General features: G+C 43.1%; 2 protein-coding genes and 4 long non-coding RNA genes across 16 annotated transcripts; 4 read left to right on the top strand and 2 right to left on the bottom strand.

Annotated features, from left to right (window-relative positions):
- Positions 1-13,980: 13,980 nt before the first annotated feature.
- On the top strand, positions 13,981-16,697 carry LOC308408855. Its single transcript, XR_013973858.1, has 6 exons — positions 13,981-14,081; positions 14,920-15,158; positions 15,256-15,367; positions 15,683-15,769; positions 15,889-16,049; positions 16,213-16,697. It is a non-coding gene; the product is annotated as an uncharacterized lncRNA (long non-coding RNA).
- A 44,881-nt stretch (positions 16,698-61,578) lies between these two features.
- htr4 (5-hydroxytryptamine receptor 4) lies at positions 61,579-256,282 on the bottom strand. The gene is made up of 8 exons (XM_080900575.1): positions 256,149-256,282; positions 191,965-192,043; positions 161,626-161,739; positions 153,786-153,986; positions 132,481-132,634; positions 109,647-110,248; positions 94,226-94,316; positions 61,579-61,633 (listed from the first exon to the last, which is right to left on the bottom strand). The coding sequence occupies exons 2-7, from the start codon at positions 192,018-192,020 to the stop codon at positions 94,253-94,255; spliced, it is 1,191 nt and encodes a 396-aa protein (XP_080756701.1). The 5' UTR covers positions 192,021-192,043; positions 256,149-256,282; the 3' UTR covers positions 61,579-61,633; positions 94,226-94,252.
- Positions 63,368-72,192, top strand: LOC308408245. Its single transcript, XR_013973770.1, has 2 exons — positions 63,368-64,101; positions 66,684-72,192. It is a non-coding gene; the product is annotated as an uncharacterized lncRNA (long non-coding RNA).
- Positions 142,593-149,758, top strand: LOC308409043 (uncharacterized protein). Of its 10 annotated transcripts, none has more exons than XR_013973902.1 (7): positions 144,306-144,355; positions 144,793-145,002; positions 145,107-145,167; positions 145,279-145,327; positions 146,896-147,051; positions 147,255-147,347; positions 148,290-149,758. XR_013973902.1 is itself a non-coding variant. In XM_080901585.1 (4 exons), the coding sequence occupies exons 1-4, from the start codon at positions 144,257-144,259 to the stop codon at positions 148,602-148,604; spliced, it is 663 nt and encodes a 220-aa protein (XP_080757711.1). In that variant the 5' UTR covers positions 144,126-144,256; the 3' UTR covers positions 148,605-149,758. The 10 variants fall into 10 exon arrangements, 1 of the variants encoding a protein (XP_080757711.1); XR_013973904.1 differs by having other exon boundaries at positions 144,341-144,390; XR_013973898.1 differs by lacking the exons at positions 144,306-144,355; positions 144,793-145,002 and adding an exon at positions 142,593-142,910 and having other exon boundaries at positions 145,279-145,323.
- Positions 142,927-144,101, bottom strand: LOC308409044. The gene is made up of 3 exons (XR_013973907.1): positions 143,964-144,101; positions 143,760-143,877; positions 142,927-143,628 (listed from the first exon to the last, which is right to left on the bottom strand). It is a non-coding gene; the product is annotated as an uncharacterized lncRNA (long non-coding RNA).
- Positions 243,339-247,788, top strand: LOC308409206. Of its 2 annotated transcripts, none has more exons than XR_013973962.1 (5): positions 243,339-243,660; positions 244,359-244,424; positions 244,775-244,930; positions 245,383-245,475; positions 245,773-247,788. It is a non-coding gene; the product is annotated as an uncharacterized lncRNA (long non-coding RNA). The 2 variants fall into 2 exon arrangements; XR_013973963.1 differs by lacking the exon at positions 243,339-243,660 and adding an exon at positions 243,736-243,816.
- Positions 256,283-288,358: the final 32,076 nt, after the last annotated feature.

Below are 288,358 nucleotides of genomic sequence, written 5' to 3'. Positions count from 1 at the left end.
TGTCAACCAAAACACCTGGAAAAGAACTGTGGAGCTCCATAAGTGTGGCTCAATTTTGAATACAATTTGGTGCCATTTACAATTAGTAGTAGTATTTTTATTTATTGTCATTGTCAAGAACAATGAAATTGCGTTTGGGGCTTCCATACAACCCAAAAAAAGAAGAAAATAATAAATACCCCTTAAAACCCAAGTGTACATATTTAACCCAGTGTGACTCCAATGCAATAAGACAATCCTTAGCAATAATGTTCGTAGAAATTCAGACAAAGACCTGAGAAACATGACAAAATACAACAATGCACCCATTCAATATTATTGTACTGTGAGATATGATATCAGATATGATAGTTATCTATTTAAGAAAGAGGGGGGGGGGGGGGGGGGGGCAGGAGGGGGAAGAGAATAAAGATATGATGCACCAATGCAGACCAGTTCATTGCTATTAAGAAGTTGGATATGGTTATTGTCCGTGAGAGGGGGGCAGAGAGTTCAGGAGCCTCACAGCCTGTGGATACAGGCTGTTGGCCAGTCTGGATGTTCTGGCCTGTATAGACCTGTACCTTCTCCCTGAGGGCAGCAGATGGAAAAGGTGGCGCGCAGGGTGATGTTGGTCCCGCAGGATACTGTGCACCCTCCTCAGACAGCGAGTGGGGAAGATATTACTGATCTCTGGCAGACTTGTTCCAATAATTCTGCCAGCTTCTTTCACCACCCACTGGAGTGCTTGCTGATCGGCCTTGGTGCAGCTGGGGAACCACACTAGAAATCCATACGTCAGAACGCTGCTGATGGCACAGTTGTAGAAGTTCAACATCAGAGATCTGGGAATGTGTGCGCTCCGCAGTCTCCTCAGGTAGTAGAGGCGCTGTTGGGCTTTCCGTGCAACTGAGGTGATATGGTTGCCCCAGGACAAGTCCTCGGTCACAGTTACCCCCAAGAATTTAAAACTGCTCACCCTCTCCACCGCCTCACTGCCAATGAAGAGAGGCAGATGGTTGTTATGACCCCTCTTCCGGAAATCTACAATGATCTCCTTGGTCTTTTTGGTGTTTAAGACCAAGTTATTGTCGTGGCACCATGACTCTAGTTGTTGCACCTCTGTCCTATAGTTTGTCTCATCATTGTTGGATATAAGTCCGAGCACTGTAGTGTCATCTGCAAACTTAACAATGAGATTGGACGCGCAGGAGGAAATACAGTCATGGGTGAAGAGAGTGTATAGCAGAGGGCTCAGAACACACCCCTGAGGGGCACCGGTGTTGACCACAAGGGTGGAGGAGGTGTTCTTACCCACTCTGACACTCTGTCTACGGTTAGTGAGGAAGTCCACAATCCAGTTGCACAGAGAGGAGTTAAGTCCCAGTTGGTGGAGTTTGGGACGGAGTTTGTATGGCCGGATGGTATTAAAAGCCGAGCTGTAGTCTACAAAGAGGAGCCGTGCATAGGTGTTCCTGTGTTCCAAGTGCTTCAGTAATGTGTGCAGCACTGTGGTGATCGCATCCTCGGTTGACCGGTTCTCCCTGTATGCAAACTGGTGCGAGTCCAGGGATGGTGGAAAAGCAGCTCTGATGTGTTTAATGACCAGTCTCTCCAGGCATTTGGCGGGAATGGGGGTGAGTGCCACAGGTCTGAAATCGTTCAGACATGTGACATTTGACTGTTTTGGGATGGGAACGATGGTTGCTGCTTTGAAACAGGATGGTACCAGTGAACAGGACAACGAGGTGTTATATATAGAGGTGAAGACGTCCGCCAGGTCCGCAGCACAGTCTTTTAGCACCCGGCCCAGCACTCCATCTGGCCCGGCCGCCTTCCTGGTGTTAATGCTCCGGAACACACACCTCAGCTCATGAGTGCTCAGGACTGGAGCAGGATCGGTTGAGGGGAGAGGGGACAGGACAGGGTCGGTGTTCTCCCTATCAAAACGGGCATAAAAGAGATTTAGATCCTCAGCCAGAGTAGAACTGTCGGCTGAGGGTGATGGTGTTCTTCTTTTGTAGTCCGTGATAGCCCTGATGCCCTCCCAGACCTGCCTTGGGTTTGTGTTGTTCTCAAACCTGGCCTCGATACGCCTCCTGTGCTGCTGCTTGGCAGTCTTGATGCCTCTTCTCAGGTTGGCCCTGGCAGCACTGTATGCCTCCTGGTCCCCGGATTTGAAAGCGTTGTTCCTTGTTCGAATAAGTTGTTGCACTCCGTGTGTCATCCAGGGTGGATTATTAGGGAACACACGGAATCGTTTCCAAGTTGTTACATTGTCCACACAGAAACAGATGTAGTCCAAGACAGTGGAGGTGTAACTGTCCAATGCGACACGATTGTCAGTGTCCTGCACCTTGAATACCTCCCAGTCTGTGCAGTGGAAACAGTCCTGAAGCATCGGAATAGCATCCTGCGGCCATGTTCTCACGGTTTTGGTTGTAATCCCAGTGCTCTTGATCTTTTGTGTGTATATTGGGTGTAGCAGAAGGGAGAGATGGTCTGACAGACCCAGGTGGGGATAAGCCTGGGCTCTGTACGCATTCGCCATGTTGGTGTACACCTGGTCCAACGTTCTATCTCCTCTGGTAGCACACTTCACATTACGGTGGAAATTGTGAAGTACAGATTTCAGGTCCGCGTGGTTAAAATCCCCAGCCGCAATAAAGACACTGTCCGGGTGTGCTACCAGGCTGTTATTGATGCTGCTGCTCAATTGTGCTAACTAAATTAAGAAATACAGATAGTTTCTCTCTTTACTCTTAAAGTTAACAAATATGTTTTTTATATTTATCAATCTAAAAAAATAAACATTTAGTTTGATTTGATGTTACAATTAAAAAAGTGTTTCTGTTTTTATCTGAAGAGTTTGTAAATATCTGTATATTTGATGATTGTCAGCACAAAGAGAGAGAGAGAGAGGAAGAGGGGAACAGAGAGGGAGATGCAGAATGAGGACAGAACAGAGATGGAACAAGAGCAGGTGAGACACACATGTTAGTCAAATGGTTGTTTACCAAAAGTATCACCGTATCATAGGTACTCATGTATCTCGTACCTAGTGTTTCTTTTTAGGTTTGTTATTTTTCAAATTCTATGTTTATTAAGTTTTGCAGGCTTGTTTGCACAACAAGGCTAAATAATTATATAAACTTTTCTCAATCTAAATAGTGTACTTTGGTAGAATTAAAAAATTAGTGTAGTGCAGGTCTATGATGATTTTTAGTGCTACTATCATCTAGTTCTGATTGTGGTTCTGTCTTGGTTAAATCCCAAGTAGTCCTGATTTTGAACTGTTGTAGTCCTTAATTCTGGATCAGTTCTGGGTCTGGTTGAATTGGGGTTTAGTCCTCGTGTCTTGATACAGCCCTGACCTTGTTCTGCCTTGCTGCTTAATTAAAAAACTATTTTAAGGTGTCCTGCACATGTGATATATATTTTTTCCCTATATGAAGTCATTCTGTTTTGAACAAAACTCAAAACAGAGCCAATTAATCTTTCAGTCATTTCTACCCCCCCCCATCCACTAACACGTCAGAGGTGGTGTTTATGACCTATACTGCAGCCCGACACCAGGGGGCGATAGAGACATTTTGGCTTCATTTTTGGGCGCTATCCGGTCTTTAAGTCTGACGTCATTAGCCGTGCCTGGGCCCAAACTCCGCTGCAGGTCCCTAAGTCACACGATTACTGCGGCATCACTGAGAGTTAAAAACTGTCGGAATCCTTTCATCTGTAATAAAATGATCAGCGTTGCTGCTCTACCAGGTGTAACAATTAAGTTTAATATCCAGGCATCCATGAAAACCGCATTTATGAAATTTAACAGAGTTAGAAGTTAGCAGGAAGTTAGCTCGCTAGTTTCCATCTAAATATAATATACCATGTTCTGACTGAGGGAATTCTGAAACAAATTATGATGTACAGCTCTGCTATCACTTCCAACATAAATGAAGACAGAAAACTAAACAGCAGTGACGTTTGGAGGGTTACTGAAGTTGGGCTAGCTGGCATTTAATGATGTGCTACGTGCTAGCGACACAAGTATGTTAGCATAATATAAACAGTGAAGCTGGACTATGAATGCTAACTTTTTTCAACTCAATAAAAGTTAACGTGAGGGCTCCCGTAGGTTCAGGCAATTGCATGGCAGGAAACTGTAAACGGACCGAACTTCAGTCGGGAGAACAACTGAGATAGTCCATCCACAATACCAGGTTAGTTATTAATATACTGCTGCATGGGCTGGGCTGTAATTACATCGTAAGGTTTTAAAAACTGAGCTTTAAAGTGATCAGCGGTTATAAAACCCGAGAGAGGCTGACAATGATCACTGACTGTTTTTAGGAGCTTGAGATTAAATAGAACAAAGCATTAAAACATGTAAAAAACACAAAAGCCACTGACCCAGAACATGGAAACCAAAGAGTGATGATGAGTATCCACCTGTCCCAGAGTCCAGTGACAGGTCGGCCTTGTTACACATGCGTGGAGGAGATCATGGATATACGTTTCTGGAAGGATTTCAGCATCCATGTTAAAGTGAAATGCTAAACCCAGTGTGATTCTATCGTGTGTCTCAGTTTTTAATAAAGAAGGTTGTTCACAGTCGGTCACTTCCTAAAGCATCGTGCTTTATAAAGATGTAGGTGAGCACCAAGAGCAGCAATGACCTCATTTGGCCACCAAAGGGCAGTCTTCACCAGGAAACCTCACAATGATGTGCTGAATATGAAAAATGTTTAAAGAATGTTTAAAGAATAGCATGTTCCACTCCTTTACCACCAGCTCTCATGTCCTGCAGACTTTGTCTTTGACTTTATCTGAACCTTTGACCTTTGGATGCCCCAGGACATCCATTAAAATCCTTCCTGCTGTAATTTGGCAGAAAGGTTAAAAACGACCTAAATGAAAGAACTGCAGAGTTTGAGCTCGAGTTGAGAGCGGCACAGTGGCAGCGTGTATCATCAGACATCTGACCAAACTAACAGATACTGAGACCAAAGATATTTCCTCTAAAGTTTTAGTTTAGTTTAAATTTCCAAGTTCACAAAGTCATTTCAGTTAGTGAGATTTTTCTAGTCTAGTTTTTATTATTTTCGGTACATCAATTTTTAGTTTATGTATATTCGTTTCCTTTAACTTTATTACTGCTGAGAGCAGGAAACAGGTCTCATTTAAGGAGTCGGAGCAGCTTCCTGCAGGGGTGACGATGGTTGAAATCACTTTGACGGCTTGCTGCTTCTCACGGTTCACCCCACACTCACTCAGTGTGGGGTGAACCTGCGCTGATGATGGAGCAGGAAATTTCTTTTTCACGTTCAGTCTTCTGATTCTTATTATGATCATGTATTTCCAAACCAACTTTCCTAATCAGGTCTATAAACAAATTTACTCCACTGAAAACTCATGAGTGTTTCTGGCTCCAAATGATGGACTTTAATATGATTTTAATGTGATCCAAACTTAAGCCCAGGTTTCCAAACTGCTCTCACCATCAAAGCTTCTCTAACTTTGTCCATGAAACATCAAAATCTGATTTTAAAACCTCGGTCTAACTACTGATCTGCTCCTCTGGGTCCAAACACTCAAACCAGAGTTTCATTTTGTGGAAGAACCAAAAGTCAGTTTGCATAGTGAAAGCACAAACAAACAGGAACCCTGGGAAATTAACAGGAAGCGAATTATGATTTATTTTAAATGGTGAAGACCTTCATTTATTTCACATTTACGGGTGGGATTTCCAGGAGTGCTGAAGAGGAGCTGGAGGAGAGTGACCTCTATCCTCCTTGAGCTCTGCAGTTAAACATTCCAGACTTCCATATTTTCTAGTATCATATTCACACCATCCATCCATCCATCCATCCATCCATCTTCATCCGCTTTGTCCGGGGCCGGGTCGCGGGGGCAGCAGCCTAAGCAAAGAGGCCCAGACCTCCCTCTCCCCAGCCACCTCCTCCAGCTTCATCCGGGGGAATACCAAGGCGTTCCCAGGCCAGCCGAGAGATGTAATCTCTCCAGCGTGTCCTGGGTCTGCCCCGGGGCCTCCTCCCGGTGGGACATGCCTGGAACACCTCACCCAGGAGGCGCCCAGGGGGCATCCTTGTCAGATGCCCGAACCACCTCAGCTGGTTCCTTTCGATGTGGAGCAGCAGCTGCTCTACTCTGAGCCCCTCCCGGATGGCCGAACTTCTCACCCTATCTCTAAGGGAGAGGCCAGCCACCCTTCGGAGGAAGCTCATTTCTGCCGCTTGTATCCGCGATCTCGTTCTTTCGGTCACTACCCACAGCTCGTGGCCATAGGTGAGGGTAGGGACGTAGATCGACCGGTAAATTGAGAGCTTCGCTTTTACACTCAGCTCCCTCTTCACCACGACGGACCGGTGCAGCGTCTGCATTACTGCAGCTGCAGCCCCAATCCGTCTGTCGATCTCCGGCTCCCTTCTCCCATCACTCGCGAACAAGACCCCGAGATACTTGAACTCCTCCACTTGGGGCAGGAACTCATCCCCGACCCGGAGTGGGCACTCCACCCTTTTCCGGCTGAGAACCATGGCCTCAGATTTGGAGGTGCTGATCCTCATTCCCGCTGCTTCACACTCGGCTGCGAACCATTCCAGTGCGAGCTGGAGGCCCTCACCCGATGAAGCCAACAGAACCACATCATCTGCAAAAATCAGAGATGAGATTCTGAGGCCACCAAAGCGAAAGCCCTCTGCCACTTGGCTGCGCCTAGAAATCCTGTCCATAAAAATTATGAACAGAACCGGAGACAAAGGGCAGCCCTGGCGGAGCCCATCACCCACCGGGAACGAGTCCGACTTATTGCCGGCAATGCGAACCAAGCTCTTGCAACGGTTGTATAGGGATCGAATGGCCCGTAGCAATGGGCCAGACACCCCATATTCCCGCAACACCTCCCACAGGACACCCCGAGGGACACGGTCGAATGCCTTCTCCAAGTCCACAAAACACATGTAGACTGGTTGGGCAAACTCCCATGCACCCTCAAGTATCCTGGAGAGGATAAAGAGCTGGTCCAGTGTTCCGCGACCAGGACGAAAACCGCATTGTTCCTCCTGTATCAGAGGTTCGACTAACGGACGAACTCTCCTTTCCAGCACCCTGGCATAGACTTTCCCAGGGAGGCTGAGGAGTGTGATCCCCCTGTAGTTGGAACACACCCTCCGGTCCCCCTTCTTAAAGATGGGGACCACCACCCCGGTCTGCCAGTCCACAGGTACTGCCCCTGATCTCCACGCAACATTGCAGAGGCGTGTCAACCAGGACAGCCCTACAACGTCCAGAGCCTTCAGGAACTCGGGGCAGACCTCATCAACACCAGGGGCTCTGCCACCAAGGAGTTGTTTAACTGCCTCAGTGACCTCGCCCCCGGAAATTGGCGGGTCATTCCCCTCATCCCCAGACTCTGCTTCCTCCTCGGAAGACGTGTCAGTGGGATTAAGGAGGTCCTCGAAGTATTCCTTCCACCGCCTGACAATTTTCTCAGTCGACGCCAGCACTGCTCCGCCAGCAGCGCTCCGCCAGCACTGCTCCGCCAGCACTGCTCCGCCAGCACTGCTCCGCCAGCAGCGCTCCGCCAGCAGCGCTCCGCCAGCAGCGCTCCGCCAGCAGCGCTCCGCCAGCACTATACACAGTGCAGGTAGAGCACCGCTTTCCCCTCCTGAAATGTCTGACGGTTTGCCAGAATCTCTTCGAGGCAGTCCGAAAGTCTTTTTCCATGGCCTCTCCGAACTCCTCCCACACCCGAGTTTTTGCTTCAGCCACTGCCCGAGACGCATTCCGCTTGGCCTGTCGATACCTGTCGGCTGCCTCCGGGGTCCCACAGGCTAACCAAGCCCGATAGGACTCCTTCTTCAGCCTGGTGGCTCCCTTCACCTCTGGTGTCCACCATTTGGTTCGGGGATTACCACCACGGCAGGCACCAACCACCTTGCGGCCGTAGCTCAATGCAGCAGCTTCGGCAATGGAGACGCTGAACATGGTCCATTCTGACTCAATGTCCCCAGTCTCCCTCGGAATGCTGTTGAAGCTCTGCCGGAGGTGTGCGTTGAAGATCTCGCGGACTGGGGCCTCTGCTAGACGTTCCCAGCACACCCTCACTACGCGTTTAGGTGCACCAGGTCTGTCCAGCGTCTTCCCCCGCCACCTGATCCAACTCACCACCAGGTGGTGATCAGTTGACAGCTCAGCCCCTCTCTTTACCCGAGTGTCCAGAACATATGGTCGCAGGTCTGCTGATACGATTACAAAATCGATCATCGACCTACGGCCTAGAGCGTCCTGGTGCCACGTGCACTTATGGACACTCTTATGTTCGAACAGGGTGTTCGTTATGGCCAAACTGTGATTAGCACAGAAGTCCAATAACAGAGCACCGCTCGGGTTCAGATCAGGGAGGCCGTTCCTCCCAATCACGCCCCTCCAGGTCTCGCTGTCGTTACCCACGTGAGCATTGAAGTCTCCCAGCAGGACAACAGAGTCTCCAGGTGGAGACTCCCCCCCCCCCCCAGGGACTCTAAGAAGGCTGGGTACTCTGAACTGCCACTCGGCGCATAAGCGCAGATGACAGTCAGAACCCGTTCCCCGACCCTAAGGCGCAGGGAACAAACCCTCTCGTCCACCAGGAAAAACCCCAACGTACCGGCAGCAAGCCGAGGGGATATTACGATACCCACCCCAGCCCGCCGCCTCTCACCAGGGGCAACTCCAGACTGAGACAGAGTCCAGCCCCTCTCCAGGAGACTGGTTCCAGAGCCCAAGCCATGTGTAGAGGTGAGCCCGACTATACCTCTCAACCTCACGCACTAACTCAGGCTCCTTCCCCACCAGAGAGGTGACATTCCATGTCCCTATTGCCAGTCTTGGCAGCCGGGGGTCAGTCCGCCAGGGCCTCCGCTCCTGGCCGCCACCCAGCACACAATGCACCCGACCCCTATGGCGCCTCCTGCGGGTGGTGGGCCTGCGGGAGGATGGGCCCATGTCTCCTCTTCGGGCTGTGCCCGGCCGGGCCCCATGGACTAAGGCCCGGCCACCAGACGCTCGCCCTCGGGCACCCTCCCCGGGCCTGGCTCCAGGGCGGGGCCCCGGTAACCCTATCCCGGGCAGGGTAAACTGTTCCCTCGGTGTCCTTTTCATAAGGGTCTTATGAATCGCTCTTTGTCTGGTCCCTCACCCAGGGCCAATTTGCCATGGGAGACCCTACCAGGGGGCAAAAGCCCCCAGACAACATAGCCCCTGGGATCCCTGTGACACACAAACCCCTCCACCACGATAAGGTAGCGATTCAAGGAGAGGATCATATTCACACATATCTAGTAAATGTATGTTATTTATGAATAGTAAACAGAGACCTTTGGCCAGCAGAGCAATCTGTATGGATGTGCTGCTGTTTGCTGCATGAGTTTGTTTGTGAGCTCAGACAAGGATGGGGCAGATCCCAGCGCTGCTATATTTCACTGAGGTTTGATGAGGAAGCAAGCAGGCGTTTTATGTTTGCTGTCAGATTGTTTTATTACCACATTCACGCATTAGCGACACTTACTGTCTTCCTCTCATTTAATTCTTTTGTCAGCTGACAGATTTGTCTGTTTCCAGGAAACCACAACTTACTTGACTTTTCCAGCTTTTCCATGCTTCACCTGTGGAAACTCAAACCTTTCAGTATCCTCACATGACAACAGCAAATTCTTTTTACTTTTTTAGAATTGAAAACATGTAAATACTATGTACGAGAGGCAACGACACAAGTGTTGCTGTATTTTTATGAAATGGAAAGTTTATGCATGGAAAAACATTTTTTTCTCATGTGTGAAGCAGCCAGAAAAAATAAGAATAAGTTATATTAGGTATAAAAAGGCTTAGTGTATATGACAACAAATGGACATGTTAATGTGATCAAATCCCCCTGTTAGTTTGAATGGATGCAACTATATTTAAATTTGATATTGCTCTAACAAAATGTAAGTTTCTAGATTCTGTTAACTGAAATTGATTTTTTCCTGTATGATGGATTTCAGTTGCTGATATTTTCATACAAGTTCTTCAAATGAAATAAACTTTCCATCTTTTATAACATGTTCTAGATTTTTTTTCTGATAAATATCTGGAGTCTTCCAAATGGGTGTTAGCTTACATGCGATAAGTGAAGATTTTTTATTTTTTTTATTTTTTAAATTCCCACCAGGCTGTCAGAGGTTTTTATGCTAAGACTTTTAAAGCAGTTATAGTGGAGCTGATGAAAGGCAGATTAGAGATTTTTACTTTTCCATGGAATGCTTGTTCTAGGTCTAACCACAGGCTGTCTAATAAGCTTGGTTTAATCCATTTTGAAACATATAGTAATGTATTGGATAAGAAGCAGTGATAAACATTTGGGGGGTCGGCAACCTTTCTAATGAGGAGTGCCATTTAAAATTTCCTCAGAAATCAGTGTGCCATATGATTGCATTAGCAATAAATTTAATAACGCTCTATATTAACGGTTACACACTATATAGAACCACTTTATAGAATTATATTTGTTCGCAGATGTTGGCAGCTATCAGCGAATATTTATCAGCCATTTTGAAAAAAAAAAAAAAAAAAAAGACACTTTTTATCCATAACAAGAACTCCATAACAGCAAATGGACTGTACAACAGAAAATGCAAATGCTATTCATGGTGTCCTCACAACAATGATAAGAAAAATAAACTGGGCCAATATGGTATGTTTGTTAATACACTCTGATCTCTGGTCTCCCACTCAGAGACACAGCTCTCCGGGTGTCCAGCATTCAGACGGCTGCCTGAGGACACTCATGTGAGAGAAAATCTGCTCACACAGATATGTAGAGCCAAATACTGTCAACAAGGCCTCTGCAATGTTCTGGAGACAGTTAAACTTGTCAGGTAGTGATGTCCAGCAGGTGAAAATGCAAGCTCCATGAACACGCACAGTGCTTCGATGTTATATGTATGATTTCTATACATTTTACGTTACATAAAAAAACTTTGGTTGTAAGATTCAGATAATTATTTAATAAAAGAGAGATCTTTTTAATTGAGAATAAGAAAGTATTTCTTTGTGCCCCCCTTTCCCTGTTAATGCCCTACCTGGCCCCCTGGCAAATCTTTGCTAGACCGGCCCCTGCACAGTTACCAGCTGTCAGCTACGTAAAAAAGGATCCTGGTTTTATTTGTCTCTCAGAAACAGTTCATAACTTCCCTTCAACTCATTCATGTCACCTAAAAGGTAAACTTGTTTCTCCATCACCTGTTCAGCTCTGATGATTCAGTAAGGACATCTCCTGGTTTCATCTTCATGTTTCCCTCTCACCAGATATACAAACCGCTATCATGACCAGCAGCTTTTACAGCTGTGGCTCCAGCAAACATCAGCTGATAGTAGAAAGTAATATTAAATAAATTCTAACAACAGCTGATCAAGTTTAAATGTGCTGCTGTTGTTTAGCGCAACATCGGCTGGTTTCCTCTTTCTGGCGCAAAGTGGGTGATAAACAAACAAGAGAGAAAAGCTGATCAACTGATCATTGATCAGTTTCATGATTGAAGAAGAAACCGGAGAGGGAGGGGGAGAGAATGAGAGAAGAAGAGGCAGCTGTGCAGCGTAGCGACAGAATAACTCCAGCTTTGTGTCTTTTTCCATTCTAGCTGAAGTACGGGACAAACTGTCCCTTTTCACCTCAACACGAAACGCGTAATATTTTCTCTGAATACGGGACGATTCCGTCTTTTTACGGGACGGTTGGCAACTCTACTAACTAGCCTTATGAATTAAAGTTCAACATCAGTAACATCAAAGCACCCACCCAGCTGTATAGAAACTCTGTCATGCTAGCTAGCACGCAGTACGAGTTATTGTAACTGACTGTAAAAAGTCAGCACAACGAAAATAAACTCCACCTAAACTTGGTTTATATCTGACCCAGATAGACTGCAGGTCACAACTTCTTACCTGAAGTTCAGTTCACCTGACACTCAGACCGGCGGCTGCCTCGGGGCTCTGCTCCGGCCTCCCCTTTCTCTTATCCACCTGCTGGCCTCCACCACTTGCTAATTTTACTGAATCTGAGGCAGCACCGCCATAGCCACCACCAAACAACTGAGTTATTTTTACACACCGACCAGCATCTGGCCAATCCACCACCTTTCATTGTTTATACTGTTAAAAATAAGAAGAAAAAAAAAAAGAGTCACTGGGCCACCGAGTAAATGCCCAGTATGCCCGATGGCAAGTCCAGCTATGGTCGTGCCATCAGTTAACCCTTCGCGTGCCAACTGTGGCATGCGTGCCTAGGGTTGCAGACCCCTGGTAGAAATTTTGAAATGTTGGAGTCTAGTGATCTAAACCAATTAGAGAGGGTTTATCAGTGAATAGTTTATTTTTGGAAGTCATCCTTTTAATGGTGATAACTCTTCCCATGAGTGATATATAGGTAAAGTTCTCTATCATATAAGACTGCGGTCCCCAACCCCCATGCCAGGCCGTGAGTACTGGGCCGCGAGAGTTGAGGCTACAGGCTAGGCTACGCAAACATCCACACCGGCCAGCACTTCCGAGCCTTTTCCTATCGAACGCCAGATCCATCACCCACAAACTAGATGAATTGGAGCTACAGATAGCCAACACAAGCTTTGCACGTAACTGCAGCATTATTCTTATTACGGAGACGTGGCTTCACCCGCTGATTCCCGACGCTGCAGTCGAGTTAGCAGGCCGCACGCTACACCGGCATGACAGAAACAGCAACTCAGGTAAAAGCAGAGGAGGGGGGCTATGTGTTTATGTGCATAACAAGTGGTGTTGTAACAGCAGGATCATTCACACACACTGTTCTCCTGATTTGGAGGTTCTGGTAGTCTCGTGCAGACCTTTTTACATCCCGAGGGAGTTTACAGTAGTTATTGTGATAGCCGTCTATATACCGCCGGATGCTAACATTAGCACGGCTCTCAGCCTCTTGCTCAACACCATAAACAAACAACAGCTTGCCCACCCCGATGGGGTTTTTATTGTCGCCGGCGACTTTAACAAAGCGTGCCTAAAGACTGTGCTTCCTAAATTTGTCCAGTTTGTGGACTTTGCTACGAGAGAAGAACACACTTTGGACCATGTCTATTCAAACATCAGGCATGCTTTCAGAGCGACACCCCTCCCCCACCTGGCTGGATCTGACCACCACTGCATGTCCCTCACCCCCACCTACACCCCCCTGCTGAGAAAAACAAAGCCCCAGACAAAGACAATAAAAACCTGGCCTGAAGGAGCCCTTTCTCAACTGCAGGACTGCTTCTCAACAACTGTATGGGATTTATTCTCCAGCCACAACCTCCAGGAGTACACGGACACTGTACTCTCGTACATCAGGAACTGTGTTGACAATGTCACCATCAACAAAAGGGTCAGGGTGTTTCCAAATCAAAAACCCTGGATGAATAGCGAAGTGCAATCCCTCCTAAAAAGCCGCAACACTGCCTTCAAGTCAGGGGACAGGGCTGCGTATAGGGCGGCCAGGGTAAACCTGAGTAGAGGCATCAGGAAAGCTAAGGCTGCCTATAGGAGGAGGATTGAAGATCACTTTGCTGACAACGACCCCAGAAAAATGTGGCAGAGGATCAATCACATTACCAACTACAGAAGCAATAACCACCCAGATAGCAAGGAGACATTGAACAGATGTTGATTTTCCATCTGAACCATCAGAATCGTCAGGATTGAAATGTCAACACAAAACCAATGTTGAAACAACATTGAAATACTGATGAAACCTTACACTGACATTGAAATAACATTGATTCACTGTTGTTCTGTCATCGTTGATTGTTGATCTATTTATAGTTGACAAGGTGACAACAATCACGTTGAAAAACCATCGATTTATGGTTGAGCGGGAAATTAAAGCTGCTACCACTTGGACTATTCCGCAGCACCCCTATCACATTGGTACATCCCTCCAGGTAACCATTGTCTTGGTTGTAGAGTTTGTAGAGCGGGACATTAGATTTACTCTCAGCGGAATTGACCGGAGAAGGCATCAGTTCATGCACTGCACTGGCCTGCACCACGATTAGTATAAGGTAAGAATGAATGACTTTTGTTCTATTAGTTATTTCCACGGTTGCATTTGAATAACAGTAAAAAAAACAAAACAAACTTGTTAATGTAAAGTTTCGGATAAAATGTGGGAGCCCGAAATTGTGTCTACTTTCATCTTACAATCCGGCAACAAATAAATTGCACTGCAAACAAAGTCTATCAACAAAGAAAACATTTTCGTTTCATACTTTTCCGTTATATTCCCTTACAAAGCTAGCTTTAACGCTTCGAGGGTTCCTTTGTTCTTGCCGTCGCCTCGGCGCTTGACCCAGACTTTCGCTCTGTAGTTGCTTTTTAGCATAGTACTACAAAAAAATTGTAAATCTGTGATATATGATTGATAAACGTAAAGGTAACTGTATAAATGTGTTCAATGACTTTGTTACTTTTAATGATTGGTGAGCACCCGCTTCGATTCGCACTCAATTCAAACTTTACGTTGCACGCTCACCTAACTTTACGCTGCACGCTCACCTAACTTGCGTTTGCACCTTTTGTCCACACGTAAACTGCGTTTAGCATTTACGTGTGGACGAGGAAGACGGAGAAAACGCAGCGTCAAAGGTGTGCGCCTATTTTGACGCCACACTGTGCGCCATGTTTTTGTCTCGGTGCCATGAATTCCTACAATGGCAGACTTAGACAAAATACTGTTAATTTTATTATCTTCAGTGTTTAAATGCTTACATATACGGGTTTGCTTGTAATTGTTGCCTATATACATTTTAAGCTATTATTTATTATTTAGTTCAATCAATAGATCAAGTTTTGTAGTGACTATGAAATATATTGTAATTATCTGTTTCCTGTTTATCCTAGACAGGGCAAAAAAGGACTCCAAATTAAAAAAAAGATAAAAATGAAAGACTGGTGCATTGTGCAGTTTAGCACTGGTGGTACAGAAATAGTCCCTAGATCATGGATAAATGGGGAGAAATTGTCATGGCCTCCATATCCTCCGTGAGACACATTCAGGATCCACGACACAGTAAAGAGGAGAGTTCATCCTGGTGCAACATGGCTCACCTATGCACCAGTCCGACTTCTAATAAGCCATGGTGGGTATCATCTGGATTGGTGTTGTATAAATGTAACAATAACAAGTTTTTCGTGTCCTAATTTATGTCTGGCCATACATTGTGTTTGTACTTCCAGACACATTTCACGAAGCAGAACGCAGTCTTCAGAAATATCTAAGTGAACACTGTGATATGTCTGACCTTCAGTCCGAAGCTGAAACTCAGACCAGTCATAAAAGAAAGCACAAGTAAAACTTTTTTTTATTTCACAAACATATCTTTGATTGCTAAGAATTTATGATCTTGTCTTTTATACATATCTGTGGTGCTTGCATACCTGCAATATCACCACATAATATAGTCCAAAAAGTGGAAGCTTGTAAACTTTTTATAAATGCAAAGCCGTGTACACTTGTGCACTTCAAAAATTCCTTGTATACTGTACCTTCTTGCACATCTGTTTCCTGTGTGTGTTGTTATAAATCAAACTGTAACTTTAGGAAAAAATATTCCAAAAGCACATTTGTAATTACTTATGACCGTTTTCAACTTTTTTTCTTTAGACCAAATCCCCTGTACACATAGTGACTCAGAGGATGAGCAGCCCACCAAAAAATGGTTTCCCCAGGCCCCTCGAGTGAAAATACCAGGTAATAAAATACTGTCTAGTGTCTTTGTACATATCTGTGTGTGACACAAGGAAACGTTTGACAAGTTGTCTGTATTCTTAAATACTTAAAAAAAAAAAAAAATTATCTTTTTCTGTCAGACCTGACGAGAGCTGTTAATGAACTCCGTGAGGAGGTCAGAGCCATCCGCAATGAATCGGTAGATGCTGGGGTACTGCCTCTGGATTTGCCCTTGCACAACATTGAGGAGCTAAACAATGCAGAGCCAGCTCTTCAATCACAAGAGGCAAATAAGGCAATGGTAAGTATATAAAGGTTATGTACACTTTGTAACTATAAATTGTAATAGCTGTCAGATGTGATTTAAATACATAACAACGGCCTGTTGATTAAACACACAAGCACTTGCATACACATTTAAGACATGAGACACGCTAATTCCATCTCTTAAAATGTGTCTATAGGTGAGACGCTTTGCCTTGATTGGAGCCTGACGCAGCAGTTAGGGGCAAACTCTATGTCCGAGTTTGTCTTTGCACAAGCAGTGCAGAAATGGCTCCGATACGCCCCAGATCGTTTGGGTGGGTGCAGGACGCACATCATGCAAAAAAATTACAAACTTCTGTGAATCATATAAACGTAAATAGGAAACTGTCTTTTAATAAAGTATTTAGCAAACGAAACATGCCTATTGACCTTTTTTTGTTTATTTTTTTTTCTCTCTTACATCACATGCAATGCTTTCTTATTTTAGGATATTAATGTTGACATGATACATTGTGAGACATTTGGGGTTTTTTATAAAGGGTGTCCAATTTAAGGAATAAGTACAATTATGTGTTTAGGTGGTTGAAGTATTGATGGAAACATGCAGTAGTTTAGTATTGGTTAAAATACCTATAAAGAAAGGTAGATTTCCAGTCATGATTTAACTGTTGTTTTAATAAAAAGCAACTGTGCGAAAGAGGTGGAAAATCAACACCATAGCTCAGTGTTTCAATATCAGAATCTGACATTGAAACAATGTCAGCAGTATTAGAAAATGTAACGTTGAATCAACGTCAGGTTTCAACATTGATTCAACATCAAAACCTGACGTTGTTTCAACGTTAAAAAAGGGTGCAAGAGTGACGTTAGGTCAACGTCACACTTCAACGTTGATTCAATGACACAGCCTGATATTGACTCAACATTGTTTCAATGTTTCCTTGCTATCTGGGCAGGCAACATCTAGGACTGATGCCTCGCTGGCTGAGGATCTAAACAGTTTCTTCGCCCGCTTTGAGACGACCAGGCCCCCCACTTCCACTGCCCCCAGCACTGGCACACCAACACTCAGGGAGCATCAAGTGAGGTGTGTTCTAAGGTCAGTGAATCCCAGGAAGGCGGCAGGTCCTGATGGAATACATGGAAAGGTTCTCAGAGCATGTGCTGACGAACTGACCGGAGTCTTCACTAAAATCTTCAACCTTTCCTTGTCATCAAACACCGTCCCGCCCTGCCTCAAAACCTCCACCATCATCCCCAAGAAGACAGCTGTGGCCAGCCCAAATGACTACAGGCCTGTTGCACTTACGCCTGTAGTGATGAAGTGCTTTGAGAGACTGGTCTGTCAGCACATCAGGGCCGGTCTGCCTCCCACTCTGGACCCCCACCAATTTGCCTACAGGACAAATCGTTCCACCGAGGACACTATCACCATAGCGCTCCACACTGCGCTGAGTCACCTGGAGCACCGAGGAAGCTATGTGAGAATGCTCTTTCTGGACTTCAGCTCAGCATTCAATCATATCATCCCGGAGATCCTGGTCCAGAAACTGTCTCACCTGGGACTCTCCACCCCATCTGCCTCTGGATCAAGGACTTCCTGACAAATAGACCACAGTCTGTCAGACTCGGCCCCCACCGGTCCAGCACCATCACACTCAGCACCGGGTCTCCACAAGGATGTGTTTTGAGTCCCCTCCTGTTTACGCTCTACACATCCGACTGCTCCCCTACCCATCTCTCAAACACCATCATAAAGTTCACGGATGACACCACAGTGGTTGGACTCATCTCAAGGGGGGATGAGTCGGACTACAGAGATGAGGTCAACAGACTGACTGGTGTTCAGTTAACCTCCAACTGAACACCACGAAAACTAAAGAACTTATCTTGGACTTCAGGAAGGGCAGAGCAGACCCGGCCCCACTTTACATTCACGGGAACTGTGTGGAGAGGGTACACTCCATGAGGTTTCTGGGCGTGCAGATCTCTGATGACCTCTCCTGGACTGCAAATACTACGGCGGTGGTTAAAAAGGCCCAGCAGTGTCTCCACTTTCTGAGAGTGCTCAGGAGGTACAACCTGGAGGAGAGGCTGCTGGTGACATTTTACAGAGCCACCATAGAGAGCATCCTAACGTACGGCATAACAACATGGTATGCAGGGTGCTCAGCTGCGGACAGGAAAGTACTGCAGAGGGTCATCAACACAGCCCAGAAGATCACTGGCTGCTCTCTGCCCAGCCTGGAGGTCACTGCAAACTCTCGGTACCTCAGCAGAGCTGGCAATATCATCAAGGACTACTCTCACCCCAGCAACCAACTGTTTGAACTATTACCGTCAGGCCGACGGTACAGGTCACATAAAACCAGGACAAACAGATTCAGGGATAGCTTCTTTCCCAGAGCTATCACCGTAGTAAATAAGCACAAAAACAATTGAACCTATTCCATACTGTCACTGTCATTATATTATGCTGCTATTCATACTGTCATTATATTAATGCTGCTATCCTGTATATCGTTAGCTTCATAGCATAAGTGCCTAAGTCATTGACTTAGTCAAATGACTTAGGCAATTATGCTATGAAGCTAACGATATATTGTACATACTATTGTTTGAGTACTTACGATTGTTTTTTGTACTTTTTATATTTTACATTTATATTTATTATTGAAACTTGCACCAAGGGAGTGGCACTCCAATTTCGTTGTACTCTGTACAATGACAATAAAGGCTATTCTATTCAGGTGTGAAATTTAGGTTTTTGTTTTGTTTTTTTTAATCGTGGACTTGGTTTCCCTGGGTCTTTTCCTTTGTTGTAGTTGTGCGTCTTATTTGAAAGAAAGCATTAAAGGGCGGAGAGGGGGATGTTACTCTCAATGTTGTTGCCGCATTTCAGGAGGACACGGCTAATAAAGTTACACAATTACACAGTGAATTCGCATTTATTATTATATTTTAAAAATACCACATTTTTGGGTTTTATCATTTTATTTTGTTGTAATTATCTGCAACACTTTAAAGGCCAGTCCGTTAAAAATTGTCTGACATTAAACTGGTCCGTGGTGCAAAAAAGGTTGGGGACCACTGGTGTAAGATCATCCTCTACCCTTTTTAAAAAGGATTCAACCATACCAGGTCTGAGAACTTGGCTGAACAATTTATACCTGGATATTTAATGTTACCTGACTGTAGTGGAGGAGTGGTGCCGTTCGGTGCCCCTTTGTAGGCTGAAGCTCTGTGAAGTAAGATCATTTGTCCTAACACAAACATTTGGAGAGCTGTACAGTGTTTAATCCAGTCTATGAAGAATGAACCAAATCCAAATTTATGTAGAACTGCTAATAAAAACCTGGAAATCTTTGCCCAGTCAAATGCTTTCTCTGAATCTAAGGAGATAACTGTGCTTTCTAATTTGTTAGAGCAGTATCTATTATATTTAGTATTATTCGCTGAGTGTCTACCCTCAATAAAACCAGTTTCACTGGAATGTATTACGAATGGATGTAGATATAACGATGGGTTACTATCAGGTGGTTGAAGGGATTAATCTGTGATTAGTATAAAGCTTCGCAAAAGTGTTTAAAAGATGTTTTTGTGTCATAAGTAATGTTCCCAGCTAAATCCTTTATAGAACAAACAGACAGACTGTCTGTCTGGCACAGCAGCAGATGGGTGGGTTTGGTGGCATCAGCACAATTCCTGTGACAACAGACAGAATAAGAAACACCGTCAGTCACAGAGCTGCACACAACAGTGACTTTGAGAAACTCTGACAAACATGAGTCAGTGAACTGGCTGGTTATAGCATCAGATCAACACATCCTGAATGTCTCACTAACCGATCGATGCAGCCAGTTTGTGTCATATAAAACACTTCACCCTACTAGCCTGACTGAGCTGTCCAAACTACTGCAGTCACAGGTCCAAAGTTTTTATTCATCCAGTAGGAATGTGATTTTTAGGAGGACAGAGCCTAACAGTCATGAAGAAACAAAGACAACTGACGCTTAGCACGAGTGTGAACACAAACAGCAAAAGTGCCACAGCAGCAGCTTCAACAGTCTTTAAAATCAACTGACTCTGTGACAGCGATGCCCTCTGACCACCTGAGCACCATCTGTAGGTCATTCAGGGAAAAAATGCACAGCGAGGGCAAACCTTTGAAAAGCACTGCGAGGAGGAACATTTACCTGTACAAGTAAGAAGGGAAAAGCCTGAGCAGAGTGCTTTTTAACAGAGGAACAGAATTTCAGCACATACTGGTTTCCTTCAGAAAGCATAAATGATTTTTCCACACAATAGCAGAATGAGGGGGGAAAAAAAAGGAGCAGGGTGAAAATTATTACTGAAAAACTGACCTTTTCATTGAGCCACAGCACTGCTATGCAATGATGTGCTTTAACTCTAACACTCAAAGCTGTAAAATCCAGTTCAAAATGACGGTTATCTTCCAGTTTACATTTGGTATAAAAACTTGAGCAGGGTTCAAGTCGTCACTGTGCATCACCAGTCCAGACCTGAGAAACAGAATAGTCGCCTGTAACCTAGTCTGTTGATCAGTGAGTGATTGAACCTGGGCCATTGCGCCTGTAAGGATTGCTCATGGGCTCCTAAAATGGCTCCTTGCTTGGCGATAGCGATCCGAGGGGGGTCTGCTGAATCCATGTCGATGGCCGGAACGTACTGTCACGACCGGGCGGCAAGACACAGGTAAGTGGACTCAAATGCAGACACCACACGGAGGCTCGGAGGTGTAGTGCAAACAAACAATTTAGCACTCAAAAATGGCACACCATGAAAGAGGTAAATGAAACAAAAATGCTATACATGAACTAAGGGCGAGAGGGAAAACAGACCTCTGAATATTAGTTACCTACTAACGTGAAGTTTCAGATTACTGTACTAAGAATCTGTAGCTACAAACACTGATTGGCAAGAGCTAGTAGACAAAACTGTGACTAGGGATGCTGTGAAAGTAAACAAGACTTGGCTAGGCCTATCTCCACAAGTAAACAAGGGTCACACTGCATGTGCAGCAGCAAAGTCCAAAGGAAATAGTCTCTTTATCTGGCTGGGTGCGTTATTTGGTATTTTCCGGAGCAGGCACACAAGGTACAGGGTCACAGGGTTTCTCTCTCTGAATTATTGTAATGAAAGATGTGTAGAGTCAATACGAGCCCCACGCAGCAGTCAAAGAAATGGTGGCAACAAAATACATAGTCTTACTTGTCTGGGTTGAAGGCGAGGCTTGGAGAGGATTAAAGGTCCAAGTGAGGCTAAACCAGTTCGTGTACACTCACTGTGAGGTGTTGGGCAGGGAGGCAGGCAGGTGAATAACGCCGAGAATAGAAAACAGACCAGCGACGGGAAGTAGAGTGGTTATTGACAGCAAGATCCAATCCACTGTGACGCTGCAGAGGCAAGTAGGCAGGGTTGGCGTGACAAAACAGCAAACAGGGGTTTACCGAGCGATGACGCTCACTAACGTGTGTTAGCTGACGTTCTGGCAAGGAATGTTTGAGAACGCTGGTCTTAAGAGCCTCCCAGCAAATTACACACAGGTGCCACAAACGAGGGGTGTGGTGACTCTGCCCAGTGATGGATTTACTGACACGCAGGAAAACCCAGCACTCACCCGGACCATGACACTCTGGCTCTCTGCTCTCTTCATGAACAAACATAAAGTGGTCACTTCTTATGCCGAGTCATCGTGAGTGAAGATGATCTCTGAGCAATTAACAGGAAGCCAAGAAGTGTCTAATCCACGCAGGATTAATGAGCCATGACTGCAGCCGCTGAAGCGGCCTCCATTGGGCCGGAGGGGACACTCTCTGGTGCTAAGCAGATGACAGCAACACATGGACACATGAAGGTCCCTCCAAGCTACACAACGCCGCTTTATCAGCTGACTGTGAATGAGGCTCTGGGTCCAGCAGCAGAGGCTCTGACCACAAGTCAGCTGAATAACACGAGCTGGGCCTGTGGGCCAGCTTGCCTGTGGTCGCTGCGTTAGCTTGTTAAATCACTGCCAAGTCCAACCTCACCATGCTCTTATGAAAAAGGTAAAATATATGGTCAGTTTGGAAAGTAAGTGCCTTTTATCCTCGGTTCCTTCCATCCTCTGTCAGTGCCTGGCTCCCTCTGAGGTGTACTCTATCATCTCTGACCTTGGTCTGCTCACAAACATTACACACAAATGACTGTTTAATGAGAAAGACTCCCCAGAAAGGTTCAGCCCCCATGTTGCAGCAACACAAAGAAATCGTCTCCTCTCTGTTCTTTAGCGAGTCCTCGCTTTCATTTCCAGGAGAAAATGCTTTTAGTTACGGAGGTTTCCTAATGCATTCAAACGTAGCCTGTGTGTTTTAGTGGGTCAGCCTTAATGCAAATATAGATGCTAATGGAATCTACAGAACAACATTTACACTCCATCCATTTCCATCTTCCTCTGAGGCTGCCCATTTCAGCAACATCTCATTATCCAGAAAGTCGTGGCATGCTGCTACACCACATTATGTATAGCTGGAACATAAACTGTATACGACAGATGGATGTAACATTTTATCTTAGCTCAGTTTGGGAGCCAGAAGGGACCATATTTGGACAAGAGTGTCTGCATTCACAGACTCAGATATCTGCTAATCAGAAACATCCGATCAAAGCTGAAGCTCAGAGCTCTTCTTCTGTTTGTGCTCAATGCGGATCAATGCAGCCAAATTATTGGTCAGATAATGCTGTTAATCTATCTCTGGTAAAGCCTAGCACACAGTTCAATTCAATTTTATTTATATAGCCCCAAATCACAATAACAGTCACACACACGTTATATTGTAAAGGTAACGACTATACAATAACAGAGAGGAACACAGGTTAAAATTCCAACAATCAGGCTTTGGTGACAGTGGGAAGGACAAAGACACGCTGTGCCAGAGATTAATAATAACTAAGGTTTAAGTGCAGAGAGGTATACTTATGTAAGAATAAATAAATAATGAGTGAGAAAGGTGACTGAAGGAGAAACACTGACTGAATCATGGGAATTCCCCAGCAGCCTACACCTATTGCAGCAGGGAGGATTCAGGGTCACCTGATCCAGCCCTAACTATATGCTTTATCAAAAAGGGAAGTTTGAAGCCTAATCTTTTAGATCTTTTGGATTAACTGAAGTCTTTTCAGGGAGTTTTTAGGACATACTGATAATAATGAATTACAGTAGTCCAGCCTAGAAGTAATAAATGCATTAACTAGTTTTTCAGCATAACTCTGATGCTGAATTTTTTGAGATATTGCACCAATGAAAGAACGCAGTCCTACATATTTGTTAAATATGTGCGTTGAAGGACATATCCTGGTCAAAAATGACTCCAAGGTTCCTCACAGTACTGGAAGCCAATGTAAGAATCTAGTTAGATACCATATTTCTAAGGTTTCCTGGGCTGAGTACAATAACCTCAGTTTGATCGGAATTTAGTATAAAGCTGCAGTGCCTGTAATACCTACAGCATGCTCTAATCACGCTAATAGAATATTATGGTCAACAGTATCGAATGCTGCACTGAGGTCTAGCAGGACAAGCACAGAGATGAGTCCACTGTCAGAGGCAATAAGAAGATCATTTGTAACCTTCACTAAAGCTGTTTCTGTGCTGTGCTGAGCTCTGAAACCTGACTGAAACTCTTCAAATAAACCATTCCTCTGCAGATGATCTGTTAGTTGTTTGACAACTACTATTCAAAAATATTTTTTACATAAAAGGAAGGTTAGAGATTGGCCTATAATTAGCTAAGACCACTGGGTCTAGAGATGGCTTTTTAAGTAACGGTTTAACTGGTGCCAGCTTGAAGGCCTGCGGTATATAGCCAATTATCAGAGATAGGTTGATCATATTGAAGCTTTTTGATAAACCAGCAAAAAAAAAAGGAAAATAAATCTGGTTATTGGAGCATCGTTAGCTCCCTGGTGAAAACTCAGGGTGAGGACAGCACAGCTTGCATTTTTCTTGTTGCTGTACTTCTGCTGTCAATTTAGGCTGTTAGCTGCTTTTGGTTCTAAAGCAGATGGTGATAAATTACCACAATATAGAAAAATATTAAGTACTGTTGGCTTATGTAAATCAAATCAAATCAAATCACTTTTATTGTCACATCACATGTGCAGGTACATTGGTACAGCACATGCGAGTGAAATTCTTGTGTGCGAGCTTCACAAGCAACAGAGTTGTGCAAAATACAATAATATAAACAGGCAAAATATACGAATGGCTACATCTGAAACTAATAAATATATGTACAATATATAATAGTATATGCAAAAAAAAAATTTTTTTCTGGATGTGTATACTAAATGTTTTTCTACGTGTGTGTGTGTGTGTGTATACACATATTTTACAAATTAAATAAAAGTGAGCATGAATGTGTGTAACCTAGGCTGCAGTGCAGATGTGAATTTGTAGTGGGAAATGTGGCCTTGGTCTCGACTGCTGCATTTGATCATTTTAATGTGTTTATGCTCTCTTTGATCTAAACTTTAATTTTCCTGAAAATCTGTGCGAATTTGTTGTAAGCAGACACTGACAGCAGCCACAATGGAAGTGCTCTGCTTCCACCGAGCTCGTGCTCGTTTCTTTCTTCTACACAACACAAAGCAGAGTTAGAGAGGTTATCCCTACTGAAAGCTGGAAGCTTCTGCCTACTACTGTGATAGCTTACGTCAACTATAATTTCACTACACAGTTTCTGAAAAGGACTCTTAGTGCTGCTCCAAGTGGGAACTCATCTCCAAGGACATTTATGAAACAGTAGAGGATGGTAGCATGAACCAAAGGTAAGATGTGCTCCCAGAACATCACAGAGGTTTTTCTGGTTTTGATGCTGCGAACACTTTGAAACTTCAACACTAAAGATCTGTGTGAACTTTCGCTGCTCTCATCTCCATTCATCTAAAGCTGCTTCCACACACAGGAAGTGAATCGCAGGGACATGGCGACAGACCAATGACATTCAGTGAACTGAAGCAGGTATTGGTAAAAAACTCCCAATGGCCACGCAAAGTGGGCGTGAATGTCATTACTTTTATTTTGCACAAAAGAACAAGAGCATCATGGTGAAGTGCTAACAGCATACAGGAAAGAAACTTCTGCATTTTTGAGCTAACGCTGCATGTTCACAGACAGCATGCTAATGTTAAGCTAGCCAAGAACCCAGACTGAAGGTGGGTGTATGCAGACCCCGGCCCAGACACCAGAGCCTGAGCTTCAGCAGGTAACGGAGGCAGAGCTGAGCAGTCAGGCTTCAGCCTCTGTTTCTACTTTCTACAGTAGAATCATCGTGACGACCGCTTTCACTTTTGCTTTATGCTCATAGGTTAAAAATTAAAACAAAGATGGTGTGTGTCCTCTTTGACAAGGGCGACTGTATCCTCAGGTTTATGTTCTTAAATGGTGATTGTGAGACAGTTTCAAGTCTTTTTACAAAGTAATGAGCAAATAATGTAACAAATATCAAATCAAATCAAATCACTTTTATTGTCACATAAATTCTTGTGTGCGAGCTTCACAAGCAACAGAGTTGTGCAAAATACAATAATGTAAACAAGCAAAATACAAGAATGGCTACATCTGAAACTAATAAATATATGTACAATATATAATAGTATATGCATTTCTGGATGTGTATACTAAATATTTTTCTACGTGTGTGTGTACACATATTTTACAAATTAAATAGAGTAAACAATAAATAAAATATATAAATAAAATATACAGAGTGAGACATGTGCAAAACAGTGGCGTTACTGTACAGTATGGAGTGCATAATGTTAAAGTTCTAGTAGTGAAGCTGAGGTGTCTATGAAGTGTTCAGCAGTCTGATGGCCTGATGGAAGAAGCTGTCTCTCAGTCTGCTGGTACGGGACCGGATGCTGCAGAACCTCCTTCCTGATGGAAGTAGTCTGAACAGTTTATGGCTGGGGTGACTGGAGTCCTTGATGATCCTCCCCGCTTTCCTCAGGCACCGCTTCCTGTAGATGTCTTGGAGGGAGGGAAGCTCACCTCCAATTATCCGTTCAGAGCACCGTACTACTCGCTGGAGAGCTTTGCAGTTGTAGGCGGTGCTGTTGCCATACCAGGTGGTGATGCATCCAGTGAGGATGCTCTCAATGGCACAGTGATAGAAGGTCCTAAGGATGCGGGGGCTCATGCCGAATCTTTTCAGTCTCCTGAGAAAGAAGAGGCACTGCTGCGCCTTCTTCACTGTTTTGTTTGTGTGTACTGACCACGTAAGATCCTCAGCCAGATGTACACCAAGGAACCGGAAGCTGCTCACTCTCTCCACAGCAGCGCCGTTGATGGTGATGGGGGTGTGTACTTCTCTGCACCTCCGGAAGTCCACTATCAACTCCTTTGTCTTTGCGACGTTGAGGGTGAGATGGTTGTCTTGACACCAGTGGGTCAGGGCGCTGACCTCCTCCCTGTAAGCCGTCTCATCACCGTTGGTGATAAGACCCACCACTGTAGTGTCGTCCGCAAACTTCACAATGATGTTGGAGTTGTTAGTGGCCGTGCAGTCGTAGGTGTAGAGTGAGTACAGGAGAGGGCTCAGTACACACCCCTGTGGAGCACCAGTGTTCAGTGTGACGGGGGATGAGGTGATGCTGCCCAGTCTGACCACTTAGCGTCTGTCAGACAGGAAGCTAAGGATCCAGCTGCAGAGGGAGCTGCTCAGTCCTAGATCCTGCAGTTTCCTGTCCAGCTTCGAGGGAACGATGGTATTGAATGCTGAGCTATAATCTACAAACAGCATTCTCACATACGTGTCTCTCTTCTCCAGGTGTGACAGGGCAGTGTGTAGTGTCAGGGCTATGGCATCATCAGTGGACCTGTTGTGGCGGTATGCGAACTGTAGAGGGTCCAGTGAGTCGGGTAGTGCAGAGCAGATGAAGTCCCTGACCAGCTTCTCGAAGCATTTGCTTACGATGGGGGTCAGGGCTACAGGTCGCCAGTCGTTCAATGAGGAGATGGTGGAGGATTTGGGTACAGGGACGATGGTGGCCATTTTGAAGCAGGCTGGGACTACAGACAGAGAGAGGGAAAGGTTGAAGATGTGCGTGAACACTCCAGCCAGCTGAGCCGCGCATGACTTGAGGACGCGGCCGGGAATCCCGTCCGGACCAGTAGCTTTGCGTGCGTTCACCTTCCTGAAGCACCTCCGCACATCCTCCTCAGACACAGTGTGCGCACTGACGTCATCTGCGGTGCGCACACTGTCCGGTCTCATGGTGTTCGCTGTGTCGAATCTAGCGTAGAATACGTTTAGATCCTCACACAGAGAGGCCGTGGTCTGCGGTGTGCTGGTTTTCCCTCTAAAGTCTGTGATCGTGTTTAGTCCCTGCCACATACTCCGAGGGTTGTCAAACTGTTGCTCCACCCTGTCCCTGTACTCACGTTTGGCTGCTTTGATCGTCTTCCGGAGTTGGTAATGTGTGTGTTTGTAGTCCAATGTGTTCGCGGAGGCAAAGGCGGTGCTCCATGCCGCCAGTGCCGCGTGAACATCTCCGTTAATCCAGGGTTTTTGATTTGGGAAGGATTTAACTGTTCTGGATGGGACGACATCTTCCACGCATTTCCTGATAAATCCGCAGACTGAGTCTGTGTATTCATCAATGTCCCTAGCAGCCACGTGAAACATTTCCCAGTCCGCGTGATCAAAACAGTCCCGCAGCGCAGACTCCGATTTGTCCGTCCAACAGTGCACCGCCCTCCGGGTTGGAGCTTCCTGTTTCAGCTTCTGCCTGTAGGCGGGCAGGAGCAGGATGGAGCGGTGATCTGATTGGCCGAATGGGGCGCGGGGGAGGGCTTTGTACGCATCCCGGAAAGAGGTGTAGCAGTGGTCGAGTAGCCGATCTCCACGAGTGTTAAAATGGATGTGTTGGTGGAGTTTGGGTGAGACTTTCTTCAGGTTTCCCTTATTAAAGTCTCCGGCTGTGATAAACGCTGCCTCTGGGTATGCGGTTTCCTCGCTGCTGATCGCGCTGTACAGTTCCCTGAGTGCTCGGTCAGTGTCGGCTTGTGGGGGAATGTAAACAGCCGTAATAATCACTGCTGTAAATTCCCTCGGTAGCCAGAATGGCCGGCACGGGGTGGCTGTAGCTCAGGTGGCAGAGCAGGTCAGCCACTAATCAGAAGGTTGGTGGTTCGATCCCAGGCTGCATCCTGGCTGCATGCCAAATATCCTTGGGCAAGATACTAACCCCGTGTTTGCCTACTGGTGGTGGTCAGAGGGCCCGGTGGCGCCTGTGTCCGGCAGCCTCGCCTCTGTCAGTGCGCCCCAGGGCAGCTGTGGCTACAATGTAGCTTGCCATCGCCAGTGTGTGTGAATGGGTGAATGACTGAATGTAGTGTAAAGCACTTTGGGGGTCCTATGAACTAGAAAAGCGCTATACAAATGCAGGCCATTTACCATTTACCACTTAATCATCAGGTACTCCAGGTCCGGTGAGCAGAAGGATTTGACCGGGTGCACGTTCGCATAATCACACCAGCTGTTGTTGATCATGAAACACACACCACCGCCTAGGGATGGGTATTGATAAGATTTTCACGATTCCGATTCCATTTTCGATTCTGTTTAACGATTCGATTCTTTATCGATTCTCTTATCGATTCTTTTTAAAAAAGGAGAACACTAAGTTCGATTAGCTTAGAACTTTGTTTTATATCTTCTCTTTGAACAAGATAGAAATTTAGGAGTAACATGGCCTTACAAACCCAACAGTGAGATCTTAAGAGATCCAGCCTACGGCTCTTCGATGGGGTGTCACAGGGTCCCCAGGAAAAAAAATTGTAAATGTAAAATAATAAAATAAATATTCTTCTGTAGCAATAACAAAGCATAACATAAATTATTCAGTAGCAATTACACAAGAATATCCAGTAATGTCCCTGCCTACAATTAAACACATTCACTTACCTAAAATTAGGGGCATCTGCTGTGGCAAATGGGTTCAAGCCAGTGTTTCCAACTTAGCGACTTTGTCGCTATATTTAGCGAGTTTTCAGACCCCTTAGCGACTTTTTCTAAAAAAAGGACGTGACATGAGACTCTACCGGTAGACTGCAGCGAGAACTGCCAGCATCTGAGCCAGCCAGACTCTGTCTGTCTCTCTCATCATGGTCACCTAAATGCACAGTAATAGCAGGTTTTGTAATAAGGCAGATCGCGCTAACATAATATGCACTGTTAGTTGATTATTTACCTGCCGCATTAACGGGAGAGGACGTGCAAACGTTACCGCTGCTGCTGGGTTGAGATTCACGAGTCCGGAGCGGAATTAAAAACATGACATTCATTTAAGGTTATCACGTGTTTTGTGAGCAAATGCTTTTGCATATTCGTAGTGTTTCCTCCCTTAAATGAAGTATCTACTTTGCAAGTATTGCAAGTTGCCCTGTTGTCATCCGTTCTCGTAAACTTTTGAGCGTTTGAGCCGCTTACGCGCCATGTTTCCTGCCAGGTAAATGACGCTCCGCAACGTGGTGACGTCATTCGGGGCGACTGGAATCGATAAGGGAATCGTTTGCAAAAATGGCAAACAATTCCAAGGAATTGAAACAGTGGGAACCGGTTCTCAACAAGAACCGGTTTTCGATACCCATCCCTACCACCGCCTCTGCTTTTCCCAGTAAGATCCTGTGACCTGTCCGCGCGATGCACGGAGAACCCCGGTAGTTGTATTGCGGAGTGTAAATAGTGTAACGAGTTACTTTCTCCAGCTAGTAATTAACTAATGTACTGTGTTAACTTTAAGAAAAGTGCAGAGTAATGTGTAATAGATTACTTCTTGAGTAACAACCCCAATGCTGCTGATTCCTGTGATTTCTCTCACATGTACCGAATCCTAACCTCCTGCATGAGCCAGCATTTTAAACAGACCAGCGAAAGCAGAGCAAGGTCACAGCAAGCTGATGAGAACACCGGCAGCTGAGTGCCGCCCTCTATGATTACCTGCTACATCAAGAGGAATCTATTTACCCCGACGCCCCACAGCGATGCCCCATTATCGCCCCGCCAGCGCGTAATCTACTGAGACTTCCCGTTATTTCCACTGCCTCTGACGTTCACAATGAAAGCACATTATTTTACACCACACTCTCAGAGTATGACAATAAACACACAGCAGATGTGTGCAACGACAGCAGGCTGCGTCCTTCTGAGAAACAGACTCAGAATCAGAGCAGATGGGCACCAAAGATCAGTACCACCAATTCCACATCTCACAAAATCTCTACTGTTCACTACTTCATTGCACTGAAACGCTGCCAGAAAAGTTAATCCATCCATTTTCTTACTTATACAATGAGGGAGCAGGCGGGGAGTGGAGCCTCCCCCAGGTGACATCAGGTACAGGTACACCCAGACAGGCTGACAGTGAGTCATAGACAGAAAAGCTTTTACTGAAGATGATCTTTCAACCTTCGAATATCATGCAATCTGTTTTGGAAATCTGTGTGGAATTTTGTCCTGATTGTCAAGTATTTTTAATTTTAATTTTCTTTTGCCTTTGGAGCAAAAATGTGCTTTGTGAGGTCACAGTGGCCTTGGCACAGATACACGAAGTCTTCTCACTGCAGAAATGTTAAGTCAAAGTCAAGTCAAGCCAAAAAAACTTCATTTATCCCCAAGGGGCAATTAAGATAGAATATACCTTGCAGACCACACATACAATACACAAACATCACATCGGGGAGACAGGTCAGGCTAGGTAGCACTGGCCGGATGACCACATGAGCAGCGACCTGAACCGAAACCATAGAAAATGCACAGCATGATGAAAGGCGAGGAGAAAAAAAGAACTCCTCCCAGACTGAGCTCCAACAGGGAGATCAGTTTGAGAAGAGAAAAAAAAATACCTCAGCACAGACACATGAATCATCACATCTCACAACATAGAAGACATAGCTTCGAAGGCGTTTAGAGGGGGTGGGGTGGGGGGTGGGGGGTGAGTGTAGGTATGTGTCAGTGTACATGCATATGTGTGCGCGTGTGTGTGTCTGATGTTCCGCCGAGAGAAAGTGTCCCTTCACCCGGTTAGGGAAAAGTCAACAATCTTCGGTTGACGTGGGGGCCTTGAATGAGGAGGGAGAAAGTCACAACAAACAGTCTTATTATCTAAGGGAGAATTGTTAACGTATGAAAGATGAGTTAAAAATACTGACATGATGAACTATTTTAAACTCAATTACAGAAACTGAAAAGACAGATGAAAGACAGCCTGAAGTGTTCTTAATATTATGGACTTTGAGCTCTGTACTCTGACTAAACAGACTCGATGTTCCTGCGCTGGGAAGCATGGTCAGTCCAGATGAAGATAATCAGGCTCAGCTCTGTAAAGCATGTGTTACCAATGTTATTCCAACAGGACTGATAAATGATATATCTGCCTAATGTCTTAGAGAGCAGCTCCTTTGATTCATGCAGCCCTTTCACACCTCTGACCACATTAACACGTGTACCTGATACTGTCACACATCAAAGATCATATTTAGCTGGATTTATCATAGTCCGGGTTTCCAACAAACTGTTTGGTGTTTCTGGGACAATTCTAGCACAAACTCTCACAAAGTTTATTAATCCACTCATCACATATTCTCACTGCCCACCAGCTCAGTTCTCATGTTCTATTTAGTTTTCTTTATATAGTGCCAAATCACAACAACAGGAACCTTAAGATCCTTTATAATTTAAGGTTAATACCCGACACTAACACAGAGAAAACAACAAAAATCAGATGATCACTTTTGAACAAGCACTTGGCGACAGTAGGAAAAGTTAGAAAAGTCAGTAAGAAATTCACTTTATTTTTTGATACTTGTAGAGGATGCCCTGCCCGCTATCTAATCAAGTTCAGGACAAACCATACCTTCCAAGTATTTATGTGCTACATCACAATATCTGTCAGTTTAATAAAGAAATACATTATGTTTAATGTCATATATTAGACATTATGAAAAGCTCCCCCTGTAGGGGGATCCACACTGACATGCTGTGACAGAAAACAACCTTCAGCACTTCAGCGACAGCAAGCGTCCTCATAGGATGCTGTCAGCACGCTGGCAATACCGTCTGTCTGCAAAGAAAAAGACTTTGAAACCTAGAAGAGGCTGAAAGTGTGAGAAAAGGCTGCATGAGGTCAAATAATTCTAAAGCTGAGGACAGGTTTGTTTACCTGTGTCGATCAGCTGAAATACTAAGACTTAAATCCTTGAATTACTTAAAAATTTGAATAAAACTGAAATTTCAATATATCGTTCTGTGCTAAAGTCCCAAATCACACACTCAAGACTTGGTTCAAATTTTCTAAAGTGCTCTTTCAAAAATGAGGAAATCAGGAATTTTTTGGATTGTTGAGCATCTGAACTCTGACATGTGAATCATTCAAGCATAAAAAGACTCCTAACTCAAGGATGAACCGGTGTTGTGTCTGCACATAACAGACACCTGGTTAAAGAACCAGTTTTAAATCTCAACTTTAGACTCTTTGTTTCCAGCAGCCAGTCACACAAACATTTAATTTGTTCCCATTTCTATTTCTTTAGTTCAATCTTTGAAAAATGTTAAAGATTACAAATTTTGAAATAAAATAGTATTTTTGCTCCATGTAAATTAGATGAATAGTATCTGACACAGGAGCTGAGAGATGATCTCATCAGAAATGTCTCAGTGAAGGACGGCTGTCAGGAGGACATTGTTGATGAAGGGAAACAGGAAAATGAAACAAGAGCTGGACTGAAGATCAGAGGAACAGGTCTGATGGAGAGATGGATCCACATCATGGTCAGTATGTATGAGGAGGTCAGGAGGAGGTCTGACACTGAGTCTGCAGCCATCTGTGAAGCACGGTGGAGGCTCTGTCATGGTTTCAGCTGCAGGTCAGTCAGTGGTGTTGGAGATCTTTGATAAAATGATGAATTATGAAAAGTACCATGAACAGTATCAGTCATGGATGGGCCTCCCCCGAGCCCAGAGCTCAGCATCACTGAAGCAGTGTGGGGTCATCCTGACAGAGGACACAATAAGGCAGAAATATCCAAAGAAGAGCAGTGGATCGGTCAGACGAGTGAAAGTTCCCTCGCTGTCAGTGTAAAGAAGTTACACTACTTTAATGTACATTTAATCCTTGGACTTAAATTCACTGCGAATGTCCCATTTTATTTATTTATTTATTCTGATTCTAGAACCAATGTACAAAATAGAGAAAAGAAATTACTGTAATTATTACAGCCAATTACAGTCAACTTAGAAGAAAGTTGGTTTAAAAGGGGGAGTAGTTTCAGGATAAAATAAAGAAGGGTTATTTTGAACTGTGACTCATGCAAAGCTCCTGGAGAGTAGTCCAAGGATAAAATTGATCAGTATAGATCTGCCTGAAGTTAACTGCTCCGAGCAACTGCTGCAGGAGGAAATACATGAATATAATGACAGGCTAAACTTTAAACACAGCAAAAACTCAAAATCTTACCAAGTATATGTGTCCTATTTCTAGTCAAAATAATCTCACCACACTTAAAATAAGACAAAATCAGTTAAAGAATAACATCTCAGTAAGATATATGAACTTGTTTTTAGACAGTGGATCTTGAATCTAGAAGATTTTCACTTGTTCCATTGGCAGATTTCTTCACTTAATACAAAATATTTTGACTAGAAATAAGACAAATATACTTGGTAAGATTTAGAGTTTTTGCAGTGAATGGCCATGCTTAAGTCAGCCCTGGTATAGTGCTAATCTGACCCCCCTTTAACTCAAACGTCACCATATCCAGATTTAAAGGTGAGTTAAAATTGACCAAGCCTTCTGATATTATTTAAATGTCAGGCTGTCGTGTTGTTATGTCTCCGTCCACGGTGGTAAGAGCACAACACGAGGGTGTTCCCGACCAAAGCCCCAAATCAAAGTCAGGATGGTTTACAACAGCAGCTAAAAATGTGACAATAACATGAAAGCCTCTCCGGGGTGAACCGAGGCCAAAATAACAAACACAGCGTCAGAGAAGTGCTGACTCTAAACTCCAACCCAGCTCCCCGAAATAAACTAAACAGTGCAAAAGGAAGCGGAGGTTCACCCCTGCAGCTTCAGCGCTATTTACAGCCAAAGGAGGCAAATATTTGGACAAAGGATTGACACAAATACACCAATCGTCACTAACCACAGGCAGCGGGGCAATGACATTCACACAGGGCTGGAGGAAGCACCCAATACTTTACACAGCACCTCACCAGAGGCGGAGCCAGACATTTGAAACACCCGGGGTTTAGCCCAAAAGGGTAGTATGCATGTGGGATTTTTTTTTCTTTGGGGGGGGGGGGTAGAAATGAGGGAAAGATTAATAGGCTCTGTTTTGAGTTTTGTTCAAAAAAGAATGACTTCATATAGGGAAAAATATATATCACATGTGCAGGACACCTGAAACTAGTTTTTTAATTAAGCAGCAAGGCAGAACAAGGTCAGGGCTGTATCAAGACACGAGGACTAAACCCCAATTCAACCAGACCCAGAACTGATCCAGAATTAAAACAGGACTACAAGAGTTCAAAATCAGGACTACTTGGGATTTAACCAAGACAGAACCACAATCAGAACTAGATGAAAGTAGCACTAAAAATCATCATAGACCTGCACTACACTAATTTTTTAATTCTACCAAAGTACACTATTTAGATTGAGAAAAGTTTATATAATTATTTAGCCTTGTTGTGCAAACAAGCCTGCATAACTTAATAAATATAGAATTTGAAAAATAACAAACCTAAAAAGAAACACTAGGTACGAGATACATGAGTACCTATGATACGGTGATACTTTTGGTAAACAACCATTTGACTAACATGTGTGTCTCACCTGCTCTTGTTCCATCTCTGTTCTGTCCTCATTCTCCATCTCCCTCTCTGTTCCTCTCTCTCCCTCTCTGTTCCCCTCTTCCTCTCTCTCTCTCTTTGTGCTGACAATCATCAAATATACAGATATTTACAAACTCTTCAGATCAAAACACAAACACTTTTTTTAATTGTAACATCAAATCAGACTAAATGTTTATTTTTTTAGATTGATAAATATAAAAAACATATTTGTTAACTTTAAGAGTAAAGAGAGAAACTATCTGTATTTCTTAATTGTAAATGGCACCAAATTGTATTCAAACTTGAGCCACACTTATGGAGCTCCACAGTTCTTTTCCTGGTGTTTTGGTTGATATCGCTTGGTTTTCCCATTTCAAAGAAACAGGCTCTGTGTTTTGCCTTATATGCATCCACAGCTGTGCCACCACTTTACTCACATGGACTCTACTAACCTATCAGAAGCTTCTTCAGCTCAGAATGGAATCGTCTGGAGTTTTCTTATTAATTAACAATAAACTTAGTGTATATGTACTCCTAAATGTGATGAAAGTGATAAAAATAGATAGCTCTGTCTCTCTTTATTCTGACATTTAACTAATTCAAAATATATTTCAATATTTATCTAAAACAAAAGTTTACTCTAAATTGATGCTGTACAGTAAAAATGTTTTATGTTTTCTCCCTAAAGTGTATGTAAATATCTGGTTACAAATGTGAATATCCTCCTGTGTACTGAAACCCCTCTTGTTTTGCATAGAAATATACTGAACAACATACAAAGCATAATATATAAAATAACATTTACCTGAGTTTTTTCTTTGAAAGAACCCTCTAATGTCCATTCTTATATTTCAGTACATAACTGAAACCAATTTAGTCGGGGAGGGTAAGAACTGAAAATATGAAATAAACACACGTAAGCTAAGATTCTCTTAAAAAAAATAGCATTTGTTCGGCTTTTCATTTCACCATTTGTTGATTCACTTGAAGAGCGAGTAACGTAATATTGGTCAAGTGATCAGTTTGATATCAATCTTTCGTGATGCACCGTCATATTTACATTATTTGTACAGTAGGAATGATTTGCTTTGGTACCTGGTCAAACTTAAGCTCTCCTTAGTATGGCTGGCTCCGTTTCTCCAACAGCGCACTCACAGGCAGCAGCTGCCCCGCCCTCTCGCTCAGTTGCTTAGTGACTGAGCTCGGATCATACCAATATCAGGGGGGATTCACGCACAGTCGTAAATTCCCACAGTGTGCACTATGTGCTTCGAATATTGTGTGTACTTTTTGTTTTATACAGTTTGTTGTGTTTACATACACTGCTAAGATGGTGAAGGGTTGCTTACAAGGGGGACTGAATATGAACATATACTCAGTTACCAGTAGGGGGCTCTGTGACTAAGGATGATGGAAGGAGAGAAGAAGTGAAGTGTATGGTGAGATGTAAAATGGCGAACTACTGCTGAATATATACGTTCCATTACAAACCAAGCCGTCTCCGTTCTTCTGTCGAAACACCACAAATTGGCGACGAGGATGAGTGCATCAGTTCCAAGTCCACCATCTTTTCTTCCACATGTGGGTGAGCCGCCGATTCCATTTACTACATGGCGGAAAATATTCGACAATTACATGCTAGTAATCAATGCCACGGGAGACGCATGGCCGGATGCTAGGAAACGCACTGTTTTGCTACACTGCTTGGGCCCGGAGGGACAGCGGTTATTCTACACGTTACCGGAGCAAGGTGATACATATGCTGACGCCATGAGCACACTGGAGAAGCACTTTGTGCCGAAAGTGAATGTCGTGGCGTGCCGTCATACATTCAGACAGCGTATGCAACGAGCGGATGAGACTGTTTCTCAGTATGTGGTGGCTCTGAGAGCATTAGCTTCATCTTGTAACTTTGGACAAATGGAAAGTGAAATGATAAGAGATCAGTTGATCTCCAATGCTCATCTCAGCGCTGTGAAAGACAAACTGTTACTGGAGGATGAACTCACACTGGATAAGGCTCTAACTATTGCGAGCCAGGTAGAAGCAGCAGTCAAAAACGCTACTCTACTCTCCACACCCGGCTCGTGTCCGACCGCGCCTGTTCAGACAGTCGACGCGGCAAATTCCCACTCTCACCAGAGGAGAGGACCTCGCCCCGCTAAAGGCTGCACTCCAGACCAACGCAAACGGGGAGGTTCAAAGCAGCAGCAGCGGAAGTGCTTCAGGTGTGGTTCTCACAAGCACTTAGCTAATGATAAAAACTGCCCGGCTGCTTCTTCAAAATGCAATAACTGCGGGAAAAAAGGACATTTTGCCAAGGTATGTAAGTCGTCAGTCAGTGAAGTGAGAGAAGTAGTGGTTCCAGAATTGGCAGTACTGTGCGTGCAAGATGCTAAAATGATGGCAGCTGTTAGATTTGTATTGTTGATTGTCATTTATGCTTAGAAATATTTACTTATATATGCTTAGAGTTTTGTAATTAGTTGTAGATTGGTAGAGGTTTTGATCCTTGATAGTCTGCAAACTTTGTGTGTATTAGACAGCACTTTGGGAGCATGAGAGGTCATACCGTGTCTTATTATTTTATGGTAGGATTAACGTAGTTGCGTCTGTTCTAGTCTAAGTGCTCTTTGTTTAGATGAACTGCAGGACTTCCTCACCGTGTTATCTAGGATGAACCATCTAGGGTGAGGGGGAGGCTACCCTCTTCCTGACCAAGGATGTTTGACCCTTTGATCAGCAGTACACACACACACACACACACACACACACACACACACACACACACACAGGCAAGGTACTCTTTGTGTATGTAGACGTCATATGTTAATGAACTTATGCATATTCATGTAACCTCAATAAAAGGACAGTGATACGGGAGAACGGACGAGAGCTACTGGGGTCAAGCGAAGGAACGGCGCTCTGTCCGGTTCTCTCCCGTGCACGAGTACCATGAAGAAGTTTGCCTACTTGTGTCTTGCTTGCAGTGTAATTATATTGTCTTAACGTTCCAGCGAATAGGTTTATGCTACAAACCTATCAGCAGCTATTCAAGATAAGCTTACCTGCACTGTCGACATTGAAACTGTACAAGGTGGCTCTAAGACAGTAGAGCTGATAGTAGACACTGGAGCTTCTGTGTCTATTCTGCCAGAAACTATCTACAGACAGTATTTTGCAGACTGTTCACTGGTGCGACCTAAAGTCAAACTAGTTACTTATGCTAAAGATGAGTTGGCTGTGATGGGTTGTCTGCCTGCATCAGTTGCACTGCATGCACAGAATGAGAAAGTTCCTGCTTCCTTCTACATTGTCAAAGCTGGTTCCCCACTATTAGGCCTCGACCTCATTAGAGCATTGAACGTCTGCATCGTCGGAGGCAAAGTGGACCGTATTCAGGATGAAACTGCAGATGAGCCGGATTCGTCTAACCAGAAGTCTGCTGTGTACAATGTTGATCCTATTCCACCAGCTCAACTTGGATGTGTTAAAGGGTTCATCCATAAAGTACAGGTAAACAACAATGTGCGGCCTGTACGCCAAAAGCTGAGACGCCTGCCATTAAGTGTACGTACAGAGGTGTCAGCAGAACTCTCTCGCTTACTCAAAGCTGGCATAATTGAAAGGATCGATGCAGCTGAGTGGGTGAGTCCTTTGGTCGTGGCCAGAAAGCGAAAAAAGGAGTTGAGACTGTGTGTTGACCTTCGTGAACCCAATAAGAGCATTATTGCTGACTGCCATCCTCTTCCTCATATGGAGGATCTGTTTTCTGACTTGGCAGGTGCCACTCACTACAGCCAGATTGACCTCAGCTCAGCATACCACCAATTACCTTTGCATCCGGAGAGCCGCAAGCTGACTGCTTTCATCACTCATGAGGGACTGTTCCAGTTCACACGTGTCCCATTTGGCCTAGCATCAGCACCTTCGGCGTTCCAGAAAATGATGCAAACGGTCCTGAAAGATCTGCCTGGTGTTCGCAACTACTTGGATGACATCATCGTCTACGGAACATCAAAGGAGGTGCATGATACACGCCTGCAAGCTGTTCTCCAACGTCTCAGAGATGTCGGCCTGCAGATTAATGCTGGGAAAAGTTCCTTCTGCCAGTCACACATCACATTCCTGGGCCATGTAATCTCAAAGGAAGGCCTACGTCCAAGCCAACATCACCTTACTGCTATTGCTGAGGCTCCTGCTCCAAAGGATATGGCTACATTGCGCTCGTTCCTGGGTTTGTCATCCTGGTTCAGTAAATTTATTCCAGATTATGCTACACTGGTGGAACCACTGCGACAGTTGCTGAAAACAGACATGAAAGTCGAACTCCAGTGGAACGAGGCAGCACATGAGAGCTTCAGTAACCTGAAAAAACTCCTTCTGGAAAGTCCCGCACTTGCCGTCTATGACCCTGACTTACCTGCTTTTATCACCACAGACGCATCAGACTATGGGCTAGGCGCTGTGTTGACACAGTTACATCCAGATCAAGTGGAGCGGGTTGTGGCGTTCGCCTCCCGAACACTGTCTCCTGCTGAAAGAAAGTACTCCACCACAGAAAAGGAGGCGTTAGCCTGTGTCTGGGCGGTGGAAAGATGGCGTACATATGTATGGGGCCGCAGATTCACACTTCGTACTGACCACCAAGCTCTTACTACCCTTCTCAGCACCAAAGGTATGAACAGAGCGGGCATGAGAATCGCACGATGGTCTGCAAGGCTGATGTGTTTTCAGTATGATGTGCAGTACCGTCCTGGTGTTCAGAATGTCATCGCAGACTGCCTCTCACGGGTTCCCCTGATGTACTCCAGCACTGACATTGATGCTGAAAAAGACCTTCTCTTGGAGATAGCTGAAGTTTCTCCTCTCTTGACAGCGACACCGTTGACGGATTTTAAAGCTGAATGTGAGGACTGCCCTGACCTTTCTCTGCTGCAACAGGTTATCCGCTCAGGCTGGCCTAGGGTGAAAAGGTCTCTCCCACCTGAGATACAGCCGTATTTCCTGGTGCGACATGAACTTGCTGTGGAATCACCGTTGGTTTTCCGGGGGACACGTCTGGTGGTCCCAAGGTCCCTGCGGGAAAAGGTGATATGCCTCGCACACGAAGGTCACCAGGGCATAGTTCGCACAAAGCAGCGGCTCAGAGAGCTTTACTGGTGGCCATGCATGGATACTCAAGTCCATGCGATTCTGTCATCGTGCTCAGTCTGTCAATTGTGTGACAAAACGGCCAAAACTGCTCCTACTCCCTTACAGCCGGTTCAGTTTCCAGATGGTCCCTTTCAGCATGTGGCCGTTGACATTGTTGGACCTTTTGACCGCGGGTCGCAGGACTGCAGGTTTGCCATCACACTGGTCGATTACTTCAGCAAATGGCCAGAAGTAGCCTTTACTTCATCAGCTACTACAGACACTGTGATTAGGTTCTTGTCTTCAGTTTTTGCACGGGAGGGAAACCCTTGTGAGCTTACCACAGATAATGGACCACAATTCACTTCATCTGCCTTTGCTGATTTCCTGACGGAAAGGGGCATCAAGCACATCAGAACAAGTGTGTATCACCCTCAAGCGAACGGGTGTGTTGAAAGATTCAACAGAGTGCTGAAGGACTGTGTTCAGGCTGCACAGGTGTCCCAGAAGCTGTGGAAGCCCGCCGTGACAGAGATGCTACAGAATTACCGTGCTACAGCTCATGCAACGACTGGAGCAGCTCCGTTCCAGCTTCTCAGAGGGAGACCCATGAGAACAAAGCTAAATGTCCTGCCGTTTCCCAAAGACACAGGACAGTATGACCAATGCAGGGCCAGAGTCTCTCACCAGCAACGTAAGAGTAAATGCTACACTGATGCAAAGAGGGGGGCAAAACCTCCCCAGCTTGTGGTCGGTGACAGGGTGCGGATACGTAAACCTTTCCGAGTGGGGAAGGGAGAGAGACAGTTCACTGATCCACTGTCAGTGCAGCAACAGACTGGACTGAGCACCTTCATCTTGAGTGATGGAAAGAGATGGAATGCAGCCCGTCTCTCACTCTGCCGCGCAGAGAATGCTGAGCCGTTGCAGGCTGGTGACGAGGTTGAAAATAACACAAGAGAAACTCCTAAAAGACCTTCTGTTCCTAACAGACCGAGACAGTTACCAGCTTGGACCAAGGATTATGTTATGAAATGAGTTTAAAAAAAAAAAAATGAAAAGAAAAAAAAGTGAAAAAAACACGCTTGAGCTGTTGGGTGCTAATGTTAAGTTCCATACTGCTAGTTTTGAGGTCCAAGTATAATAGAGGATTGATTTACTGTGATTTATTTGTGAGTTTTGTGACTTAAGGTTGTTAAGTTACTACAGTAACCTTAACGGTACAAGTATTCATTATAAAGGACGATTTAGGCACCATAACAAGATTGTATGTTAAGATCACGGGTATAGTTCAAACACCCAGTAATGTTATAAGTGAAATAGGTATTGAAAATGCTGTCTGGTTGCAAAGTTTACTACTGATAATGTTCTGTGCAAATAGTAATGTTGCCATGCTAAGTAAGTAATACTGAGGTAGTAGAATTCTGTGAGAATGAGGAGAGATGTTGTGTTTACATACACTGCTAAGATGGTGAAGGGTTGCTTACAAGGGGGACTGAATATGAACATATACTCAGTTACCAGTAGGGGGCTCTGTGACTAAGGATGATGGAAGGAGAGAAGAAGTGAAGTGTATGGTGAGATGTAAAATGGCGAACTACTGCTGAATATATACGTTCCATTACAAACCAAGCCGTCTCCGTTCTTCTGTCGAAACACCACACAGTTGTCAGCCAGGCATCTAACTATGAAAAAATTACACTCCAAAAGACCCCGGGCTTCTGACAAAACAACCCGGGCTTAAGCCCAGTAAGCCACCCCCATGCTCCGCCCCTGCACCTCACAGCAACAGTTATCTGAAGATTCTTTATACGCTCAGATAAAGACTGACCAATCAGACGATCCTCTTTAAATGCACATGGTGACACTGGGGAGGAAGAACTCTGTTTAAACAGGAAGAGACCTCCAGCAGGACAACAGCAGGGTCAGAGAGGCGCAGCGGAAGGCAGGACCAATAAACTGACGGAGAGACAAAACATAAGATAGTGACAAGTACCCGTGGTGTATAAACACCACATGCAGCACATGTAGTGCATCATGGGAATCCCCCAGCAGCCTACACCTATTGCAGCATAACTAAGGGAGGATTTAGGGTCACCTAATCTTAAAAGTGGAGATAGTATCTGTCTCCTGAATCCAAACTGGAAGCTGGTTCCACAGAAGAGCAGCCTAAAAACTGAAGGCTCTCCCTCCCATTCTACTTTTAAATACTCTAGGAACAACAAGTAAGCCTGCAGTGTGAGAGTGAAGTGCTCTAATGTGGTGATATGATACCAAAAAAACAGGACTTTGTATATGAGGAGAAAATCACACACAGTCAGAGGGGGAGGTAGACTCAGGTGAAAATGGTGTTCACTGATTGGTTGAGCATTGGATGTGACTGAGAAACCAAAGACACTGCAGCTCATACAGGGACACAACGTGGCCCCATAAATTACCAAATAATGTAATTTTGGATTAACTAAATCTTGAAACTAGTGCCCTATGCATAGCCAAGAAAACAGTCCTCATGAACTGGAAAAATAAAAATAATCTTAATTCTAACCAATATAGAAATTATCTATTAGATTACATTAGTCTTGATACAGCCTCTGCCACCACATCAGATCAATTGCTCTGGGCTCCTTTGATCAGCTCCATCACCTAGTGGGGGTGGGGGGTCATAGTCTGGTCCCGCCTTCACTGTTGTGATTGGTGTGGGGGTAGGGACAGGCTTAGGACGTCGGGGGGTTCCCCGGAGGCATCTTCCTTGGGGGGCTCAACCCGGGGTAGCGGTCATGTCCGGTTAGGGGCTCTGTTGGCTCTCAGGTGACTGTTTCCTCGCGGCTGCGTGCAGCGGGGCTAGGGGAGGGTCTGTGCTGACGGACGTGGGTTACTGACCTGGTAGCCTGGCTGCCCCTGGGTGGGTCCGGGATGGGCGTGAGGTTCTGGGGGCGCTCCGTCTCTGGGCTGGGACCCGGACCGGGCCTCGGGGGCTTGGGTCCTGGTTGGTGTGTTGCCGGGGTTGTGGGCGGGTGGGTGCATGGGGGCCCAGCCCTGGAGCGGGGTGCCGCCGGTGCATCGAGCCACCTGGGGGGCTCTTCAACTGGTGGGGGAGATTGTCACATCTTGCAGGAGCTTTCCTCTCTTCAGGAGCTCCCTCTGCAGGAGGGGGAGATACAGGAGAGGTGGAGGAAGATCTCAGCCTGGGTGTTTATTGTCTTATGTAGTCTGGAAGATGAGTGGATGGTGGGGTGGGTGCAGTTTTCTCTGTGGTGGGGTTGGGTGGACTGTCCCGGGCTCTGTGGGGCCGGGAGGCGCTGCTGCGCTGGGCCCCGGTCTGGATGGGCCTGGGCCCCCTTTCCCTGGCGGGTCGCGGAGTATGGGGGTGCCTACTGGGGTCAGCGGGGGAGCTGGCCCCAGGGAAGGGTCACTTGCCCCTCCCTTCCTTCCCTCCCCATCTCCAGCTGCCTCCCTCTTCCCGCTCCACCACAACCACCCACACATGCAGGACCTTGGAGTAGGGGTATGTCACCAGGGTGCAGAGGAGGCTACCCCCCCCTCTGTCCCCTTCTGGCTGCCTCTGCCTCAATTTTATCCCACAACTTAGACATTCACATTACTCACACTCTCATTACACATACATATAGGATCTTGGGGGTGGGCACGATACACGGAGTCCAAAGTACCATCAGGGTGTACACCCCACCCCTGGCATCGTTGCCCACCTCTCAATTTTAAATACACGTAGACATTGAGGGCTAGCAGGAGGGACCATGCGCTTACCTGCTGCTCTCTGGCAGGTAGCTCCAAGCCCTCCTGGGTTTTAAATGCACCTTAGAACACACATGCATCAACACTACAATGAGCGGGTGGAGGGAGGTTTGGAGTCTTCTCTCACCCCCATTCTCTGCGACCTGCTGGAGCAGGGGGGCTAGGAGGAGTTGGCCGTCCGACTGCGGTCTGGAGTGTGGGGCCTTCCTGCTGCTGCAGAGTCGGGGCGGTCTGCCTCCCCCCACCGTAGGGAAAAGGGTAACACCACCTGGGTCTGGGTGCAGTTCCCCCCTCCAGGGGCAAGGGCACCTAGACCCGGTTTGTAGAGTACGCTTGGGGAGTGTGATCGTGTGTACAACGTCTCTTTATGTCTGTCTCCACGTTGGTTGAGTGTGGAGTAAGTGCATATGAGAGCATGAGGGTGGGAATGGATGTTTGTATCTGTGTGTGCCTGTATGTCTGTGTCTATATGTCAGGTTGGGTGTCAGACGCCACCTCTCTGGGGACATCTCAGGCCCTCCAAGGTATGGAGGCCTATCTCCCCCTACCACCACTTCCACTGCCAGTGGCGGTCCCCCTCGGACATCGGTGCGTTGGTGGTTCTTTGTGTCCGGGGGTGGGCGTCCAGGTACACACCGGCTCACTCCTTGGCGGCCGCTTATCGGGGCCTGGAGCCTGGGGCTCGCTCGGGCCACTTCGGAGGTGGGGTGCCCCCGGCCTCTCGGCCTGGGGCTCGGTCACTCAGGCGCGGCTGGCTGCCGGCGGAGCTCACGGGCGCGTCACTGCAACTCCCCCTGGCTTCTGCTCCGCGGCTGCTGGGTGAGCCCTCATCTGGGACTCTCCTCAGCTCTTTCTGGGACAGTGGCGCAGCTGCCCCTCTGTTGGTCTTCCTTGGTCTCTTGTGTTCTGGGGGCCTCTGGATGTCTGGAGTTTTGATCTCCTCCATACCTGCTTCATGCCCTGAAGGACGGGGCTGTGGCCCCCCCACACCCTCTAGCAGATTATTACATGAAGGAACCTTTTAAAAAACAAAAAACAAGTGCGTCCATGCTCACAGGTGTACATACGGGTGATCACACCCACAAACTACACCCTTTTTGGCTCCTACCTCAAAGCACACTGTGTTCTGTTGATCTTATGTGCTGCACAATAATGTTTAATATTTAGTATTTACTGTCATATTCCCATATATCATTGTGATGTTGTTTATTCTATTACTCTTGTTCTCTTCTGCTTGCTTTCTTTTTTCTTTCTCAGCAGGTGACCCAGGTGATTGATATATGCTTTTTTTTTCTCTGCCCGTTCTGTTGGTTTTTGTCTTTTGCCCTTCTCCCCCGTCCCTCTTCTCAGCTGTTTCTCTTTCCCTCTTTCTTTCTCCCCTTCTTTCCCCCAGTCAAGTCTGTCCCGTATTCAGTAAGTGAAAATAAAATAAACAATAAAAGGTGAATCAAATGGACCATTACGGCAAGGCTGGGATGGTCAGTTTGGTAAAGTAAATCCGTTGGGCATCTTTCTTTGCCTTTAGACAACAATTCTGATGGCAAAAGAGCCAAACGGGACAGGCAAAAAAAAGAAAAAAAAAAAATCTTGAAACTAGTAACTGAGACCATAAACCCACCTCAGTAAACACTTACTGAGGTCAGAATACTCTACTCTGGGTGGAGGCTTCATGTTTCAGGCAGCTCATAGAAAACAATCGGTGTGGATCAGAAGTTAGTGAGTGTGGTTTCTGGCTCTGCAGCTTCCTGGAGTTACTCTTGTAAAAAAACAGGAACCTGCTCTGATGGGCGCCAAACCAAAACTTTATTGATATACACCGATGTGCACGGGGAGGTCATCAGATGTCGTCTTTGTGGGGGGAAGGGTTAGGGCTTTGTCCTGACGCTGGGAGAAAGGACCCGATAGCAAGTGGTGCTGATGATGATCCTGAAAATAAATTGACTGTGTTTCATTCAATAATCAGAGCTGTTCTCTGAGCTCATGATGTGCTCGTCCAGCATTCTGTTCCTAATCTTCAGTCCGGCATGAACACACTGAAGCAGCTCGGGTTTACATTCAACATTCAACCAGGATTTCCTCCTGATTTTTTAGATGTTGACTCGGTAAACAGAACAAGGAAGCGGGATTTAATATGACTAGTCACGGCAGGCCAAACCTCAAATCTGGCAAAACGTCACGAAACACAAGCTGCTGTAAGAGTTCCCGTGTTTACGGGCCTGAACTAGAGTCTAATTTGAATCGGAGCCGTTCAAGAAGCTGAACTTTTCCATGCTGGGTTTGGCTTTCCAACTGAGGGTCAAACACAGAGACAGTCTTCTCAGCTCCTGCCCTCTAAGTAGTTCCTCTTGTCTTCCTCTGACTCTGCTGACTTCAACCTCACCTTTACCTCTGCAAAGACATAAACCTGAGAGCTTGGGCGATGAATACAGAGCATGAAAAGCCTGAGCTGTGTCCACCAAAGCTGGATTCACAGATAGACGGATACGCATGACCTAAACATTAGAAACATTAGAAACAGTCTATCTATAGTCAATCTATAACTTAGTTCCAGTTCAGCTCAGAAAAACCTCAAATCCAAAATCTGGAGTTTTTAAATAAAACTGCTGACCCAGTCTGACCTGGTTTTTATAGTCTTGTTAGTTTTTTTAATCAAAATGAACACATCTAATCTCACACTGAAATCTTTTCTCCTTTTACTGAAGGCCTGGCTGCACCACAGTGTTATACACAGCCAATAATAATAATAATAATAATAATAATAATAATAATAATAACAATAATAATAATAATAATAATAATTATAAATAATAATATCACCATTATATAAACTGTCTCAGCGGTTCTGGTCTGGTCCTTTGCTGAGCACAGCTCCACCTCCAGACCCACACTTCCTATGACCCAACATATCCTCATATTTGAGACACTGCCATGATCGTCTGATGTCGACATTAAAACCAGGGTGGGGTGGAGAGCACCGATCATCCCGTCACAAACAGCTGGAAGTCATCCTGATGCTCAGGCAGCAGTTCTGATCTGCAGCGATCAGCAATGCATGCGCTGCCCCGAGTCTGAAGGATTAGCTAAAGTAATCACACAACCTTTCTTACCTCTGTGACGACCCACTCCACTCCAGTCCTTCCTTTAGGCCCGTTAGTGTGGCAGGTGAGAGGTGTGGCTGTGTTCCCAGAGTGCTGTGCCCTGTAAAAGCCCTCAGAGCTCAGAGCTGGGTGGCTCTCCTCTCTCTCAGACACCTCCTTGGATGCTGGCTGTTCTTTTGTTTTCAGACTAAACAGCCGTGCAGTCAAATCTGACTGAACCTACACACAACAGGGTCCTTGTTTCTTTCTTTTTAAATAAAGCTTTTTAGGTGAGTTTATGTATCACACAGACGTCCCACATGCTGCACTGCGACTTCCGGGTGGTTTGATTGGATTGATTGGGTGGTTTGGGATTTGACCAATCAGAGTCTCTGCACCTTTCTGAGAGACCTGAGCTGAAGGGCGCATTAAGTGCTGTGGGTTAATTGCTGAACAATGAACTGCAGCTTAGATCCACCTGAGGTTTCAGCAGCAGAGACGCCCCAGCTCCATGTCAAACATACACGCTACCGATGACACGAAGGAACAGGATAAATGGATGACTTCAAAGTCATGTATGAGATGTCCCTGCATGAAAAAGCATGGGCTCGTATCTGACAGGTGTTTGATGAATGAGCCGCAGCAGGTGCAGTTTTGCTGCTTTGTGAGGACAGCGGTTGGATTGGACTATGATGAAGATGAAGCGAGGACATAAAGACAGAGAGAAGTGTCCATGAAAATGAAAATCTTTAGGATGAGGTTTCAGTGATGAAGTCTGGACAGCAGAACACTGTGACACATGGATGTGAAGGATGCAGAGTTCACAGAAGCTGTTTTCATCATGTCACACAGAGGACTCGGCCTCTTTGTTCTATTTGTTAGCTCATCAAAAGGCATTTTGTGCCTTTTCCCCTCATCTGCCACTAGACTGTAAATGTCAGCCACTCAGGACAGCCGACGATGGAGCCGCTCTCTTTGTTTCTGTCTTCTAAAGCCAGAACAATTACAGCGGGGGCTGAAAATGGACCTTTGCTGTGAAAGTCCATTCAATATGTTGTTCCAGAAATGAAAGGACTCGGTGTGGATGAAGAAATAATGGCCCACTGTCAGTCTATCTGATGGACCAGAGGAGAGGAATGAGGGTTTCCTCTTTAAGCACACAGTGTGGGAACTGCAGCAGATGTTTTATTAAGTCTGATGAAGGACATTTACACCTTCATTCTCTGATGACCTTCTGAGGCCCTAAAGTACTAAAACACACAGAGCAGGTCAGCATGAGAGGCAAGTGTGAGAGCTTAGATATAGGCGATAGACATCGGGCAGGCAAACCTTCAGAATAAAACAAGATATAAACAACTCACCGTGTGGCGCACTCGTTGTTCTCTCACAGCAGGCGGACTCAATTCAACCAGAGAAAGTCCACACCCACTCAGTTCATCCGCATCACCTATACTGTAGTCGTTGACCCCACCATTCATCCGTCTGAGTCACGAGAACCGTCTGAGTGTCATCCCTCACCATTGTGAATCCTGCTTTTATTTCCGTTCCAGCCTCAATCCAATCATGCAGCCTTGATGAATCCCACAGGTCATCTGAGTCTCGTTCCAACATCATGAATAGTCTCACTAAAGTCTTTGCACGTCTAATTGATTTCATGCTTTACAAGCCTGTGGAGATTTAGAGCTCACATCCAGCCCAGACGTGGACGATGATCACATCCAAAGATAATTTGCTCCAGTTTATCCAGTTTGCCCGCTCACCTGTCTCTGCTCCTGCCTTCCTCCATCAGTCTCAGCGCATGCCGCTCTTTATCAGCATACACACACCTGTCACAGAGTAAAAGTTACTGCTGTTACAATAACTAGTCTGTTACAGTTACTGTAAGCTTCTTAGATTCTCTTACTGTGACGGGGAGTTCTCTGCACACTCTGTCTGCAGGACCTGCAACATACCTGCATGAAAACACGCAGACAGGCACACACCTTTCTTTCCTACATACTGACTGTAATTAATAAGGTAAAACAGCCTCAGTGTGTCATGTTACTAGTGTGCTAACGTCCCTTTCTGTGCTGAAGCACGGCTGAACTGTCATTTGAGCTTTTTAGTTTTGGAGCAGATGAATCGTCTTTTTTTCTGTTTCAGGTTGACTCAGAGTCAGAAATGAATGAACCCATCAGTCTGTTAGCCTGTTAGATCACCATGGTAACACATCACCTGGTTGGGAGCAGGTGGGCTGTAAGTGCCTCTTTTTCTGCCTGCTTAACACCTGCTCATGTGAGAATGCTCAGAGTCTGAAGTGGTTAGGTGGACTCTGCGTAGACTCTGTTTGGACTCTGCTTGGACTATGTTTGGGCTTTGGTTAGTGTGTTCAGGTTTAACAGAGGGAACAGTGAGCCAGAAGGCGTTCTCAGAAGTGGAGAATGCTTTCCCCGTGCCCCTTGGAACACTAAGCAGAGGTCAGCGTGTAGTTGGATGGAAATGGGAACGGTCAGCTCCATCACATCTCTCTTTCCTGTGCACTCTGTTGGGTCCACAGACAACGAGCTGCCGGTAACCACATTAAACTCTCATCAGGACGGATTTTCTCCTCCTGATTAAATTGACTCGGAGTGTTGACCGGCTGCTTCATTAACTTCGCTGTCTCTGACTGCCAGTCTCAGCCCCAGCTCTGCGCCTGCTGTTCTCGTTGTTCTGCCTGCTTCTGATTGGCAAAGATCTGCTGTTGGCAAAGAGCTCGAGATCACTTCCATCAGCTGTGTTTGAATGTTGGGCAGACATGAGGACTAACACAGATTCTCTGCAGGCAGTCATGTGGAAAACTGCTGAGACAAACATGCTTAATGTTTCGTTATATTAAACCTCAGAATGCAGTACTTTAATAGCACCACAGATAAAGTACACAGTACACAGATGTGCTGGTTCTGCACACCATCCTGATGCTGCTGCACGCTCACAGACCTGCACAGAGGAGCGTAAGCTGTATCAGACTCACAGGCCTGAATCATTTTCTGCCTTGATTTATTTTTGCATAACAGAGAAAATGTAAAAATAATTTCAGTGTCAGTGAAATCATTTTTTATAAGTGAATGATGCTGAAGCAAGTCTGTATTTCCTCTAGTGATGACTGGAGGGTCACCGCAGGCGTCTCTGTCTGCAGCAGGCCAAGTCTCGGTGCGGTCTGGTGTGGCAGATCTTACCCTGCAGCTGTTGGTGCAGATAAAGTGTAGTTTTCTCCAGTCTGTCCTCTTCACAGCAGGCTCTTTAAACTTCTGCGTCTGAGATGCTGTTGTGGATGCAGCACGCTCCACGGCCTGAGCTTCTGTGCATTATTCCAGTATGCACACAGATAACCACGTCCTCAGCTTCATCTGCTGTACAGAGCCCTGAATCTAAGCAGTCATAGCTGATTTCCAATCATATTACACGCAACAGTAAAAAAACCAACAACCTCAAACACTGACCTGTGACCTTTGATTATTGGGAGGTAAGATTTTCAGAAGTATACATGCAGGAATCCTGCAGTCGGGCCACAAGTCTGAATCTAAAAGCTGAAGTAAATGAAATGAAATGAAACAGCTGAAGATGACATTTTTTCAGTCAGTTATTGTTAATGTCGGTGCATGCACACCTGCAGGATTCATCAGAAGCTGTGTTCAGTATTTAATGTATATGAATCCCTGTTTGTGAGCAGCTATTTGCTTTTCAGTTCTCTGTCCCCCCTGGTCCCTGCCAGAACCGGGGGGGCTGGTTCTGTTACAGCCTCACAGCATCGAGAAAAGTTTCCTCATGTTTCACCACAGTCAGGAACAGCTGAAGGCAAGGCAAGGCAAGGCAAGGCAAGTTTATTTGTATAGCACAATTCAACAACAAGGTGATTCAAAGTGCTTTACAGAGACATTAGAAACAAGAACAAATAAAAAGCATGATTTAAAATTGATTAAAACAAGCAAATAAACTAACTAACTAATTAACAAACAAACAAACAAACAAACAAAACAGTATATAAAATCAAAACAGATAAAATCAGTAGTTAAATGTAAGTTTTGAAATTTAAGCTTAAAGTGTGGATTTGGTGCTTTATTCAAATGCAGCTGAGAACAGGTGAGTCTTCAACCTGGATTTAAATAAACTGAGTGTTTCAGCTGATCTGAGGCTTTCTGGGAGTTTGTTCCAGATATAAGGAGCATAAAAGCTGAATGCAGCTTCTCTGTGTCTGGTTCTGACTCTGGGAACTGATAAAAGACCGGATCCAGATGACCTGAGGGATCTGGAAGGTTCATACTGGGTCAGGAGGTCATTGATGTATTTTGGTCCTAAACCATTCAGAGCTTTATAGGCCAGCATCAGAACTTTAAAGTCTATCCTCTGACGGACAGGCAGCCAGTGTAAGGACCTCAGAGCTGGACTGATGTGGTCCACTTTTTTGGTCTTAGTGAGGACTCGAGCAGCAGAGTTCTGAATGAGCTGTAGTTGTCTGACTGATTTTTTAGGTAGACCTGTAAAGATGCTGTTACAGTAATCAAGCCTACTAAAGATGAATGCATGGACTAGTTTTTCCAGGTCCTGTTGAGACATCAGATCTTTTATCCTTGATATATTCTTGAGGTGATAGTAAGCTGACTTTGTTATTGTCTTAATGTGTTTTTCTAAGTTTAGGTCTGCATCCATCACTACACCCAGATTTCTCGCCTGGTTTGTGGTTTTTAGATGTATAGATTGAAGTTCTCTGGTGACCTGTAATCGTTTTTCTTTGGCGCCAAAGACTATTACCTCAGTTTTGTTTTTGTTTAGCTGGAGAAAATTGTGGCACAACCAGTCATTGATTTCCTCAATGCATTTACCAAGAGCCTGTACAGGGCCTCGGTCTCCTGGTGACATTGTGATATATATTTGTGTGTCATCTGCATAGCTGTGATAGTTTATTTTGTTGTTGTTTATAATCTGTGCCAGTGGGAGCATGTAGATGTTAAACAGAAGGGGTCCCAAGATGGAACCTTGGGGAACTCCACATGTGATACTTGTCTGCTCAGATGTGAAGTTACCTATTGATACAAAGTATTTCCTGTTTTCTACGTATGTTTTGAACCAGTTTAGTACAGTTCCTGAAAGACCTGTCCAGTTCTCCAGTCGTTTGAGTAATATGTTGTGGTCAACTGTATCAAATGCTGCACTGAGATCCAGTAAAACTAGGACTGACATTTTTCCACTGTCTGTATTCAGACATATGTCATTAAACACTTTGGTCAGAGCGGTTTCAGTGCTGTGGTTCTGTCTAAAACCTGACTGGAAGGCATCGTAGCAATTATTCTGTTTTAAGAAGTAACTGAGCTGTTGAGAAACTGCTTTTTCAATGATCTTACTTAAAAACGGGAGATTTGAGATCGGCCTGTAGTTGTTCATTTGTGTCTTGTCAAGATTGTCCTTTTTCAGTATAGGTTTGATTACAGCAGTTTTTAGTGATTCTGGAAACACACCTGATAATAAAGAAAAGTTGACGATCTGTAACAGGTCTGACTCTAAAGTCTTTGAGTCCTTTTTGAAAAAACTTGTTGGCAGGACATCTAAACAGCAGGAGGAGGAGTTCAGTTGACCTAAGATGTCCTCCAGGTCTTTGCTGTTAATAGGTTGAAACTGTTTCATGGTGTTTAAACAGTTTTTTGGTGGACACAGTACATATCCTGGATCTGCTGTTGATGTACCAATTGCTTGTCTAATTTTTTGGATTTTTTCAGTGAAGAATTTGGCAAAGTCATTGCAGGCCATGGTCGAATGAAGTTCAGCTGCAACTGACACAGGAGGGTTTGTTAGCCTGTCAACTGTAGAAAATAAGACCCGAGCATTATGGCTGTTTTTAGTGATGATGTCAGAGAAGTAGGACCTCCTTGCATTCCTCAGTTGTAAATTATAATTGTGAAGTTTCTCTTTATAAATGTCATAATGAACCTGGAGGTTTGTTTTTCTCCATCTGCGCTCAGCTTTCCTACACTCTCTTTTTTCATTTTTCACCAGTGTGGCGTTTCTCCATGGAGACTTTTTCCTTCCAGAGATAACCTTCACCTTAATGGGAGCAATAGTGTCCATTACATTTAACATGTTAGCATTGAAGCTATTGACGAGCTCATTGACTGACCCTCTGGGCAGGTCAGGTGTTAATGGGAAGACCTGGTTAAAAATTACACTACTGTGTTCAGTTATACACCGTTTTGTGATCACTGTTGTTGATATATTTGTGTGGGCTGAGATTTTACTTTCAAAGAAAACACAGTAATGATCAGACAGGCCCACATCAGACACATCATCCTGAGGGTTGTCCACATGAATGTTAAAATCCCCAGCAATAATTACACAGTCAAAATCAACACAGATCACAGACAGCAGTTCACTGAGGTCATTAAAAAAGTCTGTGCAGTATTTGGGAGGCCTGTAAACATTAAGAAACACAACTTTGGATGGGGCCTTCAGCTGTAAAGCCACATATTCAAAAGACTGAAAACTTCCAGGAGATAGCTGCTTACATTGAAATGATTCATTAAATAAGACAGCAACCCCTCCTCCTCTCCTGCTCGCCCTGACCTCACTGATAAAACTGTAGTTAGGAGGGGTCGTCTCGATGAGAACAGCTCCACTGTTACTTTGGTCCAACCAAGTTTCAGTTAAAAACATAAAATCAAGGCTGTGCTCAGTGATTAAATCATTAATTAAAAATGTTTTCCCAGCTAAAGATCTAATGTTTAATAAAGCCAACTTAAGTGTTTTAGAGGTATTACTTGTCCCCTCGTGTTTGGGAGCAGTCTGTGGCACACAAGGTATGTTTACTATGTTTAAAGATCTTTTAGAGTGCAGCTCTCTGTGTTTTGACCAGGCCACATGTCTCCTGTCACCTAAAAGTACAGAAATTTTAAAACCTTCTAGTAAACAGGGTCCCAGCTTCTCCTGGGAAAAGTCATCACTGCCATAATCCTCACAGCCCGGACCCTTCACACATCACGCATCAGACTGCGGAGACAGGGCATGAAGAGGAACTAAGGGGGGCGAGGCTGGGCAATGTGACTTCGATTGCTCTGTTGAGGGTGGGGCTCGATGGCGAACCTTTGGCCGCTCTGGTGGGGGGTTTATGGGGGACAAAAAGGGATTGGGACGGGGGGTAGATCTGAGCCCAGCATTGACCCGCTCCATCATCTCCTCAGTGAATTTCAGGTGTGGGGAGGAGGGAGAAAGGGAGGGGGAGGAGGGTGATGGCCTGTCAGGGGTTTGGGGGACTGGGGAAGGTCGTGGTCCCTTGTCCTGGTCGTTGGTGTTGTTGAGAGAGTTGGAGGCAAATAGGGACCCCTCTTCTTGCCTTAGATGTCTCTCCTTTCTGAGGCTCTTCCTCAGATGCCATGGATGTCTCTCCTTTCTGAGGCTCTTCCCGGGTGGGGGCAAATGGAGCTCCTCCTCAAGGTTTCTGCTGGGCTTTGTCTGTTCTTGGAGTACTGTTTGTTCCTCTTTATGAGATAACTCCTCGTTTATCTCAGCCTTGGCACCAAGCACGGATGGATGACGTATGGAATAAAACAAGTTGGAGGTGAACAGTTTCACCCCTGACTTGTTAAAATTAAATCCATTTGCTTTGAACAGATGCCTGCGTTCCCAAAAAATATTAAAGTTGTCGATAAAGTGCACTGAGTGGTCAGCACATGCTGATATAAGCCATTTATTCAGTGTAAACAACCTGCTGAATCTCTCGTCTCCTCCTCTGACCGGCGGTACAGGTCCACTGATGAATACAGCTGCATTCAGAGAGTTTACAGTATTTAATAATCCAGTAAAGTCCCGTTTCAGAACCTCCGACTGTTGTTTGGACACATCGTTTGACCCTGTATGCAGAACAATGTTTGTCACAGTTGGATATTCATCTGCAATTTGAAGAATTCTCTCCTTCAGGTTGTTGACCATATCGTTAGGAAAGCAGAGGACTTTAGTGTTCTTACCGCACATCCTTTGTACATCCTTTACGGCAGAGTCACCCACAATCAGAGTTTCAGGCCTAGCCTTTAGCTTTCCCTGTGGCCTTTCACTTTTCAACAGATTTTCAGACCTTATTTCGCTGCTTTTAGATGGATGGTTGTCCGATATAGATCCAGGGTCCTTTGATAGTGGAGCAAATCTGTTCTGCAGTTTCACATTCAGTTGAAGGGTTCTAACTAAGCATGCTGACCATCCAAAGCAATAATATAAAGTTAGAAATAAAATACGTTTGTGCTACATTCAAGAAAATTCCAACGATTAAAGCGAACCTGGAACCTCTGGAGCTGAACACGAAGCAGTGCTGAAGCTCTAAATCAGGGGTGTCAAACTTCAATGAGCTGTGGGCCACTGCAGGCACTGTTGTCTGATTAGCCACTTTAGTGTCCAAGTAGTACAAAACAAACATCGCAAACAAGAAAACACCCATAAATATTTCTGAAAATGTTTTGTTTTTTTCAAATATAACAAGACAAAACTGCAAACATGAATGCAGATTTTAACTAAATGAAGCCTTTCATTGAACTACCAAATAAACACATTGTTCCTCTCTGTCTGTCCAGACCACAGCTGGATCCACCTGATCCAGCTGTGGTGCCTTCAAAGACACAGCTGTTTAACCCCACTGTTGATCATGTTGTTTGATTCAGAGAACTCAAGAACCTTTGTAATAACTGTAACTGTAATGTGATTACTTGATCTAGTGTAATAACACCATCGCCAGCTCTGTCATGTGACCTGTTGAGATGATCTAACTAAGCTGTGGGTGGGGGGTTAAAGTCAACACCCCCATCATCTTTGTTCACACGCAGCGTGTCCTCATGAGCACAGGGTCTGTGGGTGGGACCGCAGCCTCAGATTTACAACCAAGGGGTGGCTGTAGCTCAGGTGGCAGAGCAGGTCAGCCACTAATCAGAAGGTCGGTGGTTTGATCCCAGGCTGCATGCCAAATATCCTTGGGCAAGATACTAACCCCATGTTTGCCTACTGGTGGTGGTCAGAGGGCCCGGTAGCGCCAGTGTCTGGCAGCCTCGCCTCTGTCAGTGCGCCCCAGGGCAGCTGTGGCTACAATGTAGCTTGCCATTGCCAGTGTGTGAATGGGTGAATGACTGAATGTAGGGTAAAGCGCTTTGGGGTCCTTAGGGACTGAGTAAAAGCGCTATACAAATGCAGGCCATTTACCATAATTATGAGACAATTTCATCTTACAGAGTAAGATGACCTGAAGAAAGTAACTAATTACGTTCTTCAGTGAGTAATTAAGTATCATACTCTTAAGAAAAGTAAAGAGTAATTAGTAATCCATTACCCCACACCTTGGCTATGACCATTAGTGAGTCCTCTGAGGGGACAGCTGGGACTCTTAGGCCAAAACAATAAGCACGCCTGACCCTCTGAGCTCTGCTACACCTGCACCTGTAGAGCTGGATGCACAGGTGTGGGAGATGCACGTGTGCCGAGCCCGGCCGAAGTATCACATGTCCACTGGCATCCATCTACCTGAGTGTACCTGCAGCCCTGAGCACGTCTCATCGGCACTTTAAGGATAACTTTGAACTACCTGAGGAAACTTTTTTGGATAAAATTATTAATATAAACGTTCATAAGAGAGGGGCGATTAAAGAAATCTATGCTATATTATTAGATCTTCAATCTCCTTCTCTCTTCATCCTTAAAGCACAGTGGGAGAGAGACCTTGGGATGACTATAACAGATGAACTCTGGCAATCTTTTCTCCGGAGGGTACACTCTTCTTCGATATGTGCCAGGCATGGGCTCCTTCAATTCAAGGTCCTACACCGATTACATATCTCCAAGGAAAAGTTAGCCAAGTTCTATCCAGGAGCTGACCCTCTGTGTAACAGATGTGAAGCAGAAACAGGTTCGCTCCTTCATACCTTTTGGACATGCCCCAATCTTCATAACTATTGGGTGTCTATATTTAACACTCTGTCAGAGATGTATAACGTTAAATATGATCCTTCTGCTCTAACGGCTATCTTTGGGGTGATACCTCAAGACATCACTTTGCCAAAATGCTATTCGAATTCTATTGCCTTTGCTTCACTTATCGCAAGGCGCCTTGTACTTTTAAGATGGAAGCAGGAAGCTCCTCCCACACATGAACAGTGGCTTGCAGAGCTCATGAGGTTTTTACATTTAGAAAAGATGAGATATACACTGGCAGGTTCAACCACCAAATTTCTTAAGGCATGGAAGTCATTCCTGATGTACATGGAAACATTTAAAATGACCACCTTATCATGACCGGATGCCATATCTCTATATCACTATCATAGTTAACTGTACACTGAATGTCCCTTATACATTTTATTTTTATATTTGTTTGTTGTTGTTTGTTTGTTTTTTTTGTTGTTTTGTAGGGGTTTCTTTGGTTTGTTTGTTTGTTTTCCTTCTCTATTTCTGTTATCTTTTGGGGTATTGTAAATACTGAACAGCAAAATACTGTATGTTCAATGTTTTGTTGTTAACATGCTGCTGTGACTGAAAATAAAATTTATAAAAAAAAAAAAAAAAGGATGACTTTGGTTTAAATGGTAAAACACTGAATGAGAAAGCAGAAGTGAGCAATACTTCCATTCATCACTGACTAGTGATGAAGTCTTGTCTGGGCTTTATCATCAAGTTTCAGTTCGCTAAACTGAAACTTCATCTTTATGAGCTTCACGTATCAAAAGGAAAGCGAGCTCGGCTTAGCTCGGCGGCGGTAACGAAGCGCTTTCATTACGATCAGTCGACTGATGCCGTCTCTGTGTTCAGACTCACAAAGAAAATCAACAGCAGGCTTATCAACGTTTCTTTAATTCTCCTTTATCAGAACTGTCACATAGCAACAGAAACAAAGTCATACATATGTCAGCTCCCTGAAAGAGAAGCTTTTCTGCTCTTTTAATACATGAAAATACCCATTTTGTTCTGTCAAAATAAATACTGAAGAGTTTTATAAAAGTCATTTTGTCTCCTTTGGACAGGTTATGGGAGTTATATGTTTAGTTTATATACACATTCATGCTGCAGGCTGTGAACAGAAGTTAAAGAACCCGTCAGAGGTTTGACGTGATTCAGAGAAAGAGGAAGACGCACCAGACGTGCAGCTGGCAGCTGCTGTTCACATCCTGCTGCATGCATACATTCTGCACTCTGCTGGAAGTCTTTATCCTGATTCTGTCAATGCCATCAATGAAAGATCCAGCTGTGTTTCCTATAAAGCAGGACTTGGACAGCAGCCATGAAATGCTGGAGCATGTGGGGGGCGTCCTCCGCCTGCTCTGCCGAGAACCTTGGTCCCAAGATGATGTGTGAGCTCACGAAAGCAGAACCTTGTTGATCGCGGTGGATAAACTGGAGGTTATGAACACACTGAAGGTGTAGTGCAGTCACAGCCCCTCAAGATAAGAAGATTTGTTGTGATTTTGTGTTTCTCTCTCTAAATGCTTTGAACAAGCTGAAATTTAACTCATCTGTTTCCTTCCTTTAACCGCAGGAACAAACTTTGTGTGGCCAGATTAATAAATACCCACTACATCCTGCTGCTGCCTGTGCTTTTAGGCTCTAGTGAGAGTAGAAACAGAGAGTAGAAACTGACCTCTGTAGTCACAAAGCCAAACATTAAACGAGCTCCTCTGCAGAACTCTGAGTGTGAGCATGCAGTGTTAATCCAAGGCTGTCGTCAGACTTGATAAGACCTACATGTTTCACACGTGGAGGTGTTTCCAGTTTGGCTGCATATCCCTCTGGCCTCACACTTGCTCTCCAAACAGACAGGTGATGCTTTTGGTCTGTTTAAAAAAAACTGTCCCATTAGAGTTTTTAAAGGTTGGAGAGCCCAGGTTTCCAACACACACAAGGACGGGCACCGACTGATGTCACAGAGAGACAGTTAAAAGGAAGACTGATGATTCAGAGACACTGTCTGCAGGGATGTTAGCGAGGGACGGATCAGCTGCTTAAAGCCAGAATTCACTTTAGAAGGAGGCGATGCTGCTGCTCGCCAACTGGCTCGGATTATCTTGCCCGCACGCTTCATGTCACCGATGCTCAGAACACTGGACGACTTAAAGATCAGCTGTGTGAGGACTCTGGTGCCACACTCATAATAACAATAACAATAAATGAGAAATCATTTTGAAAAACTGCACACTTCCTGTTTGGGATCCACATCAGGAACAGTTCAGGAACTTTTCATGACAAAAGCAGCTTTGAAGAATATTTTCTGTTTGCTAAAATCTTCACGGCCCTTTACGAACCTTTTGCCCTGCTCTCCCGCTCTCAGGGGCACTGGCACAGAAACAGGCAGCCTGGGTTGGAGCTGCACCTTCAGAGAAGCGAGCAGTGAGAACAGCATCTGATCCGGTTACACGAAATTACTCCAAATTGCAAAGGATTGTGGGCAGAGGTGGAACGCGTCTGAGCCCTGAAAGCCAACTGCTTTTCAATTTTGGAGAATCGATTGCAAGTACATTATGAACCGAGGTCTAACCACGGTCTGGGCACGCTGTTTTCTCATAAATTCTTATGAGTTGGTGTAAACACGGAACAATGAGGCCTTAATTTCAATGTCTTTAACATTTAAAGTGATTCTCGAGTCCACAGATACGCGTAGGAACAAAACACGCCCGCGTTACCGGCCTCGCCGTGCATTTGCAGGCCAAAGCATAACCGAAAAACTGTGTTTATGACCACGCTCACCATCTGCACATATCCAACTGCAGCTGACATCCACCCGTGTGCCGGAGCAGCACGGGTGGATGTCAGTCTGGGAAGTTGAACGTGGTTGGATATTTCCACTTAGCCATCTCTGATGATGAGTAACTACCTTTCCGTGTCAAGAGCTCCTCGTCTGTCTTTGTGTTGCAGCATCAGCGCTCAGCAGTGTGTCCCTCTGATTAAGAGATCTGAGAGGACTGCTTGCCTCTGCCTCTGTATGACATCAGCCTTGGTCTCTGAATTTTGTTGCTTTACAGATATCTTTTCATTAACAGCTCTGTGCAGTGAGAGGAATGTTTTTATCAGCAAAAAAAGAAGAGCCAGAAACAAGAAGTAGAATTAGCTGAATGTGAGAGGCGAGCCTGCTCCAATGTTAAACTTTCATGTTTGCTCACAGTCAAACCTTCAATCGTTTTTTTGTGAAGAACATTTTGACCAAAAGAGGACCACAAATCTCCACAGTAAGCAGATACTAAGCAGCCCTGGAGTGACCTGGGTTCGTTGGACTGTCACGACCACAATGTTAGCAAAAAGGGCCAATTTAAATCAGCGGCAGAGAAGATTAATTTCATCATTGTCCCGCCAAAGCACAGGATCTGCCTCTGGAACGTGCTTCTCTTTCGCCTCCTGCTATTTTCTAACGCTGTGTGTGTTTTGGAGCTGGGTCACCATTTAACCGGGTGTGTCAGACCTGCCACCGACTGTAAAATGAAGATGTACACGTCGCAGAGCTGCAGTTCGAGCCTCACATGCCCAAGTCTCTCAGCCACCTTCAGCACAAGTGAGGGTGATAGGGGACGAAAGCAGTGACATTCATGCTCTGGTGAGTTTACTTTTAACCGGCGTCCAGCGTGTCGTAGTGCTCAGAGACTCTAGAGGTGCTGGGCCGCGTAAAGCTTCCTCGACTCGAGGCCTTTACGCACCGAGCGCGTTGCAAAAAACGAAATTTGGAATTTTTCACATGCTGCGATTTGTTACCAAACGCAGCGATCCGATTGGTCAGACTCAGTTTAATCTGGAAAAACAAACGGGACAAATTCATCGTGTGAAATGACACGGCTGATGTGTGACAGCCTTTAAGCCGATTTCTTGTGCTAATGAGAAAAAACACAACAGCAGCAGCAGGAAGAGTCCTGCATGGAGGCACGCAGGGAAACAGACGTGACTGCGAGCGGTCGGCTTGTTCAGGTTTCATGAGTGCAAATGCTTGTTTATGCAGAAGGGACGTGGTGTGTCAGGGTGGGATGGATGTAACACGGGCTGAATCCCCTTTGAGAGCCTCACAAACACCTCTGACAACACCGAAATGACCAACACTTCCAATCACTCATTGCAGCTCTCACTGTGGAAGAGAGACAATCACTCAGATGGTGGCGTATGAGCACAGCAGCCTCTGTAATAATGCACTTGGACAGTTTAAATCAAGGCTTAAATGCAACCTTATGCTCTCGGCCGAGTGAGGATTCATGAGACTTTGTGTGGATATTCGGAAAAAGCAGTTAGAAACTGAAACACTTGGTTTAAAGGCTCATTTACAGGGACATCGTGGAAACAACGCAATCACAAACGGGTCCGTTGAGTGTCATCGGAAAGCTTTGGCCACATGATTCACTTCCAAGTCATTAATCACATTCTCCTACAGACGCCACTGCCATGTGTGGTGGCCAGCGGCCCACTGATGACATCGCCATCCTGGTTCTGCTCAGTGTCATCTGGCCTCTGCAGACGACAGAACCAATGCGACACAGCGCTGGCTTTATATGCTCGCCTCACGGGCGGGTCAAGTCTCGGCAGAGCTTTGAAACCAGATGGCCCACTGGCAGTGCCCCGCCCCTCTGACACACCGCTAAAGTCCTGCTGGGCTCTAGATTCGTAGCATCGATGACGGATTTCAGCTCCAGATGTGTGAAGGCGGCGGTGTCCGTGCCGTTGGTCACAAGCAGGACTCGTGAGACTCTATGTGGGTGTGCAGGGACTTCTTCTCCTGCTCTGAGTGGTTCCCATTGTGGAGCACGCAATACCTGAAAACACAGACGGAGGGAGTTAATTTAACAGGCAGAAAGAAGCAGCCTCCAAAATGACAAATCTGTTCCACTATTCACACAGCTTTCAGTGTCTGCTGAGGAGCACGTCACGGCTGTAAGACCATTCAAATAAGCAGAATACGGAGAATAAGGAGCGCATCGAGAGGAGGAAAGAGCTTTCAGTGAGTCTGTCTGAAACACTAAACCAGCACACATGCACAGGCTTCTGCTTTACTGTTGCATTTATGCTGAAAGCTGACACTGACTGGGCCACCACAAAAATCCATGAGCTCATCGGAGCAAAAGTGAAACACCTGAAACGTGAAGGAAGGGTCTGAATGAGAAGTCGGAGCTGAGTGGATGAGATAAGTGGTGTGGAGTTACATTAAACCATCTGCAACCTGACCAACACTCAGAGGAGAGGACGGGAAACCCGAGCTGGACTCAGATGAAGCAGCTCTGGGACTCCAACACAAATAAATAAGAGCAGTCACACACAAAAGGAAAAGGCACTTTCTAATTAAAGAGAGAGGGACGTCAGACCGGGGAGTGATCTCAGCTAACGCCTTTTATCGTTGTCATAATGGGAAAAGAAGTGTTTCAGGAGCTTTTTAACGCCGACAGCAGTCAGACTGGGAGGACAGTGTTCACCAGCTGACCTAAAACACACTCCATCTCCAAACCAGAGCTAAATACAAGCGTGAAACCAAACTGCTGCACTTCATATCGATATAAAAATGAAATAATGAGAGGAGCTGGAGGGAGCAACCATCTTTAAACACGTGCAAAACCAATGAGATGCAGACTCAGAAAAAAGATCACCTACAATAAGTTTCATATTAATGTAGACGAACGTAATAATCGAGCACGCTGTTGTGGTGTGCTGCATTTTCAGCTGTGAATCAGCTGAGAGTATTATTATTAGTATTACTGAGAAGAGAAAAAGGAAACATCAATGAACTTTAAGTTTGAAAAGGCCAGTGAAGATGTGCCTTCTGCAGCTAATAAAAAACAGAGGTGTCTGATATTAGAAAATGACCCAGCTGGGAGGAGGTCCCGGGTTCAATGTGAGGGCTGACGTTCAAGTGCTCAGTCTCGTTCTGAACGCGCTGATTCCAGCATGATTTCCTCCTGCAGCCTGGAGCTGCTCACAGCACAAAAGATCCTTCCAGCAGGAGGACTCACAAACCTACAGAGAAAACTCAGGACCCTGCTCCAAGAAATGTGTGTGCACCATGTGCGGCACCTGTGTGCACGCACTGTGTGCACTCACAGGTGTGTGCATGCACAGAGTACGTGATTGCATACATGTTTTGTGTACGTAGACAGTGTGCGCGCAGGCTAAAACTATTACGAGCTGTTTACGCAAACACCCCGGCCCAACACACTTCCTGCCGACTAACTGGCCGTGAAATGCGTCTTCCAGACAGCCGCGAACATTTAAAGCTTCTCAAATGCAGACAGCTGCACATTCTCGTCATAGCACTACTCCAAATTGCTGCCACATTGCGGCGTTCAACCCTCGCCAGCCTCACTGAGGGGGGAACAAAGATGCTGGCTGAATCGGGACCCTCACTTTGATTCCAGGGGCCCCCTTACCTGCCAGCGTCTGCACTACAGATAAAGTTCAATAGGTACAGGATGTGACATCATCAATGGATCACCCTGTGGGTATTCAGTCTAATTATTAACGTGTTTATGTGAAAGAGGCGGAGTTTACAGTACGTAATATTAGATTATTCTGTTATTATATGTTACCTTATATATGTAATCAAAGTAGTTGAATTAGAATACTGCTGTAGATCACATTATACCCTTTAATATAGAGTGTGTGAGCTGTATGTAGTTTAGTTCTCATTATACTTTTGAGTTAACAGAACATATTCACATATTAGTTCATTAGATAAATGTGCATCACTCTGTATCCTTGATCTGCTGGGAATGTGTTACACTGTTTTCTTGACATGCTTAATTGTTGAATCATGAAGAGAAGGTTGTAAGCAGGAGACTCTGTGTCTAAAGACAGGGGAGATAGACAGACCACATTCCACACCCCCACCTTACAGAAAGCAGAGAAACAACTGCCGAGGTCATAACTTAGGCGCTGTAACAGAGAAAAAATGTGATGTTTTGGCTTTTACGACTAGCTGGGGGCCACTAGAGACTATAAAAAGCTGAGCAACCCGTCACCATTTTGAGACATGTGCCTGACCCTCTGGTAGCATCTCTCCCGTCCGGACGTTGTAATGCTCTGACTGTTGAATTGTATGGAAATAAATGATTGTTGATTGAGCATTGATACACCGAGTATTGTCCTTCCTTCAGCCCAAAGATTCAAAGAATTGGGAGATTTCAACAACTTGGTGCCGTGTGACCCGGATCTTTGGTGTGCTGAGGAGGTGTAGATTTGGCCTTTGGTGAGATCGTGGGGCAAAGTGAACAGAAGGCCGGCCTAAAACAGAAAGGTAAGCACAGCCTGTTGTATTATAAATACCAAATGTGCATATTGGGCTTTCCAAATTAATCTGTTCGCTGAGTCACATGTATTTTCACAGTAAATTTGTCGGTGTCTGGTTTTTGGCGCAAGATACTAACAACATAAGTTGAGGCTGAATTCCAGTGTGTTAAATAAACTGCTTCTACCGAGATACTAATAACATACTACGTTGGACTAGTTGCAGTAAACTGCTTCTACCGAGATACTAATAACATACTACGTTGGACTAGTTGCAGTAATCTGCTTCTACCGAGATACTAATAACATACTACGTTGGACTAGTTGCAGCCACTTTACCTTCCACATTTAATTTTGTCTAATACTGGCTTCTGTAGCAATAATACATTAGAATTTATTCTGAAGACGCGGCCATTAGTCCAGTACATTGAAGTCGAGGTTTGTTTATTTTGTTTATGGTGTCAGTGACGTCCTGGCTTTTGCCGGCTATGAAATAGAAGTTGATTTAAGGAAAAGCAGATGCTGGCTTCACGGTGCAGTTGAACGCTGGCAACGCGAGAGCGAAACACGTCCGTAGGTTTGGTTTATGATACGGCGTGTTCCGGTGGTGCGGCCGTGAAGTGCAGTAGTGGTTGGTGCTAGTTTTAGTACATTGGATAGAGGTTTTGACGGTGGTTTGTGGCGTCAGTCGAGTTTTAAGGGCTGCGGTCATAATACAAAGTAAAAATTAAGTACATAGCAACACCTGGTTTATGATGTCAGGTATAACTTCGGGGATGCAAGCATCACTTTTATGATGCGACTTTGCCCCGTGGTGGCGGTCATAAGCGCAGAGAAAGGGGTATTTTGGTCTATGGTGCAGTGTGCTTTAAGAAGATCTAATAGTTGAGCTCAGAGGTTTCTGTGTAAAATTCCCGCTGAGGAAAAGTGTTGTGTGTGAGTGTGAAAGCGCGCTCTGGGTGAGAGAGTGTGTGTGAAGCTGCGAGGTGCGCTCTGGGTGCTGTCTTGTGGGTAAAGCGCGCACTGAGTGAGAGTGTGAGTGAGGCGCGCTCTGAGTGTGTTTTTGTGTGGAGTGTGAAGCGTGAACACAGTGACAGTGACGGTTGATGTGTTTGATTAGGAGGACATTAGAGCAAATACACATTTTAGGATCAAAGGTTGATGCCTAGTGTACCTGTGGAACTTTGCCCTAGGAGTGGCGACCCTCCTGTCCGTGGACGCGTGGCCAGGACCGGCGTCGTCCGGGTGCCGAGGTGGTGACTTGGGGAGGTGAGGGCCCCCGCATAGCTACGGAAATAACACTGGAACGGCCGTGTAATCACGGGTTCACATTTATTCCGGACTAGAACAAGACACATTTTGCGAACAAACGTTGAGTCTAGATTAGTAAAGAAATATAAAAAGGTTGAATTCCTCGTTTCAGTGGTTGAAATTGTTGTGTGCCTGTCCCCTGACGAGTGTGAAATTAGAATAAAGAGGGAATTTGGAGCCACATAGAGATAGACGGGCATAATTGGGTGTATTACTCTGTGGTGTAATAAAAATAAAAAGGAGAGATAGTAAGAGGTGTGCAGTGGAGAATTATGGAGGAGTACAGAGAGGAATGTGTTGGGAGACTGGCGTACAGTTTACGCTGTCAAGGTAGGCGTGTGGCCTGCTTATCTGTTTAACAGTGATGAAAATGAAATTAAATAAATCTCTTAGTGTGTTAATACAGGAAGCTGCGGACCTGGACCAACTGCCCCCACAAGCACAGCGGCCGAAGCAAAATTATAGGTAATGGGAACCACACCCAGCACGAATCAGCAGCTGTGAAAAAGACAGCAGCGAGGAGAGAATTAGAGGAGAAATTAAGAGAAGTTTTAACACATAAAATTGGGGCCAACGGACTTGTGGAGGTTGGGAAGGCGTCCGGAGCATCACAACAAAAAGGTGAAACAAAAACACACACAAGCAGAGAAATCTGAGAGAAAGGCTCCTTTTAAGGTAACGCCTAGTTTGAGAAAAGATAAAATTAACCTGCTTTTATACAAATGCACATACACGCAATGAAGAAACAGCTTACACTCATGAACACGTGAAGATTTTCCAGCAAGGTTAAAGAAAAATTAACATACTTAAATGATGAAGTCTATACATTACTGACAAAGAAACCCTCTGGGTTGCAGGACAACAATTTAACTAAAAAAAAAAAAAAAAAAAAAAAAGGAACACTGGTCTAACCAACCAGGCAAGACGCAACAAATTTAGTGGTAAAAAGAGTCAAATTGTGACATGTTTTCTGTTGATTGATTAATAAAAGTGATTACTGAATGAAAGAAAATTCCTTTTTTGGGTTTTTAAACATGATCTTAAGAATTTTAATATGTACTTGTGTTGTCCTGTCAACTTGGTGGGTTAGGAGTTGATTATATCGGGAGAGAAAAAACAAAAAAAAAAGGGGGAGAGAAGGCTGACACAGGGCCTGGCCCCATTGCCTCCCCTCTGAATAACACAGCCAACACAACAACATTTTCCTGTTCGTTTGTTTTTGTTTTTTGTTTGTTTTTGTTTTGTTTTGTTTTTGATTTTTCTATACATATTTAATTACAGGCTGCTTTGCCGGCCCTGAAAGCCGAGGCTGACTGGACTCCTGCTCTCCCCCATACGTGACACTGACCAAATGCTGCAACAGCTGGACCCACAACAACGACCTGAGAATGTCAACAGAGCTGCAGGAATGTGATCTCATGCAGCCGAGACGGAGAGCACTAAACCTAAGGCCCGTTTCACTACACGGGGGAAAATTCCCAGACTGCGTCAGCTGACAGAGCTGTGACGAGACGCCCACCAAGCCCGAATGAAAAGTAAGGCCGAGCGAAAGAATGCTGACCTTGATAACTTTGCATTCACACTGTGCAGGACAGTGATGGACCAACACGGATGATCGGGTGGCGAAAAAGGGCGTGACCGAGACAAGAGGAGTAACTGAGGACAGAAGGCACCTCAGAATGGACAAAAACACAGAAGAAGATGCAGGTTTCACCTGCGGTGAACATCGACACTGGAGAAAGGACTGCCCCAATTGGGGTCAGAACCAGGACGGACTGAATTTTGAGCAGCAGCAGCAGCAGCAATGGTCGCAAACAAACTGAAAAAGGAGGGGGGCAGGACCCCAGGGCATGCTTCAGGCAGTGGTTTACCCAGAACACCAGAACAGGAAAGTGATGAACACAAACACCCACACAAACACACACATCTACATGCACTGACTCAGAATGAAGAGAACACACACACACACACACACACACACACACACACACACACACACACACACACACACACACACACACACATCTACATGCACTGACTCAGAATGAAGAGAAACAAACACACACACACACACACACACACACACACACACACACACACACACACACACACACGTCTCCAAACACACAGATTCAGAATGAAGTGAAATACACACATGAACACGTGCACTCGTTGAGTGAGTGAGAAATGACACACACACACATACACACACACACACACATTGGAATGCTGATTCACTGAGAAGTGATCCACATACACACACACACACACACACACACACACACACACACACACACACACACACACACACACGCTGATGCAATGAAGAATGCTTTGCTTATGCTGATATGCAAAATGCTGCACACAAACATCCCAATGCATAATTTTTATGAGGAGCCATTGATTACTTAGAATGTGTTATATGTCACCTAGAAGGCATTTATGTAGATTTTAGGAATAAGCTCTAAAACGGTTTGGTTATGAAAACAATGTCTGTGCGTGATGTCTGTTTATGGCTCAAGGCCTTGACTGAATTCTTTGCTGTGCTTCACACAGCCCTGATGAGGAACAGTGGCACAGAGTGAAAATGATGAATTAATAGTGTAAGTTTAGGTTGGAGTACGGCATTTTCTGTAATTGAGATTTGATTCAAGGAGGAACAAAAGGTGTTACGGCACCTGAGGTTCTCATTCCCACACAATATTGTCCCGGCAGGAAGCAAAACGTTCCTGTGAATTTCTGGTTGATTTTTTGGTTTTGCTTAGCGCTAGCTTGATGTTATCAGTGAGCTTTGGCTTGTGTTCTTTCTCGTAAGCGAGAGAGGGATAGTTTTATGCTTGGACATGTCTGCAACGGGCCCTAGTTTGTGTTATTGTTGTTAGTGTTTTGTTGGTTATGTCTGTTTTCGTTTTGTTACAGTGCACTGAGATAAGAAAATCTGAGAGGTGTGATCCACCGGTGGTGATATGTTGATATTTTGTGAGTTTATGATTTAACAATCAGCTCTTTAAACCAGGCCTGAAAGATTGAAATTTAAAGCGCTATGAAATATTCTTACAAAAACAGTTGCAAAGTGTGCTTCTCCATGATTGTAATTGGCTTGGGAGAAATTCACATATAGGGAACACTGATCTAAAAGGATTGCACCGAGTCAATCCGGCCCAAAAAACAACAAGGAATTGTTTTCCTTTAAAATGATGACGTCATCTTGCTGGTGATGGAGGCTCGAATAGGTTGCGCGTGAGACTCCATTATCAGCAACATCTGGTATGAATGTGTATGGAGGTATGCATGTGAATGGACTGTGATGGACTGACGACTAAAAGTTTTGACTGACTTGATACTGAGACAATGACTGCACCAACTTTAGGATTAGTAAATGCCAATAAACAATTCATAAACAATTCACCCAGCCGACAAGAGAAGGGTGGATGCTTCGCTTTGTTTTGTTTTGTTTTTTCAGGAGCAGGAGGATAAGAGAGACTGGAGGAGGAGACTCTAGCTTCACATAAGTATGAACTGCAGACTTAACACTGTGGTTGCTGATTTTGAGTTACCGATGTTTGCATTAAGAAAACTGTGCTATATTAGCTGTGTTTTGATTAAGGTATCATGTTATATTATTGGGAATGCCAAATGCTACAGTGGAGAAGACTTTTGATACCACTCATGACTGGAATATGTTATTATTAACCATAGCAGGCCACTGTAAAAAGTCAATTAAATTTTATAGAGGAAAATCGCCAAAATTGAACAATACCTATGAATGACTGGCCACATTCAGAATAGAGATATGCAATAATAAACATTGGTCCACGTGATTTAGGTTCTCACTTGAAATAGTAAGTTATTAAATGTAGAATATAATCGACAGGGACATTTGATAGGATGTGGTACTGAAAAAGAACAAGAGCAAAGTAAATAAAGAAAATATTGTGTTTAGTTTGGATAAATTCAAATTAAAATGTACCATTACACTCAGAGGATCAATATGAAATAAAACATATGCAAAATTTGTAGGAAGTACATGACTGATAACTGTTCTGTCCTGAGCGTTTGTTTCTAGAGCACCCACTTGACCACACCAACAGTTTCTCGCCACCGAGGAGGGGTACTTGCAAAAAGAATAAAATAAAAATCTGAGTTTAACAAAACATTTTAAATGTAAATATCAAGCTTACCTTTCTTTTTCCATGAAATGTGCTTGTGGGCACGCCAGCCATTTTGAAAAGGTGGGCAAAACAATTGGCAAGGCCACACCCCCACACGTGTGATATAATTTTAAAGGTACTGTTGCCCTCTCTAAGAAACATCAGGACTTAGAGGAGTGGCAAGTAGAGTATGCGAGCTACAAGCAAAAACTAAAATGTGTACTACAGTGTGCAAAAATGAAATACTGGGTCATCAGGGGGACATGAGGGACATTTATAAAACTAAAAGTCCCACTAACCTTAAAGTGCACTTGAAAAGCTCATACAAGAAGGCTAACCTAGCTTACCTAGAAGACCTCATCAGGGGGAGCACACTCCCCCTCCTTGAAGAGCTCACCCACTCAACCCGCATCCCCAGAAAACAGCTAACCCCAGATAAGGCAGCGTGATGTATCCCGAGACAACAGGACTGGGACATCTAAATAAAGGTGTGAAACAATCGCCTTCAAAAGGTTATCAATTCACTTCAACCAAAATTAGGACCACACGGTGCGGCAAGAGTTAATAGTTATTAGTCTCAACACCCAAGGATAACCAGAAGAGCATGACTGATATGATGGAACTGGGATTTTGTTACACTTAATTTTTGCAAAACACAAATAAAACTAAATTGAAACTAAGGATTTTCAGAAAATAAAAACTAAACTAAACTAGCAAACAATTGGTTAAAACTGATGAAAATTGCAAAACTATTACAACCCTGGTCCAGACTAAGATGGTGTTGGACATCTTCAGGGCAGAAAAGGGTTGGTGTGACCAAGGTGTGGTTTGGCTTGTTGTATGTACATTTCAAAATGTTACAGCTCTGGATGGACCAGTTACCAGGGCATGGAAGGATGACAGACTTTATTACATGAGGAGAAGGGACATTTTCGGGATCGAAGATCCTCAGGGATGACAAGGCTGGAGCAACGGTACTCGAGAGAAGAATTTCTGATACTTTCTGAGATATGATGTCACCAACCTTCTCTTTTAATTGTCTAGCTCCAATGAATTGACACATGGGAGTGTGTCAAAAAGGGGGAAGTTGAGTCCGAACATCAAACAATGGTTTTATGAACATCTTATGACGTTATTTCTGTGTTTAATAATTTAGCTATGGTAAAACTTAAGCTTATAATGTGTTAGACTTAGAAAGGGTTCACTAATTTTTGATTTCTTTTACACACACATAGATTATGATTAGAATAGGTCCTGAACATAATATTTTAAACCAAATTTGAATCATTAGAACAACAATGGATAACAATATTAGATTATCAAGGCTAGGGAGAGAGGTGTTTTGGTTTTCTGTCTCTTGCAGAGAAAGGAACAGACACCAGACGGGGACACGGAGAGGTGAGGACCCTTCACAGCAGAGACAGATGTAGGGACTGCCGAGACAGCAACTGGGGTCAAGTGTCATGGCGTTTGGGCTCCTGGAGAACATGGATCCCACAAACACAGCAATAACCATGAAGGGGTTGGCGAAAACCAGGAACACCAGACCAACGAGGTTCGAGAGGCTCTTGGCAAAAAGGGGGACACGCCGGTGAACCCAAAACACACAGATCCTTGTTTGAAATCGGGGCAGAATAATCCCCAGAACTGTGCAATGACTAAAGGGTGGTCTAACCCCGGAGGTCGAAGAAAGAAGCTGAGAATCACCCAACTGGAAGACACTGGTAGCTGCAGCAATAAAAATAAAGGTTAAAAGCTCCTTAGACAGAGGTTCTAGTCTAAGTACATTTGAAAGGTATAAGGTGGCATTAAAATGGGAGTGGAAAACTGGAGCACCAAAATAAAGCTGTGGGAGAATTGGGGAGTGATGGGAGAGTCATCTGTAACTGCTGTTATGGTTGTAAATCTAACTTTGCTTGCATCTGAACTGCGTGAACACAGAGGTCATCCCACATATGGTCCACCCGTTAAAGGGGGACAGAGGGCCTCAGGATCAAGAAAACCTGGACCTTGCGACCCTGGAGTGCATGTTGTAAGTGATCTCTTTCAGAGATCAAAAGGGGGAATTATTAGATTATTCTGTTATTATATGTTACCTTATATATGTAATCAAAGTAGTTGAATTAGAATACTGCTGTAGATCACATTATACCCTTTAATATAGAGTGTGTGAGCTGTATGTAGTGTAGTTCTCATTATACTTTTGAGTTAACAGAACATATTCACATATTAGTTCATTAGATAAATGTGCATCACTCTGTATCCTTGATCTGCTGGGAATGTGTTACACTGTTTTCTTGACATGCTTAATTGTTGAATCATGAAGAGAAGGTTGTAAGCAGGAGACTCTGTGTCTAAAGACAGGGGAGATAGATAGACCACATTCCACACCCCCACCTTACAGAAAGCAGAGAAACAACTGCCGAGGTCATAACTTAGGCGCTGTAACAGAGAAAAAATGTGATGTTTTGGCTTTTACGACTAGCTGGGGGCCACTAGAGACTATAAAAAGCTGAGCAACCCGTCACCATTTTGAGACATGTGCCTGACCCTCTGGTAGCATCTCTCCCGTCCGGACGTTGTAATGCTCTGACTGTTGAATTGTATGGAAATAAATGATTGTTGATTGAGCATTGATACACCGAGTATTGTCCTTCCTTCAGCCCAAAGATTCAAAGAATTGGGAGATTTCAACAGTAACCAATCAGGAGCATGGACAGGTGTACAGAGAGCAGAGTATTGTAATTATATAACAGTTGCCTTAAGGTGCATTAATATCTTTAAAGGCAATAAACACTAAAAAAACAAAGGAAGATAAAAGGAACATATTAGAAAATGTTCCATATTCACTTAAATGAAAAGACGTGTAAGACAGTTAAAGTTAACCAGTCTCAGGGGAAAAATTATTTCAGCATTAGTTTTATTTTATTAGTCATTTTTAGAAGAGTAAATATGCTCAGTTATACATTTTATATGAGTGAAACATGTGGTAGGCTTTGTAGTGTCTCACACAGTCAGCTGTCATCTTCAGTGACTGTGGTGGGGATGAGATGGAGTCAGTGTGTGATGAATGTGGTCACGGTGCCAATTACACTCGATTACCTGCAAAAATCACAGGAATTCAGTTCAAGCTCAGAGGTCTGAAGCAGAAATTCCTCCACCCACAGTGACGTAGTCGCTAAAGCAGCGGTCCCCAACCCCCGGGCCTCGGACCGGTACCGGTCCGTGAGTCGTTTGGTACTGGGCCGCGAGAGTTGAGGCTCTGGTGTGAAATGTATGATTTTCAGGGTTTTTCAGCGTTATGTTGTTATCGTTTTTATTGTTAACTCGGTTTTCCTGGGTCTTTTCACGTGTGTTATGAATAAATCTTCTTTTTTTTCGGTACCGGTACTAGTTTTATTTTGTTGCATTCATCCGCGACACCTTAAAGGCCGGTCCGTGAAAATATTGTCGGGCATAAACCGGTCCGTGGCGCTAAAAAGGTTGGAGACCGCTGCGCTAAAGAGCTGACCCCAGTCTCACGGATCGTTCGTGATCATGGCGAGGCTGCGGTCCTGTTTTCACTAAGGTCTAAGGAATCCTCCAGGAACCTTTGAACCACAGAGCTGAACCTGAAGCATCCCTCCTGCTTCACCTTGCATCCTCGGGTTTGCTGCCGGTTGTTTCCTGGCTTCTGCTCCTGGATTTCAGGCTGCAGGTCTGGTTTGTGCTCAGTTCAGATTTGGTTTTTCTGTGAGCCTCAGACTGTGGCAGAGCTTCTGTGTTTTTTGTTTCTCCACATTGCCGTTAAATTAGAGCTCGCCTTCTGTTTGCCATCGCTGCCTTCGACACCCTGCAGACACGTCCTCGTGTCGCATAGCTGTGGATCCTGTGGCAGCGAGCCGTCATGTGAGCAGACTGTGCTTTCTGCTTTGCTGCACAGACGTCAGTCCAGCTAGCACCTTTGTGAAACAGCCCAATCAGATACAAGGAAACCAACCATAATGCATTAACATGTAACAAGCAGCAGTTTCATTCATCAGAATCAATGAAGCATCCCAGTGTTTCGTTGAAAAGCTCAAACTGAAGAAAACTAAAAGCTCAAAAAACCGCTCAGCTCTGCACGAACACAGACAGCGGTGTTCAGACAGCGGAAGTCGACCAAAGGCAGGAATGCACTTTCATATCTGGAAGAAGTGAAACTGTGGAAACGGATCCGTCCTGTGTTTAGCCGAGGCTTTGTTTGTACACAGCTGAGCCAACGGGCCAACTGGCAGAGCAGGACGGAGAGGCCGGGGAGGGAGACACGAGGCCCGGATCACAGGCAGACTAAACATTTCTGCACATTCTGGGCACTGGTGTGGCCAGCATTCATCTTGATGAAGTGCCCTGAGCAAAACTTTGAACGTGCTAAGCAACGGACATGATGCCCCGTGTGGGCGGGAGTTGAAGACGAATATCAGCCAGATAACGTAGAAACACATATTTCATACGCTGTGATCTGGACTGTGTCACACTTACAGAAAATAAACATTTTCTCTGAGCTCACAGGAAACTTCAAGTTCCCGACTTTCCCGATGCTGATGAAAACAGCGAGCATGCACATCTGCGGAAAAAGGAAGAGATGGTGGCATCGTTGTGCCTCTGTAGAACAAACTCTGGGATCGTCTCATTTTTCATTGATTTTCCTGCTGAAATCAGAAGAAAGTTTGATAAATTGAATAACTGAATTTAGAGCCAAGAGTTTCAGTAAGTGTCGCCATTCGTCCTCGTGTTCTGTGTCAGCTTATTAATGCTGTTAAAGCTCATCCAATCACTGTGCACCTGCTCTGACACTCACAGTTTCACGTCAGGCGTGCAGCAGTAAATAAATCACTCTGAATGTCGTGGCATCTTTCAAGAGCACAAGCAGGGATGGAGGCAAACCCAGCGTCGTGCAGCACCTTTGGGGGGGCGTGGCCAGTCTGGCGTGGTAAACTGACGCATGAATAACAGTCTTTCTAAGGCTACATGTTTCTATTGTTTCACCTGTCATTTAACGTTGTCAAGTATGAAAGCCTCAAATCGCTGCGTGCCGCGGCACATTTTAAACCTCACGTCACCTTTGCAGTTTAATTTACAGGCTCAGGGATGCGCTTTACTCAAGCTCTCTCAAACTCTTCTCTTGTTTTAATTTCAGGTTACTGCAGACACACAGGTGTGGCCCCACGTTCTCTCCACCGTCTGTGACAGGAACACATCTGCTGATGGTGAGGATCACCAACCCTCACCATCGAACCGAACCGATGTGAAATCAGCTGCTGAGATGTTCTAGCATTTGAAGCAGCCAGCGTCTCCACAACGATCCAACCCCACGGACGGCCGCTTGATGTGTCGTCCCTGCTCCGTTTCCTCCAATCACAGGTGATCGTTACAATCAGGAAGCTCTGTGTGTGTGTCTGTGTGTGTGGTCTGTTTCTCCCCAGTTTAACTGTTAAGAAAGCAGAAGTGAGTCTTGAAAACACGTTGGGGCGCTGATAAAGGCGGGGGAGGTGTGTGTGTAATAGATTTGAGGGGAATACAATAGGCAGGAATTTGAATAGGAAAGAGATTACGCCGTATTGAGCTAACCGAAAAGAATGAGACGGAGAATTTTATGCAAAAATTATTCAAACTTCACGCCCACGAGGAATGGCTGTTTCCATCTCAGATACAGTCTGGCATAAGAAATATGAGTTTCTGAGAGGACTGAATACGGAGAGGAAATATATTCTACATAAAGCACTGATGTGAACTCCTTTGACCTTCAGGAAGATTTATTTGTTACTATGCAGGTAAGCACGAGCACTCCGAGCACGCAGAATGCCATCACCTCGACTGCAGAAACGCCAGTTTGGGAACAAAAAGAGGTGATAAGGAACTCATTTACAAAGCACCACTGGAAGCAAACTTTTCCCTCTGAGCTGGAAGAAGAAGCCAAACTTCCTGAGTAAAGCTTCACTGCTTCAGAGCCAAAAGGAAAAGCCTGAAAGTGCTAACACAGCTGACGTCAGGTCTGCAGAGGGCATCAGAAGTTTGGACTTTCATAGGATTACATCTGCGCACGTTTTTAGAAAGGATTCGACCTGCCGCAGGTAAACAGACACAGGAAATCCTGGAGGTACGTGCTGTCTGCACAGCCATCGAGCACCATGTCTTGTACATGCTCTGAAGGATGATGGTTAAGGAGAAACCGACGATGACTGGAATTTTCTGCTCAAAGCTCACAGAAGCTAAAAAAGAGAGGGTAAAAAGGGCCAAACAAAGCCCCGTCCCAGCTCATTTAAACCTGCACAGCTCTTTCATGATGTTTGAATCGATGCTTTTAACAGCAAGTAGAAAGACAGCGGCTGTGTTCCCGGTGCCACACACAGCTTCAGCTTTTCCTTTATTTCTCCTTGTTTATCGGTTCGATTAAACTCATTTCAGCAGGAAATACACCTGTGTCTACTAAAGAGCTCATCCTGGACCAGTCCACAGAGACATTTAACAACATCCTGCAGAGATGCTGCCACACATATAACACAACTCATAGAACTCAACACAAACAGAACAAAACTCTACATTTAAACAGGAAGTTAAGTAAAAGAGGAATATATTCAGGAGCAAATAAGAACTGAGCACCATGAATGGAGCTGACGACGCCTGTGAGAGCTCATTAATCCAGAAGTGTTCCTTGGTGTGTCTGCAGCTCCTGCCTTTTGAACCTCCAACCAGAGATGGTCCTCTTTGGCTCCCCAATTTTTTCAGAGGATCAGATCAGCCAGGCAGCGCGTCAAACCAAAAAGATTGTCGCTCATTTCCTGGGACACACCTGCTTTGGCTCCTCTCCTCTGGTTTCCACTCAGGTATCAATTTCAGGATCCTCCCATTTGTCTAAAAGTCAGTCATGGTCTCCAACCTCTCACACGCCTCTCCAGCTTACAGGTTCCTCCGGTCAGCTGGTCGGATGCTCCTGACTGTCCCCACTCTAGATTTGGCCTGCTGAACAGCATCCAAACATCCTGTGGGCTCACTGTGTCTCCTGCACCTCTTTTAGCCACGTCTTTATAATGAGTGTTTCCCTCATGTACTTGTACCCAGTATAGGTGTCTTTATAAAAGCATTTAATCTGAGTCACTCATGCTTCATTTTAATCTTGATCACCTGATTAAAAACCAGTTCTGTGGTCTTCATGAAGCTTCAACTTTAAATCAAAGAAGTACAGACAGCCTGACTGCAGCGCTGAAATGAAATGTTTATGTAAAAATATGGCTGCGACTCATTAAGTCCAACAAAGTGGAAGCAGCAAGTTTGACAGAGATAAAGCAGGAGGTGTGTGTGTGGTCAGCGTTCCCTGTTAAAGCTCAGACAGCTCATCAGCATGTTTCACCCTGCAGCGTTTAAAGCCGAAAACAATAAAGCGCAGAAACGCTGCTCAGAGTCTAATCAGCTGCTGCGAGGATGCCTCCTCCGGGCCCGACATGCACATCGCAGCACACGATGCATCACTGTCTCCCACATCTTCTCTGCCGTCATGGTGATAGCCAGCTCCCCGCTGAGCTGCGTGGGATTGAAGCGCAGCTCGCTGTACGCGGCATCACTCTGCAAACGGAGCTGAAGACAGCAGCTGAACTTCATTTTTTTCTGAGAGGCGACCCTGACCGTGTCAGTGAGAAGCAGCTTCCTGAAACAGAACAGCTACTCATATGAACAGTGACACAAACCAGCCAGTCGCCGGCATGCCTTTATCTGTTCTTTGCAACAAGTTTAATTGCACAGAACAGAACTGCAATTCTGCTTTTTGCTTGAAAGTCCCAGAACCACTTAAACAGGCTCTTATTCTGAAACATCTGAAGGTGAACACTCAGTGCTTCACTGTAAATGTCACACCTGGGGTCCCACCTGACCACTCACTGAAATCTACTTCCTCAGCGACCTAACCAGGTGTGCCCCGCCTCTCAACCCATCACAGCTGGGGCAGGCCCCACACCCTGTGACCCCCAATGGAATAAGCTGAATAAACTTCACAGTAAATAAAATATAGACAGAAAAAATGAAAAAAAAGTGTAAAAACTTAACATGAAAATACAGACCTTCTTATTAAAAATATAATAAACAACCAGCCACATTTTCTTTGTGTCACTGGTTTTTAAATGGTGTAACAAAATCTCAATGAATGAGGCAGCGAGGGAAAGAGCAAGAACCGGGACCTGGTCCAGCACCGAGCCTGCAGGCGAGAGCTCCAGACATGACTCTGAAACGCTAAAGTCAATAAACCCGATTGATTTGAGCTGTTTATCATAACTCAGTGTTAACTATAAAACTCAAATAAAAAGCAGTGATTTATGACACTTTCATTTGTCCTCATAAATCACTCGAAAGGCGGGGCCAAAGATCTTATTTTGGCACAAACAGGTTGGTATTCCTCTCTTCTGTTGGTGGTCATGAAGCGTACTGATGGGATGGAGGCACATGCTGCTACTTATATGAAGAAGTCAGTGTGGAAGCCTCTGAGCAGATAAAACACACCTAAAAAAATATATACACACTCCTGCACAGCCCGATGGTCCTTTGGTTTCTCAGCTCTCTACAGTGAGCCACAGTCTAAATCAGAGACGCTGGAGGCGCGTTGAGCTGAGCAGCACCAAGGCTGAAAACACTCACAGGCAGGAGGAGGGGGAAGAATGCAGGCGGGTCGCAGGGAAGTAAACACAGCACATGTGCATGCTTCACTGCATCTATACATGCATGCATACTGTACACAACATGGGGGTGGCTGAAAGATGCTAAAAATATACAAGCAGAGCCGTCTGAGCTTCCAGGTGACTTTCACATAGTGTGTGTGTGTGTGTGTGTGTGTGTGTGTGTGTGTGTGTGTGTGTGTGTGTGTGTGTGTGTGTGTGTGTGTGTGTTTTCTAGGAATGAGAGTGCTGGCTCTCAGCAGATCAGAGGTTTGATTATTTTTGGATGACTGACTTCTGCAGCGTTCCTCGGCTAATTGCCTACATGACTGGAATGAGGACAAAAAAGCAGCGTGTGTTTGCACGTGTGCGACTGCACGTACACACTGCTTTAAAACAACGAGATAGAATTACTTTTATAAATACTCTACTCCTTTTTGTCACTACAGATCCCTCAGCCCCACCTAAGGCCTAAACTACAGTAAAGTATTTGGATTACACCACCAAACAGCTTGTTGTTGACTTCAGCACGTTTCCACTGCTGACCCATGATAACACTTATCCCTAAAATGGAGATGCAATGAAAGCGACTTATTGTCACGTCACTGGTTTGATGTTGATTATTTGTTGTTGGCTAACCAGCTGTTTTGGTCGTCGGGACAAATAAGCTCCAGCGACCAAAGAGTTCTCTGTCCTCAGATGATGGAGACGATTCACACTGACATCTCTGAGATCTACAAGACTCAGAGGCTAACATGACAAGCTAACATGATTGTGGTCAGGTTTATGCAACTTTATTCATACTTTTCTGTATATATTATCTGGAAATGTTGCACCCTTTCTGAACAAAATGCTGAATTCTTGTGTTAAATCCATTTCTACACAGACTTTCAGCAGTAGCAGCAACGTGTGCCTGTTAAAATGCCAAATAAAGATTCATCACAGTGTAAAAGAGGAAATATTAAATATGTTCATTTAGTTGAATCACAATATTTGTACCATACACAAGCACCCATCCATGTGCATGCATGAGAACTGGAGATGGGAATGGAGACCCGGTTCTCAATAGTTAAGTTCCTTGGAGTTGTTACTCTGCTTGCCTGAGATCCGCAGTCAGCTGATCTCAGTCGGTGTGCTGGAGGAGGAAACAGTGGTGGATATGAAGGGATCGTTTGTGTGTCGTCATTAGGATGGGGTTTGTGTTGCAGTGTGCAACGGCAGCCTCAGGTTTATATTATTAAATGTAATTATGAGACTGTGTGTTTACAGAATAACATGAATATAAGACACACAGATGAAAGTACTTTCTCTGGTGAGACACTAAAATAACACGCTGCATCAGTTTGATCAAAAGTAATGCTTAATGTGTAATGTTTTTAGAGTAATGACACCAGCACTGATCAGAACAAAGATGGGAAAACCTCGAATAGGCACAAACGTGCAACGTGCTGTCTCTGATACACTGCTGAGAGTATAAACTATAATAGTCACATCACTATGAAATATGATAAAATGAGGGGATACGTATGAATGTGCACGTATCACCTCTGTGGTATGTAAAGTACTGCTGATTCAAAGTTAATATGTCAGTTCAGTTAAAGTTGACATTATTTGATATATTTGTGGGAGACAAGTCAGCTCATTCCATTTTACAGTGCATGCCTTCTTCAAGTGTTTTACTGAAGCAACAGAGCATGAATAAAGCCAGAGTGACCAGTAAGGACACTGGAAGTGACAGATCTGGGTCTCCACAAAAGATTTGTTTTTGTGAAAAAAAATCACAGAAATCCAAAAATTCATCGTCTTCATCGTGGTGAAACTTTCATCGTCCACAGGAACAACAAAAACACCGATGTCAGCGGTGGTTCACGCTCCGACGACAGCTTTCTAAAAATGGACCGGCTGTTTTCTCAGAGAGCTCGGCAGCATTCGAATTTAAACCTGATTCAAATTAAAACTTGATATTTGTGTGGATTTGACAACCAGTCTTTGTTTGCTCATTTGTGCGACCGGCAATGAATCCAAGCACCAGTTTACAGAAAAGTCTGAAAGCATACTGTGTACTTGTTCTTGGTCCCGGGATGATGACATCTAACTGGACTGTAAACACTTGTTTTGACATGTTATTGTAAATATGTCATGTTTGCCACGGTCCTCTGGTTTTAAAACCAACGCTTGGTACTTTTTCTGCATGAACGATCGCCTTGTGTCACCAGGAGAAGACTCGCTCAGCATTTACGTCCCGTTGCTTCAGCGCCGCCACGTTTATCGGTGCTGAGCTCACAGATATTTATTCATACGCGGCTTCCTCAAACAGAGACCGGCTCTCAAAGAGCTGATTTTTGATTTACTCTGAGGTGTTAGACAACTCCTGTATACACACCATATTGTTCTGCTAAACATACAAGTGAACACTTGCATTGTATTCTGCAGCCAAGCCCTCATTTGATCCATTCTCAATATGAGAATATCGAACTCCCCGGAGTTCCCCGAAGCCCCCGGAGGACTATCATTAGAGGACTGAGCCTCAGATGAAAGCTACAAATATGTCACTGAACAACTGCCTAGAAAAATGCATCCTGACCTCACGCAGTGAACCTTTATCAATCTATGAAGGTCTCCATCTATCCATCTCATTTATTCCAGCTGTCATAGGCCAGACGTTAGCAACTGCAAGAATACAAGGCAATTAGGGCTGCCACAAACGATTATTTTGATAGTCGATTAGTCACCAATTATTTTTGCAATTAGTCGACTAATCAGATCATGCATCCATTAGACGTAAAACATACAGCTTATTGCACCAGCACGCATCTGCTCTTATATAACTATCATTAGCTTACAGCTTTAAGTGTTTAAGGTATGTGCTAACTAAAAATAAAGACAAGATGATAGTTTATTGAATTTTAATGAAATCTGCAGATTTTTTAGGTGAAGTTTAATAAACTCAGCTGTCTGCTGAAAATATGCTAAACGTTTATTTTGTGACCCAGAAAGAATAATAAGAGTAATATTAAAACTAACTAGCTGCCGCCATTGTTGGAAACTGAGCAGGGCCGCACTATGAATTCTGGGATACAGCTTCTTCTTCTTCTTCTTCGGGGTTTAACAGCAGCTGTCATCCTTCTTCATGCAGTGCTGCCATCTTCTGTTTCAGTCCGTTATTACACTCTCTTACAAATCTTACAAAGCTTCAAACGACGCGTCGACGATTTTGATTGTCGACGTAATCGTGACTAGTCGACTAATCGTGCCAGCCCTAAAGGCAATATTAACCTCTATGGGCTGTGGCTTGTTAAGGTTTTCCCACATAGGATATAAAAATTCTTTATTTCTTTTACTATTAATAAAAAGGTAAACTGTCGCACATGAGAGGACTGAAAGACAGAAACTATTAAACAGAGTCATTGTCATTCTTTGATGGCCAAAATGATGTCGCCGTCTCTTTATATATGAAGTAAGGCCAAAAACAACTGACAGCACAAGTATCTGTCCAACCAACAAGAACAATTGCAGCCACATAGTTTCACTATGAGGCCTCAAGACTGTCATGGCAGGTTTCTGGTCAGTCTGGTGGACAGAAGCTCCATCTTTTCCTGCTGTAGAGTTACTCACAGCTGGTATCCAAACGAGTCTATAAAATGATTTATTACAGTGTGGAAAACAGTGGATTTAATCTTCATGTTGTGCCACATAGATGAGGTCAGAGATGGTTGGTTGGTGTCCAAAGCACACTTCATAAAAATTCTTACATTATTAGAAGCTGCATCCACAGACTGTATGGCAGCATGACACAGACAGGTACCTGCTAATCAGTGGCATCCTGTTAACATGGGAGTCTATGGGTACTGACTCACTGCTGCCTCTGCTGGACACCAGAGGAACTGCAGTTCTTAATGTTTCCATGGTTGAATTTTGTTTTACTTGCAGTTTGTCACCAGCCCACTTTGCAGTTTAAAAAAGCTGCTTGACTCATTTTTGCTGGTGCATATAGATCAATCACTACATACTGTAGCTCCCTTTCTTTTCATCTGCACGTTTTACTCAGATCTCAGTTTGAGACGGCGCGAATGGTGGATAGTGAAGGAAGGCGAATGGAAAATTTCCTGCCAACCCGAGCTTTCTACCTGGCAGGGAGAAAAACATTACATTTGTGAAGCCTGGAGTCCCACGAGACCAGGGGAAATATCTTCATATTTATACGACGCTCGGAAAAATAAACAGACCTCCATAAACAGAAGACGGTAATCATGAATGAAACCTCAGAGAGATTCAGTGCGTGTCTGTGTGTCCAAACTGGGTTTGTGTTCAGATTTGTGTGTCAGTAAAATGAGGAAATAGAAGACAAAAAGACTCTGTGTGTGTGTGTGTGTGTGTGTGTGTGTGTGTGTGTGTGTGTGTGTGTGTGCATGACAGTAAAACAAAGAGAAGGGAACAGATTCTTTGTTTTCCACCTCATAGTGTGCAGCCTAAAAAATTTAAATGTAATATATATATATATATATATATATATATACACATATATATATATGTATGTGTATATATATGTATATATATATATACATACATACATACTGTGTGTATATATATATATATATATATATATATATATATATATATATATATATATATATATATAGTGCTTTCATGTATATTTCCAATCACAAACTGCTCAGTGCAGCCATAGCATTACCCCTGCCAACATGCGCCGTTCAATTTCACCACCAGCATTGAAGAAAAGTTCAGATGGCTCATGTGTGACATTCTAAACTCAAACACTGATGCCGCTGTTGTGACTCATGCCAGCAGGTGTCAGAAACAAATAAGAATTATTTCTTCTGCTCCCAGAAATAAAAATTCAATAATGTGAGAAGTACAGGAAAATCGAGACTGGTCACAGTGTTGGTGTTGATGACACACCAGGCTGTTAGTTAATGTGTGATAAACAAAGTACAGAGTGCTGATCAGCTGTGAAGCTTGAAGCTTTGGTTCAGAAGAATCTTTACATGCTCTTCCATCCATCATCATCATCATCCACCTATCCATCTATCCATCCACACAATCACCCATTTATCCATCCATCCATCCATCCATCCATCCATCCATCCATCCATCCAACCATTCACATATTCATCCACCCATCCACACAACCATCCATGTATCTATCCACACAATCGCCCATCCACACATCCATCCATTTATCCAACCTCAGATGTTTCCATCCACTCATCATTGGCATGAGCGTCAGGGTTATTTTGGAGTTTTAATTATGTTTTTGGGCTGTTGTCATTCTGACCACTCCTCTTGGCAGAACTCTTAGATTTCATTTACCTAGATTCCTGGTATAGATTCTGGCTTTATTAATAGCTGAGATCAGGGCTTTGGGAAGGTCATTCCAGAAGCGTAATGTTAGCCTACTTTATTCAGTTCAGTTCAGTTCAGTTCAGTTCATTTTTATTTCAAACATTTCAAACATGTGCCTTCACAATCATTACAAAATATCATTCCATTATTTGTTTGAAAAGGAGTAGGCTGAAGTATTTACTTATTTGTCCCTACCCCCTCAAGTTTTACCTCTCATTCATTTAATTTTTTTTTTGTCTTAAATTAAACAAACAACATATGAAACATATAAACATATGAAGTAAAACAAAACATAACATACATAAATCAAAAACAAGAAATTAGCAAGCCCCACCACAGTATAGTTTCTTTCATATGAAAAATACAGAATGTGTATATTTGCAGATACACAAGTTATGGAAAAACAACAAACCAAAACAAAACAAAAAAACAAAAAAACAACCAAAAAAGAACCGCAACACCATTACCAGCAACATTACCATCCTGGGTTAACCCCGTTTTCTTCATTCTTATACTTATTTAAAATTAGGTTTTTATATTTTACTTTAAACTGTTTTATGTTTTGACTGTCTTTTATTTCTTCTGTTAGACTGTTCCATAATTTAACTCCTGCAATTGAGATTGACATAGTTCTTAAAGTTGTTCTAGCACTTTGTATTTTTAAATTCCATTTCCCTCTTAAGTTATACCCACCTTCTCTTTCTATGAACAATTTACAGATTTCTTTGGGAAGCAATTTATTTCTGACTTTATACATTATTTGCGCTGTTTTAAGCTTCACCAAGTCTTGGAATTTAATGGCTTGCATTTTGACAAAGAGTGCATTTGTATGGTCCCTGTACCCTACATTCAGAAACCAGTTGTGATGTGTGCTTGGGATTTTTATCCCGTTTGTACACCACCAAATTCAAGTTTAACTGTCTACCTGCTGATTTGAGGTGTTGAAGAATTTTACAGTTGTCCTTCTTCCATATTCTATCCATTGTGTGCAATGTACCACACCCAACAAAACAGCCTAGAGCATGATGCTACCACCATTCATCTGATCATCAAACTTTTCTCCAGAAGGTGTTTGGCTCATCCATGCGGACAACTGCTCTGATTTTAGTAGATCTCAGTTTCCAGTTCATGGCCAGCTTGAGCCTTGGTGGTTCCTAAATTGATCCTCAAGATCATAACCAATTTACTGTCATCTGACGGTACTGAGTATTGATTTTTAATGACAACAACATTAAAATAGATTAGACAACTGTGTAACTATATAACACACACACCTATATTATGATTGATGTAATCAGCTATGAGGTCACCAAGGTCTTAGAACAAGACAGTAAAATTTGGCATGTATCAATGTGTCACGCTCGAGGTAGCTTTTACTTTAAAGACTCTATGTGAATTCGACAAATTTAAGGCCTGTCCTACAGAGCCTCTGATTGGCTTGTGTTTGTCACGGCTGCCGAGGCGAGCCGTGTGGAATAAATGAGGATCCAAGCGCAGGCAGTCGTAGAGGAGCGAAGGTGATTTATTGAACACAAAAGAATGTGGACAAACAGCAAACAGGGCTCGAACTAAACTAAACTGGGAAACAACTAAACTACAGAGCACAAACCTGAATGAAAACGAGCAGAGGAGGATGACGATGAACAGCAGGGAGAAGACACGGTGGATACACAGACTGACACTGAGTAATACAGACGAACCGGCAACAGGCAGGAGAACACACAGGGCTTAAATACACACACCAGTAATCAGGGGATGAGAGACAGGAGGGCAACACAGCTGGGAGGAATCTGGGCTGACGGGACAGGGGAAACGTAAACTGATCACACTCACATACGACGCGGACCTTCACAATAAAACAGGAAACTCAGACACATGGAACCAGACAAGACATTGAACTAAACAGACAGATTCACAAACAGATGGGGAGACACCATAGACAGACAGGTACAGACGCAGACTTAGAGGCAGATCGAAAATAACACAGAACTTAAACAATCATCATCTAGAAAATGATAACAAACTAAAAGCGCTGGGTCACCAACCCAGGACCATGACAGTGTTTAGGGGTTAAGTTGATGCGTGATAATTGATACCTGGTTGGTTCAGATCTGAGGTGTGAATCAGAAGCACCGCAGGGCCAGAGCTACTGAGTAGGTAACATTTTCTGTTTAGTTTTACTTAAAGGAATAATTCTGTATTTTGTTTTATGTAATGTTGTAAACACACAGCACTCATTTTCCATATTTCCTATACACAGTTGGTCCTGCAAAAGGTGGAAGCTGTATGACATGAAGAGCTGTCTTCAGTTCAGTTTATAGAACTGCAGAGAAGACAATATTTCTGATGGAAATCCTGTCTTCTGGGTTTAGAACTACTGGTGAATATACCTTTTGCCTTTCTGAATGGCCACAATAAGATGCCTTCCTCAAATGTACTGTACATACAAGACTTAAAAAGACTTCATCAGGACCACAGATGTTTAGATGGAGGTGATGGACACTAACCGACAGCCACATGTGGCAGACGTGAACCACATATGGACTGTTTATCCTGAATTTAAATTGTGTGTGTATGCAGATGTGAACCAGATGTATCTATGTTGTTTATGGGGATTGCCATCTTTCATCTGGGCAGAGCTGACAGAGAGACAGAGAAGGAACAAACAGAGAAGAGAGAAGTGAAGTTAGCGAGGCAGCGGCCCACACAGCAAGTCCATTTAATTAGGAAGAGAAAAGCCCTGCAGCCCAGTTTACTGCAGTTACCGACTGAAAACAGCTAGCTGCTCAGTGCACATGTAAAGTACTTATTGCTGAAACTAGTTCTACTGTAGCTGCTGAATAACAGCACCAGAGCTCAGGCTGAAGCTGGTTTAGAGCAGCGATGTTGTTAGGGATGGGTGGTGAAGGAGCGTCAGCTACAACTGCACCAAACCTCTTCATGCAACAGAGCTTTAAGGCCTACTAATCAAGTCAGGACTTTAAAGTGTCAGAGCCAGTTAATGGGGGTCAACTGTGGTGGTGGTTCTACCAAGACAATAAGTTACAGAAACCTGTACCAGTACTGAAGCTGATCTTTATTTTATAATTTTAATTAATATTTTTACTTCTGGTGTGCAGGTTTGAAACATTTAATAAGCTCCAATATCAGTTTTCATTGTCTGTGGTCTCAGTTATCCAAGCCACTGTAGTCTTAACTAGAGATGGCACGATACCACTTTTTTATGTCCGATACCGATACCGATATCATAAATTTGGATATCTGCCGATACCGATATGAATCCGATATCGTGTTTTTTAATCAATAAAACTGTTTTTTTTAAATATCTTGCTGAATTTTGTATAAGTTCATACTCAAGTTTAAAACAACAACTACACTAAAGCTATTCTGTTATACCTGTATGCAAAAAAAAATGTTTCATAGTTCAGCAATACTGATCAATCTAATAAACTTAAACCTACACCATCCTCCCTATTCTGGTATTTTAAAGAGTACTTAGCGTAAATATTAAGCAACCTAACTAATAGGGTTCCAACTCCCAGCAACAACAAAAATAAATAAATAAAAAATAGGGAACCACCCCTCACGCTCCACCTCATGATGCTTAATCGACGTAATCAACCTTAATTTGATGCAGTGTGAAAAAAAATGCACAGAAATCAATTATTTTTCAAGAAATATTAAATAGATTCAACATCTTTCTTCAACAAAATTGCAGACTGCACAGATGGTACCTTCCCAAAGGAAAAAGTACTATAGCTTACTAGGGTATATTTATTACCGTAGACTCAACAGTTACTATATACAGTAATGGACTTCTATTCCTTTTACATCAAATTAAAACTTTGGGTGTAAGATTCGGATAATTATTTATTAAAAGCTAGGCATTTTAAATGAGAATAAAGAAAAGTATGTCTTTGTGCCCCTTTTCCCTGTTCATGCCCTATCGGCCCCCCTGGCTAAACTTTGCTAGATCCGCCCCTGCACAGTTACAGCCGTCAGCTGCGTAGAAAAAGATCCTGGTGTAGAAAGTAATATTAAATAAATTCTAACAACAGCTTATCAAGCTTAAACGTGCTGCTGTTGTTTATCCACTGGTTTCCTCTTTCTGGTGCAAAGTGGGCCAAAAGCAAACTAGAGAGACGGACTCGCGACAGAAAAGCCGATCAGCTGATCGTTAAGCAGTTTCATGATTGAATTAGCAGCAAGAGGAGGCAGTCGCTCCATATATCGCTTGTTAAGCTTAACGCTTAAGCTTAAGCTTTACAAACATTCAGAGATGGACTTACACACTTGCTTTACTTCTCTCGGGGATAACTTTGTCGGAGATGAAATGCCGGGTTGCTAGCGAAGCTCCACATGCTATCCAGACCACCGACAGGTCCCGCATGCCACAGCCGCTCTATCACGTGATGCATACTGCTCCGACGTGCTAACGTTCTGAGGCGAGTTAAGGCGCGTTGCAAGTTTTGTGAGGTGCTTTCGTGATATTTAATGGATCGGATTACATTTTTTATTTTTCTCCGATATCCGATCCAGTAATTTAGGTCAGTATCGGACCGATACCGATACGTAATATCGGATCGGTCCATCTCTAGTCTTAACTGCTGAAGACAGCTAGACTTTTATTTGGTTCATGAAGCTTTTAGCATAAATTTCTTACAGAAATTTCAGTTTGACTTTAGTTGGATTGCATTGTGCGAGATGTCCAGCCTGTCCAGGTGTAGTCTGTAGTCACCCTAACAGCTGGGATTGGCTCCAGACTAACATTATTCTGAATACTTAATCATGCAAAACTACACTAGTAGACACAAATCCACAGTGGAAGCCACGAAGTAAGAGGAACTTCCTTCTCCTGGAACATGGAGAGAAATCCGAGTTGTTTCATCTGCAGCGTCTGGAGAACTTCTGGTTGGACGTCTTGCTTCGACACACTGATGATGTTCCTGGGTTTCAGATGGCTGCTTATCTGAGTGCATACAGCAGTACCATTTAAAGAGCTATGATAACTTTCACTCTTATAGCTCTGAAAATGGCGCTGTGGTCTGCAACAAGTCTCTCAGTCGCATTTGTTCAGATGCAAGTACATCAGCAATCAGTAGTCTCTTACTCACATGTCACATATGCACCTTAGAACACCCAGTGACGGCTATTCAGTGCTGGTCAGATGATACTCTGATGGTTTTTAGTTTTGCCCTGGGATTCATTCCAGGAAGGGACAGAAAACAAAAATCACAACAGAAAGAAAAACAACAGCGAGAGGTTTGCAAAGAGCATTGTTCTGTATGTCAGCATGTTTTAGGAGAAGAAAATAGAAAAAGTAAATTAAAAATTATTAATTAAAAAGTAGCAATAAAGAGAATATGCATCTTTTGCCAGTTGCAGATTCAAAAACACTTATACCACATTGTTTAAAAAAATCATAATAAAGAAACTGACAAAACAAGACAGCACCATACACCACACAGGTTCATACACCAACTCGTATACAGCTATTTAAAGTTATTTTAAATCCTATTACTGGTGAGCTACCAGGTAACTGAAGTAGTTCAATGGATCAGACTGTTGCTGTACACAAATACAGGTCCACATGAAGGAGAACCAATCAGTACTTTGGGCTGTATAAGCTGGAGAAATGGCATCTACTAACTGCTATTTCTTTAGGTACACAGTGCACAACCTGATTTGAGTTTGTTTTGTGTGTGTGTGTGTGTCAGTATTAAGAGGTCTGGCAGTCTGAAAGCCCCCAGGAAGGTGAGAAGCGTTGAGGAGTGGTGTAATTAGACCTGAGCATCCTGCCAGCAGCAGCAGAGAGAGGCAGACAGACTCAAGTGGCCAGTGCAGGGTAAATAAAAAAAGATGCTCTCTGTCAGGAGTCTGAAACCTCTCAGTCTTGTCAAGGTTCTTCTAATTCTCCATACAGCTTCCTACTCTCGTTCCAAATTAACATGGAATTATCATCTAAAATGACACCTGTGGTTTATCTGCTGTGTAATCTGATATTTCTGCTCCGAATGACCAAAAATAAAATAACAGAGGAGTTTTCTGTCTGCCAGGCATCTTTAAAGGAGCTCCACCTGTTTGCAGGTCTTAGGGAGCCTGGCTGCATCTTCTGCTCATTGTCCTCATGACACACCAATGGTATCAGTCTAAAGCTCCCACGTCACCTCGTTCACCAGTTTTTACATGCCTGCCCATGCCTGAGGACAATGCCTCATCACCCTATTATGGCTGAGCGGTTTGAAAAAACTAAAAACAGCAATACATTGAAATCAGGAAATGCCACCATTTGCCACCAACCCGAGTTGACCAGTTTCAGACCAAAATTCTGATTTACAGGTAAAGAAAGAATAATCCTGACTGTGCACAGCCGTATATGTATTAACAACTAGGGCTGGGACATATCATACCGTTCACGGTAATATGGACTGGACTGATTCTTATGTAGCGCTTTTCTACTCTCCCGGAGTACTCAAAGCAACATGCCACATTCACCCAGTCACACCCATTCTCACTTGGGGTTAGAATCTTAACCAAGGATACTTTACATGCAGACTGGAGGAGCCAGGGATCGAACCCCCAACCTTCCGATCAGTAGGTGACCTGCTCTACCTCCTGAGCATACAGCCACCCCTAATACCGGTATAATGTTAAGCAATGATAAGAAAATGAAATATCGCGATAGAATATGGGTAAAATGCGCATGCGCAGTGCCCCTGTTTTCATACGCACATGGCAGAAAAAGCATGGCGGCGACGGAGAATGAGAAGGGCGAAAGTGGATCGTTTAATGAAACAGATGAACCAGAATTGGTTTGTAAAAATGCTGCAACTTCAGTGATGTGGAACTGTCCGTCAGAAACATACCAAAGCACAATTTTTGGTAGAGCATGCAAGCAGGCTGTCGTTATTACCATATTTTTTGGAAAATAAGTCACTCTTAAAATCCTTTGATTTTCTTAAAAATCGACAGCGCCCCTTATAATCTTATGTGTGAATTCCGGTTGTACTTACTGACCTCAAACCAATTTTATGTGGTACACAGGGCTCGAAAATCTGTCAAAAAATGTCTTAGTACGACTTTGGTAAGCTACGAAGCCGCACCACATGATGGGTTGTCAGAGCATTATGGCTATCGTAGTCAGGCGCCTCGCGGAGTGATACATACAGTGCTTCAACATAATATTACTGTATTGTGTGTGTATAACCGCTTTTTAAGTTTTGTGGATATTATACATGGTTATGCTGAGGATATGTCGGCCAATTTCCACTGCAAATGTCTTTTGGTTAAACTTTCAGCAAGGAATTTACATCTGCACTGTTAAATTTTTATATAACTTTAATGCTCATAAAAACCCAGCTGCTTGTTTAAGTGAAAAATACATTGATGAAGTATTTTCTCTCACGTCAATTATATCGTCAGTTATATTGTTATCGCAAATTTTCAAATATATATCGTGATAAATATTTTTGGCCATATTGCCCTACCCTATTAACAACCACGTTATTGCATGCATTAAAGATAAAAGAGAATATAACATAACACGTTAATGCTATGTTATATTCTGTTGTATGCAGTGTCTGCTACAAGCTACAGAGACTCTCTTAAATAATTGCCACTGTAATTTCTGAGAATGAGAGCAGACACTAAACAGCCAAATACTATAAAAACATGTAAATGTGAATCTCTAAAGTCATTAAACACAACAGCCGAGGTAAACCGAATCAATTTAAAACAGCCTCTGTGCTTCATCCTCTATTCATCTGTAAAGAAGGTTAGAAAAGAAGAGAGCTCAGCATTAAATTTGTTTCTGCAGCCCCTCCCCCCTCTGACTCTCATCATGCACCATTCCTGTATGTTTTGGACATTGATATGTTTTTCGAGGGTTAAAAATCACCAGAATCAAGGAAAAACATATTGGTGGCATACAGAAAATGTTAAATATCACAGAGCTGCAGTTTTATCACCAGAAACTAAAACCACTTTTATCTCACAGTGAAAACAGAACAATATTTTCACTCTGAGCTGCAGTCTGAGGGTCCGTCTCCCTCACTGGGAAACTCAGATGGGCTGCAGATGAACTGTGCAGACGGAGATGTGACTGTGCGGAGGTTTTCTGGGGTTTAGTCGGGTTTAAGAGGAGGTGGGAAAGGCCAGCAGAGCCACACATGAGGAGTATCAAGGGGCTCATACTTAAGACGAGCCCTTCAAGGGCTGTCAGTAAAATCTTAATATCAGTTCTTAAATATTGATGTTTATTAGATTATTAGTTTTTGTTAATATCAGCCTGCCTGGGAATTTTATTTGGAGTTTTGTTAATTTTCTTCTTCTCATACCAATGACGCTCAGCTTTAAAACAGGAACCACACGCACACACGATTCTTCAGTCGATTACACTGTTATCGCTGCAGCAAGAACTCTTTTGTCGGAGCTGGCTGGGAATGAAAAGCCCCCCTCACTGCCATTCTTATCATCACATCACTTATCCTCACACTCATCACCACTCTTCATCCTTCTCACAGGGTAAAGTAATGATCAAGCCGGCAAAGAGCCATTCAGAAATATTTCAGGGAAACCATCTCCAGAGGCATTCATGGAAGGAGTAGCCTTTCAAACAGTCTGCTGCAACAAGAGGACGATTTTTAACTAACAGATAAAAAGCGGCGCTGCTGTGGAGCTTTTTTAAGACCAAACCGATCGAAGACAATCGGCCCGGAGCACATCAACAGGCAGGGAAGATTAGCAGCCACACACACACACACACGCACACACACACACACACAGAGATAAGGAAGGACAAAAAAAACAAAGGGCATTGAATACACAGCTACATTCAAAATAGAAATCCAAATACTGAGGCTGTGTTAGAGTGAGGGGCGAGAAGAGAAGATAAACCAAAAGAGGCGCAGAGATAAAACACACTCCTACATCTGCATGTACACACACACACACACACACACACACACACACACACACACACACACACACACACACACACACACACACACACAGCTATGAGGATGTCTCCAGACCCAGCTTGTGCAACAACATTTAGCTAAAACACAGACCCCCGGTTGTACACTGAAGTCGTGCACCACAGCAGAGCTCTGTTTACCTGAGCTTTACTTTTCTTGTTGGTGATGAATATTTTCTACTGTTAGGACAAAGAAATGAGAATCTATTGGAGATTATGTATCTGAATTTCAGGAGCGGGACCGCGCCTCCAAACACACTCCTTCTGGTTGCCACCTATATAGGTTCCCCCCAGTTCTGCAACTGTTCATTCTCGTTTACGTGCCCCACTCTCCCTCCCTCCTTGTTCTCAGTTCTTTAACTTCTTCACTTCTATTTAGTACACGGGGATCAGCCTGGCCCGGGAGCCGTCGCCAGTCCCCTTCGAGGCCTTCCCCAAACCGCAGCTCAATTCATGTCCAAGCATTCACCTTTACGTGCTAAAACGCTGTCAATCCTAAAATGAGGACGTGGGCCCAGCTAGTGAATTGGGATTTTTTAGCAGTACTGATTTATTTCACTCAGATAAAATATCTGTGTGCACATTTGCATGAGGAAATGGTGCGCAATAAAACACATAAGCCTTTCACACGCCTGCAGGTGATTTAAGTTTCCTACACAAAATAACTAGAATTATAATTCCAGCTGTTTGGAGTCCAGCTGTGAGTCAAATCATCTGTGAGAGCAGGTTAGCAAAGCATGAAGGAAAACTACGCCTGACTAATATATTGCGACTGCTCAGGTTAGTTTGCAGACTTTCTAAACCTACATGCAGAGAAAGATTTCACTGCTCTGAAGCTGCACACAGTAAAAAGCTGCACAGTGACCTTTAAGAGGGATGATTCCAGCAGGGCCTCAGTTACTTTGGATCTACACATCTACACGTGCAGTCGGCAGTCCACACATGTATGTTCAAAATGAAATACCTGGATAATAAATGCTGTAATAATCTGACTGCTCCCACGACTGAGCCAGAGTGAATCATCTCTGAGTCTCTGGCACTCACACTTTCAAATATTCAAACTTTTTCAACTGTAAAAGATCTAAGAAATACATCACAGTTACGCCCATTTGAGTCCAAGTGGTGTTCAAAATACACCTGATGGCCTTTAAAGATGGTGCTGGTTGTATTTTCATACCAGATCCAGGCTGACCCTGCGGGTTGGAGGGCGTAAAGTGCAAAAAGTAAATCAAATAGGAAATTAAAAGTCTGCGTTGGTGAATAAATCTCTCCCTTCTTTGATTATTGTTATTGATATTCTGGGTGCGCAGCTGTAAAAGGTCACGCTTTAACCTCACCGTCCTCTAGAGTTCAACCTTCACCCACGCCTGATGTTAAAAAATGTTCACGCTTTTAGAAATTTGAATACACACATGCTGAGTTATGAAAGGAAAGTATGACTAAAGCTTTATCACACATATAACTTCTGTCTGTTTTGAAAAGTTCATGCATGAGTTTCAGCATCATTGTTTATCGTGATCGACACAGTGGGAAATCGATGAGTCTCAGTGATCTCAGATCAGATGTTGACGTGTGTGTGTGTGTGTGTGTGTGTGTGTGTGTGTGTGTGTGTGTGTGTGTGTGTGTGTGTGTGTGTGTGTGTGTGTGCGTGCGTGCGCGAGAAAGCAGACTCACTTGATAGAGCCTTGAGACAGACAGCAGCTAGACAGGCACTGGTCTGGTGTTGCAGAACCAGAGCAGCAGCTTGGAGGCAGAGGAACAGCCGCTGGAGAGACAGGAGGAGGAAGAGGAGGAGGAAGAGGGAAAACACACGGGAAGGATGACGAAGCAATATCAGAGGTGGCAGGTGCAGCCGGTGAGGAGAGGAAATAAATGACAAAAGGAATAACATAAATAGAAAAAAAATCATGTGAAAATATAGAGATAAAGGATGACAAATGGAATAAAGAGCAAGAAAGTAGAAACAGGGTGACATTAAGAAGAAAAAGACAAAGTTAAAAAACAGAAGGAAGAAATTATGAAAGGATGGTATAAAATTGAGAAAAAAATGTGATTTATGTTCATAATGTAGTAAAAAAAATGAAAATATGAGCAGAAAAACAGCAGGTCAGAGGAAGGAGAGAGGGAAGGAAACAAAATAGGAAAGGAGTAAACAAAGGCAGGGAGAGAGAAAGGGAAAAACAAGGTTAGTTTACACCCAGACTAGCCATTGGTCAGGACAGGTGTGTGTGTGCATCATATTCAGAAAATAAGAACTGAAAGGATAAACAAAGCTCACGCAGACACCACACTGCCTCCGCTGACTTGTTCCCATGTATTTCTCATTTATATTAGCTTATTGGGGGTGTTGGATGGTTGGGGTGGTGGAGGGTGCAGTGTGATGGTCCCAATGATTCTTACATTTTCTCTGCAGAGCGTTCAGAGAAAATAAAATACCAGCACATCAGCACAGCTGCAGTCTGACAACTTCTACAGCAGCTTGATCACGATGACTTTGAGTGTGAAAGGTGAGGTCAGTCAGTCAGTCAGTCAGTCAGTCAGTCAGTCAGTCAGTCAGACACACACACACACACACACACACACACACACACACACACACACACACACACACACACACACACACACACACACACACACACCATGTCCACAATAAAAAAAGTGGTGGTGAAAACACACAGCGAGACCTCAGAGAAGAGCTGTGATGTGAGATGTGCAGTCTGTGGGGGGATTTCTGGTCATCGGGCTGAACGATTCTGCAGACTACTGGAAGTGCTGTTCCTATAAACACCATCCATCACTGTGATTCCTGTGGCACAGGTAAACGAGGGACATGTAAATGCCCGAACAGCTGTGTATTAGTGCGGTTTAGGGGTGTTGGTGCTTCCACGAAGGCTATAACCTGCTCTGGGAGCTGCAGCGTCAGCCTCGATCAGCTGAATTTTATGTTTTTTTAAATACTTTTTGGTAAATGCTGAAAATCTGACAATATCTGCAGTGCTGTCTCTAATCATCAATCACTCATCAATCCTTCCAGCACTGTGGTTGTTTTTACATCACTGCCTGGAAAACCACTCCAATGTAAGCTCCGATGCATATGCAATGAACACCAGCTTCAACCTTTCAACCTGAAGGATGAGGGAAGGAGCCAGATCTGGCAATCAGGAAAGGATTTTATCTGGATGTAGCCACACAGCTTGGGTTAAAATCCACCAAGGTTAGAGGGCTCACAGAGGGCAATAAACCACGCTGCTAACGCCGCTCGTGCTCATGACCTGATGGACTCCTCTGGGCTTGATGCTGAAAGCATCGCAGCCAGAGATCCACCATGACTGCAGAGATGAATGAAATAAAATTCGGACCAGCTGGAAACACAAGCTGGAGTCTGAGGTTGAAATTCCAGGTCAGCAGGTGCAAGTGGTCTGAATGGGAATTCCATGGAGTGGCTGGAAAATAGGAGCTGCACTGGAGACACTCCAGAGTTGGATAAGAAGAACGCTCTGAAGGGAAAACAGGGATGGTTTTTAGATCCAGATGCAACAGCCTCCACAAAAACGTCCCACAGAGACGGCAGCCAGGACGATGAGACGGAAAACTGTCCAACGGTGTCAGACATGGACACGAGTCCGGCTGTTTCTGGGTCTGAATACATGATGCTGCTTTAAAGCTGTGGCATGTACACGGCAAGGACAGACACAGTCCAACAGTCCAGAGACTGGACACATACGGGCCTCCTCCTCTAGCCTCTCCACTATAAGCTCCTCCCACCCCTTCAAGGTACACCTTGTCCTGCCTTTGTGCTGACATTTCATTGATTAGAATTTTTATAATAGTTAAGCAGTGCCCACAGTTGAAGCCATCAGCTCATCACACATCACTGACGTGCGGTTGCTTAAAAATGGATTGGTTTGCATTTATATAGCACTTTTCAAGGCACCTAAAGCACTTTACAATTCATTCACTCTCACATTCACACACTGGTGGAGGCAACAGTTGCCGCAGCTGCCCTGGGGCAGACTGACAGAAGCGAGGCTGCCATATCGCGCCATCGGCCCCTCTGGCCAACACCAGCAGGCGGTAGGGTAAAATGTCTTGCCCAAGACCCAAGGACACAACGACCAGTGGCCTGCAGTTGCTTGAAATCATGCTATATTATTCACCTTTACCTGAGCTTAGAGTCTTTAGATCAGACTTAAATTCAGCTGACTCCTCTCAGCTTAGCCTATCACAGGTTGTTACTGAAGCTGTCATATGTGCAGGCGGAGCCTCAGTGTGAGCAAGTGCAGTAGTAGCTGCAGCTGTGAGTCCGGGGCTGAATGCAGCCGACAGCATTGTCAGCATTCATCCCGGAGCTTGTAGGCACTTCCTGTTTGGATTTTCTCTGATTTTGTTTATATCTGCAAGACAATGCAATCCAGACACACACACACATATGCAGCTACACACATGCAGACAGACAGACAGACACACACACGCAGACAAGCAAAAATGTAGATGTGAAACATGATGCAGAAACAAATATAGGAACTGGAACAAGAATGCAAAAATACAAATTTTGCATCTCTTTTCATCATCTGCAGGAGTGCCCATGGAAAGATACACTAGCCACACGCACACGGGACAGTGTGTGTGGTATTGCTTCAGGTTAGTGTCTGTGTAAATTGTGTAACCAAACACAGGGACACACACTGAAAATGTGCCGTCAGTAGGAGAGAAGCAAACAGGGAGAACATCAGGAGAATGGCAAAAAGAAAGAGATGAAAATATGAAGAGGGTGGAAAGAAATGGAGACAAAACAGGAAGTATGGAGGAAAGGTGGAAAAGTTGAAGAATATTTGTAGAAAAACAGAGCAAGACACAAATGAACGAAAACCATGGCACAGTGAAGGGGCTCAGAGCCTGCGCTGTTAATTCAGTAGCTGTGAGTAAAAGTCACCCAGAATAAGTCCACTCACTTAGGTCTTTGTCACTCAGTTCTACCTCACTCGGGTCTTTGGTAACAAGCACGGTAACTAGTTATTATTCCAAAATCAGGAACACGTTAGTCGTTACTGGGATTTAGATAGGCTCGTTACTCGTTACTTCATGTGGTGGCTATCGCGGAGCTTCCACAGATTCAGTAACATTAGCAAGTGGTGGAGGCCAGCAGGTGGAGGAGGGAAAGTGGACGCAGAAGGAAAAGAGACCCGAGGCGAACTTCAGGTAAGAAGTTATGACCTGCAGTCTCTCTGGGTCAGATATGAACCAAGTTTAGGTGGAGTTTATTTTCGTTATTCTGACTTTTTCCGTACTGCGTGATAGCTAGCATGACGGAGTTTCTATACAGCTGGGTGGGTGCTATGATGTTAACGATGTTAAACTTTATTTTGTTCATAAGTTATTAGAGTTGCCAACTGTCCCGTCTGGTATTCAGAGAAAATATTACGCGTTTCTTATTGAGGTGAAAAGGAACAGTTTGTCCCGTAATTCAGCTACAATGAAAAAGGCACAAAGCTGGAGTTATTCTGTGTCTTTGCTGCACAGCTGCCTCTTCTTCTTTCATTCTCTCACCCTCCCTCTCCTGTTTCTACTTCAATCATGAAAATCAGTGATCAGCTGATCGGCTTTTCTCTGTTGTTTGTTTATCGCTCACTTTGCGCCAGAAAGAGGAAACCAGCCGATGTCGCGTTAAACAACAGCAGCACGTTTGATCAGCTGTTGTTAGAATTTATTTAATATTACTTTCTAGTATCAGCTGATGTTTGCTGGAGCCACAGCTGCAAAAAAGCTGCTGGTCATGATATGGTTTGGTTATCTGGTGAGAGGGAAACATGAAGATGAAACCAGGAGATGTCCTTACTGAATCACCAGAGCTGAACAGGTGATGGAGAAACAGGTTTACCTTTTAGGTGACATGAATGAGTTGAAGGGAAGTTATGAACTGTTTCTGAGAGACAAATAACACCAGGATCCTTTTTTAGGTAGCTGACAGCTGGTAACTGTGCAGGGGCGGGTCTAGCAAAGTTTTGCCAGGGGGGCATGTAGGGCATTAACTGTCACAAAGAAATACTTTTCTTTCTTATTCTCATTTAAAATGTCTCGCTTTTAAAAAATAATTATCTGAATCTTACAACCAACGATTGATAGATTGATGCATATATACCATCAAAACAGTGTACATCACTGTCACAACAGTGTTTATTTTCATTCAAAGGCTTTATGATTTTTCCTATAATGGTGGGCCGGTCTCTAGTCAAAATGCCCGGGCCAATTTTCTGTCCCAGTCCAGCCCTGTATGCAGCTCATCTGCAGTCTGGTGTTACCTACATCTTCCTATTCAGAAGGCAGAATTTCCGAGTTCTAAGTACAATCGAAAGCACCACGACTGCAGTTTTTGTGTTGGATGTAAAAGGCGCACATGACGCTGTGACGTAGGCTAGAATCATGGCAGCAGTCAATGACGGTCCAGGCGTGGGGTTTCTCTCATGGAAATATGCACATTATCTTTTCCTTTCTATTGGTAGGTGGCACAGCGCACTTGTGGCAAGTAAGCAAGCTAGAAGACTGACAAAGTTATGGAAGCAACACATTAACAAGAGAAAAGAGTAAAACCAAAGTTACTTTCCCTAGTAACTAGTTACTTTGAAAGTAACGGGTAACTTGAAGTAACTGAGTTACTTTTGATAGAAGTAACTAGTAATGTAACTAAGTTACTAATTTAAAGTAACTTACCCAACACTGATTATGACCTAACAGTTCTACCTGCACAATCTAATAGAAACAGTTCCAATGAGGCAGAAAATGGCCATTTTGGCAGCAGTGCTCAGATCGACAGTTTTTATTCTAAGCAACGAGACGCACAAAGCAGAGGCCAAAGGTGAAGATGTACAGCGTCTTCACCTTCTTTCATTTCGTTGAATTCTTTAATGAAGTCAGAATTAAACTTTCATGGAAGATTTTGTCCCTTCTCCCAGATCTGTCACTGCTTCCACAGCGTCCTGCTCTGAATAACGCTCATCACGTCTTCATTTAGAAAACTTTGACACATTTGGCTGAAGACAGCCTGAGGTGGTGTGTCTCAATGTAACACGCTCAGCTGCATCAGTCACATAATAAGCACATCAATAATCCCTCTCTTAATATGATGAGGCGCCGTGTTGAAATGAGCCACTTTTCCATCCAATATGAGATGCTAATGCGCTGATTTTCTCCATCTGAAAAGACAATTAGCTGCTAATTGAAGTACAGTGTTTCAGTGTTTTGTGCGTCTGTCAGAGGGAGATTACCCTCGGCTGTGCGTCGTTGGAGAGTGCCTCATGTTTTTACAGAAATACAAAAAGCTGCAGAGGAATTCTGTATGTGGAGAGAAAGACCGAAGATGACGTTAAAAAACATCTCTAAGTGTGAATATCAGAACAGTTCTCTCAGACACAGATACAACATTCATTAAGCAGCACGAGGCCCTGGAGTCATTACCGGGAACATTTCTACAGCTTTGGAGGTTCGTTTGAGGGAGTGATACAGGCTTAAAAAGCATCCTTTAATAAGCATTAAAGAGATGTCTGGTCTCCTGGGACCAATAAGTCGTATGGTCGTATGATGGAGATCTTCTCAGCCATGACTTCTAAGGGACAAGCTGGAGCTATCAGGAGTGGACCACCACACGTCCCAGTGGATACTGGACTACCTCACAGGACGCCCACAGTATGTGAGGGCACAGGGCTGTGTCTCTGATACGCTGGTCTGTAGTACGGGGGCCCCACAGGGAACTGTGCTGGCACCGTTCCTCTTCACCCTCTACACTGCAGACTTCTCCATGAACTCCCCACGCTGCCACCTACAGAAGCTCTCTGACGCCTCTGCCATAGTCGGCCTCATCACAGGTAAGGATGTCTCAGAATACAGACTGTGGACTCTGGACTTTGTGGACTGGTGCCAGCAGAACCACCTGCTGATCAACACCGGGAAAACCAAGGAGTTGGTGGTGGACTTCCGGAGACGCAGACCCACCACACTGGCACCGGTGAACATCCAGGGAGTGGACATTGAGAGTGTTCACCTGGGTGTTCACCTGAATAATAAACAGGACTGGAGTCACAACACTAATGGTCTTTACAGGAAGGGTCAGAGCAGACTCTACCTGCTGAGGCGGCTAAGGTCTTTTAGAGTCCAGGGAGCGGTTCTAAGACATTCTATTACTCTGTGGTGTCATCCGTCATTTTTTACAGTGTTGTATGTTGGAGCAGCAGTTTATCGACAGCTGAGAGGAAGAGGTTGGATAAACTCATCAGGAAGGCCAGCTCTGTTCTGGGATGCACCCTGGAGCCAGTGCAGGTGGTGGGAGACAGAAGGACTCTGGCCAGAATAACTTCTCTGAGGGACAGAGTCTCCCACCCCATGCATGTAAATGTTGCTGAACTGCAGAGCTCCTTCAGTGACACACTGCTGTATCCTAGATGCATGAAAGAGTGTTTCCGCAGGTACTTCCTCCCTGCAGCTGTGAGACTGTACAATCAAAACTGCTCCCAACAAACATAGATGTTCAGTGCTGTAACAACTTCTACTGTTATAACTTGCACATTACTTTTCTCAGTTTATATATACACTCACTTATTGGAAGTTACATGTCTACTTTTTAATGCACAGGTACAATACACAATCTGTACTTTTCTAATTATTCTAAATATTCTTAACTATTTAAACATCTTTCAGTATCCTGCTCTGTTTGCACACTACAACCTGGGTTAGCCACTTATCTGTACTCTAATTTTAATAACCTACAGTACTCTGGTTTGGTAACTATTGTCCATGATGTAAATATGTAAGAATTGTGTTTCTGTTCTGTGTCCTGTTCTGTTTGTATATGTGTGTTTTTGCTCCTGATACAACCAAATTTCTCCTTGTGGGAAAATTAAAGGATTACTCTATTCTATTCTATTCTATTCTGTTCTATTGTCCACCTCTCACCGGCTAGTTTGTGATGTTTGGTGTGTGAAGAGTCTGCTAGGATCTGCTGCTGGAAACCAAAACCACCCGAAGGCTCATCAGCACCAGAGACTGTACACGGAGGAATGAAGCTGACGTCACACACCAGTTTAAACTCTTAAAATCAGCTTTTAGAGCCAAAGGTGGTCGTATTTGTGATGAGGGTGGACCACGAGGCAGGCTTTGTTAGCATCCAGCTAAAATGACTCCCTGGTCACCATCACAGCACCAACCCAGAGGTAAATTTTGTTACCATCCTCAGAAAAAGCCCACAAACTGTATTAACTTGGCGTTATATTCATAATTCATGGCAGTGGCTCGTGTTTACACCATGATCTGGATTTCCTGCCTCGCCGTTGGTCTGCTTGTAGCTGCTGTGTGTTTAACCACCTCTGTGACTCAAACTCAACGTGTCACTAATGATGGAGATCTTCCATTAAGTCAGGGTAAAATATACTTCAGGTCGCTGTCACGGATCCAAAACAATTATAAATATTCGGATATTAAATTCTGAAATATTTCCATTCATCTTTCATTTCCTCAGGATGCTTTTACCCTCCATCTCATGTTCTTTACTCTTTTCTTTCTTCTTCTCGCTTCCTCAGCCTTTGTTCTGCACCTCCTCTTCCTCATTTTTCTCGCCTCTTAAATCGCACCGGCTCGTTTTAACTCCTTACATTCTCCCGTTTGGTTCTTCTTCCTGCTTCCTTCTTCATGTTTCTCTCTGTTTAAATAATTTTCTCATACTTATTTTCTTCCTGTTTTTTCCTTCTGCACAGTCAATGTTTTTCTGTTTTCATCGTTGTGAAGAGTTATTTATCCAGTTTGTTCTTTCAGCACCAACGACTTTCAGATATATGACCCCAGAGACCTGCAAACACTCTGCAGGCTAATGTGTGTGTGTGTGTGTGTGTGTGCATAGACTATAAGTATTGTATATCATGTTTTCCTTCAGCTGCTTCATCATAATCAGAGTGTGTATCAAACAAACAGCTGATCTTCACTACACAATAACACATACATTCATCATCTTATTTTATCGTCAAAGTGAAAACTGGACCAGTCTGCTGACTGTGCATGCAGCAGTGAAGCCTGATGAAGAGGCCAGTAAAGAATAAGAGACAGTGTGAAACAGGAGCCAAAGCACAGGTTGTGTTCACGCTGCTGTCACTGCGACAGGTTTCCTCTGTAACTGTGTGCAGCTCTGTGTGAACGGAGCGGCTTGACTCAGTGTTTGTGTCCTGGTTATGTCTCTGCTGGTTCTAATTATTACCGTCAGATCAAAACAAATTATAAGTCCCAGCTTGTCTTTGAGACATTCATCTTCCTGCGTGAAGCTCCAAACTTTCTTCTTCTTATTTATAGAATCTAATATGTTTGTGTTCATCCACTACATGTGATTTTTTTCCACTAGATTTATTTCCTGTAGCAGGAGCGAGAAGTCACATAACTTCCTTTGTCTCTTCGTATGCGTCAGCTTCCTTCACCTCCACGTTTATCAGCCGTCTCAGTCAAATTCATAACTGTACAGTAACAACGGGACAGTAATGGGCCATGTCATTATCTGCCTGACTGAGTCGTGACTTTCCTGCAGTCTGTGAATAGCTCTGGTACAGAGAGCACGCCGAGTTGAACCGGAATGAACTCCAATCAGAGCGAATGAGCGCCGCATCTATCGACACATCATTTCCCCAAAAGGCAGCTTCCATGACGTCTTCCTACACATGGCCAATTTGTTAGATGAAGTGACACCTATGCACACACACACACACACACACTAAGATGGACCTGGTGACAGCACAGGCTCGGGTGACTCTGCATGGAAGGAGTCGCTGAAGACGAATGTGTCGTCACTTCCTGTGGATAATGTCAGAGCGCAGCGAGAGCTCGACTCAGCGCCCTGTGTGAATCAGACACGTATTAATCCCGCCGTGGGTCTCGCTCCAGAACACTCGCTGTAATGTTACAGACAAAGAAGCCATCTCAGAGCGTGCTGACACACCTCTGGCATTTGGCAGTGATTCCTCCTCCAGCTCTGTCAGGCTAAAGGTCTGCTGTAAAATCCAGCCAGTGTAGGCTTCAGGGGGATCTGTCATCAGGACTGGAACATAATATACATAATTGTGTTTTCATTAGTGTGAAGTCACCTGGAAATAAAAACCACGGTGGTGTAATTACTGCTTTAAACCTCACAAAGTGTGAAACAGTGCAGTGGTGGAAGTGACGCCAGTCTGCTTTTCACATAAATAAACCCGGCGGGTATGATGAAGATGATGAACAAGGTGTACACCCACTCCGTTGTATTTGATGCTGCGATATGTTAACACAGCCTTATGCGATTTTAATAACCGCGTTCCTCCCAGCCACTTTCGCTCTGACTATTTAAATGAATTCACTTCCTGCATGTTGCGGCACAACAATACCAGCAACAACAATACCCTCTGACCAGCAATAAGCTTATTGCTCACATTAACATCCACTTATTCATAAAAAGATTTTTGAAGACAGAAAGAAAAAGAAACAGAGCAGAAAATGGAAATGTTCTTTGCCTCCATTCTCCCCCCGTGCCTGTTTTGTCCATGAACGATTAATCAGTGAATGACTTCCTGTGTAAACACTGAGCACGGTGTCACCTCACAATGCTGCACCGCAGTACAAAACACAAAAACGCCTCAAAGCTGTGAAAACTGCTTTGGCCTGTTCGACTTCATGAGCCAATGAAGGAAGGTGACATGGGGGTTGTGCCCCATGCTCGCAGGTTGTTTTGCTGACCGTGCATGCAGTGGTGAAGCCTGATGAAGTGGATAGGTACCTCAGGTTACGTTTATATTCCTTTACTGTCACGACGTTCAGGAGGAAGATTACTCAGGCTAAACTTTAATCAGACTCATGTGAGGACATGAAAAAATCCGATCCCAAGCAACAACACAGGAAGTAAAACCAACGAGGAGTGACAGAGTGAATAGCAAAGGCACACACAGACAAAGTGTCGGTGGCTTCTGACTTCCTGTCTGAATAACAGGCTGTGGCGTGTTTCATGATGTGGGCCACAGCCCTTCAGATACGGTTGAGTCTCCGCCCAGTCATCGTCAGGCTCAGGATCAATGATTACTGGAGACGTCTGTCCGGTTCTTTTTGAGATCTGTTAATCTCACTTAGCTGGACTTCTTAATTTTTTTAATGTCATTTCTAAACCAGACTGAACATATATGATTATTTATATTAATATTTCCACAAATAAGAGGTGATGTGCGATGTCACTGATAAACACGTGTTATTGCCTGCAAGGAGCTTCACATGAATCCAGTTTTTTATAGAAAACCTCAGCAGGTTTAACTGTCCCACAAAGACAACCACTGTAAATGTAATCTGATTACATTACTCAATGAGGTGATCAGGTGATAGGACTGACACACCTGCTCTTCTGTCTTTGCACCAAGAAACCTGTTTTAATTTGAAATTTTTTCATTATTTTACATTTAATTTTGATTTTATTTTAAACTACTTTGATTATGTAAATTGATGTTAGTTACTTGATTATCATCTCTCACACCCAAAGTGCTTTATCTGCGATCAGTGAATCAGAAGCTGATTCGAGTCTCACCATCGCAGACAAGGTGATCGTTTACCTGCAACATGATGCTAAATATTAAATATGGATGCTGCGTCTGTTTCCTCCATGTCTTATCAGCCATATTAGTTGTGGGAACAGCAACAACAGGTAATTCTGGTAAGAGTGATGGTAATAAGCTGAAAATGTTCTTTAGCAGTGTGGAGCATACAGAGTACGACACAGAGACATGAGGAGGACAATCATGGATCCCAAAGGGATCCAAAAGAAAAAGAAATGATGGACAGAGCGATGCATCATTTATTTGTCACCTGCCAGGTGTGTGCAGATGTAGCTGGTATCCTGGGAATCACATTTGTATGTTTAGGTTCTTTGTGGGTGTTTGAGCGTGACTGTCAAACTCTGAAATGTGGATATTTTTAATCTGAGAGGTCACACAAGCACCAGATACAGTATAGTATACAGCAGCGGTCCCCAACCCCCAGGCCTCGGACCAGTATCGGTCCGTGAGTCGTTTGGTACCGGGCCGCGAGAGTTGAGGCTCTGGTGTGAAATGTATGGTTTTCAGGGTTTTTATCGGTTTTCAGCGTTATTTTTTTATCGTTTTTATCGTTAACTCGGTTTTCCTGGGTCTTTTCACGTGTGTTATGAATAAATCTTCTTTTTTTTGGTACCGGTACTAGTTTTATTTTGTTGTATTTATCCGCGACACCTTAACACTAGGAAGGCCCAGAGCCCAGCCATTTGGCTTTTCTACCTTTAAAACCCGGAGAGCAGCCAAATGGCTGGTAGGCTTTTAGCTAAGCTTTAGCTTCAGGCAAGTGGAAGCTAAATTGGCTAGTCATTCATATGTAAATTGGGTTGTTACCTGGGAATTCTGGAGGGAGGGGAGTGGGGGTGTGTGGATGAGGGGGTGGGGGAGCTGCTAAAAGCGGTGAGCTTCCTTTTGTTTCATCTTGATGCATTCTCAATCATCCAGGGAAACAAATCTCCAAAAGTCACCAACTTGGAGTGTTTCAGTTTGCCATCTTAGGGAGAAATCAACACACATGGGTGTATGTCCTTTGTTGCTGAGATTTATTGATAAAAACAGTACAAAAAATCAACCATTTGTACACATTTTTACAAATAATTATAAAAAGTGAGTGAGTACATTTCAACATTTTCAGCAATCACTCACAATCCTGGCACTGCCATGGTATCTGTAGTCTGCATTTACCTTGGCTTGGCTTCCTGATCAATGCTCCACTACCAAAAGGAAGCCAAGCCCTGCCACCCTTTACAACAAAACAAGGTGTGATCACATTGATGCCACAATGGACGACTGATCAATGCTCCACTACCAAAAGGAAGCCAAGCCCTGCCACCCTTTACAACAAAACAAGGTGTGATCACATTGATGCCACAATGGACGACTGATCAATGCTCCACTACCAAAAGGAAGCCAAGCCCTGCCACCCTTTACAACAAAACAAGGTGTGATCACAGGGCTTGGCTTCCTTTTGGTAGTGGACAATTGATCAGGAAGCCAAGCCAAGGTAAATGCAGACTACAGATACCATGGCAGTGCCAGGATTGTGAGTGATTGCTGAAAATGTTGAAATGTACTCACTCACTTTTTATAATTATTTGTAAAAATGTGTACAAATGGTTGATTTTTTGTACTGTTTTTATCAATAAATCTCAGCAACAAAGGACATACACCCATGTGTGTTGATTTCTCCCTAAGATGGCAAACTGAAACACTCCAAGTTGGTGACTTTTGGAGATTTGTTTCCCTGGATGATTGAGAATGCATCAAGATGAAACAAAAGGAAGCTCACCGCTTTTAGCAGCTCCCCCACCCCCTCATCCACACACCCCCACTCCCCTCCCTCCAGAATTCCCAGGTAACAACCCAATTTACATATGAATGACTAGCCAATTTAGCTTCCACTTGCCTGAAGCTAAAGCTTAGCTAAAAGCCTACCAGCCATTTGGCTGGTGGCGGGTTTTAAAGGTAGAAAGGTAGAAGCCTGGGCCTTCCTAGTGTTAAAGGCCGGTCCGTGAAAATATTGTTGGGCATAAACCGGTCCGTGGCACAAAAAAAGGTTGGGGACCGCTGGTATACAGTACATTAGATCACACATTGTTGTGCCTCCACAGAGCCCACAGATCCTGATCATTAACCAGGGAGCGCAAAACTAACTGACTAATGAATGTCCTCCAGTCCAGAGGTGGTGCTGCACGGAGTGTCACACCAGGAGGCTTAATTATGTGTTTGTGGTGAATAACATGCCTATAACACCGGTATTACAGTCAAATATTAGTACAGGATAAGTACAAATATTTTAAAAAGTCACCACGCAGGAAATCCAACTTCTAATGACGTTCATTATGGAACGCCATGGATTCTTCCTCCCGAAAGCAAATAACATGCGCTGTTGGAAAACTGTGCTATGGAGGTATAGAATATTAATATGAGTGCAAAATTAAATTTAGCATGCAGTTCTGCAGACTAAATTTAATTTGATGTTAAGTTTGAACATTTGTGGATGAAAACAGTTTGATTCCACAGCGGCAGGAACACAGCAGAGCTGACAGGAAAGACAGAAACGCCCCGCGACTCAAACATGAAGGCTCCAGCAATATCTGACATCTATGTGTGTGTCCTGCAGAGAATGAACAGGTATGGCAACGGTTGAGAAAACTGAAACCACACAAAAAACGTAGCTCACAGTCGTGTAGAGCTCAACGTCTGCCTGAGCAGGAGTTTGCTTCACATTCTGCACACAGCACCTGAAATACTCCTGAAATACTCCTGAAATACTCCTGAAATACTGCACAGCACCTGAAATACTTCAGAATTACTGCATAGTACCTGAAATACTACCGAAATACTGCACAGTACCTAAAATAATCCTGAAATACTACACAGCACCTGAAATACTCCTGAAATACTACACAGCACCTGAAATACTCCTGAAATACTGCATAGCACCTGAAATACTCCTGAAACACTGCACAGCACCTGAAATACTCCTGAAACACTGCACAGCACCTGAAATACTCCTGAAACACTGCACAGCACCTGAAATACTCCTGAAATACTGCATAGTACCTAAAATACTCCTGAAACACTGCACAGTACCTGAAATACTCCTGAAACACTGCACAGCACCTGAAATACTCCTGAAATACTGCATAGTACCTGAAATACTCCTGAAACACTGCACAGTACCTAAAATACTCCTGAAACACTGCATGGTACCTGAAATACTCCTGAAACACTGCACAGTACCTGAAATACTCCTGAAACACTGCACAGCACCTGAAATACTCCTGAAATACTGCATAGTACCTAAAATACTCCTGAAACACTGCACAGCACCTGAAATACTCCTGAAATACTGCATAGTACCTGAAATACTCCTGAAACACTGCACAGTACCTGAAATACTCCTGAAACACTGCATAGTACCTGAAATACTCCTGAAACACTGCACAGCACCTGAAATACTCCTGAAATACTGCATAGTACCTGAAATACTCCTGAAACACTGCATAGTACCTGAAATACTCTTGAAATACTACTGAAATACTGCATAGTACCTGAAATACTCTTGAAATACTACCGAAATACTGCATAGTACCTGAAATACTGCATAGCACCTGAAATACTCCTGTATACTCCTGAACCACTGCACAGTACCTTAAATAGGAGGTAGGCAGGATTAAAAGGAGTGTGAGGAGCTAAGAACACCTGGGCTGAGGATAACGAAGGGAACAGAGGGACAGAATCTGTATGAACCTGTGTCCTGTATGAAGACATGATGTCCACCTATGGCTACATGTTTCTGTGTAATAGGCGGCGATGAAAGGTGTTGCAGATGTAACAACTTCCTGTCTTTTTCTTAAACATACATGACTCATATTTCAGTCACATAAACAGCCTCTGCTTGATGATTTGACCCTTCCAGCAGAAACAGGACTGCACTGCATCATTTGTCTTTCCCAAGCACAGATAAGATCCTTCTATTAAAACACACTGAAAAAATAACATATTCAACACACGTGTCCTTATTGCTGTTAAACACGTTTCTACCTTCACACACTGAATTAGGTGGACGAGTCAGAAGCCAAGGCAGCGTTTGAGTGTGCAGGGACAGGAGAGGGTACTTACAGAGATAAGGTCGTCTCTAACACACATGGAAACACAGTTTTCTCAATTCAACCCAGGCGTGATGAAAGATTACTACTGAAATACCAATAAACAGAAATACTGCAGTAATACACTAAAGTCTGGGGTGACTGTAAAACTCTGTGTGCTCTAATACCAACAAGCTACATTCAAACTTTAAAATGCCTGCGTGCACCAGATGTCGTGCAAGTTTTCCTAAATGTTCAATTAGTTTTGAATGTTTTCCCAACATTTAGAGAAAAAAGGGGCAACAGCACCCACACCCACAGCATCCAGGTCAAGCTTGTCTGTGTGCAGACCAATAAACACTGTGCTGTATGACTGTAAATGGGTGGGCTGAGTATGACTGCACACCTTCGGTCTCTGGGTGGGACAGGACTTACTTGAGCACGTGCGTGGAGCCGTTTATCTGCGTGGCCGTGCACGGAGCGCCGGAGCCGAGGATGGACGGTCTGCGGTACCTCTGCCTCCCGCAACACAGGATGATGAGGAAGGCACGGCGGAAGGACTTGTTGAGGAACGCGTAGAGGATGGGGTTCAGCATGGAGTTGATGTAGCCCAGCCACAGGCAGGCAGCCCACAGCTGTTCGGGCACGGTGTAGTCTATAAAGGGGTCCACAACATTGGTAATGAAGAACGGCGCCCAGCACAGGCAGAAGCAGCCCATGATGATGCACAGCGTCTTTGCCGCCTTAGTTTCTGTTCGCATGCGGTGGTTGCGCTGATGGTCGGCAGAATCCGGTGCACTGGCGCCAACCCCACCAGAAGTCCCGGCGGCACTGGTACCAGCTCCTCCGGCCCGCTGCAGCATACTGATCTGCAGGGCGTGCGCCCGGGCTGTGATGTAGATCCTCTGGTAGGCCAGCACCATGAGGACCAGAGGGATGTAGAAGGCCACCAAGGAGCAGGTGAGCGCGTACGGCTTGTTGACCATGAAGACGCAGGACGTAGTGTTGCTGCTGTTGTTGAAGCGCCGCTCGTTAATCTGGTGAAAGAGCAGGGAGAAAAGTCAGTGCGCACACAGGCTCAGCTCGCTGCTGCGACCAGCTGACCTTGCCGTCCGTAACATGCGACCAGCTATTCCACTTTATCTGTTTTTCTCTAGTTTTACTCTTATTGTGTGGATGCTTTAAGCATCCACACTATTGAGTTCCTGTTTCTCTTTATTATTTATTCTACTTTATTATTGTGTGGATGCTTTAAGCATCCACACTATTGTTTTCCTGTTTCTCTTTATTGTGTGGATGCTTTAAGCATCCACACTATTGAGTTCCTCTTGGGACTTCCGTACACTTTTTGGCACTTAACTACTTCCACAATTTTCAGCCGATTTTCACCGTTCAAATTTTAAAATATTCTGCTATTTCTGCTAATTCCTGCTATGTCTTTTGGTATTTTTCACTATTATACTTTTTAAAATATTAAGCTTAATTTGTCCCATTGAAATGAATGGGAAACTTCTGCAATTTTGCTAAAATTTGCTTGTTTCTGAAACTTAACTACTTCCTCATATTTTCACGTAGAACAACCATTCAAACTTTAAAATGTTCTCAAATTATTGGGCTATTCAGGTATGATTCAGCTTTTTCAAATCTTTTACCATTTTACCTTTATGCCTCTTAAAGTTTTCAGTTGCAAAATTGTGATTTTTCACAAAATACATGCGTTGTTATGGTTGCTATGCACTTGGCTTCCAGTGTGCCACTGAAGGTTTTGCAGTCTTCTCTTCATGTCCGAACAACTTCTTGCTACTTGCTCAATCTTCACTCAACTTCCACAAATTATACATCAAAACATAGGTATTTTTGCTGGGTTTCCGAAAATGTCACTATCATTGTTGTGGTATTCATAGAACTTTCGCAAATCTCCTCAGACCAACACAATGTCGGAAAACTCTCCATATAAAGTCAATGGAGAGTTTGTTCAAAATCACCGCTGCATTTCTGTAATGAGAGGCATATTCGAATCGTCATATCTCCTTAACGAAGCAAAGTTAAGACATGAGGCTTGTCCCGGTATATCTTCAGACACTCGTGACGCTCACAATTCAAGAATTTCTTTCTCACGTATTACCGTTCTGAAATGAGTTGGACTTGTTTGAGGGTAGGAAATTCGTCCGTCGCTCAGATTTCTTCAAATTTCAAACCCTGGAAATGAACCACTTTTTTCTCTCGTCATAACTTTTTGTTGGATTTCCACAGAGACCTGAAAATTTCCATGATTGTTCACCAAAGCCTGCTGTCTCTTACGGTGAAAGAATGATATCGATACTCCAAATAGATTTCGAGTTACAAAGCGTTGTTTGAGGGCAAGTCAAGCCAGTTTTTGCTTCACTCTACTCAGTTATGGTGCATTAGAAGTCAAATATCTTTAATAATTCACATTTTAATGATAAATTGTCAACACTGGAAGATTCCCCCATCTCTTCTGAACAAAACGGTGTAAGAATGACCGCTCTAGCCCCTACGGTTAGGAAATTATGGTCATTTGTTTGAGGGGAGTCGTCATTATGAGAAATAGGCTGCAATAATCCTGTGCCTCTCTGTGCTGCGTGTGTAAATAGATGCACCTGTTTTGGCGGGAAAAAGTACACAGGCTCTCTGATTGGTGGATTCAAATTCAGCAGCTCCCAGGCTGACCTAGAAACTTACTTCTCTCTCCCTGTGCATTTTTTTGCTGATTTTTTCATTTAACAAGTATATTTGAGGGACCCTCAGCATGTTCAGCATTTTTTCAGCTGTCCATTTTGCTTTTCCAATTTTTCTGTTTAACTTATTACTATTGTGCTAAATCATACTATTTCTGCTATTTTATAAGATTTGTGCAAAATATAGTATTTATGCCAAATATAGTATTTCTGATTATTTATAGTTTTTCTACTAAATCATAGTACAGTATTTCTGCTTTTTATAGGATTTGTGCTAAAACATAGTATTTCTACTAAATGTAGTATTTATGCTTAATCATACTATTTCTGCTTTTCATAGAATTTGTGCCTAATATAGTATTTCTGCTAAATTACAGTATTTATGCTTTTTATACTATTTGTGCTAAAACATAGTATTTCTACTAAATGTAGTATTTATGCTTAATCATACTATTTCTGCTTTTTATAGGATTTGTGCCTAATATAGTATTTCTGCTTTTTATAGGATTTTTGCTCAAACATAGTATTTCTACTAAATGTAGTGTTTATGCTTAATCATACTATTTCTGCTTTTTATAGGATTTGTGCTTAATATAGTATTTCTGCTAAATTATAGTATTTCTGCTTTTTATAGTATTTGTGCTAAAACATAGTATTTCTACTAAATGTAGTATTTATGCTTAATCATAGTATTTCTATATATTTCTGCCAGGTCCCCAGGCAGCCAATCCTCTGTGAGGACTGAGACATTCAAATTTTCAAATCAGGGCCTGCACGGCTTCCCAGCCAATCATATATGTGTCCTGAGGCATTCAAATTTGCATATTGGGGCCTTCATGGCTTCTAAGCCAGCCAATCATATCTGAGGGCTGAGGAATTCAAATCCACAAATCAGGGCCTGCACGGCTTCCCAGCCAGCCAATCATATATGTGGTCTCAGCCATTCAAATTTGCATATTGGGGAATTCGTGGCTTCTAAGTCAACAAGTCATCTATGTCGTATATCTCTAAAAATTCATATTTTAATGATAAATTGTCAACACTTGAAGATTCCCCCATCTCTTCTGAACAAAACGGTGTAAGAATGACCGCTCTAGCCCCTACGGTTAGGAAATTATGGTCATTTGTTTGAGGGGAGTCGTCATTATGAGAAATAGACTGCAATCCGGTTGTTCAGTGATGACGCGACGAATCCTACTTCCGGGTCTAAAGTAGTCTGCGTTTAATATGGCATTTGTGTTGTTAACATGTTTAATGTTATGTATTTTCTTCTATTTGATCTCAAAAAGCTCCTAAAACAGTCAGCGATCACTGTTGACCTCCCTCGGCTTTTATTACCGCTAATCATTTATTTAAGCTCTGTTTTTAAAACCTTAGGATGTAACTACAGCCCAGCCCATGCAGCAGTATATGAATGACTAACCTCGTATTGTGGATGGATTATCTCAGTTGTTCTCCTGGCTGAAGTTTGGTCCGTTTACAGCATCCTGCCATGCAATTACATTTGTTCCTGACCACCGAGAACACTCACGGTAACTTTTATCAAGTGGAAAAAAAGTTAGCTTGTTTATATTATGCTAACATAGCTGTGTCGCTAGCGGTCACGTAGCACATCATTATATACCAGCTAGCCAAACTTCAGTAACCCTACAAACGTCACTGCTGTTTAGCTTTCTGTCTTCATTTATGTTGGAAGTGATAACAGAGCTGTACGTTTTAATTTGTTTCCAAAACCCCGCAGTCAGGACATGCTATATTGTATTTAGATAGCAGGGAGTTAGCTCGCTAGCTTCTAACTTCTAACTCCGTTAAATGTCATAAATTCTGTTTTCATGGATGCCTGGATGTTAAACTCAATTGTTACACCTGGTAGAGCAGAACGCTGATCATTTTATTAAAGATGAAAGACTTTAGACAGTTTTTCAACTCTCAGTAATGCCATAGTGATCGTTTGATATATGGACCTGCAGCGGAGTTTAGACCCAGACACGGCTAGTGACGTCAGACTGAACAACCGGATAATCCTGTGTCTCTCTGTGCTGCGTGTGTAAATAGATGCACCTGTTTTGGCGGGAAAAAGTGCACAGGCTCTCTGATTGGTGGATTCAAATTCAGCAGCTCCCAGGCTGACCTAGAAACTTACTTCTCTCTCCCTGTGTGTGTGTGTGTGTGTGTGTGTGTGTGTGTGTGTGTGTGTGTGTGTGTGTGTGTGTGTGTGTGTGTGACAGAGAGAGAGAGAGAGAGAGAGAAAGGCTTTCAATGGGATGACCTCATTCTAAGCTTCAAATTCAATATATTTAGACTGGTTGACTGAATTGGATCTTGTGTGTGTGTCTCTCTGTGCATGTGTGTTTCCTTATGTGTACATATTTCTGATTGTGTGGCTGTTATATATATTTTTTGCTGATTTTTTTCATTTAACAAGTATATTTGAGGGACCCTCAGCATGTTCAGCATTTTTTCAGCTGTCCATTTTGCTTTTCCGATCTTTCTGTTTAACTTATTACTATTGTGCTAAATCATACTATTTCTGCTTTTAATAGGATTTGTGCTTAATATAGTATTTCTGCTTTTTATAGGATTTGTGCTTAATATAGTATTTCTGCTTTTTATAGGATTTGTGCTTAATATAGTATTTATGCTTAATCATACTATTTCTATATATTTCTGCCAGGCAGCCAATCCTCTGTGAGGACTCAGACATTCAAATATACAGATCAGGGCCTGCACGGCCTCCCAGCCAGCCAATCATATCTGAGGTTTTCCGTTTCCTCTCTCGTCATATCTCAGCGACGGATGTACATAGAGCAATGAAAATCGCAGTCAAAGTACACCAAAGTCCGCTGATTCACCCAGTACAAGAATTATGCTTCTAGTCCACCTAGTTTTTGAATTACACAACGTTTTGTAACTCCAAAAAACTGCATTTTTCGCCTCTCACCGCGATCTAATTCTGACTCCTCATCAGCCTGTTTTTCAAAGTGGCTGCTCTCTTTCCCAGTGGCGCAGTTGGCAATGACACGGGTCTGCAAGCCAAAGATCGTGGGTTCGATTCCACCTTGGTCAACATGTTTTTTTCACTACAAATTAATACACTGTCACAGACCAGTAATTCATATTCATCATTTATTACAATTCTGCAAACTTTTATGATTTTACCAGCTTTTCTAATATGGACCTCACATTCTTGTTAACACTCCATGGCACAAATACTCTTCCCTTTAGGCTATTTCTCCCATTTTAAAGTATTACTCCTCCATAATTGTAATTCTGTTAAATCAAAGTACTTTTACTACATCTTAGTACTTCTGCTCAATCATAGTATTTCTGCTAAATCATAGTATTTCTGCTACTTTTTGGTACTTGTGCTAAATACAGTATTTCTGCTAAATCATACTATTTCTACTATATTATATTTTTCTTTCTAAATATAGCATTTCTGCTATATAATTATATTTCTGCTATGTTATAATATTTGTGCTAAACCAGAGTATTTGTGCTGAAACATAGTATTTCTGCCAAATGATAGTATTTCTGTCAAATTATAGTATTTGTGCTAAAACATAGTATTAATTTAAAATTACAATATTCATAGTTCATCACAGTGTCTCCTGTAAATCACAGTATTTCTGCTATGTTGTATTATTTTTCTAAATCATAGTGTTTCTGTAATGTTTAAGTATTTTTGGCTAAATATATTCTTTCTGTTATCTTATACTATTTCTCCTAAATTCTTGTATTTTTGAGAAGTTATGTTTCTGGTAAGTTACAATATTTCTGCTAAGTTCTGCTATGCTATTGTATTTCTGCCAAGTATTATGTTTCCTCTAAGATATTGCAGTTCTGCTAAATTATTCCATTTTAGCAATGTTCCTTTGCTTCTGCAAAGTTTTTACAATTTCTGCAACTTTTCAGCTTTTTCAGCTACTTTTTGCATACAGCTTCAGCTTTAAGCATCCACACTGCATTTTCGCAGGAAATGCAAATTTTTCTAGTTGTGTGGATGCCTTAATAGGCATCCACACTATTGAGATCCTGTTTCTCTTTCTTCTTTATTATTATTCCGGGTGTTTCCGTACACTTTTTGCCGTGGATCTACTTCCACAATTTTTGTGCTATTTTCACCGTTCAAACTCTAAACTGTTCTGCTCTTTCTGCTAATGCCGGCTATGACTTTTGGTGTTTATTACTATTATACTTTTTAAAATATTACACTTTTTTCCTTTAATTTGTCCCATTGAAATGAATGGGAAACTTCCACAATTCTGCTAAAACTTTCTTGTCTTTGAAACTTAACTACTGCCTCATACTTTCACCTAGAAACTCCATTCAAACTTTAAAATGTTCTCAAATGATTTGGCTATTCCTGTATGATTCAGCTTTTTCAGATCTTCTACCGTTTTAATCTTATCCCTCTTTGAGTTTTCAGTTGCAAAATTGTGATTTTTCAGAAAATACATGCCTTGCTATGGTTGCTATGCAATTAACTCAGAGGGGACAGTGAAACTGTTTGAATTTTCTCTTCATGTCCAAACAACTTCTTGCTACTCGCTCAATTTCCACTCAAGCCCCACAAATTATACATCAAAACGTAGGTATTTTTGCTGGCTTTCAGAAAATGTCACTATCATTGTTGTGGGACTCATAGATATTTTGCAAATCTCCTCAGAGTAACACAAAGTCAGAAAACTCTCCATATAAACTCAATGGAGAGTTTGTTCAAAATCACCGCTGGATTTCTCTAATGAGAGGCATTTTCAAATTGTCATATCTCCTTAACGAAGCGAAGTTAAGACATGAGGCTTGTCCCCGTATATGTTCAGACACTCCTGACGCTCATAATTCAAGAATTTCTTTCTCACCTATTACCATTCTGAAATGAGTTGGACTTGTTTGAGGGTAGGAAATTTGTCCCTCGCTCAGATTTCATCAGATTTCAATCTCTGGAAATGAACCACTTTTTTCTCTCGTCATATCTTTTTGATGGATTTCCACAGAGCCCTGAAAATTTCCATGACTGTTCACCAAAGCCTGCTGTTTCTTACGGTGAAAGAATGATTTTGATGCTCCATATAGATTTAGAGTTACCAAAGGTTGTTTGAGCGCAAGTCAAGGCAGTTTTTGCTTCGCCTCTACTCAGTTACAGTGTATTACAAGTCATATATCTTTAATAATTTATGTTTTATCTCTGAATTATGAAGACCTGAAGATTCCCCCATCTCTTCTGAATAAAACGATGCCTGAATGACCGTTCTAGCCTCTACGGTTAGGAAATTATGGCCATTTGTTCGAGGGGAATCCTGAATGTCAGAAATACACTGAAGAAAACTCACACCTCTCTGTGCCTGCGTGTGTAAGGGCTGACTACAGCAGGTGCAGCTAATTTAACTGACCTACATATACCAAGCCCAGACTCTCAACAGCTCCTGTTCCCTTTACTGTCTGTGTATGTGTGTCTGTGTATCAATATTTCTCCTATGTTTAGGTATTACTCCTCAATCATAGTATTTCTGCTAAAGCAAAGTACTTCTACTACATCTTAGTACTTCTGCTAAATCATAGTATTTCTGCCAATTCATAGTATTTTTGCAAAATCATGGTATTTGTGCAAAATCATGGTTTTGGGGCCAAACATTTCTGTTATTTTATAATATATGTGCTGAATATATTATATGCGCCAAATCATAGTATTTATCCCAAATTATAGTATTTATGCCAAATTACAGTATTTCTGCTAAACCAGAGTATTCCTGCCCAATCATAGTATTTGTACTAAATCATAGTACTTGTGCCAAATCATAGTATTTATACCCAATCATAGTATTTCTGCTAAATCATAGCATTTGTGCCAAATCATGGTATTTGTGCAAAAACATAGTATGTCTGCAAAACCATAGTATATCTGTTATGTTATAGTATTACTACTAAGGCATAGTATTTCTGCCAAATCATAGTGTGTGTGCCAAATCGCAGTATTTATACCAAATCACAGTATTTGTGGTAAAACATAGTATTTCTGCCATATTGTGGTATTTGTGCAAGAACATTGAACTGTTATGTTATAGTATTACTACTAAGTCATAGTATTTCTGCATTGTTATAGTATTTGTACTAAAACGTAGTATCTCTGCCAAGTCATAGAATTACTGCAATTTCATAGTTTTTTTTAGGAAATCTGTTATGTTATAGTATTACTACTAAGTCATAGTATTTCTGCCAAATCATAGTATTTGTGCCAAAGCATCGTATTTGTATGGAGTCATAGTATTTCTTCTAAATCATAGTATTTCAATCAAATCTCAGTAGTTGTTGTTAAAACGCAGTATTATTGCCAAATCATAGTATTTGTACCCAATCATAGTATTTCTGCTAAATCATAGCATTTGTGCCAAATCATGGTATTTGTGCAAAAACATAGTATGTCTGCAAAACCATAGTATATCTCTTATGTTATAGTATTACTACTAAGGCATAGTATTTCTGCCAAATCATAGTATTTATACTAAATCATAGTACTTGTGCCAAATCATAGTATTTGTTGAACATCATAGTATTGGAACCAAAACATAGTATTTGTCCCAAAGCATCGTATTTGTATTGAGTAATAGTATTTCTTCTAAATCATAGTATTTCAATCAAATCTCAGTAGTTGTGTTAAAATGCAGTATTATTGCCAAATCATAGTATTTGTACCCAATCATGGTATTTTTGCCAAATCGTGGTATTTGTGCCCAATTAATAATTCTGTTATGTTATAGTATTACTACTAAGTCGTAGAATATCTGTTATGTTATAGTGTATCTGCGGAATATAGTATGTGTGCCAAATCGTAGTATTTACACCAAATCACAGTATTTTTGCTAAAACATAGTATTTCTGCCATATTGTGGTATTTGTGCAAGAACATTGAACTGTTATGTTATAGTATTACTACTAAGTCATAGTATTTCTGCGTTGTTATAGTATTTGTGCTAAAACGTAGTATCTCTGCCAAGTCATAGAATTAATGCAATTTCATAGTTTTTTTTAGGAAATCTGTTATGTTATAGTATTACTACTAAGTCATAGTATTTCTGCCAAATCATAGTATTTGTACTAAATCATAGTACTTGTGCCAAATCATAGTATTTGTTGCACATCATAGTATTGGAACCAAAACATAGTATTTGTCCCAAAGTATCGTATTTGTATGGAGTAATAGTATTTCTTCTAAATCATAGTATTTCAATTAAATCTCAGTAGTTGTGTTAAAATGCAGTATTATTGCCAAATCATAGTATTTGTACCCAATCATAGTATTTTTGCCAAATCGTGGTATTTGTGCCCAAATAATAATTCTGTTATGTTATAGTATTACTACTAAGTTGTAGAATATCTGTTATGTTATAGTGTATCTGCGGAATATAGTATGTGTGCCAAATCATAGTATTTATACCAAATCACAGTATTTGTGCTAAAACATGGTATTTCTGCCATATTGTGGTATTTGTGCAAGAACATTGAACTGTTATGTTATAGTATTACTACTAAGTCATAGTATTTCTGCGTTGTTATAGTATTTGTGCTAAAACGTAGTATCTCTGCCAAGTCATAGAATTACTGCAATTTAATAGTTTTTTTTAGGAAATCTGTTATGTTATAGTATTACTACTCAGTCATAGTATTTCTGCCAAATCATAGTATTTGTGTGAATTTGTATACTGTAATATCACTATATTATGTAGTGGCTAAGTAGGGGCTGTTTACTAAGTGCATCAGTGTAAATAGGTCATCTCTTGTGTTGGAGTGCCCTCTTGTGGCGCCTTTTGGGTAGTGCCTTAGTAAACGGGAACCCTGTAAAAAGTGGCATCAGACTGATTTGTAGTGGAGGAATTTGTTACCAGTTTTCTTAATCTTTAATCTGTATGCATGTTGTAATGCATACCCTGTTCTTAATCATAGAAACCACACCATATCACCTCTCCACATCCTCCTACTGTATGCCATACCTCCCTGTACCATCCATCTGACCGCAATAAACTCCACCTCGTGGTAATCTAATCCCTGGATGTCAGCCTCTCCTTCTGACCGAGGATAGTTATAGTATTTGAGCCAAATCATAGTATTTGTGCTAAAACATAGTATTTCTTCCAAATCATAGTATTTGTGCCAAAGTATAGTATTTCTTCCAAATCATAGTATAACTGCATAATAAAGGTTCTTGAGCCACATCAGTGTTTGTGCCAAATCTTAGTATTTCTTCTAAATCCTAGTAATTCTGCTCAATGATAGAATTTCTGCTATGCTTTAGTACTTTTTTCCTAGATTGTAGTACTTCTGCTAAGTCAAAGTATTTTATGTAAATCATAGTATTTCTACCAAGTCCCAATGTTTCTGCTAAATCATAAATAATGTTTTAGTACAAATTGTATGATTTGGTGGAACTTTCTGTGTTCCAGCACAAATGCTATGATTTGGCAGGAAAAAAATATTATTTAGCATAAATACTAAGTTTTAGCAGAAATGCTATGTTTAAACTTTAAAAAATTCTGCTATTTCTGCTGATGTGTGTTATGACTTTTGACCATTGAAATGAATGGAACACATTATCAATGTGGTCACTGATTTTGCATGATGGGCTGAGCTGTGTTTTACCTCAGTGAGATAAGCATCCGTTCTCAGACTGGGAGGCCTGGGTTCAAATCCAGCTTATGGCAACATTTCTTTCACTTAACAGTTAAACTTTTTTTAAACTCTTTTCAACACAAATTTCATTTTTTTCACCCCTTTTCAGCAAAATTTTCAGTTTTTTTAACCCCTTTTCAGCACAAATCCAAACTTTTTCAGCTCTTTTTCAGCAAAAACCTCTTTTCAGCAGAATTCTGCTCAGTCACCTCTTTTCAGCAGAAATTCTGCTGATTGAACTCTTTTCAGCAGAATTTTCACCCCCTTTTTTTTGCCCAAATTCTGCTAGCACAATTGTCAATCTCTCCACCTTTTCTTTGTGAGAAAGTGTTTGGCTCAGTGAGCTAAATAGCTGCCCTTTGACCAGGAGGGCCAGGTTCGAATCCTGCTCAGGGCATCTTTTTTTTTTTTTTTTTTTTTTTTTCAATTTTTTCAGCAGATATCTTCAGCCGTTAAGGCATCCACACTGCATTTTCGCAGGAAATGCAAATTTTTCTAGTTCTAGTTGCTTCCGTACACTTTTGGGGAATTAACTACTTCCACAATTTTCAGCCGATTTTCACCGTTCAAATTTTAAACTATTCAGCTATTTTTGCTCTTTCCGGCTATGACTTTTGCTATTTTTAACTATTATACTTTTTAAAATATTCCACTTTTTTCCTTTAATTTGTCCCATTGAAATGAATGGGAAACTTCAGCAATTCTGCTAAAATTTGCTTGTTTTTGAAACTTAACTACTTCCTCATACTTTCACCTAGAACAACCATTCAAATTTTAAAATGTTCACAAATTATTGGGCTATTCAGGTATGATTCAGCTTTTTCAAATCTTTTACTGTTTTACTTTTATGCCTCTTAAAGTTTTGAGTTGCAAAATTGTGATTTTTCACAAAATACATGCGTTGTTATGGTTGCTATGCTCTTGGCTTCCAGTGTGACACTGAAGCTTTTGCAATTTTCACTTCATGTCCGAACAACTTCTTGCTACTTGCTCAATTTTCACTCAACTTCCACAAATTATACATCAAAACGTAGGTAGTTTTGCTGGCTTTCAGAAAATGTCACTATCATTGTTGTGGGATTTATAGAATTTTGGCAAATCTCCTCAGACCAACACAATGTCGGAAAACTCTCCATATAAAGTCAATGGAGAGTTTGTTCAAAATCACGGCTGGATTTCTGTAATGAGAGGCATATTCGAATCGTCATATCTCCTTAACGAAGCAAAGTTAAGACATGAGGCTTGTCCCCGAATATCTTCAGACACCCCTGACGCTCACAATTCAAGAATTTCTTTCTCACATATTACCGTTCTGAAATGAGTTGGACTTGTTTGAGGGTAGGAAATTTGTCCTTCGCTCAGATTTCTTCAGATTTCAAACCCTGGAAATGAACCACTTTTTTCTCTCGTCATAACTTTTTTTTGGATTTCCACAGAGACCTGAAAATTTCCATGACTGTTCACCAAAGCCTGCTGTCTCTTACGGTGAAAGAATGATATCGATACTCCAAATAGATTTAGAGTTAGAAAGCGTTGTTTGAGGGCAAGTCAAGGCAGTTTTTGCTTCGCTCTACTCAGTTATGGTGCATTACAAGTCAAATATCTTTAATAATTCATATTTTAATGATAAATTGTAAACACTGGAAGATTCCCCCTTCTCTTCTGAACAAAACGGTGTAAGAATGACCGCTCTAGCCCCTACGGTTTGGAAATTATTGTCATTTGTTTGAGGGGAGTCGTCACTATGAGAAATAGACTGCAATAATCCTGTGCCTCTCTGTGCTGCGTGTGTAAAAAGATGCACCTTTTTTGGCGGGAAAACGTAAACAGCAACAGCCACTCTGATTGGTGGATTTAAATTCGGCAGCTCTCTCCCTCTGTGTCTGTCTGTGTGTGTGTGTGTGTGTGTGTGTGTGTGTGTGTGTGTGTGTGTGTGTGTGTGTGTGTGTTTAGTGGGAGAGAGAGAACCCTACCCTTATTTGGCAGCACAGCATGTCATTGTAGGATTTAAATTGAATATAGTTAGACTGATTGACTGGATTAGAGCCTGTGTTTGTGTGTCCCTCTCTGCATTTCTGTTTCAATATGCCTCCATATTTGTAATTTTGTAAGTTATTGCTATTCTGCTAAATCATAGTATTTCTGGTACTTTTCGGTACTTGTGGTAAATACAGTATTTCTGCTAAATTATAGTATTTCTGCTTTATTATACTATTTGTGCTAAAACATAGTATTTCTACTAAATGTAGTATTTCTGCTTTTTATACTATTTGTGCTAAATTATAATATTTCTGCTTTTTATACTATTTGTGCTAAATTATAATGTTTCTGCTTTTTATACTATTTGTGCTAAAACATAGTATTTCTACTAAATGTAGTATTTATGCTTAATCATACTATTTCTGCTTTTTATAGGATTTGTGCCTAATATAGTATTTCTGCTTTTTATAGGATTTGTGCTTAATATAGTATTTCTGCTAAATTATAGTATTTCTGCTTTTTATAGGATTTGTGCTAAAACATAGTATTTCTACTAAATGTAGTATTTATGCTTAATCATACTATTTCTATATATTTCTGCCAGGTCCCCAGGCAGCCAATCCTCTGTGATGACTGAGACATTCAAATTTTCAAATCAGGGCCTGCACGGTTTCCCAGCCAATCATATATGTGTCCTGAGGCATTCAAATTTGCATATTGGGGCCTTCATGGCTTCTAAGCCAGCCAATCATATCTGAGGGCTGAGGAACTCAAATCCACAAATCAGGGCCTGCACGGCTTCCCAGCCAGCCAATCATATATGTGGTCTCAGCCATTCAAATTTGCATATTGGGGAATTCGTGGCTTCTAAGTCAACAAGTCATCCATGTCATATATCTCTAAAAATTCACATTTTAATGATAAATTGTCAACACTTGAAGATTCCCCCATCTCTTCTGAACAAAACGGTGTAAGAATGACCGCTCTAGCCCCTACGGTTAGGAAATTATGGTCATTTGTTTGAGGGGAGTCGTCATTATGAGAAATAGACTGCAATAATCCTGTGCCTCTCTGTGCTGCGTGTGTAAAAAGATGCACATGTTTTGGCGGGAAAAAGTACACAGGCTCTCTGATTGGTGGATTTAAATTCAGCAGCTCCCAGGCTGACCTAGAAACTTACTTCTCTCTCCCTGTGCATTTTTTTTGCTGATTTTTTCATTTAACAAGTATATTTGAGGGACCCTCAGCATGTTCAGCATTTTTTCAGCTGTCCATTTTGCTTTTCCAATTTTTCTGTTTAACTTATTACTATTGTGCTAAATCATACTATTTCTGCTATTTTATAAGATTTGTGCCTAATATAGTATTTCTGCTAAATTACAGTATTTCTGCTTTTTATACTATTTGTGCTAAAACATAGTATTTCTACTAAATGTAGTATTTATGCTTAATCATACTATTTCAGCTTTTTATGGGATTTGTGCCTAATATAGTATTTCTGCTTTTTATAGGATTTTTGCTCAAACATAGTATTTCTACTAAATGTAGTGTTTATGCTTAATCATACTATTTCTGCTTTTTATAGGATTTGTGCTTAATATAGTATTTCTGCTAAATTATAGTATTTCTGCTTTTTATAGTATTTGTGCTAAAACATAGTATTTCTACTAAATGTAGTATTTATGCTTAATCATAGTATTTCTATATATTTCTGCCAGGTCCCCAGGCAGCCAATCCTCTGTGAGGACTTAAACATTCAAATTTTCAAATCAGGGCCTGCACGGTTTCCCAGCCAATCATATATGTGTCCTGAGGCATTCAAATTTGCATATTGGGGAATTCGTGGTTTCTAAGTCAACAAGTCATCCATGTCGTATATCTCTAAAAATTCACATTTTAATGATAAATTGTTAACACTGGAAGATTCCCCCATCTCTTCTGAACAAAACGGTGTAAGAATGGCCGCTCTAGCCCCTACGGTTAGGAAATTATGGTCATTTGTTTGAGGGGAGTCGTCACTATGAGAAATAGGCTGCAATAATCCTGTGCCTCTCTGTGCTGCGTGTGTAAAACGATGCACATGTTTTGGCGGGAAAACATAAACAGCCACTCTGATTGGTGGATTTAAATTCGGCAGCTCTCTCCCTCTGTGTGTGTGTGTGTGTGTGTGTGTGTGTGTGTGTGTGTGTGTGTGTGTGTGTGTGTGTGTGTGTGTGTGTGTGTGTGTTAGTGGGAGAGAGAGGACCCTGCCCTTATTTGGCAGCATGTCATTGTAGGATTTAAATTGAATATAGTTAGACTGGTTGACTGGATTAGAGCCTGTGTTTGTGTGTCCCTCTGTGCATTTCTGTTTCAATATGCCTCCATATTTGTAATTTTGTAAGTTATTACTATTCTGCTAAATCATAGTATTTCTGGTACTTTTCGGTACTTGTGCTAAATACAGTATTTCTGCTAAATTATAGTATTTATTCTTTTTATAGGATTTGTGCCTAACATAGTATTTCTGCTAAATTATAGTATTTCTGCTTTTTATACTATTTGTGCCTAATATAGTATTTCTGCTTTTTATAGGATTTGTGCCTAATATAGTATTTCTGCTTTTTATAGGATTTGTGCTTAATATAGTATTTCTGCTAAATTATAGTATTTCTGCTTTTTATAGGATTTGTGCTAAAACATAGTATTTCTACTAAATGTAGTATTTATGCTTAATCATACTATTTCTATATATTTCTGCAAGGTCCACAGGCAGCCAATCCTCTGTGATGACTGAGACATTCAAATTTTCAAATCAGGGCCTGCACGGTTTCCCAGCCAATCATATATGTGTCCTGAGGCATTCAAATTTGCATATTGGGGCCTTCATGGCTTCTAAGCCAGCCAATCATATCTGAGGGCTGAGGAATTCAAATCCACAAATCAGGGCCTACACAGCTTCCCAGCCAGCCAATCATGTATGTGGGCTCCAGGTATTCAAATTTGCATATTGGGGAATTCGTGGCTTCTAAGACAACAAGTCATCCATGTCATATATCTCTAATAATTCATTATTTAATGATAAATTGTCAACACTTGAAGATTCCCCCATCTCTTCTGAACAAAACGGTGTAAGAATGACCGCTCCAGCCCCTACGGTTAGGAAATTATGGTCATTTGTTTGAGGGGAGTCGTCACTATGAGAAATAGACTGCAATAATCCTGTGTCTCTCTGTGCTGCGTGTGTAAACAGAAGCACCTGTTTTGGCGGGAAAAAGTGCACAGGCTCTCTGATTGGTGGATTCAAATTCAGCTGCTCCCAGGCTGACCTAGAAACTTACTTCTCTCTCCCTGTGTGTGTGTGTGTGTGTGTGTGTGTGTGTGTGTGTGTGTGTGTGTGTGTGTGTGTGTGTGTGTGTGTGTGTGTGACAGAGAGAGAGAGAGAGAGAGAGAAAGGCTTTCAATGGGATGACCTCATTCTAAGCTCTCTCACCGCGATCTAATTCTGACTGCTCATCACCCTGTTTTTCCAAACAGCTGCTCTCTTTCCCAGTGGCGCAGTTGGTAATGACACGGGTCTGCAAACCAAAGGTCGCCGGTTCGATTCCACCTTGGTCAACATTTTTTTTCCCTACAAATTAATACACTGTCACAGACCAGTAATTCATATTCATCATTTATTACAATTCTGCAAACTTTTATGATTTTACCAGCTTTTCTAATATGGACCTCACATTCTTGTTAACACTCCATGGCACAAATACTCTTCCCTTTAGGCTCTGTGTATGTGTGTGTGTGTGTATCAATATTTCTCCCATTTTAAAGTATTACTCCTCCATAATTGTATTTCTGTTAAATCAAAGTACTTTTACTACATCTCAGTACTTCTGCTCAATCATAGTATTTCTGCTAAATCATAGTATTTCTGCTACTTTTTGGTACTTGTGCTAAATACAGTATTTCTGCTAAATCATACTATTTCTACTATATTATATTTTTCTTTCTAAATATAGCATTTCTGCTATATAATTGTATTTCTGCTATGTTATAATATTTGTGCTAAATCAGAGTATTTGTGCTGTATCATAGTATTTCTGCCAAATGATAGTATTTCTGTCAAATTATAGTATTTGTGCTAAAACATAGTATTAATTTAAAATTACAATATTCATAGTTCATCACAGTGTCTCTGGTAAATCACAGTATTTCTGCTATGTTGTACTATTTTTCTAAATCATAGTGTTTCTGTAATGTTTAAGTATTTTTGGCTAAATATATTCTTTCTGTTATCTTATACTATTTCTCCTAAATTCTTGTATTTTTGAGAAGTTATGTTTCTGGTAAGTTACAATATTTCTGCTAAGTTCTGCTATGCTATTGTATTTCTGCCAAGTATTATGTTTCCTCTAAGATATTGCAGTTCTGCTAAGTTATTCCATTTTAGCAAAGTTCTTTTGCTTCTGCAAAGTTTTTACAATTTCTGCAACTTTTCAGCTTTTTCAGCTAGTTTTTGCATACAGCTTCAGCTTTAAGCATCCACACTGCATTTTCGCAGGAAATGCAAATTTTTCTAGTTTCATTTGACCTTTGGTTTTAAATTCAGTTTCCTGGGTGAATTTTCTTATTTGAGTTCAGCTTTTACTACATTCATCGTTTTTAATGATTGTATGCAGGGCACGTGTCAGAGGCAGGAAAATCTGTGCAGGATGTCTGTCTCCAGAAACACATCCATCAAAGCCCGTAATGACTGAACTAACGGGGACCAAAGCGCTCTCTGCAGTCGTTCATTCTAATTTGATCATTTTTATTTTATTCTAGTGCTTTTAGTTTTCAAGAGTCTAGTTTGTCTGTTTGGCGTGATACGGGATTTGGGCATTTTTAGGAAAAGCACTGAACCTGCTCAGTGACCCATGATGTGATCAAAAGGTCCATTTACAGTGTAGAAACACGGTATATCTGATATTTATTCCTATAAAATATGCTGCTTACATTTTGTTGGTAGAGTCTTGCTATGCTCTGGTTCTGATGCTCAGGAAGGCAAAAAAATAGAAAACTAATCATTGGCTGTCAGGTGAGTTCCTTCCACAGTGCAATGATGTGACATTAATCATGGATCAAATCTTTCTTCAAATACTACACGACTCCTCGCTGTACCACTTATAACAGCTCCATTTACAGTCAGCAAAACTCCGGGGACATTCTTATTTGCATGTGTCCTTAAAATGTAATTAATGTAAGCATGCAAAGAAACTTCCAAACTCCTATGAGGACACGTCGGTCTAATTTATGAAGTTACACAAAGCTGAAATGATCAGAACATTAAAAGAACATTATGATAACAGTAAATGTTAGTATGGCAGAGTGTTTCAGAAAAAGCTCAGGTGACACAATGAGGGAACACCTGAAAGACTCAAACCTCACTGATGGAAATGATCAGGATAAACCACAGAGCTGTCTTCATAAAGTCATCAGCACATCAGAAACAGCAGCGACACGAGCCCCAGCTGCCTGACAGGTCTGCACAAAACACTCGTTTCCACGTGATCTGTGCCAAAATCACTTGCAACACTCAGCAGCTTAATGAGCCCCACGAGAGCTGCTGTGTGAGTGTGTGTGTCTATGACTTTATGTGTGTCTGTGTGACCCCGGTCCTTGTGTTGACAGGCAGCTCAGAGAAAGTTTTGCTGGCGTTTCGATGAAGATGGACGGGGTGAGCGAGGTTAAAGGTGGCAGGGGACAATCGCTCTCTCTTTCACAGTCTCCTCGTGCACTCGCTCTCTAACCTTCCCTCTGCGTTTGTTTTCGGTCACACACACATGTGAGAATGATTTCTGCAATGCTCATGTTGTTAAAGACTTTATTTATCAGACTGTTTATGACACCAGAGCCCATCACCTCTGAAAACAGCGAGCAGCAACCGAGACAGCTGGAGGAATATAAATGAGTGTGTAAGGCAGGATGGACACACACATACACACTCACACACACAGACACACACACTCTCACACACAGACAGGGACACACACACCCACACATCTCACTGACTGTGTGGTCACGTCATGGCTACACTGCATCACCTTACACTGACTGATCCACTCATCACAGAGGTAGTAACCTGCTCTCGCCTGAATCAGTGGATTTATACAGACTGACAGTAAATATTAGGGCTGGGTATCGTCACTGATTACTAGAATTGATTCGATTCCGATTCACAAGTTCCTGAATCGATTCGATCCACGATTTGATTCAATTCGATTCGATTCAATTCGATTTGAATCTGGGAAATCTTGCCTCAGACAGTCAGAAATATTAGAATTCAGATCAGTACATTTACATATTGTTGCATCTATAAAAAGGAAGCTGACACTTTCCAGACTTTACCAAAGGTGTGAGCGTCACAGCAGATGCCTTTGTGTCAAATTACTGAAGATAAAACACAGAAAAACATGAAGATGATTTTCCTGGCCTGGGATTTTATAAAAATATTCTGCAGTAGATCAAAAACGAAAGAAAACCATTAATCAATTTATGAACATTACCTCTGAAGTTACAGAGGTTTTATTAGAGACACGGCTAAGCGTTTTGCATTTTGTATAATTTTAAAAAGTTTAAATCTGAAACATCAGAATCAGCGAGCTGTCGGCTTTCAGCCCCGACTGTGTCCGTGCAGGTGAGAAAGGCGACATCTCACTGATTCTGATCTGCGGTCCGCGCTTTGTGTTTATGTCTTTGTGCAGAAGCCGTGTACCTGCTCTCATTTACTGTTTTAAATGTTTGGTGGTTGTCAAAATTTTGTGACATTTCACCTGAGATTCTGGAATTTTGGGCAAAATACATTTATATAAAAAAATCGATTCAGGATTTTAATGAATCGATATCACGTTATCCAAGCCAGAATCGATTTTAATCGATGAATCGATTATTAAAACCCACCCCTAATAAATATGATCAGGGGGAGATGGTGGAGAGGATGAAGGTGCTCTGTGGGCCAGTGCTGCTCTTCAGGCTGTGTGTCGGGCAGAGTGGAATCACTTTTACTGAGTCACAGCTAAGTGAGAATGTTATCTGCCCCATTCTCGTCCCAACATCAGGGCAGCCCGATCCACATCTGCAGGGGGGCGCAGGAGCAAATCGTCTCTGTTCCTTGTGATCACTGTGGCTTATATGGAGCGAAACACCTCAGTCTCAGTGGACTGTTTTCACCGAGTGGAAGGTGGATGGGTTAAAGCAGAGATTTCCACATTTAAACAGCAGAGAACACAGAGTATACAGTGGGGCAAAAAAGTATTTAGTCAGCCACCGATTGTGCAAGTTCCCCCACCTAAAATGATGACAGAGGTCAGTAATTTGCACCAGAGGTACACTTCAACTGTGAGAGACAGAATGTGAAAAAAAAATCCATGAATCCACATGGTAGGATTTGTAAAGGATTTATTCGTAAATCAGGGTGGAAAATAAGTATTTGGTCAATAACAAAAATACAACTCAATACTTTGTAACATAACCTTTGTGGGCAATAACAGAGGTCAAACGTTTACTATAGGTCTTTACCAGGTTTGCACACACAGTAGCTGGTATTTTGGCCCATTCCTCCATGCAGATCTTCTCGAGAGCAGTGATGTTTTGGGGCTCTCGCCGAGCAACACGGACTTTCAACTCCCACCACAGATTTTCTATGGGGTTGAGGTCTGGAGACTGGCTAGGCCACTCCAGGACTTTCAAATGCTTCTTACGGAGCCACTCCTTTGTTGCCAAGGCGGTGTGTTTTGGATCATTGTCATGTTGGAAGACCCAGCCTCGTTTCATCTTCAAAGTTCTCACTGATGGAAGGAGGTTTTGGCTCAAAATCTCACGATACATGGCCCCATTCATTCTGTCCTTAACACGGATCAGTCATCCTGTCCCCTTGGCAGGAAAACAGCCCCATAGCATGATGTTTCCACCCCCATGCTTCACAGTAGGTATGGTGTTCTTGGGATGCAACTCAGTATTCTTCTTCCTCCAAACACGACGAGTTGAGTTTATACCAAAAAGTTCTACTTTGGTTTCATCTGACCACATGACATTCTCCCAATCCTCTGCTGTATCATCCATGTGCTCTCTGGCAAACTTCAGACGGGCCTGGACATGCACTGGCTTCAGCAGCGGAACACGTCTGGCACTGCGGGATTTGATTCCCTGCCGTTGTAGTGTGTTACTGATGGTGACCTTTGTTACTTTGGTCCCAGCTCTCTGCAGGTCATTCACCAGGTCTCCCCGTGTGGTTCTGGGATCTTTGCTCACCGTTCTCATGATCATTTTGACCCCACGGGATGAGATCTTGCGTGGAGCCCCAGATCGCGGGAGATTATCAGTGGTCTTGTATGTCTTCCATTTTCTGATGATTGCTCCCACAGTTGATTTTTTCACACCAAGCTGCTTGCCTATTGTAGATTCACTCTTCCCAGTCTGGTGCAGGTCTACAATACTTTTCCTGGTGTCCTTCAAAAGCTCTTTGGTCTTGGCCATGGCGGAGTTTGGAGTCTGACTGTTTGGGGCTGTGGACAGGTGTCTTTTATACAGATGATGAGTTCAAACAGGTGCCATTCATACAGGTAACGAGTGGGGGACAGAAAAGCTTCTTACAGAAGACATTACAGGTCTGTGAGAGCCAGAGATTTTCCTTGTTTGAGGTGACCAAATACTTATTTTCCACCCTAATTTATGAATAAATTCTTTACAAATCCTACCATGTGAATTCATGGATTTTTTTTTCACATTCTGTCTCTCACAGTTGAAGTGTACCTCTGGTGCAAATTACTGACCTCTGTCATCATTTTAAGTGGGGGAACTTGCACAATCGGTGGCTGACTAAATACTTTTTTGCCCTACTGTATCTGACATGCTTACAAAGCAGAGGTTTGGCAGTAAGGTTAACTTTTTACCCCTGAACTCAGAGCATTCTCCATATTTAAGGCAGCTTATAGTCAGAATGACTGCATGTGCATCAGAAGGCAGTGATGCTGGTCTCAGGAACTATTCTAATGACTTCATGGATATACACTGAGGGGTCAGAGGTCATCGAGCTGCTGAATGTGGCCTTCACATCAGTGAGCCTCACCTGCAGCTTCACAGGTGTACCTCTGAAGTCAGAGATGCCCACGTTTCTGCACATGACACCAAAGCTGTGACCTCATTAATACTCAGTCAGTTATTCCCGACATGCGGAGAGAAGATCAGAGAGTTCTTACACCTGAGACAGGTAAGGTGTGGTCATCGTCAGGCAGCTGAGCTCCACACTGACCTCTCTGCTCACACTGTTTTCATCTGTCTTACATCTGGATGTTAATCATCCACAGTATAATACACAGGAATATGTAGGCTGGTGGGAGGGAAACACACGTGTAAATATTCTGGGATGTTCCAGGGAAAATTAGTGTTTCCAGAGTGTCCCGGGCGCTCGTCTCAGTGTTTAGGAACTCAGTGATTTTATGAATTTTCTTTTTCAGATGGAAAACTTTCAGAGGGCAAGAAGAAATAAACATTTAAAGGGACGAGTTTTTTCCTGAAAGCCTCAAAGAGTGAGTGAAACCCGTTTGTCCAGACTGAATCTGTGAGCGCGTCATTTTGTTTCCGTTCTTTGCATGGCGCTTGTGTCACAGCGGATCTTAAACTGAACTCAAACACAACTCGACCCTGTGTCTGTGGTGTCGGCAGCCTCGTCTGTCTGTCTCTGTGTCTGATATGCTGTTGTTGTTGTTGTTGCCACAGTGACGCATGAAGCATTTCTTCTTCGTGTAAACAAAACTTCCCAGAATCCCATTTTTTTAAATGTTTATGCTAAACATATTTTGTTCAGCTTTTTTCCATCTTTGGCTCGTCTTTGTGTCTCCTCGGGCAGCTTTCACTTCCACGAACTTGTGAAAAAGATCCCCCCTCCCACGCGGACGCCAGCCCGCAGCACTCACCAGGTGGTCGATGCCGATACTGTTCCAGCCCTGCATGATGGGCAGGAAGGAGATGAAAGTGGGAATGACCCAGCAGCCGCCGATCATTAAAGCCACTCGCATGGGCGTCATTTTGTTCCGGTAGACCAGAGGCTGGCAGCAGATAGCGTAGTATCTGCAGGGAGATGACAGAGAGAGAGCGTAAGTATGATTACAGGAATCCGACTCACACACACTTATTAAAAATTGCCACAAACACACAGTTTCACCCCAAACCTGACAAAGAGAAGAAGAAGAAAAGGAAGCGAGCTGTGAAATGGTTCGATAGGTAGAGCAGAGGTAGAGCAGGTGAAAGTTAAAGGAATCGACAAGTCCGAGCATCTCTGATTTTATTTTCTGTTGCCTGGAATAAATGAGCAAATCCATGAATAGAGCCAAAAACACAAAGAGTCACTGTGAATAAACTGGCTTCTGTCCCCCCGACCTCCTGGCTCTGTTTTCCAGTTTCAGAGAGCGAGACAAGAGGACATTTCCACCATCCTGCATTTACAAAAACATGCTAACCGCGAATAAAAGCCACCAATTAGCACTGACTTCAGCAATGAAACGGTTCCCATTACCTTCCCGTAATGTCTCTTTCCACTCTGTCTTTCTTTGAGCCTGTCTCTCATCATCATCCATCATCATCATCTCTGTACCTCTTCTCTCATCCAGCCCTCACGTCTCGCCTTTCTGCTTTTGTCCTCCATCTGTTCTGCTTTGATCCCACCCTTCGATCACAGTTTTATTGCCCCATTCTGCATCCCGAAGGCTCAGCTGAAGACCAGAGGAGCCATGCTGACACCATCACGACCATCTGAGGCCTTTTCTTCACACCGTTCAGCCACTTGTCTCCCAGAGGCACAAACCCGGATCCTCTGCTGCATCTGCCAGTAACCCAACACTGCACACAGGGGGCTGGGCCTGTCGTGGGGTATTCCTTTAAATATTATTTAAAATCAATAATAATGATGATTCTGGCCTAACTCTAACCCTGCCCTATTAAACACAAACTCCTCCCTGTGATGTTCAATCAAACTTCTGCCTCTTCACACACTTGAGGGAAGCTCCACGTCTCACTCTAAGCAACAGACTGGGAGAGACATGAAACCAAAGGAAGGAGAGGAAGCTATTAAAAAAGGAAGTAAAGATAAAAACAAAGGAGGAAGAGGAAAAGAGAAATGAGAAGGATGAGGATAAAGAGGCTGATTAATCCTTTTATCAAAGCTCTGATGACAGATGTGGTGTTCCTCATGGGAACAAAGCCTCCATATCTGCACTTTTATCTGGTCACTGAGCTCACGCCTGTTCCACCGTGACAGGAAACAGATAAAGTCAACCAACCAAAATGGACCTCCTGACCTCCTGCACACAAAGTGCTTCTGTGAGCCGCCGTATGTTTGTTTCAGGTGTAAAACTTCTTGCTGTGCTGAAGCTGCAGAGTCTGCAGTCTTGTGTGGATGGTTAGAAGGTGAAGACCCAGAAACAGGAACCCGAAAACACACAGTGAGGGTAAGCAGACACCCTCACGCACTGAGGAGTAATGAGGATTGACCACAGCTGGGAGGAAACAAGACAGAGGCGTACTCAATTATCAGAAATGCAACAGCAAGTGAACAATAAGAACTGAAGAGGGAAATGCAGACCACCAACAAATAAGAGAATGCTGTAAAAGTCCAAAAATATAACTAGAAGTCAGAAATACGAGGAATACAGAACAGAAGACTCCCACGAGTTCTTCTACTTGATTTAAGCTGTTGCGTTAAAGGTGGTGTTTGATATTCAGGTGATAAAATAGCAGTTTAACCAATCAGTATACTGCAATAGTTTTTGCACATGCCCACAAGTTTTACAGGGTAAAGTAACATGTCAATCTTATTGTAACAGACGTAGCAGACAGGGCCACATATTGCACACGTTGACTTTTCAACACTTTCTTTTATTTCCGGTTGTCATAACTTACACGCAACTGCAGCTTTTCAGTTGCCAGCCAAACACACCAACAACAACGACGCCCCCAGGACCCAGTTCATTCTGCTTTAAGCAGAGTGTGATTGCTGATGCTGCTCAGGTGTGTCCGCCTCCCCCACAGCTGCACCACAGACCATGCCCTGCCACACTTATATATTTCAGCTCTGTAATATTCTTGATATTTAATTTGAAATATTTGTATATATATTAGAGCTCTTTGTTATACTTTGTAAACTTTGTAATATAAAGTATTATTTAATTAGTTCAGCCTGTTACTGTTTTTATTGTCTTTCCTCAGGGATTATTAAAGTGTGCTTAATCTGTGTGTGTGTGTGTGTGTGTGTGTGTGTGTGTGTGTGTGTGTGTGTGTGTGTGTGTGTGTGTGTGTGTGTGTGTGTGTGTGTATTTACATAGCTACATCCAGCTTGTTGTGTGTGAATTTCCTGGTTTTTCTGTTTTTTGAGAGTACTCCTGTCTAATCCCATTTCTGTATTTGGTCTCTCGTCCCTCTGTGTCAGGTTGACATTTGAGCGCCTGGTTCTCTCCTACCTCAAGACCCTCACGGCTCCCCTCCTGGACCCCCTGCAGTTTGCATACAGAGCCAAACGGTCTGTAGATGACGCCATCAACATGGCCCTACACTTCATCCTGCAGCATCTGGACTCCCCAGGAACCTACGCCAGGATCCTGTTTGTGGACTTCAGCTCTGCCTTCAACACCATCCTTCCAGACCATCTCCAAGGCAAGCTTTCCCAGATTAATGTGCCTGATCCCATCTGCCGGTGGATCACTGACTTCCTGACGGACAGGAAGCAGCATGTGAGGCTGGGAAAGAATGTCTCGGACTCCCGGACCATCAGCACCGGCTCCCCTCAGGGCTGTGTTCTTTCTCCTCTGCTCTTCTCCCTGTACACCAACTGCTGCACCTCCACCCACCAGTCTGTCAAGCTAATCAAGTTTGCAGATGACACCACCGTTATTGGACTCATCTCGGACGGGGATGAGTCTGCCTACAGGAGGGAGGTTGAACGTCTGGTGTCCTGGTGCAGCCACAACAACCTGGTGCTGAATGCCCAGAAGACAGTGGAGATTACTGTGGACTTCAGGAAGCACACAGCCCCACTCCCCCCATCATCCTGACTGACACCCTCATCACCTCTGTGGACTCATTCCGCTTCCTGGGTACCACCATCACTCAGGACCTGAAGTGGGAGCCCACCATCACCTCCGTCATTAAGAAAGCCCAGCAGAGGATGTACTTCCTGAGGCAGCTGAAGAAATTCAACCTGCCAACACGGACAATGATGCAATTCTACACTGCAATCATCGAGTCCATCCTCACCTCCTCCATCACCGTGTGGTACGCTGGAGCCACTATCAGGGACAAACAGAGACTGCAGCATGTTGTGCGCTCTGCTGAGAAGGTAATTGGCTGCAGACTCCCATCTCTGCAGGACCTGTACACCTCCAGGACACTGGGGCGTGCAGCTCGGATCTCAGCTGACCCTTCTCACCCTGGACACAGTCTGTTTGACCTGCTCCCCTCAGGCAGGAGGCTCCGGTCCATTCGCACCAGAACCTCTCGCCATAAGAACAGTTTCTTCCCCTCTGCTGTTGGACTCATGAACAATAACCGTATGACTGTTCCCACCACTAACACATGACCCTACGCTGTGTTCACTGCATCATTCCATGTTTGGCACTGATCACCACCTGCACTCATGTATATATCTATCTACTTAGTACTTTTAATTCTTATTCTTATTTTTATTTTCATGTCTATTTAAGCGTTATATGACAGTATGTTTGCACTAATCACCGCAGCAATTTCCTAATGTTGTAAACCTGCTCAACATTTGGCAATAAAACCTTTTCTGATTCTGATTCTCACATCATTTCTTAGTGTTTAGAGTTTCTCTTATCTGGGTTTTGTTCTCAGTTGTTTTCGTTATCATGTTTCCCCGTGTTCTCTGTGCGTTGTCTAGTAATCGCCTGCTTGTGATTCCAGGTTTTGTTACTTCGTGTTGTCCGTTAGTAGTCGTTTGTCTCCTGTGCTTGTGTATAGTTTAAGCCTCGTGTCTCTTGTCATTCCCTTCCATGTTTCTTTGTGTCCCCGTCTCATCTACTTTTTCCTTTTGTCTCTCCCCGGTCTAGTCGTCTTGTTCTCCTCCAAAAAGTTGATTCAGTTCATCTGGACGTAGCGTTTTGTGGGAGACACGTTTCGTCACTCATCCAAGTGACTTCTTCAGTCTCAGCTGACTGCAGGTTTCCCCAATCTTATAAACAGTACATTTGCATAATGACTGAAACCAGCCCACTGAGGAACAATGGGCTGGGAGGTCAGTTCCTTAATCTTAATTATGCAAATTCTCATGACCATTGATCAACAACCACTGACCAAAACCCACTGACTTACTTGTTGTACGTCAGAAACCGCCGCAAAATACGGAGAGTGTCCTCAGCGACCAGAAGAGACAAGGATGCGACACGAGGATGTGGACAAGTGGGTGAAGAATTTGTCTGACAGACAGCTCACCCAAACAGAGAAAAACATCCTTGCTAAAGGGCTGAATTTTGCTATAACACCGAGACAAATCCCACTAGTGGAGCTGATCGCAGCCATAGAAACAGCAATTCGTAACAACAATATTGCAGAAGTGGAAGCAGAGCAACTACGGACGAAGGTTTCGGCCTGTCTCAGCAATGTAAAGCCCCCAGCATCCAACATCACCATGGAGGAGAGGAAGGCACTCACATCACTTAGTGATGACAACAACATTATCATCCTTCCGGCAGACAAGGGTAGGTGCACAGTACTGCTAAACCAGAAAGACTATTATGAGAAAATTTTGTCACAACTCAGTGACGAAAATACTTATGAGCCCCTGAAACAAGACCAAGTAAGTGGTTACAGGAAGAGGGTGATAGACTGTCTGAAGCAGTTAGAACAAGACAAGGCTATTGACCGGACCTCGTACCACAGGCTATACCCAGGGGAATCTACACCAAGTCCGTATGGTTTACCAAAAATACATAAACAGGGTGCACCTTTAAGACCAATTGTCTGGATGATCAACTCTGTCACCTATAACATCTCCAAGTTTCTGGCTTCGATCCTCAACCCGCTGGTGGGCAGCTCTGAACACCACATCCAGAACACCCTGGATTTTGTTGAGAAGGTGAGAGATGTCATTATGGAGGCAGATGGAACCATTGATCAATGGTCATGAGAATTTGCATAATTAAGATTAAGGAACTGACCTCCCAGCCCATTGTTCCTTCAGTGGGCTGGTTTCAGTCATTATGCAAATGTACTGTTTATAAGATTGGGGAAACCTGCAGTCAGCTGAGACTGAAGAAGTCACTTGGATGAGTGATGAAACGTTTCTCCCACAAAACGCTACGTCCAGATGAACAGAATCAACTTTTTGGAGATTTACTTCCCTGGATGATTGAGAATGCATCAAGACGTCTTGTTCTCCTCTTCCTTGAGTTCCCGTTGTTCCCTGGTCAGTCTCTCTGTGCCAGTCACTCATGTCTCCATGCCTGTTCACCTCTGTTTCTGTGCCAAGCCCATGTGTCTTAGTCCCGGTGTTTATATTAGTTACTTCCTGTTTTGTTTTGATAGTCCCTCACCTCATGTGCATTATTTTCAGTTTTGCTTCCTCTGTCTTGTTGTCCCTGGTTTGTTCCTGCCTTGTTTCCTGCCTTGCTGTACATTTACTGTGTCTGTCTCCCTCTTGTCTTTGTCACGCCATCCCTCGCACCTTTCTAGCTGAGCTCCCAGCTCTGAGGTCCCACTGGATGCGTTTTCACTTGTTTAGTGTTAAATGTTTAGATCTGCTCCACTCCTGAGTTCACCCTCAGCATTTGTCAAGCTTGTTTCAAGCAGCAAACACACAGAAAACTTTTCTCTATGATGGTGGAATCAAAGCTTTCATTGATCAGGTTAGTAAACGTGTACGACTTCTACTTGACTCCACAGCGTGTGATGACACAATCTTGTGCTCTCACATTTTGACACACACAGGCTTGTTCTGCTTGTTCCAGCTGTGACGGAGACAAGAACATGCAGATGTTTACACACAGCATAAACTTTTTTATTTCAAATATTCATGTACTGTCACTGAGTGTTTCTGTGGTGTGCACAGTGCGGTGTGGGTCACAGACTTCGCCATCACTCAGTTTTGGCTGGAGCTCAGGTTTGTGCTCAGCTGCTGCGTGTCGATGCTGTATTGCTCCAAAGTGATAAAAAAGCAAATATTGCAGCTTCTAGAAATAATCAGCGCCCAGCCTGACTGTGGTTTGTCCGCTGAACTCCAAACTTGGTATTTCTGTGACCTTTGTGTGTCCTCATAAGTCTGACTGAGGCTGCTCTGCTGCTGTATCACAGCTGTATTCTGTGGACATTTTATTTCTGCCTCCTCTGCTGTGATCCTCCCTCATTACCTACTTGCGGCAACTGGCATTTCACAGCCATCGGTAATTTGGAGTGAGAGTGTGGTCTGCATGTGCAGTGGCATTAAAAAAGGTCAATAGGGCCTTTTCTATCTGAATCCCTAAAATAGTCGTGGAGAAAGGTTGCAGATTGATTATTTAAGTGTGGATGTGGAGGTCTGAGTGACACAGCTCCCCGGTGTGTCCAGCTCCACTGTCAATCCCGGTATTGTATGAAAGCTGAAATACACACAAAGAGCCAACAGTGGGCACAAAAGCACAAAGACACACAGTGCAGTTAAATGTCGTGACCGCGGGCCTCCAATTCACTCCCCCTGTTTATTTTCTACATTTTAATTCATCATTTATTTGAGAATATCAGAGCTGATTTCTGGAAACAAGCAAACCCGCATGCCGCCAAATGTTCCTTCACATGCGTATCTTCTCGGATGGAAATGTAAAAATAGGAAAACAGCTTTAAGACAATTTCCTGCTACTCCGAAGATACACGTGTCTGAGAGCAATGAAGTTTTCAATAAAAAAAGTATGATGCTTTGCTTTAAGACCTCGCTATAGATTTCCTCTCCTTGGCCCACAGCAACCTGAGAAACCTCATTTTGCTGTGCAGACAAAAATAAAATGACTGTAAAATTCAGCACAAATGAAATCATCTAAAAACGCAAGAATAATTTAAATCCACTTTAGTATTGATTTCTATGGACTGACTTCACCAGGGAGTCTCCATGAATAACACATTTCACATGAATCAATGTAGATAAATATATAATAACAGTCCTGGATGTCATGGATGATTACAGCAGGCTCAGACCAGCTGCTCTTATTGTCTCTCATTGAGGCTTTGATGGTCATTGGGCTGGATGATCTCTGAACACTGTGTTACTTTCATGAGTTATGTGACTGACAGAGCTGGGGGTGTAATCACATTACATTTTCCAGTGATGAATTCAGAAACCACACTACAGTTACAATTATGTTGTCACTCACGTTACAAAGGTTCTTCAGTTACGTGTCTGAACGTCAGGTGGGCAGCTGCTGCAATCAGCTGATTTCAGCTCACGATTGACAGCGCTGAGGTTACAATTTTTTATAGCATTAAGGACAAATTTGAGATGTGAAGTGCGAACTTTGTCCAGGACAGAAACAGCTGTGCTGACCGCATGCTAATGCTAAGCTAACCAAGAACCCCGAGTGTATGCAGGCCCCAGCCCAGCAGCCAGAGCCTGAACTTCAGCAGGTAACAGAGGCAGAGCTGAGCAGTCAGCCTCATTTCTACCTGTGCAGGTTTTCTACAGCAGAATCACCATGACGACATCTCTGAAGTCTTTTTGGATGATTTCATATTTGCTTTTAGTTCATTGGGAAAATCAGGTAGCATCAGGTCATTTTATGGAGTAATAAAAAGTAATGTAAGAAATTACTTTCTCTTTGATTACTTAAGTACTACTACATTGCTTTTAAGTAAAAGTAAATTGTGTGTAATAGATTACTTTTACATTGGTCATGAACATGACCAACTTGCTTTCAGACTGGATCATTCACAAACCACTGACAGCAAAACTTTCCAGTAATATTATAAGACTGAGATCTGTTTAATGTGTTAATGTGATGACATCTTTGATCAGATTCTGTGAAAGCAGAATTCATGATGATAGAGACTGTTCTCTATCCTGTTGTTTAAAATGATTTGATTCAGCTCTGAGTGTTTTTGTGCCTTTTACTCGTAGCATCGTCCTCGAGGTGTTTCTGCTATTTTTAGTCTTCATTCACTTCTTTTCAGCTCAGCTCAGAATAAGAAGCTTTCTTGTGCAGCTGCTCTCTTCTTTTCTCTTCTTTTCTTCTCCAGCTCCCTTCAAATATATATTTTTGTAAAATTGGTGAAACACTTGATGTCTAATATTCTTTTTGTTGCACCCCTCCAACCCGCACACACACAGCTTCTGTTTGAACTTGAGTGTTTTCAGAATCTCAGCTTTATTTGGTTCTTCCAGCAGCCATGGTGACCTCTGACCTGTTTCAGGCTGACGGAAGAAGAATCCAGCTGCTGTTCAAATGTCTCCGTTCACTCAAGATGTTTGGACAAGTTAAGCTCAAATATAAATGACTGGATAATGGCTGAATTCCATTTCGCTTGGATCCGGGTGACTCCAGTCAAGCTGTCATGGATTACTGCCACAGCCAGTGAACAGTGGGCAACTCTAGTTTTATTCCAGCTTCTCTGTAATCCATGTTATTAGCCACACCTGTGCTTTTCTTTCTGGTGGCCTTCTGGAAACAGGTGCTGTGTCTCAGTTCAAGCACTTCCACGTACGAACTTCCTGCGTATAAAGACGGGTGTAGTCGTCTGTCAGTTAGCGCTTTACCCCACACTGGGAGTTTTCTGGAAGGATCTTGTTTGTGGAGAGGATGGAGTGATACAGTGATCAGACACTAGCTTGAAGCTGGAACCACAGACTGTACCGCTAAGCAAAATCATGGATATCTCCCAGTTTATTCAAACAAAATCCCAAAACCGGAGCTCAGATTTCTTGGACGGTCTGTTAGTACAGTGACATCACAGCAGCCCCGTTATTGGTCACATGATGTCATTAAAATATTCCGAAGGGCTCCAACAGCACAAACATGGTCCAGAGGTCCAGCTCAGGACGAGCTCTGAGAGAGTCTGAATAAAATCATCAAGGACGGCTGAGATGTGTGCAGGACCAGGAGGACCAGCCTTCAACAAACAGCTGCTGCATATTCGTCCACAGCGGACTAATGACCCTGAAGGCTCGAGGACTCTGGATGGACCTAATTATACACTGGCTGGGATATGAAGCTCTCTTCCTCCCTCCACATTTAGTGTAAGACTGTGGCAAAGATGACGGGTCCAGAGGTGTGATTTGAGAGCCAACTTTATTCACACAGTGCGACTACAGCTCTCAGCTGCAGGCCGCACATACTCCTTGCCACCACACACCCCAACAACCCTGAATGTCTTAACTCGGTGGGCGTGATTGCGGATGACCACGCCCCACCACAGAGACATCCTCGTAGCTCATAGCTGTTATGTTAAAGTAGTGATTTCTGATGTGATGATATAACGATTTATAATCAGACTCGATGCTTAAATGTTTAAATGCTTAAACAGTGAACTGTGCACATTAACCTTGTAATTCTGTGAATAACAGTTCAGGATTCGGTTTGTGTCTGTAACATCTAATGAACAGTCATTCCAGCCAATAAAAATGATCCTTGGGGCCTGTATCCTCGCCACTAAAGCAATAACCCAGCATCACGGCTAGAGCTTACATCATTAAGAGGAGAGGAAGCAGGGCAGGCGCTCAGATGAAGACAGCTAGGAGCTGACCGTGCCTCCTCATCGCTGGATTCAACTCTCAGCTTATTCAGACCCTTCAGATGGAGAGCCAGTCCAGATGGCCTGTACAGGTGTGCCTGGAATCTAAAGGGGGTTATGTACAATGAGCCTGATTATCTGTGAGGTCAAGAAGCTTGTGCAGCTTCTACATGGCTGTCGGTCATGTCTGGACAAATGAATGATAATGAGTGAGCGACCCAGAACATGAAATACCTTTAGCAAAGCAGAAAAAAATAACAAGACGTGTATTTCTATGAAGGTTTGGCCGAGTCGCCCCATAAAAACGATTCGCTGGAGGCAAACATACACTCTGCCTGCACTCAAAAAAGTCAACTAAGGCAGTTGTTTGATTAATTCAATAGACATTTGTCTATTTAACATGAACATATTGAGTTTAGGTTTTTAAATCATTATCAGTTGTTGGTTTAACATAAAATAACAAAAAGTTTAATGAACTAGATTTGCATTCTTCAGTTCAATTAAATGTAATTATTTTAAATCAACAACTCTAAAACCGATGCCTAGTGCGCATGCTCAAACTTCCCAAAAGTGAAGAGGCGGGAACGCGGAGAAGTTATATGTGTTCAGTGGACTGCCATTTCCCTCTGCGGAATCTTCCACAATACAGGTAAGTAATAAATAACTCAAAATATCTTAGTCAAACGAAGTTGTTTTGTCCATTAATTGTTTAACAATGTTTTTAATTCCAAATGTGTAAGTTGTCATTAGACAGCGGGAGTGGAGCAAATACAGTGAAAATCTGGTATTAGACGGTGCCAATCGGTAGTGATGGGCAGATGAAGCCCCATGAAGCACTGAAGCTTTTCATCCAATTGGTTCACCCCAACGCGAAGCTTCATGAAGCTTCATTTGCTCTAGCAGGACACCTACTGGACGTAAAAATAATAGCTGGCATGAATTTGAAGAGTGTGGCATTTTGCACACAGCCTGTAAATGTCAACAACAAAAGGAGTGTGTAAAACATGTATATTGTAGTGATGGCAGTATACTGTGTATATTTATAGTGGCAGTATGGGAAATGATTATTTGGAAATGCTTGAAATGGAAATGATCATTTACTGTGAGGTGAGGTGTGGTTGTGGTGTGGACAGTGGTTGTGCTTTTGTAACGTTGAGGTATGGACAGCTACACACTCCTGCCTGTTCACATTTTATTCTGTAAAAACTAAATTTTCACTGCTTTTATGACCTTTTTAGTGGGGAGAACATAGCTGGGATTTAATGATTTAACAAATCTTTTGAATCCTTTGTCCTCCACAATGCTAAATGGCTGGGAGTCCTCAATCACCATGCTAACCAGGTCTTCATCTATTTGAGATTGTTCTCCTGAGGAAAGACAATAAAGATAAAGCACAAATATAAATATCACACACGTAACTTATAACAGTTGTATAATATTGTTATATCATTTAGTAACATTACTGCATGCTATATTATCATTGCATTTGATGGCTCACCTGGTCTTGCTCCACAATCGGTGTTCCCCTTATTCTCATGCAAAGCTCTGTAGTGCCTAAGCATGGATGAGGTGTTGTTGTTATATCCCAGCTCCCTGGCACATAGCAAACACTTCACCTTGTACACAAGTAACGACAGCTTAACATAAGTTTTATTGCACCATCAGTATCATGAAAATACATCTTCTGTAGAAATTTACATACCTTGTTGGGAGGAATAAGATCAAAATGTTCCCACACAGGGGAGGACATCCTCCTCTCCTTAGCTGGCTCCATTCTCTCCTGACTTTCTCTCCTCACTCTCATAAACCTCCAAACGGTCTCCAAACTCTCACTAACCGCAGCTCTCCATCAAACACTCACATTTTGAATGAAGTCTGAGGGGTTTATATCGCTGTCATAGCTCGCGGCAAAGTTCGAACCACTTCATGAACCAGTCACGTGGTACAGCCGGGCAGCGAGGCTTCGGACGTCATCATTTTCAGCTCCTCCCATAAATGAAGCAAGCCTCGATACGCGCTTCGCGGAAACGCCCCCTCCATTACTCGACACACGCTCCGAAGCCTCGATACAGAACGTCCCATCACTACCAATCGGTACCGTCTAATACCTGATTTATAATCCGCTCTGGGTATATTTATACTATTATTAGCATTTCCACTTCATTGTTTTTCTTTTTTTTTTTTTTTACCCGTTTTTGCAGTTAGTCTTATAGTGTTTTTAGCGGTTATTGATATGTTTAATTCAATATTTAACACGTTTGTAATTCACTTTCAAAGTAAATGAAGTTAGCTAAAGCTAGTATGGTTGTCTCATTGAACTTCTACCTAGCTCTGTTAGCATTCACTTTGGTTTTAAATGACGGTTATTGCAAGACATGGTCTTTGTTCACTTTTTTTATTATCATTTGCATTTTTTCTTTCTTTCTTTCTTTCTTTCTCTCTCCTTTTATTTTAAGCATTCGGCCTCTCACAGTAATGCAAGTTAAACTAGCATGCGCGATTTGCTAAATATTAGCTGTGTCCAAATTCAGGGGCTGCATCCTTCGAATTGACTTGATGCTAGTGCATGGGAAAAAGAGCATAAACACGAGGTCAGAGGAAAAGGCAATGGCGGATAGTTATGAAAATTGCCTGTGGGACCTTTACCGCAACTACCAGCATCTTTATTGCATAGTGTGAAACACTGCTATTACATTTGGCAACAGATTGGATATTTATCTGTGAATTTTATATTGCAAGAGGTATTTATATGTATTTGTATTTTTTTTATACATTTGCAACAAAGTTAAAAAAAATCCACTGTGGAATTTTTATAAAATAATTTTTTCTGTTTTCTTTACCATAGTAACACCACAAAGAAAGCTGACCCCTTTTTCTGATTGTTTGTGCCTCCTCTTTAATACATGGTAAGCCTTTTACCATCATATATTTTTTATGATAGTTTTATGATTTAATCAAAGTGAAAAAAAGGTGCCAATAAAACTATCCTTAAAACTGCTTTTCTTTTTTTCTTTCAGTGACTTGTATGTGGCAGTGCAAGCGTTGTTCCATCAGGGAGAGTAGTAGGTACAATTATTGAAACACTGTACAGGGCTCGCAAAATGGCTAGCCCGACGTCCCAGGGCTAGCGATTTTTCCAGTCGGGCTACCAAAATCTATCTCTGCCCTGCCCGTCGGGCTGTCATAAGAAGGAAAAATATATGTCAATGCTTGTGCTTTCTTTCGGAAATGTAGCTGGGTAATTATGTCATTGGCATCGGTGAGCCACTGTCAATATGTGACATATTGAAATCGCGTTTGAATTTGCGCTTGTTTTTTGCTTTCACTTTGCAATCGCGCGACCTGTGTATAGAGAGCGACAGCACTGATCTGTGAGTGATGATAATTTGTGCACCAATTCCTCTGACATCGTCTTATCAATCGTTAGCTTACTATGCAAACATGACAAGTGAAATCTCCCGCAGCTTAAACATGTGAGAGGTTGATCGCGCAGACAATCGCTGAGTGTTATGTGAGTGCGTGTGTAAAAGCAGCAGGATATTAATTGTAGTTCTGCTTAGCCAAATAAGACAGGTCAGGGTGAAGAAGTGACAGCCAAAGAAAAGCTTACCACAAAACGGAAAAGTTATGACAAATCAGACTATAAGGCAAAAAGAAAGTGCAGCTTTATGGTTTCATGGACAAAAGAATTTCTGTGGCTGCAACATGATGAGCTAAATAACCAGGGCTGCACATAAGTGGTCCGCAGGTGCGCATTCGCTGTCAAAATAAAAAACGCGCACAAGATAAGAAGTTGCAACGCGTGTTTGCATACATAAGATTTTCTGGAGGAGGACATATTTGTTTAGAACTCTTAAATATGTCGAAGAAGCTCCTTTAAGCAATTACTTTGGTGTTCCTCCACCTCCAAAGAAATGTCAGAAGGAGTCCGAACCACAAAAGAAGCGCGAAAGTGATTGCAGGAGGTGAGCTGGCTTCAAACAAATGATGAACACACAGATGTGGTGCAGAATGTGCCGTGAAAATCCCACTCTAGCGGACAAAAACAGTGCCTTTTATATGGATGCAAACGTGCGTTGCAACTTCTTATCTGTTGCGCGTCTTTTATTTTGACAGCGAATGCGCACATGCGGACCACTTATGTGCACCCGTGTAAATAACATAATGTTCTGCCGGGTGTGTTGTTGGTTTTCCCTCGATTTCTGAGTCGACAAGCGCCTTTGTTACTGGGACCAGTCATTTTAAGAAAGGCCCCCATTAGAAATGGATTATTGCTCAGTCTGCAATATCTTTCCCAGAACAAACACCAATTGCAAATAATATACTAAAAATAAACCTGAAAAATCTGTTTAGAACAGCATACTGTGTTGCAAAGAGTGAACTACCACTGGTGCAATTTAGCAGTCTTTGCAAACTTCAAAAAGCAAATGGCCTAGATCTTGGTTCCACTTGCCTCTTACTTGTGACTTTAGTGGAAATTTCAAATTCAGTATCTGACACAGACTGATTCATGTCCTACACAGACAGCACTGATGTCTGCATGGTCTTCTAAAAGCAGCTTTAGTCAGCTTAGATGTGAAGTGAGTGAAATATACAGTTGCGTTTTTAATCAATGTATTTGTTCTCTATTGCAGATTGAGAAGGAGTTTCTGCGAATCACCACAAAGCCTCTGCTATCTACTTTCTTTGCCGAGCTTGACCAATACGCGCCACGCTTAATGGAAATCTTTCTGACCAAAGGAGGGACACGTGGAAAGAAAATAAGAGGTCTCATGCTTGCCATCTCCAAGGTTTGTATTAGGATTGAGTAGACTTTGTCATAGGCAGCAAAAATAACTTTTATTTGGAGATGAAGTTGTCAATTTTGTTTCGGCTTAACAATTGGTACATGCCAGGTTCTAACCTAAAGAATAATTATGCAAGTTAACTGATTACCCTAGCTTTAAGAAAAACAGACTGGTTTTGGCTCATATTATCTCCTCCTCCTCTCCAGCATGACAACATCCATACCAGACGAGCATGCATCTTGAAGTCTTTGTGCATCCACCTAAACGAAGACTATGAGAAGTTAATAAAGGAGTACTTGGTGAGCCATTGTGACAGCATGTTGTCTGTAACATTCTCATACAAATTGTGACGTTGCCTCAAATGCAAATCATTAAAATTAAAATTTTGAGATTAGCAACAAGACACCTGGTATTGGGGAAAGGATGTCTTGAATACCAAACAGTATTAAGCGTTGCAATAAAGAATTTCTGGAATTTGGTATTGGAAGGAAAGAAATTTATGCCTACTTAAACTTGATACACAAACATACAATGCATTTAACATGCATCAAGACTATATTGCTTTTGAATCTGTACTTGGATTAAAACAAGTCCTGTTGTTTTTTCATTGTTATGGTCATCAGTATTTGTAAATAGAAATGTCTATGAACTTTGAGCTGTTTAGTACTAACACTTCTATACCTGTTTTATTTTAGCAGCTGAGTTAGCCTTTTCTCGAGTCCTGTCCCCCTAAGTTACTCTTGCTACGTCCGACAAACAAATGGTTTCCTCTGCGCACCAATGGGTACCCGAATGTGCGAGCAGACATGCTTCATAATGTTCGGTACATTTACCTGGGAATGTGGCCATACACACTGTTTAATCCATTCACGTTGTTTTTGACTTTGTGAATGGAAAGAACACAACTCCTCCAGACACAATCTCTCGGCATATCGGTGGGCACACCGCTTCTCCATCTTGCTTGAGGTTAATGTTTGTCAGACACAGTAACGGTTGCTATAATGTGTAATTGGACAATGGCCCTTTCGGGGGAGGGGCCGGTGAGAGGTCAATTATGCCACCTCTTTTGACATGAGAGGTGTATTTTATAATTTATGTATTGGAGTAATTACTAACAACTACTTTAGTGGTGTAATTTTCTGTTTATTACTTTGACTACTTGGATTTTATGAACAGCATAGAAACAGTTGTTTAAACAATCTCTTAAATTTTACTTTGTTGTCTTATACTTTTTCATGTAGGATACGGACAGCGAGGCAAAAAGCTGCATGGAGCAAACTGTGATGGGGGTGTACGTCATCCAGAAGGAGGGTGCTGAACCTGAAGATGACCCAGAGGACGTTGGTGTCGTGATTGAGGGTGTGGAGGTTAACACTGATTTGGGTAACATTGCACAAGCATGTGCTCTGTTGTTTGGACTCATATACCGTTTGAACCTGAGCTACCCACCAGAACTTAAATGCACCTTTGAAGTCCTCCAGAAGATACTTTTAAATCTTGATGGACAAAAGCTGTCTTCAAAGGTACAGTTTCTGAAAAACAAGCTTATGGGGTGAGAGCACTTGAAAATGACTGATAGGTCTTGAATGGTTCATTGGTGCAATGGTGATTTCCAATATATAATGTTAATATTTGAGTTGTTTATATTTTTTTTCTTTCATTTAAAACATTTTTTTTTTAAGTTTTTGGATTCTCTCTGTTGGGCAATTCACCTTTTATACAGCACTGCAGATGATTTTTGTTTGTCCTTATATAGATGGCTCAAAATGGATCAGAAGTACTGACAGAAGTACTATGTTGTGTTTATGTATCAAGGTCCTGTAAAGTTTAAGACCACTGCCACCTGTTAAGTTCACTGTATTATTGTTTCCATTTTGCTTGCTAGCATGTTTTAAAACACAGCAAAACTATATTGCTAGCTGTGGAGGACTGCAACCAAAATTAAAAAAATAAATACAGAAATATAAAAATTGGTCAAACTAATAATTATTTCAATGAGATACACCAAACAAATATAGATTTTCATCACCTATGGAATTTTTTGTTGTTGTTGTATTGCCCCCAAAATATTTCTAATTATTTTATTTTATTTTTCCAAATTCACACAATTCGATTTTGTCACATGTTTTAACTTGCCAAGTGGGAGATGTATTTTTATCTTTTAGTTTAATTTTTTAAAATGCAGTCGATATATTGAGCAAATTTTGCATCTGTTTTTAGTTGTGGAAGCTTTGGTTCCAACATATTACCTATGTAAATAAGTATTCTAACATTTTACCTTTTGAAGTATATGCTTGCAGGTGTACAAAAATGGTAAGCTTTTATATTGTCCACTAAATCCAGTTAATAAAGATAATGTTATCATAATCTGATTGTGACTTTTTTTGTAAAGTAGTGGGTTTCTAAATGTGTAACAAATGTAAACAAATCTAATTGAAATAATTTGGTTGAAATGAGTGAGATCATTGCCTTGATTAACAAAGTAGTTGTTGAAACAACAAGATTTAATTCTGTTTTCCTAAACTTTTTAAATTGTGTAGAATGAATTAAAACAAATTTCACTCTACATACTTAAATAAATCACTTCAAATCAATGTAAGTATACTATGTTGATCCAACGTAATCTGATTACATTAAACCACCAAATGCTAAATGTGTTGGTTTGACATGATCGAAAAGGGTTTATTGTACTTGGTTAAATTGTGTGCAAAAAGGGTGCCATGATTAAATTGTGTTCATCCAACAACAGATTTTTTTGAGTGTGTCTGTGTGTCATAAACACGTGAAAAATTAAATGTTAATAATTTTAAAGCTGAAAGGAGAAATGAAAAGTAATTTTTTCACAGATGGAAGATAAAACATCTCTGCATCTTTCATCTGTCTTTCATCACTTCATCATATTTTCTACGTATGAATGTAGCAAAAAACAAAGGGGAAAAATGATACGTTAAGATGGAGACATTTGCGTTTCTTTCATGGACATTCTGTTGTGTTCCTGCTGTGTTTATGCTTCCTTCCACACATGCAGTCAGCAGACGCTTCTATCACAGATTTATAATTCATAACTTCTCTGGTCTGACATCTGACATCTTTTTAGGTGCAACAGAAGATCTTCCCTCTCTGTAGTGGTTTTCCGTCTGCTGCTAGCTCACTTCTCCCCACACGATGTGATGGTTGTTTGAGCTGCAGGAGCACTGACTCTCCCCCCCAGCCTGGTTTCTTTCTACTAGACTCACGATTAGCACTGAGCTCAGCCCGGGTCAAAGTTCTTCCTGTGAAATCCAACTTGCTCCACAGGTTTCTGCACAGTGGAACATGCTTTTGCCTCTGTACAGCATCTCAGCGAGCCGTGGGAGCGATTCAGGTTACAAGTTTCTGTTCAGCATTCTTTTATTGAAAGCAGAGCCAGAACCAGAGCACCCCTCCCCCCTGCAGAGCCCCTAGTCCTGTGAAAAACTATGTCCATCGCTGCGCTGCCATGGGAATTAGGAGGGAAAGGAGCAGCTGCTAATCAAAATTAGCTGATCATCAGCAGTGAACACGTCTATAAAAGCTGAGGTTAGGTATCGTGGACGTCGCAACACATTCAGCCCATCCTCAGACAGTGCAAAGACAAAAACCCAGGAGCACAACCTCAGATCTGTAGCTGTCAGTTAGCAGGTTAAAGTTCATGACAGCACAGCAGGAGAAGTCCAGTCCTGAAGCTACGCTGTGAAGAGTGCCCCCGGGCAGAGTGATCCTCACTATGTGATCACCCGGGGGGGGGGCCCGGGTGATCACATAGTGAGGATAGTTCACAGTGATTAATGCAACTTAAGCCAAAGCAACTGAAAAACCAAAAGCAAGCCTCCAGGTTAACTTTTATGCATTTCCAAAAAAGGCTAACCCTCAGAGTCCAGAACAACATGTGGCACCCTGAGACCAGAGAGCATCGGCGTGCTTTGCCCAAACTTGGACCTACTGGACAGGATTACTGCTTTTATAAGAACCTGCAGACTGTGCCCCACCGCGGCTTCAACATGAGCTCAGCTGTACTTTACAACATTCCCTATCAGGTGTATATATTCATGCTCACTATAAATGAGGACCCTCTGGTTCAGCTCCACAGTTTCTACTTCAGTTTCCGTGCCATGGTTATTCTACACATTCACATTGTCGATAAATGTTTTTCTGACACACTTGATTTCTACCTCGAAAGGAGTGTGCCTCCGAGACAACGGGGCACAGCTGACCCGTCGGTTCATGAAGAGGTTTGTTGTCGGGGCTAAAGTGTGCTAGCAGACGCTACGTTACATGTTTTACAGAATAACACTTCATATGAAGTAAAACTGCATATGAAGAATTTCTGCTTTCCAGTTGTTGTAACGGAACCAGTGCTCACATTTGTTTCTGCTGTCCTCTGTCCATGTGTCTGTTTGTGGGATGTTACCTACACAGTATCAGAGGAACATTTAATCTGGGCACCATATGGAGCTCCAGCCTCTCTCTGCCTGACGGATAGAAAACTGCTGCACTTTCACACTGTGACATCCGTCAGGTTTTCAGCGCAACAGGCAGACACACGACAACCTGTGATTATTGCTCTACGGTTTACAAACTGCTCTGAAGCAGCTGCCTCTTCTTACAGTAATGACATGTTATTAAAGCTCACCAGCCTTTCTCATTAATTATCACATTACCTGTAACTCTTAATCAAAATGACGGTATGTTTTCACACGTGTGGACGGTTGTGTCACGTATGCGATTTGTAGCGTGTGCACTTCAGTGGGGTGGCTGTAGCTCAGGAGGTAGAGCAGGTCACCTACTGATCGGAAGCTTGGTGGTTCGATCCCTGGCTCCTCCAGTCTGCATGTCAAGTATCCTTGGGCAAGATACTAACCCCAACTTGCTCTCCGATGCATCCATCGGAGTATGAATGTGTGTGAATGTACTTAGAAAGCACTACGTATAGATAAAGTGCTTGTGAGATTGGGTGAATGAGGCATGTTGTATAGAGCGCTTTGAGTACTCCGGGAGAGTAGAAAAGCGCTATATAAGAGTCAGTCCATTTACCATCTAGCTACTGTTAGGAAAACACAGACTCGGCTGGCCGCGTGTGGAACAGCAGGAACTTTATAATCGAGAAGCTGAACAGACTGATGCACTTTGTCACTCACATTAAAAGCAGGAAGTGTGTGTGCAGCTAATTAGCAGGTAGGGGAGGAAAATGCAGGGCACAGTAGATTTGATCATACACAGGGGACGGGGCACTCGAGGGTAACGAGGGGCGATTGCCTTGCTATGAATTGGTAATTGAAGCTGTGCCAGGATGCAGAGACAGCTGTACATACACAGGAATACAAAACTCCCGAAGCCAGATAATTTAATAAAGAAACCATTTCCTCCTTTGTTGTTTGTGGCTCTGCATTAAAAATACATGCACACACATGTGAGAGACGGAGCTCACTGGTGTGAAACAGATAAATAACGGTCAGAGTCATTAAACATTTATTCTGCATTCAGCCTGCAGGCCTCAGACAGGTCACCGAGTCCTGCCTGTTTTCTGATTATGGACACATCATTAGTGAATGATGCACAGCACAGCGCTCGTCAGCATCCAGCACCGGCCCGCAGGGCCACACAGCAACTTGTAATGAGGATTGCTCCACGTGAAATCATTCAAATCCAAACAGTCCAGCCTCGGCCCGCTCACAACCAGCTGAATCTTTGTACAATAACCTAATGAAGACATGTAAAATGTTCCCTTCATACTGTGAATATTTTCACAGGAGTGGGTCGCAGTTCAAGTTACTTTACCAGCCTTCTCATAACTTTGTCATGTATGGCATTTTCAGAGCTGAAAAACACATTTAGGCTGTGTTTGCCACTGAAACCGGTTTTATATCTTTTCCCAGAGTCCGTGTGAAGATTAACTGTGCTTTGTCTCAGCAGCTCTGCTTTCACCCACATCTCACTGCTTAGCTGTGATTGCTACAGACTCATTTCAATAGTGCTGCTGCTCACACTTGTACACAGATAGCATCTGATTACTTTCAAACGTCATTAGATTAGATCAAAGTTCGAGTGAAGCCAAATACATATTCCACAAACTCTGACTTTCAGAGCTCTTTCAGGTGGAGGAGGCTGTGCAGCTTAATTTGTTCCCTCAGGATCACTTTGGTGGGATTTAAAACTGTGTTTGAAAAGTTAGGAAGAAATGCTGATGTTCACTCCAGCTGTCTGCAAAATCCTAAACAACATGATACAAGCAACTTTAATAAAAGACAAGAAAACACAAGCTAGGAATATTTGACTTAAAGGTTAAAACATGTCTTCACCCTGAAATTAAAGAAGAGCTGCTTTTGTCTGTGAAAGCAGAGAAAAACCGTCAAAATATTTCTCACGCCCTCTCTCTCTTTCGCACATGCGCACATGCGCACACACACACACACACACACACACACACACACACACACACACACACACACACACACCTCAGTCTCCTGCAGGATGACGAATAATTAAGAACAGAAAACGAGCCCCTCCATCAGAGGTGTGGGAATTGATAGCCTCGAGCCAGCCAATCAAAGCCAATGGTTTGATGTGGCCTGCAGCCAATCGTTATATTCAGTATATGTGCACACATGCACGAGAGACCCCGACCAATGAGAATGAGAGTGGTGCAGGTTAAGTGGTAGATTCCAGCAGATCAGACACGCACACACACACACAGAGGACAGACAGTCAGACGGTCTCACCTGTCCAGGGCGATGCAGCACAGGTGTAGTATCGACGCGGTGGTGAGCAGAACGTCCAGAGAAGTCCTCACCAAACAGAAGGTCTCGCCATAGATCCAGTGCTGGTGGACCAGCTCAATGGCGCCGAACGGCATCACCAGCACCGACACGAGCAAGTCGGCAAACGCCAGCGACACGATGAAGTAGTTGGTCTTGATTTTCCTGAAGAAAGAGAGGCGGGATCAGTTAGTTCATCATAAATGCAAACATTAGGAGGATGTCCATGCGTTGTCAGAGTTGCACGCACTGACTGAGAGCACTTACTCTCTGACTGAGGTCATAACCATTGGAGCCTGTCAGGTTTAAGAATGTGAAGTATGTATTTTAGAGAGCACAGTGCTTCCATCTGCGTCCTTAGACCCGAGCTGGAAGCAGCATTTTACCCAGCGACCACTAGTCCCTGTAGTCAGGGTCCACACCTATCTGGCTCCTCCCACAGCATGGCTATTTAAAACTCTAAGGTCTTTAAAGATGAATAAATGTCTAAAACTAAAGCTCTTCTCCTGCAGCACACCCTCTCAGAATACTCTGATCAGAGTCAGCATGCATGTTTGACCTGTCAGACATGCATGCTGTCCTGGGGAGGTCAGGGAGGACTGTGACTGGCCAATAGCTCACAGGTGAGAAGCGGGACAGTGTGTCATGGTTTGTTTTTGGTTTTAAGAAGGATTTGTGTCTGTGCTGTGACCTTACATTCATGTTATGGGTTTGGTGCCTCAGGTTTGGCTGATTAAAGGTTTGTTGGTTCCCGTTCGCGTGTGTGAGTCTGTCCTCTTACACTGCTCCTGTTACTCCCCCCCATCCTTTGTTGCGTCCCTTTGACTGAGTTTGCATGTGTGCTTTTCACACAGTGGTGCACGATCAGCTGCTCCTTTTCAGTGTGTGTGTTTCTTACTAAACGTAAGAAACACACACACTGAAAAGGAACACACACGCACACACACACACACACACACACACACACACACACACACACACACACACACACACACACACACACACACACACGTACATGTCTGAGTGAAGAACATGAGATTTTGGGATGAATCCTCACTGATTTCTAAGCTCCTGCTGAGTCTTTGTTCCTTTTTTCTGTGTTAAGTGACTGTCTTTATCCAGCAGCACGGATCCCACAGACGAGTCACACTCCTCCAATTTCACCAAGATAAAGACGACAAACTTTTTACAAAAACCACAGACAGTTACTCTCATCTTCTTCACCAATTGCTACAGCGGGCTCGTGCTAGTCAGCAGTTCAGAGAGAGGAGGTTGATAACGTTTTGCTCACATTTTTATTGATTTGATGAGTCGCATGTTGTCAGAAACACAGCCCATTTCATTCAAAGCATAAACAGCCTTCACTTTTCGATGAACCACTTGTCTCTGAGTGATTCTGTGTCGCCTACACGTTTCTTAACGGTTGTGGGCAAGCATGGGGGTCTGTACGGAAATGGGAAATGGACATGTTCTTATATAGCGCTTTTCTACTCTGTCTGAGTACTCAAAGCGCTTTATACAACTAATTCATTCACCCAATCACACAAGCACTTTTTTCTGACCTAAGTGCTAAGTAGTCTACCATTCATACACATTCACACTCTGATGGATGCATCGGAGAGCAACATGAGGTCTTGCCCAAGGATATTTGGCATGCAGACTGGAGCAGCCTAGGATCGAACCACTGACCTTCTGGTTAGTGGCTGACCTCAAATAGAGAAATGTGGGTGTGGCTTCAGCACGAGTCTGCTAATGTGGGATGAGCCTGATTTAGTAACGAGCATGTGGCGGCATCTGTTATCACCATCACAAACCTGATGGTGATTTTGTGTGTTTTAGCACATGTTAACACATGTCGCACTCTGCAGCATCACACACACAAACAAAAACCACTTATTCTCTCTTATGTTTTGGATTATCTGCTGGAGTTTGAGTCTCTTGGTTATACTTTAGTCCAGTTAATGTCTACTTTCTGTTAGCTTTCTGCTTCAGGTGATTTGGTTTATTTAGTGTTTTGTGTTTCCTGTGTGCAGTGTCGCCCCGTGTAGGTGTTCTCGTCTTCTGTTACTTCCTGTTTTATTTTGTCACAGCTGGGTTAAATTTTCGGACGCGTGCTGAGCATGCCCGAACCTTTGGAGCTGCACAGCACACCTCCCAGTTCATCCTCCGTCTGAAACATGCTGCTTTAGCTCCTCCCCCTCTAAGACAACTGTAGGTGGGATGAATGAGATGACCTCATTAGAAATAGCCACTCTCTATGACATCACACTGATCCAGGTGTTAAAAAACTGCCATAAATCATCTATTTTATCCGACGATGGGCCATCATATTCATCATTTCTAACATTCTAAATGATGGAGCATTCACCCCTCCCCACCCCCCCCTCCCCAAATCAGCTTTACTTCCATCTTTTTAAGTACATTCTATGGATTTCACTCTGCAGGTTTTAAACTGTGCTTCACTGCTCACACACCTTGGACAGACAGACGCACATACACACACTTACTGCAGTTTGACAAAACAAAGAAATCCTGAGACGAGGTGATAGCTTGCCACTCTCAGTCAGCTGTAAAATCCTGGACTTGTGTGTGCAACAAATCAATTTCAGCTATTGATTAGTGGCATCACAGTTTGTCTGTGATGCCACTAATAACCTGATGGACAAAAAGGCAGCTGCACAGCAGTCAGTCAGTAATTCACTCAAAGGCAGAAAACACCACCACTAACAGCTCTGCAGACAAAAAGTCGGTCAGTCAGCCGCCTCGTCTCTGCGCTGTCAATGTCCGCGTCTATAAATAACCTCAGTACGAGGGAAAGGCCGCGAAGGCTTTCCATCCATCCACTGCTCTGGAACAGGCCGGTACACCTCTGCCTGCAGTAAATCCTGCACACACACGCACACACGGAGCTGTGTTGGCTATAATTCAGAGCAGTTTAGAAGCATTAAGAAGCCCTGAGGTGGAGGAGGAGGCACTGTGTTTAGTCAGGATGACAGACTGTGTTTAGCTGAAAGTCCTTTGAATAAATAAACTTTATTAGCAGGGACTGTGTGACGAGGACGTCCAACATGTAAGATCTAAGAAAAGATGATTCAAACAGAAAGGTCAGAGAGGAGAAGCAAACATGCAGGAATCATTTCAGATGCTCTCATATTCATCACGTTTCTGTCCTGTCCAGTCAAACTATTTCTGGCTGGGTCACCTCCTGATGGCGAAGCCACGTAAACTAAACGACCATCTGCATTTATAACAAATGCCGATAAAAAGCACAAAGCTTGTAATCTTGTTTTGCAGAATAGAGCCGGAGGCCTCGACGGCGTCTGCAACAACACAATCACAAAGACAAGCTTTAATGGGAATGATAAACTCTACAGTTCAATTAAATCCCCATAACTGGATTTTTATTTCATTACTGCCTTTCTGAGGAATTTCTGAGAGGTGCAGTCTGGAATAATAATAAAGGAATTTAAACTTTAATGTTTTTTTTTAAAAAAACAGCACAAAACCCTGAAATCAGCAATTACACCGAATTAATCCTTGGAGGATACACAGTTATTTATTTCATTCATTTAAATCAGAAAAAATCATTTCAAACTCAATTAAGTCAGCCAAATATTTTATGACTACAGCTAAAAACACGACTCCAAATAGCACTTTAATGAAGTGCAGGGATAATTTAACGACAATCTCAAAGGCAGAAATAAAACAATGGAAAGAATGAATGAATCGTTTGGAAAGGTCTTTTCTTTCATGTTCTTTTTCACTTAAACTATTTTATTTGATGAATTTAGTTCTTACTTTTGTAAATGATGTAAATAAACTTTGATGTTAAAAGACAAAATCAGAAATGTGGAAGCAAAGTTTCTGCTGCGACCCGTTTATAACAGCGAGCGCTCGCAGAGCTGCTCAGTGTCTATAAACACACACACTGTGTTGCAGCGTGTGTGTGTGTTCACACACTCGACATGACACACAGAGAGAAACAAAAGGTGGTAACAGTGATTTTGTTTGTGTGATGTTTCATGATGAGTGCTTTACCACCCTCTGAATCACCCTCTGCTGGTGTTTACTGTGTGTGTGTGTGTGTGTGTGTGTGTGTGTGTGTGTACTGTACATTAGGTAAACATGTAAAATGCCTCTAAGCTGTTGAGCTCCCTCACACAGACCTGGCTGCTGTGGAAAAACCCGACCTCTGCCTCGATGATTTACTGGTTACGAGAATAAAGCGCTCAGGTTATTTCAAACCACAGATGAAAGATTATGAGAGAAACAGAGACTTACTCAGCAGTTTTTATTATTTATAAATTATTCTGATTGTGACATATTGAGCTGCTAATGTTATCTTATATTATATTATCACCAAATGGCTGTGTTCCTCATTAATTTGTTCCTCGCAAATTAATGAGGAGCACCAGGTTTACGAGAGCACCAGGTTTGTAAACCTGGTGCTCTCGAGAGCACCAGGTTTACTTGTTGTTCCTAGAGTATTTAAAAGTAGAATGGGAGGCAGAGGGTTCAGTTTTCAGGCCCCTCTTCTGTGGAAGCAGCTTCCAGTTTGGATTCAAGAGACAGACACTATCTCTACTTTTAAGATTCAAACCTTCATATAGTTAGGGCTGGATCAGGTGACCATGAATCGGGGGTTCCCATTAATTTAGTAACTGGGATTATAAATTTGGAAAAGCTGGTCCCAGACTGAGTGAGAGCGACTCTGCAGTGAGGGATGAGGAAGACGTTTACAAAGGCACATGAAAAGCAGCTTCAGGAGGAATGGGCATTATGCTGTAATCTGAGTTTCTCTGACTACAACAAGACTACAAACAGACGGGTGATAGTCATCCATGAGCTGCTGGAACCGTTTTTTATTCATTCACATGGATTCTCTGAAAAACATCTCCTTAAAATAATGATTTCCACCATAAAAATAGGGGTGGGCGATATAAACGATATACGATAGCAACTATATAAATTTGGCCAATGATAGAGATTTTGACTATACCGCTCTACCGCGATAGCGCATGTTGAAGCGGCTACAACCATTATCATCTACAAATTATGCCGGGCGACAGTCATAGCAAAGAGATGAAGCACTTTTGAAATATGGGGAAAGCCAAAAACTGCGCTTCCTCCACTTCCGTAGCATTGATTCATTAATGTTGAATTCTCTCGCAGCTGCTCTATTCCCATGTTGTTGCAGCATATTAATAACTAACCTCGTATTGTGGATGAATAATCTCAGTTGTTCTCCTGACTGAAGTTTGGCCCGTGTATAGCATCCTGCTATGCGATTGCATTTGTCCCTAACCACCACAATCCCTCACGTTAACTTTTATCGAGTGGAAAAATCGTTGGCGTTCATCCTCCAGCTTCACTGTGCTAATGTTATGCTAACACAGCTGCGTCGCTAGCAATCACGTCACATAGCACAACATTATATACCAGGTAGTCCAACTTCAGGAACCCTGCAAACGTCACTGCTGTTTAGTTTTCTGTCTTCATTTATGTTGGAAGTGATAGCAGAGCTGTACATTTTAATTAGTTACAAAAATCTCTCAGTCGGAACATGGTATGTCATGTTTAGGTGGAAACTAGCGAGCTAACTTCCTGTGAACTTGTAACTCCGTTAAATTTAATAAATTCTGTTTTCATGGATGCATGGATGTTAAACTTAATTGTTACACCTGGTAAAGGACCAACGCTGATGATTTCATTAAATATGAAAGAATTTAGACCGTTTTTAACTCTTAGTGTTCGTTTGACTTTGGGACCTGAAGTGGACGGAGTTTTGGACCCAGATTACTCCGCGAAGCTTCTCACTACAGCAGCCGTAATGCTCTGACAATCCATCAAGCAGTGCGGCTTACCAAAGTTGTACTAAAACATTTTTTAACAGATTTCTGCACGCCAAAATCTGTTCGAGGTCAGTAAGCACAACCAGAATTCATACATAAGGAACACTCTCGATTTTTGTGAAAATGTTATACAGAAGAAAAGAATATATCGCGATATTTATATCGTTACCGCACGTGCTTCAAATTATACCGCGATATGGATTTTAGGCCATATCGCCCAGCCCTACATAAAAATTAATTCATTAATTAATAATCTACTCATCATTGTTTAACTGAGTTGAGATCTGATGACTGCTGTATGATTCACTTTCACTTTAAACTCTTTTAAACTCCCATCAGGACAGAAATATTTGAACGTAAGCTACTGTTCGTCTGTCTCACAGTGACTCTCTTCTCTCGCTGTCAGGTGTCAGCCTCCAGGTCTGAAAAACGAAGCCAACGCGTACCTGCCAAAACACACAGCCCCCGATTCTATTGACAGGTGGAGGCGACACAGGCGGCTGGAGTTCCTGAACTGGACCTCTGGGCCAGGTTTGCGCTGTTGGAGCCTTTTGAGGCACTTTTAATAACATCATGTGACCAATACCATGGCTGCTGTGAGGTCACTGTACTAACATTATTGTCCAAGACTTTTTGGGGCACAGTGAGATTCAATGATTTTATCTGGATGTTACTGAGCTCAGCATCCTCCAAATATGATCAGTTCTGGCTCCAAAAAGCCAACATGACTGATTAATGTTAGGCTGCAGAAAATAATGGGAGATGTGACACTGTCCATCTTTTGTTTACAGTTTTTGGTTTGCATAAGCACTTGTCCCACATATAAACCCAAAACCACACAAATCACACACCAACTGTATGTGAGCCTTTACAGACCGACAGGCACGACCACCGTCACAGTGACTGATCTCACCACTGGTAATCTAACAGCTGTTCCTACCTGGGATACTCATGATTCCTGTAAATGATGTGCAAAGAGTTCCTATTTACTTTATCGCCCATGTTCACCAGAGGGACGTCCCCACTGAGCATTTCCCAGTGGACAAAAGAACAAAGACATAAATGTTCTCACCTCAGCAACGTAAGACATCACAGCAGACATGCCGTCACTCACTGACTTCAACATGCCACACACACACACACACACACACACACACACACACACACACACTACATCCCATGAGTCAAAGGTCATGAGAGGGGCAAAGAAAGAAAGATGAGAGACGTCAGACAGAGAGAGGGACAAAGAGAAGGGCGAGGTGAAGACGGAGGACTGAAGCACTGAGGTGACAGCAGCTCCCACATGACCCTCCATCCTCAGCCTGACCCTCTGACTCCGCCTCTAATTCCTTCACTTTTCATACACCCTTCTCCTTTGCTTCATGAAGATCAGAGCTGCAATGGTGGAAACCACTTTAGAAAATACAGACACACACGAAGAAGCAGTTTCTGCCATGATTCTGTAGATGTTACAGACCGTGGAGGCAAACACAAAGTCCATAAAGGAGAAAATAGCACATACACATCACACACTGAAGAAGGAGAAGGAGTGACAGCAAACATTAATACACACAGAGGGGAGCTGGAGGAAGAAGAGACAGCAGGGAGAACGAGACACAACTGAACCAAATCACAGGATGACACGAGGAAGCAAAACTAAGGCACAAGGAACACTATCAAAATAAAGGAAGTGAGATCACTAAACACAGACGTGAACGTAACACAAACTCATCACATGAGGATGGAACACAGGGAGGGATTCACATCTAAAGCAGCTAAGAAAAAACTGAATCCGCTAAAGATCCAACAATAACCATTACCAGGAATCAAAAAAATATTTAAATAAGAAACAGGCAGTGAAAAAAAAAGTGCTGCTCTGACTGTTGCTGATTTACTCTCATGCACATCAGCCAATTACACAGAAGCGCCCTTAAGAAGAAGGTCGTTCCCACCTGAGTTGTCTGTCCTTGCAGACGGCCACCATGACCAACAGGTTTCCAAAGATGCTCATCAGCATGACCAGAGACAGGAAGCAGATCAGGGCCATCCGCTTTGGCATGCTATCGCTGCAGGGAGATAAAACAACACCATGTCAGTTTAAGTCTAAAAGCCTGCTAGGATTCTGAACTGAGAGGATTCTGTCACATTTCAGGCGCCTTACAGTAAAAGAAGTTAGCCAGGGTGGTCTCTGCCTGCGTAGCTACCCTTGGAAAACACTGCTGTAATGTTTATTGATATTTGCAAAGGTGTCAGAACTCGTCAGGCAGGATACAGAGAGGCTGTCAGCTCTCATTTTATGTGAGAGAGAGTTAAAACTGCAGAGTGACCCCTCATGTGGCATTTATTACAGACAATATTACAATCTTTCTTTCATCAGCCTGCACCACGCGGTGGAGCAACAAGAAATCAGCCCTGCTCCCTGCTTGCGTCGGCTCATTAAGTTCAGCCTCTGGAGCTAGTCATTAGCTGTAAAAGCTCCATTCAGGTAAAGATGGATTTACCTGTTCTTGTTTGGTGTCTCTGGCTAAGAGGATGTCACTGAAAACATTCAGATGCAAATGAGATTTATTTCCATCTCCAAGGTAGCTTGCTGAACCCGAACAAGCAGCCAGGTGCAGCAGTGATGATATCCTGTGTATTTAAAAGCAGAGGTCTCTTCCTCTGCTGCACTGATTGCTTCCACCTACATAAGCACTCGGAGAGGCTTCAGGATGCATGGATACGTTTCACAACAACAAAAAGAGACTCGGGAGTCACAGCGAGGAACAAACTCCCCTGCAGGTAAAACAGTATGGAGCAGAAGCTGAGAGCCAGAAGCATCTGCACACTCAGAAACAAAGGTGGACACATTTATGCTGTACCTATCTGATCAGTTTGAATCGTCACCAAAGTTCGCAGCAGACATTTTGTCATTTGGGTTTGATAAATGAGCGTGAAAGAAGCACTGAAACCAATGCAGTGCAATCGTCTTCTGTGAAACCATTCATCTGCACAACACTGCTGCAGGTCGAGAGGAGGCGTAAAACGGGCATTTCACAGGTCACGTGACCCTTCTTCAGCTTTAAGTGGTCCCTGTGAGCGCCCCCTGCTCGAATCACGGACACTATGTGTGATCATGTTTCATGGTGATGATTCGACGCTCTTAAAACAAGAATCAGTGACGACGTGGTGCTTCCAGCTAGCTTTAAACAGAACCTCTGAACATGACCTGCTGCCAACCAGGTGATCAGTTCAGCACCAGTTACCATGGTAATCTAGCCAGGTAAAAAGAGAAACCCTTTAAGAAGCAGAAAGCTCACACAGCTCAGTAATACACTAGTCTGGCTTTGTAGCACAGGATAGTCGAATGAAGATCAACAAACCAAAGTGTGAGTGCATCCTATCGAGCAGAAGCAAAATAAATAAAGTCTGCAGCAGCAGGTGACCAATCAGAAACCTGCACAGGTGTACCAACCGCATGGGATTTTACAAAGAAAGAGATAAAACAGAGAATTCAGTCTGAAAGTAATAAAAACAGCGACACAGAAGGTCTAAAAGCCTCCAGGCCCTTCTAGCTATGTGCAGCCCACAGGACCACACAGGGATCTGATGCTAACGTCCTGGTTAGAGATCCTCAGAGGTCCCGAGTCTGCCCCCGCTGCGTCAAAGCCCTTTTAGTAACAAAGGGGCCTAAATCAAAGTGCTTTCAGTGTTTGGCGGATTCATGCTATTCATGGCAGAGGTGCTCATGTCCTGGCTCCAGCGTCGCTGCTGCACCTCAAAGCTGTGCTCTGATTTTCTATATCAACTTTCATACACAGCCTGTTTGAAAGACCCCATTTCCACCTCCTGGGGTCGAGCTGTGCTGAGCCTGAGACACAAAAAGGTCAAAGCAGGCGAACGATCTTTGTATAATCCACAGAAACCCGGACACAAATCACTTCTCTCCAAAACACAACAAACAGCATTTACTGAGGTTAAACTGTCATCATCAGGAGCATAAACACAAAAACACACTCGCCTGTTTGACAAAGCTCATCTTCCAGCGATAACCGAGACGTCTTTGGTCATAGATACAGAACTGACATGTTGCGTATTCGGTATCCAACATGGGGAATATGATATGATAAATAATACAGGCTAAAACTGCAGGCGTTGCATTTTCGCCCCCGCACGCGTATAACCTCTAGAAAATGTCTCGGGTCCAGCCAGCGTGAGTTATGAATCGAAGCTCCTGGAGCCACTTCTGTGGTTTGAGAGATCTCAGAAAGCGACTCTTTAAACTCACACTTGTTTGACATCGGTAATGCATCACAGCAATCCTTCTGAGGTTTGCTGTCTCTCTCACAGCTCACAGCCTGGCGGGGAGGTGGGAAAACACAATGAACGACAGCGACTGACATGGCTGGGCGGGCAACATCTCCCCACATGAGAAAATGCAAATTTCTACAGGAGAAAGTGACGTTTAGAGATGTTTATCTGTGGCTTTTATGTACTGTCCACATTATTGGTAACATGCAAACATGAGCCTCTGTGCTGAATTCAGAAACCTGTCCCCGTCTGCCAAATGATTTCCCTCTCAGCATCCGAGGTTCAAAGGCAAAGTGATAGTGTGCAAATGAGGCTTGTTCTTTGATCCGTGATGCCAGTGCACTAATCAGATCAAACGGGAACGCTGACTTCTCAACAGAAGCATCGTTACCAAGAAATAATCAAGAGGCTTCACAATAATCCTTCACGTCAAGTTTGTCACGTACACCTTTCCCCTAAATGAGACATTGATACGCTCATTATGGCAGTATCACCTGGCTTCTAACATGGCGACAGGTACGAAAGTCGCTGTGCAAATATTGGCTTTGGTGAGAGTCTCGGCTCATTTTGCTTTTATAATTAATGGATCAGCTGCAGAAGCTAGAGCAGTGCTGGGCGCACACACTTACTGATCATTAGCTAGAGTCATGTTCACTCGCTACAACTGCTGGTGGTCTGCTCCTTAATGAACAATTAGGCCACACCGTCCGATGAAAAGGATTTTATTTAGGATTTAAACTCCACTGTCAAAACCTTAAACACAAACTTCCACAGCAAACTTTCAGCGAACTGACGCTTTGACACTTAAACTAAGAGGTTCAACATTTCCAAGCACAACACTGTTGTTGTTCATAGTTTTTTTCTAAAGTGGGAGTAAAGTTTGAGTAAATCATATGACGATCCACCTGTCACCAGGTTTACAGCTGTTCTCACACAGAGCTCGCTCCATAAAAAAGGGACGGTGCAGCAATCACATTAGCACATTAGGACACACACCTGACCCATACCTGGGGATACACACACAGCTGAGGACAGCCTGCTCTTGAAGCCATTATTTTAAAAAGTGACAGTGAAGTGCAGCTAATCCAACAGATGGATGAAATATGTGATAACCCTGTGATATTTATACCGTGCTGATAGGAGCATGTCTTGTTCATGTCTTGAACTTGTTCAAGGTCAGCACGGGACCACACTCAATACTGTTTAGTCTCTGAGTCTGAACCCAAGAGGACGTCTGTGTAGGTTCTCAGTGTTCCAGGTCAAGGTAGCATGAAGAAAACTGCACTTCTTCAGGTTTGTCAGGCCCTTTCAGCTCTCATCCAAGTGGCTTCTGCAGTTCTAAAGGCTGATGTCCCGCCTATTTAACCCTAACGCCCAACCCCAATCAGTGTGTGGAGTGGTTGTTCTGTTCTGTCTGATGGAACATTGGTTCTCGCCTGAGCATCTTCGCTGATTTAATAAATGCACAGTTTGGACAAACACGTGTTTTCAGTGGTCACATGATGATGGGGGACATCAAGGTGACAACACCAGTAAGGGTTAAATAGCCATCACTGTCCATCAGTTTTTAGGATGGACGACGTCTTCAGGATGAGAAGCAAGAATGAAGGCCAGCTGCTGGGAGGCAAACACACATCAGGACACCTGCATCTGTGTCTTGTTTGGGACTGTGACTACACACCTGACAGAAGGCTACACCCCAGCATCACACACAGTAACCCGGCTCCTGATCACTCGTCAAAACGCGCTTAATTAAGCTGTGACTTCTTCAGATTGAGTGTAATGTCTCATCCAAGTACGTTATAAGGTAAAGGGTTTGGAAAGAACACAGCCGACGTCCTTTGAAAGCAAATGTGCTTAAAAACAGACGGCAAAGGCAGGAATTTCCTCTGCTGCTCCTCAACGATTCTGCAGACGTACAAAAAGGGCTTTCTGCTGTTGAAGAAGAGAGACTGAGAAAGACAAACAGAGAAGCTGTGGAGCAGTGGGTTTGAAGGATGAAAGACATCAGGTAACGTGAACTTTGACCTGAGTTAAGCTGGGTAATGCTGGGTATGCTAGGTAATCAGCACAGAGCAGCCTCAATTAGGAGCTCAGAGGGGACAGATGAGCGGGGAAATACCTCCATCATCCATGACCGAACATCTGGTTTCTCTTACTCCTCGTGAAGACTAAATGCACATAAATAATGTTTTTGCACATTCTTGGCTCTGAGCTTGATATTCTCAGTTGGTCTGACTCTGGTGAGTGACAGCTGGAGAGCCAAACCTTTGAAATATGAACACACACGTATAAAAAAAATTCTTTTACAGCTATAGGGGATACCATATCATGTGGCTGAACTAAATGAGCTGTCACTGATTGGCTGCATGGAGCTGACTGTTAGTGAGAGCTGGACTGAGCTCTCAGAAGTCTTCACTGAGGTCCTCTCAGAGCTGAAGCTGCCCGACTCTTACTGTGTCAAGCAATGCCACGTGACAGCGTGCACGGGATCTGTCGAGTCAACTGAGGTGGGCCGACAGAACCGGTTCAGAGATTGTTTTGTTAGTTCCACCTGCTCGCAGTCATTTCCCCTCCTCACCACCTGACCGCAGCTGATGCAATCAAATCTGCAGAAATGCCACAGGGTGTGGTGACGCAGCTCGTCTACACAGCATAAAAACACACCAAAACCTTTTTTTCTGTTCTCTGTGCCACACATTTACACAATATTAAAGAGAGCATTTACAAAATATTATCAACAAATAAAATGAACAAAGAATCTGAGTGGGGCTGAGTGCACAGTGGTCTCTGAAGTGCAGCAGCCAGGCTTGATGCATCATTTAAATGCTTCTCTAGAAAGTTCATGTTCATCTGAGGACACAGTGTCAGGAAACAAGCTAAATTTATTTCTGGGTGAGACATCCAGCGGGACTCTGAGGTCTCTGTCAGAGAGATGAAAATTAAAGATGGAGGGAGCAGGAAGTCCTGGCCACATCCACGGGGAATTTCAGAGAAGAAGAAGAAGGGAGACGTGAGAACATGTGAATCAGTGATTTCATCTCCAAACTGAACTTCCTCCAGAGACACGGCGCTCTGGCTTTGACAAATTTCCACGATGACGATGCTCGCGGTGCATTAGCGGCTGTGCAACCAATAGACACTGATCATCTGAACCGAGATACCTGAAATGATTATCACTTATTTAGACTTTCAGCTCATTCATTTTCATTACTTTTAGGTTTTCCTCCATGTCAGGATGTGAGATGTTTATTTTAATCAGAGTTCACCAAAATCTACTCAATAACTTTCCTTTAAAAATAAAGAAACTGTTTTTAATGAGTTTTTAAAGAGCTTAATGACTGAGATCTTAGTAGTGACCATCGCTGGCAACAACGGCGGAAATACTCTCAAGAATCGGTCAAGCGGCATTTGCCTCCCTGGTGGGAGCCGTATCTTCATTATTTGCCTCTCCATTGATTTGTTGGTCCTTCGGGCGTCCATGGTACTGATAAAATCTGTCTAAGTTTCAGAAGCCCTGATTCATCGATTGTCCGGTTTTCTTTTTTCAGCTTTCACAGCTATAGGTGAGCATAGAGAAAATAAAACTGTACTACAGCCTTTTTTATTTTATTGGCCGAGAAACGTCCTTAGATTCGAAGACTTTATCAGATGACTTCATCATTGCTTTAGCCATTGCGATTCTTCTTTGGCAATAATGATAATTGTTGATGAATAATCACTGGATAATGATCTCACTGATAATTAAAAATTTATCATTAAAATAAAGTTCTTGACCTCTCATTGTCATCTATGTGGAAGCTGCCATCTTTGTAGTTTTCAGTCGTCAGGATTTTGGTTTCAGACATACATATTCCCATGTTCTGGCTTTCTCGTTAAACAGTGCAAAGTTGCGGCTCAGCCCAAATTTAATCAGGAGTTAGTCCTTTACAGCAGGCTCCTAAAAATAATTCTTCTTTAACATCATCTAAACATACCATGCTCCTCTGAGAGCGCTGTCTCTAAAAGCATATTGTTTCACATTATTTTATTATAACAGTGAGAAAAAGACTCCATTGTCTGCTCTCAAATGCCATTTCAGCCTCACACCCCACCCTGTCCATCCAAACCCGTTTTCTCTGTTCTGCTCATCCAAGCGTGGCCACAAGTTTACGCACACACACAAGAAGAGTGTGTAAACAGCGAGGATGGCCTCCAATTTCCAACCAACAGCTGCCTGTGTGCTGCTCAGTCAGGGTCTGATAGCGGCGATCTCTCCGCTGGACTCGAGATTATTTTCTTTGCTCTGATGGGTCTTTTAAGTGTGGCTGCAGCTGCTGAGGTTTACTTCTGAACGACAGGTTTTGGTTTCTGAGTTGTGAGACCGAAGTTTGGGCCTAATTAAGTTCTGTTATCTTTACCTCACCAATGAAACGCGTTTAAAGCATAAAGGAGTGCAGACGAGAAGCAGCAGAAAGGTAGGAAACACAATGTGCTTTCCAAGCGCGGCTGTCAGAGCTGAAAGCGCGGTGAAGTGTTTGTGACAGCTCCGGCAGCCTCAGCTGGGGGCTATTCCCGTATATGCAGACAGACGAACATTGTAAGTGACAGACAGTCAAGTGTGACAGCAAAGAACTTCCTTTATTACATTTTTGTTTTCTTTATAGTCATGAGGGGCTCAAACCGGTTAATTAGGGAAAATTCTGGTTTTATGACACCCCATCGCTTCATATGGCCGCCCTGAGCTTGGTTCATCCTGGAGGTTTCTTCCTGTTTAAAGGGAGTTTTTCCTTCCCGCTGTCGCCAACGTGCTTGCTCATAGGGGGTCATGTGATTGTTAAGTTTTTCTCTTGTATGTATTATTGTAGGGTCTGCCTTACAATATAAAGTGAGATATATAAAGAATGAGATCACAGATACAAGCAGCAGATGTAAGATGAGCACTTTGCTCATTTGGAAGGAGCTCAGAGCTGATACTGGTGTTTTGGACATGACTGGTACTGGCTTGGGAACACCTCAGTGTCCCCTGAGAAGAAGTGAAGTAAGTGGCCAGAGGATGGATATACAGATGGGTGGAAGTATGTATTGACAGATGGATGGGTGAATGTTAGACACGTTAGAAGGACAACCTTGGTCTTATACAAATCTGTGGTTGGTTTAGGATTGTAAAGACCAAAGCACCTGTTTTAATGAACGAGAAGCCAGAAACTCCAGCATGTTCCACTGATGAGCATCTTGCAGTTTGTCAATAACACTTGTCATTTACATAATTTCATCACTGCTGTTCCTGAGAATCCATGTTGCTCTGTGCTGGAGCCTCACAAATGGATGGAGACCTTCATATTGTTGATGTTTTATCAGATTTTAAGCTCATTTTGCATTTATTTCAGCCCACTTATTTCAACTGCTGAGACTGGTGTGTGTTTCTGCTACAAATAAAAAAAAAAAAAACACCAGTCTGTCGCAGGGCCCAGAATGAAAGCACTAATATATATTTATAATAATCAGTTTCTATTGTCTGTGATCAGAAACCTGAAGCACTGAAATAAAAGAAGCGCGGTGACGACCTGACTGCACCTGACATTTACAGCGATGCATCATCAGGATATTTCTGGCTGTGATGATGGGTGATAGCGGCACAGAGTTCAGTGGATTGTTTGCACAGATAAATTAAGCTCCTCCAAGCTTTCTGAGTGTCGCTAACATCGTGATTGGAAATGTCAAGTAACTCTGTCAAGTGTTTCAGCTGCAGAGCTGCAGAGCAGAGAAATACATTGTTTCAGTCATCACAGTTTGCTACACAGAATTTCAGTTTCAGAAAATCGAAAAGGTTTGAAGGTGTCTGACTGAATACTGTTTATAATCAGACCCAGTGGAGAACTTTGAGATAAATTTTCCTCACAAAACAGATAAAAACCACGAAAAACAGGAACAATTTAAGATTCCACAGGAGAAAAAAACACCACCTGAATCAGACGAACTGCAGAACACACAAGAGAAGCAAACACCATCATGATCACTGCAATCATTCAGACACACACACACACACACACACACACACACACACACACACACACACACACACACACACAGGTTTATTTGTCTCGATCATGCAGAAACACCCTTCCTTAAAAATCCTCCTTGTGTGTGTTCACACATCTATTCACATCTTTCCCAACGGCGCACCTTTAATCAGCACAATGGCAGTCGTCCACTTCAACACTGTTTTTAAAGCTAGACCGAATTTACACTGAAAATCCCTCCAGTTCATTTAAAAGGGAGTAGGGCTACAAATGAAAGGTCATTTTAAATTCAACTTCCAGGCGCTTTGAAATCCAAACTGTTCCTCAACAACAACTGGTCTCATCATGTATCCTGAACACGTCTCCCCAAGGCTGCGTGCCGTCCACTAACGCCATTCTTTTAGGCTTCGAGCAAAATTTTTAGCCAACTGCGTCGCAGTGCTGCCTGCGCTCATTTTCCTCGGCTCATATGCGATGCAGCATCAGTGCTTTCACGTCAGGTTCAGCAATTGGACTGACAGATGACTGGCAGGAGCTCTCTTTGCAGAAACACCAGGACGGGGACCAATGCTTGACTTTGTAATTCATGCTCTGAAACCGGACAGGCATGAAAGCTGTTTGGAAAGATTGACAACTTGCACAGAAATTGGTCTTAGTTCAAGGCGGTTACTCATGCTCAGGTTCAATAAAGCTTGATCAATTTTAGGCATGCAAAGAGACAAATGGCCTCTGAGATCAAAATTTGCTGACTGTCCAAACCCACAGTCTGGCTGTGACTCCGTCGCCTCCATGCAGACGTAGACTATCCAGCTTTGAAACAATTTTAAGCCAATTGGCTCCTACAGTACGTGCTGGACCACCCGGAGACTTGGTATGTTCTCTGTTAGAAAAACCAAAACCTCCAAACCTCCTGCAGATGAGCCTGCCTGTAGCCATAGTAACAGTAGTTTGGCCTGTTGCTGTGATTCTGACAGCAGACCTCTGATTAGCGGCCCATGTTTCAGGTACGTCTGCTGCTTTTGTCCACCGGCAACTCTGAAAAATGCACTCATACACAGAAGAAAGTGTGTTCAGATGTCTTTGACAGTAATTAGACATGTCAGACTAACAATCACTTTGTAAACTCATGCGTTGGTCTCTGACGATGAAGCTCTGTTTGGAGCACTTTTCTACAGCACTTTGTACAACATGGCTCATTTACACATTCACGCTCTGAGAGCAGCTCTGGGTTCCTTCTTGCCCGAGGGTACTTTGGCATGCAGACTGGAGCAGCCAGGGATGGAACAACCCACCTTCAGTAGATGACCTGCTGAGCTCCAGTAGCTCCAGTAGCTCCTTTTCTACCTTTGGATCTGTATGAAGTCATGAGGGACAGCCAATCAGAAGAACATTGGTTTGAAGTGGGAGGAGCTTGCTCCAGACAGAGAATGAGAGGCCCTTTCACAACAAATATTTCAATTTTTAACAATGGTCGGATAATTTGACTGCCATCATTGATTACAGTCCTCTGACATGCTGTAACACATGCACTGCCGTTATATTAACCTGACGGTCCTGACGCATCGTACACAACTAAAAGAAGTGTGCCTTGCCCTCATGCACCTGTTTTCATGATGATGACTCATCATCTGTTACTGCTTCACTGACCGGTAGAGCTGCCAAAGCTTTAAATAATGCAGAGAAAGAAGCTAAATTAAGAGAAAAGTCCAGGTCTGTTTTTAATTGAATGATCAATCAACACTAATGTGATAAATTTTGTAATTACTGAATATAGTTGATGTAAAACTTCACTTAAGCCTTGTGAAATCACAGATGTGAGTTTCATAAATGGGTTATAAATTAGAAGTACCTTCGAAAAATCCAGTTTGCTGGAAATAATAGAGGATATTTTCAGTGTAATAATATAATCAAGGGCCAAGAATAACTGAGCACATTTCACAGCCATAAAGCTCGTCTAAAGTCGGAGGATGATTGCCTGAACATAATGCAATGACGCGGTCTGCCTGAATGGGATAGGTAATGATGTGTGACCAACGGAGGAGGCAGAGAAGGACAATAAGAGTCCACGAACCAACCCAACATCAGAATAGAAAAGGCCCACGCAGTCTGTGTGAAATCTGCCTGGAGATAGAAACGGTCAGGAGGCCTGGGACGCCCACTCTGTGTGATTATGTTAAGACATCATCACTACTGAGTCCTTCTCAATGAATCCTCTGCTTTCCCCGGTGGGGAAGGGTTAATTTGGCCCCGGATAAATGAAAGCGCAACACAGACTGCATGCAGACACAGCCGAGCAGCAGTCCAGATTAATGGCATCGGTAACGAGGTCCGTTTTCTCCTGAACTTCCTGGGTGTGATGAGTTTAGCAGCTCTGGTGCCACTGGCTACACCTCTTTATTTTGCTAAGCAATACTGGCTCCAAAGTGAAGGTTTGATTGGGTAATCAGACCAGTGTCATGTGTGCAGGAATGTGGACCCGAAACCTTTATTTAGGCAAAGAAAGAGTCCACAGATATAAACAGAAGACACACTGGAGATAAAAACTGCTGGGAAATAATAACAGACATCACAAAGAGCAAGGCGAGAGCTGGAGCTCTGAATATACAAAAGCTGATTGGGCTAACACGTTAACACCGGTGTGGACAATCGCCACAGCGAGGAAATAAAACTGAAGACGGTAAAGTGAGGAGCAATAATTAACAGAGAAGTGCAGACTAACCTAAGCATGGCAGGAAACACAGAGGGAATACACAAAGGTGAAAATCGAGACCACAAACAAACAGACATTCATTTAAACAGAAGCCCATGAATATAAAATACTGGTTAAAAGAGCCAGGACCACGACAAGCAGACGACATGAATTAACTATGAGGAGTTCTCCCTGGGCAGCCGTGATGGTGGGAGTGAACCAGTCTCAGTCACTGTGGGAACCCACAAAATAAAAAGAGTGAAAAAGATTAACACAGGTGGAAAACTTCACCTTAGGCAGGCGTTCACGTAGTCATTTCTACTGTAAAACAAACCAAAATACCTTCAAATAAATCCTCAGTGGCTCACTTCGACAACCTCTTTCTGATCACAGAGCAAATCTCTGGACACTCCATGGTTTTGGTTTAAACATGAAAAGTGCCTTCAGGTTTGCACTTACTTCATAAAATGTCTTAAAACAGAAAAGCATCTCCGTAAAACTCTGTTTTCATTCAGCACAAATGTTAATATTATCATTTGTATTTATTGAAACACAAAGACCGCTCAGTGAGTTTACTTCACTGTCAGCAGCACAGTGAAACAAACCAGACTGAGCTCTAAATAACTTCCTCCTTTCAGCTGCAAGTAAGATAAACCTACCAAATGTAGGTCGCCAAAGGTCACGTGTTACAAAATGCACTTTTAAATAAGTAAGAACACAGAGACCATTTCAGACTGAGTCACAGTCCTGAACTAAGGCATCAGCTCCCCACCATAATAAGAGTCACTGACTAATTCAAACGTTGTGTGATTCAAACTCAAATTAGTGACAGAGCAGCATGAGCCATCAGTCAGCCGTCAGTGCTAATGTGGAATAAAAAGCCCTGCAAGTCATTTCAGGCTAATTGCCTCATAACGATTTCCCGAAGGTGCGAGGCGTGATTCTGGCAGCTTCCCACATAAACGCATCCCAAAGGCGAGGAAACAGGCTTCAGGCAATCAAATATGAGCTCAGCTACTTTACATCAGCTGGTTTGGTAGGCCGTTTCCTCCCAATTATCAATCATTCATTGGCCTCTTCTTGCAGGCCATCTGGAAATGGGTTGCACCTGGGGCCAGGTCTAAGCTGATGTTACCACATGTGACCCATCGCACGTCCTCGTCTCCGCCCACAGACCGGGTGAAGGGGTGAGGACGCCCTGACAGGTATGCCAGGAAGGAAGGAACAGGAAGTGTGTAAGTCCTAAAGTTTTAGATTCAAAGCTTTAGCTGACCGTGTGATTGAAAGGAGAACAAATGGCTCCTCAGACAGTGGAGCGTGGGACAGACTGAATCCATGAATTATTCCACCAAACACGGCATAAGGAGACTCTGGGACAAAGTGAGGCTTTATGGTAATGTACCGGTACACGATGATAATGCCCACATCATCATGCTGATGTTTACCAGGTTCAGTGTTAACCCTGTTCACCGTTTCAGTTTAGGGTGTGACATCACCAAGGGCCTTGTGGACTGTAAGATGTGGGCTGTCATCATTTTAGGAGTCATAAAACTTGTTTTTTGAAGTGGGATAGTGGAGCGCATGGATGGAGAAAACAAACGGAGTTGAGCTCCATTTTTGGAGAGTGGGAAAGTGATCGTTGTCAGCACCAACTTGTCAGAGGAGCTGTGGTTCTTCGCGCTCTCATGTCTGCTTATTTTTCACAAAAAAAACCAAAGGAAGTTCTCCATGCTGCTCCGACCTGCCAGCTTTCTCGGAAACTGGCATATAAAGTGTTTACCTTGGAGGCGTGGTGTAACGGTAAGGTTCAAATCAGGACTTCTGGTATAAAAAAATATATATATATCCAGAGGTTTTATTTTGGTGCCTCAGAGGTTTGTGTAGGTTCTCACAAATATATAATATAAAATTATGCAACACTGAAAAGAATTCCCTTCTAATGGTGAGCAGCCAACAGCCAAGTTCTCATAACAGGAACACACAGCAGACTCAGTATAATGTACTCAGCGTGCCACGTGATGATACGTGCGGCAGAATTCTTGAAGCATCTTATTTACATACTGACAGAGTGATGATAACACTTTCTTAGTAATAAACTGCATCCATCTGCTGAAGGCTCCTGGCAAAGTTCAAACTGGCGACAGTCGCAGTCAAACACCGGGTTGGGTTGCCAGGCAACATGTTTTGACCAAGTGTACATGAGCCTGATTTTGTTTGGTCCACCAGCAGAGAGATGCCCACAGACCAGCCTGGCGATTAAAGTCACCCACAGAAGACTTTGAGTCACAGAAGGTGTGGAATCATATCCGAGTGTCGCTTAAATGTTGAGCATGTGTCCCGACATGATGGTGAAACAGAAAATCAGGAAAAGATACTGCATGATCTACTAAAACAATACTGTGCTAGCGTTTAATGACTCTGGCTCCCCTGCACTGAAGCAAAGGAGTTTGCAGTACGTTTGCAGCGCTCCGAGTTATTTACTACCTCTGACAACTAACTGACTGACTCTCACTGACTGTTTACTTATCATAAAAAGTGTAATTGGGAGTCACAGCTTGGACATGTAACACGGTCAGTTTATGCTGAAAGCACAACAATTATCCACAACTGTGCAACTACACAAAACTTCAAAATGTCATTTTAAAGGACTTATTTATGAAAATTATTATTTGTAATGAAAAATAAATTTCTCTTCTAACATGCAGAGAAGGGTTGAAATTTGTAATTAATATGCAGCACACACATACACGCACGCACGCACACACACACACACACACACACACACACACACACACACACACACACACACACACACACACACACACACACACACTTTCAGGTCTTTACTTGTTTTGAAGCACATGTGAGGGGAGACGTTCAAAACACTCACTGCGGAAGATTAAGGTGGAAGCTTCTTTGTTTCTGTCTCCAGGAAAGTACCTGACATTACCAATGCAGTTATGGGTGTAGTGATATTCCCACCCTTTACTATTTTTTGACAGTTTTATGAGTTTATAAAGTAAAAGCGTACCTCTTGAAAATTCCCAGCTGACTTCCCAGCTGTTTCATGTTCAGCTGTTGTGCTCGTTGATTGTTACATGGTTTGCATTCAGGCACAATACTGAGAATATTGTGGGTCATACTCAAAACCCAACATATGAGGGAGATGAGAAACTTAGAGAGAGAGAAAACCATCCACAACTTATGTTTTGTTTTGTTGATGTGGACAAATATGAGTAGAATTAAACAGCAGTCAAATTAACTTGAACATTAAACACATAATATTAGATCAGTCGATATGCAGATGACACATTATTGTTTCTACAGAATCTCCTTCATCACTTCATGGAACTTTAAATTCCCTGAACTTGTTTTATGGTTTTTTCACCCTTCCACCACCCATCCTATTATACACATCATATGCTCAGCCATCAAATATCACAATCAATCCATCTCTACCTCAGGCTCAACTGGTTAGGCTCTGACCAATCAGCTTCAATATACGCTCAGATGGACTCTGTGGATGCTAACCCATCAGATAGCACCTGGCTGCATGCAGAACAAACACCTTGAAATAACGTGAAAGTTTCAGTTCCAGTCAAACAATCAAACAGCGTCTTTGCTTCGAATCATGACACGCAGCAGCAGCAGCAGCAGCAGCAGCAGCAGCTCTGACGGCCTGCTGGAAATTTCACTCAATCATAAACACTCCTCTCTTTTTCAAATTTAGTCTCATCTGGCAATTAGAAAGAAACTACACATGGACTAAAAAATGCTTCACACGTCTTCAACATATTATTCATATTAACATCCTGAAAAGGAGGTCATTCATAGAGTAATTTACGTTTTCTGTTCTGGACTGAACAGAGAACTGCAACTCCAATCATCCATCCAAGTAAAATCCAAAAATGCAAATACCTCAGAGCTAATCAGCATCCTGCACAGAGAAACATGACAATCTCCCAAATAAGTAACTCCTGGAGTCACAGAAACATCGATTTCATGGTGAGGAATGCAAACCTACAACTCAGACAATATAATTCACAGAGGGGGGGCTCACATCACAAAACACACCACATGACTATATCCACATAGATGGCTTTGCACATCAGCGAGTCGCCTCCCCCCCCTCTGCACCCATCCATCCGAACAAACAACCTCAACGTGGCTGGTTACGCTCCAGTTCTAAGGAGGCGGAGCTCTCATCATCAGCAGGAAAACTACAAGTGTGGTCAGCATGGAGCGTCCACATGAGCAGTCTGACAAAGTTTTCAAATGCATCAAGGACGATGACTTAACTTACTTGACTTCCCTCTGGGCTTAATAAAATCTCTCTGATTCTGAACGTTATGCATGCGTATATGTATTAACACAGGAAAACAGACCTGAAGCATAAAAATATGCATTAAATTGTGTTTGCTGGACTGATTCCAGTGTTATAATCTATCAGTTTCGGAGAGGAAGCCTCTAAAGTAGAACAGAATGAAATTCACTGCTACTGAAACAAATTCCTGCTGATTTTTACTGCAAGACTTTGGGAGGTTGCTTTGTGTTGTAGAGGAGTCTCCTGCCTGGGGATTAATGTCTGCTGATGCTTTTTAAGTTCTGATATTGAGTGCACATAATGCCAAAGGGATTCCCAGACAGTATTCACTGAGCCCAGAGAAACTGCCTGAGTCACTGAGAAGATTAATAAAGGGGAGACATAAATAGAAAGTGTCGCGAAATCGATCAATGTGGAGCAGTGTCACAAACCACGGAGGCCCCAGAAAAGTGCAATCAAACGTTGAGTTTGATTGCACAAGCAGACAGAGTAAAGAAAAAAAAAAAGCAGCAGTCCCAGGACATTCTCCAGAATAGACTGAACAAATAGAGGTGATGGAGGAGAAGCAGGATAGGAGCGGCAGCTGCAGACTGCAGACTGCAGACTCTGTCCACATCTTACCTCAGTGTGACTGGCCCACATTAATCCATCATTCTGTGTCATTTCATTGGCTCAGTCCAGAGAGGCCTTCAGACTTCACCTCATGCCAAAGAAATGTGGGTAAAACTAATGTGAAACTGCTCCTTCCACCGTTTCACTCGTGCACAGAACAGCATCTTTATCGAGTATCTGAGTTCTTCAGACGACTGTGACTGCAGGAAGTAGAGATCATTTTCTCCTTACTGTTCACACTGTGGGAAAAGTGAGTTTTCCTGATTTAGAAGAAATGATGTGATCCACATTACAGCACATTCACATGTGGCTATTTTAATGAGGAGCTGGTAACATGATAATTACTGAAGCATTTAGTTTCATGCACGGCCAACATGGTGCTAAAACTGTCACCTCACAAAGGTTAAAGACAAAATCATCTTTGCATTTGTGATGTAGTTCAAACTTTAGCAATGAAACACTTCTTTGTTGTTTTCTTAAATTATGGCTGGAATTCCCCAAATGTTAAACTCTGTCTGCTGAATTTCTTGGAGCATTTAAGTCATAAAATACTGACTGATAATATTTGTTCCTCAGAAAGGACGATGCTCCAGTGAGCATGGGGTTCTGACAGACATGTGTGACATGTTTTTCTAGTCTTGTGTTCTTGTACAGTAAATGCTGTTGCCCAAAGTCCTGATCTGGGGAAATAGCTGAAATTTGGAGAGCTGCAAATGAGACGTTCTGGAGACCTGATGCATCATCATCATCAGAGACCTGCAGCGTGCACCACTTAAGCTTTGCCAGAGTAATCAATGAAAGCTGGTGCACCTCCTACAGAGAGCACACATCCCTGCTGCTACGCAACACCCCAAAGTATGAACTTCTCGTTCCTCTGATGGACTCGAGGGAGCTGACGCTTACCCGTCGCTGCCTCAGGCAGAAGCTCTGCTCTCATGTTGAGGCCGAATATTTGTCTTGTTATTGCACGGAGCTGGATTGTACAGCGAATGGTTTATTCACCAACATTAGACTGACTATAGATTTGAAAAGATTCTTTGTGGCACAGGTGGACAGAGACACAAATGTCCTCACTGCCAAAGCTCTTTAACTACTGTCCACCCCGTGACCCAACAGCTAGAGATCCTCCTTCAGCAGCAGTAACTCACAGTGATGGTTCCTGTGTGACGTCATCAGTCTCTCTCATCGCTGTGCAGGAGTTTTGGTCCGCTCTTCACAGTGTAGCTTCAGCTCTTTGAGTTTTGCAACATTTATTCATGCACATGCTGAGGCCTGGACTTTGGACCACTAGACCCCACATGGGGCGATTGTGGCTCAAGAGTTGGCAGTTCGTCTTGTAATCGGAAGGTTGCTGGTTTGACAGTCTCGGTCGGACCGAGGCTGGGCAAGACACTTCACCCGTTGTCTACTGGTGGTGGTCAGAGGGCCCGGTGGCGCCAGTGTCCGGCAGCCTCACCTCTGTCAGTTCGCCCCAGGGTAGCTGTGGCTACAATGTAGCTTGCCATCACCAGTGTGTGAATGTGTGTGTGTGTGAATAGGTGAATGACTGAATGTAGTGTAAAGCGCTTTGGTGTCCTTAGGGACTAAGTAAAGCGCTATACAAAATGCAGGCCATTTACCATTTATTCACTGCAGCAGCTCCGTTCTTTCCTGTTTCAGCCGTTCTAGTGGAGATGTGCTGCTGAGCTTGGATCTTTGTTCGGGTTGGTCCGAGCTTTAGCTGTGGGACAGACGGCCTCACGCTGACTCTAGAATACTTGGTGCACTCAGGTCATCATCCCTCCACCGCCGTGCTGCCGTTCTTTTGGAGACAGACACTTTCTTCTGCAGCCCTTCAAACCAACCGCAACTTTCTTCTTTACACCAGTTCAGCACTTTGTTTTGTTGGTGTGTTCTGACATGCTCGTGTCCTCTCTGTTGCTTAGTTACCTGATTCCCCCCCCCCCCCCCCCGTGTGTGTGTGTGTATTGCAGGTTATCTAGTATCTTTGTTTAACAGCTCAGTTCAGAGCACTCTCATTTCTCAGAGTGGAACTAAACTAATTAAATAATAATAAATTATCTTGCAAAAGGAAAAAGTTCAACGTTCAACAGATTTTTTTTGTTTGACTGCTGCAACATCTCAACATGTCAAACACTGGTTTTACCCAGTGCCACATAGCCAGGGGATAATGCAGTACTGTTACTGTATTGTTACAGTATCAATCAGAGAATTCATGAGAATAAAAACATAATTCATGCATTTATTAGAGAAGTTCTCGTGCTACAAATACAGCCTCGGCATTAATTTTTGGCCTTTTGAGATTCTACATAAATCAATATCATACTGTCATCTTAAAAGCATGCTACGGTCTGTGTTGAATCAGCTTTAAGCTCCACCTTTTCACCCACTTCTCGATCTGGTTGGAGCAAGATCGCGGAGCTTCTCTGCGAGCTTCCATGCCCACTTAGCTGCCGTCGAGCTGACAGACACCAAAATACCAAAGAGACGGCAGCGAGCAGCAAACCTGTGCCGCTGTGGTGGATCAGAGCCTGACGTGCTCATGTCCAACCTTTGTGTTTGATTATTAATAAACCACAATGAAGGCAGGCAGCTTTTTCCTACACAGACACACACCATGTTGGATTATTACCTCTAGTCTGACCTCCTTGTAGGGCTTGAATGATTTCTTCATTAATGGTAATCCCTTTATATCTGCATGTGCATATCTACAGGTTTATGAATCTATGTGTAATGTTTTGTTTCACAAGCAGTCAAAGTTCCCCAATATTTTTTTGACTCCTCTGTTGCTTTATGTCCACAGGATGAATATTATAATGAAGGAAGGACAAAGAAAGGAATCACCCGCTGAGCCGCTCACATAACTAATATTAACTATGGCTGCTTTGACACCACAGGAACTTAGGTCCTCTCTAAAGGACACTCCAGATGGATCTGACGACATGGTCCTGCAGCTGAAGGACAACTGTCTTTGTTACTATGCAGCACTTAAGCAAATATTAAATCAAGCTGAACAATTAGAATTGACTGGAGGTCAAAACAGCTGTTCTTTCCACCACTCAGGACACGTTATTTGCCTTTCAAATTCATCACTTTGAAAAACTGGCACACACCGAGCACAAAAAGCTTTCAGAAGGAGGGAATGAAAACACATTCAGACATTAATAAATCATAAAAAACCCACCAAATCAGACAATCTTTTATTTCTGGTCAGGAAACACATCGTCAGTGTGCCTCTCACACATATTCACTCAAAATCCCACAAAAGCCAGACTTTATAAAGTTTTCTGTGCAAGTTGACATCAGCTTTCTAAAATCACAATCACAAGAGGAGATAAGGGGAGCCGATCGCTTTGAAGGCAAACTTTAAAATGAACTAGAGAAGAAGAAGCAGTTATGAAAACACTGCAGGCGTAACAGCAGGAAGCCACTGGTCTTCTTTCCAGATGTACGAGTCGTCACACATTTCATTTTTTTTTGTCTTTTATCTAAAGTGAATGAGTCTCGTCCACTAAATGTTCTTACACTTTATGCAAAATCACCATCAGATTCGGGACATGACTGATCGCAAACAAGCGGGCTCGTGCTTGCCGTCCACACACCATCACACCTGCATTTCTCTAAATGAGGAAACAGGTTTATGTTCAGGTGAAGGGCAGAGAGCAGTGACGATGTTGGAAGACTATCATGAAATTCAGACTGAAGAAACTTAACTTTCCAAATCAGAGAGACATTGGGGATGAAATCACACGGATAATAAATATTTTAAAAAGAGAGAAAAACTTGAACATCAAAGCTGATGTGAATAAAAGAGTGTAAGACACGGACACGGAGCAGGGGATCTGTCAGACAGGAGACAAAAATCCAGATGTTTCACAGTTGTGGGACACAGTCAACAGTTTGTAATGGAAGACAAGATCGTGTTTATCAAGATTTAACTAAACTCAACTTTTCCTACAAAAACTAAATGATTGGTATTATTAGGAGTAGCAGTAATAGTAGTAGTAGTAGGATGAGGAGGAGGAGGAGGAAGAGTATTAGTAGTAGTATTAGGAGTGATGTTGGATTTATAAGTGTAAAGAACTTTTCTCTGACTGTCAGACCTTTGTACTTTCTCGACGTGTTTGTAAAGTGTGAACACATTCACATATAGAAACAGTGATGAATGTGTGAAACATACAGGAGCAGCACACAGATCTGTGCACAGCTTTAATGCAGCGTGACGGGCAGTGCAGGTATGGAAGAGTGTGAATAAAGTTTGTGAGGACGGATAGCAGACGCTACGAGCAGCATGTTTCAAACCAAAGGGCGCCATTAGCCGACCAGCGGGTGAATAAACGATGGCATCAGCGCTCTGATGTGATAACAGAGGATGTGGTTTTAAATAAATTCTGGACGCTGTCTCCAGTTTCACTCTGTTCATGTAATGAAGGAGCAGGTGTCCCGTTTCTGAGAGGGCTGTCCGGAGATCACAGGTCTCTCTTTTTACTCATATCACAGGATGTTGCTGCAAACTGAAAACCTAAACCAGGTTTTAGCTGAATGTGCATCAGGACAGACTGCAGGCTCGGTTGCTGCACGCTGCGCTGTGCTAGATTCAGTTACTCCAACTCACTCTGATTCCTGGCGTATAGAGAAGCGTGGCGGTAAAATTCTTGTTAAATAAGGCCGTTATAGCATTACATACAACATCAGGCAAAAGGAGGAGCTTCCTGTCAGGTTTTTAAAAAAGAAGCCAAATGAATCATGACGGCAGGAAAGCGTGCACTCATGTTTCACAGCTCTGACTTTAAACTGTGCCTGATACCGACCTCATCATGTCACAGTGTGGCTCCTCTTCCAGCACATCAGAGTAACTTATTTATTTGAACTGCTGATCTTGAATCTGCAGCTGTGTGGAAACAATTTCCATCCCAACTTGTGCAAATCTGCAGTTCTCCTTCTGAGAGTTCCTCAGATTCCTCGAGCAGGCTAACGAGCTTCAAAGAGAAACTACCAGCTGGACTCAGTCATGCTCATTATCAAGAAGTTAACAGGCCTTAAAGTCACTGCAGAGCTGTGTATGGGTGTATGTCTATGTTTGACCCTGTGTGGATTAAATCCTAAATAAACACAATTTGATGACAAAAGTCATTAAAGATGTGTGCTGCACCATCACTCCACCCTGGGAACACCCACCCAGGTCCACGATGAGTTGATGGAACCTCTGGTTATAACTGTACAGTGGGGCAAAAAAGTATTTAGTCAGCCACCGATTGTGCAAGTTCCCCCACTTAAAATGATGACAGAGGTCAGTAATTTGCACCAGAGGTACACTTCAACTGTGAGAGACAAAATGTGAAAAAAAATCCATGAATTCACATGGTAGGATTTGTAAAGAATTTATTCATAAATTAGGGTGGAAAATAAGTATTTGGTCACCTCAAACAAGGAAAATCTCTGGCTCTCACAGACCTGTAACGTCCTCTGTAAGAAGCTTTTCTGTCCCCCACTCGTTACCTGTATGAATGGCACCTGTTTGAACTCATCATCTGTATAAAAGACACCTGTCCACAGCCTCAAACAGTCAGACTCCAAACTCCGCCATGGCCAAGACCAAAGAGTTTTCGAAGGACACCAGGAAAAGTATTGTAGACCTGCACCAGACTGGGAAGAGTGAATCTACAATAGGCAAGCAGCTTGGTGTGAAAAAATCAACTGTGGGAGCAATCATCAGAAAATGGAAGACATACAAGACCACTGATAATCTCCCTCGATCTGGGGCTCCACGCAAGAGCTCATCCCGTGGGGTCACAATGATCATGAGAACGGTGAGCAAAGATCCCAGAACCACACGGGGGGACCTGGTGAATGACCTGCAGAGAGCTGGGACCAAAGTAACAAAGGTCACCATCAGTAACACACTACAACGGCAGGGAATCAAATCCCGCAGTGCCAGACGTGTTCCGCTGCTGAAGCCAGTGCATGTCCAGGCCCGTCTGAAGTTTGCCAGAGAGCACATGGATGATACAGCAGAGGATTGGGAGAATGTCATGTGGTCAGATGAAACCAAAGTAGAACTTTTTGGTATAAACTCAACTCGTCGTGTTTGGAGGAAGAAGAATACTGAGTTGCATCCCAAGAACACCATACCTACTGTGAAGCATGGGGGTGGAAACATCATGCTATGGGGCTGTTTTTCTGCCAAGGGGACAGGACGACTGATCCGTGTTAAGGACAGAATGAATGGGGCCATGTATCGTGAGATTTTGAGCCAAAACCTCCTTCCATCAGTGAGAACTTTGAAGATGAAACGAGGCTGGGTCTTCCAACATGACAATGATCCAAAACACACCGCCCGGGCAACAAAGGAGTGGCTCCGTAAGAAGCATTTGAAAGTCCTGGAGTGGCCTAGCCAGTCTCCAGACCTCAACCCCATAGAAAATCTGTGGCGGGAGTTGAAAGTCCGTGTTGCTCGGCGACAGCCCCAAAACATCACTGCTCTCGAGAAGATCTGCATGGAGGAATGGGCCAAAATACCAGCTACTGTGTGTGCAAACCTGGTAAAGACCTATAGTAAACGTTTGACCTCTGTTATTGCCAACAAAGGTTATGTTACAAAGTATTGAGTTGTATTTTTGTTATTGACCAAATACTTATTTTCCACCCTGATTTACGAATAAATCCTTTACAAATCCTACCATGTGGATTCATGGATTTTTTTTTCACATTCTGTCTCTCACAGTTGAAGTGTACCTCTGGTGCAAATTACTGACCTCTGTCATCATTTTAGGTGGGGGAACTTGCACAATCGGTGGCTGACTAAATACTTTTTTGCCCCACTGTATATACATATTACTGCCTGCTGAAAGCTACAACGCTGAGAGACTGCAGTCACATAGATTTGTATGAAGCTAAACACAAAGAAATGAGAGAAAAACACGGATCAGCTTTGGTCACATAAAGAAAACAGCTGATAGGAAAATGATCAGCTTCAGCAGCAGCAGTTCGTTACCTTCGGTGCTGGTCGGGTACAGCGGAGGTTTTACTGAGCCCAGAGGATTTACTGCTCGGTTTTTGTTAGAAAATAAGATTCATGACTGTGAGGCATCTTTGATGAAGAATACAGAACTAAAATACAAAGTAGATCTGCAGGCCTCAGAGTTCCTGCCAGCAGGCCCTCGTATATCACATGGAGTCATCAGTGGTCAACAACTCTAACAAAAAATGGTGAAAAAGGATCCTGACGGGATAATCACCTGGTCGGGCACGAACGGGATGGGAACGATGGAGCGCTCTGGCTCAGACTCATCTCCGTGGGAAGGAAGAGAGATTCAGCTGCTTCACAGATCCCATCACTGCAGATTTTGACAGCATCGCTGTGTGTGCGCGCTCAGCTTTTATGCATCAGCAGGTGCCTTTTAAATGAATGGAGGGTTTCTTATTGATATTACATAAGCAGTTGCTGAATGAATTATTTAGTCTGTGAAAAGTGACGGTGCAGTGCGTCGCCTGCCAAGTCCTGACTGTGCAGCACAGCCACCACGTGTAGTCTGAACGAATGGATAGAAAAACAGTCAAATACACTGAGACTGTGCCGTCAGCTGCTGCCAAAGTGGCAGCGAACAATCAATGTGGCAAAATGGTAAATGGCCTGTATTTATATAGCGCCTTACTAGTCCCTAAGGACCCCAAAGCGCTTTACATATCCAGTCATCCACCCATTCACACACTGGTGATGGCAAGCTACATTGTAGCCACAGCCACCCTGGGGCGCACTGACAGAGGCGAGGCTGCCGGACACTGGCGCCACCGGGCCCTCTGACCACCACCAGTAGGCAACGGGTGAAGTGTCTTGCCCAAGGACACAACGACCGAGACTGTCCAAGCTGGGGCTCGAACCGGCAACCTTCCGATTACAAGGCGAACTCCCAACTCTTGAGCCACGATCGCCCCAAAATGATGGCTTGGAGGAGAAGCCGAGGGATGCTGAATGGATTTCTGATGCTAGCACGCCTGGCAAACATGCAGTATGTCATGAGTCAAAATTCAGGCTAAATGTTGGACTTACATCTGGGTTTTCTCACTGTTTTCTATATCTGTGTAATCCCCGGCAGCAGCCGTGTGTGTCATTGTGTGTGCCGACCTGCCAGCGCTCTGATCGGATCATTATTCCTGAAATACTAACGCCACTGCTTTAGTTTACAGTCTGTTGACACTGTCAGAGATTTTCTGCATCTCAAAGTCCCTGCATTGTCAGGCACGAGCTTTTACTTTTCATACTACGACAAGAATTCCTGGTGTTCCTGATAAAAACGTACTCCGTGGGCTCGGCTGGAGCTCAGCACAGTGCGAGCAGTTCCTCGGTTTCGTGTTGGCTCATTTCTCTCCTGCGCTTTTTATCTGCAGCGCTGTGCTGGAATTTGTAGCAGAAGAAGAGTGTGGCACGTCTGCTCGCCCTGATAGTGTTTGTTAAAGTTGTGCCAGCCGGGCAGTGGCAGGACGCACGGCTTTGTGTTTAATTTTTCCTGGTGTGCAAGAATAAATACTGTTGACTGCAATTTATCTCTCGTCTGTCCTTAAAGGAACCCACAACTAGAAAAATATCTTCTTAACAGGAAAAGGAGAAAAGGAGAAGACGGCGGTGTGGGATTTAGAGAACAATGACTTTGTGCTCTTTATCTTTCGCCTCTGAAACATTTGAACTAAAGGAAGGAGCGAAGTGCGCTGACAAATGTGCTGTACGGACGGACCGGCAGGAGGCGACCTGAGGCTTCGGGTTGGGTCTTCTAGAGCTTGAGGCTCCTGTTGGAAGCAGTCATGCAGAAAACAGGATCTGTCACAGGACACCTGAGGTGACGCGGGAAGAGGCAGTAGCTCATTCGACGAGAGGGAAGAGAAGCTCACTGATATCCGAGCGCTCTGAGTCTGACTCTCTGGGATGACTCTTGCTGCTGAAAGTAGTGACTGCACTGCAGGATGTAAGCTGAGGAGAGCTCTGCACACGTCTTTGTGGACTCCATGAACACTTTATCTTTTCTTATCACAGTCTGAGTTATAGACCGGCCGTCTGTGACTTACAGCATGAAATGCACACAGCTTGACTGAATTATACAAATAAACCTCAGATAAGCTGCATAACTGTGCACCCACAGCAGAAGCTGAGAAACTTTGGTGTCCATTTCTAGAACTCAGTCCTAAGCATCGACATTCGATGAACTCCCTGAAGCCTCTCACACCTCAGTATAAATCAATAAATATCAATAAAATCGAGCTTTGACAACCAATAGGATCATTTCTGTTTTTTCCAGGGTGGCTGCACAGGCACAGACCACCCTCACTAACTTCAACTCAGGAGAGAGAAACAACGCTTAGCCCAAAAGCTGAAAATCTGCACATTTCAGCTTCCTCATGTCATTTCACGGAAGCAAAGTTAAATATTTAACCTTCTTGGACGTGTCTGCATTCATGGATTATAGCACAGCATAACATAGAACAGCATAGCATAGAATAAAATTGAATTGCCCTTTATTGTCATTGTACATGCACAATAAAATCGTGTGTACTCCACCTGACTATATCTGTGAAGGTTCTCAGTCATCCAGGTCATCGTAGTCAAAGGAGCTTGCAAAGAAAAGCGTCTGGACTTTTTTAAGTTGCTTGAAGACGTTTCACCTCTCACCTGAGAAGCTTCTTCAGTTCTAAGGTCAAATGGTGGAGAGTCCCAGATATAAACCTAGTGGGAGTGACCCCCCACAGAGGGACAAAAGGACCCCCTTATGATCCTCTAATCGCCTGAGCCAAGGTGTGAAACTGGGTGTGGGTCCCAATCAGCCAGAGTTTCGGGTGAGTTCATTGTGAAACCTGGCCCCACCTTATCATGCGAATTCCTGAGATCAGATGGCCCAGGATGTGAGCGTTAAGGCGTCTGGGAAGGGATCTCAAAACTGGATTATAGATGGCAGAGAGTTGGTGTCGTAAACCCCCGCCTCTGTTCAAAGATGGTCGCTCACAGTGGACATAGATGGCTTCTTTCACTCCTCTTTCAAACCATCTGTCCTCTCTGTCCAAAATGTGAACATTGGCATCCTCGAAAGAGTGTCCTTTATCCTTAAGATGCAGATGGACTGCTGAGTCTTGTCCTGTGGAGGTGGCTCTTCTGTGTTGTGCCATGCGCTTGTGAAGTGGCTCCCACTAGGTTTATATCTGGGACTCTCCACCATTTGACCTTAGAACTGAAGAAGCTTCTCGGATGAGAGGTGAAATGTCTTCAAGTAACCTAAAGAAGTCCAGACGTTTTTCTTTGCAAGCTCCTTTGTCCACCTGACTACTGTGCAAGAAATATAAAGAACAAAACGGATTCTGTACACTTCGTTAGTGTGTGTAAAAACTGAAACCCAGTTTATTATCAATATTATTATCATTGTTTCGGATCAATGCACGCTCAGCACTGACCTACACTGAGCTACTTTACAAAGTCTAACGGCAAAGAGCTCCGGCGCAGTGTCATGCCCTGACACGTGGAACGTAAATTTAAATTTAAGTCAACAAATGAACGAGTGGAGAAAAACACGCAGCTCCAGTTTGAGGGTGGAGCTGCTGGCACTGAGGCTAAGTCCATATCCAGCTGTTACAACAGCTGTATTACACACACGCACACACTGCTGCCTGTGTGTGTCAGTGTTTAAAACCAAACAGTAACAGCTGGGTCACATGATCAGCCTCAGCTCAGCGTGCACGACTCTCTGCAGTAACAACCGGCAGCACAAAACATGTTCCCAAATCACACGGCTCAGGCTGTCACTGTGAAAAGGCCCCACTATAACAACCACTCACATACAGTACACATTCATAAGCAATAAAAAGATGATGAATAACATTTATGAATAATTATCAGTGTTGAAGGGCAGTTTGAGTGAAGTGGCGGGAACGAGACTGAGAATCTCCAAGACTCAAGCCAGAAAATGGCGGGGACACCAGCCAAGAGGAGTGTAAGTGCTTCCCGTTCCCGGGGAAACACGAGTCTGCAGCTCGCTGTGGGAACGACAGAACTGACCTAGTGATTTACTGCTCAGTCTACAGTCACACCCTCACCGATGGCCACGAGCAGCAGAAATGAATTTCTCTGAAGGTGTCTGCACTCAGAGAGAGGGTGAGGAGGAGGAGGAGTACACCTGCTCCTCCTCAACATAAGGAGAAAGTCGTTGTTGCTCAGCATCTGACCAGGATGCCTCCTCGGTGACTGTCCAGGGTACTCAGATATTGTTCTAACCAAAAATCAACCAATCACTGAACATCCATATGACTTCAGTGCTTTTAGCTTAAATGAATGTGTGTTATAAATTGTCACCAGTGGAAGTGTGATTGTGAGGAATGCTCATTTTTGTGTGCTGGACCTTTACACACACGCACACTCTTCTTTAAGCCAGGACGGTCCTGCTGTGTCTCCTCTCTGTCCAGAGGGATTCTCATGTGCTTGTTGTGTTAGCTTTAGCATGCTAGTTCTGAATTTTAAAACCGTACCATGAAGAAAGCGCTGCTCTCTGCAGTTTTGCATAACTTTGCGAGAAACCTACCTGCACAAACCTACACAACATTATTACACTACAAATGTGTGAAACTGGGTCATCTCATACGCTTTGCAGTCTTAACCCATGTCCTCCAATTAAAACCACCTGAAAAGCTCCAAACACACAACATGTGTTATAGCACATAACATAAGACCAGATGTATAACAGTGAGGCTGCTGCTGATGCTGAGGAAGATGATGGATGATGATGATGATGATGTTTATCTGTATGAAGTTTTTCACATTCCTGGTCCCTCTTCCTCTTCCCATCTGGAAGAGGAAAAGGGGAAGAGGGGAATTCCCCTCTGCACCCTGCTCGATCATTTACTGTAATCTATTACTACACCCTTCAGGTGTTAGTGCCTTCATCCTCCAGCTCTACATCAGCAATGTGTGCTCCACCCACAGCGTCTACACTCCAGGACTTCAGTCCTCACCTCCTACTTCCATCTCCACTCTCTGATGACCTCATCATCATAGTCTGACCGCCAAAGTACTTCTTATACTCCTACTACACTCAAATGTACACTGAACACTTTCTCCCACTCAGAAGGTGTAAACAATAACCGACCTGAGACTGGTGAGTTTTATGAATGTCTTACATGCCCACAACACACAGTGGGGGGAATAAGTATTTATTATCACATCATTACCACATTAATGTAAGTTGAGGCCGAGCTGTTCAGAGTCAAATTTCAGTCTCCAACAGGGACCCCATTTGGCATCTGTATGATAAAAACTGTGAGACACAAACTGAGTGCCGTGCAGAGACAGATGTCTGCCCCACAGCAGCAGCTCCAACAGGAAACTGTGCACAGAAAGATTTTCTCGCATGTTTCCTGCATCTGCGACTGAGCGTGCCTCTCTAGGATGATGGATAAAGACTCAAAGCCAAGGCTGGAGAGGAGATCAGACCACAAACCTGATTCCACCTTAAGCCCATCACTCTATAAGTTGGAGACAGAAAGTCAAAGAGCCACAAGTACTCTGTTCATTTTTATTCTGAGTGCACTCGTTTCATCTCTCATCATATTTGAAGGTAAGTCACCTGCCCACCACCTCTGACTGATATGTGCCACTCGTGTGACCACATTTAATGTATACGGGCACACGCTATGATCTCATGTATGTCAAGTGCAGCGTGAGCCTCTCCAAACGCTGCTGGAGGCAGTCATCACATGACACGGACCCCATCCATAACAGCACAGCACACAACTAGGTCATGTAGTACTACCTCATAGCTGAGCCTGAGCAACTACTGTACCGCGACCTCCTGCTTCTCGTACATCATTTTAATTCTGACTCAAACGTCCTGAGGGAATCAAATCCTGTGTGTGCCTGGTTTAGTAATGAACTCTCTTTTTCCATGAAGCTGAAAGGAAACGTTAATGTTGGATCCACATTTTATATTTCATGCTGTTGCTGTTTGTGTCACAGTTCTTCTTTGGGTTCAGCATTCGTAGTTTCAGTTTCAGATTCACTGTTGACACGCAGGAAATATCTGAACGTGAAAACAACACGACGCGCGATCAGCAGGTCTCTTTAACCTTCTTCTGATCAGCTGACCTTTGGGGTGGGTGGAGCTTGTGTGTTTAATAAAGTGAGATAAGCTTAGTGGGATAACCATCTATGCACCCACCTCATTATTAGAAACCTTATGACTAATATGGAGCAGGAAGCAGAAGCTTAGTGTAGTTAGAGGTGCTGAGTGCTGCTTCACACAGAGTGGAGATCACACTGAATAATCACACCATCAACAATGTTTTCTCACAGAAACGCCCACAGCAAAGAGGAAATATTTAATGTAGAGATGTAAAAACCTCAGCTTTCACTTGGTTCTGTGCTCCAGCTCCAGACTGACGCTCCCTGTCTCTGGCTTCTTTGAGAATTGTGTCTGTGGATCTGTGACGCTCTGAACAAAGTCTCATCCGTCTCTCATCCTCCAGGCTAAAAGTTGTTAACCAAGAACAGAAAAATGATCTCTTTGCATCCCAGCACAGCAAAAACAGACCAGCCAGCACTTTCAGCAGGATCAGTGTTTTAATCAAACCCACAAGCCGGAGGCAAAGACAACTACAGAAGCAGCGAGAACCCCCGGCTAGCTGATGTTTCCTCAGCTAAACCAAATATCTGAAGATGAGGATGTCCCTGAAGAGGAAACCAGAGCTGTCAAAATACATTTGAATATTGCTTTTACATAATGGACACCAGCGTGTGGGTGAAACCATGAGCACTTCATACTCAGTGTGACTTACAGGACTGAAGCGTCTGTTGGAATGAGATTAATTATGAAGCGTTTGGGCAGTCGGTTATGTTTCACAGTGTTTCATGTGAACATTAGTGAATTCATTCAGGTCTCAGAGTGAAGCTCACCACTGCAGCTCAGCTGATACACATCCACACAACACAGCCTGCCTGCACGTCTGCATATACGCAAATCTGCAAGCCACTTTGTAACTGGCCTCTGCACCCTCTTTTCTTGCTGTTTCATATCTGTTGTCAATGATGCTGTTTAGTTCTGTGTTGTATGAACCTGAAAGGCTGCTGAGCCACACTTACTCCTGTACAGTTTCCTGTATAGGAGTAAGATGACATATAAGAAAACGTTTTGATTCGTACTATAAAAAAGAAGCGTCATGTCACGTCTCTGATGCATCCATGCAGCGTCAGCATCTACGAACAGTCAAAGCTCTCATCACTGAGTCTGACTGAGCTAACAGCTAAAAGGTGGATTTTGTGTTGTGTATTAATCAGCGTGACCATTGTCAGGAAGTGTGTAATCACACATGGTGTGATTATTCTCCGTAAAAGTTGATTAACTCTCACCTCTCACCGCCGAGCTCCGCCATCGCCGGCATCTGGCCTGCAGCGCTGACATTCATGTGACCATAAATGCTGAGAGTCCCTGCAGACAGAAGACCACTGTTAAAACATGAACATGATGATTTACATTATTAAAGAGGGAACTTTTAATTACTATCACACCAGTCCTGGTCTCAGCAGATTACATTAACATAGGTGAGTTAAACCACATCAGGATTATGCAAATGCGACAATTTTGGTTGACATTTGCCGTGTGCTGATGAACGACTTGCCGCTGCACGTGCAGCTTTGGATTTGGGTCGAACGAGTTTGAATTCAGAGGATTTCAAACTGACTGTAAGTCTGAGTCTGTAAGGAAAGGTGATTACTAAACATCTGACTGACCAGCTGGAGGTCAAAGACTGAGCATATAACATCCAATGTTTTATGAAATCGACTGTCGATTTAAGCATTCAGGAGACTCAGGTACCACAGTAACATTTATTACATTTCAGCACCAAGGATAAGAACAAAAAACAGAGCAGAGTCCAGGACACTCACTGAGTGGTTGAGATCAAATCCACTCGGGCTGGCCTTTAAGTCTCCACAGATATAAATCTAAAAGAAGACCACAGAGCAAAGGTCTCGAGGTCATCCACGGAGTCAGGGCATCAAATTTCAGAAAGCCGATCTGTTGTGCAATTCAATTCAGTTTCATTTATACAGCGCCAAATCACAATGACAGTCGCCTCAAGGTGCTTTATATTGTAAGGTAGACCCTACAATAATACATACAGAGAAGAACCCAACAAACACATGACCCTCTATGAGCAAGCACTTTGGCGACAGTGGGAAGGAAAATCTCTGGCAGAACCAGGCTCAGGGAGGGGCGGGGCCATCTGCTGCGACTGGTTGGGGTGAGAGGAGGAAGACATTTCTCCAGTGGAAAATGCGACGCTGTCAGCTGATTGTGTTTTTCCAACATCGAGAAGAAAGTCGTTTTTACTTAAAAAAAAACGACTTTCTCACATTTAAGAAAACATGCTTTGTGTTTTGGAGTATCAGGAAACCCGGATGTTCAGTCAGGTAAGACAAGATCGCCGACGAAGTGCAGCATCAGTTAAAAATGTTCACAAAATAAAAATCCATCAAAGCAAAACTCGTTTCTATTCATGCAGAATTCAACAGAAACAGTATTGGAAGGCAGCCCAAGGCTGCAGGTGGGATGAACGGGGGCGGGGCAGTGAAGGTCAGCCTGGCAGAGAAAGAGGCAGAGGAGGGTCACGCCCCGCAGATTTACCCCCGTTCAGCCGAGCTGGCAGCTGTCACGAGCGCTTTGCCGCGTGGACGTTTATATCTGCACAAAAACGAAGCAGAAAGAACAAAATCCTCACCTAATCTACATCCCATATGCTGACAGCTCAAAGCGTTGCACAGCATTGCAGAAAAATGTCTGCACAACCACTTATTTTTCTGTCACAAGGAATCAAAAGAACCAGACTGCGTCTGTAAATCTGCTGCACACAATCTCCCTACACCAGCGTTTATATTACATTATACCAGGATCATGTGCACCCACACGCACAGCCACAACAATCTGCTGCAGTTATTCTGTCCAGAAACAGTTGATACAGACTGATCTGAGCTCTGTTAATAATCATACTGTCACATGATTCACCAAACCTTTCCCCTCCTGCTCTGTGGAGGGGAGACTCCCAGACGGCTCATTTATTACAGCATAAACAACAGCTGTACTGAAGAGCAGTGACCCTCTCCGTTCGAGGACACGCAGGCCCAAACCGTGCCAATGAAATGCCACTCGCAGCAAAGCAGGGCCCCAGGTTGACCTCCAGGGGGGGGTTAAAGGTTCAGGGTGTTCTCTCTAATCTGTGACCCATCTGTACGACACGGCAGCCGTGAGAAAGGCGCCTGAGCAGCAGAAAAGATCCTAGCGTGTTTGTGTGATTGTGACTGAAAAACCTTCTAATCTGCACAAAATACTGAATGTTGCAGGAACAAGGAGGAGTACAGATTTAAAAAGTGCTCTGTGATATATGATTAGCCAATGTCTGTGCATTACGAATGAGAAAAAACTGATTTTATGAGATTTTAAATAATTCACAGTCCTGTCACAGTAGAGTCCAGCGATCTGTTTGTGGGGAAAGGACAAGTGTTAACCTGGTGCAGGTCTACAATACTTTTCCTGGTGTCCTTCGAAAACTCTTTGGTCTTGGCCATGGCGGAGTTTGGAGTCTGACTGTTTGAGGCTGTGGACAGGTGTCTTTTATACAGATGATGAGTTCAAACAGGTGCCATTCATACAGGTAACGAGTGGGGGACAGAAAAGCTTCTTACAGAGGACGTTACAGGTCTGTGAGAGCCAGAGATTTTCCTTGTTTGAGGTGACCAAATACTTATTTTCCACCCTAATTTATGAATAAATTCTTTACAAATCCTACCATGTGAATTCATGGATTTTTTTTCACATTTTGTCTCTCACAGTTGAAGTGTACCTCTGGTGCAAATTACTGACCTCTGTCATCATTTTAAGTGGGGGAACTTGCACAATCGGTGGCTGACTAAATACTTTTTTGCCCCACTGTAGCCTCAGCTGGAGCTGCTCTTAATTATTCTGTCATGAACCGGGTTTCCATGCGCTCACATAAACTGGAGCACACGTCACCTTCACAACAAAAACATACTGACCAAGAACATTCCTCTTCAGTACTTTATCATCTCGTCTCTAATCATTATTATATCATCACTGATTCGCCGTGAGTCAAAAACGCCTTGGAACCGTCTCCAGGTCGCCACGGGCTGCCGACTGTTCTATAATAGCCTCAGTCGGGGAGGTGAGGTGAGCTGAACGCATGACAGAGCTAATGGGCAAGGTTGCTAAGAGGGTTTACTGGAGTCTGTCAGCTCTCTTCCAGTCACACGGAGCTCAGAGAGTAGAAATACAAGCAGAGCTAAGACGGTGGGAGATGCTGACAGGGAGTCCAGGGAAGAAGATAAAAGACTGCTGAGCAAGAAGGAAATGAGATGACAGCAGCTCAGGTGAGCTCAGGCTGCAGGGCTGGGACATGCAAGGCTTCTTTTTGAGGCATCGAAGTCGGCCCTGACAACACGCTGAGGCAGGCCAGCCAGGAAAGCCTCCAGTGTTCCTGCTGCCAGCTGCTAAAGCGGTGGGAGGGACATCACAAGTGGACAGAAAGATGCTGCTAAGAGATTTATTCACAGCGACGTGAATGAGAGTCTCGGCACGGAGGATCAGAAGTGCACATCAGCGTTTAAAATGACGACCCTGAGTCGAGCCAACAAGCCAGTGAATGCAGAGAGACGTGTGGATGTTTGGACTGAGTCTGGCAGGAATTCCTGCATGCAGAGCAAGAGCTGGCAGACTGGACCTCATGAAGTCTTCCACATTCAGCCATGGGCTGCCTCTTACATTCACACAGCGCCGCCATTGTTTCGATGGGATATTCCCGTCATGGGGTGACTTTAACACAGCTCTGCCCACATGCAGTGGCCTGAGGGCAGGACGTGCACGCCTGTGGCTGGGCGAGGTGACGTCTATCAAAGCACATTTACCTCACACACACTTTCACATGGATCTTTGTTCACCACAGCTCTGCACTTTAGAGTCATCACGTCATCTAACATAACCGACACATCGCGCAGGCGTCGTCTCACTACCACCGCAGGAGGTCTCGGTGAGTTTGAGCTTATCACCCAACTCCACAAATGTGCTTCCACACCTACGTCTCTCAGTTACCCTCACCTGCATGTGATTGGACTGTGTGGGGAAGCTAAAGAACTCAGAGAGAAGCCTCACACACACAGAACCCAGCTGAGCCGGTACATGACGTCACTTCACGTCACTAATAACATCCGTAAGAACTATAGTATATGCTCTATGCTATAGACTTGTAGTCAAGACCGCCTAAACCAAGACCAAGACAATACCAAGACCAGAGGGTATCGAGACCAAGACAAGACCAAGACAAAGTCGAGATGAGACCGAGTCAAAAAAGTCTTTAAACTGCAGCCAGATGCTGCTTCGTTTACAGGTGTCAGGCATATTTATGTGTTTTTGCGATGCACTCGCACGCTCCACTTGACTGTCGCGTCTCTCACCCTCTGTTTTTCACATAATGATATTATCCTATATCCTCGCATGCTATTGGCCACAATATGGAGGGATTGGAGCATAGCTGAGCCACTGTGTGAGAGCTGAGCAGCGAAAGGAAATTAAGTGAGGAGCCGGCTCTCGCTCAATGGGAGTCGACTCTTCTGATTCACTACTAAGCACTCTCTAAGCACGGCTCTTAGAGCTGATGCTTTTGCACATGACACATTATCGGACGTTACGTTGTGTGTCATGGATACTGTTGACTCCAAATCTCCCGACCACTACGTGGATCTGAGACAGCAAGACCGAGACAGCGAGACCAAGACAAGACCAAAACCACGTAAAAGTGGTCTCGAGACATCCAACTCTATGTGATGCTTCCGATGACAGCCGTGCAAAAGTTTCTCACATTTTCACAGGATCAGAGCACCTGTCATAAAAACAAAACTCTGTCAAAAACCACTTTAAAGTTTATAGCCAAACACAAGCCGGCGCACTGGACGCCAACATGCAACCTTTAACATATCTGGAATCTGGCATCTTAATAAAAATAATATGCTTTTTAAAACAGTAAACAGCAATAACTCTATTATAACTCTAATAATAAAAATTAGTCAGCATGAACATAAATGCATAAAAAGATTAAGTAAGTCAACCCTTTTAACATTTTTCGTGCCACAGCACGAAATGCTGAATATTAGCGATGCCGTGTGTCACATGACGTGCACTTTCCAAACGGCAGCACAGCCTGTGACCCTTCCTGGGCCCCTGTGTCCTATTTAGCTTTGCTTGAGTGTTGCCGAGCATGGATCACTGCCTAGGGCTTCAGTGTCAGTAAAGCTGGTTTTCCATATAACCCACAAGTGTTTGTGCAATCGGCGTGATTTTATTTCCTGTGTGATGCAACAGCAGGATGCTCATCTGCAGCTGGCGCTCCTGTTCTGTCACAGCCATAAACCGGCATTTAAATCACCGGCGTTTCTTTAACACATCATTAAACAAATGCTTGAAACTGGGTTAGGACAGAGCTTTCTGAGCGCACATGCAAAGCTTTCTGAGCATAAAGCTTTGAACATGAGAAAAAGAAAAATGTGAGAGAAGAAGAAACTAGTGTGGAGAGGCCAGAAAACATAAATGTGCACAAACAGCCAAGCCACGAAAAACTCGAGAAGAGTCCAGACTGAGTGACAGAGCGTCGCGAGGGTGGAGGGTAAGTGAAGTTCAGCCAAAGTTCAGCCAGTGCAGGTGGGGGGAGACGAACAGCACGCTCCTGTGTGCGGGAGATACTCAGCAGCCTGCAGGAGGCCATGAACAGTGCAATAACCAGCAGGGTGGAGTAACAGGGTGGAGTTGTCCAACAATAAAATACAACAGAAAGCACAAATATTCAGATAGACCATGGATTACTAAGGGTTTACAAAATGCATGTAAAAAGAAAAATACACTCTATAGGGAATTCCTAAAACAAAGAACAAAAGATGCTGAAAATAAATATAAAAAATGCATAAATAAGTTGACCAATATTATACGTATATGTAGAAAGGAGTATTATAGTAAAATATTGAACAACAATAAACATAATATGAAGGGAATATGGGATGTTTTAAATGGTATCATTAAAAATAATTCTGAACAACAAAGTTATCCTCAATACTTTATCGACAATGGCAATATTATAGAAAACACTGCTGTCAACAGCTTTAATCATTATTTTGTAAATATTGGACCAAAACTGGCAGAACAAATTCCTGAGTCACTGCCATCAGTAGACTGTAGTGAAAACCTGATTGATAGGAACCCTAACTCAATGTTCCTCACATCAGTGGAGGAAAAAGAAATAATTGACATTGTACACATGTGTAAATATAAAACATCTACTGATTGTAATGATATTGACATGAAAATCGTCAAGAAGGTCATTGAAGGAATTGTAGGACCTCTAACATATATTTGCAACTTATCATTTCAGACGGGAAAAGTGCCAAACAAAATGAAAATAGCTAAAGTTGTGCCGCTGTATAAAACCGGGGATAGACGCCACTTCACAAATTACAGGCCTGTTTCTTTACTACCTCAATTCTCCAAAATCCTAGAAAACCTGTTTAATAAACGATTAGACAAATTCTTAGATAAATATGAATTACTCTCTGACAGTCAATATGGATTCAGATCAAAAAGATCAACATCTCTGGCATTAATTGAATCAATTGAGATTACGAATGCTATAGATCAGAAACAGTATGCAGCTGGAGTATTTCTGGATCTCAAGAAAGCATTCGACACAATCAATCATGACATATTAATTAATAAACTGGAACAGTACGGGATCAGGGGGGTTGTACTGCAATGGGTGAAAAATTATTTAAGAGACAGGAAACAATTTGTGAAGCTGGGTGTCCATTCCTCATCATGCTTGGACATTGCTTGTGGTGTTCCACAAGGCTCTGTACTGGGTCCAAAATTATTTATTATTTATATAAGTGATATTTGTAAGGCATCTGATATATTAAAATTAGTATTATTTGCAGATCACACAAATATTTTTTGTTCTGGGGGGAATCTAAAGGAGCTGCTGGATACAATTACTTCAGAAATGTGCAAAATTAAAAAATGGTTAAACAGGAACAAACTAACAGGAACAAACGGTGGTTAGCACTGTTGCCGCACAGCAAGAAGGTCCTGAGTTCAATTCCAACATCAGGCCGGGGTCTTTCTGTGTGGAGTTTGCATGTTCTCCCCGTGTTTGCGTGGGTTCCCTCCGGGTACTCCGGCTTCCTCCCACCGTCCAAAGACATGCAGCTTGTGGGGATAGGTTAATTGGATAATCCAAATTATCACTAGGTGTGAATGTGCGAATGAAAGTGAGTGCGAATGGTTGTCTGTCCCTGTGTGTTGGCCCTGCGACAGACTGGCGACCTGTCCAGGCTGTACCCTGCCTCTCGCCCTATGACAGCTGGGATAGGCTCCAGTGCCCCCCGCGACCCTGAAAAGGATAAGCGGAAGCGAATGGATGGATGGATGGAGGAACAAACTATCGCTAAATCTAAGTAACACTAAAATGATCTTATTTGGGAATTCCCTTAGAAATGCACAAGTGCAGATTCATTTAGATGGTGTGGAAATTGAAAGAGTACTTGAACATAAGACTCATATAAATCATATACATAACAAAATTTCAAGAAGTGTCTCAATCTTGAGTAAAGTAAAACACATTCTGGACCACAAATCACTCCACATTCTCTATTGTTCCCTGACTGCACTGTATTTGCAGTACTGTGCAGAGGTTTGGGGCAATACTTAAAAATGTTCGCCATCATCAATCTTTATATTACAAAAAAGGGCCATAAGGATAATCCATAAAACTGGTTACAGAGATCATACAAATCCACTATTCTTAAAATCAAAAATTCTAAAATTCACAGATCTGGTTCATTTTCTCACTGCACAAATTATATATAAAGCAATAAATAACCTGCTTCCTGACAATATTCTAAAAATGTTTTCTAAAAGGGAACGGGGATACAATTTGAGGGGGGAATTAAATTTAAAACATCCTCGTATCCGTACAACATTAAAAAGTTTTTGCATCTCTGTGTGTGGAGTGAAGCTGTGGAACAGACTAAGTAAAGATATGAAGCAATGTCCAAGCATGGCGCAGTTTAAAAAGCGGTTTAAGGATATGGTATTTACAGAGTACAGGGAAAAGGTAGAGATTTGATAGGGTGTTCTTGTCTAATATTTTCATGTGTGTGCGGGTGCACGGGTATGTTGGTATGGGTATATATATATATATATATATATATATATATATATATATATATATATATATATATATATATATATATATATATATATACATACAGGGAGTGCAGAATTATTAGGCAAGTTGTATTTTTGAGGAATAATTTTATTATTGAACAACAACCATGTTCTCAATGAACCCAAAAAACTCATTAACCCTTTAAGACCTACCATAGAACCAAGTCCGCCAGAGCTTATAGTATATTTTTACATGCTGTGGAGCCATTTTTTGGAGCATTTAAAGTTGCTATACATCAATACAACCATTACAGCCCAAATTTTAATAATATGTCTGCATTAAGTGCATGGTAATTACATAAATTGCAAAAAGGTGTAATAAACTACAAAAAATTGAAAATCGTTTTTGTTTTTTTAACATATATTTCTAGTTAGAGAAATTTAAGAGGCTTATCCCTCAAAACTGTAAATACAAAAAAGTTGCACAAACTAGTTTCCCACCAAAGGAAATTTATTTTGAGTGTCTTCATAGTTTTATTTTTGAAATACACCAATTTTCATATACTGCAGGAAAAACGAAAAAATATATTATAGTGCAAATTTGCAAAATAACAGCATACGCATCAAAATAAAATATTTCCAGCAGTGCAATATGAGTCCTAAGCATCCCAGAAACGACACAGAAAGTCATGAAATCAAACATAACTTTTAAAAACACAAGTATAAGCCCATGAGGCCACGATGGTAAAAAAAAACTACATTTCCGCAAAATGACGTCACTTCCGGTTTCGGGCAGGTCATGCGATAGTTCGCGCTGATGGACGTAGGAAGTGTTACAAACAGCTGATCGGATCGGCAAAGCGTGTTCCTGGAATATTATGTTTTTGTTGCTACAAGCGCTTTTTATGCAGTTTTTGCAAAGCTATATGTGGAAGGAAAGTGTGACCTAGGACAGGCTGATGGCATAAGATGTAAGTACAACTCGTCCGGTTTCATATGCAAAAAAAATTATTGCGCTAGCTCACGTGGTTGCAGAGCTACCGGGATTTAAAAATAGTTACGCAAAATGGAGCGTGTCCGCTCCTACTGGCTCTAAAGGGTTAATATCAAAGCTGAATGTTTTTGGAAGTAGTTTTTAGTTTGTTTTTAGTTTTAGCTATTTTAGGGGGATATCTGTGTGTGCAGGTGACTATTACTGTGCACAATTATTAGGCAACTTAACAAAAAACAAATATATACCCATTTCAATTATTTATTTTTACCAGTGAAACCAATATAACATCTCCACATTCACAAATATACATTTCTGACATTCAAAAACAAAACAAAAACAAATCAGCGACCAATAAAGCCACCTTTCTTTGCAAGGACACTCAAAAGCCTGCCATCCATGGATTCTGTCAGTGTTTTGATCTGTTCACCATCAACATTGCGTGCAGCAGCAACCACAGCCTCCCAGACACTGTTTAGAGAGGTGTACTGTTTTCCCTCCTTATAAATCTCACATTTGATGATGGACCACAGGTTCTCAATGGGGTTCAGATCAGGTGAACAAGGTGGCCATGTCATTAGTTTTTCTTCTTTTATACCCTTTCTTGCCAGCCACGCTGTGGAGTACTTGGACGCGTGTGATGGAGCATTGTCCTGCATGAAAATCATGTTTTTCTTGAAGGATGCAGACTTCTTCCTGTACCACTGCTTGAAGAAGGGGTCTTCCAGAAACTGGCAGTAAGACTGGGAGTTGAGCTTGACTCCATCCTCAACCCGAAAAGGCCCCACAAGCTAATCTTTGATGATGATACCAGCCCAAACCAGTACTCCACCTCCACCTTGCTGGCGTCTGAGTCGGACTGGAGCTCTCTGCCCTTTACCAATCCAGCCACGGGCCCATCCATCTGGCCCATCAAGACTCACTCTCATTTCATCAGTCCATAAAACCTTAGAAAAACCAGTCTTGAGATATTTCTTGGCCCAGTCTTGACGTTTCAGCTTGTGTGTCTTGTTCAGTGGTGGTCGTCTTTCAGCCTTTCTTACCTTGGCCATGTCTCTGAGTATTGCACACCTTGTGCTTTTGGGCACTCCAGTGATGTTGCAGCTCTGAAATATGGCCAAACTGGTGGCAAGTGGCATCTTGGCAGCTGCACGCTTGACTTTTCTTAGTTCATGGGCAGTTATTTGGCGCCTTGGTTTTTCCCCACGCTTCTTGCGACCCCGTTGACTATTTTGAATGAAACGCTTGATTGTTGGATGATCACGCTTCAGAAGCTTTGCAATTTTGAGACTGCTGCATCCCTCTGCAAGATATCTCACTATTTTTGACTTTTCTGAGCCTGTCAAGTCCTTCTTTTGACCCATTTTGCCAAAGGAAAGGAAGTTGCCTAATAATTATGCACACCTGATATAGGATGTTGATGTCATTAGACCACACCCCTTCTCATTACAGAGATGCACATCACCTAATATGCTTAACCCTTTAGAGCCGATCGGAGCGGGAACACGCTGTTTTGCGTAACTATTTTTAAATCCCAGTAGCACTGCAACCACGTAAGCTAGCGCAAAAATTTTTTTTGCATATGAAACCGGACGAGTTGTACTTACAACTTATGCCATCAGCTTGTCCTAGGTCACGGTCTCCTTCCACATAAAGCTTTGCAAAAACTGCATAAAAAGCGCTTGCAGGAACAAAAACATAATATTCCAGAAACACGCTTTGCCGATCCGATCAGCTGTTCATAACACTTCCTACGTTGGAATAGACGTCAGCGCGAACTTTTGCATTTCCGCCATTACCTGCCCGAAACCGGAAGTGACGTCATTTTCGCGGAAATGTAGTCTTTTTTGCCATCAGGGCCTCAGGGCCTATACTGCTCTTTTTAAAACTTATCTTTGACTTTATGACTTTCTGTGTCGTTTCTGGGATGCTTAGGACTCATATTGCACTGCTGGAAATAGTTTATTTTGATGCATATGCTGCTTTTTTGCAAATTTGCAGTGTAATATTTATTTTCGTTTTTCCTGCAGTGTATAAAAATTGGTGTATTTCAAAAATAAAACTATGAAGACACTCAAAATAAATTTCCTGTGGTGGGAAACTGTTTTGTGCAACTTTTTTGTATTTACAGTTTTGAGGGATAAGCCTCTTAAATTTCTCTAACTACAAATATATGTTAAAAAATCAAAAACGATTTTCAATTTTTTGGTAGTTTATTGCACTTTTTTGCAATTTATGTAATTACTATGCACTTAATGAATACATATTATTAAAATCTGGGCTATAATGGTTGTATTGATGTATAGCAACTTGAAATGCTCCCAAAAATGGCTCCACAGCATGTACAGTGGGGCAAAAAAGTATTTAGTCAGCCACCGATTGTGCAAGTTCCCCCACTTAAAATGATGACAGAGGTCAGTAATTTGCACCAGAGGTACACTTCAACTGTGAGAGACAGAATGTGAAAAAAAAAATCCATGAATTCACATGGTAGGATTTGTAAAGAATTTATTCGTAAATCAGGGTGGAAAATAAGTATTTGGTCACCTCAAACAAGGAAAATCTCTGGCTCTCACAGACCTGTAACGTCTTCTGTAAGAAGCTTTTCTGTCCCCCACTCGTTACCTGTATGAATGGCACCTGTTTGAACTCATCATCTGTATAAAAGACACCTGTCCACAGCCTCAAACAGTCAGACTCCAAACTCCGCCATGGCCAAGACCAAAGAGCTTTCGAAGGACACCAGGAAAAGTATTGTAGACCTGCACCAGACTGGGAAGAGTGAATCTACAATAAGCAAGCAGCTTGGTGTGAAAAAATCAACTGTGGGAGCAATCATCAGAAAATGGAAGACATACAAGACCACTGATAATCTCCCTCGATCTGGGGCTCCACGCAAGATCTCATCCCGTGGGGTCAAAATGATCATGAGAACGGTGAGCAAAGATCCCAGAACCACACGGGGGGACCTGGTGAATGACCTGCAGAGAGCTGGGACCAAAGTAACAAAGGTCACCATCAGTAACACACTACAACGGCAGGGAATCAAATCCCGCAGTGCCAGACGTGTTCCGCTGCTGAAGCCAGTGCATGTCCAGGCCCGTCTGAAGTTTGCCAGAGAGCACATGGATGATACAGCAGAGGATTGGGAGAATGTCATGTGGTCAGATGAAACCAAAGTAGAACTTTTTGGTATAAACTCAACTCGTCGTGTTTGGAGGAAGAAGAATACTGAGTTGCATCCCAAGAACACCATACCTACTGTGAAGCATGGGGGTGGAAACATCATGCTATGGGGCTGTTTTTCTGCCAAGGGGACAGGACGACTGATCCGTGTTAAGGACAGAATGAATGGGGCCATGTATCGTGAGATTTTGAGCCAAAACCTCCTTCCATCAGTGAGAACTTTGAAGATGAAACGAGGCTGGGTCTTCCAACATGACAATGATCCAAAACACACCGCCCGGGCAACAAAGGATTGGCTCCGTAAGAAGCATTTGAAAGTCCTGGAGTGGCCTAGCCAGTCTCCAGACCTCAACCCCATAGAAAATCTGTGGCGGGAGCTGAAAGTCCGTGTTGCTCGGCGACAGCCCCAAAACATCACTGCTCTCGAGAAGATCTGCATGGAGGAATGGGCCAAAATACCAGCTACTGTGTGTGCAAACCTGGTAAAGACCTATAGTAAACGTTTGACCTCTGTTATTGCCAACAAAGGTTATGTTACAAAGTATTGAGTTGTATTTTTGTTATTGACCAAATACTTATTTTCCACCCTGATTTACGAATAAATTCTTTACAAATCCTACCATGTGGATTCATGGATTTTTTTTTCACATTCTGTCTCTCACAGTTGAAGTGTACCTCTGGTGCAAATTACCGACCCTTGTCATCATTTTAGGTGGGGGAACTTGCACAATCGGTGGCTGACTAAATACTTTTTTGCCCCACTGTAAAAATATAATATAAGCTCTGGCGGACTTGGTTCTATGGTAGGTCTTAAAGGGTTAATTGGTAGTAGGCTTTCGAGCCTATACAGCTTGGAGTAAGACAACATGCATGAAGAGGATGATGTGGACAAAATACTCATTTGCCTAATAATTCTGCACTCCCTGTATATTTGTAGGTTGTGTATCCTTGAGGTGTTAATGGGGTTATTGAAAATGTGTATATTTGCGTATGTGTATATACATATGTATGGATAGATAGAAACATATATGTATACATATAAAAAAAAATTACACATAACATATAATGTAATTGCAAGGAGGTGTTTTTGTAGTCTATTGATACTAGATAGTGGAAAAGGGGTGGGATTAAATAAGCTTATGCTTCTTCCTGCTCCTTTTTGAACATGAACGTTATTTGGAGTTGTGGTTGCTCGTTTTCCTTTTGTTTTGCTTGGTTCATTTGTCTCTTTTAATTCTATTTTGTTGTACTTTTTCAACATGTTCAAAATAAAGATTCAATCAATCAATCAATCAAACATCCATACCGCATGCATTTTTCATTTACGAGGCAGGCCCATGCTTACGATGAAAACCATGTTTCTGCATGTATGTTACTTAAAGCTACTGTATGGATCGTCACCTGGCTGTGCTGACAGGTTTACCTGTCCAGGTGCTGTTTTGATTCAAGAGACCCACGATGGCGGGAACAATGAGGAGCCAGGATCAAGAACACCACCCAGGACTGGGTGAAGGGAACGCCCTAACTCTGAAACCACAGCCAGGCAAAGTGGAGACTTTGATGGTCTGAACAAAAGTTACCCAGACTGACCTACAGGAGATTTCATTAGGTCTGGATGGGTTCTCCTGGACTTCCACTTTAAAGGTGGCCTCAGTGAGAGGGGTGAGCAAGTATGAGTGTACATGAATCTCCATGTATGATCTCTGATGAGATCTAGGCTGGCTTGGATCACCCCAGTGTGCCCTGAGAAGAGGTGGAGGAAGCGGGGAGAAGGAGACAGTCAGTGTATTTTTATTCTTTCCACTTTGTCCTTCCAAACTCTCTGAACGAAAACACCAGCTCCATCCCTCCTGATCAGAGAAGAGTAGTTTAAGAAGAGCTGTACAGATACCTCTTCCAGCTTTTCTGAGGAGAGATACAAGCTCGGGTGAACCCCAGGTCTGAACCACCTCAGCCAGATCCTTTCGGTGCCGAGGACCAGGGGCTCGAATCTAAACTGACCTGAATTACCGAGGTTGAAGATGAGCCCATACACCCTCTGGGGAACGCTCATCTCTTGTACATGAGCTCACCTCTTCTTCTTCTACAGCTTCATTCAGTACTTTTTAACTTTAATGAACATGTATGGTTTCCCTGCTCAACACAACCAAAATGTAAATGGCCTGCATTTGTATAGCGCTTTTCTAGTCCATAGGACCCCAAAGCGCTTTACACTACATTCAGTCATTCACCCATTCACACACACATTCACACACTGGCGATAGCAAGCTACATTGTAGCCACAGCTGCCCTGGGGCGCACTGACAGAGGCGAGGCTGCCGGACACAGGCGCCACCGGGCCCTCTGACCCCATAAACTAACAAGACTGCTGAACAAAACCAAAGTCAGAACAATTCTTTTGTAGTAAACTTTAGAGCCAGTACTGCATTACTGTGACAAGTATTGATCCACTTCCTGTTCTACCATCTTGTCTATATTCATGTTCAGCGCCAGTCTTCATTATGCTTAAAGACTGAATGGATGTGAACTCCGGCATGAAGACAAAGATAATACTGTAACAAATCAAAACAATAAATCGTGATGAAAATGTCAGAGAATCACAGAGACGACCTCAGACCACAGTCCTCTCTCAGTATTTGGACTACAGGTCAAAAATCCAGTTGAGCTGCTTAACATCATTTCATTCAATCCAATATTTGTATTCTGGAGCTTTTACTGAATATTGAGGCCCAGTGACATAAACAATTACTACCTCAGAGAGCCATTTGTGACATTTACAGTCAGTAATCTGATTTTATCGGGTGATACAAACACCAGCGCTTCGTGATGTTGTTATATTACACACGATAAAAGGAGCGATGTACATGTCAGCCATCCACACAAAACTGCAGACAGTGAAGCTGCTGTATTTAACATGTGAAGCACACAGGCTGTCAGCTGGCTCCGTGGAGCTAATGTGAGGCCACATGGGGACACCCTGCATGTGTTCGGGGGGCTTCGTGGTCTCATCGAAGGGAACAAATGGCGCCAAACAACTCACCTGCAACGTTTGTGGCCCCCGGATCTGACCCTAACCACGCCCCCTCACATCAGCTGACAGAACAATCTGATCTCTGGCAGCTTTTTACGACATATAATGGTGTATTCATTGTTTGGTAATATTTGGAAGTTTTAGGATATTGTCACGGTTCTGGGTCAGTTTGACCCAGTATTTTGAGTTGTCATGTTTTTGCAGGTTTAGTTTAGTTCCATGTGTCATTTTCTGTCTGTCTCTCAGTGTCGAGTCTGTCTTTGTGTGATGGTTTCTTGTTCCTGTTTTATTGTGAAGGTCTGCGTCTCGTGTGAGTGTGTTCAGTTTTACCTCTGTCTCGTCTTGTTGATTATTCCCAGCTGTGTGCCCACCTGTGTGCATTTAAGTCGCGTCTTCTGTCTTTGTAGTTGTTGGTCCGTCTGTGTTTCCACCCTGCTTCATCTGTGTGTTTCCCTGCAGTCAACCATCATCTGTTTCCGCCCGCTCTCATTCATGTCCAGGTTCGTGTTCTGTAGTTAGTTTGTTCCCAGTTTAGTTTAGTCATTGCTCCGTTCGCCGTTTGTCCATTTGCTTTTTGTGTTTAATAAACCACCCTCACACCTGTACAAGTGCCTGCGTTTGGATCCTCCTTTATTTTCCACATGGCTCATCTCACTCGCCGTGACAGGATATGGTCTACGCACACCTGAGGTTCACCTGCAGGTTGAAACCACTTGCTTTAGCGTACCTTCAGGCTTGAGGATGCTGTCTGTTGCCATGGTTTCAAAGCCAGGAAAATAGTTACCGTGCAGAAACAGGAAGAGAGCCACCTTTCACCTGCTAACTGACCGACTCACACCAGCAGCCAATCAGCTCCCAGCTTTTCTCACGTAACATTACTGTCTGCATCAGGACGGCCTGGAGACTGAGAAGGCAGAGGAAATGTGTGGGTATTTATATCCCTGTGGGGACATCTCATTGACATAATGAGATGTCGCATACCCTATCACTAACCATCAAAAATGAATGCCTAGCCTAAACCTAACCATAACCTAATTGTAACCCTGACACTAAAACCACATTTTGAGTCTCAAAAATGCCTTCAAACTCGTGGGGACCGGGTTTTTGGTCCATTAATAACCCCCCCCCCCCCCCCCCCCCCACACACACACACACACACACACACACACTTTAGAACTTTTATTTCTGGATTCGCACTGAAACTCTGAATCCTGATAATCTCTTATATGATCTGATTTACAGGAAATGCAGGAAGTGAAAAAGTGAGGAGGGCCCGAATGACTTTCCAGAGAGACTTATCTCCAACTGAGAACAGCAGCAGCTTTCACTGACAGCGCCACAGACGGGGACGCTGCTGCTTATGCTCACGAGGAACTGCAGGGGAAAACTAAAGGTGGTGCAGAACCTGTGATATCCAGTCCCAACACCAATGAGAAGACTAATCTTAAATACAATTATCAGTTTCTGGTATTCAATACCTATTGCACAGTTATCTCACTTAAATGTAATTGCAAATGACCACTTCATATTGTCTCCGTCTTTGTTTATTGTGATATAGTTAATAGCAGTACCTTTTTATCTCTTAATTTTACCCAAATTTAGTGAGTTATTATTTACTTGTAGTTTCTAGTTTTATATCTTGGAGATATAAATTTTTTAATTCTTATAAATGCACCATGGGGGGTTTGGGGTGAAACGGCATTTTGTTACGCTGTATACTGTGTACAGCATATTGTTGTATTGATGATAAAGAGCTTGAATCTTGAACCAATAAAATGTTTTTGTTCAAGAGAATAACACAGAGTGTTCTTCTGCTGCTTGATGGCCGGTGATGCATTATTCATATTTCATCGACACTCTTATCAGATTTGGTTTGCTGGGTCGTTTCATAAAAATGGTGTATGTAATGTATGTTTCAGATAATAATGTGCAGAATATTACAGCCTCCAGCTGAGGATTCAGCTGATTTGGTGCTTTTTGCACCCACAATTTCACCTTCGAAATATCATGTTTTGGCATTTATGCCTTTATTTGTTCGCAGTAATGGAGGGGTGTGGGAGTAGGAGGGATATGAACAGCAACAAAGATCACATTATCAAAGCCAGATAATTAATCCATTTTTTTCCTCCCAGTTCTGAGTCTGCCTTCCAACATTGAGACATGATAATGAAGATTATTGCAACAGGTTCTGTTTCTCTAGGCGCAGCCAAGTGGTGGAGGGCTTTCGCTTTGGTGGCCTCAGAATCTCCATCCATCCATCCATCTTCATCCGCTTTATCCGAGGCCGGGTCGCGGGGGCAGCAGCCTAAGCAAAGAGGCCCAGACCTCCCTCTCCCCAGCCACCTCCTCCAGCTTATCCGGGGGAATACCAAGGCGTTCCCAGGCCAGCCGAGAGATATAATCTCTCCAGCGTGTCCTGGGTCTGCCCCGGGGCCTCCTCCCGGTGGGACATGCCTGGAACACCTCACCCAGGAGGCGCCCAGGGGGCATCCTTGTCAGATGCCCGAACCACCTCAGCTGGCTCCTTTCGATGTGGAGCAGCAGCTGCTCTACTCTGAGCCCCTCCCGGATGGCCGAACTTCTCACCCTATCTCTAAGGGAGAGGCCAGCCACCCTTCGGAGGAAGCTTATTTCTGCCTCTTGTATCCGCGATCTCGTTCTTTCGGTCACTACCCACAGCTCGTGGCCATAGGTGAGGGTAGGGACGTAGATCGACCAGGAAATTGAGAGCTTCACTTTTACACTCAGCTCCCTCTTCACCATGACGGACCGGTGCAGCGTCTGCATTACTGCAGCTGCAGCCCCAATCCGTCTGTCGATCTCCGGCTCCCTTCTCCCATCACTCGCGAACAAGACCCCGAGCTGGAGGCCCTCACCCGATGAAGCCTCAGAATCTCATCTCTGATTTTTGCGGATGATGTGGTTCTGTTGGCTTCATTGGGTGATAGCCTCCAGCTCGCACTTGAACGGTTCGCAGCCGAGTGTGAAGCAGCGGGAATGAGGATCAGCACCTCCAAATCTGAGGCCATGGTTCTCAGCCAGTAAAGGGTGGAGTGCCCACTCCGGGTCGGGGATGAGTTCCTGCCCCAAGTGGAGGAGTTCAAGTATCTCGGGGTCTTGTTTGCGAGTGATGGGAGAAGGAAGCCGGAGATCGACAGACGGATTGGGGCTGCAGCTGCAGTAATGCAGACGCTGCACCGGTCCGTCATGGTGAAGAGGGAGCTGAGTGTAAAAGCGAAGCTCTCAATTTACCGGTCGATCTACGTCCCTACCCTCACCTATGGCCACGAGCTGTGGGTAGTGACCGAAAGAACGAGATCGCGGATACAAGAGGCAGAAATGAGCTTCCTCCGAAGGGTGGCTGGCCTCTCCCTTAGAGATAGGGTGGGAAGTTCGGCCATCCGGGAGGGGCTCAGAGTAGAGCAGCTGCTGCTCCACATCGAAAGGAGCCAGCTGAGGTGGTTCGGGCATCTGACAAGGATGCCCCCTGGGCGCCTCCTGGGTGAGGTGTTCCAGGCATGTCCCACCGGGAGGAGGCTGACCCAGGACATGCTGGAGAGATTATATCTCTCAGCTGGCCTGGGAACGCCTTGGTGTTCCCCCGGATAAGCTGGAGGAGGTGGCTGGGGAGAGGGAGGTCTGGGCCTCTTTGCTTAGGCTGCTGCCCCCGCGACCCGGCCTCTGATAAAGCGGATGAAGATGGATGGATGGGTTCTGTTTCTCAGTAATACTGTCATTCCCTCACATCCACGGTTAGTTTCCATCCGTGTTTATTCGTTGACTTGCTCGCTGTCCTCAAATCAAAGATTAACTGACTGAATTAGTTGTATTATATTTATAGAGCAGCAGTCATCTGAAGGTGCTTTACAGAATCAGATAAAGGACAGGACAGGAAGGGCTCGGGAACAGGAAGAGAAAGGAAAAGCAGAGCAAGTCGAGGACAAAACACAAACTACAGAAGAAGAAACTCTCAACGCATCATGGGAGGCCACCATGCAGCCGGAGACTAGAGCAGCGCAACTGAGGACCTGATCCAGCCCTAACTAGAATACGCTTTATGAAAAAGGAAAGTAGAGATGGTGTCTGTCTCTGAATCCAAACTGGGAGCTTTTCTTTAACTCTCCATCCATTCCAGCATCCACCTGCAATCATCCTCATCCTTCCTCCTGGCAGTGTCATCAGGTTTTTATCATCAGCAGCGCGCCGGTCTGAGCGTATCCGTTTACGTCTCGTGGCACCAACGGGACGCCTTACACTTCTACTATTTGTAAATCATGCAGCGTGACCGACACTTGGCACAGCTTTGCTTTTCATGCGATGCTGCAGAGTCAAATGACATTTAACGCCACAGAAATACTTCCTTTGCCAATTTTCTTTCCCGCTCTCGTGCATTTTTCAGCATTTGGCACTGAGGCAATAAGATGACATTAACACTGTCAGTATTCACAGCTCAGGATGGGGGCATGCATCACCAGTCATCTATGAAAATAATAACAAACTGCTCAGAAGTGACACACTTTAAACTTACTACATATTCCTTTAGATTTAGTGGAAGGCTAGTGATTAGGTTTTCCTGTCTGGCTTGTTGGAAATATGAGCTTGAACTGAAACAACCAATAAAAATGTCTCTTCTAAACGATGCTGGAGGTCTTTGACAGAGTCTCAATATTACCCTAAACCCGCTGCATCATGGCACCCGTGCCAAAGGACCTGTCGTGGATATCTGTGAGATGAGAGGGGCTTTGTGGAAACTGCAGTATTTTATGTCCTGGTGCTGGAAAGAATTCAGACTCCATAAAATCACCCCACTGCCACAGTAAATACTCCATTCACTCTTCTGTCCTTAGAGTAGAATAATAACAACAGGAAGCTGTCTGACAGAGAAACCTCGGCCAAGCACTCTGAGCAGGATTTCCTTCTAAGGCAATAATCTGATATTTAGAATACATTCACTTTATTTTATTTGTCCTTCTTAAACGTAATTTTTAAAAGTTTGCAGTAACAAAAGAGTGCAAAGTGCAGCTTTGGCCTGTTTAAAAACCATTTTAATACACTTGACATAATTTTGACTATAATTATTTTTTATGTGGATATAAAACATGTAGCGCTCATAAAGTTTGTTTAAATGTTCAGTAATAATACTTTTAAATGGCCTGTATTTGTATAGCACTTTACTAGTCCCTAAGGACCCCAAAGCACTTCACACATCCAGTCATCCACCCATTGGTGATGGCAAGCTACATTGTAGCCACAGCTGCCCTGGGACACACTGACAGAGGCGAGGCTGCCGGACACTGGTGCTACCGGGCCCTCTGACCACCACCAGTAGGTAACAGGTGAATTGTTTTGCCCAAGGACACAACGACCGAGACTGTCCAAGCTGGGGCTCGAACCGGCAACCTTCCGATTACAAGGCGAACACCCAACTCTTGAGCCACGATCGCCGTTAAGCATATCCATATTGTTATGTATTTAAACTGTTACAGACTGGTACTGTGAGGTACATAACAAAGTACATAATAAAGTAATGTAATGAAGAGAAATATGTTTAGTATGGCTGCAGGTTTGTTAAAGGAGAACTCTTTAATGTCTGACTTTGGATTGATTAACCAACATTCCCACATGGAAACACATGACGCGTACTTGTGAAATAACCCAGCGGGTGTGAGAGGGTGAGCCGGTTTCTGTAATGAGAGCTCACGGTGTCATTACTCAATCAGTTCTTGGTAGCCTGGAGTGAAAAACAATGAAAATGAGAATCAATAAAAGCCAGATGCATGGCTTTGCTCGCGCTGTGGGTCTGTCAGTCACACCATCTGCTGCCTGTCCCCCGCAGAGAGCCACAGTGCAGGGCACACTGTGACCTGAACCGGGCCCCATCGGAGCTCGACAGACTGAACCGGGACCTCTGGCAACAACTGCACATCCAAAATGAACCCTTCATCATCCTGCCAAGAATGAGAAAGGCAAGAGAAAGTTTTCTGGCCAGTCGTCTCATCTGCCAACTATTCCAAATAAGGAAAAACATTCAGTTTAGGGAACAATAAATGCTTCTAAGGCTGCTTTTGGAAATGTTCATAGCCACTATCAACTATTGGTTTTATAACTCACCTTGAAGCCTCAGCGTGAGCGTTTTACTGCCACTGAGAGCCAGAAGTAACCACAGACACTCAGACACTTGCTAATCATCCAAATGAAATTCTCAAATTTCACTGGGCACCAAAACTGGAGCTCAGACTTTATAGATGGGACAAATTGTTATTGGTCAGGTGATTGCATTACAAATGCTCCTACCTGCCACACACTGAGCTCCTGTGCAGTTGTCACTGAGGCTGAGCTAAACGGACTGTTTCTAGTAATCATATACACTCTGAGGAAAGCACAGGGATGGACCCACCAACCTTCAGCGCTAGCAGATGTCCTGCTGTACCTCCTGAGACACAGCCAGCCCCGACTATTCATAGAGACCAAGCTGCTTGTTTGTGTGTGGCAGGGTGTAAACACGGCTTTAATGCTGTGTATCGGGGATTTTAACATGCGAGTCTGAGGGCTGCCTGGCTTTTGGAGCCAGCCTGTAACCAAAGTTTTTGGAATTTCTGTGTTGGCTTAATTTCTCAGTCCCGGAGGTTGCTGCTTGACTGAAAATACAACCTGGATTATGTTAGCGGTAATGTAATAAATAATAAAGTTCTGCTTCTGGAGTGAGGCCATATAAACAAACAGATTTAGTGCTTCCACTGCGGTGCTTAAAGAGCTGCAGTTTCATGTCAGAGAGTTTGCTGTGACTCATGGTTGAGATTAAGTCTGGATTCAGAGAAAGTTTTTTTTGATGAAGCACCACACAGAGCATGATTTTATCTCAACACAGAGCAAAATACAGAAAATATATTAGTACAGATACAAGCAATAGATGGGCGACAAAAAGGTCTTGGGTTTAAGGCCAGCATCTGGCTCATTCTTTGACCTGTACAGGTGTACCTCTCACCCTGTGGCAGCTCTGACTGTGAACTGATAAGGATGGGTTGAAAAAACGGATGGACAGATGAATGGCCGGATGGACGGCTGGATGGATGGACGGACAGATGGTTGCTTATTTGGTTTCAGACTGTGTAATATGGGGAATTCTGACTCGGTGACGGTTTTTGTTAACGAGATGAATACATTTGATCTGCTGTGCAGCTCATTTTAATAAGTGCAGAGGGCAGCGATGAGGTGAGGTTTAGGAGGTTAATGGGTGTTTCTAGTTTGGGACACAATGATGTGATACTTTTACTCTGCTCTGTCTCCTCAAAGGGGGGTCAGTTTCTATCTTGACATTGCCATCCAACTGAAAATACCCCATCCCTTTTCCTTTCGCTTCAATTATCTGCCTGCCTCAGTGTGCTTAGGGGCCTCCAACCAACCCATAACTTTCCCCTTCGCTATGTTTTAAAGAGCAGAAATTACCCAGTAGACATCTGGACCGGGTGCTCCTGGGTTTCATTCCAGGAGCAGGCCCACAGATGACTCCGTTTGCTTTTATTTGACAGCGGTAATTAAATTTGTCTGCCTTTTGTTGAGGGGCAATCCAGCTGCCAGTCGTGTGGGTATCCGGCTGGGGTAATACTTCACAGTGGCAGAGCGGCGTTCCGCTTAGGATGCTGCTCTGCTGTGCTCGTGTAGAGGTAGAGCTGTGTACACACGACTCTACCTCTTGATGAATTTTCCAATTTGATTTAAATGCTAATTTGAGTTTGATGGCTTTCTCTGGGATCTTCTTTCTCAGTGAAAGATGGATGCTTCTCCTGCAGTTTGTGCGTTCTATTGGGCTTCTATTAAGCTTCTATGCATTCTCAATATGGCTTCTACACATAGATGAGATCTACCATGTGTTTTTGCAGTTTTTTGGTTTGGGTGTGATTTTCACATTCGTTATGCAATTGATCGAGAAATTTAAATCGGTGAGTTATGATGAGAGTTTTAAAGACTGAGAAAGAGGCAAAGGAAAAGGGAAACAGAGGTGAAAGAAGAAGACGTATCAGGTATAAAACACAGGTGATGAATATCAGAGGCGAAAGGAGGGAGAAAGGAAGAACAGAGCAAAAGGACAGCGAGCTGAAAGGGGCTTGTTGGACCTTGCTCTGAGTTATTTGAGTCTGCATCTCTTCGTCTTATTGACTTCTAATACCAGTTGAACTGGGTGACATTTCATGGGAATTTGTCCTGTTAAATGTCAGCATGGTCTCAGTTCAAGGCCTCTGAACTTTTAAAGGAAGAGAGCATAGAAATATAAGAATAGGCTAATTGAAGGTGTCTTTCTCCTCCTTGCCTCCTACAAATTAAAACTTCACTGACTGGCTTCAAACAACTACACAGAGTTTCCACGGTTTCAGAGTTTATTCGAAATAATCTCTGATCCACATGAAAAAAGCCCTGCACGCACACACACAGCTCTCCAAGCAAATTAATGACTTTGCAGATTTAAAAGCAGCCAGTTTGGATCTGATACTTGGTGATGATTAAATCTATGAGCTGAGACAATCTGTGTGACAATGAGTCTGTGTGCAAACTCAGCACCCTGCAACAAGTGCTTTAAGCTGATACTGTGTAAAGGAGGTAACTCCTCGAATCTGATGAAACACCTGGCGACGTATAGCATTTTGTTAAAAGCCGAGAAATGCGCTGTATTTGATAGCTTGCTGCAAGCCCTCACACCGTGCACATCTACTGCACGTGGGTTGCCTGTTATCTGACCCGGAGTTAGCAACATCCTCCAAAAACCCAAAGAGGAGAGGCCCCTAGACCTGCCAGTGTAGCAGAAACGATGACGGATGATGATGGCAGTAGCAACCGTTCTTCTCTGCGTGAGTAGCTTAATGTTGTTCGTGTGTAATTTACGTTGAGTAGGCTAACCACATTATTAAATTAATGGATGTAAGGTGAACTAGCAAACACCGTCGTAGTTACATGCAGCTGTCTTCTTGTTTGATGGCTGATACTCCCTTCACCCTGGCCAAAAAGGCTAAAATGACCAAAGAAAAAGTGGAAAACAGCTAAACATGAGAGGTTTTTGGACAAAGTTTGTTTTTTCCATTGTTTAAGCACTGCTTCCAGCCAAGAGTGATGCCATATATCCCCTATAGCTGCAGAAAAGGCTAACATTGTTATCTCTTTACAAAAAAGCAGCTGAACATGAGAGGTTTTTGGACCAATTTTGTGTTCTCCATTCTTTAAGCACTGGCACCGTTTTAAAAGTACCGGTTTGGTACTGATATCAGATAAAACCTAAAAGATACCCATCCCTAGTGACAATAAGCCAAAATTTCTGCACTGTATTGAGATGATGAGAACAAAGCTCTACTAATAGGTTCTATTTCTGGAAACTAAAAGCTGGGTTCCTTGAAAATGTAAATAAATTGGTGGAGGTTGTCAAGTTTGGTGGTGTCAGGATCTCACCCCTGCTTTTTGCAGATGATGTGGTCCTGTTGGCTTTGTCAGGTGATGAAGTCCAGCTCACGCTGTGCCGAATGTTAGATAGAAAGTGCTTCCATGAAGCAAAAAGTGCCTGAATGTGTGTGCGGTATAAAGCACTGAGTGCTCAAGTAGAATAGAAAAGCCAGTCCATTTAAAGCCATGGTCCACAGCTCGGAAAAGGTGGAGTGCCCACTCTGGGTTGGGATCCAGCAGCTGGCCCAAGTGGAGAATTCAGGCATCTCAAATCTTGTTCAGGTGTTGATGGATTTGTGCCTTAGAGATGAGGTAAGGAGCTCAGACTTCAGCTGCTACTCCTTCACATCCAAAGGAGACAGCTGAGGGAGTCTCCTGAGTCTCTTCTAGGTGAGGTGTTTGGGAAGTATCGAAGTGGAAACAGGGCTTGGGGCAGACCCTGGGCATGTTGGACTCATTATGCCTCTCGGGTGCCCCAAAGAGTTGAAAGAAGTGGCTGTGAGGGGGAGGTCTGGGGGGAGGTCTCTGCTCAGACTCCTGTCCATGTGACTCGGACCCAGATAAGAGCAGGAAATGGAAGGATGGGTATAAACACATTTGTATATTCAAGCTTTTAATTCAAACATTCACTGTAGCCCTGAAACACTCTATAGAGAACTGATCGGTAATTTTAATCATTGTGCACCAGACATAATGAAAACAAAAGCCAGAGATCATTTTCACTAATTGCAGCCTTTCAAAATGAAACTTCCCTGTAAGCAATAACTTTGGACGGCTGCTTGAACAAAACATTTTTAAGTGCTTCGTTTTACAAAGACGATCAAAAGATTCATCAAGATAATAATCCGCACAAAGTTAAAATACCTGCAAGTTGCTGAGATGTTACTTAAAAAAACACAGAAAGAAAAAAAAAACACACTTTTCAGCCGCTCTGAGCTGAACAGCAGACTGAGCAAGCTGAGGAATAACTATCGCTGGGATTTTGTTCAGATATTGGCTTGAACTGAATGTCAGAACACTCAATAACACAGGCAATCAAGACTGGTCCCTGAGCTCTGAGTAGTCATCACAAAGTGACCTTTCATACTGACGGATGGGTCTGTCTATCTGTCCGTCTGTCTGTCATCGGGAAGTTTCTCAGCACTGTGCTTTATGGTGACTCAGTGGAGATTTGAACAGCAGAAGCCATAAAAACCCTGCTGGGCTTTCCAGAGTGCACACACAGATCTAAACGTCGGGCTGAAGGCAGGAGTGCCACGATGGCTGAGAAACAGAGTTGGTCCTCATTTTAATGGCAAACGAAGAAGGGAAGAGGTCTGATGATAATTCAATAGAGCACTCCTGAACATCTTGATCATATAATAAGTCAGCAAGTCATTGACTTCACATGGAAACACTGACAGAGACAAACAGTTTTATCCTTATTACGCTCGTGTAACCTTGTGCTGCCTCATTCACCGAACACAAACAGATAAACTTAATCACGGTGCTGATGGGGTTGGCAGGCCTGTAGGGGGAGCTACTGATGAAATACTACTCTATAAATAGAAGCAAGAACAGTATTCTGTCCAGAAACGTGTGACTTCCTGGCAGCTCGAGTTGCTGTAACTGCTCTAATAACAACAGCAGCACCATAAAAATGGCTAATCAGTGGGAAATATCTGCTATTTGCCCTCCTGATCTGCAGTTTACAGAAGCCTTCAGATATGAATGTTTGGAATAATGAAGTTCACACACTCATTTTAGGGATGCCTCAAACGGCACTGAACTCTCTCTGATCTTTTTTTTTATTTATTATTTTTTTACTAGTCTTTATCTATCCAGGAAAAATCTCATGGAGATTAAGAAACCTGGCATCATGGCAGCAAAAATTTGTATGTATGGCCAAACACAAAAAAATAAAAATAAAAAAAAATTCAAATTTTATTTGTCACGTACACAGTCATACACAGTACGATATGTAGTGAAATGCTTGGACAACTGCTCGTGACCTAAAGAAAACAAAAAAGGAAAAGGCTATGAATAAGATAGGAAATAAATATGAAAAATTAAAAAGGGTAAATTTAACTAGGAAGGAATAAAATATAAATTAAGGTTAAAAATGAAATAACTGTACAACACAAATTAGAATGAAGGGTAAATTTAACTGGGAAGAATAAGATAAAATATATAAATTAAAGTTGAAAATAAAATAACTGTACAACAAAATACACAATACACAATATAGAACTATATAAGAATGTATGAAGAAATCTAAATATAAATAAATATATACACAATAACAGCAGCTGTACAAGTATTAACCGGAAATGAAGAATATAGTGACCAGTGTTGTGCAAAAAAACAATGTGTGCAAAAACAATGTCCAGAAAGTCCAGTGTGTGTGTAAGAACTGTATGTGTGGGTCAGTACTGTACACATACAGTACACAGATGAATGCCATAAGATAAAAAACCTTTAGAATTAATTAATTAATTTAATTTGACTGTAATTCTTTAATAAAGATATATGCTGTTATGTGGCAAAAGAAAAAATATTAATTATAATGCACTGCTCGCGCTGTTCTAACAACACAAAGATGAGAAGTAATAAATAATAATGGATGGATTGGATTTATATAGCGCTTTTCAAGGCACCCAAAGCGCTTTACAATACCACTATTCATTCACTCTCACATTCACACACTGGTGGAGGCAGCTACAGTTGTAGCCACAGCTGCCCTGGGGCAGACTGACAGAAGCGAGGCTGCCATATCGCGCCATCGGCCCCTCTGGCCAACACCAGTAGGCAAGTAGGGTAAAGTGTCTTGCCCAAGGACACAACGACCAGGACAGAGAGCCCAGGGATCGAACCAGCAACCTTCCGGTTACAGATGCCAAGATTCCCAACCCCCTGAGCCACGGTCGCTCAGTCTGATTTGCACACGAATAAAAAAGGTCACAGAAAGCTGAAGATAACTTGCATATTTACTCCACTCGGGTTTGTCTTTTAGTCAAACAGTGGCTGCTAATAAATAACAATCTGTTTCAGTGATGATTTCAGTAAGAATGTTGTTCACAAAGACAAACTAAGACTTCCAGTCACCACATCACACGACGACCCACCCACAAGGACACCAGACTTTATGATCCTTCAGCTGAGAACAAAGCACCCTCTTGTCTCGTCAATTATTTAACACCTTCAGGCCGCCTTTTTATAGCACCCTAAACACTTAAGCAAGTCATTACCAACAAGCCTGGTTCATCTCATTTAGCAGTGGGCAAAGTCCAAAGTCAAAGCCAGGCTCCCAAACCCTTCGCTTTATAACAGCTTGAACTAGATAAAACTCCAGCTTTCAGGAATATTCGAGATGGCCTGTTTTCTCTGCCTGTGTATTTTTTTTTTCATGTCCAGTAATAAATAACTTTTACTATTTTTACAAACTTGCTTGCTGTTATGAATATTAAGCTTGGCGAGTCCACACAGCAAACAAATCTTCCCTGTTATTGCTAAACATGTCTGTAAAACCATGTCGTTGGATAAAGTATTCTACAAATCAAAGTCACCGCATCACTAACAAACACCTGATATCAGCAGCATCTACATCTGAGGTCTTATTAAGTATATTTGACTGGGTCAGGATTAACATTACAAAGATTTGTACCATAAGAGATTTTACGGTGTACTAAAAGCAGTGTGGCCATCCTCTACATCATCAGCTGGTCATCAGAATAATCACACTGTCTGATTTCATTATGCAGAGGAAACACGCTCTGTTCTCCGAGGGAACACCGAAGGAAGATGAACTGTGCTTCCAAGGATTTGTTGGTGAACTGAGAGTTCAACATGCACGTCCTCAAAGCCGGCCGTTCAAAGTGACATTAAACTGAAAGTGAACTCACAGACAGACGAGGGGGGAACGGCAGGGATGAACTCCACTTAATGGCAGCTTCTGTTAAGCAGCATTGGTAGAAACTCCAAGCATGTAGGTCACAGACATACAGCTCATTAATGACACAGTTATCTGGATGCGTGCTGCAGCAGAAAGCACAGGAAACTCCTGCTGTGCATTTTTGCACAAAGGAGACTCACATCACAGCCGTGGATCGCTGCGATAACTGCTGGGTGACTGAGCAGTTATAGTGACATACTGGGCCTTCAATATAATGTAGCCCAGCTCTAACACTCTTCTTCACTGTTTCAAAGTTTCAGCTCTGCCAATGAGTGGCTGCTCTTTGTTTTTTCCCTCACCGTCAGTGTGGTGGATCACTGAGAGAAAAGCGTCCAGATTTTGGAAACTTTGACATCACCCTGACAGGATCAGCGGCATGGACCTGGAACCCCACTACAATAAAGGAAGGAGGAATACACCAGTCTCTCCAAAACCAGAGTGTGGTCCAATAATTTAGTTTAGTCCCATCCATCCATCCATCTGTCCATCATCCATCAACTCATCCAACCATCCGTCCGTCCATCCATCCAATGAGTTTCTCCCTCTTTTATCTGATGATGCTATACAGGAGCAGCAGTCTAAGCTGATGACCCCAGACTTCCCTCATCCTAGCCCAGGGGTTGGCAACCCGCGGCTCTGGAGCCACATGCGGCTCTTTAGTCTTTATTTTGCAGCTCCGGGTGGTTTGGGAAAATAAATTAGAAGTATTTAGCTGAAGTGTATTTTATTTCTGTTTAGTTCTTTTTTTAACTTGTAGTTCTAAATTGGAAGATTATTGTGATATTGAAACATAAAAATAAAATTATATCTTATTATTTTTTTCATCGCTCAAAATAAGCGTCACACTCGCGGAAGCCGGTATACCCACTGAAACGCCGTGTATTTATCGAGACTTTCAAACCCAGGTAGGCCAATTATGGATCTTCGGATCCACATTATGTCAGCAGCTATTCTCCACTGTGAACTATGGTAAAACACATTACCAACTCCGGAAGACGATCAAAGCAGCCAAGCGTGAGTACAGGGACAGGGTGGAGCAACAGTTTGACAACCCTCAGAGTATGTGGCAGGGACTAAACACGATCACAGACTTTAGAGGGAAAACCAGCACACCGCAGACCACGGCCTCTCTGTGTGAGGATCTAAACGTATTCTACGCTAGATTCGACACAGCGAACACCATGAGACCGGACAGTGTGCGCACCGCAGATGACGTCAGTGCGCACACTGTGTCTGAGGAGGATGTGCGGAGGTGCTTCAGGAAGGTGAACGCACGCAAAGCTACTGGTCCGGACGGGATTCCCGGCCGCGTCCTCAAGTCATGCGCGGCTCAGCTGGCTGGAGTGTTCACGCACATCTTCAACCTTTCCCTCTCTCTGTCTGTAGTCCCAGCCTGCTTCAAAATGGCCACCATCGTCCCTGTACCCAAATCCTCCACCATCTCATCAGTGAATGACTGGCGACCTGTAGCCCTGACCCCCATCGTAAGCAAATGCTTCGAGAAGCTGGTCAGGGACTTCATCTGCTCTGCACTACCCGACTCACTGGACCCTCTACAGTTCGCATACCGCCACAACAGGTCCACTGATGATGCCATAGCCCTGACACTACATACTGCCCTGTCACACCTGGAGAAGAGAGACACGTATGTGAGAATGCTGTTTGTAGATTACAGCTCAGCATTCAATACCATCGTTCCCTCGAAGCTGGACAGGAAACTGCAGGATCTAGGACTGAGCAGCTCCCTCTGCAGCTGGATCCTTAGCTTCCTGTCTGACAGACGCCAAGTGGTCAGACTGGGCAGCATCACCTCATCCCCCATCACACTGAACACTGGTGCTCCACAGGGGTGTGTACTGAGCCCTCTCCTGTACTCACTCTACACCTACGACTGCACAGCCACTAACAACTCCAACATCATTGTGAAGTTTGCGGACGACACTACAGTGGTGGGTCTTATCACCAACGGTGATGAGACGGCTTACAGGGAGGAGGTCAGCGCCCTGACCCACTGGTGTCAAGACAACCATCTCACCCTCAACGTCGCAAAGACAAAGGAGTTGATAGTGGACTTCCGGAGGTGCAGAGAAGTACACACCCCCATCACCATCAGCGGCGCTGCTGTGGAGAGAGTGAGCAGCTTCCGGTTCCTTGGTGTACATCTGGCTGAGGATCTTACGTGGTCAGTACACACAAACAAAACAGTGAAGAAGGCGCAACAGCACCTCTTCTTTCTCAGGAGATTGAAAAGATTCAGCATGAGCCCCCGCATACATATGGCATAGAAACTGAACATTTAACAGTGTTTCCTGAAAACCCTCTCCTGTCTGATCATTTCCTGATAACATTTACTTTTACAATAATTGATTACACAGCAGTAGAGAGTAGACTTTATCAAAGTAGATGTCTTTCTGAAAGCGCTGTAACTAAGTTTAAGAATATAATCCACCCACTGTTATCATCTCCAATGCCCTGTACCAACACAGAGCAGAGCAGCTATCTGAACGCTACTCCAACAGAGGTCGATTATCTTGTTAATAATTTCACCTCCTCACTACGTACGACTCTGGAAACTGTAGCTCCTGTGAAAACTAAGGCCTCAAATCAGAAGTACCTGACTCCGTGGTATAATTCTCAAACACGTACCCTAAAGCAGATGACTCGTAATCTGGAGAGGAAATGGCGTGTCACAAATCTAGAGGATCATCATTTAGCCTGGAGAAATAGTTTGCTGCTTTATAAGAAAGCCCTCCGCAAAGCCAGAACATCTTACTATTCATCACAGATTGAAGAAAATAAGAACAACCCCAGGTTTCTCTTCAGCTCTGTAGCCAGGCTGACAAAAAGTCAGAGCTCTTTTGAGCCAACCATCCCTTTAACGTTAACTAGTAATGACTTCATGAACTTCTTCACAAATAAAATTTTTATCATTAGAGAAAAAATTACCAATAATCATCCCACAGATGTAATATTATCTACAGCTACTCTTAGTACCATTGATGTTAAGTTAGACTCTTTTTCTCCAATTGATCTTTCTGAGTTAACTTCAATAATTACTTCCTCCAAACCATCAACGTGTCTTTTAGACCCCATTCCTACAAAACTGCTCAAAGAAGTCCTGCCATTAATTAATTCTTCGATCTTAAATATGATCAACCTATCTCTAATGATCGGCTATGTACCACAGGCCTTCAAGCTGGCAGTAGTTAAACCTTTACTCAAAAAGCCATCTCTAGACCCAGCAGTCTTAGCTAATTATAGGCCAATCTCCAACCTTCCTTTCATATCAAAAATCCTTGAAAGAGTAGTTGTCAAACAGCTAACAGATCATATGCAGAGGAATGGTTTATTTGAAGAGTTTCAGTCAGGTTTCAGAGCTCATCACAGCACAGAAACAGCTTTAGTGAAGGTTACAAATGATCTTCTTATTGCCTCTGACAGTGGACTCATCTCTGTGCTTGTCCTGCTAGACCTTAGTGCAGCGTTCGATACTGTTGACCATAATATCCTATTAGAGCGATTAGAACATGCTGTAGGTATTACAGGTACTGTGCTGCAGTGGTTTGTATCATATCTATCTAATAGACTCCAATTTGTTCATGTAAATGGAGAGTCCTCTTCACACACTGAGGTTAATTATGGAGTTCCACAGGGTTCAGTGCTAGGACCAATTCTGTTTACATTATACATGCTTCCCTTAGGCAGTATCATTAGAAGACATAGCATACATTTTCACTGCTATGCTGATGACACCCAGCTCTATCTGTCCATGAAGCCAGATAACACACACCAATTAGTTAAACTGCAGGAATGTCTTAAAGACATAAAGAGCTGGATGGCCGCTAACTTTCTGCTTCTTAATTCAGATAAAACTGAGGTTATTGTACTCGGCCCTGAAAAATATGGTATCTAACCAGATTCTTACTCTGGATGGCATTACCTTGGCCTCCAGTAACGCGGTGAGGAACCTTGGAGTCATTTTTGACCAGGACATGTCCTTCAACGCACATATTAAACAAATATGTAAGACTGCTTTCTTCCATTTGCGCAACATCTCTAAAATTAGAAATATCCTGTCTCAGAGTGACGCTGAAAAACTAGTTCATGCATTTATTACTTCCAGGCTGGACTACTGTAATTCATTATTATCAGGATGTCCAAAAAACTCGCTGAAAAGCCTTCAACTAATCCAAAATGCTGCAGCAAGAGTCCTGACAGGGACTAGAAAGAGAGAGCATATTTCTCCTGTTTCGGCTTCCCTTCATTGGCTTCCTGTTAAATCCAGAATTGAATTCAAAATCCTGCTCCTCACATACAAGGTCTTAAATAATCAGGCCCCATCTTATCTTAATGACCTTGTAGTACCATATCACCCTATAGAGCGCTTCGCTCTCGCTCTGCAGGCCTACTTGTTGTTCCTAGAGTATTTAAAAGTAGAATGGGAGGGAGAGCCTTCAGTTTTCAGGCCCCTCTTCTGTGGAACCAGCTTCCAGTTTGGATTCGGGAGACAGACACTATCTCTACTTTTAAGATTAGGCTTAAAACTTTCCTTTTTGCTAAAGCATATAGTTAGGGCTGGACCAGGTGACCTTAGTTATGCTGCAATAGACATAGGCTGCCGGGTGATTCCCATGATGCATTGAGTTTTTCCTTTCCAGTCACCTTTCTCACTCACTATGTATTAATAGACCTCTCTGCATTGAATCATATCTGTTATTAACCTCTGTCTCTCTTCCACAGCATGTCTTTATCCTGTCTTCCTTCTCTCACCCCAACCGGTCGCAGCAGATGGCCGCCCCTCCCTGAGCCTGGTTCTGCCGGAGGTTTCTTCCTGTTAAAAGGGAGTTTTTCCTTCCCACTGTCGCCAAAGTGCTTGCTCATAGGGGGTCATATGATTGTTGGGTTTTTCTCTGTATCTATGAAGCGCCTTGAGGCGACTTTTGTTGTGATTTGGCGCTATATAAATAAAATTGAATTGAATTGAATTGAATTGAATCCTCAGGACCTTCTATCACTGTGCCATTGAGAGCATCCTCACTGGATGCATCACCACCTGGTACGGCAACAGCACCGCCTACAACCGCAAAGCTCTCCAGAGAGTAGTGCGGTGCTCTGAACGGATAATTGGAGGTGAGCTTCCCTCCCTCCAAGACATCTACAGGAAGCGCTGCCTGAGGAAAGCGGGGAGGATCATCAAGGACTCCAGTCACCCCAGCCATAAACTGTTCAGACTACTTCCATCAGGAAGGAGGTTCTGCAGCATCCGGTCCCGTACCAGCAGACTGAGAGACAGCTTTTTCCATCAGGCCATCAGACTGCTGAACACTTCATAGACACCTCAGCTTCACTACTGGAACTTCAACATTATGCACTACATACTGTACAGTAATGCCACTGTTTTGCACATGTCTCAACTCTGTATATTTTTATATATTTTATTTTATTGTTTACTCTATTTAATTTGTAAAATATGTATACACACACACACACACACACACACACACACACACACACACACACACACACACACACACGCAGAAAAACATATTTAGTATACACATCCAGAAATGCATATACTGTATGCACATATATATATTGTACATATATTTATTAGTTTCAGATTTAGCCATTCTTGTATTTTGCTTGTTTACATTATTGTATTTTGCACAACTCTGTTGCTTGTGAAGCTCGCACACAAGAATTTCACTCACATGTAATGTACCAATGTACCTGCACATGTGATGTGACAATAAAAGTGATTTGATTTGATTTGATTAAAAACAGACACCCCTCACGCCTCACAGATGACAGCTTACAATCCTGCGTAAAGATGAAAGTGACTTCGTACAGCCCCGATTTGCAGACGCTGTGCGCAGAGGTTCAGGACCAGAAGTCCCATTGTAAACATATCACGGCAGACCCGACGATGTTTGCATGAACATGCTTTTCAGCATCTCTTTATCGACCGCTTTTCACACACGGTTGTTGTACGCATACAGCCGGCTGTAGCTTTTCAGCTCACAGCCCGACAACACAACAGCATAGATGGCACAGACTTTCAGGCGGTGAGGCGTGATTGCGGGTGCCAGTCAGGTGCGTCCGCCTCCGCTGTAGCGTCACTGGAGACCACGCCCCGCCACACACATTTACCAGGTAAAATACATATTTAGGCAGAATTTTGCAAATATCTTTTTTTTTAAGCAGCATAGTGCTTTTTTTCCCAATTATTTTTTAAAAGTCAGGTCAAGGCTCCAAAAGCCCAAAGGCGATATGAGGGGGGAGGCTCACAACAGTTTTTGTTTGCTACATGGATCATTTTAGTTCAGCTGGGTGTCTTTCCTTTTGTTATATTTCTTTAAGAGTTCAAAATGTGTTAATTACAGAAATAAAATGTAATTTTCTCTGTAGCACTTCATGGATTTAAGCAACACACCTTAGTTGCTCTGTGGATTCTTTTAAAAAGCAGTTAAAAACTTTTCTGTTCAAACAAGCCTTTTGTTGATCTACGTATTTTATATTCTTTAAATTATTTACATTTGATCTTTTACATTGTGTATAATGTCTATCGATTGTATTGTTTATTTTAATATTTGTGTACAGCGCTTTGTGACTGCCTGTCTGTGAAAAGCGCTTGATAAATAAACTTCACTTACTTACTTTAGTTGTTCACACAAAGCACAAAGGTAAAACAAACAATATCTACAGTGTTATCTTCATTTTAGATTTCAAAAAGTATTTGCGGCTCCCAGTGTTTTCTTTTGCGTGAAAACCGGGTCCAAGTGGCTCTTTGGGTGTTAAAGGTTGCAGACCCCTGTCCTAGACTCTTCCAGGTCATTCTTGTGGACACAGAATAATTCCCAGGCCAGTCGAGAGATATAATCTCACCAGCAAGTCCTGGTTCTGCCCCCGGGCTCCTTTCAGGTTAGACATTCCCAAAACAAATCACTTAGCAGGTTTCACGGAGGTGTCTGAACCACAGCAGCTGGCTCCTCTGAGGGAACGGTTCTAAGTCTGACTTCCTAGCAAGTGACTGAGCTCCTGAGCCTCTAATGGAGAGCCCAGCCACCCTTCAAAGGAAGCTCACTTCTGCCGCTTATACAGGTGACCTCATTGTTTTGGTCACCACCCAAAGTTTGTGACCACAGGTGAGGGTAGGAACATGGATTGACCAGTAAATAAACACCTTTTCTTTAAATTTAATTGAGTTTTATTTATATAGTGAACTGTTGCTATTTTGTGCTTTTACAAAACACTGACTCGAGGCTCTTTAGTGGTACATGTTGTTAAAACTATGCCCCATGACTAAATTACAATTTAACCTCAAATTCATAAAGGTGTCCATGGCACTCTGTAGTGATTCAGCTTCAGAAAGATTCACAATGATCAAATTTATAAGACAAACAGCCTCATTGGACGGCGGCAATAAAGTGATTATGAAAGACACTCTCTCTACAAACATCCCCACACAGCACACCGTCCAAGCTGCTGCACCAACACTTCCGTGTCACATTAGTCTGCATGTGTGGGTTTATTTAAAGCTCTCTCTGAGTTCTTTGTGGCCTGTTTGCTCTTGTCTCTGTGAATTCTCGTACTTCCACCTCTTTATGGCAGTGTCATAATCCTGCTCGTCTTAAGCAAGTGATTCCTGGCACAGGGACACCTTACAGTTGATCTCAGAGTCCACATGTGTCAGAGTATTATAAACCATCTATCTTCAAAGCAACTATGTATTTGCTATCTGACACATTAGATTCTTGATTGTGCTGATAGCTGGAAACCTTTGACAATAACAACATAAAAGACTTCATACAAAGGGCTTTTACCAGGAAAGTTTTCATTTGGAAAAAATGAAAAAGGAACGGGACGTTTTCTTACTGAGCTGCAAAGTCACAACTGGTAATTTTATTGTGACAAGTTGATCATCAACTGAGGCCAAGCCCTGGTCTCACAGCCAGGAAAGATAAATGAGAGAGTCCTTACAGAAGTCATAATCAGCTCTTAAAATGATGAAGAACCACTTCATGAAAACCATTACATTAGATTGCTATTTTTTTCTCCAGAGTTCATCAGGCATACTTTAATCATCTGTAATTCATGTTTCAAAAACTGTGAGAACTGTGGTGAAAATGAGCAGACAGGTCCTCAGCCACAAACACAACATTTTTATAATAAATTTAACATTTAAAAATTCAAAAATATCCATCAATCAGCCATCCATTGATCCATCCATCCATCCATCCATCCATCCATATTATCATCATTATCCATCCATCCAATCATCTATCCTTCCATCTATCGTCCGTCCATTCATCTGTCCATCTGTTGGTCAGTCCATCCATCCATCCATCCATCCATCCATCCATCCATCCATCCATCTATCCATCTATCCTTTATCTATAACTTTAACCTGCTGCCTGATGCCTGAACAGTCCAAGCCTGACGTGAATCACAGTTGAATGCTGCAGACCTGCACACTGCTAAAACTCTGCTTGTATAGAGGTGCTCACACTCCTGAGTTAATCATGTTCACCTGATTAGCAGCACCCGGGTGTCCTCCTGATGGAAGCAGTAAGGGTGGATTTTATTTTTCACAGGACAAAAACTCTGTGCTCTGCCATCACTGGTCACTCAGACAGCCTCATCCAAGTCTCCGCCTGCTTTATCTCCACCTCGACCACCAGGGTCTAGGCTCCAGGGAGTCCTACCATTGCTGGGACTCCACTGTGCTATGAAGTCACCAAATGGTTTATTACTAGAACACTATTACTAGAAATCTTCAGCTCAGTGCCATCAGACATCAGATGGACTTTACCCTCCCAGCTGCCTACAGTCTGCATCATGTCCAATTACTCCATGTGTGTCAAGCACAGGTAACACATCTAACCCTAACCCTTCACATACACAACAGAGAATACTCCTTTTGCGAGCAACATGTGAAACAGCAGCAGCACCCCGACCTGCTCCTCAAACTGTCCGAAGTTCATGTGTGATGTGATTTTATGGTTTGCAGGAATTATTTTTAGATTTGTTAGAGCTGCAAGCACACGCTAAACAGTGAATGACCCATAAAACCAAGACATGCCTTAAATGGCAGCACAGGGGTCCCTACGATTATTAATCCTAACGATAAATAAGTAAAAAGCACCATAGAGCTATAATAGCCTGTTTGTGTGTATGAACCTCTGATTTATTACTAACTTAAAGACAGAGATCAATAAACCCACATCATAAATAAACACAACTACTGTTAACATCATAAAGCAGGGCTTTGATGTTTGCAGTTATACTGCAGGTCACAGGAAGCCATCATTTAGGCGCCGCAGTTTGTGTCGACACACAGTGCAGAGTATGAATAAATTTAACCGTCCCCATTTGAAACAGCACAATGGCTTTTTGTGCCACAAACGGAACAAATTCAAATGTGTGTAGGAAGAACCGGCCTTCAAAACAGAGCTGCCTCAGTGGGGTCTCAGCTGAAAATAGAAGTCATTACATCAACTCATCAGCCCACAGACTGACTCGTTTCAGCGTGGCAGTAACGAGGCATCGCTCAACGGGTCATCAGACGCACAAGCAGAAACGCAGAGCGAGGATAGCGACCAGCTCTGAGCTCCCACCACAGAGGACAAATACTGGGATCAGCTTCAGAGCCTTCGATAAACAGGGTGATTCTGACCTTTCCAAACGTCAGATTCATTTCTTGTGTTCCACCCACTGAGACGTAACTGCACCAGTGAGATTTTTTATGCCTCCAGAGCAGAGCAAAGTTTGCATAACATTAATGTTGAATTCTCTCGCAGCTGCTCTATTCCCATATTGTTGCAATATATTAATAACTAACCTCGTATTGTGGATGAATAATCTCAGTTGTTCTCCTGACTGAAGTTTGGCCCGTGTATAGTATCCTGCTATGCGATTGCATTTGTCCCTGACCACCATAATCCCTCACGTTAACTTTTGTCGAGTGGAAAAAAAGTTGGCGTTCATCCTCCAGCTTCACTGTGCTAATGTTATGCTAACATAGCTGTGTGTTTAGTTTTCTGTCTTCATTTATGTTGGAAGTGATAGCAGAGCTGTACGTTTTAATTAGTTACAAAAATCTCTCAGTCAGGACATGGTATGAAATGTTTAGGTGGAAACTAGCAAGCTAACTTCCTGTTAACTTCTAACTCCGTTAAATTTAATAAATTCTGTTTTCATGGATGGCTGGATGTTAAACTTAATTGTTACACCCGATAAAGCAGCAACGCTGATGATTTTATTAAAGATGAAAGAATTTAGACCGTGTTCGTTTGACTTTGGGACCTGAAGTGGACGGAGTTTTGGACCCAGATTACTCCGCGAAGCTCCTCACTACAGCAGCCGTAATGCTCTGACGATCCATCAAGCAGTGCGGCTTACCAAAGTTGTACTAAAACATTTTTTAACAGATTTCTGCACGCCAAAATCTGTTCGAGGTCAGTAAGCACAACCAGAATTCATACACAAGGCACACTCTCGATTTTTGAGAAAAATAAAGGATTTTAAGTGTGCCTTATAGTGTGGCGAATACGTTATACAGAAGAAAAGAATATATCGTGATATATATCGTTACCGAACATGCTTCAAATTATATCGCGATATGAATTTTAGGCCATATTGCCCGGCCCTATTACCAGATAGAGACAGAAGTACAAAGATTATCTGCACTTGAGAGTAACGAACAAGGAAAACCTGTATTTCCTCACGTTCACAGGTTTTTACAGAAATAAAAATCTGCCTGCTGTTGTCAAAGCAGTTGCCGTGGCTCATTCACCGCCGTGGTGTGTAAATTTAACCAAACCGTCTCTCCCGATGACAGCCGAATTATTTTCAGAGTCTAAACCAAAGCAGTGAGTCAAAGACTAAATAAATCAGCGCGATACACAAAGGTCAACAGTACGTGAACACGCTTCAAGCTCTGAACGCAGACTTTGCTGCTCAGAATTCAAAGCTCTGTGCATGAACGTGCATGATCGAGGAAACAGCAGCGCAACAGCAAGACTGCACAACTTCACACATAACAGATCTCATGCATCCACACTCTGACAGTGAGACATACAGACACACACACGTCCTGCCTGCTTCTTACTGAAGGCATGGTGACACAGTTTAATATCTGCCTGCAGGAGGATAATAAAATCAAACATATTGAAGCCAGCCTCCTCCACTGCGTGCTTCTGATAACAAAACCACTTTGACCATTAGATGGAAACTTTCAAATTCACTACAGGAAGAAACCATCCCTGATTTTAATCATCATATCTGATCATCTCTGTGCATCTCATCTTGATCGTTCATTAACGAGCTTCTCGAGAAGCATAACTGCCAGATAATTCAGGCACGATTAGACTCACTGAGTGAGTCCCAAACTACAATTTAAACCTCAGTTTGTACATGTCTCTGTGTTTTCTGAGGGGAAACAGCTGCCCTCTGTCTCAGCCTGTTTAACTAAAGGTCTGGAGGAACTACTAGTGATAGTACTACACTTCCATACTTAAATCACAGACGTGGAAGTGAATCCATTCATAGATCACGTTTACGTGTCTGTCTATGTTAATGTGACGCACATCTATTCTCCTCGTGATTCTGGTTCTATACAAATAAACTTTATTATTCTGAATATTATAAAGTGCAACATTCAAATGAACTTTAAACATGAAATAGAGAGCAGCTCTGACATCACAAGCTCAAGATTATCTGACAAAATGAATTGGATTTAAAAAATAATACTGCTGGGAGTCCTCTAATCAATCCCTACATTCACATGTTCAGCATGGCTCTGCTCTCAGGTTAGAGCACCGCCGTCACCCCAGGACCTTAACCACGCTGATCTCTTTGCACATTCATTAGAAAATTGTTTCAGACTGAAGAGGCACTTGAGGAGCGCTTGGATTATCCCCGCAGATGCCTGAGCCACCGTGGAAGTGTGCGTCAGGTGCACTTGATTGAACTTGTGAGATGAATTTCTCTTCAATTAGAAAAAAAGGCATCCTGACCGTTTGTGCTCCGAGGATTCACAGATTTTATTTAATCATCAGCAGAGCTTTCCAATCAGGAAATGATTTAGGTCACATTTTCTGCTGCATCATCACCGAAAAACACTTTACTTATGGAAGATCTCTCAGTTTAGTCAGCACTCTTTGCTTTTCCAGACAAAGTCTTTTTATTGCCTCGTCTGCTTTGAAATTATTTGCTCCTAAAAAATCCATAAATAAACACCAATAAATCCACATACTGCCCAGTGGTCACTGAGGGAACCATAAACTAATTTTAAAAGAGGACATAGCTTCACGGGATGTAAATAACAGGAAGTTCCCTCCCTTCAGTTTCTCACCAGTAATGATTTTTATTTGGAAAGAATTGAGTATTTTTTATTTTTTATGACCTAAAACATCTGCCAGGTCACACATATCCCACTGTGACATCACAACATTCATATTCATGCTAATATATTAGCAGATGACAGTTTGATCTCCTGGGGAGCAGCATGCGGTGGGAACCATGTTCTCCTAAATCATCTCCTAATAGTGCCGCTTACAGGGTGCCTCAGTCCAATGCATGCAGATGGGAATGCTGCGAGGAATCCACCATGTAATGGATGCTGCTATGTCCACTCTGCATGGGTGCAGTATTCTTAATGTGGACATCCATCCAACCATTTAGCTGAACATCCAACCTGAGTGGGACCTCAGTCTATGCCGAGGTGTGCCAAGTACGGATTAGTTTCAGTTTTGGCTGCAGTCGGATCTCATGTTAAGTCCAGGTTACCACTAACTTGCCTCAGTTCCTAAATCAACAGATCAATTAAAGCTCTTCATGCAATGAAGAAATGGCAACAGGAAACAGACTGGATGTTTGGAAACTCGTTTGCAGCTGCACGGAACAATGCTCTGAGTCCAGCAGCTGCTCACATCCCACAAAGCTTGTATTTTACCTGCTGCTCAGCTGCTCTTTTTTATATACCACAAATTTAGAGGAAATTGAGTTAAATGACTGCTGTCAAAAAGGGAAGTGAGATTGAAGCTCAGTCCACGAGCAATTAAAAAAAAAAGCTGACACAGAAACCTTACATTTCCAAATCACAGACAAAGCTGTAGATGTTCTCCTCTCTGAGGGATGAGCGCATCATCAGAGTGCTGTCATGCTAACCTGTTCACAACAATAACAACACTGATTCCAGGTTATCGTGTCTGCTTGAGTCTCTGTACGAGAGTTCAGGCTGAGTGCATTACGCTAATGGCACGCCGTTGTGTGTGTTTTTCCGTGGAGTCAGGTCCTCGGGTCTTATTGGTGCCACCTCAGCCGCCTGTTATTGACTGCTCACGCGGCACTGCCAGGATAAACCAATGAGTTCGCACCAAGCTCCCAAGCTAAAGTAAACAGTCGCACAGTTTGCAGATGCTTGTTCACAGACTGATGTTGGCATTTCACCAGCTCCGTCTCCTTTCCTGGCTCCTGCGGAGCTCAGGGACAGGCTATCCCCTAGCCACATCTCTCCTCTAACAGTCTGGAAGAAGCAGGTTTCGCTCCCACGGAATAGAAGTCCAGGCAGTGAACATGTGGAGGCATGGATGCGTCTTCCAGGCAAAGTGCAGCTAATCGATCCATCTGTTATGGATCCATTGTCTCTCCATCAAAGTTCTCTTTCTTTTTTCCTATTTGCCTTCGCTGGATTTCCTTTTTCCCCAAATGTATCCAAACTAGCTCAGCTCTCCACTCGCCTTGCCCTTTCCATTTCCATCGCCTGTGGTGTGACTGAATCTCCACTTGAGCTGAAAGAGACCAACACCAACAAGCTCATCTGTGACAAAGTGCCAGCAGATCAGTGCAGACTCTGACAAGTACACAGGCCCCAGCTGCTCCCACTTACAATCAGAAAGTCCAAAAAAAATCTCATCTGTTACTCAAACATCTTCAGTGACCCAAAGAGGGTAAATGCTCCTCTTGTTTTCCATTGTGATGGATTTTTTGTTTCCACACATAAGAAAAACAACAGAACGAGGCCTTCGATGACTCTGAGCACGTGGGTTGAGCACACATCTCCCTCGCCTCTCCAGCCTTTGGCACACTCAGAAAGAGTTTCTGCTCAGAGCTGGAGGGTTCGATGAGGAATAAGGCAGGTGGAGTCAGATTGAACCTGTGCCCGCCGTGGAGGTCGGCTTGCTCCAAACCAGGACATAGCAAAGAGGCGTTAGGTGGAGAAAAGTGACTGCAGCTGGAGCTTTAAAGAAGTTTTCCCTCCAGACTGTTGCACCGACCTTACAGAATATCATCTGTGGGATTAATAGCAAGACAAAACCAGAAAGCAATCAGGTTCTTCATGGCCCAGCAGGTGGGCAAACATATGCTACAGAATAATCAGAGCACACAACCCAGCAAACAATTTCATGAAGTCTGTTTCATGAAGTCTGGGAACAATCCACTTCAATGCAAAAACAAATATGCAATTATTCCCTCTATTCCTGAAAATCAGCTCCTATTCTAGAGCTGATCAGATAATAAAAAATAATGTCAATTTTATTGGTTTTTATTTTCAGATTACAGAACCTGTAATGTCAATAATAAGAATAATATGATAAGATATTCACGTGGCAGCAGCTCAGCGGTCAAGACGAGCTGCTGAAGTTCAGACTGAGCATCAGAAAGATGAAGAAAGAATATGGCATGGTTGTTGGTCTGAGTGTTTCACACACTGATCTCTAACCATCTCTGAGCTCAGAGGAAATATCCAGCCAGCATCATCTCTGTGGAAGGAAATGACTGGCTGACCACACCGGTGTCACTGCTGTCAGTAAGAACAGGAAACTGAGGCTATGGCTCACACAGACTCTCAAACCTGGACAACATAAGCTAGGGAAGCGTCTCCTGGTCTGACGAGTTTAAAGCATGGATCCATCCTGCCTGTATCCGTGTTCAGCCTGCTGCTGCTGCTGAGCATCGTTTAAACTCCACAGCCTCTCCAAGTGCTGCCATTGACCACACCCATCATTTATGACCTCACTGCACCGCAGTATACAACAATTTGTCTCCATATGTGAAAGCTGAAAGTACTGAATAGCAGAAACTAGGTTTCCTTCGCTGAGTTTTCTCAGATCAAAAAGCAGACGACCACATTGTACACATGGCAGACTGCTGCGTAAAGAAGTGATGGGAAACTGCTCGTGAAGCACACTGTGCAGGAAGTGTGGTTTTATCACGGTGGAGTTTTTAGAAGTAAGACAACAAAGGTGATACAGAATTCGTGCTAATGTTTCAAATGTGATGCCTAATTTTGGTTCAGGGAAATTTAAAATGTGAGGGAACTTCTCACGAGCCTGTGAGATGTTTGCAGAGAGCGGGGGAATCTGCACCTTGTGTTTACGTCTTTGTGCAGGATGTGTTTACTGGTTCTTTAATTATTTCATGTTTCAGCTGTTTGCTGCTCATGGAAATGGTTTTGTGGGCTTTGAGCTGAGATTCTGATGTCTCTGTCAATGCCACACACGTCTATATTTAAATAACACACAGCCCATGGTCTATTTTCAGCGGTTGCTTTTAAAAAGTGTTCACAGAGAGACTGTTAACAGTTAGATCCTCCAGTTTAAAACACCGTCACAAACAGAAGTGTCCATGAAACTCAAATCCTGGATGGATGCCACATTCGGGTCAGGGGAACAGCAGACGGGCCTCGCTGTCTCAGCACACACAGACTCTCACCGTCTGTGTTGGTGCTCGCTGAGTCCAGCTTCTGATCGCCACAAACTAAAATATTTCTCCTGATCCCAGCGAGCATCCACAGCTCGCCACAGGCTGTCAGTTACAGCATGGACAGGGTCCCAGCTCCGTTCCCAGGTATACCTGCATTCCTCCTCCTCACCTGTCTGTCCTCTGCGGTCATGCCGTCTTCTCTCTCCTTTGGTTTTCCTGATCTAAATGAAAAAAAGCTTTAGGGTACAGTAGTTTGGGCAGCACACTGTAACCTCCCTGAAAGTGAATTTATGATGTTTGTAACTGAGCTTAAGGAGGTTTTTAAATCCAGACTAAGACAACTACATCCATAAAGAAATAAACCCAATGAATTCATGCTGTATTGAGTGGATGATGTCAGCTGCTGTTTGTGCAGATGTTACAAGGTTTTGTTATTTTAGGACATTTATTTAGACGGCAGAGACTCGGCTGTATCAGGCTTCCTGGGTCGTTGACCCCGTGTTTTACTGCGTTGGCCTTTTTTCTCTGTGCACTATGTTCAGTTCTACTTCCTGTGTCTTTAGTTCAGCTGTGTTCTCACGTGTTTCCATTCATCACCATTATCCAGTGTATTTCAGCCCTGAGTTTCCCTAACTTCTTTGTCTCATCATCATCGATTCCTCGTGTGGGTTTCCAGTCCAGCTCAGTCACTCAGTTCAGTTCATCCTGTCCTTATAATAAACACCGTGCTTGCTCTCAACTAGCCTGCGAGTCCTGCATTTGGTCCTCTCTTCCATTCCAACACACCTGAACGCGACAGGCCAGATGTTTCAGCCATGCATGAATCCAGATGTTTTTGTTTAGGGGAACAAATCAAAGATCAGCTGAACAATTTCAACTTCACAGCTTCAGACATGGCCAGGTCCTCGCTGCTTCCACAGAGACACAGCTCAGAGACCACCTTTCCTCTCCAGCCCAGTTTCTTACTTTATTACCTTCTTTAACATAACAGATATTTTAATCGTTGCTTCATGATTTGAACCCGACCCTGCATCATTTTATCTACTCACTCACTCACTCACTCACATTTTATTCTATTTTATGATGTAATTGGTTTTTAGTGAATTTCATTCATTTATTCTCAGTTTTGGGAAGGTTACTTTTACAATGTATTCCACTACAGATTACAGAATACATGCCCCAAAATGTATTTTGTAATGTATTCTGTTAGGTTACTCAATGAGAGTAACGTATTCTGAATACTTTGGATTACTTAATATCATGCTTTTTACAACTACATGAATGTACTATTGCTGTGTGATTTATTACTATTACTGAAGGTCTGCGGCTCCGAACCGTAGTAAAGGGACCTCTGGCTAATACGTCGGGCTCCGTGTTGGGCTTGTAGCCGAAAAATAGCTTTACTTTGTTGTCTGGGTCAAGTTTGAGACAGAGAGAGGTGTTGAAAGGCTGCTCCAACTGAACTTCTTGGTCATGTCCAAATTCATGGGCTGCATCCTCCTGAGGACCCGGCCTTCGCGGTCTACAAAACACTGAAAAAAGCCCAACAATAAATTTTTAGGTTGTCTAAGTGACTTATATATTACGTTTAACCCGGGAGTGTGCCGGGAGTTGTGCCGTTCTCGGCCGCATCAGTAACCCTCGAGCTCCCGGCTAGCTATCGAGCTGGTGGGTAGCAGACGTCTCCGAAAACGTCTGCTACCTGCTAAACGTGAAAATATGTTAAAAGTTTATTTTGTGACCCAGAAAGATTAGTATGAGTAATTTTAAAACTTAGTAGCGGCCGCCATTGTTGGAAACTGGAGTTTGGCTGGGCCGCGCTATGAATTCTGGGATATGGTAGGTCACGAAGGACACACCTGACCCATCCTTCAAATTCGGAGAAAAGGAGGACGCATTTGTCGGCTGCATTCGGAGGAGTCTACGAATTTGGACAGCCTTCGGCGCGTCACTGTGACGTAATCGGTCTACAAATGCGGCCTCAGGATGAATTTGGACACGACCATTGTTTCAGAGGAAAACACGAACACGGTGTTTAGTCGAGTCTTAATAGCTTACTTACAACTGGGCTCGTCAGGCACTCTTCTTGGCTGCAGTGGTTATTATTATATTTAGATGCTTCCAGCTCCCATTTCTGCTCGATTACAACTCGTACTTTCCCACTCTCCTTTTTCTCCCTCCTCGCGCTCACAGACACATAACGGGTATGGCAGTCCATTCTCTCTGCAGCACGGACTACACTGCCCATGAGGCTATATTCTTTAGGGCTATGCCTGTAGCATTCTGCCTATCCGGTTGTTAAGTCTGACGTCACTAGCCGTGTCTGGGCCTAAACTCCGCTGCAGGTCCATATATCAAACGATCACTATTGCATTACTGAGAGTTGAAAAACTGTCTAAAGTCTTTCATCTTTAATAAAATTATCAGCGTTCTGCTCTACCAGGTGTAACAATTGAGTTTAACATCCAGGCATCCATGAAAACGGAATTTATGACATTTAACAGAGTTAGAAGTTAGCAGGAAGTTAGCTCGCTAGCTTCTATCTAAATACAATATAGCATGTCCTGACTGCGGGATTTTGGAAACAAATTCAAACATACAGCTCTGCTATAACTTCCAACATAAATGAAGACAGAAAACTAAACAGCAGTGACGTTTGTAGGGTTACTGAAGTTTGGCTAGCTGGTATATAATGATGCGCTACGTGACCGCTAGCGACACAGCTATGTTAGCATAACATAAACAAGCTAACTTTTTTTCCACTCAATAAAAGTTAACGTGAGTGTTCTCGGTGGTCAGGAACAAATGTGATCGCATGGCAGGATGCTGTAAAAGGACCAAACTTCAGCCAGGAGAACAACTGAGATAATCCATCCACAATACGAGGTTAGTCATTCATATACTGCTGCATGGGCTGGGCTGTAGTTACATCCTAAGGTTTTAAAAACTGAGCTTAAATAAATGATTAGCGGTAATAAAAGCCGAGGGAGGTCAACAGTGATCACTGACTGTTTTAGGAGCTTTTTGAGATTAAATAGAAGAAAATACATAACATTAAACATGTTAACAACACAAAAGCCATATTAAACGCAGACTACTTTAGTAGGATTTGTCACGTCATCACTTAACGACCGGATTAGTTTAGCACAACAACAACAACAAAAAGGCGCTCTCTCACCCAGGAAGCACACAGTCGCAGAGAGAGAGCGCGTCGCCCTGTAACCATGGCAACTGTAACGCTGCCTCCTGGAACAACAGAACATAGCTGTCAAACAAAACCCAAACAGTCCTGACCCGCCACAATATGAAACAGGAAAATACTGCCGTGTAATCCATTTATTTCAACAAAGTAACTGTATTCTAAATACCACCTTTTTAAACGGTAACTGTAACGGAATAAAGTTACTCATATTTTGTATTTTAAATACGTAACGGCAGTACATGTTTTTTCTTTATTGGCTCTTACCGTACTTATTTAATTCACTGATATTTTGTGTTTGAATGGTCACATATTGATGTTTTTTCAGGATTTCTCCTTAAGTCTTATCAGCTTGTGAATAATGTGTGAAGCTCTTCGAACCTCGCTAACATGCATGAAACGTGCAGATAAAATCTGAATCGTTGATCTGAGCAGCCCTGCCATTTGATTCTGTTTGCTTTGATTTATGTGGGTCAGTTCATGAAAAAGGTCACCTGTGATGTCATAAAAGGTAAAACTGGAATTATTAAAGATTATTATTATTTATTAAAGATGACTCCAGCATTTGGCGACTGTCGGGAGGAAGAACTCCCGTGGAAAACCAGCACCAGCATATGATTATAGACTCTTGATCTTAATCCCATTGCTTCTATTGGAAACAGTATCATGTGACCATGTGACAATTTCAGGTCACTGTGTGTAACGCCACCTGACAAAAAGACAGGATTATTAAAAACCAATATGATATCTGTAAATGCAGATTATCATTAAGTTCGACTTTGTTGTGTCGTTGCTTCATCCTGTTTGTATGCTGCCCTTAGAATGTGACGGTAAACACTGTCCTCGCTGATCACTGCTGTACACTGTGATGTTTCCGGTAGCGTAACTCGTATGTGTGAGCTGAGCCGCACGCTGTGATTTGACCGTTTACGTTTCTGTGACTGAGACCCGATTCCAGCCTCTGTGACCAGCACACACACACACACACACACACACACACACACACACACACACACACACACACACACACACACTCATGCCATCGTGTAAACACGCCCCGCTCCAGGCTTCTCTTTTCTCATGTTCCCTTCCAAACTATTTATTAGACAGCAGCAGCTTCTGCCTCACTCTCAAAGCCAAATGTGAAATGAGAAAGCCCCGGAGAGCACTGCGCTGCACAATAGACCAAACTCAGCTTTTAACACAGAAACTCTGCATGTGGCTGTGTGACAGCCTCAAGATTAATGTTTGTGCTCATCAGGTTGTGATTTCATCGAATCAAATCAAATCAAATCAAATCACTTTTATTGTCACATCACATGTGCAGGTACATTGGTACAGCACATGTGAGTGAAATTCTTGTGTGCGAGCTTCACAAGCAACAGAGTTGTGCAAAATACAATAATGTAAACAAGCAAAATACAAGAATGGCTACATCTGAAACTAATAAATATATGTACAATATATAATATCAGGCTACCTGTGCAGGTTTAAGCTTTTGGGGTTTTGCACAGACACATAACTCACAGCAAAACAGATCTACATTTCATTTCCATCTTTACGTGCACCAACTCTGAAATTTAGTTGCAGCATCTCTACGTTTTCCTCTATGCTGTCCACGAGAAGAGGAAGATGCTGAAATAGCTGCTCTTGCCCCCCGGATGCTGCCCTCTTTCTGCCAGTAAGACCCGGCGGTTATAAACAGTTGTCAGGGAGGAGTTTAAACAGCGGCTCCTCGCACACATTTAAACGGGCTACAGTACAACCATCTCATCACTCACATCATCTCTCACGAAAGGCTCGGATGTTTGTGATAAATAAATAGCGTGAAGCTCAGCGCTTGACTCCTGGCTTTTTTAGAGCCTCTGAGTAAACCGTCGGCTCAGTTTACACCAAATATGTCAGTTTTTAGCTTCCGGTGCTGCTGCTGTGTCACATAGTTTGAATTTTTTACGTTTCCTGCAGGAATTCATTGACGCTGCTTTGAAAAGAAAACAGCAAACAGCAGCTGACTGTGTGATAACATCCTTGACCGAACTTCCAGCTTCTCTGTTGCTCAGCGTTGCTCCAGACTCCTACACTACGCAGCCTCCACCCCCACTTGAGATCCATTTTGCTCTGCTCTGCTTGGTTTTTGGGGTGAATCTCAGCTCGCTGTCCTGAGAGAACAGAAATGGAGTGTGGATCACATCACCGCGTACGTGACAGGAGGAAGCTGCTCTCAAACCTCGCTTTAGGAAACACGATGGTGTCTCAGGCAGTCGTTTCTGACTCACAGCTAAAGACGCTTTACAGGAACAGGACAGGCTAATATTGATGTGTGCACATTAAATCAGTACACGCAACTTTAAGTGAGAATGAGCAGCAGGGTCTGTGCACCTGTGAAATCACAATCAGCACTCAGGAACCAGTGAGCATCCTAAATCACCCTCGGTGCACTCACAGTCCTAGTTCATCAATGACCGGAGCAGCACGCCCTCAAGTAAACCTTTACCACTGCTGAACAACAGTATCAGAATATCTGAGTCAAAGACAGCAGCATTGAAACACAAGCAAAAACAAAGACTAAAGAATCAAATCAGAAAAGAGAAAAAGAGTCAAAATTAAAGATGTTAAATCTGCAACAACAGCTGCTTTTTAAAATCACATACACACCTGTTCAATGATTTAAAAAGGACTTAAAGGCTTTTGAACCAAACAAAGGAATGACAGCTCTGAAGCTCCTGCGGCATCATTAAAGTGGACAGGAACAAGTCCCTCAGAGTCTCCGCCCACCCCCTAAAAATGGCAACAAGATCTACGACTTTCTTTTCTCACCATTCAAAGACGGCAAGGACAGTGTAAATCCAAACAGAAGCAGAATTATATCATGCTACTCAAAAAGCATCCACCTCAGGCTCTCCCAAAAAAAGCACTTAACGTGTGCAGATCCGGCACAGACACGCGTCAGCAGCAACGACTCTAACGTGAAACAGCGATGCAGGAAAGCAAACAGACCCCGGAGTCTTCCTGTGTGCTTCAGCTGGAACAAATGGCCTGAGTCTTATTGAAGGTGAATGCAGACTGGAGCAGCCTGATGCATAAATGATGAGAGACGACATTTACTTTCTCACATTTGGGGAATTTTGCTGACTTTCTTATCTGGACTGACTTAGAGTGTACCAGCTCACTGAGTTCACCTCCACGTGTGATAACTGAAAAAAAAGATCAATAAAACGGAGCACAGATCAGAATAAAACAGCTCGGAGCATTAAATCAGTCCACATAAAGACTTCGAGTACCTGAACTCATGCAGCTGTGCAGCACACCAACACAGAGGACACTCAAAGTCGCCCATTGCATCCTGCAGGGATCCTCTCTGTCACACTTTATTTCTTTCACTGATCAGCAACGCGAGCCAAAGGCCTCCTCCTCAACGTCGTTCGCTTTTATTCTCTGACACCATCCCTGAGCTTGAACTTTAAGATTTATGTCTCTGCAGAGCTGTAACATGAACAGAGAGACTGATTCAGTGAGGTTAGCCTCCTGAATACTAGAGGAGAACACACCGAAGAGCAACGTCCAACTAACCCACATTCACAAGTCCTTTTATTCATCCAGCAGCTGGATTCATTATACTGAGGCTCAGGAATCAGAAGGTTGGCGGTTCGATCCCTCGCTGCTCCCGGTGCATTTATCAGAAGAAACGTGTTCGTGTGAGTCAGGCACGACACCCAGAAAACGAGCCACACAAGAATAATACAATCATAACAACAATGTAATAAATAATAACCATATACAGTACACACACACAGCAGCATGACAAGCTGGTTGTCATGAAGCGTCTCGCAGTGTGAGTGAGGTTGTCGAGCGGAGTGTCTGAGGTTAACCTAAAATAAATACCCTCTCTCTCCCGCAGTGCACCTCCCCGCCCCTGCTCCTGCCCCCGGCATCACCTCTCCTGCCCTTCATGCTCTTTTTCTTTCACATACGTGTCCCCTTTTGTATTTTTCGTGAACTCTACACTCAAAAAAATGAATGAGGTGGATTGTTCAGTGTATATTAATTATTTATTTTCATTTTACTTAAAATATATGTTTTTGTTAAGTTAACATATGTTTTTCTAATCAAGTCTACGTAATTGTGTCTATTATTCAACGTACATAATACTAATGTGTTACTTGATCGCATAACATTTAAGTTAAGTCAATTAGGATCGATATACCTTGTATATCCACAAGGTGGCAGTAATGCAAAAACAGTTGTAATGAAACCGCGCAGAACAAGAAGGTTTCACGGCTTGTGCCTGCTCATGCGCAAGACTTCAAATTTAACTGAAAAAGGCTGTTTTGGCGCCAAGCTGCTGTTTCTTTGAGAGGTAAGACCACTTTTTTCTTTGACTATGTTGTGTAGTATCTATATGTCCAGCATGGTTATATTTTGCGTTTGTCTTACAAGACATGTTATATCGTTTGCGTGCGCTTGTTTTACATTAGTTTTACTGGGTCCTGGACATGCTTATTTTGTGGACTGTGTAAGAAACATTTTTATTGTTTTTTGTTTTATTAAGGGATTAGCTACAGGGGTTCATGGGGTTATTCTTTCAAGGGGTTATTTTTCCATTTGCTGTCTTGGGATTCCTTTTCTGTAATCCGAGAGTCGGAAATATCGAATAGGATAGCAAGGATAGCATAAAGTGACATTTAAAATCCAAAAAGTCAAGGGCGAAAGCCACTGTGACACCATTGTTCTGCTCTATCAGTAATCTGTATTATGTAAAAATGGTCTGTAAATACAGCATGTTTCCTAGCGGAGTTATACATATCAATGTAGTTATAAATTACAGTTTGTGAAAGTACACACTTAATTTTTTTAATAAAATTATTCAAGACATATGAGTGGACAGACAATGGAGGTCGACAGACCTGGTGATAATTGCTTCTATAGAAAGTTAGCACATGGCAGTGTCAATCTCTTGCTTTTCTTCTGAGTAGTATTTTATTTAGTTGTAATTCAAACAATAATTTGCTTCTTGAAATTAAGGAATTAATTATTTTTTTTCTTTATAAATCTCAGATCCTGCCTTTACCTGCTCCCTCCTATACTGATGTGGTGTATGTGGTATTGCTGAGCTTGTATGTGGTATGTGAACTGTTATACTTTTAAAAACAAAACTGTTTTATAAGTTAAGTTTTCTTTTGTGACCCATCCCATGCCCCTGTTATTTCTTCTCCACATCTGAACCATGGTAAAGGTTGCAGTTCAAGGGCCTGAGGCATGAAATTCTTTTCAGATCAGCTGTGATCAATATTTTTTGGAACTTGATAAATAACAATAAAAGCTGTAATGGCTCCATTAGCATTTTGTGTAAATGTTTGTGTTAAAATGATAGCTTTAATGAGGTCTTACTACATTAGTTTTAGTTTGTATATGTGTACATATAGTATGTATATTTACAGTACAGTATGTTGTGTTTGTTGACATATTTTCAGGTGGAAGCAGAATATGTGAGGATTACTACTGCTGCACATGTTCCAAGGCTTTTTACACAACTTGACCAATACACTGACCAGCTCATAAAAGTCTTCAAGAAAAAAGGAGGCGTTGCAGGGAAGAAAATTAGACAAACTTTGGCCCCAGCCACACAGGTGCGTTATTCTGTTGGTAGCAAAATATTATGGCTAATAAGATCATTTTCAAATTTAAACAGCTAGTGTATGGTAGCTGCACAGTGCACTTACATTTATATTAAGCAAGACAAAGTTTGGTACTCAAAACGTTGGAAAATTTAAATTACCTAAACATATGTAAAATCTGATCCCTTGATTTAGGTTAAACCAGAAGTGAATGTTTTTATGTTATGTTTTGAATGCAAAAAAGATGATGTATTAGTTTGTCTTTACCTCCATTATGGACATATCTAATGTGGTGGAAACCCTGCCCAACAGGTTAACTATTCATGTCCATGTGATGATTAGTTGGTCTTGTGTACATGTCTATCTGTGCAGTGGATATGTCATTCATTTTGCGTATAATGTGAGTTTCTGTCATCCTAAAGTATATCTGTTTTCTCTTCCTGTATCTCTGCCACTCTCTACAGAAGGAAACCATTGAAAAGGGGAGGGAGTGTGTCCTCAGGGCACTACCTTTTTACCTGAATGAAGACCCAAGCATCCTCTTCAAAGAATAATTGGTTGGTAATTTTAGTTTAGTTTTTTATCTGTATTAAACCAAATTTTGAATAACTAATGTTGTTGCATGTTGTAATGTTGTTGTTGTTGTAATTTGCATGGAACCTGTTTAAATGTTTTGGGAAATCTTCTTGTATACCCAAACTATTTATATTTATCGTTGAATCTGTAGTCTAAAATAGTGGCGCACTGGGGTGCATGTTCCTAATATTGTGTTTACGTCATTAAAGGGTAGCTTTGGCCCTTTTTCTTTCTTTTTTTAAAACTGGATGCCATTTTTCTATGTTTTTGTGTCTAAGCTACAGCTGTTCAGAGGGAGCTGGAACAAATTACCCTTGCTATCTTTACCATCGAAAGAGCTGATGCCAGCACTCCTCCAGCCGATGTGGGTGTAAGCGCCAGACGTCTGCTTTATATTTTTATTTACGATTGAGTTCATGTTTGTTTTATAATTCATAGATTCATTACATAAGTCATCTTTTCAGGATTAATAAATGTGAAAATATATGTGTTTACATAAAGTAATTTTAAGTCACTGTTTTGGGATTGGAACCTAAAAGGGGGTACCTCTCACTTTAATTATGTAAGTGCAATAGTAGCATGAAACCCTGTGTGAGAGGGAAGGGGAGGAGCATGGACAGAGAGGTTAGGAGTCTCACGGTTTTCTGACCGTGTGCACAGCTAGTTCTGGATAACTGCTATTTTTTGGAACTTTCATGCTTTTTAGGAAGGAGTTCATTGTTACATCTTCCGTTTGTAATAAATAAACAGTCTTCAAATCATAATGCAACTGGAAGCATTTCTTTTGGAAACCAGGAACACGCGTCAGCCATAGACTCTTCTTTTTTGAACTTGGTTTATTGGAAATTACCCTACAGTGGGTATAACCATCTAGTGTGTCCTGCATGACCTGGAAGACCTGGCCTCTGCATGTGCACTCTTAATGGGTGGGATATATGCACTGAATCTCAGTTAACCTCAAGACTGAAAGCTAAGAGACAATCAAAAGTATTGAGATTTAAAGGATTTAATTGAGAGATGATACTGCACCAGAAATGTTGAAGGGTGGTGTGTATATTAGCGTTCAAGGCATATTGTTATGAGGTGGAAATATGTTCATATTCAGTTTGTGTTACATTGTGTGCATTGTAAAGGTAATTGCAATACATACTAAAATTAAGGGTAAGTTAGGAGGTTGATCTGATATCCTCGTGTTGGTGTTGTTCCCAGATCATCATACTAAATGTTGTTCCAGGATCAACATTGCAAGTGACCAATCAGAATGTTGTGACGTCATACTTTTGCGACTTCGGGAAAAACCGGCGTAAAACAAAAAACTGTACTTAAGCTGCGTGAAACCGCCTCTGTCCGCCGATCAACTGACCCTAACCCTAACCGTAACCCTTTAATAAACAGTAAGCAGAATTGATATTGTCCTTGCAACATTGGAATTTCATAAATGCACGAATGGCTTGGAATAGAATAACGTCACAACAATGTGATTGGTCACTTGCAATGTTGAACCTGGAACAACATTTTCATGATGGTCTGGGAACAACACCAACACGAGGATATCAGATCATCCAAGTTGGGAATGCAGGATGAATGTATATTTTGTGGACTTTTAAAGACGAACAATTGTTTCCATGTTAAAATGTTTCCATCTGAAGTTTTTTGCCCAAACACTGGTAAAATAAATGTTGACAGTGGCGAGTGTTAAATGGTTACTGCTGTGCTGTTGCAAAAAAACTGAACGCTGACAAGCTGTTTTATTGTTAGACCATAATGTTGGCATGTTTTGTTAAAGTTTTATTTGGGATGGTGATGTAATTTTCTTTGATTGCTAATATCAGTGGACTATTTATTATTATTATTATTATTATTATTATTATTATTATTATTATTGTTGTTGTTGTTACATTATTTATTTTTTTTAAATTGTGGCTGTTGAGGTGGACACTTCACTTTGCATTGTTAAAGGAAAGCACTTCATTGGCATTGTGTTACTGGACTGACCCTAAGCAATCATTGCAAATAGCAACTTTGCTATCCATTTTAGACACTAAAAGAAAAAAACACTCACAGACCTTACTAGCATCACATGTGCATAACTCAAGTGTCATCTTATCAATGTGTTATGTGATCTTCAATGCGTTTTTTTTTTTCTTCTATTTCTGGTAGATACAGACATTTAATTTAAAGTCTTGATGTTGCATCTGTCTACATACTGTTAATTACTAACCCTAATGAGCTGTTGTGTTTTATTTTGGACTGGGTTTACACAAATGCTCACTGAATGTGTTGGCAATAAAATAAATTTAAAAAAATAAGTTGGATGTACTTAATTCATTTGTGTGGAACCTGTTGACAAAATAGATTTATGTAAAACTAATTAATAAAGCACAAGGTGGCTGAAAATATAAGATTTGAATTAATCTAACTTAAATTTAACATTTTACTGCCACAAATAAGAAATGTGTTGAAGTAACTAATCTAAACTATCTAACCTGAAAATATATCATCTATGTTCATACAACATAACTTGATTTAGTTAGTCTTAAATATGTCTTGTTAATCTTAAGTAGTTTTTTTAAATTAGATGAACTAAAGATTTTTGCTTTAAACTAACATAATTCAATTTCGTGGAACCTGTTGACAAAATAATTTTAATTAAAGTCAACGTTTCATTTTTTTGAGTGTAGCTACCCCAATTGTCTCCCTCGCCGCCTCTCTGTCTCTGTGTGACTCTCTCTTTAACCCTGCTTGCTTCATTATGCCTCTTTATTATCCTCCTTCTTCTGCCAGTTTTTGTTTCTAAATGTCCTTTTGTTACCTCTGAACGCACAACAGTTTAACAGGTCATGGCAATAATACCCTACACACTGCACACAATGGGACTAACAACATGGGAAAGCTTTTTTGTTTACACAATTTTTGGATATTTTGTGGAAACACAAACAGCCAAATAACTTTCTCCAGTTTTTGTCTTTTTTTAATTTGAAATGAGCGTGACCTCTCCTGCCGCCAACCACATTAAAAGAATCTGTAGCAAACAGGAAGTGAAGCGCTGTTTTTACAACAACCTTTACAGGATTTTATCAATCTTCCACTCGATCCCCATCGCACTCTGCATCCACGCACATCTTTGTGCTCCTGTGTTTCCCCATGAAACAAGTTTAGAAGCTTCAGGTTTGACATTTCCTTCTTTGACTGAAGTGTGTCAGGCTGTGGCGCAGTGTGCGGGTGCTCTGCTCGGTCTCTTAAAGTGCAGTTGGTTGCAGCAGGCTCTGGTCAGGAGTGACCCTCTGTGAGGATGACGCTGTCTGACTTCCTGACGGACAGGAAGCAGCATGTGAGGCTGGGAAAGAATGTCTCGGACTCCCGGACCATCAGCACCGGCTCCCCTCAGGGCTGTGTTCTTTCTCCCCTGCTCTTCTCCCTGTAAACCAACTGCTGCACCTCCACCCACCAGTCTGTCAAGCTAATCAAGTTTGCAGATGACACCACCGTTATTGGGCTCATCTCGGACGGAGATGAGTCTGCCTACAGGAGGGAGGTTGAACGTCTGGTGTCCTGGTGCAGCCACAACAACCTGGTGCTGAATGCCCAGAAGACAGTGGAGATTATTGTGGACTTCAGGAAGCACACAGCACCACTCCCCCCCATCATCCTGACTGACACCCTCATCACCTCTGTGGACTCATTCCGCTTCCTGGGTACCACCATCATCCAGGACCTGAAGTGGGAGCCCACCATCACCTCCGTCATCAAGAAAGCCCAGCAGAGGATGTACTTTCTGAGGCAGCAGAAGAAATTCAACCTGCCAACACGGACGATGATGCAATTCTACACCGCAATCATCGAGTCCATCCTCACCTCCTCCATCACCGTGTGGTACGCTGGAGCCACTATCAGGGACAAACAGAGACTGCAGCATGTTGTGCGCTCTGCTGAGAAGGTAATTGGCTGCAGACTCCCATCTCTGCAGGACCTGTACACCTCCAGGACACTGGGGCGTGCAGCTCGGATCTCAGCTGACCCTTCTCACCCTGGACACAGTCTGTTTGACCTGCTCCCCTCAGGCAGGAGGCTCCGGTCCATTCGCACCAGAACCTCTCGCCATAAGAACAGTTTCTTCCCCTCTGCTGTTGGACACATGAACAATAACCGTATGACTGTTCCCACCACTAACACATGACCCTACGCTGTGTTCACTGCATCATTCCATGTTTGGCACTGATCACCACCTGCACTCATGTATATATCTATCTACTTAGTACTTTTAATTCTTATTCTTATTTTTATTTATTTATTTATTTATTTTTTCATGTCTATTTAAGCGTAATTTATGACAGTATGTTCGCACTGAAGCACCGCACCAATTTCCTAATGTTGTAAACCTGCTCAACATTTGGCAATAAAACCCTTTCTGATTCTGATTCTGTGTAAGAGACCCTGGCTGACCCATCACAGCAGTCACAAAGTGCTGTACACGAAGGATAAAAATAAATAAATAAATAAATAATAAAAAAGTAATGAATAGACAACATAAACAACACAAAAGGTTAAATGTAAAAAAAAAAAAAAAAAAAAAGTAAAACGCATTGATCAACAGAAGGCTTTTTTAAATAGAAAAGTTTAGAACTGTTCTTTAAAGGATTCCACACAGTCAACCAAACATAGTGGTGGTGGTAGACTGCTCCACAGCCTTGGTGCCACAGACTGAAAGGCTCTGTCTTCAGTCGTCTTCAGTTGTGTACGGGGAACAACCAAGAAACTCTGAGTCTGTGAGCGAAGACAACGAGCAGCAGTGTATTTTGTAAGAAGCTTGGATAAATAATATGGGGCCTGGCCATTCAGTGCTCTGTGTGTTAAAACAAGAATTTAAAACAAATTCTAAAATCTGTTGCTAGCCAATGTAAAAAAATTATAAAATAGGAGTAATGTGAGCTTGCTTGCTAGAACGTGTCAGTAGCCTGGCCGCTGCATTTTGTATAGCTTGGAGGTGAGAAAGAGATGATTTGTCCAAGCTGGTAAACAGGGCATTACAATAATCTAAAGGCGATGACACAAATGCATGAACAATTTTTTCCAGTTCAGCTAAGGAGATCACATGTCGCAGTTTAGAAATGTCCTTAAATGAAAGAAACAGGAACGAGAAAAGATTTTACATGTGAGTCAAGGCCCAGAGAAGAATCAAATATTACTCCAAGATTTCGAATATTTGACTTGGCAGAAGGACAGAAAGAGGCAAGAACCTGACTGATTTTTGAATGTAGTTCAGGAGGAGCTACAATCATGTTCTCGGTCTTATTTGTGTTTAAAACAAGGTAACTGTTTGAAAAACAATCAGAGTTAAACACTGGACTAGGGTGGACAGCCTATGCAGCTGATGAGGCTGAGGACATATGCAGTTGAATCATCAGCATAGAAATGATACGAAATGTCACTAAAAGATTGAATAATGCCAGCTAAAGGAAGCATGTAAAAATAAAATAAAAACCCAAAACTGAGCCCTGTGGAACCCCGCAGGTTAAGGGGACAATGTTAGAGGCGAACCTGTCAGTCCTAACAGAAAAGGTCCTTTCTGATAAGTAGGAAAAAACAGTCTAAAGCAGATCCATATATACCAGCCAAAACCTTCAGTCTGTTAAGTAGGACTTTGTCGTCAGTGGTATCAAAGGCTGGACTGAGATCAAGCAAAATGATCACAGAACAATTCCCTGCATCAGAAGGGATTAACAGATCATTATAGACCCTTAAGAGAGCAGTCTCAGTGGAGTTCTGCTTTTGAAAGCCAGATTGAAAAGGGTCAACAATCTGTAATCTGCCTTAAGGACCTGAATTAATTTTCTACAATTTTTTCTAGTAATTTGCTTATAAATGGCAATTTTGAAATAGGCCGGTAATTACTAGTAGAGACTTACTACTAGGATTACTAGTAGGATCTACTAGGAATTGCATTATTGTATTAAACTCCTCACTGGAGGGGAGAGGGAGGGGAAACGGGGGGACAAAGGAGGGCTAGAACAACTGAGCTGTAGTGTTTTTTTACACTGTGCAATATTTGAAATATATTTTTTTTATATTCAACTGTGCAATAATCACTGTGCAATATACTCACTCAAATGTGCAATCCTATTTATCCATATGACATATTCTGTACTCTCAATGCAAACTAAGAGTGTGTAAAGACTTCCCCAACACATCCACCCTGACACTGCTGTTGATCATCTATGTGCAATATCTCAGTCTTACCATGTTCTGTGCAATATTTTTGGCTCATGTGCAATTATTTTGGTCCCAGTCTGTTTCAATGTTTCCTACGCATACACCATGTATATAGTTCCACTCACATATGTATACATATACACTGTTTTTTATTTTATTCTATTTATTTAATTATTTATTTATTTTCCGCCTTCGTTGTATATTGGTTTCTCTTCTTCTTACTTTAGCACCTTTGTGGTTCAGCTACCCAATTTCGCTGTGCAAGAAACTGCACAATGACAATAGAGCTCTAAGTCTATATGGCATATTTATGCTTATATCCTTACTCTCATTCCCCTTATTGTATCTGTAACATGCAACTTCTGTCGGTGCCGTGCTACTGGAAACTGAATTTCCCGGAGGAACCCACCCGAGGTATTAATAAAGTTTCATCTAATCTAATCTAATCTAATCTAATCTAATCTCATCTAAACATTGTGCAGTTACTGGACTTTAAAATGCCTCTTTATGGTCCAACTTCTTCTAGTTTCTTTTGCAAATTTAAAGCATAATGACATACACCAGTATGTCATTGTGCATTGTGAATATATTTGTCAGAGAGTGCAACACTGACCCTAACCTGCACTGGATGTTTGTAATACTGAATCTGATGCTAATAGTTAATACTGCTGCAGGTCTGAGTGGAGGTTCTGCCACCAGCAGCTGGCCTCCATCATACTCAGGACGTTGGTCCACTCATCGTCTTCTGGGATTTTTGTTGTCCTCCATATTAACCTGCTCTTTCTCTCTCTATCTCTCTCCTTTGATTTGTTCTAAGTGCTGATTGGTTGCTGAAGCTTGATGGATGTGTATAAAAGCACGGCACCTTGGTCCTTCTCTCCTGCTACATGATCTCCATCAGCACCGTCATGTTTCTGTTGATGCTGCGGTGGAGGGAGTTACCCACAGTACTGTTCTGGTTTCTTCTTCTTTGGTTTCCAGGTCGAGTTTAGGGCTCGTGATCTTCTTCATCTTTCGTTTGTTTTAGCCGGGCTCTTTTCTTTGGGAGTATTTTCAATGTTTCCATTATTTAAAGCAGCATTGTGGCATCTCATGTGCTGTGTTGCTTTGAGACAAAAATTTAGGGAGCGTAACAACTCAACTGAAAGAAAACAGACCCACTCCATGTCCTGGAGCCCGACACTGTGGATGCAGCGGGTAGCTGTGCTTATGATAAACTCCACATGAGTTTAATGAGTCAAAGTGGTGGCCCCTCCCACAGCTGCTGGGTCTTTCAATAATCACCACCTCTAATAAAAAGGAGTTGCTTATTAAGGAATCGACTAATCAAAGTCTGTTAATGACTGTTGCTTCTACTCTGCGTACATCGATACACAGTAAGGGACGCTCTTAGATCTGCTGTAGAGCAGATCCTCCAGGTTTCTTTTTCACTGTGCAAAATTGACAAGACGTCTGACATCGAGTGGTTTGAATATCAATAAACAGCCAGAGCGATAACACATCAGCTGTGTTAATGAATGTCACAGCCACGATACAACATATGGAGGAAGCCCCCCAGCTCCTATCGCAGGGCCACAGTTTAGGTTTCACAGTTAATTACAGTCACTTTTATTGGCATCGTAAATCATCATTACTATTAACAACTGTGTGCCTTTTATGATTTCTCACCTCACAGTGAAGCTGATTTAGTTACTGCGTTTGTTCCTGTCTCACACATGAAACACGTAACCGCTGCATCCAGAGCCCAGGAGGCTGAAAATACATCTCATCAACATGCAAATGTTGTAATTGATCAAAAGTATGATTTAAATCCAATTAATTATGCAGCTAGGCTCATAAGAGCTCTGCTGTCAGCCTGCCAGGTGTGAAGCTACAGCACAGGTGGAGGCAGACAGCGACCACGTCACAGAGACGACCGGCTATAGATCCTCAGCAAATGCTGTGTGTGTGTGTGTGTGTGTGTGTGTGTGTGTGTGTGTGTGTGTGTGTGTGTGTGTGTGTGTGTGTGTGTGTGTGAGGGAGAGATCCAGTTATTGATCCAACCTGCTGGACTCTTGCATTTGGTCATTCTGGTCACACAGATGGTAAACGGGTCACATTAAAGCTCTTCTTTAGACTTTAGCCACACTCACAGTACAGACACAGAGCTTCAGCAGCCACCGCGGACAGTGTTGTGCATTCACTAACTTTCCCACTTAGACGTGCAGACTGTTCAGATGACCACACACGTGCATGTTTATTTGTTAACAGCCTGTGTGTTATCCTCCATAAGGGCCTTCATAAAGTGTTTGTGAACCAACATCAGAGCTGAGAGAAAAACCCATCAGATTCATTATCGTGCAGTAGAGACACGAAACATAGTCGATATAAATTTAACAGAGCTCGTCCATGCATGTTCTGACAGACAGCACAAACAGCCGGTGACAAAGAGAACAGCACCGAGCTGAACCAATCATGCGGCTGGGACAGAGCCAGAGAAAGAGCACAGGCGCTAATGTTTGGGCTGCTCCACACTTGAGTGTCAGTGTCATGCTCTTCTTCATTTACATGAGAACGATTCTTAAATAAGTACGTGTTTCCTGTTTGGCTCTATTTCAAACATTTGGAGACACAAAAATAACAATTTTAGTTTGACTTTTTTGTATTAATAATTATTTTATGTCTTTGATTTTTCTTTAAAATGCAGCTCTACATTTTATCGTGTTCAACTTCTGACAGAAGATAAAGATTTAAACCATTTAACCAGCAGTAAAAAGAAACCTTTATATTTATCAGAAACTTACTTACTTTACTTACTTACGTAATCAATTTACTTCATTATATTTATCGATAGTGATGTGAAAAATGTATAATGCTGCTGGCAATTTTATTTATTTAGCACATTTCATAATAGCAAGCTCAATGTGCTTAATGCAGAGGATGAAACCATAGAAACCTGTGTAGGTTGATTGTGCCTTAAGGCAGTGAAAACAGACAAAGAATTATAAAACAATTATTGAGTGCAGGGCCCAGTGAAAAACGTCTGTTTTTAAATGTATGCATATCCATGTGATGTCATGTCTGCTGTTATTTTTCATGCACTGACATATTTCTGGGGATCTGTAGCTGCAGTCTTATTCCCAGCTTTGCCGAGATTGTTGCACTCCTCTCGTTTGTCTGAATGTGACGACTTTTCTCTGAGATTAGAAATCAGACAACAATTCAAAGCTTCTTTTTTTTTTCAGGATTAAGAACTCTGACATGAAAGGAGTAAAAGTATAAAAGTACAGAAATTAGTAAGACAGTACAGTAAGAGTGTCAAATAAATGTACGTACACTAGTCCTTCCTACTAACTGCAGCAGCTGTTACAGCATCTGTACAAGTCGGGGAAATGACACCGACAACACTCGCTCTACTCACTCGGCATTGTGTTAAGATCATCAGCGCACTATATACGTATAGTTTGAGCCAAAGTTAATCTTCTACGAGTCATCCTAACACAACACAACAACTTACAGAATATCACAGAAAAGATCAGCTGCCATACTTCCACCACCACAGCATGACTCTCAATGCTTTGAGCACACTCGCTCAAACACCTAACACTCAGCGAGACGGAGCAGCGGCTGGAGCGCAAACATGTGGATGAGGTGGGTAGGGTCTCTGCTGCTGCGAGTCTACACTCTGCCCTCTGATTGACTAAAACCTCCCAACAAAGCTTAAAGTAAGAAGAGGAGCTGTTGAGGAGAAGACTCTTCGCTGGAAATGGCACAGTCTAATCACCATGAGGAGAAAAGGCTGAACACTGGAATAGGAAGGGAATCAGCCGGTCTGAGCGGCTCTGCGCTGACCCGAGGAGGAACCCGGTCACACCGAGGCCACAGCAGCTGACACTAACACTCCAAACCTGCACCTTTGATCGAGTCGTGCCAATCCCCTGCAGAGCCATAAACGTTACACAATAACGACGATAACAGCAGAGTGCGCAGAAGGAAAAACAGCCAAGTCCAAGTTTGACAAGAGTGAAGGAAGAGTCTGACTCTGCCTGCACACGGGGGTCCTTTAAAAATTGCCTCACACCCTCTGCTCATTCAACATGAAGAGTCTGCAGGTAGAAGCAGGTGAATGTGTCACCTCAGGATCAACCCAACACTCCCCAAATCACGCGAATCCAAACGGACCCACACTCAGAACCAACAATCAGGGACACGCAGTTCAGACGCGCTAACTTACAGGATCCGGTTCCGCTGCACTCACAGTCCGTTACCGATCAGTATCCGCAGACAGGTGAGTAATCCCCGCTGCGTGATCGCGTCTGCGTTTCACACGGAAACTCGCAGAAATCTGAGCATAACATCGCTCCACGGCCAAAGAGCTCCGACTCCCTCACACACGTCATCCCTGCGCGCTTCCTCCGTGCGCGCGCGGAGGTCACGGCAGAACACAGCGAGACGTTTCACTCACCGTTCCTGCGCGAGCATGTCACCACATCCCCACGGTCACTCTGCTCCACTCCGCGCTCACAGCCACGAGCACCGAGGAGCGCAGACCCGCGGGGACGCGCAGAAGGCGATGCGCGTCCGACGCAGAGAGCCGGAGAAAGGGCCAGACAGGTGGAGGAGGCGAGGGGGAAGCTGGAGAAGTGCGCGCAGCCGGAGCTGAACTCAGAACATCCACCCGCTCCACCCGCTGCGCTCTGATCCCTCCTCCTCAGGCCTCAGCCGAGGGAAGCCTGCCCCCCACTCACACCCCCACCTTCGTCACTTGACAAACGTGATCCGTTTGGTCGTTCCTGATGACGTGATCGGGCGAGAGAGAGACCAAGCCTGACCTTGACCTAACATGATCCTTACGGGTCAGGGGTCATAGTGGGATGTGTGATCACTGTCAATATTAGAGTGTAATGTTTCTTATTCTGTGTCTGTGGACAGTCTTTAAAAAGTGTTTGTGAACCAACTTCAAACAAACTCTTTCTGGGGTCAAAATAAACAAAGGCAGAAACACAGTTTCAAAAATTATTATCGCTTTGATGCAAATTAGCATCCACAGCGATCGATAAACGTTTCATAGAGCTGAGCATCAGGCAGCATTCAGCCTGCTGTATGGTGGAGCAGCTGTGAGTGCAGCAGGGCTTTCTGAGGACACAGCATTTTACATATTACAATGGGCCTTAATTAGAATAACACTGAGAAATGTTTGTAGGTCATCAGAGGCTTTTATTTAACAGCAGGACTTAGGACAGCCTCCTCTCATAAACATTTTCATGTCTTACTACATCACTGACAAAACATAATGTATCTGTACGGCAATGTTCCCTCTAATTTGCCATTTATCTGAGCGAACACACAAACTCCCTGAGCGGTCCCTTGGACCACTGTGAGCAACAGCAGACGTGTGCACTGTGGTCATGCCAGCATCAAATCCATCCAAGTCACATGGTTTATTAAAATAATCAAATTACATAAATTTACATTTATGTTAGACTACTTTTAATTAACTGCTTTAGCCCACTTACAATGAAAACTTAAAAAAATCTTGTTCATGACCCGTGTAGTATGTTAACACTATTGGAAGTAAAAATAACTTGAACTCCAATTTTGAAAACACAACTTTCTGTCTTTCTTTCTTTTTTAACAAAAGCTCTGACTTGTATTATGAGTCTGTGGTCTGGGAGAGAGTCCTGTAACTCTGTGTCTGCAAAATACAGTATATAATGACCAATGTTGGGCAATTAATTATATAGTTACTTCTGCAAAAAAAGTTACTGAGTTTTGCAAACAACAAAGTTTTTTGCGGCTGTTTACTTAGAAATGCAGCCAAGGCGTTTTTTTTAAATAAACATTTCAAACTATTTACAGAACAATCAGCTCTTCTGCATCAAATCTGATGCCACACAAATTATTTGTGCCACTCCAAAAATAATTTCTGTCCACTATGAGATAAAGGAGAACAACAGGTCTGACAACAGGAGATGTGTCACTCCTGTAACACCTGTAACATTCAGCAGTCGCCTCATTGTTCTGACACACACAACAAAACTATTGACTACACTACACACTAACTACACAAGATTTGAGCTAAACGTCGCAAATCTCTCACATCTCCAAAGGTTGATTCTGTTCATCTGGACGTAGTTTTGTGGGAGAAACGTTTCGTCACTCATCCAAGTGACTTCTTCAGTCTCAGCTGACTGCAGCTTTCCCCAGTCTTATAAACAGTACATTTGCATAATGACTGAAACCAGCCCACTGAAGGAACAATGGGCTGGGAGGTCAGTTCCTCAATCTTAATTATGCAAATTCTCATGACCATTGATCAACAACCACTGACCAAAACCCACTGATCAATGGCCATGAGTACCATTCACAGAGAGTTGGGGTGTCACGGCGAGTGAGAGGAGCCGTGTGGAGGAAATGAAGGAGGAAGGATCCAAACGCAGGCAGTAGTGGAGAAGTGAGGGTGGTTTATTGAGCACAAAATAAGGACAAACAGCAAATGGAGCACGAACTAAACTAGACTGGAAACAACTAAACTACAGAGCACAAACCTGGACAAGAATGAGAACGAGCAGAGGAGATGGACAGCAGGGTGAACACACGAGCGAGACAATGGTGGTTACACAGACGGACCAGCAACTACAATGACGGAGGACACGACTTAAATACACACAGAGAAACACGGGAATTACACACAGGTGGTGGACACAGCTGGGAACAATCAGTAAGATGAGACCAAGGTAAAACTGAACACTCACATGAGACGCAGACCTTCACAATAAAACATCACACGCAGGCTCGACATCAAGAGACAGACAGGAAATGACATATGAAACTAAACCCACATCTTAAACCCAGATAAACAGAAACATGGAACTCTAATAATAGACATAATCATCACCCTTAACACAACAAGAGAACAAGAAAACAATCTCTGATGCAAAATTACACCAAAACATAATAAACTCAAAATACTGGGTCCCACGGACCCAGAACCGTGACATGGGGAATGGCTGCAATCACAGCATTGTAAGATGGCAAAAGATGTACCCTTAGGCCCCCTCCTCGATTCAGAGATGGTCTTTCCCTTTTCACGTAAATGGCCTCCTTGACTCCGCGCTCAAACCAGCGTTCCTCCCTGTCCACGATGTGTACATCCTCATCATTGAAACACAGCCATCACTCCTAAAACGTCCCCCTTCCTAAACACTAAATGCCATGTTGCCATATCATGTTTTTATTGGTCAACATGGTACATTTTTCGACCAATAGGAAAGGGTGTGGGGTTTTTTGGTTTTGGTGTTGCTCACAGGTGGAGAGTGCTTTCAAGCGTTTTCCTTATAAAACGCTGTTTTTACCATTTCTTCCCACAGTAAATATAAACAATGATAGTATTCAGGAAGAAAACCAAACATTGCAAATATTTTTATGATAACTGGTTTTACGTGGCCTATCAACACAATTTAAAAACTGGTATAAAGTCCACACTTTTTCCATCAATTGCTCCGTCTGTCCTGCTCACATCTCCAATAGTTGTACATGTTGTCATTAACGTGGCTTCACTCCACATCAGCCACACTGCTTTGCTAGCTAAAACACCGGTGTCGGCACATAAGGACGCTGTCATAGCCTGTCAACGACGTTGATTAGCTGTGTATATACGACTGTGAATCGCATCATTGGCTAGATTATGGGATAAGGTGGCATCGTTCTAATCCCACACGGGAGCAGCCAGTCACTCACTGACTAACACTGCAAAACAGAATTGTTAAAGTTTTAATTTTAATTTTTTGTGCGTAACGCAGATTTTCTGTGCGCAGAGAGCTTGCCAGCAGTGAGCAATTGCGCACATGCGCAGTTTAGCGGGAACATTGCTGTACAGTTAGTTCATCAACACAAATACATTTGGATTGGTAGTGAAACTTTCACAATGATAATTCTTTTATTTACACTCTTTTATTGATAGTTTTATTCATTTTAAATGTCTTTAAATGTGATCTCAGAGACTTTATTAACAAGAAAACGTTTCAGGCAGCATTACCTGGGGAATGCACGTGAGTATCATTTGTTAATGTTTCAACAGATTTACAACGTTTGAATTATTTGACCTCCAAATAACGAACCCTCTGCTCTTTAACATAGACTCTCTCCACTTTAACCTCTTACTGATTGCATATCCTGTAAACTTGTTTATTATTTTTGATGTATGGGTTATTTCCATTGTTTTAACTCCAGTTTTTAGTATTATTATTGTTGTTGTTGTTGTTAAAATGGATTTCAAACTGCGCAGTCGTAGATTTTTATTAAATATGGTCTATGAGCGGTTCATTATGGCCCCTAATTCCTGCAGATTGTTGTACAGCTGTTGCTCTAATTATTTGTTAAAAAATAAAAATAAAACAATGGTGAGATAGATTAGGAACAGAAGGGGCCCACAGACAGCCCACGGTGCCCAGAGCTCTGTGTTACGGCCTTGTTTATGGGATCATTACTTTCTAACTGTGATGTTCGGGCCTTCTTTTTAAAGTAATTCCTTCCATGTGTCAGAGATGGATAATAAAATAGGGTAATAAGATAAATATTTAAAGTAGATGACGTGTCAGTGACATATTTTTATTATGTCCGTATATTTCTGTGCAGCTAATCAGATCAAAGTCCTGCAGTGAAAACGGTTTAGCTGTGGTATCTTTGGTATGTCAGTGATGCGAGGCCGCCGCGGTTTATTTCTGTCAACAGAACAGCATCTCAAGGTGCTTCGTTGTGTGAGATGAAGACCTGATAACATCACAGAGTAAACCCACCAATCAACATCACCACTGTGAGCGTCACTCGATTACAGTGGGGACAAAAACACGAAGAAAGAAAGAAAACTCCTTTGAAACCTCGTTTAGAGACAGCGTCTGTCTGCTGATGGTTTGGGCCGAGACAAAACAATAAGAATAAGAATAATACATTTTATTTATAGGGGTTTTTCAAACCCCTCAAAGTTACCAAATGAAAAACATACACAAATAAATGGGAATAAAAAAACATGTAAAACCATAAAACTATAAAAACTGATCAAGTAGAGAGACAGAAGGACCTGAAGACCATAGTATCAAAACATTCAATCAAAGGGAAACTGTGTGTAGTCTCTGTCGTAGGGATATATTTTCTACAGACACATTCAGAAGGAAAAACTGAGAGTTAATCCTGATGTTACCTCTGTGACTTCAGGAGGATGTTTTAGTGTCAGGGAATGCATTAGAATTATAATAATAAAACATCTGAAGCTCAGGCCTCCTTCTTCCAGCCACTGCACCCAGCTCTTCCAGGGGACACTGAGATGTCCCCAAACCAGCAGAGACGCATCATGCATGTCCCAGCTCTGCTCCGGGGCCTCTTCCCAGGTCGAAATGCCTGAAGCAGCTCACCTGCAGGGCACCCAAAGACACCCTGCATGTGCCAGGAGGGCACCTTGTCAGGTGTCTCTTATTCCTACAAATAATGGAGGAAAAACTCAACAAGCACATCATGTCAGACCCGCAGGCCTCTACAACGACACACATCATTTTCTCATGTGTCAAACTTTCCAGATACTGCATGACAATGATTTCCACCTTCAGGCCAAACTATAATTAACAATAACACTAAAGCCTAGCGACAAAGATCATCCTTCTCTGTCTGTCAAGATTTGACAAGTTGTGTCTGGTGCATGACAGCTGGATAGATGGCCCGAGGCCGAGCCGAGGTCCCACCCACTATTTTTCAGCGGAGATGGCAAACGATGAGAATGAGCAAAGAAACAATACCGACACAATCGTCCGCTCACTCTGAGTCAGCATGTGAAGAGCTGGAGTTACGCTCAGAGAAATGAGCTCTGTGGTCTCAAACTGGGCTGTGTTGACTTAAAGCTGGTCACAAACACATCCTGCTCACACAATTGTTAAACATCAGATATACGAATCAAAGTTTTTCTGTGGTGGTTTTATTAACTGTGCTTTAGCCCCGCCCAGCGTCCTTCGCAGCACAAACAAGCCCGTCCATCAAGTGTAGCACTCACCATCCCTCTGAACTCTTTTGTTCTTGCAGATCACAACAGTTTATACCTGCTTGCAGCAGGATGATGAGCTCCGAAGGCAGGTAAAGGAGCCAGAAGAGAGCACCTGCATGCGTCCCGGTCGTCTCACAGCCAAAACTTTAACATCAGTCAGGAGCTTGTTTTAGGAGGAAAGCGTCTCGTTCTGCTGTCTCCGTCTCCCTCTCTCATATCCCGCCACAGATAATTTCTGAGCATGTCATCCTCATCCATTAAGTCCCATTCTGGTTCTCTGACTCCGATAACTCAGTCAAGATTAGACTTCATGAAGGCAGACTGACGCCTTGGTAAGTGAACACAAACTCCAGTTTGTTCTAAACAGAGGTTTGATTTAGTGCAGTTTATAATTTAACCTCTTTGGTTACAACTGCGTCAGCCTGACTCACGAACTGAAGTAAAAGTGCATCATTTCTGGAGGATGGTGCATAAAACTAATTTAATAATTCTGTAATAAAATATTGATTTCACGATAAAAGTAAATTTCAGGATCTCAAAATAGGACACAGAGTCAGATTACCGGTTTCAAAGGTTTCCATCGACACGGGAAGAAACAGTTGGGCTGAGGAGAGGCAGGTACGTGAGGTCAACCACAGGTAAGCTTCCCTCCACACAGGTGTGTTTTCCACAGTGAATGCTTGTCTCTGTGACTGTGGAGGAGAGGGCTGGTACACTGGAGGAGGCAGATGGAGACAGCAGGTAGGTACATAGAGAGAACTTCAGCTGAGAGGCTTTTTTAAGGCTGGAGTAGTTACCACTCTGACACAGTTACCACTCTGACAACTGTAACCATCAGTGAATGGATGGAGAAACTTCTCATACATGTGAAGGTGGCTGGATTGATGGAAGGCAGGCTGCTGCACGGTGCTGTCATGTTTGCTGTGTGCGACAGGCAGAAAGGACCTAAAATGCAGACTCACCGGAGGAATTTAACTCAAAACTCGGTTTTATTGCTGGACTCCAAAAGAACAAAACAAACTGGGAAACTGTCATGGTCCGTGGGAGTTTCCATCTGTGGCTGCTGGTCCCCTCTCCTCCCCTTTGGGGTGGAGCCCACCTGGACCTCATTGCATGCAATCAGCAGGGGGGCTTCTTAAACCCTGAGCAGTCTACCATGCCTCACTAGTTCATTGTGTGCCATCCGGCGGTAACTTGGCCTCTAGTTTTCTTAAACTCATGATCTCTCCGTGTACAGAGGTTGACGTGGCTCGAGCTGCCTGGAGTGTTCTCACCTACCTGTCCTGGTGATCCTTGGCTACTTCTCCTGTTCGGTTACCTGCCCTCGGCCTGCCTCGACCCCCCCGGACCACCCCTCCTCAGTGCACTCTGTATCGGGCCTTTTAAGTAAGGACAATTACTATCTCCAGTCATCCCCCCCAGTCAATAACTCATAATCTCGTTTTAATTATTGTTCTTCGTCTCCTTATAGACCCTCCACGGTTCCCCCGTCCCCGTTGGTTCCCCCTCGTTGTTCCCCACACCTGTCGGCAGCTTGTCCCTCAGCATCCCTCCCAAACCTTTCCCTCTTTTGTGGCTTCCTTAGTTAAATAAAGCTTTTCCTGAACTGCTCACCTGTGAGTCTGCTTTTGAGTCCTTTCCCTGGGCAAAACCGTCGGGTTATGACAGGAAACACATGAACTAAACGGGCAGCTGGGCAAAACTAACAGCAGGGAACGAGGAAGAAATACAAGAGGCTAGCGAGGGAAAACTCAGCTCGGACTAATCACACACAGACACATGAGACCGGGCAAAACACAATACACTAACCCAGTGGTTCCCAAACTTTTTTGCTAGGCCCCCCTTTGTTTTACAAGAAAAATGTTTGCGCCCCCCATTTCATTGAGATGACTTCAAACACCAGAGCTTTCTGGGTCACATCTAATTCTTGTCATGGTGCCACGACAATAACTTGGTCTTAAACACCAAAAGACCAAGGAGATCATTGTAGATTTCCGGAGGAAGGGTCATAACAACCATCTGCCTCTCTTCATTGGCAGTGAGGCGGTGGAGAGGGTGAGCAGTTTTAAATTCTTGGGGGTAACTGTGACCGAGGACCTGTCCTGGGGCACAGTTGCACGGAAGGCCCAACAGCGCCTCTACTACCTGAGGAGACTGCGGAGCGCACACATTCCCAGATCTCTGATGTTGAACTTCTACAACTGTGCCATCAGCAGCGTTCTGACGTATGGATTTCTAGTGTGGTTCCCCAGCTGCACCAAGGCCGATCAGCAAGCACTCCAGCGGGTGGTGAAAGAAGCTGGCAGAATTATTGGAACAAGTCTGCCAGAGATCAGTAATATCTTCCCCACTCGCTGTCTGAGGAGGGTGCACAGTATCCTGCGGGACCAACATCACCCTGCGCGCCACCTTTTCCACCTGCTGCCCTCAGGGAGAAGGTACAGGTCTATACAGGCCAGAACATCCAGACTGGCCAACAGCCTGTATCCACAGGCTGTGAGGCTCCTGAACTCTCTGCCCCCCTCTCACGGACAATAACCATATCCAACTTCTTAATAGCACTGAACTGGTCTGCATTGGTGCATCATATCTTTATTCTCTTTCCCCCTCCTGCTCCCCCCCCCCTTTCTTAAATAGATAACTATCCTATCTGACATCATATCTCACAGTACAATAATATTGAACGGGTTGCATTGTTGTGCTTTGTCATGTTTCTCAGGTCTTCGTCTGAATTTCTTATGAACATTACTTGTCATGTTCTCATGTTGTTGCTAAGGATTGTCTTATTGCACTGGAGTCACACTGAGTTAAATATTTACACTTGGGTTTTAAAGGGTATTTATTATTTTCTTCATTATTTTATTTACGGGTTGTACGGAAGCCCCAAACGCAATTTCATTGTTCTCTGACAATGACAATAAATACTTAAATAAAATAAAAATAAATAAATTTCACACCAGCATTTCTACGACAGGTTTTAAGGTTGTGAGCAGCTCTCTGCTAATAACCACTCATCACAAGTTAGCTTCAGGCAGGATGAATATTTCAAAAGGACAGCTTTATCCAGTCTTATTCATCTGACTGTAAATAATGAATAGCTTAAACACACACACACACACACACACACACACACACACACACACACACACACACACACACACACACACACACACACACACACACACACACACACACACCACCACCACACAGTACTGACCCACACATATAGTTCTTACACACACACTGGACATTCTGGACATTGTTTTCACTTCATCACTTAAATCACTTTAATAATATTTGCACTGCACAAGACACTAAATAATGTGGATTGCACAACACTGGTCATTATATTCTTCATTTCCAGTTAATACTTGTACAGCTGCTGTTGTGTATATATATATATTTATATTTCTTCATACATTCTTATATATTTCTATACTGTGTATTGTGTATTTTGTTGTACACTTATTTTATTTTCAACTTTAATTTATATATTTTATTTTATTCCTTCCTAGTTAAATTTACCCTTTTTAATTTTCATATTTATTTCCTATCTTATTCATAGCCTTTTCTTTTTTTCTTTAGGTCACGAGCAGTTGTCTAAGCATTTCACTGCATATCGTACTGTGTATGACTGTGTATGTGACAAATAAAATTTGAATTTGAAATTTGAATTTGAACACACACACACACACACACACACACACACACACACACACACACACACACACACACACACACACACACACACACACACACACACACACACACACACACACACAACTGCAGCTGCCCCACATCAGAGGGGAAACAGTAAAAGTTCAACAGCCCAGAGGTTTCCCTCCTAATTCTACCAGTTTTCTATAAATTCATACGCAGCACAACTCAGAGGGCTGGACTTTTCCTTTTTAACAGTGCTGTATGTAGTTAATCAGGATGTTCCCCACACATGAAAAAACATGGTAATCTCAGAGATTCTCGGTGGGCTTCAGGTCTGTGGGAAAATGGTTCTTTGGTTCCGGGTAATCTGATGTGGATCAAACCGATGAATCCCAGCTTTGTCATCCTGGAATATCCATCAGGAAATCCTGCTGACTCAGGATGTTCACTCAGTCTGCTCGTCTCATTTTCTTTCCATGACGTAGTTTCCTAATGCTGCTGTGAACTTTGACCTTATCATCTGAAGCAACCCTAGAAACTGCCCCACCAGCAGTGACGACGACCTGGCAGAGAACTGTTCCAGCCTCCAGCCTGATCCACATCAGATCACCAGGACTCGGACTAAGTGACTGTCTGAGGACCCATCTTCAGATATGTCTAAGAAACTAGAGGCTGCTTACTGCAGTCAGGATGAAACAGCCTGAAATCAGCTGAAACACAGCCATGACTGAGATAATGGTCCACAGAAGATTCTCACATGTATGCTCAAATTCACAGGCAGGGAGGCATTTAACCTTATCTGTGTGTGTGTGTGTGTGTGTGTGTGTGTGTGTGTGTGTGTGTGTGTGTGTGTGTGTGTGTGTGTGTGTGTGTGTGTGTGTGTGTGTTTCCTTCGTCTTTCTTCGTTGTTGTTGTGTCACATATTTTCATTCTCATGTCCAGAACAAAACCCATGAAACAGCCTGTTGGAAAAAAGGCTTTTTAATCATGACGCCGTTTCCTGAAACTTCGTAATATTTACTACAACTAAACATCCAGCAGCTACTGAATCGACTAATTGGAAACATGAGACAGTCCCTGGCAGCAGCAGGGACCTGCTGAGCTCTTTCAAATCCCTCCTGTTTCTGCTCAGATACTCCGGTTAAAGAGCTAATTATGTTTGGGAGCGGTCTTCCAGCCGCTTAACACACACCGAAACATACGCACAAGCACAGATGCACGGATATATCTGAAACCCCTAAAAATGTTTTCTCTGACCTTGGTGCTGTGAAAGTGTCCATCCATCATGGGTCAGTATCCGAACGTTCTCACAGCAGTAAATCAGGCAAACACGGACAGAAAAGCCAGAACGTCATCAAAGAGTGAAAGCAATGTTCTGATTGCACACGATTGATCGCAGAGCGTCAACTAAAAGGAACAGCAAGTGTGCAGCTCCTTCTCTTTGATAACACAGTGACAGTGAGAAGGCACCGCTGATGGCATGAGAGAGCAACTCGGGCTTGGTATCTTGCCCAAGGATACAGACTGGAGCAGACAGGGATTGAACCACCAACCTTCCCATTACTGGTCACCTTCTGAACTACAGACACCCACTGTGTGTGCGCGTCTGCGCGTGTGTGAACGATTTCTCGGATGGATGCCAGCGTGATTCCTCACCTGCACGACCAATTCCAATAAATTCAAGTGACAATGAATGACAAATGGCCATTGCAGTAATGTGGACATCTCTAACGGGTGACTGGTGTGATGAGAAGAGCATTCACAGGGCACCCAGAATAAAACAGCATAAAGAAAGAAACACGTGACTCAAAGGAAAGAAGCGCTAAACCAGTTTTACACACATTTTAAATATGAAAAGACAATAAAACTGTCATTACTAGATGATATTCTGGTCAGAAACAATGTCAGATTCTTATAGGTTGTATAAGATGATGTGGCCGTTTCTTGGTCCGGATGGTGTCAGTGCTGCGAGGGTGCAGAAGCTGCATCATCATGGAGACGAGACAGCCGGAAAAAATGAGGAGCCATCAGAGTTTTTGTCTAAACAAAAGAAGCAGCGATGCGCCACGCTGCTGCACAAGCTCTATAACCACAGAGGCTTCAAAGGAAAGAAGAGGTCCGTATGGTGAGTGCAGCAGCTGTTTTATTGTTATATTGTGTGAGAAGAACTGTGGAGAAACGCAGACTTAATAAGACAGAAACAACATAACACTGTGAGGAAAAGGGAGATGGCCAAACCATCTAATACCAGGTAAATTATGAGATTATTTAGCCCTGAAATGAACCGTTTGTGGCTGAGCAAGTCTGTCTGGAGGCCTGAGCAGAGATGGATGCTGGCCAGCAGCAGGCTCAGAACCCACAGTCCATCCGCTGACACTGAAAACTGCAGAAAATATGAAGCAAAGCAGCCAATGATCACCCGAAAACAGGAGCAGCAGTCACGCTTTCTGCTGCTGCGCTGAAAACCTTTTTCAGGGAATAAAGATCCGTGGCAACGCTGTTTGATTTACACTTCTGTTAAGTTTTCTGTCAGCTCTGCACTGTCTTTGCCATGACCTCTCTCTCTCTTTGTCTTGGTCATAAAATGGAAAATATTCAGTTATTCCATCATATATATATATATATATATATATACACACACACATATATATACACATATATATAGTATACATTATAAACTGGTTATGGAGACTTTTCTAAAATCATCATAGGGTTGCTTTTGTGTGAGACCCAAGTGCAGGACTCAAAACTCAAAAGCTGCTTTATTATTAAACTAATGAAACATAATCAGTCTGACAAGCCAGGAACCAGGAAACAAACAACCAGGAACCAGGAAACAAACAACCAGGAACCAGGAACCAAGCCAAAGGACCATGGACCGTTGGCTTGGAGTTTTTAATGCTGAAATGGCGCTCTTATTATCTGCCGCGAGAGTTCTCAGCTGTGTTTTTGGCCATTGTTTACATCCCGCGGCGAGCTGACTCCGCGGCAGTGCTCGGCAAACTCCATGACGTCATCAGTGCATTAGAGACGCTGTTTTTATCGCCGCTGGTGACTTTAATAAATGCAACCTATGGACAGATCACCTGGACCTGCCAGAACCGCCAGACCACCCAACCCCCTCCCCCGCCAGAGGTCACAATAGACCAGGTGCACAAAGCCCTGAGGAGGATCAACCCCCGCAAGGCAGCAGGACCAGACAACATCCCAGGACAGGCTCTTAAAGCATGTGCCAATGAGATGGCGGAGGTTCTTTCTTCAACTTCTCCCTCAGCCAGAACACTGTCCCCACATGCTTCAAGACCACAACCATCATTCCTCTCCCCAAGAAAAGCCCAGCCACCTGCTTGAACGACTATAGGCCAGTTGCACTCACTCCAATGATTGCGAAGTGCTTTGAGAGAGTGGTGCTGGCCTACATCCAGAGCAACATCACAGACACTCTGGGCCCCCTGCAGTATGCCTACCAGTCCAATAGGTTTACGTCAGACACCATCGCTGCTGCCCTTCACTATTCACTCTCCCACCTGGAAAACAAAGACTCATACATACTGTCATCCCACATAAACTCACTCACAAGCTGGCAACACTTGGCCTACATCCCACCCTATGTGACTGGCTACAGGACTTTTTGACTGGCAGGCCCCAGTCCGTCAGGATCGGCAACAGGACTTCAGCCAGCATTATTACAAAAACTGGCGTCTCGCAAGGTTGCGTCCTCGGTCCCATCCTCTACCCCCTGTACACCCACAACTGTGTCACCTCCAACAAAGATAACATAATTTTGAAGTTCGTGGACGACACTGCAGTGATCGGCCGTATCACTGGAGAAGATGAGGCGGCTTACAGGAGAGAGGTGACCGGTCTGGTGTCATGGTGTGAGGATAACAACCTCACCCTCATCACTGGCAAGACAAAAGAGATGATAGTGGACACGACGGAGAAGAGGAGGCCTCACCAGCCACTGTTTATCTGGGGGCTTGAGGTGGAGATGATGAGAAGCTTAAGATACCCGGGCCTCTACATCTCTGAGGACCTTACCTGGACACTGAACACCACACAGCTGGTCAAGAAGGCTCAGCAGTGGCTGTATTTCCTGAGAAGGCTGAGGAAATTTGGTATGTCAGCCAAGATCCTCAGCAGGTTCTACAGCTGCATTGTGGAGAGCACACTGTCCAGCTGCATCACTGCCTGCAGAGAGTGATAACAACCACGGAGAAGATCACTAGGACCCCGCTGCCCTCTCTGCAGAGCATCTATAATCGCAGAGTCCAGAAGAGAGCTGCCTCCATCCCCAAAGACCCCCCCACACCCCGAACAGTTCTGGTTCCTCCGGTTTCCCTCTTGTGTGTTCTGACACAGCTTAGCAGGCTATGTTCAGAGATGCTGAGCACATCACCCGGTAGGGAGCAAGTGGTCTTCAGAGTTTTGGCTTCTGAAGCGCTGAATGAAGCTCCTCTCCAAAGCTCACATCCATGAATCTTCTCTGTGGTCTTCCTCTTTCCTGCTGCCTGGCATCTCCATCATATTCACTTTCCCTCTTCTGTGCACGTCCAAACCATCTCAGCCTCTCTGACTCTGTGCTGGCCCTCATTTCTAATCCCGTCCATCCTCCTCACGCCCAGTGAACATCTGCACATACTTCTGTTTACACCCTTTAGCACATTTCCATCTCTATCCTTAATCACGTTTTCTCTGGATTACTATGGGCTCTTTACCTCACAGCAATAAGCACAGAAGCACTGAATGTATTTTAGATCAAACACAAGGAGTAGTAAACCAGTCTAAATCATGCTGGATGAGTCCGCCACTCGTCCAGCATCCTAACACGGCAAGTCTAGCTCCCTGAAACAGACGTCACGTGTGCAGTAAAGAAGCCAAAAATCAGGCTTTTGAAATCCAAAGAACCACAGAGAACTGAAATGAACCAGGAATAACTGCTGAAAGTAACATCAGACAAAACTCAAGCTCCCAGGAACCCCAGCACACGTATGTCAAAATGACCACGGAGTAAACCAGTAAACCAGGTGATTATCTGGACAACAGTCACACATCGCAGGACAAAGCAGCTTAAATGACATACATATTATGTATATATTAATTACATATTAATTATTGTATGGAAATATACATATCTCAATATATGATACATTAAGTGGGCTTGTGAGCACTTATTAAATGTGCTTCCTTTTAAATTTTCTTGCGCTCATTTGTGTGAATCCTTCTTTCGTGCAGGGTGTCGGACAGTTTGGCGCCCTGAGATTGTGACATAAGCGAGCGCCTCAGACTTTGGACTTTTATTAACGATGAACTAGTGAATTTCTTTGACCTCCTGGATGATTAGTCACACTGTATATCTTATCCACACCCTCCATAAACTCTGACTTCCAGCTCTCACTCAGATGAGCCCATCAGAGGTTATCAGACCCGAGGAACCTTTAGACCTGTGTAAAAACGAAAGACCTTAGGCTGACTTCATGTTTATGGCAGATTAGAAAATATTTGCATAGAGATGGTGATGATAATGATTATGGCATCACAGCGAGCGTAGCAGACTCCTAATTGAGGATCCTTCATTACAGTTTTTTCTGAATACTTAAACCCTAACTGTGATTCATATAGCACAATTTCTAAAACTATTAATACTTATAGCAAAACCACTCACTGAGTTTGCAAAACTAAAAGCACAAACACTGCTTTGCACTCAGTTTGCCATTTTGTAACACACACTTTGCAAACCTGTAGCTACAATCTACTGCACAGCACTCTTTTTGCAGAACTGTAAACACAACTCACTGCTTTACACTCAATTCCCAAATGATCAACGCACTCCTAGCAAAACTATACACATTTACGGCCATTATTTACACTATTTTGCCAACTGTCTGGCACACTTTCACATGTGAAAACTGTTTTAGATAATTAGTTCACTTTGCAATCAGCCTAAGCGCTATAATACAGGTAAGCTGTGTGTGCGGAGTACAATGGAGGGAGCAGGAAGAGTGAGAAGTAGAAGAGGCCGAGCAAGAGGACGTGGAGGTGAAGAAGTAGGATGAAGAGGACGACACGGACAAGGAGGAACAAGAGGAGGACAAGGAGGGGGGAGAGGAAGGGTAGGAAGAGTAAGAAATAGAATTGCTGATGACATCAGAGCTACAATAGTGGACCATGTAATCAACAGGGAATGACCCTGAGGGAAGCTGGCCAACGGGTCCAGCCTAACTCGAGCCGCTACACTGTAGCAAGCACCATGAGGACATCTTGAAATGAGAATCGGTTAGTACAGTCACTTCGCACAAAGATTTGTAGCACTGCCATATGCCAATGAGAAACACACCAATACCATTGATGTAAAAATACTGAAATTGTTACTTTACAGAATTGCTAGATGACCAGATGCTGGGGGCAGAGGAAGCATGTTCACTGCAGACCAAGTAACCCATATAGTCATTATGGCGATTGCAAATAATCCTATACTTGGAAATAAACACTTGTGTTTGTTTTGATGTGTTTGAATAAACACCAGTACTTGAAGTTTGGATCCCTCTATGCTTATGGATCTATGACAGAAGTATGAGCTCAAACTGACATAGCCTACCTTGTGCACAGGGAAGGCAAACGCCAGATGTGTTTTGTATTCATACCATCAGTGTGCAGTTGGCGCATTGTGTGCTTAGTAGATGATGGCTTGTGTGTACTGTTTGATACGGAAACACCATTTTTACGAAGGTGTGAAGAGTTACAGTTTTTTACAGACGCTAGGACACATTTCTCAATACTTAGGTCACGTTTGCAAAACTCCTCACACAGTGAGCACAACAGAAGTCTATGTGGGCTAAACTGAGGACCAGTTATCATTGTTTTGGCACAAAATGCATTCAATGACTACATCTCTCAAATTTCATGAATTATCTTCTCACTCAGACACAACAACTGCCAAAAATCTTTGTACGTACAGGACATTTTGCATGTGCTTACATACTGTTTTCAAAACTGTTAAACTTATGGCCAAAACAATAACACAATGCAAAACTTGAAAAGACAGCAAAATCCAACAGCAATATTTTATTGAAACATATTTTAAATCTAAAAATGCAGTTTAACCAGCCACAGCTGATTCTCATTGTAGATGAACATCTACACAGGTGTTACTCCTTCAATTTTTCAACTCCTTCAATTCTGGCAGCCAGAAGATTCTTTCCTAGGTGTGTTGCCCTAGATGACATAAGATGTGATGTGGATGAGAACCTGTGGCCAAATGGAGAAGACCGAGTAGATTAGCATTACTATTGTATGTGTATCAGTGGATGGTGTGTATACAAATTCTTGATCGTGGCTCAAGAGTTAGGAGTTCGCCTTGTAATTGGAAGGTTGCCGGTTCGAGCCCCGGCTTAGACAGTCTCGGTCGTTGTGTCCTTGGGCAAGACACTTCACCTGTTGCCTACTGGTGGTGGTCAGAGGGCCCGGTGGCGCCAGTGTCCGGCAGCCTCGCCTCTGTCAGTGCGCCCCAGGGTGGCTGTGGTTACAATGTAGCTTGCCATCACCAGTGTGCGAATGTGTGTGTGAATGGGTGGGTGACTGGATATGTAAAGCGCTTTGGGGTCCTTAGGGACTAGTAAAGCGCTATATAAATACAGGCCATTTATTTTGGGATTACTTAGTGCAAAAAAAATAAAAATACATAAACAAATATTAACGAATTCTGCATGATGTCTGATTCATTCCAGTAACATATATTGAAATTATAAACAGAGATGTGTCCTTGTTTTACACAAGAAAACACTGTGTAATGCTACATGTTGTTAGTATTTTTTAGGTCATTGTTTTGTGGGTGACGAAGTGTGTTTGTTGGCTGTCAACCTTTGCTAGTGTTCTGGAAGAATGAGTTTATTTGAGACCTGAATTAAGTGTTTTGGTAGTTGTAGTGCATTTTGAATGTGAAATGAACTGCTTTGCCAAGCTGAAGGTCAGTTAGGAGGATTGTGTGAAGAGTTTTGCAAAAGTGACCTAAGTATTGGGAAATGTGTCCTAGCGTCTGTAAAAAACTGTAATCTAGCTGTGTTTGCTTTTGCAAGAGAACTACAATGTTTTGATTATTGGGTGACAGGTTTTCTTATTTGTGTGAAGAGTTTTGCAAAAATAGCCAATAGTTACAAAAAATGTGCTTAAGCCATCAGAAAAAACTGTAAATAACTAGATCAGCCTGTTTCACACAGAGTCTGAGGTGTCCGGGATCATTCTACAGGTTTGTAAAGTGCTTAAAGGGATTTCTGTGTGTGTGTGTGTGTGTGTGTGTGTGTGTGTGTGTGTGTGTGTGTGTGTGTGTGTGTGTGTGTGTGTGTGTGTGTGTGTGTGTGCGTGTGTGTGTCTGTGTAACTTGTATCAGAAAGGTGGAATGTTTTTAATGATGATGAGGTCATGTGTATTGTGAGTTTGGTGCAGGAGGGTGCAGATGTAACACACACACATTAATAAATGAAGCTAATCCACAGACAGAAACCTGCACAGATCTGCAGCTCGTATTGAAACAAATTACCATCATATGTTTCCTCCTCTGTCGACCTGCTGTGTCATCCCTCATTGGTGTAATGAATTTAATTACTTTGTCATTCCTTCCTCTTATCTGTTGCTATTCAGCTCATTACTCATTATTCATCTGCATCTCAAAGCTGCCGTGACTGCCAGGGTCTGCGGCTCCACAGGTCACTGAGCTTTTTTCTGTGGATTCCTCTGTGACAGCGAGAGACAAAATCTTTGTGCTGTTTCAGTTCAAGTTCTTCTATCTGAAAAAAAGCTCCCACTTCACCCCCTCAGAATCTGCCATGCAAAATTAACATGTCCATGCTATGAAATGTTACATGTTGCAGGTTTTTCTGTAGAGAATGAATGCGATGCTGTTAATGTGATACATGTGATCACTGAGCCTGATTCTGCTGCAGATGACGAATCTTAGTGAAAACGCCCTTGTTAGCAGAAAGAAGCTGTAATCAGATTGTGCTCAGCTGAAGAGGCAGAAACAAAGCACAGAGAGGAGGCTACTTACTCTGTGCAACCAGAGTAAGTAGCCTCCTTTCTGAAGCACATGATTACAGCACAGAAACTCGATCTTCTCGCTCTGTTTTGCAGAACACATTGGAGGGATTTCCAGCATGAACGGCTGTTTAAGGTCACGCTGAAACATCTCGGTCTGATATAAGTCCAGACTTTTACTGGACATTTGTTTTGTGAGTCACATAGAAGTGAACCTGCTGCTGTGTTTGCATCATCATCCTGCTGCATAACCGGAGTGCTCCTGAGCTTCTGTCTCATCAGTCTTGAGTATTATCCAGATGTTTGTTGGCAGATGTGAGACCAGCATTTGTGTTCTTCTTGGTCAGCAGTGATTTTCTCCTTGGACTCTCCCATGGAGGCTATTTTTGCCCTGCCTATTTCTTATGGTTGAATCATGACCTCTGACCTTAACTGAGCTAAGTGAGGCCTGCAGGTCTTCACATGTTGTCGTCAATGGACTTTTGGAGTAATTTGGTAGACCAGTCGGTCGCTCCCGGGAATGATCAGCACTGTTCCAGGTTTCCTCCATGTGTGGCCCTCACTGCAGTCCCACAGCCTTACACATGTCTCTGTAACTTTTCAGACTGAGAGATATCAGCGAGGTCATCTCAGCTTTCTAAAAATGGTACTGACTGATTAAACACAGGGTGTGTGACTGTTTCACAAAACACAGGTACATTTGTTTAAAAAGTGCCTTTTGTGCTCGGTCGAGTTATATTTGCCTAATATTAGAATTTGTTTCATCTTAAGTGTGCCAAATATGCAAAAACTAAGAAATCAGTAAAACGAGTAAATATATTCCCAGCTCTGCAGAGAGCTTACGTTTGATATCTTCATATTTATATTTTAACCTCCTAGGACCTGGCGTCCACATATGTGGACATCACATTTTGGGTTATTTAGACCAAAATACTAAATTTTGCTCTACAAGGGCCTGATATCCACTTATGAGGACATTATACTGCTACTGTTCTATTGAAATTTTAAACGAATATCCTCTTATGTCACTCTCATTTTTCTTAGAAACAAAAAATCTGGTAAAAAAAAATCTGGTAATTCTTTGTTTTTACGTTCATCAGGTCCCAATCAGCCCAAATATCAAAGAGAAATGCATGCCATGAAAGAGTTCGGGTCTTAGGAGGTTAATGAAGCTTCAACTGAGCTTCTATGACAAAATAGTCTCATCCCAGGATTAATGGAGCTAAAGACAAAAATGAGAAAATGCTGCAGTGAGAAAAGAACTACATGAAAGATGAGCGTGAGCAGATATTTGATGTCTTTGATTTTGATGACTAAAGAAACAGAAACACGCTACAGCTGTGATCAAATCTGTGAAGCAGCTGCTTTTCTCTGCACTCATGTCACAGTTTAACATGCTGTCATTGTTTGCAATCACCTTACGCTGTAATATTAATAACTCTGTGGATTATCAGAAATGCTGTTCATTTGGCATTTCCTTTTGTGGTTGCAGAGAAACCGCAGGAATCTGACCGTGTTTGATTATTGTTGCAATCAAAAAAGTCTGAAACAAAACGCTGAGACACAATAAGAAGCGAACGGAGTCTTTCTGTTTTTGAAACTCCTCCTTTATTCATAACGCTGCCTCACTCTTTGTTCTGCTCGCTCTCATTTCTGAAATGAAAGCTCGCTTCACACCACCTCTGCCTCGCTCTTTTGTTAGTGTCACCTTTTTATTCCCAGCAGGGACAGAATGAAGTGTTTCCCACTTATTCCCACTGTGTGCTCTGCTTTAGCAGGAAGAATTCATGCTCGGGTTTTGGACTTTTAAATATTTGCTTTTTAATCATGAGATTATTTTTAATTTGTTGCAAAGTGAAACAGATTGATTTTTTTAAAGTGGAAGGTAATTTATTCATTTTTACAGCTTGTGCCTTTAATTATATTCCCTGGACACCACTGACAATCTGTGTTTATGGGAACTACAAGCAAAGTTGCAGCTCAGCGAAACTGAGAAAGTTTTCAGAACTTTATGCAGAGTTGTTATCTTAAAAAAGACCCGGTTAGAGCAACTTCCTCAGTGAAGATGTACAGTACTTGGAGCAACTTGATTTTCCTGTGTGAATGATACAGCTGACACATGTGTCGATATGAATCAGCTGACCTGGCTACAGGTCAGAGGATCTGAACCTACGATTTAAGCGAGCTGTCAGTTGGCTTTTAAACAGCAGCTGGTTCATGCTGACACTAAACTCCCCTGATGTGAGAGCAGATGCTGAAACTACAACATCCTCCTCTCCTCTCATGAAGGATGCTCCAGTGTCTCCTCTGCTGAAGGAGGTAACAAAGGGGCACTGAAGCTCCTTTCCTTCTTATTTAGAGGGTCCAAGTGGCTCGGATATCTAACTCGTGCTAACTGATGCTCAGCTTCCATCACAGCATAGGTTGGTGCCCCGCCTTTGCTTTTTCTTTCTCAGGCTCCTCCCACCTCAAAGAAAATGACCTCACCTGTTTGGGAGTGCGTACTCACAGGTTTCCTGTCTGTCTTCTCCGGGAAGGATGCTGCCTCTGAAACACTCAGTTTGCATTTGCTGCAATTTAGTTAAAGCCATGTTTATTTTAAAGATCTACATCATTTGCTTTCTTTGATTTATTCTTGTTTTTGACATAGTAAACATGATTTCTGTGAGGATCTGAAATCTTTATCATGTCCTTTATCACGCGAATAGCATACACGGCACAGCTCCCAGGATCAGCAGATGACCTTTAGCTTTTTAAATGTTTGACGTTTCCTCTTCACTTCAAATGTGCTTCCTGGTTCGTCTCACCTGTGGAAATTTTACCTGCATTGATGAGACAGAACTTTTAATTTTGGAGGAGGCCATCAGCCCTGATCCATCGCCTCTGGGGTGCGGGACTTGCAAAACTCGAGGCACATTCTCTGAATCGTGTCAACACATTTTAAGGTTTTCACTTTGCAGCATTAAAGGACGTGCAGGAAGGTCGGGCTGTAGTTAGGGGCCTGATTAAAATAGAAGAGCATCTGCTCTTTAAACGTCATCGTACTCGGGACGCTCACAGACGCTCCTCTGCAGACGTGCATGAGTACATGTCACAAGTCGTGTGTCACATGTTCAAACGATTACTTGGACGGACAATGTGTTTACATGAAGCCTGCTGGCAGACAGTCTCTCTGGAAGCAGGAACAGCTGTGTAGGTGTTTCAGGCACTGCTGAGGACAATGAAGAGCACAGAGAAGCAGACTTAGGGCCTAATTTCTGAACGTTTTTCCAGGCAGTAACGCAGAGCCTCCAGTGACCTCTGAAAGGTCACCAACAGGATGGCTCGTGTCTCCGCTCTCTTCAGAGCTTCAGACTTTTGTTCTTACCTTTCCTCGTTGTAATTTCGCCCACCGCGCTGTCTCAAAGCAGCTACTGTTTCCCCCATTACCCTCCCTCCGGTTCGACTTTTCCCACTAACACAAATATTTTCATAGTTAGGAGCAATCATTTTCTCTGAGGAGGGGGGGGGCGAGTTTGACAGAGCCCAGAGCTTCACATGTGACTGAATGCTGGTAAGAGGAGACTTCCACACGGAGGCCTCTTCAAACTTAGTTTGACTTCTTTCTCCAAAAGTTCTCAAAGTCTGATTGCTGCAGAAGTATTTTGGTCTCTGAATGTCTTCGCAAACACCATCTGTGCCACGTAGGTGGCGAGAGGTAGAAAGCTGAATTGTTGCATTTATATTTTTCCAGTTTTTCCTCACAGGGAGAAGATGATTGGGACTGATGACTCACATTTACATACTGTTGCCACAAAGCTCAGCGTGATGCCTCTTTCAGATGCCTGATTTGATTCGCTGTACCTTTTTACTCTGTCTGCTTTCTTTCAGCCTATTTTCATTATCACGTTCTCTTTAAACAGTCAAAGGCCTATTTCTTCCACCTTTTAATTACTGTGGCTCATTCTTCAAATAATCCCAAAACTTTTTAAACTCCAAACTTTTGTTGAAAGAAAGAAGAAGCCATGATCAGATAAATTCAAAGATCGATAAACTTGGACTCACCCAATGGTGATATCAGTGCATAGAAACGGGAGCGAAGATTAAAGACATTTAAGAAGAAAAGTTGCTGCATTTGTTGTAAAAGTAAGATGAGCTCAGCATGAAAACAAAATCAAATAAAATGACAGCTGTAAAAACTGTGTCAGTGTCCACCAGGCTCAGGAACTGTCACTTTATCAGCAGGCTTCATTCATGTGCCACATTCTCTTTGTGTTGCTCAGACCTGTACTCTAGATCTCTGTTAGCACCTGGAGGTGTCATTGTGAATGTGTTTGAATGCTGCTCGCTGTTCTTGTTGAATTCTTCTCCCTCTGCTCTGATTAAGTGACCTGATCTGACTCTGTAGGCCGCCGCTGTCAGAGCTGACTCCAGCTCTGACAGCGGCGACGTGTCCCTCCCCTTTACACACAGAGTGGACCAGCTGTGACTCTAACAGGGAACAACTTTTAGCCAAAATCTGAGAAGTGCTCATTAAAGGCTGAAGTGGACCAGAGAGCCAGACTGAGGCTGCTGAAACATCAGGAAGACAAAAAGTGATGAAGGACAGTTACTGCATGGAAACATTAAGAGCCTGGGGGCTTGGAGTGGGCACGGTGCACTACTTCTGCCTACGATCTTATCATCCACAATAAAATGTTGAGGGCCATGGCAGGATGGAGGAGTGTAGACAAAACCGCTTTAAAGAGCAGACCGGGCAGGGTTTGTCGGCTGGAGCAGAGTGGACTGTCTGAACTGTGGTCTGGAGGTAAAGTAGTTCCACCATGAGGGAGGAGAGCAGAGGCACTGAACTGGGAAACAGTAATCTGAGGAACCTGAGCAAGGCAGACTGTAAGAGGGAAAGATCTAGGATATTGGGAAGGTTGGTGACTGCATGGAGGGAGACACAGCATGCGACCAACCAAGATGAACTGCAAACAGACCTTCAGGGGGTCTCAGGTTGGTGTCACCGATCCTTAAATGTTGCACGCTCAGATTAAACATTAAGCACAGGCTCTTCCTCACAGACCTTGAATATGACCCCATCCACGAGCTCCTCTTTACCGAAAGCCACGAAGGCTGTTTGGTAAAATATTTATGAGTGCAGAGTGGACTGTAGCTGCTAGATAAACTTTCCACCAGCAGCATAGTAGCAGTGGTTGATTTAAAGAAGTCAGTCAGAGGAAAGGAATTTAATTCAGCTCTAATACGCGTGTAAAATCCCACAATTAAACTCAAAGTGACATCGACTCCGTGCTGTGCACTCATAAATCAGGCTCCCCGCGTCCTCTCTGATGGTGCCAAAGCTGTGTTTGTGTGTCTGAGCTGCTGGATGATGACACATACATCTAATTTATGTGCCGACGAGCTTCATTCTTCCTCCCACGTCACACCTGCAAACAAACAGTAATAAAGTGCCTGTTGGTGAAAGAAGCGTGAGCTGAAATCAATAAGATTTCCAATCGACTGTCACCCTCATTTCCTCTTCTGACTCTGTCTTAGCCGGGCTGCGGCTGTATGGAGTAATTCAGCTGTAGACAAGCATTTCCTGACAGCTTTATTTTCTGCTCTGTGATGAATTCTGCATATTTTCTTACATGATTCATATAGCTCAGATGGTGTATCGGTATTCTACAAAAAACACAGGATACAGATTAAAAATGACACGAAGTACTTTGTAAGGTTTAAACCATTTAATACCTTTTATATTCCCACAGACTGCTGCTAAATCACAAAGGAGTTGAATTTGAGATTCGTTTATTTTCAAAGCCAAGACAGAAAAGCCACGTTCCTGTTTTTTTCATAGACAGATGAAAATCTCTGTCCATGCTGTCTCTGTCTGCCGGGTCCACTCTCTTTAAACGCACACTTTGGAAGTCCTGGCTTTTCCAAACCAGATGTACTGGATGTCATTTAAAACCATGAAATAAGACGGAGACACTGTTCCCTGACTCAGCCTCCACGGAGGCCCAACCTTTCTTTAGAGGTTTATGAAGTAAAGCGTGTGATAGGTGGAAATTTGAGCCACATATGAACAACGTGCTATACTTCAGATAAGCATATAGTTAGAGCTGGGTCAGGTGACCCTGAATCCTCCCTTAAATATGAGATTCCCATGATGCACTGGGTGTTTCTTCTTCAATGTGTTTATGTTGGGTTTAAGTCAACTCTGCTGGTAAACAGAACCTGTTACTGAAAGCAACCACATAGACACCAGAGATGGGCAGTAATCCGATTACTTTTTTCAAGTAACGAGTAAAGTAAGGGATTACTATTGCAAAAACGGTAATTAGATTACCGTTACTTTCCCGTAGGAACGCTGCGTTACTGTGTTACTAAAACCGTGATTTTTTTGCGAGAATGTCTCACGACAGTGACGTAAGCAAGTGCAACGTTCGTGACAACAGCTGTGTGCAGATCAACAATGGATAACATATCGAGTGCGGCAGATAGTATGAGCGTGCAGCGTTTAAAGCGTGGAAGCACTGACCTTACTTTGAGTTTGATTCCATAAAAAGTGACAAAAACATTAGTGTCTGTTGTGCGTGGGAAGAAAACTTCTTTTTACAGCAAAAAAAAGCCCTAAACCTCCAAGCAAGCACCGAGTGCGCTCCGACGTAATGGGAAACTCACAGAGAAACTCGCGGATTCTTCCACTGACCGCTGCGGCACACCTGCACCAGGGTAAACCTCCGCCTACCCTACTCCTGCTTTACAGGTGAAAATAGAGCAACAGGACCGCTAGTCTTTGACTTTATTTATTTTCTGCTGTGTTTTACTTGCATCTATTTGAAAGACTGAGTGTAAACACAAAAATATATATATTTTATGTGCTGGAATGTGCAGAAAATAGGTTTAAATATTAAACAAATTTCTTCCAGTCAGAGAATGTTGCAGATAATTTAATTTTTGCTTGATGCATAAAGTTAAAAGATTAAAACTAATAAAACAAGTTTTAATGTGTGCCTGTTTCTAGCCATACTATACATAGATACGACCTTTCAATGAACTTAAACTGTGTGTATGAGGTATGCAGAAAAGCAGAAATAAGCGTCTTGCTAAACTATAAAAACAGGAACTTGCAAGGTCTCAATAGGTCTCAAATGCATATTTAAAGGTGTGAAGTCCTGCACTTTAAAAGAAACAGAACACGGTGCTTTCCAAATGTATAACATAGCTCATCTCTGGACTAAGCTGCACTCTAAATAAAGAAATCACATTTTGTCAGCACAGACACAGATAAAGGAAATGTTAGAAGGTTGAAAATAAATCCTCTGACTGTCTGGCTTTTTCTTCAGAGCCATATTAGGACACATAAAGGCAATGATTATATATCTATATATTTTAGCACAAATGACAATATAAAAAATATCAATTCCAACAGTCTATACGTCTCTCTGCATTTAATCATTAGTGATTATTAATCTCTGGCTCTCTTTCACAGCATGCCTTCCCCTCCCCACTCCTAATGGCCGCCCGTCTCTGAGCTGGGAGGTTTCTTCCTGTTAAAAGGGACTTTTTCCTTCCTACTGTCACCAAAGTGCTTGCTTGAACAAGATAAATAAATATAGTTGAAGACATTGTGTTTTCACAATAATTGTCATAACTGTACCTACTGAGGGACAGCGCAAGGTAGACTTCAAACTCAGCTTCATTCACATCATTTACACGAGAAGCTTTTACTTTGAAGCTTTTATTTTGAAAGTCTAGCACACGTCTTATTATAGATATGTATGTTTATAGATTTATAATGACATTGGCAGAACTGAGTAAAGTCATATACTCTTTCACTTCCTGTTCAGAGATTCAGCTCAAAGATTTTATCATTTCTGAGTGTGGGGTATGTATGTATCATGCATGTAGAAGAAAAAAGACATTTTTTTAGAGGATTTTGCAGTTTCTGTCATGTGAGGCAGGACATGATGAAGGCCCCAAACGCAGAACTCGTAGACAGACTCAAAATGGCAATTTTATTGCTGGAAAAAAACTCTAATACAGAAAACTAAACCAAAAATCAGAAACAAGAAACTCAAACCAAAAAATTAAGAAACCAGGGAACTAAACTGGGTAATACCAGGAGCACAAAGGAAACACACTGTGAGGGTACGACACAACAAAGGGACACAGGAAAACACGGGGCGTAAATACAGAAGGGAATGGGCGACAGGAGGCAAACACAGCTGGGACTAATCTGGCTTAACGAGACGAGGGGGAAGAAAAACTCAAAACACTGAACACAGGACGCGAGTCTATCAAAGTAAAACAGGAAACACAAAACAGACATGAAATTTAAAGTACTCCTATGAAAATACAATAAATCTGAAATCACAGATTCAGTCAAGAAAAGTCCAAAGTTTGAAATTATGTCTCTATGATAAAGTTCGGTTCAGAGGGATGGCTCCGCAGTGGCCTGGGTCTGTGCACCATTAAAGTAAATGGGGTAGAAATGGCTAGGTTTTTGTGAAACTGATAAAAACTGTACAACGAATCATTCCCAAAACGATGAAATGGTTTCGTGTCTCTCTGCGTTGGCCCCATGAGAACTGCTTATCCATCCTTCCAGAGTGCGCGGCAGGAAGATCAGCCCTCCGCTGGTCGACGAGTGACGACTGACTCGTGAGCAGCAATGTTTGGCAGGAGTCACTAGGTCAAGCAGACACGACCCATAATGCATTAGTGTTTGTACTGTGGCAGCGCAGGTATACGATGTTAGCCACTAATCAGACATGAGAGGATGGTTTCTGATCCAGCTGCTGCTCTTTACTTTATCCACTCGGCTCTTTGGTTTCTGTGCGCTGACCTCTGAGCTAGTTATTGTTGCAGACTGCATTAATGCTGCTTCATAAATTAGGAAAACACAGGCTGGCCTTTAACCAATAAAGGCATCATTCAACAAGAGCAAATGGTCCTGCTGGAGCTCTCTGAGCTGCATGCTGTGCTCTGACTCAGCATTAATACTACAAGCTCATTGATCTCAGATCAATCATGGCCAGATAATGACAGTGTACTTTTGCAGGGATGTGATCAGAAACCTGCCCCAGCTGCAGCTGTAAGTGCAAACTCACCAAATAAAATTCAGAGGCTTTATGTTGTGAGGAATGTTCTTACATATGTTCTTACTCTTTGTTTTCCACATCACAGCTAAATGGTGAGGGCAAGTGCAGATTTGCCTTCACACTTTGAATGTTTTCAGGTACAGGTGCGGAGTACACAGGTCGCATCCAGATTTGGTGCTGACACAGACCTGATGGGTTTCAGCTCAGCGGGGTGTTTTTCTGTGAGTATCAGTGTGAATAACTGCAGCAGCTTCATGTCTGTGATGCAGAGCAGCAGAAGCTACTCATTTACTACAGGAAACTTAAGAAGTGCATTCTGGGTAAACTCATACCAGCAGGTAGGATAGGTGTGTGTTAAGAACAAGTGAGAGGATCTGAAACGTCTCCTTGTTATATTCATTTAGCGACCAGGATTATGATTAAGGCTGTGGTTGGGGTCAGTGCTGACGATGACTCAGAGCTTAGGGTCAGGGGTTAGTAAGTGCCTCTGCTGCACCCACGCTCCACCCAAAGGGAACATTTAAGTCACCATCATTAGACATCAGATTTCAGGAAACATGCTGTCACAAAGACTGGAAAAGTGTGTTTAACTGGGTAAAGATGGCAGGTCGCAGTGTTGGGAGCTTTCTGTCAGGCAGAAATATATTTCTACATTTATCCTTGACATGTGCAAAGCCACTGTAAACTGCACACTTCATGTGAGGAGGTTTAATGAGACTGAAATTAAAAGTCTGAATGTAGCTGACCACCAAACTGAATGGAGCCTCTGGGTTATGCACCTCAAACAGGAAGGGTAAATGTAATCATATCTCCTGAATGCAGTCAGAGACATGAGAGGTGGAGGTATAAAGTGGGCCTGACTCATGGAGCCATGTTAAAGGACTGCTGTGCACACCAGGCTGAAAGAAACGGATCTATTCCCAGCTGTAATCGATTCTGTGATCCTCACCAAGCATGAAACATGTCATCCTTCAAATGCCGTGTAAAAATGAACCGCAGTAACTTACTGACAGTAAGACTGTGGTGTGAATGGATGTTTAATACGACTCACTAATGCTGCTAAACGCTGGGAGGAGTGTCCAGTCTTCTCCGGTCTACCCCGGTCCCTCCCATAACTGCTCAGTGTGTGGGTAACAGCTGATGGCTTCATGTCCTCCCTGCTCTCATCTGCTTCTCACACTTTTCCTCCCATCTTTTATTTTGTCTCTATATCTCTGTAGAAACATCTTTTGTCTTCTTTCCCATTTAAAATAGATTCATTTCTTCCCGAGTGTGTGGGTGAGATGACCCAAGGCCACCACAGTCTCTGCAGGAATAACCTTGGTTCCTGAAATCTGAAAGGTTGACATAAACCAGGAGATGTTGCAGAACCTTCTGAACACAATGAAACCCTTCAGTGTGACGACAGCAGTAACATTCACACACAGTGGTTCTGTGAGGAGTTTCTACCACACGGTGGTCGTCAGACTTTCCTGAGACTTAGGCTACGTTCACACTGCAGGTCTTAATGCTCAATTCCGATTTTTTGATCAAATCCGATTTTTTTGTCTCCTCGTTCACACTACAAATAAAATGCGACAGCAAACGCGCTCTAGTGTGAACGCTCAAAGCGGCCCGCATGCGCAAAAGAAGATGTCACACACAACGCGCTCTGTTTAGACCAAGAGCAAACAGTATTGTTTGACTGATGGCCGTTAATATAAAGACTTCGGACTTTACGTTTCCCAATTTTTGCTTTAAGTTATTTTGTTATTTACATAATAATGTAAATAACCTAATAATGATCCTTATTGCTGTTTAAGAGAGGAGCGGTGCTTTAAAGGATAGCTGCAGATTTCTGTCAGAATCTGCAGATTATACAGTACAAATAAAATGTTTACGTTGTCTTCCCAACAGTTTCACTGACATCTACACTGGATGGCTAGGAAGCGTTCGCGATGTCTTCTCGGGCGCTGATAATTGGCTTCAGTCTTGTGTCGGTGACGTAAAAGGCGGATTTAATGCGACTTGACCGTTCAAACAGCAGTCGCTTTCTAAAACATCGGATATGTATCGGATTCAGTACCACATACGAAAGTGACCCAGATCGGATTTGAAAATATCGGATTTGCGCCGTTCACACTGTCATAGCATGATCGGATATGGGTCGCATAGGGTCAAAAAAATCGGATTTGATGCGCTTTCGCCTGCAGTGTGAACGTAGCCTTAAAGAAGCAGGGTTGGAGAATGATTCTGTGTGTTGTTGTTCTGCAGCTGGTAATGATTTTGCTGTTTCCTGCACCTCATTTTATATTCTACCAACTGGAAACCACCTGCAGGGAACTCAAGGAAAAAACTGTTCAAATGTAATCAGGAAAACACAACTCTGAGTCTGAGTGAGTCTTCTTCATTTTTATGTGTTCAGGTAATACCTGAGCTTGTTTTTGAGGTGTGACATGGAGCTCCGGTGATTTTTGATATGTTTGCTGATTATTTTCTTGATTCATTGTTTGATGGACAGAAAATACTTGAGGACAAATCCTTTAAATGTGCTCAGCACATATTTACTTTTCTCTCTTTAGCTGCTCGCTGTGCCATTTCTCACCCAGCTTATCTGTATCTGTCAATCATTTGCTGGTGGAAATTTCACGTACAGCTGTCTGTTGCTTATCTGAGCATTTACAATTATGGAGATCATCCAGATTTAATTAAATGGCACCTGAAGGACAGCACTGAGGTTTGAATTGGAACCATTGAAAAACAACATAATTAAGACAGAAGATTGATTTGACCACAGAGCGTAAGCGTTACCTCACAGCTGGATGAGAAGAAAACCTTCTGGTCACAAGAATGACTTATTTAGATATTTACATAATGGTTTGTTTAGTCTTTTTTTAATTGAAGAAATAATTCACCTCAAGGCCAGAGCTCAGAAAAAATAAAATCATGGAGAACTTAATTAGGGTTTAGGAAGAATTAAGTCTCGAGTCCAGATGAGAGCTGAGGCAGAGCGCCAGTGGGGACGTTTGGAGCAGGCAGCTGGTGGATTAACGAGCAGCCCGGCCACAGAAACAGTCCCAGCGGGCCGGGACTGGATCAGCGGCTGGAGGAGACTGAACACAGTGAGAAAGTTTCAAAAAAATGTGACAGAGCAGCTGAGTCAACAACCTGGTGTCATGAAGAACACAAAGGCACCCCTGATTCCACTCATGCAATCAGCTCAGAAACCCACTCACAGTTAGCAGTCCTTATACATTCAGGTTATTAGATCTTTATAAGTGATTCTACTAAAGGACTGCACGAAGGCAGTTTTGTACTAATAAAAAAAGAACCAAGTGCAAAAAACTCCTCCATTGTTTCAGTGAAATGATTAATTATTAGAAGAAGGCTGCAGACTGCAAATATTCATCAAATACGTTTCCCATAAAACAGTAAAAGTCACGATTTAGAGCGAGCAGGTGTGCTTTGGGCAGGGCTACAAATGAAGGTGAGGTCAATCTGCAAAAACAGCCCATCAGTGTGCATTTGTCCGTATTTATTCCCAAACATGTTCCCTCAGGTGACACTCAGTGTTGAACAGTGTCAGACTGCGCTCTGATTGGCCAGTTTAACCCACCAGACTGGCTGCTGAAGCACTCACAAACTGACCATAATCATGACAAACAGAATGAATTGCAGCATTCATGATCCTCATTTGTCCTGATGAGTTTACGGTCTTTATGCCTCCCACAAATCCTGCGTTGGTTCCAGAGGATGTTCGCCCACTGAGCCCGAACCAGCTGGTAGTGGAGGCATGTGTGTGACATGGAGGGGAGTTCAGGCCGTTTCCTGGCACAGAACAGGGCTGCATGTACCCACAGACTCTAACATTAGGTCAACAGAAGTTTGTTGTGTTTCTTGTTATTTTGGGGTATTTGATGGATAAAGTGCATCAAATTTTCATCACCATCACAGTGATGGCAGGCCTGAGGTTTCTCCTCTTTCCCCCTTCTTTCTTTCTCATCCTCTCACTCTCTCTACTTTCTACTCTCAGGTGGAGTTGTGGGCTGGTTCTGCTAACCGGCACACCTGTGGGTGGAGCTAACCAGTTCCCAGACGCTAGCCTTCGCACCTGTTCTGCATCCACCATCACCTCACGTATTTAAGGAGTCTTTTCCCTCGTCTTTGAGTTTTGTGCTCTTTAATCCCGCTCTCACGGTTGTTCTCTGGTAACTGCTGCTGGGCTCCTCTGTACCTTTTACCTGCCTGCTCTTCACCTGTCTTGAATCACATCTGCAGTTACCTGCTCATGAATGACACTTTAGCTTCAAATTCAAATTCAAATTTTATTTGTCACGTACACAGTCATACACAGTACGATATGTAGTGAAATGCTTGGACAACTGCTCGTGACCTAAAGAAAACAAAAAAGGAAAAGGCTATGAATAAGATAGGAAATAAATATGAAAAATTAAAAAGGGTAAATTTAACTAGGAAGGAATAAAATATAAATTAAGGTTAAAAATGAAATAACTGTACAACACAAATTAGAATGAAGGGTAAATTTAACTGGGAAGAATAAGATAAAGATAAAATATATAAATTAAAGTTGAAAATAAAATAACTGTACAACAAAATACACAATACACAATATAGAACTATATAAGAATGTATGAAGAAATCTAAATATAAATAAATATATACACAATAACAGCAGCTGTACAAGTATTAACCGGAAATGAAGAATATAGTGACCAGTGTTGTGCAAAACCAAAGTCCAGAAAGTCCAGTGTGTGTGTAAGAACCATATGTGTGGGTCAGTACTGTGTGGTGGTGTGATTGAGAGACCGTATCGCCTGCGGGAAGAAGCTCCTCCTCAGTCTCTCTGTGTTGGTCTTCAGGGAGCGGAATCGCTTTCCTGAC

Source organism: Rhamphochromis sp. 'chilingali' (assembly GCF_963969265.1).
Source record: "Rhamphochromis sp. 'chilingali' genome assembly, chromosome: 13".
NCBI classification, from domain to species: domain Eukaryota; kingdom Metazoa; phylum Chordata; class Actinopteri; order Cichliformes; family Cichlidae; genus Rhamphochromis; species Rhamphochromis sp. 'chilingali'.
Note: the sequence above shows the minus strand (reverse complement) of the source record. Positions and strands in the feature narration are given on the sequence as shown.

Excerpts from the sequence above, each read along its gene's own strand:
- LOC308409043 (XM_080901585.1), top strand. The coding sequence starts at position 144,257 with ATGAAGCAAGCCTCGATACGCGCTTCGCGGAAACGCCCCCTCCATTAC. Across the intron at positions 144,356-146,895 it reads CGTCCCATCACTACCAATCG|ATTGAGAAGGAGTTTCTGCG; the intron begins GTACCGTCTAAT and ends TCTCTATTGCAG. Across the intron at positions 147,348-148,289 it reads AGTTAATAAAGGAGTACTTG|GATACGGACAGCGAGGCAAA; the intron begins GTGAGCCATTGT and ends TTTTTCATGTAG.
- htr4 (XM_080900575.1), bottom strand. The coding sequence starts at position 192,020 with ATGAATGTCAGCGCTGCAGGCCAGATGCCGGCGATGGCGGAGCTCGGC. Across the intron at positions 153,987-161,625 it reads TGCAAGGACAGACAACTCAG|GAAAATCAAGACCAACTACT; the intron begins GTGGGAACGACC and ends CTCTTTCTTCAG. Across the intron at positions 132,635-153,785 it reads TGCTGCATCGCCCTGGACAG|ATACTACGCTATCTGCTGCC; the intron begins GTGAGACCGTCT and ends ATCTCCCTGCAG.